Source organism: Grus americana, chromosome Z (assembly GCF_028858705.1).
Source record: "Grus americana isolate bGruAme1 chromosome Z, bGruAme1.mat, whole genome shotgun sequence".
Classification (NCBI taxonomy): Eukaryota; Metazoa; Chordata; class Aves; order Gruiformes; family Gruidae; genus Grus; species Grus americana.
Genome location: NC_072891.1, coordinates 80,604,385 through 80,870,494, shown reverse-complemented (window position 1 = coordinate 80,870,494; position 266,110 = coordinate 80,604,385). Strand labels below are relative to the sequence as shown.

At 38.6% G+C, this 266,110-nt stretch overlaps 2 protein-coding genes across 3 annotated transcripts; one reads left to right on the top strand and one right to left on the bottom strand.

The window, feature by feature from the left end:
- Positions 1–31,778: 31,778 nt before the first annotated feature.
- Positions 31,779–220,277, bottom strand: XRCC4 (X-ray repair cross complementing 4). Of its 2 annotated transcripts, none has more exons than XM_054809592.1 (8): positions 220,190–220,277; positions 201,980–202,129; positions 194,373–194,560; positions 138,688–138,854; positions 132,521–132,673; positions 131,790–131,893; positions 97,460–97,604; positions 31,779–32,592 (listed from the first exon to the last, which is right to left on the bottom strand). In XM_054809592.1, the coding sequence occupies exons 2-8, from the start codon at positions 202,116–202,118 to the stop codon at positions 32,484–32,486; spliced, it is 1,005 nt and encodes a 334-aa protein (XP_054665567.1). In that variant the 5' UTR covers positions 202,119–202,129; positions 220,190–220,277; the 3' UTR covers positions 31,779–32,483. The 2 variants fall into 2 exon arrangements, with proteins under 2 accessions (XP_054665567.1, XP_054665568.1); XM_054809593.1 differs by lacking the exon at positions 31,779–32,592 and adding an exon at positions 130,925–131,006 and having other exon boundaries at positions 97,558–97,604.
- Positions 220,278–220,341: 64 nt separating this feature from the next.
- TMEM167A (transmembrane protein 167A) lies at positions 220,342–243,158 on the top strand. The gene is made up of 4 exons (XM_054809594.1): positions 220,342–220,460; positions 232,843–232,952; positions 238,524–238,558; positions 241,948–243,158. The coding sequence occupies exons 1-4, from the start codon at positions 220,458–220,460 to the stop codon at positions 242,016–242,018; spliced, it is 219 nt and encodes a 72-aa protein (XP_054665569.1). The 5' UTR covers positions 220,342–220,457; the 3' UTR covers positions 242,019–243,158.
- The last annotated feature ends 22,952 nt before the right edge of the window (positions 243,159–266,110 follow it).

Below are 266,110 nucleotides of genomic sequence, written 5' to 3'. Positions count from 1 at the left end.
CGCGGAGCCTCGCGGCCCCGGGGCTGGAGGCGCGGAGCCCCGCGGCGGGGGGAGCGGAGCCGCCCCCCGCCTCCCCTCACCTTTCCGGCGGGGGAAACCGAGCGAGGCGACAAAGAGAGGACGCAGACGAGAAGCCGTGTGTTGTTCCCCCCGCCCTTCCCCTCCCCTTTAAGCGTTAGGGGGTCGTTTGCATCCGCGGTGGGATGGAGATTTCTGGACACGGGGGAGATTTTCGGGCTGGCGAGACAAAGGCGCAGGCGGAGATAGTGAAGGTGGTCGTAGAGCTCTCCACCCCCCCACCCCCCCGCCCTCTTCCCTGTGTAGGGTGTGCTCCTGCCGCCCGCCAGAAATCTGGGGCCGGGGTGGGAGAGAAGAGGTTTGCATCCCCGGCCCGGGACGGAAAGAAAACCCTGGAGAGGAGGGTGGTTTGCACTAGAGACCCTCAGGGCTTTTGAGAATGGAGAGAAGGATTGGGAAAAGTGAGGGGCTGATCATGCTAGAAAAACAGACCTCTGCAAGCCCTAGGTATTTCCATCCCACTTTATTTAACTCTCCCCTTCTTCCTTGAGAGCTAAGGTTTCTGCACTGAACCGAAAAACGTCCAGAAACGGGATGTCCTTTTCTCCTCTTGGAGAGACCACGCAGACTTGCTCCATGAGTTATGTCAGAGGCTGAAACATCGTCTGATTTACTGTGAATGTCAGATATTTTTCTTTGTAAATATTTTAGGCAAAGTAGAAACAGTAAACCTTTGCTCGGGCTGCCAAATGTCTCCCATGACAAATCATTGTTTTCAGATGTTCAGATTTGTGTGAGAAAACCCAACAAAGGGAAAATGTTTAGACTTTGTCTCAATCCTAAAGCAATATCATTGGAGAGAAAAAAAAATCCTGCTAGCTACATCATAGTCCTGAGATGATGAAAAATACTATTTTCTTTATACATTTTTAAGCACAGGTTTTATGTTACTGACTCAACAATGATTATCATCTTAAATGTGAGACACAGACCCTAAATAGTTCTTTATGAGAAACCATTGTTTTGAAATATCTGAAATTAATTAGATCATGGCTACAGCCAATGTGCAAACATCAGACTGAACATCTGTGGAAAAAAAAAGTGCTTCCCATCACTTGGAAGAATATCGTGAATCTGAAATACAGTCTATCAAGGAAAAACTAATTTGTCTGGCATAGGTTCTCTCAAGCCATCTTTTGTGACTTTATAGTCACCTTTTATTCATCTTTTCCTGTGCTTTTTTTCCTCCTTTTTTTCTCCTGAGCTGCTGTGTGTGAAAAGCCTTACGTAAAAGTCAAGGAAATAATTCATATAGCTTAGATGCCAGCAGTACTAAGGTCAGTTCAGGCAAATCAAAGATCCTTGCAAAGTTATTCCACTTGGCCACTAGCTCTGAAGGTCTAACTTCCCATTCCCATCTACTTGCAAAAGGCTGTACCATGCCAGCTCTGCTGAAAATGAGTCCATCGGTCCAATTTCCCTCTTAAAGGTACAGAAACGGAGGCTGCTTCCTGATTCTGCTGTGATTCAGTTATCTAAAACCCAATGTGTTTTCAGAAACCACAAAATCTTTCAAAACAATAGACTTCTGCAAGTTGTCAGATTCTGTGTTTAAGAAAAGCTCTTCCCAGTCCTTCTCTTTCCTACGCTTCAAGTCAATTATGTTTTTAGAGCCAAATTAAAACTCTTCAAAGGAGTCAACCTTAGCAGCAGTGGTAACCTTAGTGTATACAACCACTTTCTCAAATGAAACACTCGATGGCTTACGTCAATGTTTCTTTTGTGTCAAAATCCTTCTCCACCTATTTTTACTCCATATTTCTGCAGCAGAGGGGAGAGCATGGAAAACTATAAATAGAGTGTTTCATTTGGTAACAGAACAAACCACAATTGATGGTTAGGTATTATTTCTCTATTAAATGTAATGATGCAGACACAGCATTATCTACACTAAGATAGCCAGCTTCCAGGACAGAGTGTCAGGAGGAGGTCCAGGGCATGGAGGCTTTCAGTGGCACTTGAAGATGGCAAAGACAACAGTATGTTCTTTTCCTGCGTTTCGATACTGCCTTCTGTTCTGCCTCAATGTTTCTGCCCTGAGTCCAAGGACAAGGGGCCAGGCTGGGATGTTTTCACTTTTGCTTCCACAGCTAGTCCCACCAAAATCTGTGTTGGAAAGATGGTGGCATTTGGTTCTGCCTGGTGTAAGCCAAAGTATCAGGCTCTGTCTTAAGGTCAGGCTCAAAAAGCAGTCTGCCTTACACAGCCAGATCCGAATCTTTAAAGAATAGTTGCTTTGTAATTTTGGGGAGGAGTTGCTAGGGTAGGCAGGTCACTGTCGAGGTCGTTCTCAACACTGATCCCTCTGAGGACCAAACACAGGACAAGGCAAGCAAAGGGGAAAGAAACTAAGAAACTTATCAGCAAGGGGCGGCCCGAGCCATAGTCAAGTGTTGTGCTAATCCGTACTGTCCTGGGCTTCCTCTGATAAACTCCATCCTGGACACACATTATTTTTGTTTTGATAACTCTGGCTGCATCATAAGTTTTAGTGCAGAAGTAATCCTGAATAATCAAAGGTGGTTTTGTTCACTTACGGTTACTGAATGAAATAAGCCTTTCATAAATTCTCTTTTTTTTTTTTCTTTTTTCTTTTTATGATACAAAGGTACTACCATTGTGCAAAGAATAAACTAGCTGGGTCTGGTTCCACACTGATAGGGCAAGCTCTTGAAACGGATTAAGAGAGATTTTCTTAACTAATCTCTTTTTCCTGGGCCTTCTCATCCTTTGCTAAAGCAATAACAAACATTCGCAATGTGATTAATCCAAAATCCACTGAAGTCACTAGAAAGATCCCACTGACTCCACAAGTGTCAGTCAATAGTTTCTTCTGCTTTGCTGTGTGTGAAGTGGAGCAAAGAAATGAAATAGAGCAGGAAGACCTTAAAAAGAGAAGGAAAAGGAGACTGCAGGCTTTTTCCTTTTCTTCCATCATGCAGGAAAATCTCTACTTTTCTTCCCTGGGAACTCCTTTCTGGAGTTCAAAAGAAAAAGGTGGAAATTTTGGTAGCTGTTAGCAGGCAAGGAAAGATGAAATGACCCATGTCTACAAGAAAAGTCATAACCGATCTTGAGAAAAAGAGAGTGTAAGCAGGTCGAAAATGTTGAGCCAGGTCTATTCCTGGCATCCTGCACCTTCTGGCTGGTTCACAGACATGATCAGAATAATATCTGTGATACCTTCATTTAAAATAAACAAATTAATAAAAGGGCAGGGGGGTCTGGAAATACATCTTGCCCAATATATAAGATTCTAGGGGTAGTTGCAAGTATTTCCCCCACAAAAAGGCTATCACTTCCTATGTAGGAAGTGATCCTTTTTTGATCAGTGGGGAAAGGATGGGTATGAAAGCAGAGAGAAATATTCAGTCCTTCCACTGGAGAACCATCTCCCTTTAGTGCTGAAGAGCAGGCAGGGCTGCACATGGTCCCGGCTCCTGCCAGCATCTGTGTTGGCTCCTCTGCTCTGCCTGCTGCAGGTCCCACCACTGCTGACCCCTCAGCACAACCTCCGATCATTATGCTGCTGAAGGAGTCCCTCTCTGATGACAGCTACCCTGCTTTGTTGGATGTTTCGTGATATTTAATGCCTTTTTTTTTTAAAAGGCCTCGAGGTAGGAAATGTAGAACTCAAGAAGCTTGTTCGCATTTAACACACAACATGAATCATGGTGGTAGCAGAGAAAAGCTTGGAAAGAGGAAGCAACTTTGCCCTGAAGACCCAATGCGCAAATAAAAATAGTCAAAGACAGAAAAAAACCTGCGATTTGCAAAGCAATCTCATTGTTTGAAAGGAAGATGAGCTCAGTGTGGAAGCCTGGAACTGTCAATAAGTGAGAATCTATTTGTGGCGTACACCACGAGCACCAGCACCACGGTCTGCAGCTCACGCCTCCTCCAACAGCTGCAGCAGGCAGGTACAGCAAATGAAGACCCTTACCTGGGTGAACCCTGAAAGCCAGGTATCAGACAATGCTGCTAAAATGCCTCTGGAGACCAAATTGAGGCACTTTGCGCAAGGAGCCCCTCATGCTCCACGTCCCGTTCCCCCCCCCCCCCCATTCACCAGGTCTCTGTTATGAGCAAGCATCAGCAGGGCTCAGTTATAACCAAGGATTGCTCACCAATTTTTGCCACTCTGTTAGCAATGGCCACCTCCTGAAGACACATGCCATTATTATCCTCTAGCTGCTGAAGGAAGGATAAAAAGAAGTGTTCCTGGTATCCAGATATTCAGCAAAAGGTTCCTCTGTCGTTCATAACATTGGTTATAGGAGCTAAAAAAATACCCTTTTTAGCATAAAATCAGACAAAAGTACCATAAACTTTGTGAGACTCTTCCATACTAATACCAGTGGACCTACCACTGCTGTTAGCCTGGTGCAGGGGGTCTTCTTTTCTATTTCGAACAACACCTGGCTGAGCACATGCCTTCAGCACAATGGCCCCAGCAGTTGAAAGTTCCATGCCCAAAGTGCTTTAGATAGCAGCTTGTGCTATCTCTTCTGGGTGGTGACTTTGCAAACGGGGTCGGTGATGTGCTCCGGAGCAGATAAGGAGCTCTCACACCGGGGGCACGAGCTCCTCTGAAACTCTCCAAGATCTGTTGCCATATGGAGATTTTGTAATCACTGCTGGTGCTTCCCGCTGGTCCTGCCACCAGTAATGGTCCTGTGAGTCAAGAAACAAGAGGGACTGTGGTACAATAAATATAGATAAACCCACCTACCTGGTATTTTATTTCAAAGGATGAGAGGTGGTCCAGATTGGGAGGGGATGTATTTCTTTTTCTTGTCTTTGACCTCAGCTACATCATTGTACAGAATATTTCAATAAAAGCCACTTAAGGAGCTGTTTGATCACCCTTCTCATCCCCCCCCCCCCGGTTCAGATGCACGAGGGATAAGTTTTAAGCATTTCTACTGAAACCAATAGTAATGCTACCCAGTAGCACACCCAGTTTCACAGCTTCTGTGCCTTGCTTATTACCAGCACTGCAGTACATGCAGTGTGGGGTGGATCAAACAGCTAACCATTTGAAGATGGTGTCAGCCACCCCAGGGCCATGCTGGTCTTGAGATGGTAGGAGAGATCATAGTTTTGAGGGAGTTTGCTTCTTGCAGACTGCCTTCTGGCTAGTTCCCATCAACTGTTCCACAGTCCCAAAATGTGTAGGGCCTTTCAGGAAAGAAAAGTAATACAAAATCTGTAAGTTAGAGGAAATCTCAGAGCATGGATGCAGTAACTCATAGTGAAGCAAAAGCTGGCCAGTCCTTTGGATGTAGCTGCTGCATGCCAACTGTGACTGAGCTGTTACAACAAAGCACTTTGAGCTCCTCAGGTCAGCCTGAGAGGAGAGAGTATTCCTGTGATACGCTCCAGGGGAGCAGCTGTAAGCAGCTCAGGATGGGAGGGTCTGCCTGCTTCTATGCATAAAAGTGAACTTTTGCGCCAGGGGATTTAAGGAGCCATTGGGACAGAAGAGACAAAGAATGGACCTGGCAGCAGCAAGGTGAAAGTACTCTGAGGGACGATGTGGCCTGATCGTGGGAGCAGTCTATCTTGCATGTAACCAGACAGAGGTAAAGGGTGTTACAGAGCAGCAAGATGCCATGAAAACAGAAGAAACCAGGGGACAGTATAGCTGAAGGACAAGTGTCAAAACAAACTCAACAGAACAACAAAAAACAGGGGAAAAAAAAAAGTGTTTGTTTTGTACTCTGTTTGCTTTTTAATGGAAATAGGCAGGCCAGTGTTTGAGAGTTGTTAGCATTTCTTGCTGACCTGCAGCTGGTGCATTTTTCACCCACTTCTGTCAGAATTTATTTGAGTTTGGTACTGAACGCTGATCAGACTTTGCCCCTTGCTTTACTTAGGCTTGGAATTGCTTATACAGCAAACACTCTCTGCTAGGGTTCTCATTAATCCACTTCTTTGTTGAGGTTTCCTAGAGGAATTCCTATTTGGTAAACCAAACAGAATTAAAAGGAATGCATCTGCACTGGGGATATCCATCTTGGGTCTCTGGGCCCTATTGTCCCATCTAAATTAGACTAGGAGGCCCCCTGTGTTTGCCTGGTGCCATGATTCCCATTGGCACTTGATAAAGAATTAACAGCATGTATTAGTCTAGAGTATTTAGCAAATTTGTGGGGACCTCTGGCCATGCAGCACGTACTCGCTGCCTCTCGCAGGCTGAGCTGCTGCGGCAGCAGCAGGGACACGGTCCGTGCCACTAGGTGGCACTTCCCTTCTTACAAATTACAGTAATTAGGCCGGACGACTGATGCCGCTAATGAATATTGCCCACTCTTTTTAATCGGCTAAAGGAGATGGAAGCTGATGCACAATTCTTTTTTTTTTTTTTAAAGAAAAAACCAAGATTGGTGAATATTCTCCGTCTCGGCTTCTTATCTCTGCTTTTTTCAGATGCTCAGAGCTCACAATGATTTCTTTGCTTCTGCATTTGTTTTGTTGAAACTTGTCAGCCTCCTACACGTGCATAAAGTTGGATCCTTTCCTCTAGAGATAGTGCTTGTTATTGAAAACAGACAACTTTCAGTCCTAATTCAACATTCATTCTTTCTTTGTTGCCTTGGTATCAGACTCAACCAATGTGCCGTGAAAGAAGACAAACAGGAAAGCCAATTTGGGCCTTCCAGCTACTCCTTTCACAGCACCCACAGAGAAAGTTTAAAATCAGTGAAAACTTCAGAGTCTGGCCCAAGAAAATGTACACTTTTGAAAAAAAAAAAAAATAGAGCCAGGTTTTACTGTGCATTATGTGACATTTCACCTTGTGCTTTAAGTTTCTATAAAGCCTAGTTTAGGTCAAACTGATTTTGGCAGAAAACCAGGCATAACTAAGAGCTTCATATAGTTTCCATCTGAAAACATAAATCAAGCAGCAGGCTCATGGACAGCCCAGCCAAGCTTTGCTGAATCTTACAGCTCCAGACAGTGAGCCTTTCAGTGGATGTAGTCTGATACGTAGTTTTGGCTATGATATGTAGATATGTAGTTTGTTTGTTTTGCAAAGCATCTGGGCGCGAGGAGAGGAGGAAAGATAAGTGAAATGTGGCTTTTTCCAAGCTCAGAAGCTGCCCCCGGCTCCCTGGTTGCTGGTGAACAGTGGGCTCTTTTACAAAGCCCTGAGTGCCTCGGCGGAAGCATGTGGGATGCAAATGGGAAATGGGTACGAGGCGATTTATACTGTTTTTTAATGTGTGCACAGATGTCTTTATACTGTATTATCTGTGATGCAACCAGATACCCATTCATACCTGCACACTCCCATTGCCCCTCTCACTTTTTATCCATCCATCTTCATTAGCTCCATTTTTTAGTGAACTTGGAGGCTTAGATTTTGCTAAGTCTGGCATACTTTTTGTGCTCAGCCACTTTTCTCTGTGTTTAGTGGCACTGCTGCCACATGAGGATCGAGATCCTAGTTTGCAGGGCAGGGGTCCGCATGTTTTTTGTGGAGTGTCTTGAGACGTTCAGTTTAATAGAGATATTTCTATTTTATTGTTTTTAACTGAATGAGAACACATAAATTTGTATTTGTGGAACGGTTTAATAAGTTCTCATAGGCTTAAAGCAACACAAACAAAGACTTGAACAATACTTTTTCTCAGAATTTGCTCATTTCGTGGCAATTTAGTTTTTGCACTGTGACAGTCTGAGTGGTTTCTAACAAAACCCTTCTCATAGTGTAACCTCTGCTGATTGCCCTCCGCTCCTTGCACTACCGCAGTCATTTCACTCTGATTCACAGAGGGCTGGATTGTTTCTGCCTGCAAGCATCCCTCAGGATTAATGCCTTTTAAAACTTCCTAACATATTCCAGTCCATTCTGCTGCTTTCAGCATCACACTGAAGACTTTCAGTGCACCACTTTGTACTACAGATTTGGTGCCTTATTAACAAATCCTAATTATGTCACTGCAGCCACACACTGCAGTACTTGCCTTATATGCAAGCCAGGTATGCAAGACGTGGGGCGGGGGTGGGAGAACAAATGCTCAGTACAAAATGCTCGATGGATAAAGGGTGAAACTGTTTTTATACCTACAATATTTCAAAGCTGACAAGAAAAAGCATGCTCCAGTTTGTGAATACAGGGCCAAAGCCGAGGGCTCTAGCATTGGTGAAATCCCTTGAACATGAGCTGTGTCTGAAGATCAGAATTTATTCGTTGTTGCGGATGCTGTATTGACTCTGATTTTTCCCTGGACAGGCAGTGGGACTGCTGGACATGCAAGAGGGCTGTATAGGTGCTGGATTGCATCAGGAGACCCTATAGAGAGGTGCTTTGGGGCCAGTGGAGTTCCTAGAGCCCTGGTAGACCCTGGTAAATCTACTGCTGTGCTTGTCAGCAGCAGCTGGAGAAATCTTTCCATGAGCTTTGCTTCTCCTTGCAAAGTTTGCCCAGTCTTCTGTTCATACATGTCTTTCTTGAATGTATAACATGTCTGCTTCCTTCCAAGGCCTCTCCTTTTCTTGGGCAAACACTCCTATTTTGACTTAAAAGCAGAGAAAATCCTGACTCTTGGTTTGTGTTTGATTTCCCACACACCAATGCTTACAGTATCTCGGGGCGCTGATGGAGAACAGGATCTGAAGTCTTGTCAACATCTATTTTCACAGGATTGTTCTTCAAATTCCCAGTACTGCAGAGTAGCTGATTGTGTCCGAGGAGCATTCAGCAGCACTAATTCTGTTTCTGAAATCATAATCACTTCCATCAGCACGAGGGAGACTGAATCATGGGTGCTAATACCTCCATTGCACATATCTTCTTGACAATCCTTGCTCCTCTTAATTAAATTAAGCAACTGTGAAACTAAAGAGAGGAGAGCTGAACAGGGCGAACAGAGAAAGAAAAGGTTTTTACTTTCATTGCTCTGTGCTTTTCTTTTGACATAAGAGTAGAGTTAATTCCATCCCAACAAAAAAAGCTAAGCAAATAAAGCTGTTCTCTTAAGCAGGAAAGGTGAGGAAATCTCTAGATTGTTAGATTTTGCTTCATTCCTTTACAGGTAATAAATGCTAAAGATAAATTAAGGAGTTAGGTCAAAAATGCCCCCAAGATATAAAGTAGTAATAAGCTATTCACTATAGTTAGGGTCATAATTAAAATACTTGCGAGATATGTGTGTGCCATCCCTGACAACTCCCCAGCAATGTCCTCCTGTTGAAATGTATTAACTGTCCAACTATACATGATTCTTGGGTGCTGAAAAGCTACAAAGATACTAACTGACTTTCAAGACTGAAAGCAACATGCATAACATGGATAGAAATACCTTACATGAAAGTCTCTACATAATTTTTGCATAAGATGGAATGGTTTGTACAGTAAATCAACAGCAAAGATTTAAGTCAAGAAAAAAAAAAAAAAAGCTATTTCTTATGTACTATAGCTCTTTGGTATTCATTTACAGTCTAGTACCAGCTGGTACCCAACTAACAGTAGCACACTCTTCAGCCTGGGTGAGAAAACTTATGACTGCCTTGCCCCGAGAGAGAACAAGGGGTTTCATGGGAGGATGCAATGGAGGCAATCCCCCACGTGCACCTCATTTTTGCAGCAGATGAAGACCATGGGTAGTAGGCAACCACTGCTGATGGTACAGCACACGGCTGAGTCTGATGGGAGTTCCCTTCTCTTGGCAGAAGAAAGGGAAAAAAGAAAGGAAAACAATTTGGGTTTTGTGGAGTTTTTTTTAATTACTATTTTTTCACTAATATTCATTAGTTCATAGTCCACATTCAGGACCTGATGATGCAGGGAAAGGTCCTGAGCCATGGTTACAGATGTCACCTACAGAGGGAGCAAAATCATGAGTGTGAAACCTCTGTTGAAACAGGAGTCATTACATCTTGAAGACAACATTTTAACTTCTAACAGTTTAAAAAATGTTTGGGTATTTCAGTATTGAAGGGAACCATGTCTGGATAAAGGGAACAGATATTGTGTCTCTCTAGCAGATAATAATCTACAAGGAGGGAACACTGACCCAAAAGAAGTTGGACAATGGGAAGTTATTTCTACAACTGCTGTCAAGGAGCCATTGCAGTCTTACCTCTGAATTTTTCTGATTTCCCAGGGAAATCATTCAGGGAATGAAAGGGATTCTTAAGATGTAATTTGCATTTTTTTTTTTTTTTTGCTTGTGGGATGTGTATATGTAACCACATAGTTAGAACTTATCCATATACTTTTATTAAAATTTAATTATTTTTATTGCTATTGTATTCATTATTCTTAGATTTTAATATGAGGCTAACAGAATTTTTTAAAAAGATAATATTGGAGGTATCTTTATCTTTTGTGTCTTTTTACAATATATTTCTAGGTCCTAATCCCAAGTCTTTTGAATTTCCTCATAATTCTCCCATTGACTTTGAAGAGCTTTATGCTCTGATGTGTGCAGTAAAAAGGCCAAACAAAAGGAATATGTTGACTGTGCTTACATTTCTATAAAAGGAAACCTGAAAGCATTTAAACAGAAAAATGCTATCTTTCTGAAATGCATGTTTTCAGGGCCGGGCATTTAAGCCTCCCCAGAAGACTGCAATAAGCTCTTCACATAATAATGCAATTATTTTAATAGACTAAGATAGGATGCTCTGTTTGTGTGAGTTCATGCACCCATGCTCATGCATACATACACCACACACTTCACCTATCAAGAGGACTAATAACATTCCCTGGGTTTTGTTATTGTGTGCCTATTGCCCTCAAAAAAAATACATTAACATTTTGTTCAGGGGCTTAGTTCACAACTCTGGGTTTGGAAGCTGGAAGCCGAGCCCTGATTTGACTTAGGCAAGCTTTGAAGAAAGGCAAGATAAGGTAACATTAATCTAAGTGAGTGGTTCTTTTTGCCTGAAGGCAAAGATTGAGAGAGAGCTCCTTTGGGAGACTGGAGACCACCTGGGCATTCATCCGATCAGTCCACAAATCAGTGTGTTAACAGCGTGTGTACAATAGCCTGTCAGAAAGAGCAGGAGGTATCTGAGTGGTGCCCCCACAGAATGGTCAGAAACTGAATGTTGGCTTTTTTGTTTTCTGAGCCCATCCCAAGGATAGGAAATAGAAGTTATTTTAAACACAGAGGAATATAGCTCAATGCAATAATTTCTCGAGAATCCTGATAATTTTGGATCACTAGAGTTAGATGTAGGTACTTATACAAATACACTTTTATGTATACAGGTGAAGTGGTTTTTGAATGAAGGATTATGGAAGGAAACTAACCTAAGTGCAGTTGCAGCTGTTTTATGGGCACAGCCAATGTTGATGACTGATTCAGGAACATGATCACAATTTTAGACCAAGATTTTCATTCTGGAAGGTTGGACTATGTATCCGTCATCTGCCCAGAGGAAAGATATGAGCAGGTTCCACAGACTCCTATGAAAAGCCCAGATATAGTGTTCATATAAGGACTGGCCCAATAAAAGTAAGCTCTGGATTGAGAAGTCGTGACTTAAACCCACTAGTGCCACAACTCCTGCTGGCGTGTAGCATAAAGGAGCTTTAGTTCAACCGTGGATCACATGTCCTTCAGAAGGATTTGATATTAGAGACCTTCTGCTTACATATTACCCATATATTAACATTTCTACTGCCATGCAGCAAGTCACACAAGAATGTTTTTCATATTCCTAACATGAAAAAGTGCTCCCACATACAGAGCAATTCCATTATCGGGTCCCAGATATCAAATGAAAGCTCTTACAGAGAAGGACTTACACAATGACCTATTCAGATTAGAAGTTATACAGCCAGCCCTTTTTTTAGAGCAACAGATACTCTATTAGCAGCCAGACAAAATAAAAAGAGCGGATATTTTAATATTGTAACCATTTCTAATTTGGCGTGAGGCATCGTCCAATAAATCTTAGCATTCATTCCCAAAAGCCTTTCAAATTACCCATCCTTGACCTACACCCGTACTAGTATGAAATAGGTGACCTATCTCCATGGACAAAATGTTAAGCTATAAATATTCAGTATCTTATACATGGTAAGAACACAGAAGTGGATATGCTATAAAATACATCTCACCACTCTAACATAAATAAATCAAAACCACAACATCTGTTCTTTCATTTTTCTAAGTGCATGATAAAATACCACTATATTACTTTTCAAATAGAAGTATTTGGAGCTTGAGGGAGCTTCATGTCTAGTGAGAGATACATTAAATCATTTGGGAGATGATCACCCAATACACAACTGCAGTAGAGCAGCAATATTGTACTTCTTCCATCCTGGAGCAATAACTTAAAACGTTTATATCTTGTGTGTAATGTTTCTGAGGCAGCCAGACTGGAAGTAAGAGTCAGATAATGGTGGGAACTCACAGTGAGCTCTAAACAGTGATTAGTGTGTCTTTGGAAAGCAAGGTGGATGGACGAAATGAAGTCAAAAGGTACATGTAGCATATGGAGGATTATGTGAACTATAAGGATGTGTGGTAATTTGGAGGGGAACTTTGTGAGGAGGAGGATGAAATCAGCAGATGAAATTCAGATCACTTCATCTGTATCTGAGCATATGTACCAGCGTTCACCGCTCTTCGCACAACGTGTGATTTCACCTTTACTCTCTGTCACACCAAAACAATACAACAGACACTTGGCACGACCTTACTGACAGGCCGATGCCATTGCCGTTGCACGTTGTGGCAAAGAAGTCAAGATCTTTTTGTAATGAGGTTGAGCTAGTCTCTCACCTCCAGCAAATCAACTCAACACATAAACCCGTCGGCAGCAGAGGGGCGGCTGCCTTTGTCCTGTTTGAGCACTAGGCCAATCCATGACGCACAGAAAAGACCATAGTTTGTTAGCAGCCATGTGTATATAGAAAAAGGGACCAACCCCATTTTGATTTAAAAATCACAGGTCATCTTTTCCTGTTCTCTCTCCTCTTAGCAGCTTATTCTGTAAGTAGTTTTCTACCCAGAGGTGAGGCACCGGTGTGCAGAAATGTGACTATCACAAAAGAGGTGAGAGAAATAGTTCTGGTCCTGATGAGCTCAATCAGCCTTTAATGTTCCTGTTTCTGCAGGCTTTGGGGCCATCATCAAGCAGCGGCTGAAGCTTCTGTTCTTTTCCTTTTTATGCTGTGTTTTTATAATTAACCTCACACACCACTTATGCTCAAGTATCACATTCGTGATGCTTATGTAGAATGTCAATGCAATAAATAATACGAAGAGTTTAATACATAGGGCTCACAGAAATGTTATTGCTCTCTTTTTAACACATATAATTTTCCACCGACTTACAATGAAAAAGTAAAGCAAAAGCTTCTATTGTATAATGCGATAGCACTTTCAGTAGCTAAAGAGACATTTTAAAGCTGAAAATGTCAGAGGCATGGGGACATTAGAAATGAGCATTTCAGTGTTCTCTTTTCAAATCTATTTGAAGAGGAAAATAAGTTCAGCAATCATAAATTTTCACTTTCTTTTATCATCCTTAGAAATGTCTCTGCCTACAGCCCAGTCAACAGCAATTCAGTTGTGATTCATGGTTTTAAAGCCTGAATTATGACAAAAGAAGTCATAAATTGCAGGAATTATTTTACTTTAAAGATGATGGAGTATCTACTCTGACCAGAAGGCTTTTAATCTATTATATTTCTTAAATAAATATGCCTAAGCAACTAATCACTTGCTGTTAGCACTCTCCTATGATCACTTCAACTAACATAACACTGTATCACTTAAATAAACTGGCAATGTGCACAGGATAGATTTATGGGACTTAATTTCTCAGCTCACACTTGTCTCTTTTGCATTCAAAACAAATCCCAAAATGTAGCTGTTGGCCAATGTTTGTGGGATCCATTTGTTTCATATTTTGAAAGCAACTCTAATATTTGTCAGCCAGTTTTTGCTTGTATGTTCTGCATGATTAAAAAAAAAAATCTACCAAGATAACAACAATGCCTCTGGATAATATGATAGCATTGGAAAACATTTTTTTTATTTTATTTTCATGATGACATGTTATCTATATTGTTCCTCCAGTGGAAAGGGCACAGTTAGTGCCAGCAAAAGCTTTATAGCTCTGCTGAGTTACAGAAAGTCCAACTGATGTATGTCCCAAGGGGATCCCTGCTAAGCCAAATTGGCAGATGCCCACTAGATAGAAGTTAAGCACTGAATTCTGGTGGTTTGCCACCAAGAAGGTGCCCAAGTAGGTAAAATTTTAACTTGTGTAATAACCTTGGAGAATCCATAGCTTGGTGTTAGTCAATGCAAGTGATAGTTCAGAATATTTGAAAAAAACCCACCGAACTGTTTCAAGTATAAAAATAACAAAAGAAAAGCTTAGTAATGTTGAAGGCAAAATACATAACTTTTAAAGCAACTCTTCATCAAAGATGACCTCACCTCTGAGGCAGTTTCTGTCCTTCACCTTTCCTAAATATATTCAGAAGGCCTCAAGGGCAGAAGAGTCAGGCTGCCTGGGGAGGATGGGGAAAGGTCAAACTCTCTTCATTGCTTCATTTGGATAAATCCCAGCAGCTCTATTGGCACTTCTCGCCTACAACCAAGCTGAGGAGAGAATGGATTTTTTTTTTTTTTTAAAAAAACCCTGATAGTTGAAAACAAACAAAAAAAGGGCAAATAGAAAAGAAGAACTTTCTTTCCAGCTGATCCAAAGTTTAGTGCTTTTAGTCAACTCAAAAATTACTTCGAGATTAAACAAGATTTTCTAACCCTTAAAAAATAATTTTGCTTTGGATTTAGGCTTTTAACTTAAAGAAAATGAGGAACAAAAATCTAGCCTGAACGGAAATCCCCCAAACAATCTGAAGCAATGCTTGGACTTGTATTTCCTTTCTGTTTCCAGTTTTTCCTGGACTTTCTGGAATTTTTATAGGACAAACAACTTGGCAAAAATCTAATTTGAATTTCTAAGATGTTATGACCACACCACATCTGTATGTTTCATAAAAAAATTTTAGCCAGTTCTAACAAACTAATCCACTAGACAGAAGTGTTATATGGCAACCGTAGTAAAAACAGCCAGAAAGGTGATTATTTCCTAGTAATAACTCATCCATCAGTTAGAAGTGAAAACAAAACCAATTTCCCCATTTGACTGTAGGACAGTATCTTCTCCAAGTAGTGTATCACTCTTCTATAATTGCTATTTTCAAGTTAGTTGGGTTTATTTGGATGTGGTATGGCATCAGAAAAGTATACAGCGGGAACCTGGAAGCAAAACCAACATTTGTTTGCCTTAAAATACCACGCTGCAAACTGTGACATGCCAGCAGCTGATCCACAAACAAGTCAGACTTCCAAACCCTGGGGCAAACCAAGGTGCAGAGGTTCACCACTGCTAACCAAGCCACTGTGCCATGAGTTCACCCTGGATGTGGCTGCAGCATCGAGAGAAGAGGCTGATGCTGGCTGAGAGCACTGCTGGTGTGCCGCCCAACAGAAAGTGAGAGGGTGCCGATGCTCTGCAGCATCCTGGGATCAGATGGTTTGTGTTGGGTGCCTGCAAGGATCTGTGTTTGCAGAGACAAAGGCTGTCTGTGTGGCATCTTTCACTGACACGAGCCAGCTCTGCCCGTGCTTCGAGCTGCTCCCTGAGCCTGTGTTATCGCCGAAGCCGGGCTGTAAGTGCTGCCTCCTTGCAACCACTACGAGCTCACTTGCCTTTGCAGGTGGCTTAACAACATGTTTCACGGTGGTCACTCCTCTTACGTGTTCTTCAGGTGCATCTCTAACCAAACCCGGCCTAGTGTATCCATCTTCTACTGCTTCAGGTTCTCTGCCTCCATATGGTTTCTACAGGCTTCTGCAGGCACTTTCTACCAGCCCAAGGACTTCCATTCATTTCCTTCAATATTCATTGGGAAACCACTTATTCATGAGAGCTTGCTGGCAGTATTTCACTCCTTAGATTTTCTTTAGCGTTTTTTGCTCTTTGTGTCAGATCAGTCAGTCTGACCTTGGTAAGAAAGAGTACATTAGATGATCTGCAGTGGATGAGTAGTAGTCATGCACAACGGTATCCAGGTAAGACTAAAATTTCTGTGAGGAACAAGAGTGGTTTTGTTATTGTAGAAGATGAATTACTTGATATCAAAGTTTTTTAGTCTTTTTCTTCCCCCCCCAAAAAAAAAAAAAAACCAAAAAACCAACCCAAACCAAACAGGCCTGATTTGAACCTTCAGTCTGCATGTAAGCACAGGTGATACTTGAAAGAAATACTATGTAGAAGCTCAAAGATTTTTACTATGACTTAGGCCAGCTGTAGCTGTGTCAAAATAAAGCTTGGGTTTTGGACATGAGCTACATACCAGGGACAGCATCCTGAATGGATCTGGTGGATCTGTTACGTACGGATACGTACGCTTAGTGCTTAAATAATCTGACCTTTAACGGAGGTGACCTCAAGAGAACATGTACAGAGTTTGGTCATCTTTCCCAGGCACCTCAGGTACTGGAGTTCTTGGGAGATTTCAATGGTATTTAGACAAATTCAGGTCAACAAATCTCTTGTATTTTGGGACCTAGCCGCTGAGATATGTGTCATTTATCAGCCTGTTATCCCAACTAAGAAGTCCACCTGGATTTAAATTCAGGTACCTGTTGTGGAGAAGGCAATTGGGTAGGATAAAAACAAAACAAACAAAAAAAACCCAACCCAGTATTTTTATTTTATGGAAGATCACAGATCAGTTTTCAGATTGCTCTAGCTTCCTCTATCTTATCAGTGATTTAACTTTGCATATATTAATTGTAGCCATCACTAAATTTACTTCTGGTCTTGCAAGTGAAGAAGAGAATTAACTAAGATGACATCCATGTATGCTCCCTCCCCTCTCACACACACACACACACTTGTTTTGGGTATATACCAAACCTTATCAAAACCAAGCAAAAAAACCCTACCCCAAATCCAAAAGAACCAACAAAATTTGGGCTATTTCTGGTGCTAGTGTAGTTCCACTAACATTTTCCTTTAGATTATTGAAGGCATTGGAATAGGAGCTTCCTACTCTGTGTAGATCTGGGCTTGTTTTGTGAAGCCAGAGTTAGAATTCATCTTCAGGCCATGTACAGTCAGAAGCAGTCGGGGCATCTGCTCTGGTCTAATTTGAGAGAGTAAAGATGTCCACATAGTAATATTGAAATGTATGGTAATTCAGCCTAGAAAGCCACGCCTTTTTCTTTTCACATATTCTATTCATATCACCCTCTAAAATTAATTGGCTCGGTTCTGTAGGAAGTATTTTTGCAGACCTTAAATATTCACTTTTACTTAGTTTGTGCTTTTTTTTTTATGGAAAGCTACATGTTTTCAGGTCAGTGGTCAATGGAATTCTTTTTACAGCTGCCTCCTCCTGTTTATCTTTATCTGTCAGTAAAGTAAACTCTCTTCTACTTGTTTAGAAATGAAAGTATTCTGCACTGTCTAGGCACTGTGCTGCTCACGGCAGAGTATGAGCTATTATAATGTTATGGGCAGTGCTTAGAAAGACATGTTCTGCACGACAGGAGGCAAAGCTCCTGTTGTCTTCAGCAGGATCGCTGCAGTATAGAGCCAAGAGATCCTGCGTGGGTGGCAGTGGACAGAAATGATGTTGGCAGCTTTGGAGTCAAAGACAAATTGTGGCTGCCCCCTCCCTGGCAGTGTTCAAGGCCAGGTTGGATGGGGCTTTGGGCAACCTGGTCTAGTGGAGGGTGTCCCTGCCCATGGCAGGGGGCTGGAACTAGATGGGCTTTGAGGTCCCTTCCAACCCAAACCATTCTGTGATTCTATGATAAGTAAAATTAATTGTTTGTTATCTCAGATTTACCAAGATCCACACCTACAGATTGTATCTGGGTTAATTTAACTCACCCCTTTATTCAGTGTCTATGTGGCTGGCTTTCCTGCTACTCTCTCGTACCCTGATCCATTAGCACATAGAGGAGAATCCCCCAGAAACCATCTCCACCACCTCCTGTCTCCCAGGCAAGGCACACTCATTGGATTTAACCCTAGCCTAAGCCATTTCTTACACCTTTTGTGCTCAGTGATTTTGTGTTACAGTTTTTGCACTTCACTCGGGTCTCTCCCTAAAACCTCACTCCTATGGCTGAAATACAGTTCTTCACCAAAAAAATCACCATTGAAGCATACTGCATGTCTTGAAGTAACATCCTTATATTTTGGAAGGAAAACAAGCAGATTAGCTGCAGCTAAGAACATATCTATGCTCTTGTCGGCTTTTGCCTTTCCCTTTCCATGAGAACAGCATCTCCAAAAGGCTGGATTCCTTCTTTTATTTGGCCATATGCTCTTGCTGTAACTATGTTCTTTTCATAACAACCCTACACTAACCATGCATTATTAACCCCCAGAGACAGAAACTTCATTTTAACATTTTCCTGTGAGCACTGTGCAAACCTAGGGTATAATACTGATATCTCCCCCTCCACTCCCCTTCTTACATTTTAAATATAAGGAGAAGGGAAGTCATCTTTAAAAAAGAAACAAATACTGATCCAGTGCGGAGCATCCAAATCTGAATTATTTTCTGGTAGAAAAGAGTGTGCAGGTGGTAAAACATCTGTTCTCTCTCTGGGCTTTAGGTATCCAGCATTGGCTTGTACTTAGCAACTCCCTCCTCTTCCATATGTGTTTCTTACAGAAGGTTTAACACTTACTTGTTGGACTCTCTACAGCATTTTTAAATTCAAAACAGAAAAAAATCCACTTTAAGCAGTAAATGATAACATTATTTTCCAGAGTTTCTGTAATGAAGATTCCCCTCTAGTTATAATAGTTAGCACTTTGTTTTGTCTAAGGTTCAGTTACTTGTCTAATAGAGAAACCAATGTCCTCTTTAGGTGTATCTGCAATACATCGCTGCTAGTAGCACCATCATCATCAGTACACTGAATAGATATACCACATATGAGCCGGATGGCTCAAGAGACCTAAGAGAGAAACATGAGATATTAAAACGAAGGTGAAATACGGATATCCTGCAGCGTGGGACTCCGGCAAGAAACGAGGTTTGTCTTTTTGTCTTCCCTTGCTGCTGCGTGAAGATGTGATCTCAGCTGTAGACTTTTAGCAGATCTGCCACCAAAGGGAGATGTTTCAGAGGAGGAACTGGCGAGCGTTAGCCTCCAGCACATGCAGGGCACCAACGGATGCTTGCTGCTCCTGAATCTGAGACCACTCTGGGAGAGCAAGAGAAAGGATTTTCCTGACAAAAGCGATTTGGTGTCAAGTCAGCTCTTGAAGGAATTAGTCTTTGGAGAGCTTTGGCACCCAGTGTGACAGGCAGTGTACACTGTTGTGTGCAGCTATGAAGGCAGCGTGTGAGCACATGGCCAGCAGGTTTTCTGAAGACAAATCTTGTATGCCAGATAAATGGAGAATAAGTATAGCTCGCATCTCGATGGACAGACTGAATGTGGTGATGTCTTTAAGAAGAAAAAAAAAATTTTCTGGCCTTTGTTCCTGCACTTTAGGGAAAAAAGTTTGTATCAAGAGATCTCAGAAAATCCTGTGATGTCTTAAAAGTCTCAAGCTGAGGCCTGTCAGGATATAATTAACAGATGTAGACAGCCACTATCTCAGCATGACTAAGCTAGTTTTACAGTGGATAAGCCCGAATCATATTTATTTTCATTTCACAACATGTTCATAATTTTAATGAACTAGTGTGAGATATGAACAGGAAAACAAGGCACCGTGACCAATCTTCCTCCCTAAGCTGCTTGGTCTGGTATGTTAATGGAGATAGCTAACAAAGCAATTGCACTGCAACGATCTTCCCAACAGATTGAGCAACAGGGCTGTCATGGAGAGGAGGGGAGGGAGCAAGCAGCTACCAGGGCTGATGTCCTGGGACCAGGTCTGTTATTAGCCGTGTGTGATCAAATCAAACAATTGCAATAATAATAGCTCAAGAATACTGCACTTTAATCCAAAAGCACTTGGTCACGGAAACAAAATACTATAATTAGCCAGTGAAATAGGCCTCTCAGGCTGAAACACAAGAAATGCTTTTCACACAGGGCAACACTATGCAAATGTGTAGAAAAGTGAGTGGAGACCAAGATGTTTTACAAGAAGATACATGGGTAGGCAACGGGCTGTAATGGAAGGTAGACCTTGTCCAGCTGTAAGGTTACTGCTCCTGCTCTTGGAACAGAAACTGCATTTTTCTACCTCTGACTGCCAACAAGAAGCCTGAGGATGCTCCACAGTTGTACCTCTGCCTAACATCGCCCCTTTATGGGTTGATACCTCTCTATGTCAACAGTTGGCCAGATGTTGACTTGCATAGCAAAGGCTTTTCTGTTGCAGCGGTTGCAAACATATGCACCTTATTTAAATAGTGATTATATGGTGTCCTGAGAGTGTCACATTTAAATATCTGAATAGGAAATTTTCTGACACTGGCTAAAATACAACTCCCTTTGTCAACCAAATATGATGGTAAAGCATTACTTTAACTTCTGGAGGCTGAAGAGAAGATGATTTAGTGCAGGACCAGACTCAGTTCTGACCTTGGATGGAAGGACATAGCGATCACATTTGGTGCTGCCATATGTTGTGGAGCAGGGCTACACATGTAGGAGATGGGGATTGAGGAGCACTGAGGAGATAACAACCTGCCTTCCTCATAAATCCATTCATTGGTTATAAGACAACATTCCCCAGGTTCACTAAAACACCAGTGTGTGTAGGAATTTCCCTTTTGCTCTTGCAACTGCTTTACTCCCTAGGCAATGCCTACAGCAACCTATTAATAAACTATACCCATAAGAACAGTCACTGCTAGCTTAGACCAGAGGTGTGCTCAGTTCAGTGGTGAGGAGCAGTTGCTTAGAGACACATAGGAACAGGGTGATACATATGATATTTCTCCCCCAGTACTCTCTCAGCCCCTAGACGCTGTCATCCCAGGGGACCTCCTGGGCCAACATTTGGTCACCCTTTTTCAGAACACTTGACCCATTTCCTCTTGGAGCTGTGTTAGCTTTTAGCATCCACCCTGTCTTTTGGCAATGAGCTGCAAGGGTTGCACAAAGAGTGGCTTCCTTTTGTTTGTTTTAGTTTGCTCTGTTTGTTTGTCAGTTCTTCTTTAGCTATGTTTGAAGTGCCATTACTTGCTTCCTCGAGCAGTCCCCACTGCCTTGTGCTACCTTCCAAACCCTTTTCGTTTATGCTATAGTCCTCTTACATACCATTTGCAGATGACAAACATCAGAGGATACTGAAATATGAACCAGTATTTCTGCTCAGGATTTGGAAAGATCACAAAACGATCCATCAAAGAGCTTGCAGCAATGGTAGCTTTTGGTTGCACAGGTTTGTGGGTCTCCAGTCAGTCCTACATTCAGGGCAGCTATACTCGATTAAACTCATAGGTGTGTGAGTTTAATTCAGAAGTTATCCAAACCCCCTAGTCCTGGTTTTGGCACACCTGGATAACTCCAACCATCCCTCAGCAGATAGAGCAGGAAGACACGGAGGACCTCTTAAACTGCACCCATCTTTAGGACTGGGGCCACTGTTGGTACCACAGCCTGCAGCCCAGGCTCTCCTCTCCTGTAAATAAAAAAATCAACCTCCTGCTTTTCAAAAACTCAACCAAAGACTACCCCATTCCTCCAAACCACAGCTAAGGGAGATCCCTTTCCATACATTACCCTAACCATCAGAGCTCTCCTGCCTGCAAGGTGCCCCCATGCGCCGTCTGTTTTGCTTCTAGTCTGTCATCTTAGCCATGCAGTACTATTTTATGAACTTTAAAAAGCATGTGGGTCACATCCTTGCTTCCCTGAAGTCCACATAAGGTTTGGGGTTGACTGCAGTGAGGTGAGGGCTTGATTCACAGAACTCCTTAGCAAAACTCTGTCAAGTAATTACATGCTATAGTGGAAAGCAATTTATTACAAAAGGGCTAAGGTAACAATCTAGCCAGGCAAATAAAGAAAAAGCACTACTGTCACTAGAATTTATTGAGACATTTTCGAGGCCCTCAAAGGGATTTTATTTTGTGACAGTTTTCTACTCAAATTGTAATCACAGGGCTGGGTGTGGAGTAACTTCTATTTGGCAACGCAGTCTCAGTGAGAAGGAGGGCGAGTGTGTTCCAATCACAAGCTTGAGAGAAGAAAGAACCTCAGACCAGCCTGACCGAGATGTGAACATCAGTTTGAACATTTTCCCCTGAGATGGGAAACAGAAATCGCTATTAAACAGTAAAAGCTGGCCAGAATGTGCCTGCCTCCACTTTGGCCTGTTTTTTGGGGTTTTGGGTTTTTTTATTTCTCTCAAAATCATTTATGTGCTGAGGGGAAGGGAAAGCATACGAAGAAGTTATTGTGAAACCTACGTATATCTTTTGTGAAATCAGAGACTGTATCTTTCATTTCTTTGGCTTGTGTATCTTCTTGTGCTAAGTTTCATTTCTCATTTTATGGTCTTGAACTGGAGTGATGAAACCAGACAGGGTCACCCTCCCACATCCCATTGTTTTGAGAACTGCCAGTGGTTTTCATGCATAAAACTTTGCTCTCAGCTGCCTAATTTGGGGACTTTAACTTCAGAGATGTCCCCTCTGCAGGAGTCTTGCACTGAGCAAGACTGCAGGTTTTCATGGTGTGGACCCCTGGTCTTTAGGAGGAACTCCACACAACATTACTTCTTCTGTGACTCTTATTGACAGGTCACATATGCCCTGGTGTCATGAAAGCAAGTTTCTGCATGAACTTCGTGACAGGGAACAGCCCTAAGCAGTGAGGAATGGTACCCGAATCTCCATCTTGGATCGGAGTGAACCACTCCATTAAAAAAGAAACATCTCTAGTACTGCTTGAATCTTTCCTTTGACTGATCCTACCTCCTCTGGTGGCCTGAACCCAAATCGTGTGCCCGCACACGCCTCTGATTAAGTTTAATTAAGCAAATGCACTGGCTAAAAGATGCAAAAAAGCTGACCTGAGGGCAGATGAACCATCCATTGAAATTGGTGATAGCAAGAGGAAAGGTCCTCGCAGCAGTTCTGTTGGAGAACGAAGGCTGCAAAACTAGAAAATTGCTAGCTTGTTCCTCTGTACAAAACTGAAAGCAAAATAGAGATTAAAAAATTGCAAAACAACAGCTTTTTCTGGGCTTACTGCAGCTTATTATTGAGCAGTTGCAATAAATCAACATCCAGTTTGGCTGCTCAGCTCAGCTGAAGTCAAAGGGGAAGACACAACATTCCTGGGATTTGTCATGAGGAGGTTTGTCACATCTTCCCAAAGCTTGCACGAGGAGGAATGAGACAGGCTGCAAAAGGCCAAGTGTTAGGCAGAAATTATTTCACTTCCTCCATGCCTTTGCAGCATAAAATATGTCTCACCATAAATCAGCTCTGATTAGTTTATTATGGATGTTTAGGTTAAATGTCTCAATTGCTCTTTTGTTCTTGGGAATCCAATCTTATTTTTATAGATATTTATTAGTACAGCTTCTAGACAGCTGATTTCATTTCCCATCTCTTTGTTTTTGGCTCTGTTGTGGGAAGGATGGAGTCATAAAACTAAAATACCCGCAGACATAAGAAGCAGGACACAGGCTTTTCTATCAGCCACGCCGACACCATGCTGCATGGTCAACGAGGGGAGGACGAGAAGCTGCTCAGAAATGGGCTCTCAGCTATTCTTTTCCCACAGACCTGCCACAGCCTTTGGAAGAAATGTATTTAGCAAGGCAAGCCTGGAACATGGATGAAAGTTGACCTATGGCAGGCTGTCTTGCTGAAAAAATGATGTGCAGGAACACGTGCCTCTAACTTACAAGTAGGAAAGATTCATAGCATCGTTCATTTTAACTTTTACTTTTCCCTGGTTTAAAATCACTATACTGTAATCTCCTAGGTAAATGAGACGGAGATGGTCTGATCCGGACAGAAGACTGGTGCTCCACATTGCTGAGCTTTCTTCACACTCATGTGAACCACTTGGTGGACGACTGGGGGTGAACGGCTCGCTCACCCTCAGTCACCTGTATTACGTGACGGTTTCTGCCTGCCTCTTGCATCAGCTCTAGAGAATAATTAACCAGCGCTTGTAGAGAGGTCATCACAGGAGAAGTAGAGATGTGGCAGACATTATTTGTTTCAGTTTTGTATATCGGTTATTTAATATCAGGGTTCCACTATGCATGTCAGGCATCTGAGCCCTCCTCAGCTTTACATATCCATTCCTGAGGACCGGTTGTACTGCTGCGCTGCTACATCCACACCTAATATAACATTTGCACTTGGCTTCCACCACAGCTGCTGAAACGAGGGTGGAGTGAACTTTACTTCAACACGTCTGGTAAAAGTTCCCTGCAGACAATGTCTAACGAGGTTTTGATTTTCCAAAGTAAACTTACAGCAGCTCGTACGAATGCAGGATCCTTTCTGCTCTGACCACTCCCCTCGCAGAAGGAGTTTGCACTACCTGCGTGCCAGCCCCATCTGCCTCACGCGTGCCAGCAGCTCCATGGGATGCTCTGCACGATGCCTCCGAGTGCAGTGGAGAAAGCTGGACCGCGACACATTTAATGGGACTCTGCCTTGCTGAAGTCCAAATGCTAGAGCAGTTGTGCTTGGCACTGAGAAGTCTACCTCCTGGCAGCATTTTGGTTTGAACATACTCATAAATGCCCTTTGGGCTCAGTACAGGTTGTAGGGTTTTCTGGATGTGGCTGCGAGGCAGAGGCCAGGAGGGATGGAGCAAATGGTATTTAGATCAGGGTGCACTCCAGGGCTGCCAGCAGCCTCTCCAGCAGGTTACCGGAAAGAATAAAGATTAACCTCTTCCCTCCATATGAAGGAAAATTAACCGTGTGCTCACTATGTGGAAATGGTACCGGAAAGTATTGCCAGTACTTCCTTTCCTAATACAGTAAGAAGTCAAGAGTAAAAAAAAAAAATCACATGGATGATGTTGGAAACTCATAAAACAGGTCTCTGAATTTATCTAAAATATCAAGAATCCCAAACAAATTAATGTGTCATAGCAGATGGATTTGTGCTTGATCACAGTATTTTATATTTTTATATATATTTTTTTAATGACTATTTAATATACATATTTCTTTGCTTCTCTGTATCCATCATTCTTTGTGGCATAAAAGCTCTTCCAGTGTCGTTGTAAATAAAAATCTAAAAGCCAGCTTCCTCTTTGAGGTGACTTTGCTCGATACCTGCACGATACAGAAGGAACAAGCAGCAGTGAAGGCAGCAGGAGAACGTGCCTTTCCCCAAGTGCTGCACGGGCAGGCCTTGGGGTCCAGACGGCAGCTGTGCCCAGTGAAACACAAGGGACCACATTCAGACACATATCTGTGCACTGTGACTTCTTTTGCCTACCACCTCAAAAGGGTCTGATAAACCTGTATGCCAGGTACTCTGAACCACTTCATTGCTCTTGGGACTGCAGAAGCCACAACAATGGTGGCTACCTGGCCACCCATGGTCATCTACCCAGCTTCAAGTGGCCACAAGCTTCAATGTTTGCCATTGACGTTCCCTCAATACTCACGAAGAAAGAGAGGGGGGTCACCTCATCCCATCCCAAGGTAGGTAAGACAAAGATACCCAACTTTTCCTTGCTGCCAAAGGAGCCAGGGTGACTCTCTTGGCTGAATGTCTCAATCCATGTATTTTAATCCAGTCCACAGAGTTTTCCACTCACATCCTTCACGTGCAGCAGCTTCCCACCACTTGGGATACTACATTAAGCTGATTGGTTGCGCTCAACATTCCTCAGCTCACCGCAGGAGACAAAGCCAACTTGGCCAGGAGGACTCCAGCATGGGTGGCTGAGCAGCTCCAGCACCCTGGGAGGAACTGTGTTCTCTCCCTTCCCATGCTCCACCCATGTCTCACCTCTCCGACCAGCGCCTCTGGTCAGCACAATCTTGCAGTTTTTCCCCACAAGTTTGGCAAAAAGGGGAAACTTACTTAATAAAGGCAAAACTTAATAGGGTAGGGCTTTTCCACCACCAGTTTTTATCATTTATGACACAGGTTTTCCCTTCAGACTTCAAAGCATTAGTAGCAGCCAAGCACTGAGGAAGTGCTAGCAAAGCTGTGCCTTGGTTTTCTTTCCTTCTCATTTGACAATGAGAATAGTGTTAAATTTAAGTGGTTCTGGGCAGTGATTTAAATCTCCCTCTGGAATCAACTGTCCATACTGGGCTGGTGAATAGTCCTGTAAATGTATTTTACTACCTTTCTATTTTTTACATGGCTATAGCAGTCTGGAGGTGAGTCTGGAGGATGGTGTGCAACCATCTCCAGCCTTTTCTGCTTAGAAGTAGGGCTTTTGGTAAAAAATAAAATTGATTTTTCAAATCACCTTTCAACTACCTCGGAAGTCAAAGTTGATCTTGTAACAACCCAGAAAGAAAACCAGAAGCTAATGGGCTACATGATAAAATTGGGGTAGATGATTTGATTAAATCCAGGGGTCACGCTCAACTGATGTGAATCAGAACCATGCACTAGAAATGAGAGGCAGGACTTCCAAGTGATGTTTAATTAAGCAGGAAAAGAAGGACAATATGATATTATTTAATTTACTCAGAGCAGCATAGGTACTTCATGCTGTGGTGATGACTATTACATGACGAATACTACAGCAATAGTGAGTATATAAACACATAAGTACCTTCATGCCCTTCAGAAAGTACTAGAGTGGATGTATACCTCTGGCCCTAAATTTTCCCATCAGATCTTCCTCTCAGTCTCTCTGAAACAAACGACAGCTCTGTGTGGGAGAGGACCTTCACAAACAGAGGATAATAAGGACAGCAGTTTTCAGCTTAAATATTAAAATGGTTTAATGCATTTGTTTCCTAATTGTGAAGACTATTCCAGCAAAGACCTCCTGGTTTAGGTCTCAGCAGAGGCATAAAGCTAAGACTCAGAAGAAAACCTTTACAGCACCTGGGCTACATATAAGCATTGAAGACAGAGAGACATTTGCAGTAGGATGGGACTGCAGCACTCATTAGTGGTGCTGCCAGGTGAGTGCAGAAATCTTCATAAAATCCCAGCAGACAGAGTGATTGACATTCAGGGCTGCTATTTATATTAAAGCTTTTTGGAAGAAGCAGATAAAATTTATTCTCTACTTACTAAATAACAATGGACTGGGCACAGCGTGAGCAACTTGCTATGGTTGACCCTTCTCTGAGCATTGAACTAGATGATCTTCAGAGTGCTCTTCCACTCTCAGCTGTCCTGTGACTCTGGGATGTTGTGGGTATGATGGTAAAATCTTCTTTGGTTAAATACTTCTGCAATATAGACAAATAGAGCCATAAAAAACCAAAACAGAGCTATCCTTCCTTCCCAAGAAGTAACCTGAAAATAGTACGGTCATCCTTTTTCTCCAGGGCATTAACAAACAACTCACCTTAATGATACTAAGGCTGCTATAACCATTTGACAAGACCTGAGAATTCTGGCAAAACCCCCCCCACAAATTCTAGTTATTGTTGTGCCCTCTGACCAGTGGGACTAGCAGGCAATTCAAGATCAGACAATGCCAGGCATCTCCGGCAATCTTGTTTCCCAAACAGAATGAATTGAACAGGGTCAAGCGTCTCTGCTCAGTCCTCATCCCCTTTTCCAGTGAATATTTAGGCCCAAAGTGCTCTCACTTTCTCTCTTGCCCTCTGTCACATGCTCGCTCTCTTTCTCAGCTGCACTCCCACAGCTTTTCCCAGACATACCCTTGTTTTCTCAGTACTTTACTGTTTTTTCCCTCTCCATACGGGCATACAAATCTCCATGACACAACACCCATCAGAAACTTCTAATCCCACATGTCTTACTCATGCGTCATTTAAAGGTGGTGGCTGCTTTTACTTCAAAAAAGAAACCGCTATTTTTTCATAAGGCATCCCAGATACACATCATCAACAGGTTTCATTGGGGTTCCTACTTTTTGAGTCTACGCCACTGATGAAAACGCAGAATGAGATTGGTCCCAAGACTCATCCCTAAGGACCTCCAGAAGTAATCTTCCTTCAGCCTGATATCTTCCCTTTCAGTAGTGTCGGTTTTAAAAATATACAGTTTCACTTTCCTAACACTAGTAAATTAGTACTGATAGATTTTATGAATGAAATAGATTTTGGAGTGTAATTTTAATAGCAGGGAAATCATTTAATGGCCAGAGAAGGATGAAAATTCAGATGTTGACCAACATTATATGGAAAGAAATGAGACAGAGGATGACAGGTCACCAAAAGGAAGTTTAGGAAAAAGATTTTATGAGCCCTTGGACTTTGTGAAGGGAATAAGAATAAAATTAGACCAGAAAAATATTTAGCAGAAAAGTGGTATTAACCCTGATAAGAGGATTGATGCAGTATTGGAGACAAGAGGGAACAGAAGAGGGTTTCCAGAAGATGGAAACCTTCTCCTAGCTGCTCCTCTTTCAGTAGGACAAACAGCTCCTGCTGCATTTTTCTAAATTAGTATTGCTCAGAAGATGTTCAAATATATTACCTTCAGTCTCTAAGCAGTCTGGACATGCTTTTATTGCCTTGTTTTCCTACCATTCTTACTTCACTGTTTCCACATTTTATTTTTCCCACAAAGCAGATGGCAAGCCAGAAAAAAAGCAGTTTTACCTTAAACATTTAGCAACATCCGAATTCCTATGTGTAAAGGCTTTTTCTTTCCTCATGTACCTCCAGGCTGCTAGATCAAGCTGCAGAATTTGTCAAAGAGCTAGACTATACTAAACTTTTCCACAGAATCATGTTTATCATTTATATGTTACAGGTACAAAGCAAGGAAGAACAATATATCTAATACACATGTATATACCCATAAGTGTCTACTTTTGGGAATAATAGTGAGAAGGTAGTTAAAATAGTGATATATATTGCCAAAGCATTACCTCAAAATCAAAATAATATTTTCATCCCAAAGGCAATACTTTATGCAGCACTTCCTCAAGAGAAGCTGGTGGGGTTTTTTTGGTTCAGAACAATTTTTTTTGCTCTTGAAAAAAATACTGTAAATCTTTTTCAGCTAAAGGATTTTCTGGATAAACCCAGACCTCAAATGACAAATTGCCATGCATAAAAACATACATTCTGTTTAAGTAGTTACATTAAAAGTATAAAACTCTGGATGAATCTAAACTTTTAATGAAAGATAGCATGGTTTTCCTCCTGTAAAACAACTGCATGTTTTATCTTCCCCAAAAGTACAGTTTAAACTGAAGAAAAAATTTACCTGGGAAATCATTTGCAGAGTAATATCAAACAGAAGTATTAATTAAGGATGGCCTTTGAAATTCAATCCGCGTTTCCTAACTTTGGTTAATTTCCCGTCTTGAAAAACCATTTGTGGGCATGTTTCTCTATTTTGTCTTCTGTCACCACTAAAATATTTTGGACAGGGGAGAAGCAATTGACTGACAACTTATGTCAGGTTGTTTCATGTGACAGTTTTATAGGCATGCTTGGAAAACATGGTCTTCCAAAGGTGAGTTAGAAAACTATGCGTACAAAGAAAGTCTAAGTTTAGTAGCTCTACTAAATAGAAGGATGAATGGAGAGAGGCTTAAGTCCAGAACTGTTCAGTGTTTTCATTAATGGGCTGGATGTTAGCAATTGGAGAATGAACTTACTACATTCACCTATCATACCAAATTGAAGAAGAATGAGCATTCAGAATCATCTTGACAAACTGGAGAAATCAGCTAACAAAAATGGGATGCAAGTCAATACGGTTAAATGCCAGTTAGTCAGCTGCACAAACAGAGAAGGAAAAGCAAGTGACTACCCAGTAACTCTGCATGGAAGGTTCCAGGGATTATGGTGGATCACAGCATGAACATAAACTAGGAGATGTTATGCCATTGTGAAACAGGTGAACGTTATATTTCATATATGAATAGGAGCACTGTCTGTTGACTCACAAGGGAACCCTTCGGCTCTGCAAGCTTTGGAAAGCCCCTGCAGCAGGAACTCGCCTGGCACGGAGGGACAGCAAAGATCCCAGCTTTTCTCGGAGGCTTAACCAAGCAGCACTGAGTATCATTAATTTAGTGGGCTTAAAAAAAAAAGTTATGAGGCGTTATTACTGAGTTCCCTTCCCAAACATCACAGGTTAGTTTGAAACAGATTTTACTTGGCTTGGTCAGTGAAGGCCATCGAGTCTATTTCAATGCATTGAGATGACTGAGTTTGAGGATAAAGTGGATTTCACCACTTCTTGTGGACAAATATGCATCACAAAGAAGTTTCACTGATTTTCTGCAGCTTTGCAATACTACCTCTGCTCTCACAGGTAATTTGTGCTCATTTTGGTGGGTCTTTCCTCTTCAAACTCAACTGCAAAATGGAACCTTACTGGCAGAACAGCTATAGTTTCTCACATAAATCTCCAGAAAGGAGCATTTTGCTAACATTCTCACATGGTTGTGGAGGCTGACACATTGTAAGAAGGCTTCAAGGGGAGAGGAGGTGTCCCTGTGTATACAAACAGTGTCAGCTGACCGGAAACTGGCTCCATACCATGGCTACCCTAACTAGACAACACACCTGTGCTCACACAGTCTAAGGTATGTATCCACCATCACGTAATTTTCTGCTCAACTCCAGGCTTGATTCTATAAACCTCAAAAAAAAAAAGAAAAGAATAAACATTTTGACAGACTTTATTCCATCCGCCAAATGTGTGTAACATTTCCTATTTATATAGCAACATTTTACTATTAGAAACCAAGAGTTTCTTGAAAGCAGAGTTTTGCGGGATGTTCAGCTCCATTTACCTTCATTTTCTGCTGCAGGCACAATTAAACCAAGCTCTTGTATGTTGGCTTAAGTCATGGAACATTTTCACATTAAAACTGAAACTATATACAAGCTTTTGCTGAAAGCATTGTCAGATCAGCGCTGGAAGATTTTAAATCAGGCAATGTCTATTAATGGGTGTATGAATAGGTCTTTTGTGGTCCTGTCATTTCTCAGGCACAAAGCCTTTGTAGCAAGCAAAATATGTTGGCCATTCATGTTTTTACTGTGTGATTTATAACATTGTCCCAAAGCCCTTTGTGAATTTTAAAAGCTGTGACCATGTTTTTCAGAAAGGAATGCTTAAATATAATATTCCCAGATCCTCATGTAGGTTTTTAAATGAGGATCCTGCAAATACTGTCATGGACGCTTTTAGTTAAATATAGGATTGAATTTTGGCAAAATCAGGGCCTAAATAAGTCGCCATTTCAAAAATACCAAGTAGCTTCCAAGGGCCATTGCAAGCCATGGAGCACAGACACAGGACTATGTTGCATGGTCCCGTTGACTTCAATGAGATTACTCACATGTTTAAAACCCTTATTGGATCACATCCTTTCTGAGACAGAAGAACTGTCTCCCTCTGCCTCAAACAAGACTTGATTCAGGCTCTTAAAATCACAAAGCAGAAACTTGATGTGCGTGCTTAGTTCTGTACACTTGCTTTTGACCGCTGAAGGTACATATATGTAGCTAACTTTTTCTTTGCTAAAGCTTTAAATAAATGCATCGGCTCTGGACAGGAAAAGTTCATGCATTAACACACTTTTCTAACTAACTAGTCCCTTTACTCAAAGACTGTCTAAGCAAATAAAAACAAAATTGAGGTATTTTTAGAATGCATTTTATTTTTTTATAAATCACCTTAAGAAAAATGACACAGTATTAAAAATTACAATTTTAAAGGCTATAGTTTTCTACAGAAGGTTAAAAGAGAGTCAATATTTATTTTATAAGCTCCCAAAAGCAAGAATACCTTCTAATGCATAATGCTGCAGAGAGCCTTTAAGTAAAAAGTGAAAGGACATTTTTTCGGATGCCTCACATCAGAAGATATAATTCTAAACTCACAGTTTAGGAAGCTATATCTCAGTTAAAGCTAGACCACATCTTAGCTGAGCTTCTCAAGAAAGGTGCAGTATCTAAGGTAAGTATAGTGTTAGCCTTAATCTTCTTTACCCGTGACTTATTCTCTGCGGACATCTGGAAACCAGTCGATCCTGGATACAATCATCAGCCAGAGACTGTTAGGATGCAAAAATGCTGTGATGGTGCTCTCCTTCCCCGTACACAGATGATAAAAGATCTACACGGAGGCTAAACTGATTTCAAGGCTGTCACAAATCATGCTTAGCAAGCCGAGGGTCTACAACTGCGTAGTGAACAATGGGGACAAGTGCAGTGCAAGAGGATTAGAGCAATACATCATCAAATACCACCTCAGAGTAAAGATTTCAGCTATAACAAAGCCTTTTAGTTTTATAGCGTATCTCTATTAGAAATGCCAGTCTCTCAGTTTCTCAGCCAGCACATAGCTAGATGTCATCAAAGAGGTCCTCCGGCTCACAAGTGTTTTCCAATGTTTCGAGAGACATCACATCCAGGGACTGCTTGCCTGATGTCTTCTGTGAGGCCAGATCAAGTCTGGAAATATAAAACAAAGAGATTTGAAACAAATTTAGATACAAACAATTCCAACATATACACCACCAAGGTAACCATTTAATAGTGTATTTTGAGCTTTTTGTTAAGGTTACATGTAAGAGAAAAGTGCTTTTTGTAAGACCTAATTACTTGCTGAGATGGCAATGGAAAAACAAACTGATGAAATTCAGCTTATAAATGTCAAGGCTTCAGCTATTTTGTTACAGTTTTTAGGACACTGAGAATGACCATTTGTTGTGGTTTTGCCCCAGCCAGCAGCTAAGAACCACGCAGCTGCTTACTCGCTCCCCGCAGCGGGATGGGGCAGAGAATCTGAAGAGTGAAAGTGAGAAAACTCATGGGTTGAGATAAAGACAGTTTAATAGGTAAAGCAAAAGCCGCACACACAAGCAAAGCAAACCACGGAATTCATTCACCACTGCCCATGGGCAGGCAGGTGTTCAGCCATCTCCAGGAAAGCAGGGCTCCATCATGTGTAACGGTGACTTGGGGAGACAAACGCCATCACTCTGAACATCCTCCCCTTCCTTCATCTTTCCTACCAGCTTTATATGCTGAGCATGACGTCACATGGTGTGGAATATCCCTGTGGTCACTGGGGTCAGCTGTCCCGGCTGTGTCCCCTCCCAACTCCTTGTGCACCCCCAGCCCACTCGCTGGTGGGGTGGTGTGAGGAGCAGAAGAGGCCTTGGCTCTGTGTGAGCACTGCTCAGCAGGAACAGAAACATCCCGGTGTTACCGACACTGTGTCCAGCACAGATCCAACACATGGACCCATACTAGCTACTGTGAAGAAAATTAACTCTGTACCAACCAAACCCAGCCCACCATTTCATCCACAATTTCCACATGGAGAGCTGGGGAGGGCAGAACAAAAGCAGAAAACACACAAAGAATCTGCTCTTCCACTACTGCACAGGATGATGCTCTGTTAACTGCTCTTTATTTTTTCCTTGGTGCTAAGCATGTGTCTGTTGTCCATCAGTTTGACATGGAGGCATACGAAGAATCAGACTCAGTTGTCTCAAAGGTCCATGCCCCGAAGGCGTAAGCCTTTCTCCAAAGAGTAGAGCAGAATAAAACAAAAGCAAATTAAGAAAATCCTTCCATAATACATGAATCCAGGTACTCAGGGACTTTCAAATTCCTGGCCTTCCCCTGTACATATGTTATGTTTACATTTGCTACAAACGTATGCAAACAGAAGCACTCACCATTGACTGATACGTGTATGCCAAGGTGTGGGTTTGCCCTCAGAGAGCTGGACACCACAGAGTCCTACCTGAAAACTTCACGCCTGAATCAGACATCCATTACATTGAATAACATGCTACTCTGCATCGATTAGCCCTTTTAGAACTCCTTCGACTATCCTCATCAACGTAGATCATTTAAATGTCTCTTGGCTGTATGAGCTCCTGGCATTTGCTAAAAGCCATGTTCACTGTCCCTCCTCTCTCTCCGAGACACCATTCTGGAAGAGACTGCTCTGCATTTATGCCTGGGAAGGCAAAGAAGGTATCTTGTGTTTCCAAAACCAGTGGCATTTGCAACAGCTTCTGATCCCTGCAGGAATTAATCTTATGTGTATAGGCTGAATCCACATAAAATCTCTGAATCCTGCACAGACAACTTTATTCTACGAGCTTTAAGAGGAGAATTACCAATCGCAGATATGGGTGTTTTTGGTGACAAGCTATTCCAGGTCGATATCACTAGCTGCTTTGCAAATAAGATGTAATCTCTTACTCTTGGCTCAGTATGCTGTAGGGAATCGGTGTAGGAAGCAGGGAGCAGACCTGATGTGCTTGTATTGTAGGATTTTGGACTGGCTGGAGTTTCATAAAGGTTGATGGCTTCATGCCCAGGTATATTCCACTCGTGTAATCCTGACAGAAGGTGAAAAATTCATATATTACCAAGGCCAACACATCAGCCACCAGGATGGGAAGAACGAGACAGAAGTGATGGAAAGTGTTACTCTCAAATACTGCCATATGAAGGCTTAGTGCAACGAGGTATGCAAAAGCAATCTTAATTTTCAGACTAATTCAAGCATTTGCCTTCAACTGCTCCACACTGTAGAACCAATAGAGTCAGAGAAATTCAGCAATTTTTTTTTAATTTTCAGATGTGGTTTCAAAGAGATTCAGAACCAAGTTTTCCAGAACTTCGACCTAGAAATCTCTAGGGAACAAAAGCTTTTATAAAAACACTGCAGTCTTCAAAATTCAATGAGCTTCCTAAGACCCCAGCCACTGTGTGATTCATAGCCTCTCACACTTCAAGTTTGTCAAGCCCTTGGAGGTTCAGAGTTCTCACTACGATGTTTCCTGCCATGGACCTGGGGAATAATTTTCATTTCGAGGTGGAGCCCCCCATGATCCTGGGGAATCAGCAAAAGCCCAGTAAATGCTGAGTCTGGGATGCTGTCACTTCTTAAGAGCTCTTCAGTATTCAGAAGGGTTTCCTCATCACTCTATCCATCACTCCAGTTCTGTAAACCATTTTAAATTCAATGTACTGGCATATTCAGATTATGATAATTACTTTCTCTGGAAGTCTAACTAGCTTTCTCTGTGAACTCTTCCAAAACGCTTTCCTTCAGGTCTGAATAAATTGTGTCCAAGCATTTTTTTTTTCCTTTTGGTACACAGTGACATCCAGACAGATGTGTGTCTCGTCAAAAGTCACTTGGACTAACTGTGAAACAAACCTGCCAGAGTCAGACCCTTAGCCAAAGACCTCTGGTCAGCAGGATCCATGCTGTTCTGATTGCTAGCAATCAACTTATTTGTACCCCGTTTTGTTTTGTTTTTCCATATAGGTAGCATACCCCAACGCAGTGTCATGCTGAAGTTTATTTATTGAAGGTGTGTTGTTCTTTTACCTTTCTAGGTCTACCTAAGGCATTAAGTGTCCAGTGAGATCATATGCAAATCACACAGTGTGGGGCCACACACTGATCACTTTAATTAATTCTGAAAGGTCTCATCAGCAAATAAATTAGACTGTGAAGAACTCTGTACTCTCTGAAGAACCTGAACCCCACAGGCTATTTCAGGTACTGGAAGGTTTTTTTAGAGCATATGCTCATATGCCATATAGGAATATAAGACTAAGCATATAAGATTAAAAGACTTCTGAGACCCCACATTTGTTGACTTTGGGGTTTCACCTATTACAGCATTTTCTAATTTTGAAAAGTAAGCCTGACAGTGCTTAAGCTATGTCAACAACTACTTTATCCTCATTGGCTAAAATAATTGTTTTCAACACTACACATGAGATCACATCTAGACGCCACTGTTGAGTTTTAACATTACACAGCTAGATTAAGCTTCTGTGTTTTTGTAACAACATGGTCCTCATTTAATCTCCAAAAGCTGTAATACCACGCCTGTGAATAAACCCAACTACACTTGAAAAGTGGAAGCATTAGGCTCTTTACATGAAGTTCATAAGCAACGTAATTTTGGTTTTAAGACTTGATGATTCCTATTTGCATGGCAATTATTCACTGAATGCCAACAACTTGCTTTGTGCTGTGAAATTATTTTGAAACTTGGATTCTCGCTGAAGCTGTATTACCATATCCTGATGCATAACTGAGTTAATTTCTTTAAATTGCAGTGAGTTGTATAGTCATCTCTTGCCAAAAAGCCTGTAAGTAAGGCATTCTTCTCGAAAGTTTATTCTTCTGTTGGATCACTTTTTGAAGTCTTGCCTTTTGGTAAACTTAAACTCCATTAACACATCTGGAGAACTGCTGACTATAAGAGATCATTTCATATTTCCTGACATTTAGTTCAAGCCCTTCATAAATTGAGACAGAAGACCAGATCCACAGCTGGTGTGAATCACTGGAGCACTAATAATGTCAGTGGAGCTCTGCTGACTTACACCAGCTGAGATTCTGGCCCAAGATTTGGAAGAAAGTGGTTACATTACTTGATATTTCTTTCCACAGCTGAGGAAGAGCCATAAGAAAAAACAGAAGACATGCAACACTTTAGTACTTAACAACATGGCACAGAAACTCAAGGCCATGCAGGGTGATGGCTTTGCATAGCTCGGGAGAAAATGCAACACGTTCCTTTGCAGTAGGACAGATGGACCACTCCCATTAGTTTCTTGTGATGAATTATTCCTGATTTCATACAGACCCCAGAGAAGATCCGCACAACACCGTTCCTGCTGCAATAGATGGCCAGTTCCACGAGATAATGTTTGTGAAGCAGTATGAAGCAGAAAATAACCTCCTTTGTGACTGCTACAAATGACAATTAAAAAGTGTTTTGTAGTGGCAAAAAGATCAAAAAAGTTGTAGCTGTGCTGGAGGAAAAATCAGGTCAGAGGCTGCAACATCAGCACAACTGCTCATCTTGAGGTACTTCTACTGGAAGGGTGAAAGGTTGTCACACTTAGCTATGCTTGTATAGCCAGCCCAGCATGCTGTGGTTATGATTTTACTCAAGTTTTTGTTCTCAAGCAACTCTCATGGGATCTGAAAAGAGAAATACCCTTGTAAATTAACATAGCTATAAAAGTTTCCCAAGAAACTTTAGTAATCTAGGAGGCATACTTGTGTCCTTGGACGATTGCATTATTTTCCTCAATTTTTAGTAATTACAATAGCCAGTTCCATTCAAAAGCTGGCACTTTATTAAGAGAGGACATTTCAGCTCCCCTAGAAGATGTGTAGCAGTGTTTTAGGAAAAGGCTCAATTTCTCAGTGTGTATATCTTTCCTTATCTTCATTTAATGGTTCATTTTCGTCATTAATCTGAAAAAAATGAAGGCTTAATACCATGAGTAGACATTAACAGAGGATATAATCCGATATATACTTCCTTTGGTATCATAAAAATAGATGGCAGCAGCAGCTCATAAACAGAGAATCGGTAGCCATTACAGTATTAACATAGGAACAAAGGTGAGGCACCTCAAACACTAACAAATGCTCGCATTGCGACTGATGGGGCAAAAGCTCAGCAACATTTGTGCTCCAGAGATTGTACTTTTAGTCCACCCTGAAAGAAAAACTTGGATTCTTTGATTTATCAGCAATCTGCTGTCTTGGCTGTATAGACATCATCTTCACACAAAGTCCTCTGAAGAAAGGTACTCATCAGCCATCGTTATTAAGGAAGGATTATGAAAGGAGCTTTGAGTAAAGCTCATGGCTATACATAAAACCTTGGCCTTGAACAACCGATGCCCCGTGGTGTGAGCTCTTGGGAGACATCATATTGGCTGCCTATGGCTACTGGCCAAAAAGAGCAAAGTTCAGCCATGAAAAGAAAAAGAAACGATGTAATGGAGGAGGAGGAAAAGCCTCTTACATGAATAGATGCATCAAGAACACAATGTGCAGACAGACCTCTTTAAAGTCAAATATTATGAATGTAAGTAAACTAAATTGAAACTACATGTGATTAAAGATACAATGATATCCCCTTTTACAGAAATGCTACAGTGACTATAAGGTAAATTATAAAGGCATTTTTCTTTTTAATTCAATTTAAAATGGAAAATGAAATTCAATAATTTGTTTTAGGTTTTGGCAGTATTATGAGTACTCAAATTCCAGATATAGTCTACTCTGGTATTTATTCCTAGAAATAATAAGAAAACAAACCCATGTATTTCTAATTGATCTTGCAAAATGTAAACCCCAGCAAGTCATGAAGAACTTGCTGGATACAATCACCTTCATGATCTGAAATTACAGTTGATGGACTTTTCCCAAAGTTATGTTAGTGAAGAAACTGAAAATTTTTCTGCCAATTTCAATCATCTGAAGAGAGCGGTGGTGTCAGAGATCATCAGAGCACAAGCTGTACCTGGCCCCAACACAAATTCACAGAGTCTAGAGAAAAATACTCAAGAAATAGCTGAAAAGAATGATTTCTAGCTTAAGGGATATTGTCTCCATCCCTCTTGGAGAACCTTCCATGCGTGGCATTCTCCTGCACTCAGTGTATTAAGCAAAAAGTCTAGTCTCAGTTAAGGTCAGCAGGCAGATAATAATATTAATAATAAGCTTGTTCAATTACACAGTTAATGAAAAATATTTTCAATGCAGCAACCACAAATTTAATGTTCAGCCAGAGAATCAATGTTTCTTAATAAGCTTTCACCTCTGGCTGAAAGCCAAGCTGCAACAGCACTTGCATTCATCGCGACCACTGTGCAGTAAGATAAGTCTGGAATTCCCTCAATAAACAAAACTTAAAGCAAAACTTCAAAAAACAGGACAATTGCTAAACTCTTTGTTAAGTTCTTGCAAGCGCCACTCTTTGTTCTCTAGAACTAGAAACTATCAAATGAGGGATAATTTTGATTTATGCTTATACAAGTTTTTTTCTTTATATATCCCTGGAATCCTTCAGAAGGACAAAGTGAACTGGGAATCCCTTAAACATCACAGAAATTGATATAGTGATTGCAGCAAGAACAAACTTGCGAACAAATCTGCTACGCTGAGAAGACACTCATATATCTCTTACTGATATAACTTTTAATATTGATATAACTTTCAATGACTGGTCTAGATCAGTTCTCAACATTATTAATCATCCACTCTACTTATTTAGTACTACAAAACAGATGGTCTGAAGATCCTCAGACAACCATATGTAATGTCTAAAATGGCTGCACAGACAACACGTCATGTAAATGAACAATGCTGACAGTACTTTTTTAGGGACTTGTATCCATTTGGTTGCAAATTCCCAATTAACTTCAGTTGGCAGAGGTGCAGGTCCTCATTTAAAAAGAAATTCTGGTTTAGTAATATAAATATAGTCTCGGATCTTTTCATCTGATTAAATGTACTTGCAGATGCTTACTAACAAAAATCTACTTAAAAATGTAATAATAGATGTCACTTATAAGGAAAAGCCTAAAACATGTTTGTTTTAGACAAGTGGCACACATTTCTGTGGCTCATTTCCACTTAAACTCCTTCTTGCTTAAATAAACTAGACCACATTCACTTTGAGGAACATACTAGCACCACTGCCTTCACTGGGAAAAAAACACAAATCTCTTAATCATAACTACAAGAGTATAGAGTAAAGGAAAACTTAGTTTGTTTAGGAATTTTGTCAAGGTCTTTCATAAATCCAGTACATTGCAAATTTATTGGCAAATGCTAGAAGCCATTTCTCATAGTCGTTAAGCACTATTTATCACATATACATTTATATAACACCAGCGCCGGCTAAATTGTGTCATAACCCTTTTCCAGGCTGTCAAACCCTGGAGCTGCTTTCCCTTCCTAACCCTTTCTTATCCCCTCAGGATGATCATAAACAGTAGCCAGCCATCTAAGCGGGCAAATAAAAATCCCTGAACCAATTTCTTGCGTAGGAAATGTATGTCCTCGTGTTCCTCCATCTGCTGTCCCCGAGGACAGAAGGGGTCAAGGTAGCTGTTGCGGTGGAGTGTGGAGGGACAGGTTTTCCATCAGAAAATCTGAAGCCTGGAGGTGGCAGCTACAACTGCAAAACCACATTGAGTCAAATCACAAAAATAAGAGCATTTAACTGGAGGAAAATCCAGCAATCCTAAAACCTAGATTGTGCTTCAGATGTTCCACATCTTTTTCACTCCTTTCCAATACTGAGGCTCTGAGTGGCTGTTTAAATCCTAATGACTTCACCAGGAGCTAAGCACTTGCTTAAAGTTAAGCACATGCTTACAAAGCCTCCTTAACCATGGCCTCACCTTGCAGCTCTCTGGGGTAGCCTTGACTGCTACAGAATAAAACACAAACTTCACAAATTAATAAAATTTAAAATATACTTGAGGAAAAACAGATTAGTCCAGCATTCATACGATTAAAAGTTCCCTCTTAATAGTAGACTAGACTCTGATACCTTTACTACATTACTAGGTATAGCTAAAAACATCCTCTTCTCAGAAGGATGTAGGAGAATCCACAGACATAATCTTAAAAATTATCTTTTAAAAACTCCTATGACTGAATTAAGCAAATTCTTTCTCCCCGCTGAACAATTTGTACACATATACCTGGGCACCAGCAGAAACCTATTACTGCCCAGATTACCTATTACCCACAGATCTCCTCAGCAGGTTTTGGATCGTTCACTTTAATCGGCTTATTGCAGAAAACCACTTTGGATCAGTACAGTATATGGATATGATTTATGTATGTATTTTCTAACGACAAAATGCACTTAGAGCAGCAGTGAGTTCTTAATAAATCTCGGAGCAGTGAATTGAATAAACTGGGAGCAGGTTTCAATTTGCAAGTTAAGGTAGAGCAGATAAAGTATAATGAGCTTTTTTTTCCCTCCTCTAATAAGTATCTAATAGGTCTCTATTGAACATAAAATTGTTTCAGTACTGAAAACTGTGCTTTCCTTTCTGCTGTCTCTTAACTCCCGTTCAACTTTTCCTATGTTCCTCCTGCTGCCTCCCCAGCCACAGATCTGAATTCATTCATACTTTTCTAAAATAAGATCAAACCTTTGATATTTAAGATCAAATACCTGCCTACAGTGACATCTGTGAGAGCTCAAACATGTTCAAACAGCAGTACCAAAAAAAAAAAAAAAAAAGAAAATGGAAAAAAAAAGAAGAGAGGACAGAGCATCCAGCCCTTTGAAAACACAAGGGAAAAAGTATAAATAGGTACAGTTGGCTGAGACAGAACAGAGCTGCACACTGCAACAGCAGTGTTTTCTGGCTAAAATTGAAGTTTTTCTCCTCTGCATTTTCATCATACCTTACCCATCCTTGAGGCATCTCCTCACCCAGGGTAGAGAACAGACATTGACTTTGTCCACCTAATGCCAACCATATTACTTACTTTGGGGTGCATAAAGCAAATGTATATGTATATGTATATGTCTTCAGACCCTGACTCCTGAACTTCTTAACTCACTAATAATACTTCTTTTTTACTTTGAACATGTGGTTAACATGTTTTAACCATCCTCCCTTTAGAAAGCCCATCCATCAAAATGTCTATTCGGCAAAGAAGCCACTTTCAAAATATATCTTCTATTACTATATGAAGCAGGAACCATCTGCAGCTCATGATGCAATAGCTGTAAGGCACCCTGTACAGCAGGCTTCAAAAGTAATTTTTTCTCCTCCAAAACCCCAAGTGGTCTCCATCCATTCGAGCTCTCAGGGTCTGTCTAAGCAGCAATATCTGCAATAAGTACTTTACCAGGAACGTTTAACAATAGACCAAATAGCCAAGTCATTACTTGGGTAAATGCTGCAAAAGAGTCTAGACTGTAAGATTTTTAAGAAAGGTTGTACTACCTCCAAAAACAACAAAACTCCAACTAACCAAAAGGAGGGGACTGGCCCTGTGTGTTTCTTTCACAAAAATTCTTATATAAAGTGGGTTTTTCTTCCTAATAAGCCTCTCTACTTTTTATTTCCGTAAATGGTCAAATTCACAGAAAGATTCTTTAGCCCTTAAATTTCAGACATTTCCTTTCCTGGCAGAACAGTTTGCATACATGTTATATCAGGATCAAGGGACAGACTCAGCTTAGTCATGCACGCGTGGACCTCCCCCAACCTTACGGCAGTGAAGGTCGGAGACTTAACTGGTGCTAAACCAGCAGCAGTCATACCGCAACTGGCCGTGACTGAGCTGGGATTGCTGCAGATCTGTCCCCAAAGGTGGAAGGGAGGGCAGCCCAGAACACCCACCAGTCAAGACCTGTCTCTGCATTAGCGGGCCACCCATCTTGGTTTTGAGAAAGGAACCGAGACGACCAATGGACAGGAGTTACAAGGCATGAATTAACGAGCATGGCAAGCTGAAAGACAGACACAAACCCCGTTATCTAAATGGAAATTTCTGATTACTACCTTTCCATAAGAATAGGTGCAGTTTCAGGGAGCCCATGCACCACATGTCCCTCTACCAGATGTTTCTTCTCAGGCTCTGGGCTTTCAGAGACACTTAGTCAATCAGGAAATTAAAAGCAGGGTCCTGGATAGACTTTAGGCACCTGAGGCTGGATTATCAGGCCCATCAAGACTACTAACCAGACACATAAATGCAACCACGAGAATGTGCAATACTGGTGACATACAGCCAAGCTTCTTTGGACTGCCATGCCCCCGTGTTCACCACCCATACTTGGAGAGATCACCTGATGCTTTACACTCCAAGTCTGCTCAGCATCTGTCTGTCTTGGCACTAGGCATGGACACCTGCAAGTTTTATTTCACGCACAGCATAACTAAAAAACATTCAGTAATTTTGGTCACTGTGACTTGACCTGCATTGTGCTGAAATCAGTGCCTTCCTGCAATGAAGAAACAGGCCATGTCAACCAATCTAAAATAGGTAATGAGAAAGATAATTTACCAGACCTCTGCAGTGTGGGAACAGCTGTCCTTGGGTCAATGCAATGTTGCCCAGAACCCCTTCTCTAACAGCAGCCAAGAGCAGATGCTCTTCAAAGAGTATGAGGTGCTTTTCCAGCGCCCAACCATTTGCAGATCACAGGCTCCCTGAGCCAGGGTTAATTTCTGTGTTCAGTAACATTCAGGACATTTCTCTTTCACAAAATGGCCCTGCTCCCCTGAGCCCATGTAAACTTCTAATATTCCCGAAATCCCAAAGGATCTCCACAGGTAACACATAAGAATAGGAAAAACAGAGCAGAAAACAGAATACAATGAAAAGGGGGAAAACATGACAAAATTTATTAGATCCCAATGTACAGTAATTTTCTTTACAAAGCTGTTTCAGTTACACAGCCTAAGCCAGATTTTATCTTCAGTTGTGATATGTTAGTATAAACCTGAAGTACCTCCACCAAAGTTTTCTTGTGCTGTTCTAGTTCAAACCAGCATTCAAACCACAAACTTTTAATCTGCAGAGAGCCTTGGTAATTGTGCTGGTGCTGCACCACTGACAAATTTAGATAGTTTGACTTTTTGTGAGTTTCAGCACAGTGCTCTAAAGGATTTTTTTATCTTACAAATGCATTAACAGAAAAGGGACCACCATGCAGGTGGGCAATTGGGACTTTATTAGGAGAAGGCGGATGTCAATCAGAGTAGAATAATGGCGTACATGTGAAACAAAAGCTGCCTGTGTGAAACAACCCAGTATGATATACAGATAAGTCACTGAAAATGCAATTACACCTGTGCCTTGGCTTATTGGTAACAGGTCCACTTATTGGAAACCCATCTGGTTTTATCCACACTAAAGTACTGGGAAACAGGAAAAGAGTAAAGCACATTTTTAGGTACACCTTGTCTGATGTCTCCATTTTTTCCTTTCCAGAGAAAAAGGTAAGAATCTATAGTAGGTTTATAGTCCAACATCACAGGAAAGTCTCTGTCTTCGGTTAGGTACGACTGTGACAGTTTTAACAACTTGAATCTTGATTCTGTCTGAAATAGGTATCTTTGCAAAAGAGACAGAGGGAGAAAAAGGGAAAGAGCAAGACAGAGAGGAGTTTCCATCTGAAACACAGCACATAACTGCCTCAGCCCTGGAATGAATTCTCGTGATCAGAATGAGCAGGTCAGATAGTACAAATGGATGCAAACAATTTAAAAGACCTAGTCTTTTGAAAAAGCTGGTTTTTTTTCTTTTAAACACTATTAGAAATAAAAATGGTTGTTTGAAAAGCCTCCCAATAAATCTGGCACAGAAAAGCATTTCCGTTATCATTAGGGGAAAAAAAAAGAATTTTTCAGAATTCAGTGTGAAGCCTGGATTTTCAGTTCAAGCTTAGCTTAGCTTACCTTTCCTTTTAATAAAATCAGCTTCTTTCAGACCAGAGTTAGACTAAGTCATTGGCACTTTTTAAACTATTGCACATGGAATTAACAAAGCTCTTTAGCTCTGAGGACTTATCTCAGGAGCGATGAGTTCCTGCTTTAACTTGTTCCAGTACAGTGCAGGGTGAGCTGCAATTCCCTCCATGACATTGCTGGCATGCAGCCCTCCTAATCCCCCAGTGAATCTTCCGAAGAGTTTTATTACTAACAATATGTAGCATAACAATTGACTGTATTGTACATATACATATATACTCTTGCCTGTTAAAGATTATAGGTCCAGTCATAAAAGATGGGAGTTTCCCCACTGGCTTGATTTTGCTTTGTATAGGTTCTTTGTACAGAACACACGGCCATCAGCCTCCCAAGACATAGCAGGAGGTCAGTGGACTGTATTTTCAACCTATTTGCTTTTTTTTCCCCAGACATGTCTGGACTCACTAGCGAGACAACAGTCCAAAGTATATGGCCATCTTATTGCTTTTTATCTTTTTAAAACTAATGACAGATCAAAAAACCAAACAAGACTGTCCCGGTGTTGTTAGGTTTTGACACAAACCAGAAGCAAGGAAACAAACCCAAAGCGCATCCTACTCACTGGTTGGGTTTCGATGGCAATATTTGCGTGTTTGTTTTGTATGTAATGGCTTCCGCATTGTTCTGTCACATACATAGCATTCATTGTAAATGTCTGTCTCAATGTAAAGCACACAACAGAATCAATATAGAAATTAATAGGTGCTGACATATCGATTCCATTCACATTTTTTAAGTGTGAGAACATTTTAAAGAAACATTAATGAAATAATAAAATAATTGATATTGATCCCTGCAAAAATCATGATACAAGACAGACATTTGGAGAAAAGCAGCAAACTGAGAAGGCTGTTTAACTGTGTGGGCATTTAATAACCAATATAGCTTTTAAAATAATTTATTGACCAGCTTTCCACCAGCCACCACAAGAAAAGGAATTCATTCTACCTTTTCATACTTGGTATTGCTAATTGTAAGAAGATATTCAGGCAACAGTAATAAAAGCTCATTTTAAATCTGGTGGGAACTGATGAAAGCAATTACAGTGAGGGCTTGGTACTGTCAAACTGTCAAGTTTCAAGCTTAACGTAATTCTTCAGAGTTTATGCTTTCTCTATTCTAGAAGAAGAAGACTGCATGCCATTTTCTGTTGAGAATGCAATAAGACCAAGGAAACAGACTGCTTAACTGCAGAACGCTGAAACACTATATAAAGCACCGATAAAATTACATGTTATGTCTTCAGGGAGGGACGTGCCTTGCACTCTTGGATATGACCAGTGAAAAAATATAACAAGGGTCTTGAGGCCTTGAGGGGTTGGGTGCAAGAAATTTCAGAGGTCTGCGAAGCATGTTCATTTAAATTTTGTCAATTTTTTCTGTTTTTCTAGGCTGGAGACATGTTCCATTGTGGAGGAAACAATGAAATAATATAAAATAATAATAAGTCATTAGCCTGAATACTTCCATTTATCACTGATGCTAATGCCCTACACACACTTCCAAGTCGCACAAGTTTTGTGATTATAAAAAACATTGAACTGCCAAAACAAGGTGCATTCTACGTCCTATCTGTATGAAAGTCAAGTATGGCATGGACAGTGGCACTGACAATAAGCGACCTAATGTGTGTTTTCTCTAATGCCCAGTGGACTTAGCCCCACGGCACCGACAGGAAAGTGCCACCAGCTCTAGAGAATCTGAACCCTACAATATGTCAAGTGGGGAGGGACCCATAAGGATTATCGAGTCCAATTCCCTGCTCCTTATAGGAATACTTAAAACTAAGCCATAAGACTAAGAGCATCATCCAGATGCTCCTTAAACTCTATACATCAACTCAGTCTTCAGCTCCTCAGTGGACGCTCCCTGTGATGGTGAAAATCATCCTGAACAATGCCTGGATGAACCAGGAGGCAGATCTTTCACAGAAGACAGATTACTTTACTTGTTTGTTTCAAATATTCCATGAAACAACAACTGTCAGTCAATAGTGAACCTGAACTGGAGTTAAACTGCTTGCAGAGCAGCCAGTGAGTAGACAGCAATAAATAACAATGCATGAAGTCAACTTCAGCGGAAGAAATACTCCACTTTTATTTGTGTTTTAATTCTATGCTGAGGGCAATAAGATTTTCTCTTTCACTGTGGAGCCAGGTGCATTAAAACTCTGTGAAAGAGAGTACAGCACCGGGCCACATAGATAACGTGACAGAGATCTGGCAGAGATGCATAACCTAGGCAGGAATGACTGCAGAAGGAAACCCCAGTTCTGGATCTAGGAGCATTGAAGTGCCATCTATACTATCTATGTCACATCTGCTTGCCTCCAGCAAAGAGGAGGTGTGGCCAAACTATAATAAATCAGCACGGTATATGAAGAACAACTGAGACTTTGATAAAACTAGTATTAATGACTTTGGCTAGTGACAATTGCTGCATTTAAAAAACAAAACTAAACAAAGCAAAACAACAGACATCCAACTTTCCTCTCTTAGCCAAAAAAGAATCTCGAACAAAAAGAAAGTAATGCGTTAACCTACAGCCTAGGAGACTGTTTAGGGATTGAATTAAAATAAAGTTGTCCCCAGACACAAGGGATAACATGCAATAAATATAAAAGCAACTGATAAGCATAGTATCATTTGCTGCTCACAGATAAGATGCCTATACCTACATAAAGGGAGGCTCTTTGGACTTAAACTGCTTCTGCTCTTCCCTGCAGAACAGTCTAGTGAACAGATAGGCATATTTAACTGAATCTCTCTTCATAACTGGAAGTGCTCAACAGACAGAAGAAAGAGTTGGTAGACAAGATACAAAGAATAAAACTCCTATTTGATTACTAAAGCTGCTGCTAAACCAAGGCAGAAAGAAACACTCACGTTCCCAGACAGAATTGGTATAGTAAGATGTTATTTCACTTTCTGTAAGCATCCTAGAGCTGTTCCCAGCATTACAAAAATAAGCAGATTCAGAAGGCTTGGAATTGGACTGGAGGCTTATCAAAACTACCCAGTTCTTCTCAAGCCTTTAAACAGCAGAAAATCATGAAAGGATATACCTCCGGTAACATTTCTGTATTACTGTTTTCAGAAATGAGAGGGGAAAAAAACAGCGACCTCTCTTTTACAGACGGATGAAAAATGGGATAACATGAACACTCAGGACAATTCTTTTGAAGTTTGGATCAAAAAAGGAATGAAGCCTTGGGGGCAGGGGCAGGGAGGAAAGTTACCACTTTATCATATTGAGTCATTCATTCTCAGCACTTCTGTGTGTTTACTACATGCCAGCAATCACAAATTAAGCAACAAAGGTGTGATAAAACTAGCCATTCCTAGAAAGCACTTCTTACAGATGATGCTTAATTCAAAGGTTTTTTCTTTTAATTGTTGGCTGAAAAGACAAAAGCCCTAGTGAAACTCTCTCTGGTGAGCAGTCCAGATCAATATGAGGCGAACAGCTAGAATTAAATCAATAAAGGGAATAATGAATCCAAAGACACTTCTCTTTAAAGCAAAAAACCCAGGTGATTCAAATTCCCTCACAGATACTGTCCTGCCTCACCGGAGCTGACTTGACTCCACAAGGCTTGAAGATGATGAACCACTGTGCTGCTAAAATGCCTTAGGGGGGAAAAAAAAAAAAAGAGAGAAAAAAAAGGTTAAATTATCCTGTGCAGTATTGCATTGTTGCGTGAACGGCCTTTGGGGCTCCCCCCTCTCTCCACCCCATAATCTGGAGAAGGTAAAAGCAGCCACAGAGGCACACAAGCCCCTTAGGAGACCCATGGGATGCCTTCCACCCCAAGGCTCACTAGCAGACACCACCGGGACGCTGCTCTGCCTCACCCAAAATAGCTCCTGGCTGCTCCGTGGACTCCGTTTGTTTTTGCCGGCACCAGCAATATCCCACCCGTCCCTACTTCAATGCTAATATGTACAAAGATTAAAAATTGAAGTGTTACAAACCCGGTGAAGGAGAGAAATGTATGGGTCTCCTGAGGACCACTCAAAGCAATACAAGTTTGGATGAAAATCACATTTATAGAGAGGCTGTCACTGGCAAACTGAAGGTGGCTGCTGGAGAGAGGTGAGCAGATGTCATGCTATGCAGTAAAAGCAAGTTGTTATTGGCACAGGTTGAGAATAGTCACATTGCACATGTGTGTCTAAGCTGCAGTGGCATATGCAGCTTGTCCCAAACAAGTGCCAAAACCACCTATTTTCCCACTGTGCCTCTCCATGAATTTCATTTATTGCTTCCACCCTCATTGTCCAGCAGTCCAAATGGCAAAATCCAAGTGCTGCCTCTGACGGGAAAAGGAACACAGTAGCTGGCTGGCATAAACCCAGTCTGGGTCCAAATCAGGAGAAGCTGGGTCTGGGCCAGCTACAGCATAGGCAGCTTTTGGTGGCAGGAACAGTTTTCAAAGGTTATGTACACCACACTGTAGCAGAACCTCCAACGGATGATGTATTGCAAACCTTTCCAAACGTGAACTCCCTTAATGGAGAAGCAAGTCCCAGAAACACTAAAGGGTTTGCTGAGTTAATGTGTTAATAGTGCTTCTTTATGCTATAGGAAATTAAGAGAATCTTCTGGAAAAAAAAAAATTAATCAAAAACCCAGTCCTGGGAATAAACACACCCTCAAGGAGCATGGCAACCCTAGCACAAAGATTTGTCAAGATGTCTGTTGAAAAGACTACTGGGAAAAATCATATAGAGAAGAGTCCTGGTAAGACTGTTATTGCAAAACCCCACAATGATAAGTAATGCATGCTGCACTAATGACTATTTTGCAAGGCCAGATTCCAACCCTACCATTCAAGGGAAAAATAAAACAACCTTAAACAGGAGATTTGGAAACAGACTCTTCCAACACATCCTGAAGTCAGTTTGCCAAGTAACTCCTCAGCCACCCTCGCAGCCTCTGGGCTCCCGCAGTCATCGCATCTTGCAATGTCCTAGCTCCACAAGAAGTCCAAGGAGCTAACTGGGGTCCACAGACCCCTTGAACTTGTCCCCTACATGACAGCCATTCAGGGACCTATGTAGCACTAAGGGTGTATTTTAAAGCCTGACAGTCTCACGGTATCTGAAGTTGGAGGTTACTGAGCAAATTTCATGAGGATATATTCTTGCTAACCCTCCTTGGAATAATCTATGTCTATGAAGCTATTTATATGCATAGCCAGTTGGGAATTTTCTAGCTATGTTTTTCAGCCAAATCAAAGCTACATATTAAATATATATCCATGTTAATTTTAAGAAACGTTGGGAAACTAGGGCTTTGGGTTCATAAACCAATGACCTAATTATACTCGCCCACATACAGCATTTTTCCTATTTGTGACAGAAAAAATGGTTAGCAACCTTTACTGCCCTTCCTGAAATTTATTGTACAGTGTTCCTGTCACCAGTGGCACTCTGGTCTTTCTTAGACATGACTGCTTTAGAGATTAACCACATAGATTGTCAGAAAGTTGTTAGGTCTTCCACAAATTTAAATCTCTAATTTTTGGGAAGAGACATTAAAAAAGGCTTACAAACTAGAATGGTATGTGACACTGTTCAGCATAAGTCTTGCATCCAATACTAATGAATATTGCAACATACTGCACCTGGGCCAGACATGATCTGTTCTGCAGGGGATAGACAAAAAACCCCACACAGGATTTAATTTGATGAAGCACTTGCATCTTGCTCAGTGCAGCACTGAAGTTGTTACCAATACCCAATGTCAGCCCCTCTCATCTCTTGTGCCACTCAGGTGTGTCTCTCAGTGGGTCTGAAATCCATCTGAATGTAACAGCAAGTAATCATTTTTAGTAAAATGAACATTTAAAGCTTAGTTTGGTATTTTCAAAAGGTGAAATGCAGATTATATTCTCCTTTGCACCCGAGGAGCTAAAAGTGTCCTCCCCATCGTAGAACAAAGCCATTAATATTTGCCTTTAAAATACACCAGATATATCACTGTAGAGCAGAAACTGTCTTAACACATCAAGGAAAGACAGATATTTATTTTATATGTTTGCCAGAGAAAAATTACAGATATTAAGCACCATCTGAAGTTTGTTTTTGAAGAGTCTTGTCAGAGTAGGGAGCAGATGAGTCGTCCTGTTTGCTGCTGTGACAGGACAGTCTTTATTATCAGCTTTTTCAGTTTCTGTCATACAGTTGAACTCGTATTTCTGGGTGAATACACTAAGGAGAGTCTAGAGGTAAATATTAAACCAGTAACTGCAAGATGAATAAAAAGCCTTTTCTGAGACAATCTTTTACTTAAGGCTAATTGTTTCAGTACATTAATCACCTAGGCTTGAATTTCTGTGCTGCTGGAAACTTGCTAAAAGAATCTAATAAAACCAAATGATCAAACATGCCTTTCTCTCTATATTTGTATGTTAAAGGAGTGTTTAACGAATATTAATTGGAGCAAGTCCTCTGATCTGGCCAGCCATGGCTTTAAGTTTAATGGAAATTTCCAGGAGAACTACAGTTACCTCAACAAAGGACACGTAAAAATAACTTTGCATATGTTTATCATAGCATTTCATCCTTACATGCTATTTTTCAACTCAAACAGTTAATTTTAGAACAGAGAGGAGTGTATCTTGGTTTCTGTCAAGATAAACACTTGTGACACATAATGCACAGAAAATAATCCAAAATGACAAAACTGATTTTGGAAAATGACATTCACGAACACAGCTAATGGTGAGTAATTCCAGGTTGGGATTTACCAGATTTGATTTGAACCATAAACTATTTCTTGGTTTACAGCTCTATGGAATAATACTTTAATGTGACTGTGGCAGATTTCCTACACAAAAAACTGATTCTAAAGACAGAACTATTTCCTTAGACTAGTAAACAGTGTCTCATTGTACTGATGACATTGTAAGAAATGAAGGCTTTTGATTAAGGGGATTATCATTGAAATAAAGACAGATCACATTTTAAACTCAGTTGGATTAGTTGGCGTTAATTTTCCATAAGGGTATCGTGTTGGCTTGACTTTTTTATAGAGGCATTTCAGCGAATAATCAGGATCTCCTGTTCACACTTCTGTTTTCCCCTCCCAGTACACATCCTCCATACGGCGCGAGGATGACTGCAAACACAGCAGGCAGCAACAGGCAGGAAACGCCTTCAGAAACACGCCTGCCTTTACCGCAGGTCCAAGGACTAAGCAGTTTTGCCTCCTTTCCATCCATGCTCCCATATACAGTTGAAATCCAATGCTGTCAGCCTGCACTAGCATTAATTTTTCAGCACTTCACATGAAACAGCTGATTGACTGATTTTATAACGATTCCTGTCAATGAACAAACTTCCTTCCCTATTCCTTCTGGTTTTGGTCCACATACCTCATTTTCTACTGTCCTCCCCTTTGATACTGTCTCCTACAGTATAGTCCCTTACTGTTGGTGCACAAACAGCTGAGCAAGGATTACAAACTCCTCCGACTTTGGACTCTGCCAAGAGTGTGAGAGCCCAGCATGAAGAAGCAGTTCAGTGATCCAAAGTTCCTGTTGCCTAATCGGTCCTTTCACCCTAGCCAGGAGGCAGTCATGCCTCTGCTGTGGTTTTGCAAAAAACATGAATTATATGGCAGTACAATGAACTATCAATTACTGACCCAATTTGCAATGCTGGGAATCAAATCCCAAAGAATCTAAATGATCAAAGAAGAATCGTAGGTTGCAAATTTTATTGCCGTATTTTTACTGGAACACAGTTTACTCCTCCTAAAATCATCCACATTAACACAATACTTGCATGGTCTGGAGCTGTTTAAGCAAAACCTCATTCCACAATTCAACATTTCAAGGAAATTAGCCAAGTAATAAGACAAAGCATTTTCTTAACAGTATTAGAAAAAAGTAGGAAAAGTTTTGAAAATTTAACTTTTCTCCCTGAAGCCTTAAACTTTGGAAATCAACCACACAGCATAACTTTTCTAGATAACAAAAAATATTTGCAATGGGTTTCACAATTAAGTGAATGAAAACTGTTACAGAGTCTGTTAGGGATTATCAAACCAGTGCAAAAAAATTCATGTAAAAAAGTTACGTCAAACCTACTGTCCTGGTTTCAGCAGGGACAGAGTTAATTTTCTTCCTAGCAGCTGGTTAGTGCTGTGTTTTGGATTTAGGATGAGAATAATGTTGATAACATTGATGTTTTGGTTGTTGCTAGGCAATGTTTACACCAAGTCAAGGACTTTTCGGCTTCTAAAACCACCTGGCCAGCAAGTAGGCTGGGTGTGCACAAAGAGCCAGGACAGCTGACTCCAAGTGACCAAAGGGATATTCCATACCATATGACATCATGGTCAGCATATAACTTGGGCGAAGCTGGCCAGGGGCTTAGACCGTGGCTCGGGAAGTAGCTGGGCATCAGTGGTCTGCAGGTGGTGAGCAACTGTGCTGTGCATCATTTGTTTTGTATATTCTTTTATCATTATTATTGTTATTCTCTTCCTTTTCTGTCATATTAAACTGTCTTTATGTCAGTCCATCATGTGAGAAGGAATAACATTTTAAGCTGAAAGAAAACAACTAATTCAGGAGATAAGGACTTAATTTAACCTACAGAGCAAAATGTGAAGGTAATAAATCAGCTAAGGGGATGCATATAGCATAATGCATATGCAGCAATGCAGACAGTACTTGGTTTTCATTAGTTTTTCCACTCTACATCCTGTTGATGCATTGTTAAAATCACTGGAAGCAGACAAGGCACAAACTTGCGTTCATGTTGGCGTGAGTGAGGTTTAAATGGATGAATTTACAGAATTTTTTTCTGCCACCAGCCACAGCTTTCATAGAAGGAGCTTCAGAAAGGAAAGAATCTTTGGTGGCATTCCAGTGAAGTTAAATCTCCAGGAGAAATTTAGGCAACAGCAGACCATAATTGCAAAACAACATCCCCGTGAATTCTGACAAGTCTTCGCCTTCAGGCATCTCACTAAGCAATGTCCCTAGCATATAACTGGGGGGAAGGTGTGAAAAAAGACCTCTTCCGAAGAAGACCAGAACAGAGTATATCTTAGCACCAGCGTGGCTGGGTTTTGTGGGTGGTTTTGTGGGGTTTTTTTTCCTTTTTTTTCTGTAGTGGACAGATAAAACATTTTGCTCTTTTTCTTCTTTTCTAAGTTTATTCTTCCTTAGTGTTGTCAGTGGGGTCCCTTACACTAATAGGCCTCAAACTTATTAGCCTTCTCTGAAAGCACTTGCTTCAAGCTGCCCGAGAGCTCAGAGGTGTCAAGTTTTTTTCTGTAATTGTGCACACTAGGATCTTCTGCATTTAAGAAAAAAGAAAGGACTTTGGATGGAATCTCATTCCACTAGTTTTAACTTGGCTATCATAATCCTACTAAAAGCAATGCTCCTGGTAGCAGGAACCTGCAGTAAGATTCAAAGAGGTGAAACTTCCCCAAGTGCAGAGAACACACTTCTACTCAGTCTAGACAAATAAGGAACACAATGGATTTAACTGACGCACCCCTGAAAGAAAGACCCTGGGCTTCACCTGGCTGACCACTGTTAGTGTGTGGTGCAGGAGAGTGGCAGACAGAAACCCCAAAAGGGTGCTGAGTATTACAAAGAGGTGCAAATACAGTCCATAAGAGCTGGAAATCTGCACAGAATATGTGGCTAAAAACCTCAAGAATAAATTCAACAAAATGCTCAAACTAAAAGATATAATCAGACTTTTTACAAAATACACTCAGTTGTACTGATTGTACAACAGATGCATGTGTCCCATGAAGTGCTAGGGTTGAAACTGAATAAATCCCATAGCAGCAGCACACAGAATAGTATTGCTAAGAGACAGGATTATTCTCTTCATTATAATTCAAGTAGTTGAACAGCCCTACTCCTGCCTGCCCCTGATGGAAGGAAAAGCAGCACAGAAAGTCAGATATGTTCTTTCCTACTGCCTTTCTTAAATAGGTTTACAAACCTGTTCATGCATTATGCTTGCAGGATCACTCTACCTATGTGATCTATCTATGCTTTCAGACTCACTAAAAGCTATCAGAGCTTTGTTCCCAAGTGCCTAAACCATAAGATTTAGGTTCTCCAGTGTTTTCAGTGCTTCAGAAAACTGTATCCTTTCCTTAGGACACACCAAATACTTTAGCATCACTTGAGAACTGCAGGATCAGACAGTAGAGGAGGGACATATCATAGAATCATAGAGTACTAGAATGGTTTGGGCTGGAAGGGACCTTAAAGCCCATCTAGTTCCAACCCCCCTGCTGCGGGCAGGGACACCCTCCACTAGACCAGGTTGCCCAAAGCCCCATCCAACCTGGCCTTGAACACTGCCAGGGAGCCAGGGGCAGCCACAACCTCTCTGGGCAATCTGTTCCAGGGCCTCACCACTCTAACAGTAAAGAATTTCTTTCTAACATCTAATCTAAATCAACCCTCCTTCAGCTTAAACCCATTCCCCCTTGTCCTGTCACTACACTCCCTGATAAACAGTCCCTCACCAGCTTTCCTGTAGGCCCTTCAGGTACTGGAAGGCTGCTATAAGGTCTCCCCAGAACCTTCTCTTCTCCAGGCTGAACAACCCCAACTCTCTCAGCCCATCCTCATAAGAGAGGTGCTCCAGCCCTCTGATCATCTTTGTGGCCCTCCTCTGGACTCTCTCCAACAGCTCCATGTCCTTCTTGTCCTGGGAACCCCAGAGCTGGATGCAGTACTCCGGGTGGGGTCTCACCAGAGCGGAGTAGAGGGGCAGGATCACCTCCCTCGACCTGCTGGTCACACTGCTTTTGATGCAGCCCAGGACACGGTTGGCTTTCTGGGCTGCAAGCGCACACTGCCGGCTCATGTTGAGCTTCTCATCAATCAATACCCCCAAGTCCTTCTCCTCAGGGCTGCTCTCAATCCATTCCTCGCCCAGCCTATAGTCATGCTTGGGATTGCACCGACCCACGTGCAGGACCTTGCACTTGGCCTTGTTGAACTTCATGTGGTTCACATGGGCCCACCTCTCCAGCCTGTCAAGGTCCCTCTGCATGGCATCCCTTCCCTCCAGCGTGTCGACCACACCACACAGCTTGGTGTCGTCAGCAAACTTGCTGAGGGTGCACTCGATCCCACTGTCCATGTCACCGACAAAGATGTTGAACAGTGCCGGTCCCAGTACCGACCCCTGAGGAACGCCACTCGTCACCGTTCTCCACTTGGACATTGAGCCGTTGACCACAACTCTTTGAGTGCGACCATCCAGCCAATTCCTTATCCACCGAGTGGTCCATCCATCCAATCCATGTCTCTCCAATTTAGAGACAAGGATGTCGTGCGGGACAGTGTCAAATGCCTTGCACAAGTCCAGGTAGATGATGTCAGTTGCTCTTCCCTTATCCACCAATGCTGTAACCCCACCATAGAAGGTCACCAACTTTGTCAGGCACGATTTGCCCTTAGTGAAGCCGTGTTGGGTGTCACCAGTCACCTCCTTATCTTCCATGTGCATGAGCATAGTCTCCAGGAGGGTCTGCTCCATAATCTTGCCAGGCACGGAGGTGAGACTGACCGGCCTGTAGTTCCCTGGGTCTTCCTTTTTTCCCTTCTTAAAAATGGGGGTTATGTTTCCCCTTCTCCAGTTGGTGGGAACTTCGCCGGACTGCCAGGACTTCTCAAATATCCATACTCTCTGCATATGAACTATGTACTGAAAATACTGCAGGGTTTGGTTCTTTGTACACTGACCAAAGATGAATTTTTTCAATCACAGTAACTCATTTCAGCACAAAACTACCCCTTAATGTGGACAGGGACACCACTCAGCAAAATAAATATAATTTGAACTGGTCACCTTGATACTTTTAGTGAAATACCAACTTATACTATGTTCAGCTCATCTGATCTCAAAACATTAAAGTGTGATTGCAAGAAGCACAGAAAGGGAAAATGAGGTAACACCACAGGAGAACAAACACACCTTTTATCTATATAAATAATTTCTAAGAAAACAAGGTGTGTGGCAAGGAGGCAGGATGCCCTGACAACTAAAAGAGAAATTTGCCAGAGACTTCAAGGCTTTCATCTATCTCTGTATACAAATCTAGAGCTGTACTGACTTTCTTGCATGCACAAGCTAATTAGTTTCTCTATTTACATTGGTTTTCCAGAATATAGTATTAGATGAGGGGTCTTTATTTACCTGTAATTCCTTACAAAGGACTGTGAAGAGAAACAAGCTTTGTGGAGTTTGTCAAACTAATCTATTTCCTGTACAGAAGAACTCTTCCTCATTACTAGTAGTTTTGCAGCGCAGTTTTAAATGAAGCAAGAGATGCTGCTTCATTTTTCTATGGAAATGTTATTTTGCAAGCCAGTAGATATAACTGACAATTTCTTAATATATTGTCCAAAAGCTCTTTTTCATTTCAAGCCATCTTTCTTAATCCTATTTCTCATATTAGATTCTCTGCTTCGTGTTGATATCCTTCAAGCGCTATCAAACGTTTCCTTTGTTGTCCTTTAGCCAGCCTGTAGGTATTTAACCTAAAGCCGTTCCTTATAAATCCAGGCTCCAAATACCTTTCCTGTGTATGCTGTTCTTCTCTCCATCTCTCCAGCTGTCAATATCTTTTTGGTAACAAGACTTCAGCATCCCTAGTGACAGGAGACCTCTGCTTATTAGACTAAAATTGAATTGGTCTTTATTGCTGTCAAATCAGTATTCTAAATTCATGCATAATGTGCTGTCAGCTACTACTTTTAAGTCTCTTTTGGCATTACTGCTTTCCAAGGTTTGTCTCACTCATAGGAATGTGTGTCTGAGATTATTTTTCCCTTGATAGGCTTGCACTAATTAATGTTTCTAAAATGCTTTTAGAATGGAAAGCACTATATAAATATTAAGTATCCTTATCTGTAATGGGAAACATGCTCCATTACCATTGTCACATAAACTTCACATCAACACACTTTAAGCATAGTTCTTGGTCATGGGCACTTGATTTCCTAAAAAGCATTACTAACTGAATACATTAATGGGAAATATTTATGTGTAGGCTATGTACACATAAGAGCTGGGGCATGCATTGTATGTGTTATACACACAAAATATAGTTTAAACCACTCTGTTGTTTATGTATTTAATGTAAACAGAAACTTAGTCCAGTTTGCAATTTTGCATATGTATTTTACACTGATTTTCACTGTATAAACACTGTCTTACTGAATTATTGACTGCCTAGCAACGTCTGGTGCAGGGAATTGTTCAGTACTGAATGGAATGATGTTTGGTAAGTTTCGGCAGCTTAGGTATTAATTATTCAAAAAAAACCCAACAAACCACAAAACACCCCAACCACCTTGTACTTTTGCTACCTAGCATTTCATATATTTGAGTTTCATGTGTATTATTTCAAATGCTCTGCTCCACAAAGAAATGCAAAGTATTTCTGTACACCCTAGCACCTCTAAACCGCAGGTAATTGAGAAGACTGCAAACTGTCGTTATTGCAGATGATATTGTGCAGCATCCACTCCCACCATGGCAGCTGATGTCTCACGGTGCCCTCAGGGACTCACAGTTCATAGCCTGTGGGTTTTTAATGCAAAGCACATGCCCAAGGGGCCAATGAGCACTGGGGAGACAAAGGAAGGAAACTGACCCAGATAATTTGTTAAAGCGGGCATTAAATAGGCTGGCACGGTTTGCCCTTCCAAAATGCTGCATTCTTGGTCCTGGTCCAATAAATCACTTACTATAGAAGTCAATGGAATTATTCAGAGATTTGAGGGTTAAATTTGTGTTTATATATTTTGTTTGGCTGGGATTTGCACAGTCAGCACCCTCCAGGATCAGCCTACCATTTGGCTCAGGGGTTTTTTTTTTTGAGTCTACCAACTTTTGACTCAGAAAGCTCTGTGACAGATTTTCTTCAAGCAGTGTATGGCTTATCTTCACTTCCACCTGTATTTTTTTCCAACAAACCTACTTATTATGGGTCATGTTATGAGGCATTTTATCATATTCCCTCTTTTTCTGGACTAATGTCCTTCTCCAAAGTTCAGACTAAAGAAGGAAAACCAGCACTTAGTCTTCTTGAAGACTATAAGAAAGCCATTCTATCCAACCATCTAATGTTTTTGTATGACAGCTTATACTTGTTGAACTATACGTGGTGATGCTGAGTTCCTGACCGAAATGTGCGTTCCCACTAGCCAATGCACCCGTCATGCTACCACAAGACCAAAAAAAGTGTGTTTGCCTCCCTTATAAAACACAGAAGGGAGCCCTAAACTCATATAAAATGTCTAGACTCTGGATAAACAGTCACCAAAGCTGGTGCTGCTGCTAGTTACTGAATTACCATGAAGATGAAGCTGTACATTAATAGTACGTCAGTCACGTTCAATGATGAGAAGCAGGTTTAGGATAATCTTTGCCCTCTGGAGATCTGCGTGGTCACTTACAGTCCCGAAGATGCAGCCACAGGACCGGTTTCTCGGGCTCCGCTCACTGGAGCAGACCTTTGCAGTTAACCTGCAGGTGATCCTCAACCCACCTGAGTTCTCAACTCAAGCACATCTCACCTCCTAATACTCAGGCTGGAGTATATGAGGATTTGCAATATCTCTATCAATACTATTATTATTTGTAATTGTTAACACCAGTCTCCTCAGCTGCATGACAAAAGGCAGCTCATAGAGTTGCAAAGGCATCCCCTTGCAGTTACAGAGTGCTCACATAATTCATGTAACATCATTATGAATTCAGGACAGTCTGCAGAGACGCAAGGGAAGCTTAAGGTGAATCAACAAAATATAAAGGAAAAGGGCATACTTTACCAGATGATACAGATAGTTTACTTCAGGAGTACCATATACTTTGTTGTATTTTCACTCTGTGAACTTGATCATACAAGTTCAACTTGCTTTATTTTCTACACTTTGCTGCAACACTTTTAGTTGAATATTACCCTCCATGCATTTTAATGTGTTAAAAGTGCTTCAGATTTTGCTTCTTGGCACAAAGTATATAAACTATGACAATGCGGCTTGGGAGAAAAAATTCCTGTATTCTCAAGATTACACAAAAAAAAAAAAAGCACAATCAATTTTTATTTATACTGCTATTCATAATATGAGAGAACTACAAAGACGATAAGGACTACCACCATTGGTTTGCAAGGGATTTCTGTAAAAGAGATGTTTGCAGTGATTATAGCAACCTCAGCAAACACTAATTTTAAAAAAAAGTGATAATGCTACACAAAACAAATGTACCTATCAGTAATGATTACCTTTCCAGGTAATGTCTACCTCCTACTTGCTGTACTGCGGGAAATATTTATCAAAAAAGCCGACCCTAACATGAAAGAAAAGCACCTGTTGCTGTTCCAACAAGCAGCAGGTTTAAAAGACCTAGAAACTTGGACAAACTTAAAAGAATTTTCCAAGATTTTGTCCAGGAGTGCTTGTTCTCTGGCTGAAAACCAGCTGGGTTCCTTGCTTGAAAATGGCTGAGCAATCTTAAATCAAATTGTCTGGTGGGTGGCTGTCAGAGAGAGAAATACTCAGAAGAACTAGGAAAAGAAAATCAGATCCATTTACATCAGTGACCTAAGCAGAAGCTTGAATTGAGATTTAAAGACATAACAAGTGAAAAAATGCTCTATTTCATTCTGCTCATATTCCAAGTTACAGAGGCATAAACAGATGAATACGGCAGTAAAATCAGTTTGCTTTTACTGCACAGTAAGCTCTTATATGACCAACTCCTCCCCACCACATTTTTTAAAGAATAATTTGTTCCTAGTCAAAAAGCCTGTATGCCAAGTTTCAGCACAGAATAAAATTTTTACAGTGGAGTTATAAATTTTTGAAAAGTGGGTTCTATGTACTCACATACACTTAACCATTACAAGGGCAGCAGGTGTCACTATAACAAATGATGTAAAGTTCAATTTAAACATCAGAGAACATACTGAAATACTTTGGAAATTGCCACAGGTCACTAACATTTTATATGAAAAGAAAAAAAATAAAAAAAGAAAAGAAAAGAAAAACCAAACTCCCCTCCCTAACATTTAATTTTTCCCCCCACAAGGCAAAGTAAAGAAAACACAGACACAGATTCTTTGTAATTAACAAGACTGTGGTTTTACAGCTAAACATGGGCCAAGAAGTGAAAAGTTAACAAATCATTAGACAACATACATTGCCCTGTATGAGAACTGTAGCAATCTGCAAAATAGCTTAGGATACATGAGCATGAGGTCAACTGTTTTCAGTAGATAATTGTACATATAAGCATCTTTACCTCACGGACAAGGCATGCAACGTAACACAGGAATATTCTGGCAGTTTCAAAACAATTATATTTGCCTTCCATGTTACTTAAACAACTACAGGAAGTAAGGTCACTAATCACGGTTATGATTTAAATATTAAGAAAGAAGTTGTTTGTATTTTCTCTCCTCCCCTCAGTTCCATTTTTCTGCAAGTCACCCTAGTTTCCATAGCAGCTTTACTGTTTACAACACAAAGGCCTCTTCCCCCTCCTTGATGTTACAAACCACTTTAACACCTACTTAACTTTAAAGCTAGAAGATTCCTATGGGAGTGCTGGTACCCTGTGTAGATGCTTTGCTCAGTTTAAGGACAAAAAGGGAAGACACCATGCAAGCTGAAGGAAAAAGAGAAATGCAGCTAACTATTCCCTTAAGGACAGTCATCCTTTCCCAGACTGTCTTTCTATTAAAGCGCTCAATTTTCAACATTACCTCCAGGTTTCACATGGGCTTCCCAGCTCCTCCTAAGCCAGCGTTTGCTCAGGGTTGTACCTGGTAGCACTCAAGTCCTATCAATTTTGCTCACTGATCTATGTTTTACCCTACATATTGTCACCATCAAAAGCTTAGCTAAATAGTTCACAGCAAGAGCAAGTTTCACCTCCAGCCCAAGGCACCCTCTGAAGTTCGTAGGAGCTGTAGCAAGCACGGACATGAGCCCGATGGCTCAACGGGATGGCCCAGACCACACAGCTCTCCTCCTTAACCAGACACTTGATCTCTGCTCTGTAGCAACACATGTCACACAACGAATCTGTCCGATGGAGGTGCCTACACAACACGACAGGGCTCTCACTGCTAGCGGTGTCATTACCTGCGTGCAACACCAAACAAGACATAAGAGCAGCAATTCTAACCCACATAACAGCAAAACCAATAATGAAACAGCACCGAGTCCAGACATTGGGGATTATTAGCAGCGTCGGCAAAACTTAATATGCAAGCAAAAATATTCAGGAAGAAGGGTTAAATGGAAGTTTTAGGTTTTAGTCTTCTCTTAAGAAAAAGTCTTTGGGGAGATTGGGTGTGGGGCTGGAAGTGGGCAGCAGCTGTGAGTAAGTTCTGTTGCTTTTTTTTTGTTCCTTCCTCAGTTTACCCAGGGCTGCTAAGCACCCTCAGGACAGAGCCATCAGGAACCAAAGACCTCTTTGTCTCAGGCAGCTCCATCATCCACAGCAGTAGCTGCTGCTCCTGGTAGCTTGGCCTCTCCGTTCAGTAGGATCTGCAGGGAATCACCCAGTCAAGCCGCAAACGCTGCTGGAATAATCAATCTCATCTCCTCTGTCTTAGGAAAAGCAAGCAATCCGTAGCTTTTAATGCGATGTCCTAAGCAGCTGCCTCTTTCACCTGTGCCTGAAGCTAACTGATATTTAAGCTCTTCCTCTTCTTGAAATGAACATTTTAATCCAAGAAATATGAATATTATCTGTTAGACCTTTTTCTGTGGGTTTTTTGCTTCATCATAACAACTCTGGCGCTGATTCAACAATGCACTTAAGCATGTGCTTAATTTTAAGTAGATGAATAGACCTGTTGAAAAAATGCTCCATTTAAGCATAAAATTGATAATGTGCTTCAGTGTTTTGGATTAGGCTTTAATTGCAGGAAAAGTTTAAAGCCATATTGTATAACACTTAAACATCCACCCACAATCAAGTTTATGCTTTCCCTTAAAAAAAAAAGTTATAGTACTGGTCCCTGCAAGAACCAAAGTATAGCTTTTAAGTTCCCTAGGATGAAACCAATATTATCTTGCAATGCGACAGATGTACTGTAAAAAATTATCTGTGATTTTTCTGCTAATCTTTGCTGTCACAGACAAAAGAGATTTTTTTTCATCCGTCTTTGTGAGTCAGATTATATAGTTTAGCAATGCCAGTACAGTTAGGGTCTTCTTTGCTAACTTAATTCTGTTTTCAAATCCCAAATGCAGTAATTCATGTAATCACAATTCCAGACGACCCTGATGTCAGCACCTCTTACACACTTTTTTTTTTCTTAAAGTGGGAAATTATAATTCCTTATATCACTATCCTCCTCAGCCTACTTAGAACAAGAAAACAGTATTTTAGTTTTATTGTGAAGTATCCCAAATAAATATCTTACATGGGAAAGAAGCAGCACAAACATGAACACAGAATATACATGCCTGTCTTCCCTCCTTATGAAGGAAGTGTCTATCAATCAGGATAAATTTGGCAAGAAAGAAGGTTTGTCCTGATCTGAGAAGTAACATTTTGTTCAATGTTAATGCTTACCATGGTGAATTTCATCTATCCTTGTGAAATGACAAACAAAAGTCTCACAGAAATCTTAAGCTAAATCTGGAAATCTGAAGCGCTTTAGCATGTTAGTGATAAGTCACATCATGAGACAAGCCCAGAGATGTGCAGAACAGAGACGTCTTTGCAAGGGAGACTTTCTAGATACGAAGGCAATCTATAATGTGCATTAGGGATAAATACTAATACAGACTATTGATGACAAAGGACAAACTTTGGCACTAGCATGAATACATATGAATGAGTCATGAAACGTCAGGCATATGACTGAAACCAGAGAACAAGAAGGACTGTGAAGTTCTCAAATTAAGGAAGATGATTGGTATTCAGACCTAGCCTCCAGCTGCCTTAAAGTCACCGCTTTTTAGTGCAGATTAAAATTATGTGTCTCATTTCTGATGAAGTCCTGAGCAAGGCACATCAGGCACATCATCTGTGCCAGTTACAGGAAAATATTTATGGGGTAGTTGATAGGAAAAGCACACAGCAAGAGGAAGGGATAAAAAGGCCAGAAGACATTTCTCGCTGCAGCTGTCAGCAGGAGGCTGCGCACCAAAAAAAACGCTCCAAGAAGTTTTTGCAGTGCTTTTTTTCTCAAGAGACGTGGATACAATGATACCTATTCAGTAGCCTGAGCCTCAGAAAAACAGAATTACACTTCTCTACTTCTGTGTGCAGTTCTCTGTTCACATACATTGGCAAAGAGCAAACGAGACAGAGACGGAATAGAGTTTCTGTAACAAAAAAGAATCGCATCTATTGGGACTCCCAACATGTTAGAAATGCCGAACTTTTATTCATAGCATGTATGTAGTAAGACTTCTCAAAAGATGAAGAAAAATATTTTATCAGCCTGAATCAATACTGGACTTTCTCATCAAACACTGCAGCATTTTATTCCTACAGGGTTGCCTGAGAGCTATTGTTTGAAACCACTGCCATCACATAAATCAATTTTTTTTATTATTAATGACAAGAATTTTCCTTGCAGTTGTAGTGGGAACAGTGTTCACATATTGATCTCTCCTAAAGCAGTTCCAGTATAGTAATGTAACTATCCTGTGTTGCCATCTTTGCAAACAAAGTCTCCACAAGTTACATTAAAAAAAAAACCAAAAAAACAAAAAAACCCCCAAAACCAAACCCCATTTATACTCATGGCTGTGCCTCTAAACTATCTGATTTCTCTCTTTTGTATCACAAAAGACTTTTCGGTTGTACTTCAGTATGGGAGACATGCAACTATGCTAGTTGTGCCAGTCCACTAGATGCTTCCAAACCAAGCAAGGCAGTACAAACACTGCCCAGGGTAAGAGAGAAGCAACCTATCAAGATTTGATAGCCAGTGCCAAATGGTTTTCTAAGTATATGTCAAATAAAAGATATTGATGGTAAGACCGCAAAACAACCTTATCCATTGATTATTTTATAATTCAAGCAGGTATAATATTTTTCCCTCAGAAAAACATGTTCACAAAACCAATCAGGTTACGGGGAGCAAAGATATTACCATGTAGGTATCACTCTGAAAAAAAATCCCAACAGGACATTTTAATACATTTTTACTTGATTATTTTTGTCTCTTTTGAACTGTATATGCTTTATACCAGCTGTGATTGTATCAGTATCTTCCTTAGAAGATGTCAAAATGACAAGCTATTGCAGTCAGAAAGCAATGAAGGAGAAAATTTCTTCACGAAGAAAATAGCACAGGTTTTGATATATGCACATGGTTGTTTGAGTTAGATTTGAACCATGACCAAATAGAAGGGTATCATCTCTGACACTGTATTAGGTGCCACAGCAAAGCACAGTCATTGCAGAACAAGACCACTATGGCTGGCTCTTTTGCTTGACAGAGTATAAAATCAGAGAGTGGGGACAAAGAGAAGCACAATAAATTAGAGTGACACTATTAGTCACAGTCTTGTATTTCATTAATGTTATGGCTTGCATGGGTGAGTAATTTTCACGCAAATAGGAAGGACTAACATCTTAATTTCATCTTGAATCAAGTCATTGATATATCTTACATTGGTGTCCTTCCACCATTCTCTTCAATAAACTGTACATACAGCAGTGGGCGGTGGGGAAAAGCAAATTTAATAACAGTTGGCTTACATGATGTAGAACATTATTTTCTCTGATTTAGGCCAATCGAAGTAATGTACAATGCAATGATTAGACATAGCAATATTTATGCACGCTAACTCTGAAAGTAACAAAAGAGTTGCAGAAATATTCAACACAACTGCAAAAAGCCAAGACATTTATATGTAGTAACCTGCACTGCAACCAAAAAACTTACCCTTCAGTATGACTTATCCATCATTATTCAAAAGATGCTTCAAATTTCTCCTCATCACTCTACAGACAAACGGAAATAATAGATAGTAGAGTGTAATTATGTCTGGCCATCGATAAGAATTTTGAAAATGCTATTGTTTATGGTCTCATTTGATGAACAAATAGATTTTCATCTTTGCATATAAACCAGATTGTATCAATCAAGTAAATTCTGTGCAAAATTGTTTGTTTGTCTTTGGACTTGACAGTGATTTCAAAATTTCAAAGCAATATGGCTTTTGGTATATGAAGCAACTTGCAAACCTCCCTCCAACAATTTTTTTTTCAGTTAAGTGACATAACTACAAAGAAAAAAAACCCAACAATTTTTCCTACGTAACCATTCTAGGTAAACATTCAGGTAGGTCTAATTCACTTTTACCTTTGGCCATACTTGAAAGAAAATGAAGTAGTATAGATTTGAAAGATGAATGCCTTGAATTGACAGCTGTTTTATGAAGCAAGAGTTTATTGGGATGCAATAAAGAGTTGAGTTTTCCATACTCGACCATAGTGATATTAACATGCCCGATTGTGAAAATGGGAAATTGCATGGAATAGAGAAAGGCTGACGATAAATAGTTTGCCATGGACATGTAATTGCACCACCTCAACTGTGCATCCCACACTGACAAAAGCTCTTTGCAGCATTGCCATAATTTTCCTGTTGATTTACAAACTGACAGTGGATTTACATGAAGTCAGACTAAAAAATTCTAAGTCTTTTTTCCAAAGGGGCTCTTTTTTATAGTTCTGCAGTGGTACAATACTCTTCTCTTACTTGGCAATGACATTGGGCTTCTTTTCTCACCATTTTTGCCCTCAGGCATTAAGTTCACTGTGGTTTGAAGTTTTGCTTTGTTTACACCTAGAAGTTCTCCATCTCACAATGAAGTCCAGTGTCTAATTTCTCTGAACTGTAACACGTAAGAGCTTCTGAGATTAATTCATCCATTCTCTGAAGAGTTCACTGAGACTAATTCTTCTCCTGTCTTTGGCTCCGCATAGTTGTTTTCACTTGTTTGGTTTTCATAGTACATAGAGCAGCTTTAGTTGCAACACTTTTGTGGTCAGTATGGAAAGACTTTACTGAGGAGGAAGATGACTATGTGGTAGTTACAGAAGGTCATATTATCTCCACTATACTCTGTCTTCCCTCACAAATTTATTGCAGCACTATCTGTTACTGCATAACCACTACATAAAAGTGAGATTTTCTAGCATAAAGGAATTATACGTTTTCTTATATTTTGTTTTCTGATAAGTAGAAAACCAGTAAGAAGATATTTCCAGATTTGTTTACAATTATTGGGAAAGTAGTATTAATATTAAGGTAACATGGCAGATTTTTTATTTCAAGAATATGAACAATTGAGAATTCTACACTGAGTTAAGATGGTATATTTCTGTAAAGTGACTCAGTAGGATAGGTCATAAAACACAGGATTCAAATTCCAAAAGGCATAATTTTCTGCATTATATGAAGTAAAAAACCAGCAAACTCCAAACTAGCCTTTCCTGTACATAAGGAAATTCATCCCTTATATTACTATTTAATATTTATAAATGTAAACTGAGTTAAAATGACAAACTACAATTTCAAAAGGACATTATAATTTCTTTCATTCTTCTCTTTCCTGTGTTGCAGCCTATACCTCTCTGTACGCATCTTAATTCAAGACCGAATCTTGCAAATGCTTACTCCCAGGTGTGACGCTTACTACACCGAGGTATCCCATTGAAGTCTGAGGAGACTGTTGAAGAAAAGAGTATCCCAGGAGACCAGTTTAGACTGAAGAATGTAGACAGGGTGTTTAGAGGGTGCTGCACAGTGAATACAAAAACAGTCTGATATTTACGTTGGTTTTGTGGAGTCTTCCCTAGCAGTAGAGATGGATTTTATGAACTTAGAGAGGCAAATTCAATATTAGTTCAAAATACATCAGCCTGCTTCAGAAATCTCAGCTCTGCATGTTTAAGAGTAAAATACAAATGCCTATTGTTTTCCCACTAAGTCTACCATTCACACACTCTTTAATACAGGTCTGCTACTTATTTAACCTCTATTATACTCTTCTTTTAAATCAACACTACACTTTTGAAGCCACCATGTTTACCCATATAAATAACTATAGAATAACAGGGGATATTCTCACAGACTTATACTAGACTTCACGAACAACCAGCTTTGAGGTCTCTTGCAGCACAGATTTCAGATGGCTAGGTGAGAAAATATGCGGGTTTTGTTTTCAAATGCTTAGCACCTACCATGAACCCAGTTTAACCACCAACACCACAAAACCAATAAAAATCCTCTCAACTCCCACTGAGATCCTCAGTAAGATCAGGTTTTCAGAAGGTTTCAGAAGGCTCAGAAGATCTCTGTCATGATACTCTGTTATGAGAATTGCTTCTGTTGACATTTCAGTGGACAACAAACTTTATAAAATATGGGTTTGTTTACATATACTGAAGTTTTAAAGTAGCTGGCCATGATTCTTCACCGCAGAGATATATATTAGCACCACATCTTCCATTACATTCAGCGTTCCCTGCGCTATTTGAGAAACTAATGGCAGAGTGGAAACACATTTTAAATGGAGACAAGACTAGAACAAAGAACCACGTCACTGGTTTGCTGGAAGTGATGGAGGAGGAATGTGTTGTCCATGGGTATGGTGGGTGCTAAGAAGCAGCTGAGAGCTTCCCATACAAACATCGTCTTTCTTCCATCTGATAAACCAACATTGTGCCACTCAGAGTGCAAAAGCTACCTACGCACCATCCAAGCACGTGTTACACCCACGCCAAACAAGTGAGTTAAGTACTCACATTGTATAAAATACATGTTTAACTAAATGAGTCACTGTATCCTACAGAGGATAGTAGGTGAACAAAGTTTCTCTATGCTTAATAGCATGTAGGAAAAACAAGCAAGTAAATTACAAAAGGAAAAAGAAGTTGTACCACTCAGATAATGAAATAACTATCCACTTCAAAATAATGAGAAAAGCACCTTCCACAAGGGAGTTTCTTTTCTTTCTTTTTTTTTTTCCCTTTCTTTCTCCCCCCCACCCCCGGAAATATGCTACAGTCTATATCCCTTTTATTCTGCTGCAAAACAAAAACAAAACACATGAGTCTTTTACACAGAGTACAGAAAAGACAGCTTAAAAAATGCATAGCCTTATGCCTCTACAAACACTGTTAAAATCAAGCAATTCAATGCTTTTCATGCCAATCATATACAGAGGTCTCCAATGCCTCTGAATTTTATGAGCTGTCACTCATTCCAATCCCAAAGGTACCCCTACTAAATACAAGCTTAATGACCCTAGAAAGCATGGTTGAAAATTTCTACTCTGCAAAAATGCAGATTTAAAGCACAACAGTAATAGAAACTAAAGAAGAAAAACCCCCTGTCAATTTCTTATTAAATAAGATTTTTTATGCCCTAGGATATGGGCAGTCTTTGTACCTATTGAAATACACATTTTAGTCCTGGATGGATGAAAATGATGCTCAAATACATCTGCAGAGAGTACGTGACATCACCTTAAGACAATGAAGATGACAGAGTATCTGGATTGCTTTATTCCCAATTTAATCCCTTTTAATACGTAATGTCTCCTTTTTCATTGTATTTGAACTCTTAGGATAAACCAGAAAAATTTCTGTTATCGGTCAAAATTTACTAGCTTCACTAGCTTTGCTTTACTGTACTAGCTTATACAAAGCTTCCAAAAACTCATCCTACTCTAGTCTTGGAATTTAAGTTGCATTTTCCCTTTTCATTAAAGATGGGGATAATCCACAAAATCTGTGCACTGTCCTGAAATTCTCTGTGTGTATGTGAGCTGTTTCACTGAGAGAAAGGTACCACTAAGAAGCCAAGCTAAACCACAGATATCGACTCTTATTTTTTTTTTCAAGGGACTTACAGAGTGAAGAAATGAAATATTAATAATGCTTTGTAGGGCAATGATCAAAGAAATAAAATAGTCCAGCAGAAAAAGAGAGGAAACAAATGGCTATATTACTGTGTTAATGAGCCTGGCAGCACAAAATTAATTGGGTACCAGGTGTATTATATTGTGAAGAACTTATGTCTCCATTTGCCATGAGCAGCACTGGAACTGTTAGAAATAAAGTTAAAATGGCCTGGAAAATGTATTATCTCCTTGCTTCATTGTTCTAGCTGGGATTTTTTAAGTTTATTTGGAAGATTCAGGTCACAGGATTCAGCTGATACAAATTAACATACTCCTCAACTTCACTGATTTACGTAAGCTAAAGTATCAGATCAAATAAGAAAGTACAAACAAAACAAAAGAGATTTGGCTATTTTTTTTTTCCTTTTTTCTCCCTAAATCAAAATGTCCTGTGTTACCAACATGGTAACTCTAAAAATCAAATGACCTGTGCAAACTGACCTGAATATTTCTAGCACTTGCATTTCTCATTTTAAGGCACTCCATACTACTTTTCATCTGATGTACAAATACAAAATACGATCACAAATCATCATTGCTGTACTACTCCTACTGAGAAGTAATCTACATTTGCCGAATTTTCAACTAATAAAACTCAGCATCGCTGATGACAAAACCAGAAGTACAGCAGCTGATACGGTTCCTAATATTGATGAAAATACATTCCCTAATGTTGATGCACATACTATTACACCTGACAAGTGGAAGAGCTAGAGCTATGCAGAGTCACTTCCTAGCATGAACAGAATAGGAAACCTTTGATATGAAGATTTCTTGCCTACTGAAACATGTAATAAACAGTAATAACCAAGAACTTAATTTCCACCAAAAAAAAAATCATGTTTGCAATTGCAATACCTAATTCTTCTCAGCTGGATACAAGTAAAAGATTCTTTCTAGTGTTCCCCAAAAGACCTGGTCACCCCAACTCCAGACAAATGTGGTGGGTATCTGTATGACATGGTCACCATTGCAGCTGCTGTTTCACACACTTGGCAACCTCAGCAGCAGACAATGTAGGATTGAATGTGTCACACCAGTTTGCAGAAGAAATTTAATCCTGAATATAATTTAATTTTAATCTACACTTTCCATCGTTTCTTCTTTAAGTTAATTTTATTTTGTCAAAACAGCCCAAAGAAACAAAATATTTAGAGGTCAGCTATGTTGATTATATATGCAAGTGTATTTTGCAGTTTGGGTGCATGCTGTACCTTAAATGTTATAGACAGTCTTATTAATTATTAATTATACAATGAACGTGCAGAGAGGCTATCCTCTAACAAATCCACCAGATTAGCAGAAGTTTTATTGCTTTTTTTTTTGTATTCTTAGATTCGTCTCACCAAGTCCCTCTGATTTCTTGATATGTAAATTTTATCCTTTCTCATTTGGATTTTCTTATCCCATTCCCCCTCCCTAACCCAAAATAGAGCTCTGCATATCTTGGGAAGTATGTGAAATATGGCATAAAAAAATATAGGTCAGAAAAAAAATCACTCTTTTTCAGGTTTCGTGTGTTGCTCTCTTAACCTCATTGCAGACTTTCCAACAACGTGAATTGAGTGGTACTGGCTTTAGCCACAAAGATATCACTTGCTCTCACTTCCCAGTCTTATTATTTTCATACAAAAAGAAAACAAACAAACAAAAGTAATTTTGGGTGTATTTTACCCTTTTTATGGACTAGGAAAGCACATTCTTCTTAAATTTTGAATATGGAATGTGGCTCTGAGGAATGACCCAGCTAGAAATTAAGGGAAGAGCACTAATAACCCGTACAGAGATTTCATGGAGACTTTCCTGATACCACCATAAAGAAGAAGAATACCTCAGGGTAAGCATATGGCTTGTCAGTGCATGTCTGCTAAGATATGTTGTTTCTCAGGGTACTATATTTGTATCACGAAATTCTGAAACAGATGAACACAAAAATAGTCTTTAAAATACATGTGTTTCCTGAACAGTATCAAAACAGTATCACAACGGCACAATCAAAGTTTGTCTAAATTCAGAAATATGAATTAAATAGCACCTCCAGGTCCTTATTAACATATACAACTAAATCCTTATCAAAACTCTTCAGTTTGCTTGCTAATGTTTTGAGTTTTAAAAATTTGCAATTAATTAGTTGTCAGCAATGATCTCTGCAAGCTAAAGCTGCAATGTGGAAAAGAAACGGACACAAGTGGGAGAGATGCATGGGTACAGGGTGCAGTGTCTTAGCTGTTCAGATTCTGAAAATTGGGTTAACATTGGTGTTGAGAGCAGAAAGGAAAGCATGCTAGCTCTCAGCCTCATCAGGAGCTTCAGGACTGAGATGTGACTTGTGATACACAATTCTGTCTTCCCTTCCACACAGCTCCTTTGCAGGCAAGCTATTTCATAAATACTGACTTAAAAAAAAAAAACCAAAAAACAACAAAAAACCTCCACCAAAACCCCAAAACCCAGTCATTTTTCTCACCAAAACTGAAATTCAATCACTGCTGGCATAACGCCTTGGGACAGTGAAACAAATGCTATTTATAACGTCTAGCAGTAACCTAATATCATCAGGTACTCAAATATAAGCCTTCAGCCACAGCGTTTCCCTAAAGAATTCAATCCTTTTAAAGATCCAGGTTTTGTGGTAGCAGTTAAAAAATGTTCCTTCTACTTGATTAAGAGAACCATTTCTTTCCCTAAAGGGATCAGATGTTATCTGTCAGGAATAGGGACAAGAATTGAGCCTTGTTTCACAGAAGAAATAATAAAAACACTAGATAAAATCAGTGTCACTGCAGTAAGTTGATGAAATACAGCATTTGGAAAACAGAGCTTTGGTTAAAAGCTGCTGGCTAAAACTTAATCCAGGAAACAGCAAACCCAATGCACACACACCAAAAAAAAAAAAAAAAAAAAAAGCACCAAAACCCAAATGAAAAAAATCCAGCAAGCTGCTTGCAAAGGCTTTTAGAAGTTGATAAAGGCTATCAGCAAAGGCTTGTGTTCTCTCATAGTTACAGAAGTAGACAGACTGGGAGTCACTGTGTCTAACCTCTCCAAACAGAAAGACTCAGTGTTGTTTTTAAGTGCTGACATAAGGTGAGGGTGGTAGCGAAAGGGACCTTCTGTACAGACTAAGGGAAGAAACAAATCTGTTTATAATTATTATTTTTATTGGATCAGTAACTTTATGTCTAATAAGTAATTAGGAAAAAAAAAAAAGAAATGAATGAGGAATTCTGTATCTCCTGTGCTGTAGCCCAGGGGTTTCTGAGGGAGTGAAAGATGAGTCAGACCATGACTCAAAGATCTGTCATGCTGGCACAGGGGGAATTGAGAGCCACCTTCTGTCTTACCCTCAAAGTGGGTGATCTGGTCTCAGCAGTGCTGTAACATTAGTCATCTGATGGCAATAAATTCATGGAACATTAAAAACTCTTTGCCATAAACACACAAAGCCATAGAAATAGAAAGAGGATAATAGAGCAAAGACAGAGCAACCATGTGGATGCTCTCGCATGACACGGACCTCTTCAAAAGACTCCTTGGCCATCCACACACAAGAACAGTGGGCAGGAAGCACCTCCAAACCTGGCCATAGCCTTTGAACCAGACATGGATTACGTTTCAGTAATCTGGATACAACAGACCTATAACCTCGCACCTAACAAACATTCGACGACGACGCAAGAATGATCAGCTGGATCCTTATATGGATTTCAACAGATCATGTTAAGTGTTGGGTGTAAAGCCTTGTAATTCCAACATGAATCTTCATTGATTTACAATATGAAATAAGATTGCTTAAGATTGCTTCTGTGACTTAATGTTTCCAAGTAAGGTAAGAACTGCAGAAGGGTGGGGAAACGATATTCTACCCATGGAGCACAGCTCAAAGGCATTAAAAAAAGATCAGAAATTCAGATGTTCACAAGAGCAAGACTAGAGAAATGGAGCACTATTACAAAATGCCCTGCTGCAGCCCAAGGGCTTGTCTGCTGTGAATAATTTCTGGATTTTGGCAGGAACACATGCTAGTTTAATTTGCTTCTGCAAAACTTTGTTTACTTGCAATTCCTTCTTACCAATCAACAAGCTGTTTTGAGCCACCACTTCCAACATTGTTAAAGCATATACACAAACCTGGAAAGGATTTAGTGTATGGCTGCACCATGGTTTTCGTCTTGAGGGCATGTACAAAATGAAGACTCTACAGATTAAAAATATATGCAAAATGAAATTACAGATTGAGAGCTATCTGTCTAAAAAAATGGTCAAGAAAACAATGAAATAAATTAAAAGCTTTAAATTCTACACTGTTACCATGAGAAGAAGATAGGTCTTATGCTAAGACTAAATCAAACAAGTCAATTTAAACTATATGCAAATAAATCTTTGCTAGGGACAAAGACTTCAACTTGTTAGTTCCAGAATTATTTGAAACACTGAAAAAAACTCCCACAAAGAGTTTCAGGGAAAAAAGAAGCCCTGGAAAGGGTATCTAAATGCGGCAGTAAGGGAAGACTGTAAACAAATGCACAGCTGCACAGTGAAACTTACAAATTTAATTATGCATGATTGCTAAGCATTGATTTTGTTGCTAAAGTAGTATCATCATCAGTAATAAGTGGAACAACAGTATATCTAATTTTATGGCACCTGTTACAAAATTCTTTGATGTATGGCATAGAGCATGGTTTTAAGAAAAAAAAAAATCATTCATTAGGAAAGAAAAAAAATATTTTCCAGAATATTTTATGGTTTCAGAAACATGCAGTTTTAACTTTCTCTTCCCTCTCCCCCACCTGCTTTTTTCTTAATCCAGTAAGAGACACAGGAACTTTCTGACAGTCAGATCTGAAGTAGATAAAAATAAATGTGCAATAGGACAAAATGAAATTACCAAATTTTCCATCCAGAATACACAAGATGTTTTAGCCTAACTGTGTTAGTTACAGAGGAAAGTAAAAAGTAACGTGAGAAAACCTTTTACTGTTTTCTTTTTGGAAAGGTAGCCTTTGTTTCCCAAAGAGGCAACCCCCTCTTCCCCCCAACTAATCACCTGCAAAAGACAAAAAACATAAGGATTTCTACAGCCCCCAACTGTAGATGAAGCTCTATTGAGAGTGCTTAACCAGCAAAAGGAAAGGAAGGGCAATGCAAAAGCCAGAAAAAAGGAAATAGTGTGCTATCAAAGGACTATTAATTGCTCCCAAAGTAAGAGCAAGTGATGATCTTCTTCCTTTATTTACTTGGACTTTCAGCTGTCTAATCAAAGAAATGTTGTGTTGGTTGTGCTGAAAGAAAACTGTACCTTTTGTTCCAGTTATTGCCCACTAGACCTTAAGGGCTTTCACTGGATTGGTTTTATAGCTCACTACTGCACTTTAGAGAAGAAAGCGAGCAGCAGGCAGCTCCCAAGGTCAGTTTATATGGTTAGTAAACAGGAACAGGATTACAGAGCACCACTCGGCTCACTGGCGTTCTGAGGCTGTTATTACTTGGTTGCTCCTTCCTCCAAAGCTGAAATTCCTAGTTATAGTAAATTTACTGCATTTGGAAATCTGACTTTCTTATTAGAATTAGCTTTAATATTCAAGCCAATAGAACAAAAAAGCTAAACCAAAACATCTTTCCACATGGAAAACTTAGATTACAGGTTTTGGGAACTTGCATTCCCTGCTCTCAAAGCAAAGCAGTTTGGCATGAACTACATTTCCAGTGGTCCTCTTGCAGCTAGTACCTGACTAAGTAAACAAAAAATGGTTTCTTACTGCCCTGCAGACCTCAGTATATTAGATTTTTGTCTTCAGCTCTAAAACCTGGAAGAAGAAAAGATGGAAATGCGCCGCCTCCTTTTGTGCTTTGCTCCCTCCATCCCTCTCATGCAATCCACCTACCCAAGTGTGCCCTACCAAAGCCATGAAAGCATGAAAGCATTGAGTCCTTTTTCTATTCAGAGCAGAAAGTTTTATAATTTGCCTACAAATTATATGAACAACCAGCTTTTCAAGGTTTTTATGGCATAAAAGAATTCTTAAAACAGCAAAATTATCTTGGAAGAAAATTTCTCCTGCTGGAGAGAACAAAGATGTTCCAGATGATCTGTAAATAATATATAATGTATGGTGATTTTTTTTCCTCTAAATTTGCTCTATTCTGCCTTTTTAAGGCTTTCTGAACATTGAAAACAGAGCCTATTTCTAATAACGGATACCATTAAAGAATGCATGTGTACTGGCTGAAAACAACCGCAAGCACATTTCTCAGAGCACGTAAGACTTTATGGTTATTTCTGTCCAAGATGAGGCCTACAGGAGTGAAGAAAAACCACAATGATACTTTGTACCAAAATTTTTTATTCAAGATGTTTACTGTACTGCAGATGTTATAGGTTTATTTCTTTTCTTAGATGCTGACTGAACACAGCAAATGGTTCCCCTGGGAGTTTGCAAGCCAAGGCACATACAAGTATCCCAGCAAACGTCTGCCTGCATCCATAGGAATCCAGATACCACTAAAAAAAGCCAGTCTTAAGGGGCTAACGAAGCTCATGCTTCACTGGACCTGACCAGAATTCTGGCATCTTACTGAAACAAACACATAGAAAATGGGCAATTTATGAAAAAGCTTGCAGCACAATAGCATCAGCTCCGGGTCAAACTCTTGTTACTTTATGCCCCCCGCATTCCCCACCTTTTACCCCAACTGAGGAGAGGTGCAGCGAGATGAAAGAGGAGTAATCAGGCACTAAAGCGCTTAACTAGCAGCGATGGGGCAGGAACACTCGCCGCAGCTACAGCGGGAAGCAACAACACAAGGTTTTGTATCCCAAACCTGTCCTGACAAAGGCAGCTGTTGGTCTATTTACTTTTCCCAGTTTGTCTTGCTTTGTGCCTTTGATAAACTGTCAGGACTAGTTCCTCCAAGGACTATATTCCCCCCAAAAAACACTCTCTGCCAGGCTCACATATGGTACAGTTTCTTGTGCTTCAGAAGCCTGCAGTTCTCATAAGAACTCTTCATGTTTTCCATAATAATTTTAAATATTTTTCACATTATTTCTCCAGCTGTGCTGTGTACAGATTGAGCAGCACTACAAATCCTGCCCTATAACATTACTTACTCTTTGCTGGTGCTGCAATCTTGTGGGTTAAGCTGCAGAAATATTAAAAAAATACAGATCAGATAGCTGAATGCCAAACGTAATACCAGTGTACGCACAAAACAGATAACTTTACCAATGTTACCCAGGCGCTGAACTAAAACAAATTTTAAATCAGATTACTTTAGTTCATTTGGCTCCAAACAAGTGAAATGCTCAGGTTTCTCAGCTCCAGAGACTTTTTTTAAAAGCTGATCATACTGAAGTACCTCCCAGAAATTAACACTATCAGCAAGCTTATAGAGCAGGACATCTGTTTGATAAAACAACATTTTTCAAAGGTGCTGAAATAGTCTGGACTTTTCCATTTTTGACACACGTATGAAGAGCAATGGGAGGACAGTTCCTCGGGAGGAAACTCCCGTGCTGTAAGAAAGACCACCACTGCTCTGGGGTCTGGCTTTGTCTCCTGGAGCTGGGGAAAGCTGGAACACAAAAAGGGGTTGCTGTGGAGTAAGAGTGTCATTCAGGGACTTGTGCAACACCATTGCTCTTTAAATTCACTTATTAAATGAACAGTTATTTTGCAATAATTTGTCTGCGTAATCAAGCTTATAGCAAGGCCGAGAATACATGAACTGTTAATACCAGGGTGACTAAGCCCTCCACTTGCAAAAGCCAGAGAGAGAAAGGGGATAAAATGTGTGTCTGAGGATGGGAAATGTTCCACACTGAGAGCTCAGAGTGGCCTTTTTCTGAAGAATGATGATTGCTCCACAGCTGCCCCGACCTCATTATACTCTGCTGAAATTCAAACTTCCTAGTCTGACACTTTCTTAGGAAGGTGAAGGAAGAGGTTTTTAAACTCACCAGTCATGGATTATTAGATAGCTTCCTTCCACTGATAATTAAGGGGAGCTAGATGCCTAAACAGTACTTGTGCTCTCCCAAACCTCACTCTTAGGAATGCAGCTTCTGGCAAGCAGTTTTTACGTCGAATAATTTCAGCTGCCCGTTTTCATTCACCACCCCTCTGAGCTGCAGCAGCTACAGCTCAAAATGAGAGATCACCTCTGGCAAGCCTGAAACAGATTAGTGATAAATTGCTTCTCCTCCTATTATGCAATTTTTAGCATATTATTCTGGTCAATTCAGTAGGTGACCATTCTCCCTAGGAAGGCACAGGGACCTGAGGGAACGAAGATGAAAGCTTTTTTCTCCATAGATGAACATAGTACATTTTTAGGTAATTAAGATCCTCATCTAACTCCTCTAAAAACAATGGATTAATAGATTGCTCACAATGCTCTTTTAATGGTAATTACCAGCAAGTACAAATGCAAAGATAAACTATATTTGAGAATTTAGTACTTCCCCACAGCTGCATTGCAAGTATTCTCTGCCTGTCATCAGCATTTTTGAGCATTTCTTGTATTATTATGCTTTCACTAACCAAAAGTGGCAATGCAAACATCTATGCCCAGTGCAGCTCAAACTGGTGGTTTCAGTGCGACATCACATGGGTGCTGATTTCTCCATCATGCACCAGCCTGAAGTATCACATTCCAGCATCCTGTTCTTGGTGTTGCTGAAGCTGCTCCCATTTACACCAAGCGTGCAGCCTAAGCTTTAACATTCTGTTATAAAAACTTTTCCCTTAGAAAGGAGACGTATTCTCTTCCAAATCAACAGTGGCTTCCTGAGAAGGTGGGGTTTTCTCAGAAGAGCAATCTCCAGAGACATAATGGACCTCTGCTACACGATTGTACACAAGACCTACTACTGTTCTCGTCTCTCACCGTCCCTGGATTCTCACAGTCTTTCAGGGAGCCACAGGATGCTCTGGCTTCCTATCTTCTCTTGTTTCATCTGCTTGAACGGTTGTCATAGGCTAAATTCCAAATCAGGATGAAATTAGGTCGTTGCTGCTGACTTTTGGGCTGACTTTAAGCTTTTGCAGACTGCCTCTTTATGAAGTTATCTTTTGATGAAAGTCCTAACGGTTTGTGTGACCTCAGGAAGAGAGATCAGTAATTATATTTCCCATCGTTATTCTTTCACGTTGGAGAACAAAATGCATTTTTGTTTCCCAAACAAAACACTTCATGGTACGTAAAAGAAATACAGATGAAATTTCGCTTAGACCTAAAAGAGATCTTTCTTGACCAAAGTCCTGCAGGTTATCTAAGAACCGCGATCTTACAATTTGGTTGCATCTTTTCTCTCAGAGCAAAATCACCTATGAAAAGAATTCCTGTGAAATGTATAATAAGAAATTGAAATTTCAATCCACAAAAGTCAAAACCTGGTAGTTTACTCCAATTCCATGTAGTTATGGCAGTGCCCAACACAAAAGCTGCATTCTTAAATAACAGAGGACTCAGTCCTCCAGAATGAATATTTTTATGCTCATCTTCTTTCTGACTGAAAACCTTAGAAAGGCATACACACAGTGACTCAGTGTGATTAAAAAAAGACGAAACCAGAGGCCCTATGAAAGTATTCCAGGAGGTAAGCCCACTGCCGTAGCTCAGTATGCACCTGACTGATGTGTGTATAAACAAACCACTCACAGGCTAAAAGCGGGTCCAAATGATTTTTACAATCGATGAGACAAAGTGAGAAGACATCAAAGGAAAAATATTTATTTCAGAATTTATAAGTATCTATACTCATCCACTTAATCACACTATATTGATCATGTGTTTGCTAGAAATATTTTTTTCCTAAACTAAGACATCCCCTTTCTATAGGTTCATTCTCTCATGTTTAGTACTGTTAAGTATCTATTTTTTTCAGACAATGAGCTGCATGTAATTTTTTCATTACTAGAACAGCGAATGTATGCATAAGAAATCCTCAGTCACTTTCTAGTTAGGGCTACAAAGGCACCATATCATCTGTATAACAGCTTTGCATCATTTAGTATCATGAATAGTTGTATAGCGTACTGGAATTCATGGTGCAATAAAATTAGTCCAAGATATCTCCAATGCATTCAAAGAGAAAATATTTGTGTTTTGTGAATGTAAAGAGAGAATTGTAAACTGTAAACAGTTAGCCTTCTGTGTTGCTTAATAAGTCTAGGGACCACATGCCATGCATGCAATATTTATTACTCTGTTCTTTTTATTTCAGAGGTAAGTATATAAAACACCTGAAACACTACAGCAATTGTCAGATTGGGCTTCGGAGATTATGTAAAAGACAACTCCATTGATAGGAAAGAGACTATAAGTAAAAATAATACATGATAGATTTCATTGATCTAATGCCCTCTGAATGCGTAACTCAGCAAGATGTTTGAGAACATTTAGATGCCTTGTTTGAACAGCAATCCACGTCTGTCAGTAATTTGAATTTTAAATTCTTGCATTAGCTTCAGGGAAAAGCAGTGGGTGTACTCAGCCAGCTAGAGGTATGAGGAAGAAGATAAGGAACATTAAAATAGAAAAGCAAGAAAAAGTGTCTATTTCAAAGTGTGTACTGCTAATTAATAGGTTATAAGCGAAAAAGAAAATGCATAAATATTCCAGTGATGGGGTTCACAGTTTAAAAATAAATTTAACTCAGAATTCAAAACAATTCTAGCAGAATTTTTTTTCTAGCAAATACCTGTTTTTTCAGTTCATGAAGTATTTTTTCCTGATTTTTGAATCCAGGCAACGTGCACTTTATTTAAGACTGAATCTTTTTTTACTAAAATCCGTACTAATTTGGCTAATAATCAGTTGCTGGCCAATGACAACAACCAACAGACTATGCCTGAAATGCACAGAATACACTTATTTGCTCTGAACTAGGCTTGTAACAGTAATCGCAGGAAGCTACTCAAATAGATGTATGCACCAATGTACCACCGAGAGATAAATGCCTGCCTGACCTGATTAGACGAGGGATCCTACCGGGCACTGACTTGTGACACAATTAACACAGTGCTGCGTGGCCCTCGGGAGAACCATGAGGTATCTTGTTCCATGTATTCATAAAGGCTCCAGGAGGTCTTATGCCTGCAAGGGATCACCTATTCACAGGTGAAGAAGAGGTACTCTCTTCTTACTGAGATCTGTACAATGAGAAGAAAGGAAAATGTCTGCCCCACTATAACCAGTTTTGGGAAGTGTGTAATGCATGCAAAGTGTACAGGGAGTGAAATATATCTAGCTTTGGATTCTAGGTATGAGAGGCAAGGGATGCAATGAAAATTGTACACTCTAAGCCAAATACTCTAGCACAGGACAAACATATTGTACATTCTAGTTATTTGTCATGCACAGAAAATGCTTCCTTGGTTGGATGAATGGAGAATTTGACTGGCCTACATCACAGATGGACTGGATTATTTCTCTACAGATGCCACTACCTCCTTAAATCATCCCATCATGAGTTGATCTGGTAACCAGGAAGATAAATAAGCCATAGCTCAGCTGAGACCTCATCTATTTGTCATCTTCAACCAGAGAAAGCTCAGCAACCTGCCTGCAGTGAAAGAATACCAAAGGACTCTGTAGGATAGTCTATAGCTTATACAGGCTAGTCACCTGCCTGAAATAGGCAGGAGCAAGAAGGAATTTTCCTGGGAGGAGGAGGCTGGACTAAGTTTTCTACTGTCTTTACAGCGTCAGAAAAAATAAAGTTGCACAAGATGGATACTATTCAAATTTAGTTGTAACTTTTGACGTTTGAAACCTCCCAATAGGCAAAGCCTATTGTGGTAGAGCATTGACAGCCATCTCTCTAAAGTGGAAGGTATGACAGAAGCTGGTGGGTGTGGAGAAAAGGTCAGGTCCAGCCAGCAACAAGACACAACTTGAGCTTTGGGAAAGGAGTAGGAAACCATCAGGCTCTATACCTTTAGCCTCCTAGCAGTTTGCTTAATGCAGTCTCTAAACAGATCAAGAATTTTTCTGTCCTCCTTCCACAGCCATGCACTGCTTATGTCTAATTATGTTTTCTTCAGAAGTGCTTTTTAATTAAAATTGAAGCCTGCTGCTTATGCCCTTGTCACACATCTGTGCCATTCCTGTGATGTCAGTTCATTTATAATTAAACACTGGAGAGCTTTATGATCTGTCAGTCATCATTTATCTAGGAGATTGTCCTATTTATCCAATTAAACAGGTATACATTGTCAACGTGTAATATTTTTTCTTGAATACTTGCTTCATGCTGAAGCCCCGTACCATTTCATTTAATTTGTGTACACTAACATCTAGACCAAAATTATTCTGAAGTCAAGAAATGTTACAATAAAAACAGTAGCTTCAGAGTTGGTATTATCGATGAGTTCTCACATAAGCTTCATATACAGATTGAATATGGAATCACTACTGTATACCTTAATGTGGATTACTCCTTTAGTTCCCTTTCGAGTTAATATAAATTTTATTATAATTTGTCTGACAGCTTAGTTACTGGAAGGAAAATTCATTTTGTTGAAAGATGAAAAAGAATGACAAAATAAAAGTAGTACCAAGTATTCGAAAATAATATGAAATAAGGAAGGAGAATGAAACAGTATAAATTTAAGTTTTCCTGCTTCTGAGAAGAAAAAACAGAAGTCTGGGGAGATGTCTTGCTCATGCATTTATAATAAAACTTTAATTTGTCAATTATATCCCAGTAATATCCTGTCCTGCAGCGCAGATTCCTTCCCTGGCTAACTAAAAATTAATTTTGCATAGCGTAAAATGATCTTTTGAAAAAAAAAAAACCCACAAAAAACAACCACCCACCTTCTTCTCTAAAGGCTTGCAAATTCTTCTCTGCCAATAGATCCATGATAACACTATTGAAGAATTGATATGTTAATAATGTCTGTTAGAATTTATTAAACACTGAGTACCCTGATTATGCCCTGTCACTCTGCTGACCTTATTTAATTTCTTCTATTCTACAGAGTCTAAGTATGAAGACTATCAGGCTTCCAAGGCTTATCATCAAAGCTTATAAGTCATCTTGAATATTCTTTCAGAAGGTTTTAGTTCAAATGTGATTCCACACTACCAACATGATTCGATACATTTGAATAAATAACATATAAATTAATTTATAAAATGTTTGAAATCTCTGGATGAGCTTGGTCTACCAAAAGAGCCCACTTAAACAACTAAACCAGATATTTGGTCCACACGGATTCTAGGAATGCTCAACTTCGCAAGCATCTAAAATGATTAAACTGCTCCCTAGAGAGCCTAAAAGTTCCTTGGGAACTTACCATTAGCTACACATGTGTGTCCTGCAGTACCCTTGCACTGAGCTCTGATACAATCTAGAACTAGCAGGCAAGCTCCGGGACTATCAACAGAATCTGCTAGAGAACGTCAGAAACTTAGATGAAGTCAAATGAAATTAATTTTAAGCTTCACATCACACCACATTGTGCCCCCTTTTTCTCCAAAGTCTAGATGAGAGTACTTGCCTAGTGAGACTTGGGATGTTAGACTCTACACAGCTTGAGAGACTGAACTACATCTATTTTCCGGGAGATGGTCCAAATCCAGCAGCTTTCAAATACTGAGGTGGAAGAACCTAACCTTTCCTATTAGTTCCCTAGCGTTCCCTGAGGGACTAAGCAGCAGTTCATAGAGACTGTGCTGAACCTAAACTAGATGAATGAGATTAATCTTCACAGTTCTTCCAAGGTACCCACTTTCGTCAATTAATGCTATAAGAAATTTAGGCTGATACTGTCTATCAGACAGGATCTACCTTATCTTGGTCCAGACCTAAAACCAAGGTAAGGTAATTGCCTGAATTAGACACCATAAATGGAGTAGACTGGATTCCAAAAGCTATTCCGAGATGCTACTGACAAAGTTATGAGCTGCCTCAAGAAAAAACTTGCAGCTGTGGATCTTATATTTGTGTTTCTGTCTTGTACATCTAAATGTTTAGGTGAAAGTGCTCAGAAAAACAATCTGACTTCTCTTCTCTTCCTTGTTTCTTCACATATATTAAGGCAGTCACATTTTGCTCTGGCAGACAATAGAGACTGTGTTACAGGAGACAACATACTTTTGTAAGAACATACAATGGAAGAATAATATTTGGATATGTTAGGTGATGGCAAGTTAACCTACACACAGGTGCACCTTTATGCAGACAGCGTTAGGCTCCACTTTGGTTCATTTTCTGAATTCCATGTCAAATTGACTAAGTCTAAACAACTGGAAAGTTTTCAAAATGAAAAGCACTTGTCAACATGACTCAGCCAAGGAATATATTTAAAAGCAGAGAACTCAATTACATTTGGAATGTCTGTGCCCTGCTAAGGACAGCAATTTTAGGTGTGACAGAAATTTTAATGCTAATGATTTGGAAGTCCTAACTGAGACTCAACTTGTTAATGCTAGGGTAACAGCATTTAAATAAATACCAGATGAATGCTTTAAAACTAAATACTATGCTTAAATATTACTCAAGACAGGAATGTCCAGTAAAAAAGTGAAGATGTGAAACAAAAACATGAAGAGCCGGCTTAGATTCAGGAAATTCTTCTCAAGCACTCAGTGTGGCTCAACTTTGTTCTGAAAGGAGATTTGCCACTGATTTGAAAGCTGGGCTGACTTCCAAGGCATTTGAAAAGCACTGTCAGTGCTCTAAAAAGGCAGATCATTTTACAGTCTTCTTTAGCTTGTTAGCTGTAAAAATTCTGCTCAGTCAAATGCTAACATCAGAAGATATACAGGCCAATAACGCATATCGTATTCAATATGACTACCTACATACGAGCCAGTTTTGCAAAGGGACCTCAGCAACAGAAAGGTTAGAACTAATGAAGAAATAAGTTGTATCTTTTTAGCTTGGCAAAAGGAGAACACATCAGGAGTCAGTGCAGAACTGGGAGCGGTATGCAAGAAACCGTGAAAGAGAGGCGTATCTGGCTAACACTGTCTAAGAGTAACATGAAACATTGACTTTTTTGTAAATCTAGCCTAAGAAAATGTTATAACAGCATCAGAAACATCTCAACCTTGCAAATCATTTCATTAGAGACACTGTGAACTTAGGATTGTGGTCTCTGGGAACATCCTCCACCAAGTCATACTGAATAAACAGTCTAACAGGCATTCATACTTCTGTCATAAGATGTGATGGTTGATTTGGTATTATTTAGAGCAGAAAAGGTGTAGATGCATATCAGGCATTCAGAAGGCCATCATTGTACACCTCTCAAGTGTTACGCTGGGTAGGAGAAAATAGGAAGACAAATAAAAGACTGAGAGGTCTTACACAAAAGAATGAATAAAGACTCAGTTGGGCAACACTCTGTCCCTCTAACACTAAATCCCATGTCACTACAAGCCCTCCAGCTCTTACAATCCCATCCCCATTTATTTCAGTGCCTTGATATAATTTTTCTAAGTAAGTCTCCTGCTATATACATAAATGTTGCTAATTTCCTCACCCTCCTATTGCAAAACAACCATGTCCGTTACCTCCTCACTAGCGTGCTCTCAGCTACCACCCACCCAAAGCTGCTAACCAGACAAAACCGACGTATTATAACTGTAGGCATATCATGAGAGCTGTGGTCATGCTGTTTGGCTAGTGGCGGTACACCTGGACCCATGGGCAGCCAGATCAGTAAGTACTATCTGTGTTTAGACTCATCATCCATCACCTGCTTGCAATGGGGCAAACAGGACATTGCTCCTTGTCGGCTCGTTGGCCCAACCAACCACTGGTGCTCCCAGCTTTAGGAAGTGCAACACATACCTTGACGGTAAGTTGCACAAACTTGATATACACTGTAGTAGTAAGATTGTTTTGCTCCCCTCTGCTCCTGTTCTTTCCCTTGCTTCTCTCCCACACTATTATCACTGGTTGGGGGATACTAGTTTGGAAGTTTTGCTTATACTAGCTCTCAGATCGCTCTGAGTAACATTGAAAAAAATCGATGCTTTTGGCTCTTTTTAACACTTTGAATCTGGAGCTCACAAAGTATTTCGAATCCTTTAAAGAGTCAACAGAGAACTCAACATACGCTGATGATATTTCATTTTTATTTGGAGATCATCTGTTTGTGTTTTCAATTCTGTTTTTACTTTAACTGAAACAGCTGTTCAGATTATCACTTTGGATCTTGTCAACACAACTGGCTACAATCTGATTTTTTTCTCTCATTGAACATCTTCCGGCAATACTGTAGTTACAGAGATATATAACTAAGGGGGAGTATTTACATACCAAGGGATTCTTTCTTAACCTGATGTTTCAGTGGAGCTTGACACTGATACAGCACCTGAGCAGAAAAATAATTCTGTAATTGTGATCAACAGCAAATCCAGTAGGTATACTATTTGTAGAAATGTTTTATTATTTAGTGGTGTATTTTAGCCTAAAGGCTTAAAGAGTTTCTTTACAAAAACATATAATTTTTCAGGATACTTTAATAAAAGTAGAATTTTGTTCAGGTAGTTTTATAGTTATCCAGGGAGCAACTCCAGAGAGACAAAAGCAATAATAGTCTGGATGGTTCACATCACCACTAGAAACTAAATGACATGATTTATCATCACTGTACTTCAGTTTAACACTTGTGCAACTTCAAGGTTTGGTGAGCTGCACTGGAACATTGAAGTGGTGAATAATGTGCCATATTCCTCTCTGAGCAAAAAATAACCCCAGTGAAAATATTCTAAAGGAGCGGAGTGGAGTGGGGCAGATCGCAGTGTGAATTAAGTGTTGATAATAGTTTTCCTCCTGTGGCCAAATAACTCAGAACCTGATAATTTTAAATAGTATGCAGTTAACTTCTCGGTATAGGAAGAAGGATCCAAACTTTTGCTAAATTCAATGAAGCACTCACTATGAAACAGATGTTCTAAAACTTAACCGAAATTTCTTTCAACCTTTTTCTACAATTACCATCTTTTTCAACAACCTTCTCACAAATTCTCACAAATTATTTTCTCAAGTTAAATACCTTATCTTTTCTAGAGAAACACAAGGCTACAGGTACCATTTTTTAATTTAACAGATGGATCTCTGTCTTTTATGTCAAATTCTCTTTCTTATATCTACATAACTGGTAGAAGTGGTATACAAAATATTTATTTCTATACTTGAATAATTAATCAGCTTTTAAAGAAGCACATTAGAAATCTCATCTATTTCTAGAATGAAACTTACCTTCATCAAATAGTAGTGTCTATATGCACATTTGGACCTTTTCCTCAGTTTTAGTCATTATTACTGTGTTCATTCCAAATATACAGGATGAAATATAGATGTTAATGGCTGGACTGTTGTCAGATTTGAATTCACCTTAGTACTTGATGTCTTTTGAATCGAGATCATTTTGAAAAGAGTCTTTTATATTATATCACTTCTGTTATTTAACGTGCATTATAACATTCACTCTTTTGCTGATTGTTTTTAATACTGATGATTTTCCTTCAGTTTTATACCAAGTCCACTTATAATAGTTGCTATACAGTTAACAATCTGAAGGAAATACAAGCATATAATTAATTTTCAAATTACTATTCGTATGTACAAACTTGAATTGCGGTAGCTACATGAAAAATGTTATGAATGGTTTGACAGCTGAAGAAAGTAAGGGATTTTTTAAAATGTTATTAAGTAATCAAGGAAGTCTTCCGGCAGTATTCTATATAAACAAGGATTGTATTAAACTAATCTGTACCTCTTGCAGGTTCAAATATGCCTTTGCTTTTATTTATGTTCAAGGAGATTGAAAGGGTAGTTAAATTATTTTAAGAGAGACATGATGTGAAATTTGTCCAACTCTTTCTCTTATTCTACAAGTTTTTAGACCGGTGCATCACAATGTCCTATATACCCTCCCACAGATGGCAGAACTCATCAGAAAGGATGCTGATTAATGTCATGCATGATATAAGTTGACAGAAACAGATGAGTCCTCTCAACCGACCATGAAAGTGCATTTGCTCATACAGTATGTATTAGTCACAGTGTATAAATTTATGAATATTTATCCATACAGACCAGATTTGGGGATGTTCTAAATACTATTGAAAATCCAATGTCATGGACTTCAAGTGCTTAATGTACTGCTTTAAGGAAACATATATATGTGATAAATAGGAAAACAAATGCACAAATCAGTGCCTCTCACCACCTTCCTTCTCATCTGTCTGCTCAATAATGTGCCCAGTGTCATCCCTCACCCTTTTCTGTACGTCCTCTAGACCTTTTCTTGCTCCTTCTCCAACTCCTTTTGAAAGATCAACCTGCTTTGTGAGGCAGAAGGTACAGGACTAAAAAAAAAACCTCAGCACGTCTAGTTACTTAGAGTCTTTTTCCCCTCGGTTTTCCTAACTTTTTGCACTAGATTTCAAGCATTCTGGAACAGAAAATGTCCTGGTATCTTATTCAGTTTCAACAGCATCCTTGGCAACTATGAAACAGTACATCTAATAAAAGATGTAAAAGACATAAAAGGAGATAGAGAGAAAGCCACAGAAAACATTACTGAATGTACTCTGTATTATACTTTATATACAGGAGGTATATAATAAATACTAGCAGGTCACTTAAGTCCGATATATTTCTTACTGGCTGGATGCAGGACTTCACAGTCAACAGTAATCAATGAAATTAAGCAGGTGAAAACAAATAAGCAATCTAGAAACAGCCTTCACTAAAAAGCAAAGTGACTATTGGAAAAATAAGTTCCATGGATTTAGTTCTGTGGGTTTTATGTAGAGGATTAACCCCTTATTTTACCATAAAGAAATTGAAAAGTGTGGATAATTCTAAATGGTAGCTTTTTAGCCCTGCTTTACTGAGCTGGGCGTTTGAGGGGGGTGGGGGGTGCAGGGCAGAGGGAGGAAGAAATGATGATACATTGGTAAAAAGTTAAGTACAGAAAAAGGACAAATAAAAATATTAATAGCTTCATGCTGTGAATCTGACTTATGAAAAGTGCACTGAACTGAGCAGAAGCAGCTGAGCAATCTCCTCAATGGAGTAGAAGCATTTGCAAGTGTTTGTGAAATCATTACCCAAATCCTGAGTTGTAGTGTATTTTTGTGTATGGGATTTTCTCCAGAATGTTTCCTGGGGTCCATAATGAGTTAAGGGATTACTGGTCTTCACAGACAGTTGTGCTATATGGAATACTCTAATTTAATCCAGTAAAGCAGACATACTTCATGATCAGTCTAGTGAACAATAAAAACAGATATTTGAGGCAGCTTTATCTTATAAATATAGCCAAACTTTCATCTCATTCTCTTCCATGTTGTCTGTCTTTGACATCAGGACTGAGCTGGCAAACATGGTTACTTAGGCTTTCCATCAGTCTAGTCTTAATCTCCTGCCACCGCATATAATCAAAATCTTAGGCATCTACATTACCTGCTTCTTCCTATTAAAAATAATGTGAAAATAATTCTGCCTGAACAGCTGTTTTAGGAAATGGAGGTTTAATTGACGCCATCATCAAGAGCCCTTTCCAGAAGTGTTCATAAAGAGAATGCACATTTGCTGCCGTACACTAATCACAAAGATATATGAGGAATTTTAAGTATTGCCTTCTTTGTTGTTTTTAATGCAATCTCCTTTTCTTACTTCCCAACCTTTCCTCTAAAAGACTCAAAATATTGTAGCTTGGTCTACATCAAAAGCCAACAAATATTTCAGCACTGCTGGTTAGCTAAACCACACACAATTTTTCCTCCCTCTTACTGTAATTTTCTCCTGAGGAGCAATTCTTTTGCCTCCCACATTAAAATACCCCAGCCAGGATTACAGTATTTAACAAAACTAATCCATAGTGTGATAAATTAAACTGTACCAACCCACAACCTACCTAAGAGAGGCTTAAAATACAAAATTTAGTTCAAACATCATTCCACTAAAAAAACTTTGTTAGAAAGGCCAGGGAAAAAAAACCACCAAAAATTTACCAGAAAGGTAATGGAAGAAGATATTGTTTCCATTTTTTTAAGCTATGCTCATATAGTCTCACAGCTACCAGTTTCACTGAAATACATTATAGATTAATCATTTGAGACATATATCTCACCAGATTTGTCACAGCAATAAAATCTTTCTCTAAAGAACATGCCCTGAGAAAACACAGGGTAGAGTCCTGTCAGTCTTACTGAGTAATAACTTCTCCATCAGCAGTCAATTATTAGGCTATTACTAGTGACAAAAATTGGTGAGATGTGCTACAAACTAGAGAGCTGAGTGACTTTGCTCATGAGAAATTGCAACCTCGGAGGTCAGCAGATAATGTTCATTTTTCCCTGCTCCGGGCTTTCAGCCTTCATATTTTCCCATCTTTCCCTGGGGAGTCAAGAGAAGTGGTGATTGCAGATACCAATTCCTTGCACTTCCCATGGAAATAAATCATCCTGTCCCACATGGATGGTGGAAGACTAATTATCTACCACGCAGTTAAAACACTGCACAGAAAGCCAGGGTGCCACCAAGAGAAAAGCAACTGTACCGTGTTGTATTTATTTCTGCCTTATTCGTTCCAGTTGAATATGGAATTAGTCTAGATTTTTGGCAAATTTTTTCTTGCAAAAATTGCTATGCATTGTAATCAAAGGCTTCTATCCCTTTTTTTCTTTGACAACATCCCATTTTTGTACAGCCACAAGTCACATAACAGAGATATTAAACACAGCTCTTCTTTCTACTCCAGCCATAGGTAAGCTTAAATATTCCCAGGTGACCGTTCAGAAGATGAGTATCACTTACCAAAGCTCCCACCAGGCTACAGGAAGTCACAGTACGATTTTTAATATTTGCACAGGTAAGTCAAAACAGTCTGTCTAGTATGACTGGTGACCGACTGCTGCTGCCAATGCCATGGCAAAAAGGGAAAGAAAGAAACCACCCAAAGTGTAAGAAAGTGCTGAGCATAAATGAAACACAAAAAGGACTTAATTCAGCTATTTAAAAAATTTCTGGTTTGATTCTCAAATTAGAGTCTCAGATGAATCTGTCTACTTCCAAGAGATTTCTTAACCTGTTTACATTTCAGCCCGAGTTATCAAAAACTTTCTAAACATTGCATTCCATAAATTTATTATGGCAGGAATGAGCTTATCACCCCTGAACACGGACATTACATTGGCTCACAAATATACCAGTGATTGTAGCGCTTTGTCACACCATGTGAGGCTCTGCACGTCCTCTCCAATTGTTTTAAATACACTTAATGAATAAAAAAGGGACACATCAAAATGAACTCTCAAATACATCTTTTTTTCTTTACAAGAAAGAATTACTGTGTGAGACAGTAATACGATGTCTATGTGCAACCCTCTCAGAATGCCAAATTCCAGAACAAATCTATGTTTTTGCTACCTGAATCACTGGTGGTGGCAAACCACATTTTAAATAAACCTTGCATTAGGACTTTAAAAATGTGAACCGCAAGCAATAAATTAAACAAATGCAGAGAGATGATCCCCAGGGGATTCCTGCCACACCACAGGCTCTGAGTGCTTTTAAAGGGGTGGAAGGTTATCCAAAGAAAGACAAGTCCAGCTTATTACAGTATTGGAATATAACATTACAAGCTTTCTTTTCAAATAAATGATATATACCTATGAAAACTGTAAAAACCTTTTGAAGGTACAGAAAGAGATGAGAGTATGATATTAAAGAAACCCACAGTGATCATTAACAAGCAAAAACTATGCAGCTGATTCTACCCACAATTGCACGCATGACTAACTTTAATCAGACCCTTAAGACAAGAACAAACGCTGAGCATGAGGACCGTAACAATTGTATTGGAGTACAAATGGCATTCTCTCTTTGGTCTCTTCTGATGGAGCAGGTGATGGCAATGCAGGTGGCACAAAACACCCCCTGGCAACTCCTGGCACTTCCAAACACCCAGTCAGCAATCTGAATATGTTTTTTTACTTCCTATTGATGTTTCTGAAGACACCTAGATATATGTTGAACACTTTGAGCTCTCTCAAAAGGCAGCATTCATATGTAAAAAAGAAAAAATTGAATTACTGGTGGCAAAGATCCTATCAAATTCAGTGGGGCTACGACCGCATCTCAGTATTTCAGCAAAACCAAACATACTGAAATTAAGGGAAAGCATTCCTTTCCTTCAGTTTAAATGCAGGCCTGATTCTGACAGTCACTCAGTTTTATCAATCAAGCAAGAAATATCAAGTCATCCAAAGTCAAATTTCAATTTAAAAAAAAAGAAGACCGTAACAGCTACATCAAAGGTACAAAACTAGATTCATGCATACGAAACTGAAATTTTTGACATGCAGAATAACTAGTAAGACAGAGTCACAGTGCTTGGTGTAAATACGTATTTCTTTATAGAAAAGACAAGCAAATAATACCTGTTATTTTGCAGTCAATTGAATTAAAAGTATTTCTTAACACTTGCTTCTCAGAATTATGAAGCATTTTCTCTGTAATAACATTTTTTGGTTGTCTTTACTCTTATTCTCAGGAGAATCCAGCATATTTGCATCCATAATAGGGTTTTTCCTGTATTTAAGATGCTTTCCCCCAAACCACTTCTGTAATTGTACATATCCTGAACTGTATGTACACATTCAATAGCAAATAAATTATAAACACTATAAAGCAGCTGGAATGGATTACATTTTGAAACATACAGAATAACTTAAAGAAATGTTGAGTCTTATCTAGTAAAGCCTTCCTCCTAGAAAATCCATGTGTGAATGAGGACCATAAAACTAGATCCTTTTATTAGTAAGAAATAACAGACAGACAGAAAAAAAGGTTTTGCTTTTCTTACCTCTTTAAATAAAAACAATTTTGAGAAACCAAAGCAGAAGAATAGATTTTTACTTGTGGAAACAAAGTAATAGTTGTAAGCTGTACTAGAAAAAGAAGCTTTTGCCTGATTTACTTTTGTTTTAGTTACAGAGACTCCAGCACTGGTTGGGTTCCACTGTACTCTGTGACTACAGATTGTATTCAATGACCATACTTAATTTATAAAATTGTATAAAAGAAATTATCATCTTCAGTAGGTATATCTTCTCTCAAAGAGGTTCCGATACTTTTAAGGTGAAATTATTACAGAAACTTCCAATTATTTATAGGATTCAGGCTGACAGGGCATACACTTAAGCTTCTATATTGAATGCATATTCTACATAGCTGATAGTGTTATTCATATGCAGTCCCCTGAGAGATTTGGGGAATGCATCAATAAGCATAATTTCTAACAGTGGATTGGGATTTCTCTTATTAATTTTTCTCCTCCAAGTATGAAATGCAAATTGTGAAAAGCAGAATTTGCATCTTAACTTGACTTACATATTATCTCTGCTTTGCACCTTAGGAAATTGCCAGATATTAAGTTACACTTAAAGCCTCACCAACACCATCACAGTTTACTGGAATCAGAATAATTTTACTTCCTGACTCAATCATGTTTTGAACTGTCCTTTGTCACATTTTAAAAATATGTAAATTGCAAGCCATACTTTGACTGTTATCAATTATAAGTAACATCTTTCTGCCTAAAGAAGCATTTTCTTTCATTGCATATCTCAGATTTGAAAAGCAACTTGCTAGAGAGCTGGATAAACATAAATCTTGGCAGTTCACTGACCAACTAATTATTCTGAATTTCTACTTTGTCCTAAAGAAAAATCTTTATCTCAGAAAATAATTAAACAGTTCATTCAGCAAACCTTGTTCCACAAATCCTAGCTCAGTTCTTTGATGATCTCATGTCTATACTACTTTCACTAAGCTTAGTATTACCCAAGCACATTTCCAAGTTTCATTAAATATATTGATTTAATCCTTGAATAAATTGTCATAGTAATATTAGAGATCTATATAGATAAAAACAATTCAACTCACTTTCCCTACCACTGCACCAACACAAAGCATAAGAAAGGCAGTACTCCTTTTGCTCTAATTTCTACATTAATTATTTGCATTCTTCTCAGTATTCTTGGTCATATCTAAGAATATATTTTCATTCCAACGGACTAGAGAATTGCTACATAATTAGCCTCAGCATCCATAAATCTAAAATATTTGTGGACATACAATCCTTTCATTTTTCATGACTCAGTATTTACTTTAGATAACTTTAAGCACAAATGGTACTTTCTTAACATACTTTAAAATCTTAGGAGAAATATATAAAATTTAAGATATAATTCCTATTATGTGATAGCAATGACTGTGCTAAAAAACACTGTATTTTCAAAAAAATAATCTGAAAACTAAAAAGAGAAGAAAAACTTGGATGGTCTCCTTCATCAAAGAGGTATTTTTTCTTCTGATGTAGGATCTTGTATCAATTGACTTACCATGCAACAATACAAAGACAGCATTATGGTCTTGATGTTTGGTTTGTAACTGCCCTTTCATTGCTTGGCAAACATGAAACAAGCACTGGTGATGTCAGCAAAACTTGCAAATGGGAAATAATTCTAAATAAGCTTTAGTTTGTTAAAGCAAGAACTGTGAGATATGATTTTATGTGATAGTACCTTAAAGTATTTATATTATGAGTAAAGAATCAAATCTTTCTGCAGGTCTGTGCAGGAGAGCTCAGAAATAAGGATTCATTCGTGCATTTGTGAATGTGATCACAATCTGTCATTTGATCCTCCTGCCAAACAGAAAAGCATGACATGCTTTCAAAGACTGTACATCTTCCATATTTGTGATGGAGCATTTCCAAAGGTGAAGGAATTTAGAGGTTAACTTCCTCTCAGCCTCCCCGCCGCCCCAGCAGGCTGGGGTGGTTTGCTTGGATTAGTAATTTTTTGCTAAGAGACACAATACTGGAAAATATTTTGGGCAGGACCTCAATGTACCATCAGCTTAAGATAAAGCCTTTTGCACCATGTACAACCTAGCCTTCCATCAGTACAAATTCCCAAAGAGTCGTCTTAAAAAGAAACATCTATATTTGTGAACTGTATTATGACACTAATTCTACATCTCCCTACTTTTGACAGGCTCAAGAGAAGTGAAAATTATTAGCCAAGCAAACTGACTGAAAGCTTGATTAGCAGCTGGCAAAAAAGATGAAGTTCAAAACCCAAGAACTAAGCAAGGACACTGAGAAAAATAATCAGCAAAATGAAAATTATTACAGTTCAGCTTTTGTAATGTTCCAGGGGAGATCAAATGTCTTCTGATCTAATAAAAAAGTTAGCAGTGCCACTGTATTTTTAGCTAAAGAAAAGATTAAAAAACATATTCCAGTATCAACCAATGCCACATTTCATTTCTGTAGTCGCCATGGGACCATAGAGAAAGGTGGATCTTTCATTGTCAGATTCACCTTCACAGTACTGCAAGGCATGTCACACGCCAAGCAATGTTGTGACCTGTAATGCAAAGCTGTTGTTTACAATTCATACATACTTAATGCAAAAAGAAAAACGGGGATAAGACTGATAGAATGGATGTTCCATATGGTAAGCCTTAAAATATGACTAATTTTTTATAGCCAAGAAGAAAAGCCACTCTCGACATTCAGGTCTGACTTGACTCTGTAAGCATATTAGAAATGAATTGCACAGTATGAAAAACATAATGTTGCTCTGTTTTTTCTAAAATTTGCCTTACTTAAAAGAATGATATCAATATATCAATATCTTCTTAGCCTTTCACCTACACACAAGACTCAGATACTCATACACTGATGATTACTCAGCCCAAGGCCTCTATATTCTCCTTTGCAATCATTTGCCTCTGTAGGTTTTCCTTCCACACTCAATACTAAAAATAGTGAAATTGTATTTCAGGCAAACACAGCCAGATTCTCAAAATCAAACTGACTACATACAATAGGGAAAGGGTATTGTTCATTGTAAGAAACCAGACTCTAAAAGAACAGAAGAGCAGAAGCTGACATTTTTCTAGACTGTACTAAAGAAATATGTATTTTTTTTACTAATAAAAGAGGACTGCAAGTTTAAACATTCCTAGCTGGCATCAAGCCACAACCTTCTATGTCAAAATAACATAATTCTATTGCTGATTTAAACAGAAATCTTTGCTAATCTTGGGAAATATCTTGGTAGTCTACTTGTGTCCATGTCTGTTTAAACAGTTTATTATGCATTGGATATTATAGATAAAAATGGAAAATAAATATTTTCAAAACTAACTTACCATAGATCTTAAAAAAAAAGATTAGTTTTTGAAGAAAATATCACCAATCATTTTGTAGCTCTGAGGTAATTGTAATAACTAAGCAAAAAGACAGAATCACAGGATGCTGAGGTTGGACAGGATCTCTGGAGATTGACCAGCCCAGTCTCCCTCCTCAACCAGAGCAGGCTGTCCAGGACAATGCCTAGTTGGGTTTTTAATATGTCCACAGATGGAGATTCCAGAAACTCTCTGGGCAATCTGTTCCTGTGTTTGACCACCCTCACAGTGAAAAAAGACACTCATAATGCTACTGATTTCTGTTGCACACCTCAGCTGAAGCTGTCTGTTTGACACTTGCTGTAAATGCATCCTTCTTTGCCAGCAGGGCTATCTGGTAACCTACAGAACATTGTTTTAGTAGGCTTCAATCTATTTACTTAAAGTTATCTAAGTGCACTGGGTTTGCATGGCAAGGTTTGGTAGCGGGGGGGCTACAGGGGTGGCTTCTGTGAGAAGCTGCTCGAAGCTTCCCCCATGTCCAAAAGAGCCAATGCCAGCCGGCTTCAAGAGGGACCCACCGCTGGCCAAGGCTGAGCCCATCAGTGATGGTGGTAGTGCCTCTGGGGTAACAGAGTTCAGAAGATTAAAAAAAAAAATAGGAGGAGCTTTTTGCAGCTGCACAGAGGATGTGAGAGAACAACTCTGCAGACACCCAGGTCAGTGCAGAAGGAGGGGAGGAGGTGCTCCAGGCACCGGAGCAGAGATTCCCCTGCAGCCCCTGGAGAAGACCATGGTGAGGCAGGCTGTCCTCCTGCAGCCCAAGGAGGTCCATGGTGGAGCAGAGATTCCCCTGCAGCCCATGGAGGACCCCAGGCCGGAGCACGTGGAGACACCTGAAGGAGGCTGTGACCCCATGGGAAGCCCACGCTGGAGCAGGCTCCTGGCAGGCCCTGTGGCCCCGTGGAGAGAGGAGCCCACGGCGGAGCAGGTTTGCTGGCAGGACTTGTGACCCCGTGGGGGACCCACGCTGGAGCAGTCTGTTCCTGAAGGACTGCACCCCATGGGAGGGACCCACGCTGGGGCAGTTGGTGAAGAACTGCAGCCTGTGGGAAGGACTCCCGCTGGAGAAGGTGGTGGAGGACTGTCTCCCGTGGGAGGGCCCCCAGGCTGGAGCAGGGGCCGAGTGTGAGGAGTCCTTCCCCTGAGGAGGAAGGAGCGGCAGAGACAGCGTGTGAGGAACTGACCCCAACCCCCATTCCCCGCCCCCCTGTGCCGCTGTGGGGGAGGAGGGAGAGAAATGGGGAGTGAAGTTGGGCCGGGCAGGAGGGAGGGCTGGGGGGACGGGGTTTAAGCTTTGGCTGTATTTCTCATTGCTCTGCTCTGATTTGCTCGGTCATAAATGAGGTGATTTTTTCTTTAAGTTCAGTCTGTTTTTCCCGTGACGGTAACTGGTGAGTGATCTCTCCCTGCCCTTATCTCGACCCACCAGCCTCTCATGATATTTTCTTTCCCCTGCCCAGCTGAGGGGGGCAGTGACAGAGCAGCTTTGGGGGCACCCGGCCTCCAGCCTGAGTCACCCCACCACAATAAGTCAATTAAAGAAAAAAATTTTACAACTGTCACTTAAAAGTGTATTAAAATCAATATGACATTGGGCCTGACAATTTAATCATTCACATCTATTCAAAGTTGGGTAAAATTCCGTAAATGACTATACAGAATGCAACACAACAGTACTTGCTCTGAAATATGAAACTGCACAAGAAGACACAAAACCCACAAACCACAAACACTCCAACATCTGTAGATATAAAAACATTTCAATACATTTGAACACTGCTTACTTTTCTTTGGCTGGCAGTTCTGTCTCATAAGTAGCCATCTTAGCTCCTGTCCCATCAGGCTTTGCTGTCCTTTGTCTTCGCTTTCTTCTTGGAGCGGTATCAATGACATCTGGGCTACCCAGAAGGGAATCCCTTTGTTCTGGTGCTGCCAAAAGGAAAAAGACTACAGTTGAAAAGAACTTGAAGTATTACAAGACAATTCTTAAAATATCTTTGTTTATTTTTATTAAAATCTCTATACTGCTAAGATGGGCTCAGATTTGACAGCAGTTGGTGTCAAAACAAACAGATGACATAAAGGGAAATTCAAGAAGACCAAATTTAAACTAGAAAGATAAGCTTCCCTCGACATCTCTTTCTAGTCAGTGGAGAGAAAGATGGGGAGTTATAAACCAGAAATATAGTGATAGTCTCCTCATTCCTCCTTGTAGACTCTAGAGCCCAGTTTCACGTACCTGAAGTTAGTCTTTGTCCCCTAAAGAATAATTGAGGAAGATGTGCATGTGGCACACGGAAAGGAGCTTGAGTGTTCAACTTACTGCATGGCTTTGTTCAGACTCTTGGTCTGCAGTATGGACAGAGATACACACCCAGAACAAAAAGAATTAAATAATTTTCAATATTCACTAGGAAAACCCTTCAGAGAAGCTTATTGCTGTGATCAAGCAGTGTAGTTTGTAATGTACTAGTCATTCTGCTACCACAGATCTCCAGGTGATAAATCCTTACAGGTTCTGCTGGAGACCCCCTGAAGACAACAGGCAGAAAGTCTGATGGACAGCCTGATGTCTGTTCAGTGAGCCAAAAAATCATCCATCTGGAGCAAACCCATGTATAAAAAGCAGTGGCACCAGCTTACTGCTCTACCTGTGGAACAGGTGGCCCTGGTTCAGACTAAACCTCTCAAAGTGACATAGAGTAGCTGCAGTCTGAAAGGAAAACAGGGAGAATTCCTAACACCTCACAACGGGAACCTGGGTAACCCGTCTAGGTTTCCGCTGACTCCTGAAGATTAAGTAAGGAAGGCTCTGTCCAGCATTTACCTACAATTGTAATTTCCATCATTACTGCATAAACTACAATTTCATACCTGGCTTACATTTACATTATCATGTAAATTCATAAAAGATAAAGTATCAACATTTAAAAACCAATCCCCTCTCTGCTTTTAAAGTTACCTACTTGAAGCTCAAATGTCAAGACAATCGGATCCTTCCTTAACCTAAACCCCTCCTTTCCCTTGCTATTAATGCACTCAGAAGGTATGTAGATGTTTTTATTCCAGCTATCAACATTCTGTAGCATGCTTGTATTTGATACGCCTGCTTTAAAAATAAAATCTTTAATTACTTTGAATTTTCAAGATAATGACATCCAGAACAGCACACATTTCAACTGAAATATATTAAATAATAATGTGGTGACTGAGGCTGATGCTATTATGGTAACTTCTCTGATTATTACTTTCTGTGTGTTTTAGGAAGGTTTAATCTTCACATGGATGAAAGACACCATAATTCCAGATTCAATACCAAAGGTTTTCACAGAAAGTAAAGAATGGGTCCTATTTCTTCATTCCTTTCACAGTTGTTATCCACCTCTACTGAAAATTAAATAGGGAGAAAATATACAACCTACAAGTAACATTTTCACTGTTGCTCAAAAAAAAGTTTCTCTTACCAAGAACACTGCTAAATTAAACATGTAAATAGATGCTTAAACATCAGAAACTCTTAGTTTTTACCAGCCTGCACTATACTCCATTACAGACTTACAGATCTTTGTAGGATGACAACAGCTATTAGCTGACATAATTCCAAGGCATAAGCTAATTAACAAGTTTCAAAGTCCTGTACAGACAAGATACGCTGCCTGTAATAAATGCTGAAAAGGGTTAAATTACAGCCCAATTCTCCTTACTAAACTTTAACTAGCTATGCATACTTTTCCAGTGCTAAATGTTGAAAATACATTCAAGATTGTTAGTTACTATTTGTTGGCAGCAGTTCAGGGTAGTATATCTAACATTTACACTAATACTATTTTATATATTCCAACATCACTTCCTAAAGTTGGCGCCTTTTTAATTAATACACATAAAATAGTTTACTGTCAAGAACCAACTTGAATAATTTTATGATCATAGCTCTTATCCATCCTTGTTGCTATTCTCCTCCCACACTCTGCTTTTGCTAAAAGTAGATCCAGAGGTTAGCTGCATATACAAAACCTATATAATGCTGATGTTAAATAATGTCTCTGTGCTTTTACTTGTGTAATATGCAACGGTGCTCACGGCTCTCATGCTCAACATTGTTTACTCTTTAGACAAAAATTCTGTTTGTCTTCTATCACAGTCCCAGCAGTGCTCAAGTGAGAAAAAAAGGAAGAGAAGTGTTCGTCTTTGCAGCATAGTCCATTTGTGCTAACTTCAGGCTGGTGAAGGGTCTCAGTTTTCTACTAAACATCTCAATCTAATCTTTCCCATTAAACCAAATTTTGCTCTTATGACCCATTAAAACCAAGCAGAATAAAAACCATTGACATAAATGATTCAAATAAACTTCTGCAATAAAGTTGACACTTTCTAATGTGAGAATATTTCTTTTAATAATACCAAGAAGGCAGCTTCTCATTCACAGACTGCCTAGAATGCATTCTTACGAATACTAGTAGACTGCCTTATAGGTAATGGTTGATTACCATAGGCTTCAGGGTTTTTTTGGTTTGTTTGTTTCTTCCTTCTAAGCCAAACTACCTCTTAGGTTAGAATTACTAATGAAAAGATGGCATACACTTCAAGCCTGAAGTATCATGCATCACCATAAGACTTTAAACACACACCAACTACTGCTGCCCCAAAATAATTCCCATTAATGAATTCATTTACAGTACTTGACTAAAAGCCAAAGAAAGCTTCAACAAAATATCATTCATTGCTCGACACAAAATCATTTGGAAAAATGAGAGACAATCTTGAACATAAACCTCATTTTTCAATCTGAAAAACTTTCCTGTCTAAATTTCTTCACCATTTTAAGGAGTAAAGTTCTTTGACTTCTCATGAAATTAAATTTATTACTTTGATATTATGTAATACAACATGGGCTAGTGTTATACCTTTGAGAAGAATAGTACCAGTTTAAATATAGGTAAGAGTATTGTTTGATGAAAGCCAGTGAATTAAACCACCTAAAACAATAAATGTTGATCAAGAAAAGGAAGTGTTCCAAATATATAACTTACCTTCTGCAGAAGAACAGCTGTAAGAAACAAGATTGCCAGGAGAGCAAGACAAGGAATCATAGTTCAAGTACTAAAATAATATTTGTGTTAAGAAGATTAAAGACTTTAAATAAAAACTCTTGATGTATATTTTTGTTATTTGTTTTGAAGAGTGATATTGTTTGGTGGGTAGAGGGAGTTTTCAAATAAGAAAGAACATTCTAGAAAACAATTTAAACTGAAAACTAAAAGTAACTTTCACTGGTTTGAAAGAGTCAGGATGAAATTAAATCAATACAGTCCTGTAATGTTGGGGGCCTGGAAACAGAAGATGCCTTTACTCTAATGCAGAAAAATGCCAGAACCCATTCTCACGACCTTTGATACACAACACCTTCCATCCACACAGAACAGCACTGCCTCTTCCAAGCTCTCTGCTGGGAGCAGTCTCTGGCTAGCCAGACTCTGCCCGGGGAACTGCCTGGTTGAGCTGGTAGAGAGCAAAATCATCGCGAGGAATGTGGTGGGTTGACCCTGGCTGGAGGCCAGGTGCCCACCAGAGCCGCTCTCTCACTCCCCTCATTCACTAAACAGGGGAGAAAAGGCATAACGAAATGCTTGTAGGTCGAGATAAGGACAGGGAGAGATCACTCACTAAGTATCATCACGAGCAAAACAGACCGAACTTAGAGAGGGAATTCATCTGATTTATTACTAGGCAAAACAGAGTAGAGCAATGAGAAAATAAAATCAACTCTTAAAACACTTCCCCCCACCCCTCCCATCTTCCCGGGCTCAACTTCACTCCCGGCTTCAACCTTCCCCCCTCCCAGCGGCACAGGGGGACGGGGAGTGGGGGTTACGGTCAGTTCATCGCACGGTGTTTCTGCCGCTTCTTCATCCTCAGGGGGAGGACTCCTCTCATCGTTCCCCTGCTCCAGCATGGAGTCCCTCTCACGGGGTGCAGACCTTCAGGAGCAAACTGCTCCAGCGTGGGGTCCCCCACGGGGTCACAAGTCCTGCCAGCAAACCTGCCCTGGCGTGGGCTCCCCTCTTCACGGGTCCACCGGTCCGGCCAGGAACTTGCTCCAGCGTGGGCTTCCCACGGGCCGCAGCCTCCTTCAGGTGCCTCCACCTGCTCCGGCGTGGGGTCCTCCACGGGCTGCAGGTGGAATCGCTACACCCCCTCATCCTTCCTCCATGGGCTGCAGGGGGACAGCCTGCTTCACCATGGCCTTCACCACGGGCTGCAGGGGGATCTCTGCTCCGGCGCCTGGAGCTCCTCCTCCCCCTCCATCTGCACTGACCTTGGTGTCTGCAGAGTTTCTTACATCTTCTCACTCCTCTCTCCGGCTGCAAAAGCTCTCTCTCTCTAAGTGTTTTTCTTCTTCTTAAATATGTTATCACAGAGGCGCTGATTGGCTTGGCCTTGGCCAGGGATGGATCCATCTTGGAGCCGGCTGGTATTGGCTCTGTCAGACACAGGGGGAGCTTCTAGCAGCTTCTCACAGAAGCCACCCCTGTAGCCCCCCCGCTACCAAAACCCTGCCACACAAACCCAACACAGGGAACATGCTAGCAATGAAAGGGGGCAGACAACTTGGATCAACTGCCAGCATCAAGGTTGGATCCTGGAATTGTTTAGTGTACTAACGTGGCACCATGATCCCTGAAAACTACAGGTGTTTTAAAATTAATTTGTGTAGCTTGGTTGAAGGTAGGCATTCCCGTTGCATTTTAAAAATATTATCTCACATACTTTTGCATTACTCTATTTTCATATACAGAAGTCAATTGTTTAAAAAAACACACTTTCCTATCTATCGCATTCATTTTCAATCTGAAGAAACCCCTAGTCGCCTTCACTCTTTGTATATCATCACCTGTAATGAAAATTCTACAGCTTGAACTTGTCTAATTATTAACCACAGTGCTGTACTCATATGAGAAAACAGAATCCAGGTCCTCTGAGTACAAGCTTTATTCTCAATAAAGGGCTAAAACCAGTACTAAAAGCTTAGCTTTGCTATAAAAAAAATATACAGGGAGCAAAGCAAGCAAAAATTGAGTAGAAGCATTTCAAATTTGAGCTGTTTGCCTACAATAACCTAACTTCACACAGGTAGAAAACATACTCTTAACACCTCAATTCCTGAAAAGTGTACTGTAAGCAAGGAAAAAAGTAGTAGTTCATGAGATTTTATGTACAGAAAACACAGTCACAGACATAACTACACTTCTCTTCATCTCATTAGCATGTATTTAAGATGGAACAAAGGATCCCCAAATGAATATTTCCATTTAATTCATTCCTATCATCCAAAACATCTGGCAGAGCTGCTACACTTGTTTAGCTAAATTGTCCTGTGTAGGTCCAGATTAACATCACTTACTCTAATAGCATTTTGCAAATGTTCTGTTGCTGACTTTTAATGCAATAGGGGTGAAAGCAGAACCTGGATGCTGCTGTTTATAGTTGAAAGATTCCATCAGTGTTCTCATTTGCTTATATTTCTATCCTATTGATGACTAGCCTCAAGTCTATCACATTTTGTATCTTAACTGTTGATCATTTGTTTCCCTTGATAAAATACTTTTTTCTCTCTCAATGTTTGCATTCCTCAGCATGGTAAATTACATTAGAATGGGATGTGTCCTTTGCAAATATCACCCTACAGACACAGACCCCATGGGATTAGTCCCACTGCTTATAATACATAGGATTGATTCTAGGTTAATCAGTCACTCCAGAAAAGGAAGCACTGCAAAGGGAAACATATTTGAACACTCTACTGCTATCAGATTTATGTTATTGAATTATCAGGAAATAAGATGATAATTTACAACCAATCATCAATGTTAAATTTGTTCCAGGAACATTCAAATTTCTGGTATGTACCACCAAATAAAATGTATTTAGCATTGTAAACTGGATTTGATCACAGTAAAGAGTTTGCAGTTGGGAAAGATAAAAAAAAGAAAAAAAAAGCTTTATTTATTTTTGGATTGGAATGTAACAGGAAAGATTTGCAAAGGACACAGGCACTTCATCTTCAAGAAGAGGACTGCCCTTTATTTAATCTCCTGTCCTGGAAATTTTATCAACAGCTGCGTAAAAGTCTGCCAATTCTAATTTCTGTTCTGAAGAAAAATTTCCTTTTTCTTCAGAGACATAAAGATTTAGGAAAATTTGTTCAGATTTTCAGATATTAATGCTGTCATAGGCCCCCTAAATTCTTTTCAGAGCCCCTCTGTTAACTGAACAGAATTTCCTGGTTGAAGTCTGCTTAATTCCAGATAGCATGTGTTACTCCATAGAGTTACTCAACTGAACTTGCAAGTTCTCCTGTCTCTCTTTAACGAAGCAGGTGATTTAAAACAAAATCAGTTCCTTGCTCAAAGATCTTGACATTTTCTTTAGGCTAGTTTCTTTGGGAAACAACCAGGCTGTGCATACTATTACTGCCTCTCCTGCTTCTGCCCTTGCACAGTGTTGGTAGCAGAAGAACCAGACTGAAAGAGGACAAAGCGGTCACAAAATGGTCACTCAAAGAGCACCAGGACTGCCTGTGACAGCCGCTCCCCAAGCCATGAAAGAAAGAAAAAAAATAAAAAAAAGGAGCAGAACTCATCACGTTAATCCTTGAATATGGTGTAACTTTAGTAATTACGTGGTTTCTCAATCTCAGCCTAATTCCTAAGGGATCACATAGCTGATAATAATTAGCATCTCTTTGACATTCTCAGCAGAGACTCTCCTAAATGAATGGGTATGGAAATGAATGTGTCTCACTGATGTAGGCAATTCCTGCAAAACAGGATTAAGTCATTCTTGACAGGCAATTTAGGAAACACCACATCTACCTACACTAAAGTTCTCCGCTATACACACATTCTGGCCACAATCAGGCATTTTTCATAAGAACTAGATCCATTTAGATCACTCGGAGATCCAAAATTAAACATCGGTACTTACAGTTCATCCATATGCTTCAGTGAGAGGAACAGGAGTATGTCACTACTTTAATTTTAGGAAAACAGTGACAACCATTCTCCATTCCCTTTGTTCTCTTCTACTTTATATTTCATTCTTTGTATAAATTTGGGTTTACTGTACTGTAATCCCCTGGTGTGTAAAGGCGGTTGAGACTGCAGTTCTATAAATTCTCTGTCAGTTGGTTATTAATGTTTATTTTTATAAAGAATATCTCCATGGGAATTGTTTATGAAGACACATTTTAAAACAACTCCAGCAAAAAGTTTAGATCCAGCTATACAAAATCTATAAATTGTATCCAGTTTAGTAAGGAAGTTTACATTTCACCCTGCTAGACTGTATTACCACTGGCAAAGTGTCCTAAGTCTTAACACGTGGACTCTTCTATTTGCAAAGCCTATTCTTCTCCTGATATCTCCCTTTCTAAAAAGCTTTTTCAATTCAATTCTTCTCTGTAAGTAAAAAAAGCTTATTTCAAACCTGCAGGGAAATTATCAAGGTATAATAAAAATCCGGTTGACTTACAGTTTCCTTCTCAATGCTTATTTATTGGAGACAACTCAGGTGCTCATCTGTTACCAGTTCATATTGTCTTAAAACCAGATGGCAAAAAAAATCAGGGTAAATTGGACAAGCAAATAATAAGTTCAGTCAGGTAGCATGAAAATGTTTCTTTGCATATATCAAGATATCAGAGGGCAAAAAAAGAATGCGTTTTTACAAATATCTGCAGAGACCTTGAAGGAGTTCATTAATTTTAATCATCAAACCCATGATCTCTAATAGAAATCTCTCTTTTACAAATACTTTGTTATGGGCTATTTCAATGAACCATATGTACTTCATCAGATGAGATGTTAATTTTCAATAATCCATAATAATGTCTGTTCCTAAAAATACTTAGTAATTCTATAATTCTAAGAAAGTCACTGGTTATAAACATTGTCAAAGGTTATGATTTATCAGTAACCCAGTAATCTTGAAAATCCTTACAGTATACAGCTGTATATATTTGTAGCGTCTCTAGCTCCTACAAATTAGTACCTGCCCTACAGGACAACAAAGAAAGCTTTATAATGTGCTCACATCTTTCTTGATGAAGGATCAGGTAGAGGCCCCGTTATGAAGCAGTGAAAGCTACAAGATAGTAAATTTGATGTCTGAAACCTACTGACAATTAAGTTGCTTTCCCTGCTTTATTTTTTTTATGGGTGCTTGACAGAAGCAACGGCAATGTTGGCGATTCAGATGCCGTGGTGGTTGTTGACTAGCCAAAGGCTATTTGGTGATGAGTTAGGCTGCTCAGCAACGGCGTGCTCCAGCTTTTCAATGATCCACTGAAAGTCCAGATTTATTACGTGCAGTTTTAGAAATCCTTTTCCATCTCTGGCACTTGAATCTTTTTGAATCTCTGTATTCGTGCTGCCCGATGAAGCCAATTTTTGTGTACCACGGTTGGATGCGCCGTTGGCTAGCACACCCGAGTTCAGACAAGAGCATTTAAAAAGTCGTCGTCTGAAAAGGTTTAGATGAGCTCACTGTCCCGGGTGTGACTGTTTGCTGGAGTCATTCTCTGGACTCTTGATGTCCTATTTGGATCATCTGTACCACCCAGGGTGGAGGTAGCAGGCTTCTGAACAGTGTCCCCAGGAGACATTAAACAGCATGCAGGTCAAATAAACAAAACAACAAAATAGATGGAAGAATTAAAAACTCAAAGCTAAGAAAAGCTTTGGTAAAAATTTCTGGGCTGTCATCTTTTGATTCAATGTGAGATAGTGGAGCCCAAAGTAATTTCTCACCAGGCACATAAAACATACACCCCATGCCTGGAATTCCAACTGGCATAATTTTTGGTCTAGTAAATTTTTCTCGTGTCTACAGCTTATGTTGCTAAGCCCGCATAGCTGATGCAGGCCCTGGCACTGACAGTGGTGGGTTTCCAAGTATCACCTCTAGGGTTACCCCACATGTTGGACAATACTTATGCCTAACCCATGGCTGTATGGATGTGGAGCCTGACGTTTGAAAGCCAGTCCTAAAGAAGAGTTTGAAAAATGGTAATTAAATTACTTACCAATTTCAAATCAGTAAGAGATTATTTTGTTAACCTGTATATAAAATGGTCACCTGTAGTGCTATTTAGAATGTGAGGATAAAGTAGTGTAGTGATTTACGAGCACTTTAAAATGTGGCTTTTGAACTAATGCTAAGTCTCAACCCCCTCAGGCATGCATTTCTAAGAACTATAGCTACTCCTGTACTAACTTCTTCCCTCAAAATTAGTATTTCTTGGATGGTGAAATATATAAGAGTGACTGAAAAGGTCCATAAACAATAAAGCCTTTTGACTTTTTTTATTTATTTTCCATTGCTTTGGATGAAGCACTGTGTTGCCCTTCTGCTTGAATAGTCTTTAGATTATCTAGTCTGTCTCCTGGAAACGTACATAAAAGCTGGCTGGTTTAGAAGATCATCATCTTGACACACATATTTTATTCATTAAGAACCCTGAAGGGATCATGAGGCCACAGAGATCTGCCTCTGTGTGCTGAAGGTAGTCTTAAAAAACAAGAGTGAGTGGCACTCGGGCTATAACCTACCCAGTGCCCTGAAGTTGCACCATAGTGCTTCGAATTAGCTGGAGCTTACACTGTTATGCCACGAGAATGATTTCTTTCCCCATTAAACAATATTTGAGGAAATCAATACAACTCAAGGGAAGCCACAGGCTGCAATAACTCTGGAAAATGTATGTTTTCATAATGATGGCATTTTATGGTGGAAAAATTACTAACCTCTACCAGTTTCTTTAATGTGTAGTATCTTCTAAGCTGCCTTAAGATTTTTTTCAGTTATATTATAAATTCCATTTTTTTGGGTATAGATATTTCTACTTTAGGTTGAAGAAATGTTTCGGGTGGAAAAATCTAAAATAAAAATCTATTTAAACAGTAACTTTACCTGCCTGCATTTCACTATATATTAATAAGGAAGTACAATAATGTTAAACAAATACTACATTCAGATCAAACTATTTTGCTACTTATTTATATAGCAACATCAATAGGTGGTCCTATGTTTTCTCTGAGAGACAAAAAGACAGATTTAAAGCTTTAGAATAATTTACTTTGAAAGTTAGTGATACAAGCATTATGCCCCTTAATAAAAATAGAGAATTTTAACCTTGGAACACAAGACAGCTACATTAAAACTGTCCTTACATGTGAACATACATAATTAATGACTGGATAGAGCCTAATCATTCAAAATTTCATCATCCAAGGAAAAATGTTGAGAAAGCATTAAATGAGTAAAAAGGAAATGGAGCATCTCCTGCAGCTTATACAGTGGTTCTGCATCACTAACAATAGCACTGGAAGCAGTCAAGGGTGGCTGCTTACTCAGAAAGTTACTAACATGCTTTTTACCTCTAGTTCCCCAATTTTAATTCTATATATGGCTGTAGTAACTAAGAGTCACCATTACTAGTGGCTGTTTTGTAGTTAGTGTGAAATGATTTAATTTCTTCATGCTCCCAGGGAATATTTGTTACTTGCCAATGTTTGAGTAAGACTTGGGTACATAAGCATGGATAAAATCTTCTGGAACCTATAATTAGAATTTAAGCTTAAACATTTTTTTCCCAACCACACAGTCTTCTGGCATCCCAACCTAGAAATAATTTTCTAAGGATCAAAGTTATTCAACACGCAGGGTCCTGCACTGCATTCAGGGGTACACGGGATCTGTTCCTGATCCTACCACTGACCCTGATGAATATCCACACTTTGGTTCCTCGAGTGTAAACCATGAGTGATGCTTACTTGACTTTATAAAAGATCTTGACACTGAAGAACAAAAAGGATCACATGAGCCAGGTCTAAAGGACAGAGGCACCTCAGTAAAGGTAAAAGCAGCTAAGAGGTATTATTATTCCTGTAGATACCAGTTTTGTGCCCGGTATCCTGTAGACACCAATACTCTTGAGGATGGAGAGGGCAGGGAGGCTATTCCTCTGTGGAGGAAACGGCAGGTCTTGGGGTGGGTAGACATGAGGAAAGGGCCAGTTTTGTCAAGCAAGGCTCTGTCACGAACAAGATTGGGATCTAACAGCCCAGTGAGCCCCTCTGATGGCTAACATGATTCTTCAGCATCTGAAAGATTATAAAGTGTTATAATAGTCTTCCAATCAATGTTGATAGAAAACAGTTGAAAGAATAAAGCCCAATAAATACAATCAAACAGTACTACCAATAGGATCAAAGGTCATGTCGATATTTTAAACCATGTAATTAAGAAAATAAATTTAGACACTCATGGATCAAAACTCTGGGGGTTTTGTTGGGTTTTTTATCATTTCTGTTTAAAATAAACCTCATAAAGAGTAAAACACTGCCCAAAGTATTCAATGTCTTGAATACTGAAGTGAAAAACTGGGAAGTTAGATGTATCTCTGTGAGACATCCTCAACAGCCCACGCTTTGCTCCAGCATCCTCTGGGCTTCAGTGATGGTTACTAAAAATTTTTGGTGAAGCCCATAATATTTAGCACTGTCTTCTTTCCCATCTATTCCCCTTTCTTCTTTCTGCCTTTAGCAAAACTTGAGACAAACTGAGCATGTTGTGGTGACTGGTAAAAGGAGGTCATTGCCCAGAAAGTGACTATGGCAGTCCCTGGCAGAACTATAACAGAGTCCGAACTCCTTCCGAAAGATTGTTTCATGAGAAGCTCGTGGCCTTCCAGAATAACCTTGCTAGAGAAGGGATTTTTTGAATATTTTTATTGGGCTTTTTGTATGTAAATATCCTTTTTCCAAAATTAATATGCTTTAGATCTTATATTTCTATTGTATATTTTTTAATTTTGTGTAATTTGTATAATTAAAGCTGATACACTTCCAAACTCTGGCATACATTTTCTTATGTTTGCTGTGAAAGCAAGCTGACCTAAGGTCTCAAATGCCATTCACCATGATAACAGTTCTATTTACACCATTAGCTTTCTTGACCCATTTATTGCTATTGAAATTAATATAAAACCTCCACTAAATAGAAGACATAGCATGCATATTATCCACAAATTGCTGCTAGCGACCTGCTTTTTTTATACAGTGTTTCTAAAAGGCTTTTCATGCTGTGAATTTAAAGACAGCATTTAAGATGTCATTATGGCATGTCTTTATATACAGCTGCTATTAAGGTCTTTATAATGGATTCAGAAATGATGAACATAGAAGGTGCATGTGTCTCAGTCAGACGTGACATTAACATTTTTATGGCAGATCCACTGGCACGATTTCAATCAACATCACAGGATAATTTTGCTGTGGAAAATGCTACAGGTAATTTTGGTTTCTCTAAGAGGTTCTGAAAATATATTTAAAGAAATTTAAAGATCTCAATAAGTACTTTGAGAGCAGCAACACATTAATATTTATTATAACATTTACTGAGCAATGAACATGAAATCTGATCACGTACAAGACATTAATATATGATGAACAAAAAATTACCAATTAGCAGGTCTCAATCAGAATCAAGAGGTTGGTTTAATCTATAAAAACTTCTATTTAGATGCTTTTAAACACTTGCAGTTCATAAGACACATACATAGCACAATTTTAACTTTTATTCATCATTTATTATTCATTGTGAATCGATCTTAAAACTTATGATTGAACTCAAGACCTGTGTTTACATTCTGACCTGGGCTGTTTTTCTTCATCCAGGTCCCTGGACATCTGGAGGGTTCTCCTGATCTGGCTGGGCTGTACACGTGTGCAAAGGTCACCACTAACAGACCACAGCTGAAGATGTAGTTAGAAAGGAGCTCAACTTCAGAAGCTTTAACCTACATCATGAAACCATCTATGAAGCACATTGTTATTGACAAGCTGGAAGATATTTGGGGAAATTTGAATGGCTAACGGTGAAAATGAATGGCAAAAGACTACAGCAAATAGCCTGGCCCCAAGTTAATCAGACAATAGAGATGCTTCGCCAGGATGCAAGATGAAGTAATTGTGTGGTGTGATGGTAAGAGTCACAGCCAGACTCGTTATACAGAACTGGCTTTGTTCCCCTGGGATCCACTAACTCCGGGATAGTCTTTCCATATGGCAAAAACTCCACTCCTCAGTGAGAAAAAACAGGATCACGCCCTGAGCTGTGCTAATGTTCCATGTATCCTTCCCCAGCCAATGTCCCTACGAGTCACCAGGGCCAAGAGGCACCACGTAAATTCCTTATTAAAACGGGAAAGACAGGTTTTTGATTACCTAAATCTCCAAAACCACTTGATAACACAAACCAACGCGTGTTCAAGCCTAGGAAACATACCATTTTCTTCTGATAAACGATCTTACTACTAAGCCTTTCTGATATTCAGACTAGTCTTTGCAGTGTGCAGCAGCCTGAGAAATTACTTTACGATAAAACACAGCTTGGACTGGCAAGGCTTCATGCAATTCCTCTACCCCTCCATCAACATGCAGCAATTGTGAAAAAAAGCGATATCTGTATACAGGGATAATGTATGGTTGCTTAATATTTTATGCAAGCTCAAAAATATCCATGTGGAAGAAGAAAATACTTTTCTTTATCTAATGTATTTTGTAATTTCATCACACTGGAAAATTCTCATGCACCTTTACCACCAAAAATTCATTTAAATTATTAAGGCCCTGTGGAGATTTAAAGAATTCCTGACATTCCTCCAAAACAACAATCACTGAAATGGTAAGGTGGTTTCTTTATAAAAAGTAATGCAGTCTCCCTGTAACTAAAGAAAGCTTGGAGAAAGTGGGATTGAAATACACAGGGTGTAAATACACACTCCTTTCCCCACCACAACACAGCTCAAGCCTAAGCTACAGGCACTGAGTTTTTCTCAGAATAGCACTCCAGAAGGTCAGTGAAGGATAGGGGCCAAAAAAACTTCCTTTGCACAGGGAAAAAACACAAGTATGTGTGTGGATCATTCAATGTAAGTGCAAAGAAATGCATGGATATTAATTATTTCATCTATTCTATTCTGTCTGCAAGAAAAAGTAATTTTGATAATATGTGAAATAAAAGAGGTGGGGCAAAGGCAGCATGGCAACATTGATCTTACAAGAGAACTGCGAAGGCATCCAAAAGTGAATTCAGCAAATAGCAATGGCAGATTAAAAACTTTTGCTTAACCAATGGTGCCAAAAACTGCTCCCACACTTTTAAAGAAACAGGAATAAATGACATATACACTGCTTGAAATTAAGGGAAAAAAAATTACTATCCTAGAACTAGCAGACAATTTAACAGACCAATTTAGACTGAAAAGAGTTTTTCCTTTGGCACCTTACGGCAGGGAGAATATGAAGGGATGATCACTGTGATATAAACCACAGACTGAATTCAAGTGATGAAATACTATAAAAGCGTGATGTCTTCAAAGAAAGAATGTGAGTGGGTTATTTCCAGCAAAATTTGCTGAAGATGTTAGAAAGCATGCATGATTTTATAATGACATTTTCTGAAGAACCAAGAGAAAAAAAGTGTTGCAGGCTACAAAGACTTACAGAATTAAGTCCACTAACAGTAAAATCAGAATAAGGTCACTAGGTTAAATGCCTGATGTGTGGGATGACAGAAAGTGGTAACAAGGTTCTATAAGCAAAAAATATTGTGTCATTTGATTTTTGACTCTTTCCAAGAAAAAAAAAGAGATGCACAACAGAGAATCTTGGTATCGTATTTTCTCATATTACAGGCTACATTTTACAAGTATTTCAGCTATCCTAAATAGCACTATATTTGACAGCTAGATCCTTAGAAATAATAATGTTGATATTATTTAATGCTAGAATTTTTGCCTTTAACTAATATTGTTTCTAACCATCATAATACTTGTCTAAAAAGATGTTTGAGAACCTGTAATTTTCTTTTATTGGAATGGATTATTCATTAGTATACTGGTATAGCTGACTTAAAAAAAAAAAGTAATTATAATCACACCGAGTTCCAAATCAGACATTTAAAAAAATGTTTTGTTGCCTTGTCTGCTGAAGTTTAAGCAGGGAATTCTTCACAGTACTGCCCTCAGTCCCATGGTCACTGGTACTGACTGTTATTTTGGCAGCATGCCTCCCAGGAAGACCAGCTCTGATTAGACTACTCGAATACTATGCAGAAGAGTAAAAATGTCAGAATAAAGTTCAAAAGCAGAGAAAGATACATCTAATCTTTGCCCGTGTATACCCTGTTGTGCACAATGCCCTCTTTGTTGATCAACAAAAAACACATTAAAACATCCAGGACTGGGCACAAAATACTAATGTGAATAACGGCTGTTAAGATGACTAACACTTTTATTACATATTCAGAATTGAACACTTTGGCCCGAAAGAGAGCCAGAATAAACCAGAGTAGCCTCTCTGGAAGTTAATGGAACTATAATGAATTACACCAATTGAGAATTCAGAGTATTATTCTGGGATAGCTTGCTGGTGAAATACACAAAACAAAGCAAAAGACTAATTGCATGCTGTGCATGAACACAGCCATTTTAAATTGCATTTCCTGAAAAGGCAGCTGAATAGTATCATTACCTGAAAAACACCTGGAATCCTTCTTGACCACATTTTCTCTAGTAAAAGCTGTACATAGTAATTTTGTTGGGTTTTTTTTTAAATTATACAAAAGAGCTTACAGTCAGTTCCTCTTTTCTTTCTGCACAAGCTCTCAATTAGCAAGGAAAAAAAGCATCACCACGGCTATTCTGTAAAACATCCAGTTTTAACTCATTAACACACCATACCTGTCCCAGAATATGAAATTCCATTTGATACAATAAATCCTTCCCAACCTTGGAAAAGTCAAACGGAGTTGCATGGCCAGACCAGTTTGAGGAGGATGTTCCCAGATGCTGCAATGGGCTCCCAGCCCATGCAGCTAGCTGGTCCCCGGGTTGCTGTTAGCCTGCATGGTCACATATCAAGGCAGCTATTTTGGAGCCTCTTGTTTTGGTGGTATAAAAAGAGAAATGCTATGCACCTTTCTGACTTATTTTCAGTAGCCTTTGCTACAAAAATACCTGTTATTTTCTCTAAAACTATTTTTACTAATAACAAGAACTGTGTTGATCTTGTTATCTAAGGAAAATAAAGCCACCCCCTCTTTACCAGAAACTGCATTTGGAATCCTTCCTACCGTAAATCTCTGCACAAACTCATGGTTCAAAGCATGCTTTCTCCCAGACAGGGATTTTAAAGTTCCTCAGATCAACAAGGGGACGATTTATTCCGAGATGCGGCTGCGAATTAAAGTGTCAGTGTATTTCTGAATAGCAACAGCAGCAACACAGATCCAGCCTGAGTAATCAGGAGACACGGGCGGTTCAACTCTGAGACACCAGGCTGCTGGAAGGAAAGGTTTAGGTTTTGTTTGGCCTCCTAGTTTCCTACCCCAGGATACCGATATTTAGCACAGGACAGGGTTAATACACTGCCACCGAGATGAGGGTCAAGACTCACTGAATCTAGTGGCTGCTGTTAACAAATGTGATTTCACTTCTCTCAAGTACTACAGTATTTTAGAAAGCCACAATAAAGAGAAGAGGATGAGGTGGGAAATAGCTTACACTGACCAAAAAGCAGTGCCACTTCTTCCTGCAACCCATTTTGTAAATGAAATGAAATGAAAACACAACTTGATCTGTCCTTTAGTCCTACTGCTCCTTGCTGCAGAAAGATGGAGCAGCACAGAGTGAGAGAGGCACGGTTCGTATCTTCAAGCTCATAAAATAGCTGCAAAATCCCTAATCTGTACTACAAATTTATTACCTTGTCTCCCATTAGAAGATGGGAAGCAGGGGTTCTGTGCTAAGGCGCATCTCCCCAGGACGGTGCCATCTCCCTGCACCCGCTCCTTTCCTCCCAGCAGAACAGAGACTTGCTGACAGTCTCCTGCCCAGGGGGAATTTACCAGCGAGTCATCGTAAGGCAACTTTGCATTGTTCAGGCAGAGAAAATTCTCCTCGGTAGGCCAGAGATATGACCCTATGAGGGCTGTAGCTTTAGAAAACTATTTACAGTAATGTATTTTAGCCATAAAATATAAACATGTCCTGAAAGTGCCTGCTTATCTGGATGCTCAGTACAGCTGTTCAATGACTATGCCACTTCAAAGAACAGAGGAACATTCGCAGAGTTGGCCTTTCTCTGCACATGAAAGTAACTTCAAACATCAGCCCCCACAAACATCAGCCAAAGGCAAGGCATACATGGAGGGATGATATACTACCTACAATGGGATGACTGTATTTCTTCTCTCCTTAGTTATCCTGTCTTGTGGGATAAGCAGGGAAGCAATAAATCAGCTCCTTTCCTTAGCTCTGCACAGCTTAATGACTACCTCACCAAAGGTCCAGCATGAGGTGGACAAGACTCTCTTTCTCTCAGGATGCAGTGGGAATGATGCTTATTCCCAAAGTCACATATGATTTTTCTGCCTATTATTTGTCTAGATTGTCAGAATTTAATTATGCTATAAAGCTAATTAGGAAGTTCTCAGACATTTAAACAGTTTTTTGATGTTCAGAGGCCTAGAAAGAAGTTGTTTTGGTTTTTTTCGATAGGCAGTTCCTGAACCAAGTGCTGAACCAGTAAAGAATACACCATCAGCAAGCAGTTCAATAGCCTTGAAAGTAATATAATTCATAAGCACATAAATGGAAGGCCAATCACAGTTTTGACCTTGCTGATGCTTTGTGAAATGACTGACATCAATCTCATGGTCCAAATATCTTAAGGATAGCTTGAAAGCACTCATAGCCCTTAAAAATTCTCCAGTGAGAATCTTCTAATTGCTGCCCGGTTTCACAGGCAAGAGACTCCTGACATGATAGGACTCCTGATAGAGATCTGATTTTACCCTTGGTCTGATGTAGTCAGTGTCATCAGCCTGCGATAATTGAGGTCAGCTGCTCAGTGTAACAGTTAGCTGTGCAACACCTTTCATTTCTTTGTCAAAAAAAATCAGTTTAGATGCAGGCAGGTGGGAAATCGAAGATCACATTTCCATCATTTATCACCCACCCCCATCACAGGGAAAAGACAGATGTATTCATGTCACAAGTGCCAAAAATCTTTATCAAGTCTTTGGTGGCCAGAAGCATTTTTTACATCTTCCTAAAAGGTGTAAGTGTCAACTGTTTCTTGGAAATATAAACTAGAAATGCAAGAAATAAAACAGCTCTGTTCCCCACTTTGACTAAAAGATAAAATGCTCATACGAGAAGCTTCATCTGCAAAAGCTAAGTGCATAAGAGCTTATCCCTCCTGGGCACCTGGAGAGGGTGTGTATTGAATTTTCTACTGTATCTTGATGGCAACTTGTGCTTGTTTAGTGATTTGTTAATATTCTCAGAGCTTACAGACACTTGGCAGAATACACTCCTAAATGTCACTGCTTAATGGTATGGTTTTAAGCATTGGGGGACATAAAAACCAACAAAGTAAAATAAAAATAGAGCATATCATATGAAAATGAATGACAGCACAGTGTAGTGATTGAAAATTCACTTAATCTAATGGTCCACCTGCATTTTACATCTATCCAAAAATTCGCAAGTTTCTCATCTCTATAATTCAACATTAGAAGTGGAGCTGCTCGGTGACACTAAGTGTCGGCTCAGCGTTCCACACAGGCTCGAAGCCTTAGCTACCAAACAGGCCAATATAAAAGCAACTGTAGCTATATTTGTCTAAAGTGATTGTATTTCAACAGCCAGAATTACCAAAAAGCTAAGCAGACGTTTGCCCAACTTACCATCACCCTTCTCCTGCCATTAAATCAAGAGCCAAGCATTCAATTAGATCAGCAGTAAAGTCACATCTGTTCCTGTGCCATTTTCTCAAAAATTGACCATTAATACTTTCTTTCTCCTTTCTCCTCTATTTACCCCAAATCTTTTGACTTGCTTGCATGGAAGATACTCTTCAGTGCTGTTCCTCCTCTGCTTGTGAGGCATGGGTTACATCTTCCACTGCCACGGCTGCGTACTTGCTTTGCTTTGCAGTAAGCAAAACTGGCCACTTCAGCAATATTCCCGAAAATCCACCTCTTAGCTCTTATGTGCTACTCTAATGCATGCAAGACAAGAGTCTTAACTGATATAAGTCAGTAATAAATCACCACCCAGTTACCTGAGCATCTGACTCTAATATTTCAACCAGAGTCCTCAAGTCGATGGTTAATTTGGGTGCTGTATCACCACAATAACTCACCTAACAGCATAAATTTCCTTTAAGGTCTAGGACTAAGCTATGCCAGTGAGAATTTTCTTTTTAGAATCAAGTTAGGTGGCAATATTTGAGCTGACCTTTTTGCTGAACAGAACTGAAATCAAATCAGATATAATTTACAAGCAGCTTCAACTGGAGGACAAGCATAAACATGTTTTTAATCCCTGCACAAAGGCTCATTTCTCGTGGAGCAGCCACACAAACAAGCAGCAGTGTTTTGTAGGGAGGTTTATTAAGCACACCTTGCTACATGGTTTAAAACAAGAGAGCATTGGGAATTGTGACTCAGATTTGCTGTTGTCGAGTGAGGAAATCAGGGAGCTGAGTCTTCAGGCAGTCTACAATCAGTCTCAGTTAAAGCAAACTGAGTAAGTGACAGACCTTCGCCAAGGAACAAGTAATGAACCGAATGCTCTTAATGCTAATTTGAACCAAGGAGCAGTGTTTCAATAACCTGTGGATGAGAATTCATCTTTGGGACCAGATGAAAGCTGATGCCATGCAATTAATATAAGTGATATTTCACAGCAAAAGAAGAGGCAGGTGATTTTCGTCAAACAAAAGCCCTTCTCACTAAGCTTTGTTTAGCGCTAGAACTAAACATAAAATGAACTGTTATATGCTGTGTTGCAATTACATGCCAAGAAAAGCAGCCAGGTAAAAAATCATAGGCATTGGAGATCTACACACAATTCTGTTCTGTGGATTTTGAGGGATTTTTTAAAAATAAATTGGCCAAGAAAATTATTTACTACCAAGTATCCTGTTGATATTGTACATCCAATTTTTTCTTTCCCATATCAATATAGTATTTCTGGAAACTCCAACAAAAAATGCTGCAAACCTTTCACATTTAGCAAACAGGAGTCATGGGAAGCCAAGAACAAAGTATCTTAATTATCAAAGGACATCCAGTGGTTCACAAAATGCAACTGCTTTGGAAAAACAGCAATTCCATGAGATTTTTCCAAGGTTGCCTGTGGAGTTCTCCACTTTCAACACTCCTTCTTACTGCACGCAATCTAGCAGTTAGATTCTGTCATATAATGCTACCTATGCTGTTTCAAATACGAAGGCATACATTTTGCTACCTGCTTCATTTACATTCCCCTTAGCATACACTGATCAACTGCAAGAAGGCAGTGTCTCACTTCTCAGAGACGTGTCCCAAGTCTTCTCCTTTTCGCTGTGAGACATATTCATTCCTTGCATGTCTCCTGGGCCATGGGGCAACTTGTGCTTCCCCAGGCACTTGGGGAAGTGACTAAGTGTTTTTATAATGTGCTTTCTCTCTCCACCTCTTCAAGAAAAAAGACAGAGGAGTGAAGTTTTCACTGTCATCAGAGTTCTGAAAATCTTGTTTGAATTTAAAGATTGCATATAAAATGTTTTGACCCTTTCAGCAGGAGTGATGAGATACTAATCATATGCATGAACCATATAGTTAATGATACTGTTCCTGAAACAGACCAAGCTTTATGTGTAACTAAATAAGTTAATATTTGGTCAGGTAAACTACTTTTGAGTAGGGAATAGACTACAGCTTTATTTTGCATTTAAGTTTTTGCATGTTATCTTTTAAATTCCTTTAATGTCTCCAGCAAATGAGCTGCATTGACCAATCATGGAAATGGTAGAACAAAACTGAAATAACCTTGAGCAGCTGAGAGTGCCTGGAATGCCAACATCAGCCTTATGCAAGAACTCCTGGAGGTTACAAACCCCTTTGTTTCACATAGTGTTTCTCAACTCCTACTCCAAAGCCTTCCGATTGCCCGCCTCATAGGTTTCCCAGGAAAGGTTAAGGAAATTGCTGGCAATCAGATACTCATGACCTGACCCTTCTCTCCCAGGAACCTAAGTAATGAGTATCCTTGTGAGAATTCAACTCATGACTATAAAGAGCTATTTTTTTCCTGACTGAGACAACAGCTCGCAGTATGGCTGATTCCAAACAAAGCACTGCTTTTGTATTATTGAATTGGAGACAGTTGCAGTTTGCAGGATCAGCAGATGGAAATCTAGGAACAGCACCGTATAAGCAAAAACAATAGTTCAGTCAGGTAAACAGACCTGGGAGATCCAAAGTCTCAGCTGCTGGAGCAGAGCTGATCTTCGCAGTAAAGCGCAGCTGGGAGGTGTTCTCCTAGAAGCTGAACTTATTTCTCCATTTGGAACAAATAGGTTCCTTACAGAGAAAAAAAATAAAATTATTTACTGCCATAAATGGGTTAGCAAATGACAAGGCTGTTGGCAAAAGAAGGTGCATGGTGAAAGGAGGATGAGAGAAACAAATTAATGTGGTAGTAGGTATAAAAATTACACAAAATGCTCCTCTGATTTGCAAAACGGTGGTAGTGGTGAATACAAACCAGTATTCTACTGTCAAAATCTATGTAACATGGATTTGTGCAGCATCAGCAGTTTCTTCAAGTAGTCTACAGACCTCAGATCTGAGGAAGAAAAGTTACACCAACAAAAAACACTGGTGTCAAATGCAGCTTTATGTTAAGTTTAGTGTCTCCTTATTTTCCTATGTTCTACATTTTTCCACCCAGTTCCTCCTCCTCAACTCACATTTAGTTTTCTCCCCACTCAGTCCATACTGTTTTCTGAAGATGGCTAAAACTGAACACAACAGCCTGCTCTGCAGAAGTTTGAGCATAAGAGATTTCAGATTTTTGGTCTTGCTTGAATTATCATAGAATCACAGAATGGTTTGGGTTGGAAGGGACCTCACAGCCCATCTAGTTCCAGCCCCCCTGCCATGGGCAGGGACACCCTCCACTAGATGGTTAATTGCACACAATAACTTTCCAAGCTATTGACTGATTAATTAATGAAATTGTGGAAGTTACTTTGGTCATTCTTGGAACTTGAGATTATTGGCTACCAGCACAGTTGCCAATGAGGTGTTTATACACTTTTGTGCTAAGAAAGTTTAATATTTTTACTAAATAAAAAAAAATAAACTATCCTCTCAAACTAAACAAAGGAATGTCCTGGCAGTAAAGTGGGAGGCATTTGAAATCAGCACAGTAAACTGATTTTCTGCCATGGACATCAATACTGCCAACTAATTTGTTTTAGTTGTGTTTTTCAAATGATTGAGGCAGTTATTTTGTTAAGAGAGGCTAAGAAATACTATTATGGAATAACTGGTAATTTTTAATTTAATATATTCTTAATATATTCCAAAATATTGGTACATATAAATATATGCTAATGTACCTTTTTCATTTTAATGTTGCTAATTTTGGACACAATTGATATCTGCACAAAGAGCGAAGTCCTATATTTTAATCCACATTCCTTAAAAAAAGACAGTTAAAAATGGGCACCCATTTTAATTTATATTTAGATATCCAAATATATGCACAAATTTCTAGAACAGTGGTTACTGAGCATTGCTCACTGAGCACCCAAATGTTGTTTGTATGAAAAGAGTGACAGTGTGTCTTTTTACATGCTAACAGAATTGGTAATGAGTTAGAAATGAGCTATAAATGACATTTTTATAAGCTACAAGGGAAGAAAAGGTCAGCAGCTTGACAACAGGGATACCTCCTTGAAAAGGTGAGTTACCAGGTTTAAATTAACAGATAATACAAAAGAAGGCCCGGTGATTTCAGTATGATGACTAGTCCCAGGTGATAAAGATCACACCTACTGTACTGTCTCAGAGGAATATCAGAAAAGCTGTCACTAGGTAAAGACTTGTGAACTGGGGATGAAAAGTGCAGAAAGACTAATCCATCTCTGATCATGCTTTTATTTAAATCTACTCTTTTAAAAGAAAAGTTGGATCTTTAGCTTCCAAGACAGGGAAGTCATATTTAGGATGCACAGACCCTTAACATCATTTTATCTGAACACAGAGCTCTTAGAGATTTAATCTGACTACACTAAAAATGATCCTGGTTTAGAACTGCAAAATACTAGAGAGTGGGTTTTACACCTGTCTTCCTACATATGTAAAGCTCTGAACCTCGTGAATTGCCATTTTGCTCTTTACAGAGGGTTAGCAGTTCTCACAGGGTATGTGTCATACCAGAGTGAAAGATATCAGACATATAAACGACTATGTAAATAAAATCAGGCATTTGTAAACATGAGGAAATACATTATCTCTCTGTTTCAGATATGGTGGGTTCTAATCTCCACCCAATTAAAACCAGCAGAAGACAGAGTTTACAATACTTTTGATTCGGCATTATATCCTTTGTTCCCTTTAATTTATACTGTAAGTCAAAAACTAATAAGATGGTGCTGACAGCTCCAGTTTGGAAAATCTCTCTTCTCCATCAGGTCACATGTGAATAAGCTGTCTTGCAGAGTGTGCAACTGAACATTTGATCTCCTTGAACACAGGCTTTGTAACTGATAGCTTCTTTATGAGATCATTTGGCCTATTGTATGTAAAGAAGCATAAATCAACAAGCTCAGGTTAATCTTTAAAAACAATCAGAATATAGCAAAACGCACTATAAAAACTGGGAGTAATAATTACAGACGTCATTTGCCTATTGTCTCTGAATTACTTTAAAGCCATTTTTTCCCCTTCTAAGTTTTACAAATGCCTAGTATTCTACATGAAACTTGTGTGTGCAATGTACGTAGTGTTATGCAGATTGAGGAAAAGGGTCCTGGAAGACAGCCTTTCATCCCAAAGATGAAAAGGAACTTCTCAGCTTCCCAGTACAATGCTCAACAAAAAACCTGCTTCCCAAGAAATCTGGCATCATGACAAATGATTTCTGTGGAATTTGCGTATCAATTAGAGCTATCATTTAGGGTTTCTATTAATTAAAGCAACATTTTTCTAATACAGTTTTATCGCCTCACCCTATATATCTTTTAGATTGATCTATGTGTTATTTTAAGAATAAAAGCTAAAGGACAACTAGTAAAGTGATTTTATGACAGCATCTATTACTTGAGATGGACACAAATAATGAAAATACCCAGTAAAACACACAAGACAGAAGAGGAGAGAAGGAGGCAATAAGTAAAAAAACCCCCAAAAACCCAAGCACAAAAAATTTAGGGGAGTATTACATTCATGGCTTTTAGGTCACGGAGCAAAGGGATTTCCTTCTTCTTAATCAAAGCCTTTTTATGGGATTAAAAGAAAATAAAATACTTTTCTATTCTTATTTTATATAGTATGAAGATTGGACAGTTCTTTAGATGTAAATTATATTTCCAATCAAATATTCACTGGGTTTGAAGAAACAAAAAAGTGCTATAGGAAGCAAACCCAAACAGGAAAACCAACTCTTAAATCTAGCAGAGACCTACAAAACTCAGTGTGAAGTTTAGTTGAGAAAATTTCAAGTTAAAAACAAAGATGCATGCTTCAACCTGGAAAAGCAATAAATCAAGGAAACAACCATCGGTTACAGTGCAATGTTCAGCAACCCAGTCTTTAGTCAAGATACGCTGTTTGCTTGAACGGGACATTGTAATACAGATGGGAAGTAATTAAGAGAATTATTACAGTGAATGTTACACAGCTGGCCACAGTAAACGTCTTTCCAGCATTTTGTCAGAGAGAAAGCAACATTCAAAATTCAGAAGTGGAAGCCTGTTGCTGTGCAAAAAAACCCAGTGTGGGTAAATAGCAATGGCAACTTTCAATTGCTTGAGTCACTACCAGCCATGACAAAACACACATGAAACATGAAGTTTAAGAAGACAAACCTACAAAATATTCATCTTAAAGTGAGAAAAGCTGTTATAAAATGTGCAGCAGCCACAAGTTTCAGGTAATGCCAGCAAACTTAGCTTGAACATGCTGCTCACTGAACACAAGGCGCTCTGGTCTGCAAGAATCTGCAGCATCCGGGCTTTGTTGGTTGCCACTGATATACAGCCCATTCAATAGCTGAAGATAAGGGCTTTTATCCTAATGCTCAGGATTATAGAAACTTGCTATCAGTACCCCTGCAGGAACCATTTTTCTGAAGAACCAATACTTCTCTTTGATGAAAGGACACTTCTCCAAGAGCTGATACTGCTAAACCCAAGATCAACTCTTCTTCTTCCTTTCCAAGAGGGAAGGGAATACAAATGCACTGTTATTTGCATGTGAATTGTTTTATTTGTTTTCAGTATAACATGAAGTATACTTAAATATTTTTGATGCCTTTTCTTCCTCGATGAATTACACATCTATGTAAAACCATTCAGACACCAAAAGTAAATACCTAACTTTGTAAGCATGCACAAGAAAACTATCATAATAAATGGTGTGAACTGAACACAAAACAAAAAAATCCCATTAAATTAGACCTGATTATTATTTACACTAAAAGCAGTGTAAACCATAACACTCATGATGAAGTAAAACATACTTCAAAAAAAAAAAAAAAAGAGTCTGGCTCAGTTTTACCTTTCCAAAATAACACCCAAACCGCTCACTGTACCTCCTGGTGAACCAATTTTGACCTGCACCTCAAAGAATCATTTAGAGTAGGCATGTGGCATGAAGTTCATAATGAAACTGTGTGACAGAGTCGTTTCTCTGGCAGGTTTGTGTAGATGTTGTCACTGTACATTACACTGGGTAATTTCTATGGTCTGTAATACATGTATTAAAGCATATTTTGGTATAAGAATAATACTGATTGCTAGTTTAATTACAACAGATCCTGAAAGGACCATTTCACTGGATACTAAACAAATACACAGAGAGTCTGTGACTTAAAAGCATAAGAACAAATAAAAGTGTTAGAATGGGAATTACCCCAGGCAGGTTATTGACAACCGGCAGAAGTTTCCTATTTATCTGATAAGCAGTTGTTCTTTAACTATTTATTGAAGGAGGATGAAACAGAGCAGGGCTGTTTGTGACACCACTCCAGCACCACTAATGCTTTAGTTTCACAACTGATGAATTACATTCTCAACCAACAGGTGTTGAAATAGGTCTTCTGTAGTTCATGAAGAGGAGAAAAAGAAAGGGTCCCACCAAATTAGTGCTGTTTTGTAGATGGTCAAGTTACAGGATTTTGCAAAGGAAACAAATATCAGAATGTGCATGCTCAGTGCAAAAGTGCTTTGACTCACAGAATTTATGTCCAGCTCTGCTCTAATTACAGCCTGTTGGGTACATGTCAAATTGGTGTGAAATATGAGCAAGAACGGAAGGAGACTCTACAGTTCCTTGATGTGTCCCATAGGAACATATTGGTACTCCACATAAATAAAACGAGGATTTGTTATCTCTGTCTAATGCTGCTTAATATTTCAGGCTCTCAAGCCGTAGCAAAGTACAACACATTTTGAGGAGAAGTAGAGGGAACAATAGAACTCCAGCAAGTCAGTTACAAACATATAGACAGTTTGCTTCCTTAGGGGGGAAACCTGTTTATTTATGGAAGAAGATAAAATCTATAAAGGTACTGCTTCATTAATGGGTTTGATTTTGATTTTTTTTCTTTTTTTAATGACTGGAGCTTTACGGTATTTGTTTCTCTTAGCGTGAATATATGGAACCCAAAGAAAAAATATTAAATAATTCCACCTCTGTTCGAACTGTACATTGCTGACTGTTTAAATTAGTTTTGTATTTAAATGGAGGGAAAAAAACAACCCAGTATTCATGGAAGTCCATTAAGCTTGGAATTTCCAGCTTGGACTGGAAATGAATCTAAAAATCAGAGTCTTTCAATATAACTTAAATCTGATAAAAACAGTTAATTTGATGTTTTAAGCAGAGCTTTAATTACACTTCAATAAAATTTTACAGCTCACCAAGCAAATAAAGTTCCTTTTATGTAACATTTAGTAATATGTGGATAATACACCAACAAAGTTTTTTTAAATTTTATATTAGTCAATGCTGTTGCACTTAACCTGCAGTATGGTCATTAGGTACTCTACTTTTTTGATCAATCACCAAATTTAGTAATCTTCAACACTTACCAAAGCATAAATTCACTATAATTTATCACCATTATTATATCACTTCACTGAATAAATAATGACTCATTTAGAGGCAACCACCTTCAGCTACATCACTTCATATACTTAAGCATATACAATAATTAGGTGTATGCAGAGGTATAAGCAGTTTTGATAATTTTTATGGTCAGATTTTAAAGTAATACCTTATTAATCCCTCTATAGTGCAATATTCATAACAGGATTTTTAAAGGGACATGCAACATACTGATATTTGTGCTGTAAATGTATTTTGACCATAGCACCTGGTGTAACACAGAGGTAAAGCAGTTTAGCAACCGCAAGTGTTTTTCAGGCATAACACCATCAGGTTATGGGGGGGCGGGGGGGGGGGGGCAGGCAGGGGGCAAAAAAGGATCACTATCAAGTTTCAGAAAAAAGGTATCTACAGCTTTAAGGGAAAGGGAAATGAGATTAGTCCTTGGGATGAACCATTTCCAATTACAGCTTGACAAAAAAAATTAAAAAAAAAATAAGCCTGAAGTCAATTAAAATGGCCAAGTTCTAAAACTCCTTAAAATAGCTTTAAACGAGAAGCCTTCACAGATGGAATGTTGACTGCACAACACAGTCAGGTGCTGTTATAATAGGCATTTTTTTTAATAACTTTGATCAAAGCTTAATAACCGGCAGCATCAAGCCATCAGTGGTTTGGACTACACAAGAGAACTAATTAAATTTAAAGGGCCATAGCCTCCTGAAGTTACAACATGTAATCCCCAAGGCAGGAACTGGAATGAAGGGGATAAGAACATTTGCGTAGTAAAACAGTGGAAAATAGCAAGGTGCTTTCTCTTATTTATTCTGGGCATTATAGGAAGTTTATTAGAACCAACTGTGAATCTGTCCTCATCTTCAAACATGTTGAAAAGTATGAACATTTAAAGCTTGAGGATTCATTTCATATGGAATATTTCCATACATATGGCAAGAAACAGAGACCATAAAATTTCATTTAATCCACTCGCCAGATCATGAGATCCCCGCTTAGCCCAAGGAGCAGTAACTTCCACTGATTTCAGTGTGAAACACAACTAAAGAATTCCTGGGCAAGAGAAAATAAAATAGAGAGAAAGCAAGCTGACACTGAATTGGTGCCCAGTAGCCTTGTTTTGTCTACAGGCAGCCACATATCATAGCATTCTAACTGAAAATAACAATAATAAATTGTAAAACAATTTCTTCCATTTCTTATCTCCTGCCTGCTATATTATCCTTCCCATCTATTAGAGATTTCAGTATAGAACATCCTTCCCTGCAGTTTCATCATGTACCTGGGAAGAGGAATAACCTTTTCTTCTCTGGTCACCTTGCAAACACTGTGAAAAAGGAAACTATTTCCCTTCATCTAACTTTCAAGCTCCTGGGAAGGAAGCAGAAAGTGTGAATGTTTATCCAATCCTTACTCCTGTTTTAAAAGCTTCCTGACATATGGACCACTACAATATTTTTCAGTTAATAAAAGGGTTTCATTTGTATGACAAAGACACGATTGCTAATCATGACATCAAATGATGTTTTCTTACTCTGATAATCTTACTGTCATTTTAGGTCCCCTAGGAGAAAGGACTCAATAGCTAGAGTAAATAATAACAGTAAAATTTAGCACTGAGCAGAAGAAAGAGGAATCAGTAACAGCTGGGTTGCATTCTGGCTTGTCCTTTATCAAAATAAGCGTTTCTGCATTCTAAAATGGCAGAATCTTCTTGCAACAGTGTGTTGGCATCATGCTAAGTCACCAAGACACTCTTCTGGGCTAAGAGAAATACCGATTGGCAATTTCCAGTCTTTTTTTTTTTTTTTAACAGGTCCTGTTGGCAACAGAATATGAAAAGAACTACAGTCCTATTCCAACCGACATCTCTCTGTAATCTTCAAGCCTGCTGCAGGTGCTTCTCACCTGTGTGTGTGTATCAGTCTTTCTACTGTCACTGGACCTAGCGGTCCTAACCAAAAATGATGACCCTAAAAATGCCAGACACCAGTCAAGCTAAACAAAATATTAGATATTTGATTAAAGAGCTGAAGTGCAAGACTAGATGCAACGTGTGAGGGAGGAGTGAAACGACGAGACAGCACATCAGCAGTCTCAAGTGTGAGGTGCCTGCAAAGTTGCTGGAACTTTCTTGAAGTACCAGTAGTGAAAGCAACAACTATATATGGTTTTGGTTGCTCAGCTAGAATCTTACCAACCCCAGAGCAAAGAAATAACAAAACAAACAGAAAGCAACCTCCCCGTGCTCCCAAGAAACATTCATGAAGAGCTGGTTAACAGTAGGAGGATTTCCTTCCTGTCCTCCTTCCAGAGCAGGCACGCTCTCAAACACACACTCACAGGCATTTACAAGGACCTGGCACATCATATATAGGTGCTGCCTAAGAATTTATTAAACTGCAGTGGAAGCAGGTGTTGTGTGCCTTTTTCAATCCCACATTCACAATCCTAACCAATACATCAAATAAATTTCTCCCATGCCCACGATGGGCAAAGCTGTTTTATAAATAATACTGTACATCTTTCTATACAAGTCGTACTATTTCTAAAAGTTGTACTTCTCACATCAGTTGTTTTCCTGAGTGCTTTACACTAAAATAGCTACTAATTCAATTTTAATTTGTTCTTCTACAATACAAAAGATTAGCTACATCAGTTTGTAGATTAGAGACAAAAACTACAATGTTTCAGTTGATTTTGGCTTTAAAGTATGAAATAGAAATGGCTGTCAAATAGCAAACCACAAATCATATCTACAAATGGTACTGTAAGTGCCAAAACCCCTAAAGTTTTAGGTAAACTTTTAGGTTACACTTTAACTTCTATTGTAAGGAAAAGTCCTCTATATAAAATTTATCCTAAGCTGAACAAATAAACGTAACCTGCCTCCTGTGCAGAGGTTGAAAACTTAACTGATAGCCTTGCTAATTATTCATGCATGAATAAACTCGTTCTTGTAGAAGACACAAGGAATGGTTTTATTCTGCAATTCATCTGCTGTTATAGAAGGAAAAGCTGTCACAGTAACAGCCATTTGCAATGCCCAACATAACATATAGGTTGTCTACTTCTTCTAAATTCATGCTTATATGAACAATATCTTTTTGTTTAAAAAAGCATTGTGGTTTCAACACTGGCAGTGACGGACAGAACCCATCATAACCCACTCCAAACTGTTCCAACAGTTAATTATCTTGTCAGGAATAATGTCCCACTTTTGCCTTTGTCTAATGTTAAGTTCCAGTTATTCAAGGTCATTAAACACCTATATCTGCTGGATGGAAAGACCATCTACAATGCCATCATTTTGCAATGTAGTTTCTTTTAGAACATGGAAACAATGATCGTTTAAGATCCTTCTCAGCATTTAAGTAATTTGCTAATCCTTCCATTATTATCATAATGTTATTCTCCCCAGTTTTCTAACATTTACATTTTTCTTCAAATATGGATGTCCAAACTAGACATAGCACTGCATCAAGGAGCCAAATCATATCTCAAACTCAAAATCACACAGTCCCTTTTACCATAATTTTGCAGATCTGCTTATTTTGACACTCAATATCTTCTTTAATTTTTTTATTTTTTATTTTAATTTAAAATCATTGCTTCGTCAGAGAACAGTCTATATCTTCTTTAATTTCCAAAGTAGCCTTACACTAGACTGGTGGTAGATCAGGTGGGGAAGGTAGCACTGGGAAGTTACAAACTGATCAGAGGTCAAGCAGAGACCTACGGAACTGCCATGGCCTAGCCCAAGATGGTTCCTACAAGGCCAGGCAGGACATTGCCACCCTCCCAGAACAGGTGCCATATGCAGCAGAGCGTACATGTTCTCCAAGTAGCTCTTGGCTTTGCTAGCTGATGCAACCCCTGGAGGTACCCAGCTTTATGGCAGAAGGAGCTAGATAAAGCAAAGCTTGAGACGTTGTTGGTTTTCTCATGCAGCATAGCTGTCAAAGGACTGGAAATCATGGCATTACACAGTGTTAGAATGCATACATTTTATTTATACCTGGTGTATCACAAAATGCAAATTTGTTTATATAAATTATCTTCAATTTCACACTCCACAGATACCAGGACTGATAACTTTCCATTTATATTTTGAGATAGACATATTACCTCATTTAAGAATATATTTATCATGTGTTATGTTAATTTCCATGTTCTAATTTCTTGAATAAAGTGTGCTGCAGCATGATATCTTATCAAAGTCAGTCTATTACTTTACTAATTTTACCTTCATCAGCCAGGTGGTAATCTCACCACAGAAGATGTGAGTACCTAGTTTTCAACCTCCAGTTTCTGTACCTTTACAAAGATTGTAATTAACCATCCTTACTCTATTTTTTAGTATTTTTCTTCATTGAGTCTTGTTCCAATATCTGCATCAGATCAACACTAGAGTGATACACCCATAACTGAATATGCCATTTCGTTCACTTTTTATTTTGGTAAATATTAGCAGCTTTTTTTTCAGCAAAAAAATAATATTGGTGGCTAAGAAAAATCCTTACCTAGCTTTTTAAACTCTGCAGTTCAACATATTCTGACTGGCTAATTTTAACGTCTAGATTTCACAGCTACTGTTTCATGTCCCCTTAGCTGCTAGAACAGAAGTATGTTATGATGTAACTACAACTAGTTTTCCCCTCTAAATACAAACCACAAGCACTTACTGAACACAGCTGCTTTTTCAATTACCAGTGAATTTTTTATCATTGCACTAATAGGCCAATAATAGCTGCATATGTGTTCTCAACTGACTTGAAGACTGGTCGTTGGCCTTCTACCTCCTGGTCTGAGATTCTCTGCTTTTATATCGTGTGGCTTTCTTCAGCCATTTCCTGCATTTCCTATTTTTCATTTACGGCATCAGCTTCCCACTTTTTAAATTTTGGACATGCACATATACAAACACACGCTTGCTGTGTGTATATATGTGCATATACACACCTGCCTTCACTTTCCTTCGAAGTAGTTTTTAAACTATGATCTTCTCTCTTAATTGTGGCTTTCGCCAATATCTACTAAAACATTCTCAAAGATCTTCTAATTTCTCTTGACTCCTGCAATGCACACAATGATATTCCAAATCCAAAAGGAAAAGAAACGAAATGGTGGACTAAGAGACAGGAAAACTCAGATAAACAGAAAAAATCTAATGATTATCTGTATTATTTTTCATGCCTTACAGTCCTTGACACTTGATGTAGCTATGAGCTTCATTATCTGCTCTTGTCACTCACCCCGGAATCACTATCTTCTTCACAGAGACACAGTCTGCCTCTTATTGCATATGAAAATGTGAGATCACACTAAGATACTCAGCTCCTACCTGTGCTTTTCTATTGTTCATGGAAAGAGAAAGCTGTGTGCACAGGAAGAGTATCAACTGACCTAAGTGATACTCATTGTGCAGGTTCAAGAATGCGATTACCTTGAAAAACTTGATGTGTTACACCTAAAGGATTAAGTTTATAAGCTTCCTATTATTTGCAAATTTTGCAGCTGAAAGAACTCTCTAGTAGCGATCAAAATCCTGAGTATTGTATCCCTCAATGGCAACAGAAAGCACATTTTTGTCTACAACTTAAAAATACAGTTGCTATTTTTTTCCTATAACACTGATAAGTCCAGTCCCTCATGATTGCCTGAGTAGGGTGGTAGGGGGTTGTTTAATTTTTAAATACATGTGTCTATCTCAAAACTCTCACTGACCTAGTTAAGTCCTACTGAATCTATCAAAAGAATCCACACTTTCCACTTTTCCTTGCCTTTTAACTAAATGTAAAGTATTTCTCCCTACATTATCTAAACTGACCAAATGCCACTTGAAAGCAAAGATTTCTGAACTGAAGAGCATAGTACAATATAAAATGATTTCTTTTCCATGATTGCAATTTTCTCCATTTGTCTGAAGCTCTGCCTACTTTATATTACATCAGAAAGTCCTCAGACAGGCTCATATGAGTTACAAAGCTGAATACCACTGGTATCAGGGTCTTGAACACTTCTGGTTCCCAATATGCACAGTAAACTGTTGTAACAAGTTGTCTTGATTACCTTTACCTATGGTGGAAACAGAAAGCTCCAGTGAGAGAACCCATAGCAAACTTTGCGGACGTGACAGGAAGTTCATACATATACATATAACTACATGGCAAGTATCAATGCAGTTTTAAAACTTTGAAAGCAGTTGTCCTGCATATTCCTAGTAGTTTGCCAAAATATGCCAAAATTTCTTATGATTCACAGTTAAATATCATGTATTGTAGAATGGGCAATTGTTGTATCCCATACACTTTACAAGTCTCTAGTCCTGGAAAAATTAGTCAAATTAAGTTTCATGAGCATATTCATGAGGCCAAAAATTCACTAACAAATTAAAATTAATTCTGCTATAAATACATTTTTATTCCATTTATGCACACAGCTCTTTTTATAGCTGTTAAACTTACTCTCTTTCCCCTTTTTAAACCCTATTGAAACTGTCAGGATGTACATTTTACATTTTAGCAATCATTGCATACACATCATGATTCCTAGAATTTAAAATGGAATTGTTGATGGTTCAGATACTGTTAGACTGTCATTAGTTCTGCAAAGTATGTAATTTGTCATTTTGCAAGAAATGACAGTACCTTCGTTCGTACAACATGCTTTTAAACTTCCTCTCTCTAATTTGAAAATGCCAGTATTACACTCTGCTTCAAGAGAGATATTTTTAAGGCTTGCAGGTTGGCTTGACGCAGAGCAATTTGACAGGTAGTATTTTGTCTTCATTAAGGTTTATTCACATAAAGTGATTGGCCTGTCCGTGATATTCCCCAAAGACAATACATTCAGTCTTACCTGATGGTAATGAAGCCTGTGTTAAATTTTCACTTTCCTCATCAGTACTGCCATCATAGTCATTTTCTCTCCCTGTAGCCATTTGAGTGGTAGCTATGCTATCCCTAGGGAAAAAAAAAAGGAAAAAAAAAAAAGACCCCATCTCTGCTATCTATTGTTCCTGCAAAGAATTTATACTTATTAGGCAATACAAGCTGATACATGTCAACATAAAGTCCCCATGTTGAACAGCTTAGCATATGCATATACAGATACAAAAAAGCAGGATAAAAATAGCAAAGAAATTAAGGTGTGTTGTAGCATTAGAGTGATTCATCTTCTTTGGATATTTTTGAAATTAAAAAGTACATTAAAACATTTAGATATTTTTGTTTCCCAAAGGACAAAAGGAATCAAACAATTCAGGGAGAATGCAAATGAAAGTACCACTTATGGAAATGGCAGAGGCATACTCTGATTGGAAAATCAACTGCAATCTAACACAAAAAAAAGAAGTGGACAGATTCATTGAATATTTAGTTCTTGGCTACAGAACAAAGCAATATGCTGCTATTTGCAGTGACACCACAAAGAATCCTCTGCTTTCATGACTAACAGTATTGTTTTGGCTAACCAAGCACTTAGTCAGGATGAACTCTAACTAAACTCACTGTTAGAGCCAAAGAAATGGAAATTAAACTAAACTATGCATCAGGTATGATACCAAGTAACTCAGGAAAATTAAGAAATACCTTGTACATTTGGCATCTGCTGCAGATTCTTTAGCTTCATTCAACAACTTCTGTAAGTTTCTTATCTTTGCCTTCTTTTCATTCAGCACCAAAATAAATCGGTTATAAAGATCTGCCTCTACTTCTTCTTTAGCTTCCACACATTTTTCCAGCCTACAAAGTAAAATTAAGTGTTACACTATTTCTTTTTAAAATTCTCTGTTTCCTGGAATAAAGCTCTGTCATGAGGCCAGCCTTCCTATTACAGGAATCCCCATACCAAACCACACATGACTAGTCCAGCATCTTGTGTTTGAAACAGGCCATAAGAAGTTTTTTTTTCACAGAAAAGTGCAATGAACTTTCCTACCAAAAGGGAAAAGTTTCCAAGGGAAAATTTTCTCGTTATGCTTTTTTTGACAGGTTCTTGCTCACATGCATCTGACACAGCTAAAATTTAAATAGGCAAGTGTTCTTTAGCTTCAATGCTGAATTCACCGTAGTGGGCATACCTTAGCAGGATACACATAATGAGATTACAAATAGATATGATTAAGCTTGACAGGTCCCAAAACTGGACCACACACTCTGATGGGAAATACATTTGAACAGAAAAAAACAAAACAAAACAAAACAAACAAAAAAACAAAAAAAACCCAAAACCAAAAACAAAACCAAAAACAACAACAAAAAAAACCAAACAAGAAATATGCAACTCCACTCCAACATGGGCTGAGATGATCACCAAATACTTTGGGCAATGAGGACAGCTCCAGATCTTTCCTTGTCAGGACTCCTCGAGCAGACATGGGTGATACAGACCTTTGCCTGAACATTTTCCATCAAAAGCTTTGCATGTCTTGTTCTGGTGAGCTGGCAAGGTATCGAAACTAGTTCCTGGCAAAGCTCAACAAGACACTGCAGCAACGCCTGATGGCAACTGTAATCCCTTACCAGCATTCAGACAAAGACAATGCTAATAACTCCAGTGCTGCAGACTCCATTTCAAATTACACGGATACAGAGCTGAGACCTTGCTACACTTGCAGCCACCACTAGGCAGATTTTCTTTTTTTTTTCCCCTGAACCAATCGTAATTACTTGGTAGAAAACTAAACACTAACAATACATATAAGAGTGTTTTAAAAGCTCTTAATTAATACCTCTGGAGTAAAATATTCTTCAGGTTTTTAAAGTTTTACTGTGTACCTGTAGGTAGGTCAATGTCAATAAAATGAAGCACAATGGAAATATAAATTCAAGAATATGGACAGACTGTCTCATAAGCAAAGCAAAACTGAAACATAAACAAACATGAGCACAATAAATGAAGTGACTTACAGTAAATGTGATCCTATATTTATTTCTTGTATTTCCTAATTTTTTAGTCCTTGGGCTGAACCACAAACATCTTAATAGTTGTGTTCATAACAAGCAAATAAACATCTTGATGACCTTATTGATCATGGTAACTACAGTATTATAGCAAATAGTCATAACTTACAAACAACATTCTTTTCACCAACCTGTGCAATGTTGGCGAAAAAGTCTAGAAGGCTTCCTTTGTTATTAAACCCAAATACATAACAGATTTTAAAAATATTAATTTATAAGGTAAGAAATTTCAACAGACTTCCTATGTAAATACTGATTATTCTGTTCATAGATCAAAACCATATATGGTGTAAGAAGAAAGACAATAGAATATAATCTCATGAAGTATTAAGTCTACTGTGCAATGCTTTAGGGATATGCTTGATAGTTGATAAATAATTCATCTAATTTAAATGCAAATAGCAGAACATCATTACCATATAGATCAGTTCAATAATTCCTAAATGAAAGATCATATGTACTAATCAACTACCAGGAGACTTTCCACCTACAAAAGGAAAGTTAACTATTTAGTGGTGAACAAATAGACAATTCACAAAGAATCATAAACCCTAATGCAGGGTCCAGAAGTGCCTTGACCAGCTCATGGGAGGAGAAAGGTAAGGATACAAATTGCCTTCCACTTATTAGGTAAAATTCAGCCATTAAAAAAAAAAGATTAAAAAAAAATACAGCTTTTGGGTAAATTGCCAGTTACTTGCTTGAAACTCATTACACCTGTATAGATAAACACGGAAAGCAAGGATTTTGTGTAAAATATAGTAATTCTGTCTGTATCATATTCTATAGAAAAGTTCCCTCTCCCACAAACAAAACAATACTAACTAAAGAAAGTGCTTACTACTGTGTCTTTACTTTGCCAATGGACTGGCTTGTGTCAGAGCAGCTGAGGTTGGTTTAAATAGTTACATTGAGACATTTTGCTGACTTGGCCAAAGAAGGTGTCATATAAGATAACTTCAGTGAGGCCCTTGAATCTTGCAGAGACATCTACTGATGAAAATCCACGTAACTGTAACCCCTCAATGAAGTATAGTTGATGCTGCCTGGACATAAAGAAGCACAGTAGAGGAACCTATTGCAAGACTAGCCAATTTCTTCAGCCTCTGGAGCAAAATATTAGCATCTCGAAATATACATACTGACTATATGCATAGATTAGAATATTAACTCCTCCCTGTAGGCAAAATCAATTAGTAGTATGCCATCAGTTAATCTTATATCATTGTTTTAATTTATGTGAACACCTTTTTGATTTTTTCTGTTGTTTTAAGTAATCCATCTCTCAATACATTATGTTAATTTGGCATAATATTCAATCAGTCTAAAATAGCATTGTATTAATGTTATATTTGCAAGTTATGAGCCTTTAAAAATACACCATTTAAGTATCATCATATGCCATTTAAGATGGAATAGTAAAAAGCAACAGTCCTCTGCTGCTTGGGAAGAGGGATGCATTAATTATGCAGAACGTATGTGTGTGTGGGGTGGCTCTGGCTGTAACTCTGCATAGCCTTTAGGATTCACTCAGGCATGCATTACCTGAATTACGTGACCACTAAGCAAAGCTGGCTGGGTTTCATTCCAATACCTCATCAGTTACAAATACAAACTTTAATTGCAATTCATCACATGCTTGTGCCTGCATGTGATTTGTCTCACTAAAACACCATCTCCCTAGGCCAAATAAAGAAGCTGCTCATCTCAAAGACAACTTTCAAGTACAATGAAAATACGGGAAGTTAATGGCTAGAGTGGTGCAAGTCTTATTTGCACGTGCTTTCCAATTTCTATATTCTTAGATCTCTCTGCTATGCAAGTGCAATGCTTTTAATGTGCCAGACACACCCAAGTTGATTGCCATCAAAACCTTGCACAGACTACTGAAAGCAGCTGCTATTAGGAATGGTTATGATTAGTAATTGAGAAAATAAAGTAACTGTCCATTTCTTAAGTGTTGCCTAAACGTAAAATAATCACACATCCTTCACAGAGGTTAATGTGAACTATGTAACTTAATGGCATTTATACATTTTTTCCACACTCCAGTACTAGAAAGAAAAAAAATGCAATATCTCTGCTATTTATCCTTGTCCTCAGTGCTTTAAAATAATTACTGGTCTTACAGCACCACTCTATTATATTTCAGATTCACCCTTCCCCCAACGTTGGCAGTGGTATTGAATCTTGATGAGCTAATTCTGAAGAGTTCAGTTTCAAGTACCAAACTACCTAGCCTGCATTTTTATAAGCTGTTTGCGGTTTAAATATACTGTCACTATAGTTGACCACAACATAAATTTGCAGCTATTTTGATTTTGGCTTGTCTATACTAATTTTAGATGTTTGATACAAAATACATACCATACCCAAATCAGAAATTTACCTTGTGTTTTATTGGCTAAGGAATTAGTTTGCTACAGATTATTATTACTCTACATTTGCCATCTTAATTATCTATATGAAATAAAAACAATAGCTATTCTGCTCTGATATTTTAACTCATGCATCCCTGAGGTGTGTGTGCACACACACACACTCGCCCCCAGGCACCTATTTGCAGCATTTTCAGAATAATCCTTTTGAAAATTTCCACAGCCTCTCTATTTAGATCTTGCCAGATAGTGTCTTAGTAATTTTTATTTTATGTTTTTAGATCAAGTGCTGAAGGGTCTCACTAGCCAATAACTCTCATAGTGATGTCACCCACGTATGGGTCATTTCCTATAAGCAGGGAAACGTTGAGCCAGGTGAAATCACTTAGGTCATCACAATAAGCAAGACGATGAAATCTAAAGGAGTTGCAGCTTCAACCAGAAACACTCTCAACACCTCAGACACCGCACAGCTTAGACTGGAGTGCATAAGCAATTTAACCATTTGATCATGCAGGGGATTTCTCTTCAAAGGGATTTTTGGCCTGGTCCTGCCTTTCGGCTTTATGAGAACCTGAATTGCAAAGGGAAGCGGCAGGAGCCACTTCTGTACCTGGCAGAGGGCTGCCAGCAGCAAGCTGTTTACGGCTCAGTAGATTATCTCATGCACATCGAGGCAATTGCCAGCAGCAGATCGGGGCTGCTATTCAGCCTACAGATTGCTCACGAGGCAAATTTAGAGTCCTGAATGAAACTTGCTTGCCATTTTACAGACCAAATGGAAGCAGAACACGTTTGTACCTTGAGAGACCCAGAGAGCTACAAGGCAAACCTGCTAAGCTGAGCACAAAAAACCTTCACGATGGTCAAGAAAATTAGAGTATGGAAATGGAAATGGGATGATTGAATTATTCCATCCAGTGCCCCACGCTTAAATTGAACAAACAGCTCTTGGAAGTCTTCATGCTATGTTTTAATTCTAATGAGGTTCTGAAGAGAGAGATTTTAAGCAAAGGGAACTGCAGGGGCTGAAACTCTGGAGCTGATGTGCCTTCGCTCCAGGCGAAGAGGGAGTACAATTCTCCACATCACGTGCTTTATATTTGATGTTTTACCACTCAACACCACGAGTGGTACAGAATGTGAAGCCTGAAATCCTGTCTACTGAACAAAGACAGGCAAAGCTTTTGTTCAGCTCTGAGAAACTCACAACACTAGGTCCAGCATTTGGAGCCAAAAGAACAAAGAGAGACAGAGGGACAGACTAGGCTTTGGCAAAAAGAATTAAAAAAAAAACCAAACCAAAACCAAAAAATCCCACCCAATACTATTTGGATGAAAATTATTTTTATTCCCCATTTAGTGGACATGGCCAAAGTTTGGTGACCATATGACTTTCAGTATTTATTTTGAAAAATCACGTTTGAGCTATTAAAAATATAAACATACTAAAGAAAACCACTAGCTTTTGAAGCCTGAATACACTGCTTCCGAGAGCAAAAGCTGTCAAGCCACTGTTAATTTTTTTTTTCTTTGCGGCTACCCTTTAAAAGTGCCGCACCACCATGGAAATTGATACAAGCACTAATGCCTATTACACATTAGCGTGTAATGCAGTACAGCATACTAGTTATACAATACGCTATTGTTCAATAAACTGTTAAGCAGTAAAACACTACTTAGGAAGGCCATATGCTTGTCAGGGAGATTGTCAGGAGAAACTGTTACTCATTTTAATGAGAGGGAAACAAAACTAACTCCTCCCAAAAGTTAGCTTTCTTTTTCAAGGTAAATTAACGCCAATTAGCTATATTCTTTCATCAATCTTCCTGAATGTGTTTTTTTCAGATAAAGCTATAGAACAAGATAAATCGCTGACTTGTATGTGTTAAGTGTTTTCTGCTAACTGAAATAAGCATAGATTACTTCACCACAGAGTGTAGAGGCAGACAATTCAGATCATAAATGCAATGGCAATTACAAAAATCTCTCACAAAATAACAGTACTTTTTCCTACAGCATCACAGTCATTTTTCAATTCTGTCTGCTTTGACAAGGCAAACAGTTTAAAGCAATGGCAACTTATTTCCTACTCAAAAACGTAAATAATTTAAACACCTGAAGAAAGTGGAGAGGATTCTACAGAAAAGAGGTAATGTTTCTTCCCTCCTTCATAAAGCTAAAACCAGCTTTAATCTCAAAGTTCATAATACCAGCTGTATCTTCAACATAGGAAGGAGATCCACAACTACATGGGCTGCGTAACTGGGCTCAAAACACTTGTCAAGAAAAGAAAAATTTGTGTGCTGCTTTCTGTATGAGACTTCAAAAGTGCTCATCAGTAAGGCCTGCACTAACAGTGTACATATCTGTGAATTTCTGAAGTATCACCTGTGGATGCACTTTTAAACTTACCGCTTCTCCGCATCCCTCCAGTCACTGAAGAGCCTTTCATTTTCATTTTGCAGATACTCATTTTTCGCCTGCAGTCTTCCCAGGCAGTCCAGAGAGTAACCAATCAGCTCTTTAACCACCTCTGCCGGACTTGAAACTTCCTGCAGCTTCAGAGACCCAAGTCTAAACTGGGACACAAGGAAAGAGTTACTTCACCTTTACTAGAAAGATCACAAAACCTCGCTCCAATAAACTTGAATACACACTTAATAAGTATAAGAAATACTGTACAGTCTTCCAGTGCAAAGTGATATAATAAATTTGTCACAAGAGTAATTGTGGAGTATGTGGAATAATCTACACACCGATTATTTATGCAGCTAATATATCTTAATGGTCACCTCAATAGGCACAGGACGTAAGCACCAACATACTTTCTAATGGGCAGGAAAAGAGAGGCCACATAGCAAGTGTAACGTCATATAGCAACAACCTGCTCCTGTACAGATCAGAGGAGATCAATAGTATAAAGGTGCAACTACAGGTTTTATATAAGAGGCATTTTTGATGTTACAGAACCACAGGAACTGAAAACCTAATGATATTGCTAACATGTTTTTGCCATCTGCCCAATTCTGGTACTCACAGCAGCAATACAACCACATAAGCACTAATGTTCATTTGCTTTATCAGTAATTAGTTTTGATTTGAAGTAGCACTACAAATGCCTCTCTCTAATGCTTGCATACACCTGATGGATGAAAACCACTCAGCAAGATTTCCCCTTCAGGGCTTAAAAAGCAAGTTCTTAACAATAAAAGGAGTCCTCCAATTAAATAGGTAGCCTCAATAATTCAATGAGATTAAAGGATAGGATCTATAATGAATAGTTGTATTTCATCAGCAATGAGGATGTTATACAGGATATACAAGAGGTCTGAACAGATTTGTTCTGCCTGGTCTGGCAGAAACAACAGAAATCTGTTGTTTCTATTATGTTAAAGGAGGAACAGCTCAGCCACACACACAAAGCAGTATCAGCTGAACTATAATCATGCAAAGCTGGATGGAGATACAAAATATTCAACATGACAGTCTGAGGCAACTGAAGACAGATATTAAGGCTGCTTGAAAAGGGTCGCATGTATTATCTTAAGAGATGCAAACCAGAAATGAAGGACCTAATTTTGGTACTCTGGAGTGGGTAGATCATGGGGAATCTGAACTACCTTAAGGTATACTTCCACAGCTTATAGAGCTTACAGAAGCCATAGGGGGCTTTTTTCCATGCCTCTCCACGTTTAAAAGTACCACCATTTGCCTGACTTGAGAAAAAAAAAATAGTTGGGGCAGCAGATCCAGACAAAAGCAGAGTGGGTTGGATGACACAATGCAGACTTTGGCCAGCTTAAACCATAGCAGAAACAGATCTCGCAGGAAAGAAGCATTAAAATGACTTGGCTTTGATTGGAAATGCCTGCAGAAATGTTGAGTTGGTGAGGGGTACATGGAAGGAGAAGGGGTCCTCTCTCACATCTTGTAATTATTAAAAGGATTGACATAACTGTTGTGGCATTTTCCCTATGAATAGAACTATCATTCATCTTTTCAACTTGAATACACGGCAATAACATCTTAAAAAAAAATAAAATAAGTTTAAGTGGTACATGCTACGGAAGAATTCAGTCTGTGTTGTGGCACCTCACCTATTAAAATCAGAAATGCTATTTCATTCCTTTTTCTCCTCACTCTAGTCAATTTTACTTGAGAGGGCATGGAAAATAACTAAATAAAAGGCACTTGTGAAAAAAAATGTGTAGCATTTGTTAACACTTTTTAAAAAGCAAAGTTTGCTACTACTATACATAAGGTTTAACTGAAAAAGGCCTTGTAATAATTGCTCATAAAGATTTTAGAGGCATTGTTTGAAACAAGTAACAGTCCTTCAACTTAGATACATTATCTGTGGTAGTCTCTGCAACAATACATGATACCATCACAAGTTTCATTGGTAAGGTTAATTTATCAGATAATGCTGCAAACCCAAAGGTTTCATTTAAAACTGGCCACTCATCTTTCTTCCAAATTCACATGTACTGTCTCTAACACGTTGTTTTCCTTTAGCTTTAGATCTGATGGCTATAGATGAAAAGATGCATTTAATTTATTTTTGGAAAATAGATTACATTATCAGTAACCCACAGAGTGACGTGTATTCCCTGGATATCACACTTGCCGTTTGACAGCATTAACAAAGATGGACATTTGCGTAAAGGAAACTGTTTTTCATCACTTGCAAGCCACTACCATACTATACGGATAAAGAATTCATGTCACACTTGAATGCTAGCAGCAAAGATAGAGAAGCACGGTAGCACAGATAAATAGCTACACAATCTTCTACTTATACTGTGGAAGAAATAGCAAGAAGAATACATCTTTTTGTGTTATGCTTTTAATATGACCAACTGAGTTAAGGTATAGGAAAATATGTTTAATCAAGACAAATAAGCATTGTCCAAATTACAGTTTACTCAGTAAAAAAGCATAAAATACGAATAATTCTGAAACAGGTTAAAGCGAATAACAATAGATTTCAGCTGAAAGCTTGGTTCCATTCACAATCAAAATCATGCCAAACACACAGCAGATATTTCAAAAGCAACTGTAATTATAAACAAACACCAGTTCACCCTCTTATTTAAACATATTACATAAACTGATACTGCTAGTGCAATGTGGAGTTTTGAAACTGCAAAATACATCCTCATCTTCATGGACCTCTGCCATGAAAGGATTTGTGAGAATCTGTAAGAAAAAACAATGTCCTTCATTTTATAAAAGCTGATACATCAAAAGAAAACAAACCAGGCTTTTGGGCATGCTACCTTTTTCGATGAATTCTCAAAACGGAGAGGGGAGAGGTCACGCTGCAAAGAGCAGAGCAAGAAACGCATGCCAGTCTGCCGAGACACTGCTGAGGTGTGAGCCAACAGAGAGAGAGGAGGTGCTGGACAGATTTGCCACACTGCTACAGGGACACAATGAATTTGGCCATCTCTTTAGGTGTTCATTTCAAAGTCCAACACGGGTACAGGTACAGGTCTTAAATTTAGTCTTTAATTCAGTATTCATACAAAGCAATAGACTATGATGTACTTTCTTACATGAAACTTCACTGTACTGCTGTCTGTGTCTTGTACACTGTGATATATGGACTATTTCTAGGAGGCCCACACGCAAAGCAAGCCCATCATCAGGAGGCTGAAATTCATTAGGTAGGTGCTCGCATATCAACACAAAACAAAATAAATCGCAAAGCTTCTGCAAAACAAGTATTCTTCTGCATCTTCCCCCCCCCCTCCCCCCCCCCCACCCCCGCCATCATCTAATCTTAAGATAGTTCTAGGAGTGAATTATCCGGGTTACACTGCCACTATCTCCAGCACCTCAATGCAGAAAACCATGCGACCTTTAGATACAGCCCTAATTGAGCCAAAAGTAACATGATATTGGATATGAGGTTTTGTTTTGCCTCCTTCACACAGAATGTTATACAAAGTGTACCAAAAAAGCCTTCTCAGGCTGTTTCTTCAACATGAAATTATTTGTTACCACAAGCTATTACACTGCCTATTTAACAAACAGAAATGTTAGCACTAACAATAGTAACATTGTTATCTGAGCAAATTACAACTGATTGGCATTCGCCCCTGCAAAGAGCCCAGTGCTGAGAGACTGATAAGCCATAAAGGCAGCCAGATCCGTTTCATTTCCAAAACATCGAGGCAAAGCATGAGCCATTTGTAAAACAACGTAAAGAAAATTAAATCTCAGGGCAGTTTTGCTCTGGAGTCCTGCTGGCATCCCAAATTGGAAAGCAAAATGGTAAAGGAGCAGATGCACAAAATAGCACAATTTTAGATCCAAGGATTCTGAATTTGGGACAGACATGTAATTTGCAGCACTGATGAAGAAAGAATTCTATTAAAATTGAATTGGGGGGGGGGGGGGAACATAAAAAAGGAGGCATGCTTTTTTGCTTGCAACTAAACCAAGAAATAGTCCAGTTATTTGTCCTTCATCATCAAAACCGCAGCAGTGAAACTGGAAACAATTCTAGGAAGATTCATTAGAAGTGGTTAAAGATCAGGACACTCTAAGAAACAGTTAACTGAGTGGGATATCAAGATAAATGGATCTTGCTTACTGCATGACTGAAAGCTCAACATTAACACTTCACTAAGCTAATTTTATATATAACATGTAATATCCATTATCTGGATCACGTCTCCAAGGTGAGTCTCATTTTGTAAATTCCTGCACATTGCTGCTCTCTAGATCAATTTATATTTCTTGTCATTCTTCCAGCTGCTGTATGTCTCTAGCTTCATATCATCTGCAGATGTAATTAATGTGCTTCCTACTTCCTCTTTCAGATCATTCAAGAAAACATTATGCACAACAGCAAAGCACTAAACAATTCATATATACAGAGAATGAGCAGATCTGCTAGAGGTCCCAGTGGACAACAGACTAACTGTGACTGGTATAGTGCTCCCCTTCAAAATCTGTTTTATTGTTGGGATTTTTTTTTTGTTGCTGTTGTTTTTTAAAGACGGACACATGGAGATGAATACAGAACCATTTAGAAAGTTGTGTTTCCTTATGCAGAAATAACACTCAGCACTTAGATGTTAGACTGGTATTTTAAGCTTAGAAATAAAAACCAAGAATTAGAAGCTTATGATAAAACTGTCATTTTCCCATCACCTCTCACCCTGCCCACTGTTTGTCTTCTACAGATGAAGAAAGAAGTGATCTCAACCATAAGATAGAAAATATTCCAGAAGTAAACTGAAAAACTTCTCAAGCAATTTTTCTTCTTGTTACTGATGTTTACAGGAAGATGGTTCACACAGGGGAAAAAAGTCTTTAAAATATGAGCCAACACTTTTTTTTCATGGAAAATTCTAAAACTACAAGAAAATTATAGGGACAGTGGATTTTAATTTTGCTTTTAAACATATATGTACGCTATATAATCTCTGCATTACTACATTCCACTAGAAATGACAGTTATCATATCTAAGGCAATAAGTATCAAAGATTATGCACTTAAAGGAGAAGCCATTTACACAGCAATACCTGCCCACTCTTTCTTCTGAGGCAGAACCTGAAGCTTGAGACTAACAGTGATCTAATTGCCAATAATAATTTTTCATTATGACATACCATAAGCAAACAAAACCCCACATTTTTATAAGGGGGGGAAAAAAAAATCATGCTGGAAACTCTCATTGCATCTGCATTGCTGGCCATGACTTCTCTCTGTATTACTTAAGTATCCTGACAATCCTTTCTAATGATATTTGTTATCCAAAATATATTGAAGGATTTCCATACTTCCACAAGCTAGAAAAAACATTAATAAATTAAGACAGACTTTGTCCTTTCTTGTCCTGAGAAGCAGTTATGTAGTGGCTCTCTCTCTCTTCTATATTATGTACTTAAATCCTAACCTATAATATTTTGCTTGTTCCTTCTCTATTTTGAAAATCATTTAACAAATAATTTTTATAAAAAGTATGTTTACAGATACTTAGGTCTGATTTTGAACTGAAAATATTCATAGTGTGTGAACGAATTTATGGAGTTCTAATTGTAATGAGTCAACAACCTGTAACAGAATCATCTCTAATTCACCTCACTCATCTTCCACCTTTCCTGCCACCTTCAGGGCAGGACTCAGAGTTCCCTGCACCCTGCTTCTAATCGCAGTATTTCAAACTGTGTTAACAATCAGCTGGGTTAGCATAGTTAGTAACATCTACATCCTTGCAGACAGATGCTGCCTCCTGCAAGGTATTGTCTAAGCAAATATCCTTTCACCAGGGAAATATTAATGAAGAATTTGAAGGGGGAAGAAAATTCCACAGCAGCCCACCAGCATGGAGCAGCTGTGTAGTCCCCCTCTGTCTTTAGCAAGACCTGCAGTTTGTAATAGCATATGTGACCCCTGCGTCGAAGCAGAAAAGCCCTGCAGACCCATGTAACAACAGATCCTTTTGTCATTGCCCTGTCCTGAGCATCTCTCAGCGCCTTTTCTACGCTGGGAGGGATATTTCTATGATAGAGCTCAGTCTTACTAGAGCTTGGTCTTTCCATACTACCTATTAATGCCAGTTCAACTGGGTCTTTGGGAACTAGGAGGATGGAGGAGCAATCAGGGGGGTTTTTGTTAATAAAAATCCCACAGGCTGAAACCATATGTTTTCAATACTGAAAAAGTCATCTTAATAATCTCAAGAGTCAAACCAAAACAAATGCTTTACTCACTTGTTTTTCAACACTTGCACAAATCTATACCTAGAAAATCTTGCTAGGACAAGATATTAAAAACTATGAGCTAAACTATCCTGAAAGTCACCTGATGATGATCTCGCCTATGGCTGATACTGAAAGTAAATTCTTTACCACAGAGTTAGAGATTAGCCATAACATACAGGACAACACTGAATGTTACATTAATTCAGAAGTAAGATGTCCCTTACATGCTTGCATTAGAATAGGCAGTGTAAGAGACAGCAACTTCCTTTTCTCAGCTGAGAGCTGGAATCCTTTCCAGACAGACAGGCTGTGATTTCCAGACTCAGCCTTGCTACTGCTGGTTAAATATCAGCCACCTCTTCTACTCCACATACACACAGATTCTGAAAAAAGATAGAATCAATACTTTGATAAAAATAAGTTTTCACTTTGAAAATACCTATGAATTTTAAAGAGGAAATGTTAATGAAAATTCATGTACAGGGTTAAAGAATATGACCTACAAATGAATGATGCTGACACTTGGTTGCCTATACAAAGAAAGTATTGTTACAAGCTTGAATCTGGAAAGCATTATACCATTTTTATTTCTTAAGTCAATCAGTGAGTGGTCTTGATTTTTTAAAGCTGTGCCACTATTATCTCCAGGGAAATCATTCAACAGTAACCATGACATCCCTGGGTGTGGTAATAAAATGAGTACACTAGACTTGCACAATACAGTGATGACAATGTGAAAGCAGAAGTTGCTTTTGTAACAGCAAACTCTAGGAAGCTAGAAAAATTACAAAGCACCATGGAAGCCAAGAAATCTTGCCGGTTACATCAGTCAGTATAAAAATATGATCACCAATTACAAAAATCAAGTTTAAGATAAAAATTCTGCCTTTCTCCACTCTTGCCTTTCCCTCCAGAAATGTTATGAGAAAAGTATTACTTCATCCTCAAAAAAAGTATCTTCCTTCTTGACAAAGGCATTACATCCATTCTAGAGCAAAACAGCTGACATAAGTGATTGCTATTTTTCTCAGGTTTTTACTCCATGCTGCAGAAACCTTCCACATAAATTGCCATCATATTAGCTCCACATCAACTGATGAAATTCCATCTGGTTTCACTATTTTGTATGGCAGGGGTTCCCAAATATTTTGGAGAGTGCTTCACTGTTTCTCACACCCTCAAACCCACATATTCATGGCACTATGGCCCCCTTAATGACTGCAGTGCAAGAAGGCTACATCTGTACAGTAAACTAAGCAGAAATTGGGAACATCGCCAGGTGCTAGAATGCACTAGTATTATATACATCTAAGCACTAGAATAGCCAGTGTGTCTTTCGCCTATGCCAGTGACCACCTCATCAAACATTCTGCAGGCACATCACAGGAGCTGGAGCATCCCAGGGACCACTCCCAAGGGGCAGTTTGCACGTAGCCACCCGCTTCTGGAGGCTGAGAGAGTTTAATAGCATGGACATTGACTGTTCCCCACCAGTTGGCCTCTGTGCCTGGGAGCATTCCCAGGAAATTTTAATTCATTGGTGCAGAGGCAACCACAGTAGTCCCTGGAATACTGCTCTGCCAGGTTTGCAGCAGAAGCCACTGATTAAGAAGGACCAAGGCACACTGCAGAAGGAGTCTCAGGTTTCCCTTTTGATGGAGTATCTGGATCCTGGGGAAAGAGGTGGCAATAACGCTGAAGAAGGCTCTGCCACTTACAAGTTATTCCATCCATCCTTCATTAAACTGTACACCGCAGTGTGGGCCAGATTGGAAGCAGATTCCTATCCTGGAAACTCTTCATAGAGTCACTTATTGGGGCGGACCTCTGGAGGTGTCTAATTCAACATCCTGCCCAAAGTAGGACCAGCTCATTAGTCAGACCAGGTTGCTCAGGGCTCTATCCAGTTGGGTCCTGGAAACCTCCAAGCATTGAGACCGCACAACCTCTCTGGACAACCTGTCCCAACACTTGACTGGCCTAATAGTGAAAATTTTTTCCACTGTATCCCATTAGAAACTTTGGTTTCGATTTATGTCTGCTGTCCCTCATCCTCTTAACATGCACCACAACAAATTCACAGAATGGTAGAGGCTGGAAGGGACCTCTGGAGACCACCTAGGCCAGCCCCCCTGCTAAAGCAGGATCACCTAGAGTATGTTGCACAGGATTGTGTCCAGGTGGGTTTTGAATTTCTCCAGAGAAGGAGACTCCACAAGTCTGCCTGGCTCTGTCTTCTCAATAACTTCCTTGGAGGTACTGGGCGGCCACACCTAAAGCTAACTCTTTCCCAGGCTAAAGCAGCCCTGGTCCCACAGCCTCTCCTCACAGGGCAAGTGCTCCAGTCCCTGACCACCTTGACAGCCCTTCATTGGATTCATTCAAGCTGATCAGTGTCCTCCTTGTGCTGGGAACCCAAAACTAGACACTGTATCAAACTGACTAATGCCAAATAAAGAGCGCTAGCCCCATTCGCATCCTCTGCTAATTGTACTCCTGTCAAGATGCCCTGTGACACTGTTGGCCTCCATTGCTGCCAGGGCTTGGACTCAGCTCACTGCCCACCAGGACCCAGGGCCTTACCTTCAGAGCTCCTCCCCAGACCCACCGTCCCTGGCCTATCCACTTGCAGGGGCTCTCCTGGCCCTGGTCAGGACTTTCCACTTGTCTCATGACTTTCATACGGCTCCTGTCAGCCCACTCCCCCAGTATGGTTTCTCCGGGTGGCAGCCATGCGCTTGAGGGCATCCACTGGTGACTCCAGTTCGGTGTCAACTGGAAACTCAATGGATGTCCACCCCATCACCTCCTCCCAAGTAACTGTTAAAGATACAAAACAAGACAAGTCTCAGGAGAGACCAGTGTTGCTTTCCACTTGTTACCTGCCTTCAGGCCCATACGATCCACTAAACACTGTCCTCTAAGCAGGTTTCTATCCATCTCATTCACCACCCATCCAAACCATAACAGCTCAACCTGGACATAATATTGTGGGACTCAATGCTGAAAGACTAGCACAGTCCAGACAAACAGCACCCTCCGCTCTCCCTTTAGGCACAAATCCAGTCATTTTATCACAGAAGGCATGGTGGAGGCAGACACATATGTAAGTCTACATTGGTAGACTGGTAAATCCACACCAACAGCTACCAATCACCACCTTCTCTTTCATGTGCACAGAAATATGCTCTGAAAGGACTTGCTCCATGACTTTCCCAGAAATCAAAGTGAGCCTGACCAACCTGTAGATTCTCTGAGCATCAATCCAGCATTTTTTGAAGACTGGTCAAAGGTTTGCCATTCTCCATTTGTTCAAGACCTCTCTCAATCTCTGTGAGCTTTCAAATTTGATAGGGAGCAGTCTCATAAAAGCCAGCTCTCTAAGCACCCTTCGATGCAGTGCATCTGGTGCAACGGACTTGGATGGGTTGTTGAGGTGGAGAAAACAGTAATGTGAAAAGCTAGCTTTGCTCAGCAGTCTAAATTTCTTATTCTTACTTGGATTTCCCCGAAATTAATTAAGGTCCTTGGAAGCACTGCAGTTTGACTCTCCATATTTGAAATCATTCCAGCAAGAAGCTTTCAATATAAAATCCCACTGCTCTGTTCAGGGGAAAGAGGAGGAGGGCATCTTTGAAGACTTAGATATGTACCAAAATCTGAACATTATTTTCCTGAGACATCACTAAGGCCAACTCTTTGCAATCACAGGAAACAGTGTCACATAAACCCTCTCATAAAAGAATCGAAGTTTTTAAAAGAGTTTCTTAATCTCGCTAGTCTAGCTGGAAAGCTGTTTGGGACTTTTTTTCCTGATTTGCGTCCTAAACACACACATGCCTAACTTGTATCCATTTGCTCTTGGACATACACTGTTCCTTAGCTTACGGCATTCTTCTCTAGTGTTCAGACTTGATTTATTTATAGATATTATTTTTCTCTGTCACTATTAGTTCTGTTGAACTAAAGGTCAATGTTGCAGCTTTGGCTACGTATATGTTAGGTTCTCTATTCCTCATGTCATACAAGCTTCCTCCCAATTTCAATTTGCATTTCTTGACTGTGGATGACCAAAACTATACACATAATTCTGAATGTATACCATGACTAAGTAGACCATGCAAATACACAGAAAATAGGTATAGAACTTATGAGACATTTGTTGATCATCAAGACTGTTTATCTGCACATTTCATTTCTTTCTTTCACTCTGCCACATTTACCCTGTAAGAGTCAACAGGATATTGGGATTATCTATATTTCAGGAGGCCTGATTCTTCTTATATTTTTGGAATAAAAAATGGTAGATGAAAACAGTCAGCACATCAAATACGGCTTAAATACCCCCTTTAAAAAAAAAAAAAAAAAAAGTGAGCCACGTAGATAGGTAAGAGTAGTTGTGCGGGTGCCAGGAAGACACACACTGAGCAAGACACTAATTGATTTCTTTCATGAATGGCATTTTATATATATATATATGTGTGTGTTTCTTCAAAGCCAATAGAAAACTTCCTTGTTTAATCATGCTCCTCAGAAACATTGCATTTCACATATCTATACAATCAGCTACTTCTGTGAAGTTTAATCCCACCCATGCTGAAATGGTCTTTAGCTACTGAATTTTGACAGCTGTGACATGGTCTGGTCAAGATCTATCCCAGCTATGATTCACTACCTTAAAGTGTTCTATAATCATTTCCCAAACTTGCTCATGCTGCTCATGGGAATACTTCCTCCTCCAACCTTAAACCCAAGAACCAAATCTCATCTTTATAAAAAATGAGATACATTTCAAAAAGGCATGAACTGAGTAAAGTTACAGAGCATTTGCACTAAAGCGATGTTCATATCTCAAGGTGCTAAGCTACAGAAAGCTGCTACTAATTTTCCCCTCAATTTCCTTGCAACTGAATCCCTTAAAATTAGAAGTACACTGAACACTAAAATGCATTGCAGTGGTAATACTCAGAACCTGTAATATTAGGTATTTCTTCCAATTCTTTCACAATGGTAATCAGATGCAATGTTCCACTTCACTAAAAAAAAAAATCTGAGCAATTAGAGTAAAAAAGCCAAAGGCAAAGTTTCAGAAATATCAGGCGCACTAGTTACTTATTAGAATAATAAATATGGAATGGGCAACTCTACATTACAGTTCCACAAATAGTGACAACACAGTCATGATTACGTGAAGAACAAACAATTCAAGCAGTTTATTGAATTTGGGATGAAATTAGGGCTTCACCATGCAAAAACTGGCAGGTTTGCATTTTATGCATACATCCCAGTGCTTTATCTTCTTTTATGCTTCTCCTCTTTTATCATTCTCTTCTATACCTCAGGCAACACTGTCCATTCAGTTCTCTGCTACCAGCCTGCCTCTGAAGTGAGTTTACAAAGACAACTGAAGCAGGACATCCTTAAAAGATTTCTTTTTTTTTCATCTTTTTCCTCATTAATTCAATGGCTTCAGGAATAATCAGATACTTTCCTACCTCACTGAGTAGCAAGCAGGTCTGTGAGCAATGGAACTACTGAAGCCTGGTTTCCTACAGTTATGACTCTTGTGCTGGATCCTCTAATGTCTAAGAAGGTGAGAAATCCAGTCAAAGCTTTTCCTTTATTTAGGGCATTCATAACTTCTATTTCCCATGAGGATTTCCAGTGTCTAATAATACAGTTGATCTCATTCCACAGTTTTTTTCCAAAGCAGACATATGAATAGGGTCTCTCTTCTCCATCCAGCCACCTATTTCCATGAAACTAGCAGGAACCTGATATCTTTCAGACCTCTACTCCTGTCAAATCTGTTTGAAATTGGCCAGTAGTTTCAAGAGTTATTGGGGGAAAGGGGGAGGAGGTAAGAGACTGGCAGTCAGCAGAGGCATGCAGCATGATCACATAGGCTTTGTTTTCTTAGAAAGCAGGGTAAAGCACTTGCATATTTTATTATTTTAAAAACTACCCTAAATGAATTAGGAAATGAGCTTTACTGGGAGAGGTAAGCTTGTTTTCTTCTTTTTCACGTAACTTACAGCACGGCAATAATACAATAGACTCTAGATATAACATCTGGATTCAGGTCTCAGGGCTTAAATACATGAACATTTCACAACTACGTTAAATTAGGTTTCAGAGGGAAAGCCTAATAACATAGCTTAAATCAGAATGTATTTCCTACAGGCTAAGAACAGAACATGGGCCATTACCATAAATCAACTGACACACAATACTATCACATAGCAACTTACTTGTGTTTGAGGCTTGAGTCTCCCAAAAATCTGAAAGGATGCCTGCCAAGGATTTTTAAATTTAATCTGTTGGCATTTTTTGTCAAATATTCTGCATTTATGTTCAGGTTGCCAACTCAACAATTATTCCAGAACAAAGCTCATTTAAGGAAAATCTTTAAAGTAGGAATGTTAGGTAATTTTTCTGAACAGTTAATCACAAAGTATATGCAGCATGAACATGTAACACTGAAAAAAACCCCACAGCTCATGCAACCCCTTAAGTAACCATCAGAAAAGTTTCTACAAATGTTATGAAAGGTAGATCCAGATAAATGTACTTTTAACAAAAATCTCCAAAACAAGGCTTGCAGGAGTGCTTGTGATATTACTGTTAGCAAAAGTTCCAAGGTAACAAAATATGAATGATTAATACTTACAAGATTAAAAAAAAATATCACCACATTATGTGTTAGCTGCTGCATAATGGGAGTATTTTAAAACTACCTGTCAGCTGATCATATTCCTGCATGTGAAACCCAGACTGCAACTTTCTTTAAAAACTTTAATAAAACATAACTGAAATGTCTGGAGTAATAACCGTCAGATATGAAGACAACTTGTCTTGGGAGCTACTTCTCTTCAAACATTGACCTTTAGGTTTGGGAAGTAATGGAAACTACAAAGTGCTTCTTGAATACACCCTTGGAACTAACATGCCAACATTTTGCAGTAATTTAAGACTGACTCCCCCTGAATATGCTGTACTCTGACAGTTAACAGCTCAATGATTGCATATGAGTTTTTTGCTTGGAAAGTAAATGTATAACCACGTGAATAAGCATGAGATAATGCCTAGACCAAGGCAAAATATAAAAGTGTTCCCAACTAAGTACTACAAACTATTTTCCAGTGTGAGTAATAACACGGGATTCATTTAGAACAACTATTGACTGTTTTCAGGGTGGTTCTTTACCCTTTGTTTACAACGTCCTTTCAGGACATTGACAGTTACTTGCTAAAACCTTTAAGATCCAAACATCTGACTACTTACTAAAAACTTCATTGAATGGAGTTCTTTTATACCATTCAAGAAAGGAAGAGGTTGAAGATTTTGCTCTACAGTACTCAAGTCACCTCTTTGAGCTAGGAGCCTACACTGTGTCCCACCCACAAACACGGAAATAATGCGTGACAAGATATAGGTACTGAATATGACAAATACCCAGTAAAGCCAAAATTCCAAGCAGTGTTAAACACATAGGACAAAAACACTTCCGTAAACTATCAAGATATGAATAGCATATTTCTTTCCATCCAAGAATCTAAAAAGAAACAAACAAAAAAGCCAAACTCCTATTTTCACATAGAAAGTAAGCACCACCACCTCAGATTCAGGAATGCAATGCTTGTGAAATAAACTGAACCAATCTACATCTGTCTATGCTTATGTCCCTTTTCTTACTGTTTAATTTCATCACCAGGAAGAGACTTCCCCCACCCCTTTTAAGGATTAAATTACTCCACAGATAGGCACAGAGCCAGATCCTACACACAGAAGCTCTTCTAGGCCTCCTCAAATAAACACTTCTTTATTTTATTTTATGTAGGCATAAAAAAATTTTAAAAAATAATCAAAGGACTATTTAAAAAAAACAATAAGTATTTGCCTGTATTTCCTTGCAAAACACTGTCAGAGGTGCAGAAATTTGACAACCAAAAATTGTTCTAGGCTATACAGACCTAAAATGCTCTTGTAATAGTAGGACATAAATTTTTACAGTTAACAGAGATTCTCACTTTGTTGGAAGGTGGGGGTGCTTTTTTTCCCTTCTTCTGTCACAAGAATGCTCCCTCCAATAGTAAAGTGTTATCACAGTGCCAGATGGTACTATCCTAACAAGGACCCACAAAGCAAACCCAACTGTAGCATGAAATTATAAAGCAAGGGAGACAGTTCAAGCTTGAACCATTCACAGGTTCATTAGGAGCAGCAGCACATCTTTAACCCTAAACAGACAGGACATATATCATCCTTTGAATCATTTTTCTCAAAACATCTGCAGGAACTATTCTATGACTCTATTCAGAACTACAACTCCCAGCACAAAATTCCCAGCCTTCTACTCAATTTCCTTTGGATATACACATCTAAACAGAGGGATATAACGAAACAGCAGCTGCAGATGACTTGGGAAGTTAAGGAATTAAGACACCATTATTAAAAGTCATTCTCTAGCTGCTCTAAGCCAGTAGCAGTTCAGCACCTAATACGTATAGGAACAACTTGGGAAAATATTGTATATTTCACATTGTCCAAGCTAAGTAGCAGCTCACAGTATGTTTTTGGCCTTCAAGGAGGACCTACAGATATTGAGGTGCTGGAGCGTGTCCCAAGAAGGGCAAGGAAGCTGGTGAAGGGTCTGGAGCACCAGTCTGATGAGGAGCGGCTGAGGGAACTGGGGTTGTTTAGCCTGGAGAAAAGGAGGCTGAGGGAAGACCTTCTCGCTCTCTACAACTACCTGAAAGAAGGTTGTAGCCAGGTGGGGGTTGGTCTCTTCTCCCAAGTAACAAGCGATAGGATGAGAGGAAATGGCCTCAAGTTGTGCCAGGGGAGGTTTAGATTGGGTATTAGGAAAAAAGGGGTTGTCAAGCACTGGACCAGGCTGCCCAGGGAAGTGGCTGAGTCACCATCCCTAGAGGTACTGAAAAGACACATAGATGTGGTGCTTAGGGACATGGGTTAGTGGTGGACTTGGCAGTGCTAGGTTAACAGTTCAACTTGATGATCTTAAAGGTCTCTTCCAACTTAAATGATTCCATAATTCTACAGCATCACTACACCTCATTTCAGGATGCTAGTGTTCAACTCTTCTTACTACATATATTGGTTTGCTACTGGGTGCCATAAAGGAACAAATTAATACACAGAAAAAAAGGATAGTTTATTTATCAGAGGTTTATCTCCAGTCAGAATGAAAAGGAATTTACTACAATCTTGTTTATGTCTTGTTTATGCTCTGGGTATAAAATTAAGGTTTTCCTTCTCAAGTCTGGCACTACCCAGACTCATTATGATAGACAAGAATTTAAGACTAAGGACTACTGCTAAATGTATCATGTTATGTATTCTACCATGTAAGAATAATTAAAATATGACACTTTTACTCCATAGGTAAAGGTCATTTCAGAGCACTAACTGATCACAGTCATTTCTGACTGATCAAATGTCATTTCATACACTGACCAATAGAAGGTAATTACTAAGTTGATATGTCAGATTCATTCATTGGCACTACAAACTCAACTGTAGCAGGGAATTTTTCCATATGGATTATTATCATAATAAAAGGCATCAGAAGTTTTGCATTCAAGTAACTCATGTTAAATTCTAATAAAGATCAAATAAAAATGAATGTTTTCCTGAAAATTCAATTCCATGGAATGCATTTATATATATATATATATATATATATGTAAAAGACAAAAAAATCCCTTATGTACAAACAACCTAATGCTTAAAATAGATGCAATTGTAATACATGTCTTTTCATAAAGGAAGCTTTTACCGAGATCAAAAATTGGATTAGATTCAATTAGAAAATATTTTCCCTGAAATCCTATAAATTCCCATCCACAAAAGAAATATGGTTAACAGATAAAAATGTTAGACTAAAGTGGTTGCTAGCAACACAAACAAAACATTTACTTTTTTCCACATAATACTATTTTCAAAAGTTGTCAGTAGGAAGTATTTAGTGAATGAATGTTTTCTGAAGCCAAGACAATCCTGGAAGAAGGAAGGCATTTCTTTCTCACAATTAGAATTCTATAGAGCACGACTGGCTACTTCAAGGGACAGTGTTTTATAACATGTTAATGTACAGCCTGTTGAAATTACAGCATTTTAATTCACTAGGATTTGAATTCCTGAATCAGTCATGCACAAGTTCTGTGCACTTGGAAACTTGGGAAAGTTGTTTCTATTTTTCAGATGAGTCAGTGAAATAGGTTCCTTCATTATACTTGTAGTAAAAGATATGGGGAATGAATTTTGTACCTGGACTGATACAGCTCAGTTAAAGCACCAGGAAGCCTCATCACCGGGATCCACAGGTCATAGTCACATCACATTCTTTGTACAACAGAACAGAAGTAAAAATTTTCAGGGACCCAGGGAAAAGAATGAAGGCTCCTTTATATTACAGTGTAATTAGAAAGCACAAGCTCTATGCCTTGAAACCCAGAGGCATGGACAGACTCCCTCTGGACAGCCCCAGCTGCTTGTCAGACATTGCAGAGGCCAACAGCAGTACACTCTACTTTTCGCAGAAATGGCTCAATGTGGTAAAGAAACAAAGAATTTCATTTCACCTTCAGCACAACTTTAGTAGAGGGAAATAGCGTTTCTCAAATATATTTCTATATTTTATTTTCTTTATTTTTACATGCCAGCAAAACAGCACAAAAGGGAGATTCCATTGATTTTCTGAAATCCCCGAGTCTATAACAGTAATAGTAGAAAAACTAAAACCTTCTTATGAATCAGAAATTGGTGGGTATTATTTGTGTATGGTTTTGGGGGGGATTGTTTGGGGCTTTTTTGTTTTAAACACTCACATTATCTTATTCCAGAATAGTAAATACTAGCAGTGGAATATTTTAAAGAAACTGCATTTGGGCCAGTGCTCTGTAGCATGATCAACAAAGAAAACAAAAAACAGCACATACAGTGAGGTGGCAAACAAGGCAAAACTCAATAAACACATATATTTCAGTTAGCAACAAACTGAAAAAGAATACACACAGCAGCAAATGCAAGCAATAACCAAAGATGGAGAGGCAATTTTTCCCTTAAAGCTCAAAATGTCTCCTAATATCACATGTTAACCATCAGTTATCAGCACTAAAATTCAGTATGCTGTTATGGGTAAAACAAAATCTAGGGAGACAACGTGTTTGTGAAAAGACACAGTACTACTGAGAAATCAACCATTTTTTTAAGGTAGGGTTCTGGTTTTGGTGATTTGGTGATCTGTGTCCCGCCCGGGAAGCTGTGATGGAATAATTGACTCGAAGACCACCCTACATAGACAAGTGCCCAACCTAGAGGCCTACACACAGAGAGAGTAGTAAAAAACCTAATTTTATAATTTTTATTTTATATAAGTATTCCACTGTCAAAGGGACATTGCTCAGTGAGACAATGGAATGTCCTGAATTAAACGTTCATGTAGGTTGTTTTCTGACTAGGATAAAGCAAGTACTTACATGGTCTGGACTCTCCTTGGGCAAGCAGTTAATCTCCACATTGCCAAATATAACTTCACTGAGGTTTCCAGCAGTCTGATTCACTGCGTGGTCAGCTAAAGATCTGCAAAAACTTGTTGGTCCCAAATCAAACCTAAATCTAGTCCACCACTATTTCTGAAACTACCAAACTGATCACTAAAATTGCTTCCCATTAGAGTAATACAACAGTTTTCTTAGGTATATACATGTAAGTCCCATGAAACTTGTCCTTTAAGCAAACCCAGTCTTGTGCACACAAAGCACATGGATATACCTAAAGAAACTTTTGAAAAGAAGCCATATCACATTCTGAGACAGCTAGTTTAAACACATAAAATGTGATTATTTATTCTGAGCTGTAAGCTTAAGGAAGTAGTGCTTTCAAGCTCTACGTAACTGAACTGGAATGACTAGTAGCATGAAATAGCCCAGACTGCGAACCAAATAGCGTAAAGTGACTATACCAGCCCACACAAACACAAGTGAGAGATGAACCAAAGCAGCAACACAGCAGTTGGAATGGCTCTTCACTGCCAAATCCCTAAGTAGAACAACTCATTAAAAAAAAAAAAAAAGTGGTGGTGGGGATGGATATCCATATCCTGCTCCTGACTTGCAAAGCGAGGAATATTATTTCATGTTTTGCAAGACTAGCATCCTGTAGTCAGTAGCCAATACCACTCAGACCAACCTCAGCTTGCTAGATTTTTTTGGCAGACCAAAATTTAAACAATCATTAAAATAAATAAAACTTAAGTGAGGATGCTCAACATTGCTAAATAAATTTGTTTCCCTTACTTTAAGTCAGCTGAAAGTGATAGTGGTAATTAGAGCAAATGTTACCTGATAAAAATATCAAGGAGTAAAAGAACATAGGTAACTGCTATCCACATTTCTGTTATAATGTTAAATTTATGTCAGAGTATACTGAAACTTGCAAATGCCGCATGTTTATTCTTTCCATATTTTTTTATCTACTGAAGTATCATGATTCAAATATGTTAGAAATCAAAGTGAAAATGGCACCATGCTAACTGAACATGGAGACAAAATTTCCAAGAAGGCAAAAATCCTGATAATCATGAAGAGCCTTTGTGTGCTGAAATCAACCTGTTAAGTACTCTTCCATAGCAAATGAAGTAAGTTTCGTTGTTTAATCTTCAAAAATAAATTGGAAATACTTAGTCTTCACAATCCACAAGTATAACTTCAAAAACAAATGCAATTCTCCATGTACCATCTGCCAATTCTAACTTCCAGCAAGTTCACGTTCTAGAGAGACAGTAAGTGGACTAGTCCAAAATACCAAATGTCTGCATCAAGAACTACAAATTAATTATTTGCAAAACAAGTGCAAACAGAGAAAAGGTGCTAAAAGAGCTACCAGAAATTGCACCAAAGTGCAAAATGAACATTGCTTCTCCAAGTTTTCATACTTATCAGCAAGACTGCACCTAAAGATCTCAGCGCTTATATTTGGAAGACTTCATAAGAGGCAAAGAGAAAGGACAGTAAGTTGCAAATTGCTCCAGACAACAAATGAGGCTATTGCCAGCATTTCTGAAGGGGGTGGAGAAACAACTGTAAACTTGCAAAAAGATCCTAAATTGCACTATATGATTTAGGAAACTTTTCCAAACCTTTTAAAAAAAAGTAAATGCAATATTTAAGGTATAACTTCATAACAGAAAATGATCTCATACTTATGGTAGAAAAACTGCCAATCTCTGGCATTTTTAAGGTTCTATCACCTCAGTGTGCACTTGCTTCTATCTGTGTCTAATATCTAGACCCATATTCAACTTTAAATCATACCATCCACAAAGGAGAATGACTTCTATAAAGATAAATCTGAGTACATGCTCTCTCCAGAATGAACATCCATGTGTACAGAATCATCTACTGTGTACAGAATTAAGTAGTTACAACTCACAGCATCCATAATTTCTCTTTCTTAAACCTGAAGTTCGAGGTAGTTACCCCAAAAGATCACAGCCATGAGTCTCTGTGCCATGTCTGAACAAGAATCACACAGCCACTTCCAGGAAAGAAGCCACACTACCAACTGAATAAAGCTTCTGTAGTTATAAAGATTACAGAGGATAACGAGTATCTCCAAGACAGGAAATAAAGCTGCTGTTTTCATCTAAATACAGCTTGAGGAATTAACTGATAACTTATATGAAGGTAAGTTTCACAGGCTAATACTTTAGGGTAGTATTCTATGAAAATCATAGAATTGCACCTAAAATTGTGTAATTGCAAAGCTGCTTTTAGAGACATTTTTCTCTTTCCCCTACATTATGAAGCGGCTCTCATCAATAGAGAACAAAACATTTTTGTCATATGCCTCCCAAGAGAAAAAGACAGCTCTCTGCAGAAGAACTGCAAGATAATTCACATCAAAAATTAGAAGAAATCATAGCTACTATGAAAACAAATATTGTATTTCAAAACCCACTGGGAGGATCCTGTTGTGCAAGAGGTCACTGTAGTTAGTGCTCTTCTACTTAAGTTCATTAATTGTAGCTAAGGATTGATTTATTTATTTAAATGAGGTAAGTTCTCTATCATACCATGATTATTTCCTTTCGCTTCTTTTACAAACTAGTAATATAAGTCTTATATACATGTTTCCTTTTCACTGGCTTGCAAGTTAAAAAATAGTAATTGAAAAGTAAAATCCAAACAGGATGACTGCTCTCACTTTTCTCCTTGATAAATTAGGGGCAATATTTAAATATTACATTTAAATAAGCCACAAATAAATCAAACAATAACAGAAATCAAATGCTTAACCGTAATGGCAGACTTGTCCAGAAAGCAGTCACTTTCTGACACATAACTTAGGAAGCTGCAGAGTTATAGAAGTAGATGAAACAATTCCTCCCAGCCTGGAAAAGCCTGTATCATAAGGACTAAGGTCCAGCTCCACAGAGCTGTGAAAACTAAGCCACAGGCATACAGAAAAGGCAAACACTTGATAGATTCGGGAGAAAATCTGGGCCCAGTTCAGGCAGCTTAAGCCCTTCTATCTACTATTTCTTTCAGCCAGATACTGTGGATCCAGAACCAGGCAGCAGGCATGGGATTTTGGCTAAAACTAGGCTGCTGAAATTAGATCTTCAGAGCATGCCGCACATCACCCTGCACTTCTAGCATAAGTATTTGACCTCTACAGTTGTAATTTTACTGAAAAAGAAAACACTTCTCAGTTCAAAGGAAGATTTGATACCTTTAATTTTTTTGTTTTCTTAAATTGGATTCATATTATTTAAGATGTGATCTTGGAAAGGACTCTTGGATTCAACGATGTCTGGATGGTTGAAATGTGGAATCTCACCAGTCTTTAATGCTGTTCTAAACAGATAAGGTGCCTGCCTGTGTACAATATACGTTGCGAAGTCAGATTCTAGACAGATTCTAACAAGTAAGTGTTCACAGGTAAGCACTCCTCAGACATAGGAAGCTAGTTTTTCACAGAAGGAACAAGCCTCCCATTCCTTCAAAGCTCATACTCTAAGAGCAAGCTCCTCCTCGTCGCTTGCATTTCTTCACACTGCCCAGGAGCCAGCAGTCTATGCAGTCCACAGCCATTACGCCTGCGGCAGATGCAAAGGAGTGGATGCCAAAACGCAATGCATTGCTCAAGAGAAGCCCCGTATTCCTGTTACTTAACAAAAGATAGCAGCTGCTGTGGCAAATAAGCATGGTGAACCTCACAGTTACAAACTCATGACTTCATTATTAGGCATATCCACTTCCCTACTTACAGCCAGAGATGAAGAACAGAATTTTTTGCAAGCTTAAACACTGGCTTCTCAGTGGTTTGGTTTTTGGGTTTGTTTTTGTTTTTCTTCTTGGGTTTAGTAACAGAAACTATTTACTTCAGGACATTTTGAGTAGGGAAGTGTTCGGGTTGACACCTCCCAGGATCCAGCAAAATCTCCCATTAATGTGAACCAGAACTTTGACTCTAGCATCATCTCACACCCACACTGTTGTGAGGGATTTCCTAGAGAAGATATATGAGCAGTCTGTGATGCAGGCAGACAACAATAATTCAGGTCCCCTGAAATGTGATTTGATAGTACTGAACAAGCTCAGCCTATGTCCCCTGCTTTGATAACTGAGAATATCCTGAGACTGTTGTCATCCTCTGGATCAGTAAGTATTACTATGGTTAGTACTGTGTACTACTGTGTTATACTAGGAGATGGAGAAGGATCTGTCTTTGGTCAGGTCAATTGCAAAAGAGTGCAAAAGAAAAAGGTTTTGCATCACACATGACTGCATTAACGCAGAATTCCTTACTGCCATTGTAATTTCTGTATACAATAAAGAAAGCTTATTAAGTCCATTCTTACTTTATATAATTTCACCCATCTAAGACAGTTGAGGAAAATGTGACTGCATCATACAAGGCACACTCATAAAGAGAAAATGAAATTTAAATTTTCTTCCAATGAAATGCTTAAATCTGAATATTTGAAAAGAAACTAATTAACCATCCTATCAAATCAGGAATATATCTATCCAGAAATGTATGTCTTCAGAAGAAAATAATGAAGTATGACTTTAAAGTAAGTCAGTCAAGTAGTAAAAAGTCATGATATACAAAACTAGGGGCAATTTCATCCCTTATACTCATGCAGTATAACCTATGTTTTTGTACAACTTAATTCAACCTCGTGCTGAACTTCCTCCTTCTCCTCCCTGAAGCTTCCTTGCACTTCATAATAGCTTACTGCAACTTTATTGATCTTATCATAAGAAGGCTTTAAATTAAGTTCAAAATCAGAAACCATATGAATAAACAACACATAACTTTCGGGAAGCTTTGATCCAGACTTTGATGTTGTGCCTTGAACTAGATTTGTGACTGCTAATGTTTCTGCCAGCTGAATTACTGCTTTAAGGCAGACACAAAGAAACATCAGGCATTTAACAATTTGTGTCAGAAGCTACTTATTTCATGGCGTCGGTAGATAAAATGGAGAAATAATTTTGACTATTGTTGAACAATATTGGCGGCAGGGACCTGTGGAGTCCTTCTGGTCTGAAGCCTGGCGCCTATTTATATCTTACCACCAATATCATTTTGTGGAGTACACAGGAGTTTCCTAGATATTGCCTGTCCAAATACTAAGCCTACTAATGCTATTTTGGCCCCATATAGCTTGTAAGAATGTAAGAGGATTACAATTTTGTAGCATTCATATTTTAAGTCATGGCATCACCATCATTTCAGGGAAGGTATCACATAACTTCTGTGAAATGCTTACATTATTACAACAAGCTTCTCTGCCACTCTGTCATCTTGTAGAATACTCAATCCACAGGCAAAAAAACCCCAACCCAAAATCAACAAAAAAACCCACCAAAAGACTAATGCAAGTTTGTTTAATATTAATCATATTCCAGAGCATATGGGTTTAGAGTTCCATTTTCCATAACATCAACCAGTTTGTAGTTGTAATAGAATCAGCCCTATTTCAGAACAAATGCATGTTTACAATGACTTACAATAATATGCCAGTCATGGAAGAGTTTTTGATGTCAAGGACTCCATTATATGTTTGGGTGCAAGTTCAACAACAACAGCTGCTGTGGATTTAATGAAGGTAGTACTCAAGGGACAGACATTTCCTGGATTTATTTATGGGGGCTTACAGAAAATGTTCAATATGTACCAAAATATACATTGTGTTCAGTGACTTTCATGCTTGAGAGTGAAACTCTCAATGTTTGATTCATAATGACTATTTCATAAGGGCTTACAGAAAATAAAACTGTTTGTTTTAATTGCATACAGCAAAATGTTAGAAAAGAAAGTTTTATGTTCTCCAGTGACAGTGAATATTTTGGGCTAATATATCATAGCTACCATGGACAGAAAATAAAGGAATATTATTCAGCCACTACTCCAATTCATAGACATCTTAAAGTCTAGTATCAGCAAATATGCACAGTACTGTGGACTGTCTTTTTAATCTTTCATGTAGTCTTACAGCATCTTTTAAATATAGGATATACTACCTGTGTAATTTTATCATTTTACTTTTATTATTGCTTTCCATTAATAGGAAACATGAACAGCCAAGATGTCTGCTTCTACACTGGACTCAAAGTAAATCAATAAAATGCAAGGTGATACTAGATCAGGGTATTTGTAATATGTTTATACACACATTATTTTTAATAGGATTAAAATCAAATGCATCCACTGTACTTAAGTATTTTCTCTTTTTGCCTTTCTCTTGTCCCGTGACTGTGTGTATCATAGACAGAAAAATTACTTTCAAAGTTTTGTATTTTGATTTGAGACCCTTGAGTTAAACAGAATTTTAATGAAGGTTATAGAATACTTAAGAGGCCACATGATCTCTAATTGTGTCAATGTAGTTTACCACTCCAGCTTAGGCTTTTTATTCTTGCTAGACTGTAATATGACACAATCTTTTGAAACAAAAAAATTTAAAAAAAATTAGTGTCTTTCCTTTTCACTTGCATATTATCCAACAAAAGAATAAGACAGTGACTGAAGTAACAAATGGAAAACAATGCAGCTGCCTATATTTTATTAAAAGGTCAGAGAAATTAGTAGTATAAGGAACTTTTTTAGAAAGATGAACACTGAAAATTTTATTACAGCACATCCTATGCAAACAGAAGTCAAAATGCAAATTTAAAAAATATCACACATTTTAACTTTTATTTTCTTTTACTATTCCAATACCTTTCAGTATCTGTATCAGTCAATGCTTTGAAAAGCATTACTACTATCTATGGGTTCATACTTAGTCTGTGGAAATTTTAGCTTTTCACTGTTTTGGCTTATCTTTTCTGAATTTCTGATCATAACAGTATCTGATCACACAATATTGGTTATTACAGTGTTTTGTTACATGCCGTTTCAGCTATTACAGTGTTAACTGGAAAGATGACTGAGCAGAAATAAATGTCAGAGTATTACAAATGCATTTTGTCTGGCTGTTGAAATACTTCAGTTTCAGCATCATAGCGCCTATTCCAAAACCTTTTCCTTCCTTATTCTAAGCTGCCAACTCTGTCTTCAGCAAAAAGAAAACATGAAATACCCCACACACACACTGTCATCGCAGGAAAGGATGAATTCCAATACAATTCCAATGAGCATAATTATCTTGTGACAGTTAAAACTCCAGGAAAGCTATGATCTTTCAACTGTTTCTTAGATCTCACAAAGCATTAGAAAACACAGGATACCTTTCTGCAAGCATGGCCTTCATTGTGTCTTATTTGCCACAAATGACTTGAACTGTGAACTGTGAGACACAAATCTAGAAGTTTGTCTTTCACTTTTTCTTTCCACTGTTCCATTACTTTTTTCCCTTCCTCCATAACTTAATTGAAATACTGCTTTTACTGTAAACTATTTCCATCCCACAATTTTTTCAAGTTTTTTTATCAGTACAGATGAGTATTTTCTAAATTGAAAGTAGGCGGGTTTTAGCTCAAATTACTTAAAAATTCCTGCCATTTCACTGTTTAAAAAAATAAACTTAGAACTGAATTCAAACCCAAATGTTGTTCTCAACTTTTCTTTGTTCTTTTCTAACATTTGAATTAAAAAAGTGACAACACACAAGAATTATTTCATGCCAACCTGAAACCAAACAGACTTTTTGCAGTTTACAGTTGACTGAGACATCAGTGACCTACACCACTTATATTTCCAGAGTTACAGAAATCATGATTATTTACTTTAAAGTTATCTGAACAAATATCTTCTGTGAAAAGATGGCCCAGGATCCACATACATTCGAATTTCCCTCCAACACCACAAATTTGGATTAGAGGTTCTTAGATGTCTCTGAGAAGGAATATTAACAATCACTCAAGAGCTCTCACTCTTCAGCAGCGCTAAGGAGCACTTCTGCCTTTACTCACATTCTCCTCAGTTTGGACTCAAACATGTCTTCAATTTTGCACCTTTCTCCTTTATTTGGGATTTGTGTTTTCTCACTTAAACATTCCAATCATCGTAATTCAGAAAGAGACATGAAGGAAGGGGTTAGCAGTGGCACTGAAAGGATAAAATACTGTTTGCTTTTTTCTCATTAAACTTCAAAATGAATATCCCATCAAAAAAATCCCAAGACAGAATCTTCATGATCCCCAAGTCATAATACCAGTTTAAAATGAAAAGTTTCTGAAACAAGTGTTAACTTCATTTTTTTTCCTATATTTTTTAGCTTTTAAAATTTGTGGTTTTAAGCTTTTTCCATAACTTTCATGATTGGGACTCTCAAAACTTAAATAAAAGATAAAATTCTTACTGAGCTAGCCAATTGTGAGAGCTGGACTCTAATCAAATGAAAAAAAAATCAGTAAAAATGTACATGCCTCCCCTTCAAATCCTGTGCATTATTCTTTAAGGTTGGATGTTTGGCATACCAATAATTCTTTTTCTTTAAGACATGATCTAAAAAAAGGGGTCTAGATGTCACAGAAATACACACAAACTCCACAGGAGGAAAAAAAGAAAAGCACAATTAAATACTTTATATTTGGATATAAGGACACACAGGAAGTAGACCATAACGTCTATCTAAGCCCTATGATTATTACTGGTTTTTACAGGTTTCCTTCTTCTCTGTAGCATTTAATTCTATAACAATTTTCCAAGAATACTATGCAACCCCAATAAACTTGTCCCCATACTCCTTATAATACCTTGAATTTATTTTCCATGTACAATAATTCAGTTACCAACATCAGAAAGCTAGTACTAAGTCTATTAATTGACTTTGCACTTCAGTTTCCTGGGAAGCATCACAAAAGGGTAGCAGACAGCAGCTTTAATTCAATTTGTAAATAACATCAGTAAAAAAAGGTAAATTATTTTTCTTTAATATTACTGCTTATCTTGCATTATTCTTTGTATTTAGTAGGACTGAGTGAAAAGCAGAAGTTATTAATAACTTTCTCTTTGGTAACCATTAACTAATTTATGCTCTTTTATGGAGCTAGCTCATGTCACTGGAAGCTACGCCGCCCAGTGTGGTGACTCAAGGCATCAGGCAGCACCAGTGAATCACTGGATTTTCAGTGGAACTTTTATGATGCAGTTGAGACTTTGTCCTCAGGTTTTTCTGCCACTCCCAGTAGGTCACTCCTCCCTGACAAGGCAGAAACACTCTTCTCAGAAATTATCTTCTGCCAGTAACATTGTGGCAGAAGTTTGGCCTATTTAGATCCAGAGTCCTAATTAATCAGCACGCATTTGTTACTTTATTCTGCAATGCTCATCTTCCCATTTGCTTACAGCTACTGAGATTATAACTCCATCTTGCAGAGACAACAAAACAACTGCTGACCTGAATTTCTGGGTACATGTAAAAAAAAAATCCTCAACTCAAATGTAAGAGACTTTCAAGTTGGAATGCCCCTCCTGCCAAGGGTATATGTCAAAGGATGACTGAGAATAGCTCATATGCTAGTAAGATCATTTTCCACAAAGAGGTTATCAGATCACTCCACTCAAGGGCCACTAATCCATCAAAGCCTTCTCACCATCCCATCACACGCCTGCAGGAGACAGATTTCTCCAAGATGCACTGAAAGGTAATTCATATTGTGCTCCATCAGCTGCAATACTGGGAACAAAGAACCATGGGTTTGCCCCTAAATGTTATAGTGCTTCACAGAAAGCACTGCCCAGTCACCTTCACTGAGCTAAGTTATCAGACTAGTTCAAGTGTGCACAAATCTTCAATGAGCATTACCCTGAAACTGCTCTGAATGAGACAATCTTAACCTGCATAACTGAAGTCAGCTCAGAGGATGTGTATTTCTCATATCAAGCTACATACAACCATCACTTTGATGTTTACCCTTACAAAAACTGTGCTCTTAATATGTTTTGTTTTAAAATTGATGCAAATACATGACACTTCTATTATTCATTCAGAACTAGCAATTGCCTTATATCGCATCTTTTATTTACAGCAGTCAGTTTTGAGAAGGAGATACACTACATTTCAGTCCCACTGAGGCTCAGAGCACAGAAGTCTCTCTATGGTTCTTCAATCAAGCTGAGAAATAAAATGTAAGTTTATATGTGCCTTAGTAACAATGAAAGACTGAAACTTTTATTCAGTAAAATTGCTAGCCTGCAACAGAGATAGAGGCAAAGGCCTTAAAACAAGTACAATCTGGATTAACATTTACAAACTTCATTAAGAATACAGATCCCTAGATATCATTAAAACTCAAAACAGCTGCTTTCCTGCAGATCAAAAGATTGTGCATCTTCTCCTGTGCCACAAATCAGGAAGCAGAAAATAGCCTAGGTATAAAGTAATCTTGACTCCCATGATTACTCAGTGTCCAGATACTCCTAAAATAACTGCATGTTTACAGTGAAAGGCTCAAGAGGCAACAAGGCACACTCCACAGCTGGCTATCACTTTATTGAGAAACACCAGCATCTGACCACCTACAGTATACGGCTGTCATAGGCGTTGCTGTGTTTTTCTTTATAAATAATATAGCTGCTGCAGATATGACCCAAACACCATACAAGGTTTTCTTCTTCATTACCCAGATCAGTAGGAACTAGATTAATTCAGGTTAATAGGTATAGCCTGGATATAGCCATGAAAAGACGGATGAATGCAGCATCTGGACACTGTAAAGATTTGCTAGGAAAGTTATAAATACCAAAGAAATCCTTCTGAAAGATTAGCATAGAGTATTTCCAAAGCAGTCCACATTAGAACATTACAATTACTTCAACCTACCAATGCAAGTTTTAAAAGGCGTTTCAAAAAACAACTTTAAAAATATACAATAAAAGCATGGAAAGAGCAGTCATTCAGTATTCAATGGCCCGTAACCAGAGCTAAACAGAAGTCCTTCATAACTCAGAACTTGGTGAAGAGAGCAGTGCTGCAAGCTTTTCCACTGCTATTGTCCAGTGGGTGAGTAACCAAGAGGAACCACCCTGACTTGGACCAGGCGCTCACCTCCCCGCCTGCCAGCTCAGCCTTTGCATCAGCTGCCACAAGCATTTGTAAGGTACATATGCAGAAACTAAAGACCTAGCTTAACTTCTTTTGTTTGTTACAAACTTGAAGCAAATTCTGGAGGGGAAAAATAAAATTTAAAAAAAAAACCCCACAAGACAACCTTTTCTGTTAAGTTTCTAAGATCATCAGAGCCATCCTCATGCTCTTTTTTTCTTTAATTATGCAATCATCTCACTTCTTCACACAATCTCTCTTATGTTTACAGAAATATAAACTTGTATGAATAAAAGACAGATTGGGAAATATCAGACATCTTATACAAATATTTGGTGCGGCTACAAACCACTGATCATACTCTTTAGAAGATAATCTTGTTAAATGAACTAACTGCTCACATATTGTGAATTTAAGAGAGATTGTATTTTTTCACTTGTTTATTGTCTGGTTGCCACAGTAATACACAGCCTGTTTGTTTTAAACATTACATGGAGACTACATTTGTTAAAGGCACTTTTTTCTCAGCTTTATACTGTACATGCACTGATGATTTCAGGCCAAAGAGGACGCAGGACTCCGAATGCACAAAACCCAAAAGAATCAAAAATGAACTTTAGCCAATCCCAGTTTTAGAGCACAAAAATGTCAAACTACAGCTGTTCTGCCTTAATGAAGAGATGTACTGCCCAGCTTAACCCAGTCCCTGTCTCTGTCTTCCCCAGAGGGAAGCTGATGACCTAATGTCAGTTTATCTCACTAATGTATGTAGCTCAACAATAAGTATCCTGCTTTATGTCCTCCTTTTCTCACTTGCATCTCTTACTTGCACACAAATACAATCCACTTCAAAAAAAAAAAAAAAGGCATTTTACACAATTTTTAAAAACTTATTTCAGTATATAAATCAGATAGCCTAGAAAAGTAATTTATTTTTTAAATAAACCACAAACACACACACTATATGAAGCAAAACATGATTTCTTGCGTGGATGTAGTATAACCTAAGTGTTTAGGTTTTTTTTAAAAAAAACCCTCTTACTGGGCAATAAAAATACTCCATAAATTTAAAATATAATTGTAAAATAAAATTTATCAAACATCATCGATTCTTGTTCTGCATATGAAATAAATGCAGCATGCAATTTCCCATGCGAAATACTTTAAGGCCAAGCAAACTGCAACTGACATTAGCTACTGTAGTTTTCCATAAATCTTAGGTTCATTCCAATGGAGCTACCTGCACACTAGAGAACATCACAGTTGGTCTTTTGAAATTTTTGTCTTATACAACTTACGCTGATGTCAATATTATTTAACACCTGCTTTCCTATATTTAATGTCAGTACATCATTGTGTTCCCATCCAATTTTTGAAGCATGGCAGTCTTTTCACCATACTCAATCTAACTCAAAGGTTTCACAACTGCATTCCCACCACAATCCCATTTCATCATGGGATTACCCAGAATGCATAACTAAATTATTGAATTTCTTTTTCTTAATAAAATATACCATTTTAATCTCGGAATTTTCATGAAAAATATACTAAAATATTATCCTTTAAGTTCTTTAAGAGATTAAATTTTAAATATATTTTTAAATGTGTGTCTTCTTCCTCTAGCACACAGAACAAGGTACTTGCACACATTCACTTAGAAATAATCTAAGCAATGGCGTGAAATTCACTGCTATTCTAGCAAAGCAATGAATAGCATGATCTGTGTTATGGACGATAATTTACAGATGCAAATCATAATGATACATAAGTTTTAGATAGCAATTCCTGCTAATACACTGGAAATGAAACAATTAAAAAAACCCACATAACCTTTTGACAGTGCAGTCCCCTCTGCCATTAAATTTCATGACAGAAACCCTAGCCTTTTCCTTATATTTTTAAAGGTGATTGTAAAAGCCAAAAATGTATACAAACACTATTGTGTATTGTTTGAGCCAATGCATTTAGGGAAAAAAATACATGAACTATCTTCAGAGATAAAGAACTCTGTACCTGAAATGCTATGCTGCAGGGTTCCCAACTACACAAAACTTATCAAGCAAAAGATTGGTTTTTTCCTAAGGCTTAAATCATCTGTACTCTAAACCATTGTAGCTACAACCACACAACTACTTTAAATGCACATACTCATTAATAGTATTGCCACCACCAGAAGTTTATTGGGAGAAAATAGCGATTTGCTTTTCCAAGTGTCAAAACACATCCACAAAATACAAGTACTGAGACAGAAAACATCAATTCCACTTCCAATTTCTAAGTTTTGTCCTTTGCTCAAATCACTCTAAGATGTTCTCAAACACAGGAAAATTCCTTGGCAAAAGCTACCAGCCCCAACTCCCCCCAGTCACTTCCAACAGGACTCCTCTAAAGAAACTTTAAAATATTGCTCATATATTGAGCATCATCTTCTGCTAAATTCTGGAGCTGCTCAGGTGTTTTGCTTTTTTTCTTAAAGAGATCACATCATTCAACTTGCTTTCATTCTAACATCAAGAAACTGCCTAGTTTCCTCATGATAACCTGCTGCCATTTCCACCATTCACAGAATGCACTTACGCACTCCTATTTGTTCTCCATGTCAGTCTAAGTGATACCACATTTCTTCACTATGCAGACAATAAGCCTTAAAACAGATACATGAATGAAGAGCCATATCACCTCCCAGCACATTTAAAATGTTTGGTTTCTGATACAGTTTTTGTTTCTTCATTTTATTCTGCCTTATCTAATTCACCAAAAGGCCGCAGGTTTTAGGTGGTTAAGAAAATAAAAAAGAAAGAACAATCCACAAAGCTATGACTTTTAAAGAATGTTGGGGGGGACCCCTAAATTACTATAAATGCTTTAAGCTGAAAGAAACAGACAATGAAAAGGGGGAATGAAATGCAGAATTTGAATGCCAGTTAGATCCTCCTAAGTCTCAAAGACAAAGAATACAAGATGTGAAAAACTATCGTGGAAATTCACTGACATTTTATTCTCTGAACACATTAAAACACAGTGGTGATACATCATGAATACAACCTGTAGGTATGTCTTCAGGTTTCAAGGGAAAACAAAATTTCAAGGGAGGAATAAATGGCCCTGCAGCTGACAGGCCAATAAAATATTACCCATTCACAACCTAGAAATTTGTTTTGCGTGAAAGTATTTTTCAGAAGCATGTCTTCAAGAAGGGATCATGTCAAGAGATAAACTAACTGTTCCCCTATTACTTGCTCTAGGTAAACTTACCTAGATTCAGCTTCCAGCCATAGTTCTTTGCTGTCACGTACCACACTTTATAGAAAAGGCCGTTGTGGCTTTTTGCCATACATATAATGTTTTTAGAATTATGCTGAAAAACACTGAAGCAACAAAACAAAACACAATATGCCAGCATAAGTCTTAAGTGTTCCATATAATAAAACATCCAACTCCCATCTTTTCCATAGTTGTATAAATACAAGTAGGGACTTTGTACCACAGGATCAGTCTGGTAGGTCTTTTTAAGCTCTTTGCCCCCTGAGATCCCAAAATCTTTTTCAGAGCTGCTACTTCTAGCATAGTCTCCCAATCCTCATTGCTGCATCCTTTGTTTTACAAATGCTTTTACAATGCTCATACATGGAGACTTCCTATCTATACTAGTGATTTTAGAAATTAACTACGTACAATACTTATTTTAGACTTGATGTATGGTACAAAAGTAAGAACCATAGCTATTACTTGTTTCATTAAGTCTCAAATCCTCAGATATTTTGTGGGAAATAATTAAAATCAGCTTTCATGTAAAATATGGGAAACTCAGATATGTTACCTCAGAAAAGTCTACTGCAAAATCCTTCATCCATAGATTTCCTTAACAATTCTTTCTTCACTTTTAGGTCAGTCTAAGTGATTTTGACTTTCTTTTCTTTATAAAAAACTAACTATAGGAATGTAAAACTTGATCCTCTCCTAAGGCATTCCGAGATGTAGGTTTTGGGGGTTTTTTTTATAAAGGAAATTTACCAGCAACAATTACATTATCATTCTGCAATCCCTTAGCATTTTAGCAGACTTGTCTATTACTTTAATTCCAGACTGACTACAGCATAGGCAGCTTCAGATTTTAACATGGACAAGTGGGACAGGATACCCACTGTATGCTGACAGAACAGTAGCACATTTTCAAGTCTTCCATAACTTCCCAAGGATTTAGCATTAAAACCTTACTTAAGCAAGCCAGAAATCAGTTCAGCCAATTCTTTTTGCTCTCTTGGACACAAATTATTTGAGGAGGATGATAATTTAAATGTGCTTGTCTATGTAATATCTTCCTTAGTAACTAATGGATTGTCTTTGAGACACACAAATATTTTTACTTTTCAGATTCAGAAGAGAAATACTAATGGAATATCTTGGCCTGTTCTGAAGCGATGGTAACATTTTTTTCATCTTTATTCAGTAACAGAAATACAATAAATCTAACAAGAAGCCTAGTACAATTAACAGAAAATTGTAAAAAGCATTTCTGCTTTTAATTCTACCAATTGCAGATCCTTCCCTTGTATTAGTCTTATTCTGATTTTTTTTGTAAATTCACTTTTTTCCCATCTATTCTTTTGTATTTTTAAATTCCTGCTTAACCAGGAAATGTGCGTTGAAATGTGCTTTCTTAAGTAAGAAACAATGAGACTTTTGACCACCTAAATGTTTTAAAACTTGTTGACATAGATCTATGTACTTTATTCAACCACCTGTATGGTCATTACTACCTTTCCTGAAAACAAAGCAGCATGATTCAAGTGAATCCATCAACCCATATATCTGTATATAGGAAATGCACCATAATCTGTACATACAAAGCACTCAGCTAAAGAAAAGAACTCAAAGGTATATGTTTTGTTATAAAAACCCCACACCTTGCTTCATGCAGAATTATTAATTCAACCTCCTTGCTTTAATTTTAATAGCTAACGTAATGGCAGCCATGTAAAGAAGAAGAGTTGTGTAACTTCGACAGTGATGGGAAGACAGATAGGAGGTTAGCTCTAAACTCAAACTCCCATGCAGCAGCCAAGCATGCTGCCACACATGGATAACATATCAGCAGCTTAAACACTGATACTGAGGGGAAGCCATGGAAATTCTTTGTTTAAAATGTATTCATGTAATTCTAAGGTGTAACTTGGTATTTTAGTTGTTTTGGTTTTGAGCTTGACAATTTTATGGCTATTCTAAGAAATAAACTTCAAGAAAGGAACTCAAAAAGCAAGGAAACAGAAAACTAGAAAGTGAAAACAATGCAGAAGAGATGAAAATTATGAACAGACCATGAAAGATACAACCAGTTTTGAGCTATTTTTTCTTTTTCCTGAGCTGATTTTTGTGCTAACAGCAGTTACTGCAAAAATGTAATTACAATTTTCTTTACTAAATCCAGACACTAATTTTATCACAGTGATAGTTTTTTTAGAGGAAATAGACTGGCTTTCTCTTCTGTTCAGAATGAAGTCCCCAAGTTAAAAGCTATATGTGACTGAAGACCTTTTGTCTTTTGATATTTGAAACTATCTGCAGGTAGAGCCAAGAAATTGCTTCTCCAATGCTGCTAAATCGCATATGACTAATCCAGGGGAGTGGGGTGGAAAAGGGTATGGAAATCTGCCTGGGCTGAGTCATTGTGAAGACATAGTAAAGAATGATTGCTGTGTAAGTCCAAAGCTATTGAGACATAAATTGGCTGACCTAGTGGCCAGTTTTAAGGCTTAGTACAAATACGAGAACCAATCCTCCCTTGATATCTTGCACTTCCCTTTTCAACATATGAAACTTTTGAGTTGCATTAGTTCTGAACTGAGACAATTTTCAACTGATGAGGACACGACATAGCTGAAGTGATCAAAATTTAAAAGCTGCAACTGAAAAGCTGCTACTTCAGCTGAATTTGATTGTTTGTTTCAACAGGATCCAACTAATGGACTGAACAATAAATAGTATTTCTGAAACCCAAACTCAGATGTAATTGTGTTTGACAAATAAGTTAAAAGTTCCAGGTTTTTTTTCTTGGCTATCTGTTCTATTGCTGACTTAACTACTGCACATCACTCACTCTCACTTACGTGCACTTTCCCATGTAAAGTCTGCAATAAGCAAACAAATAAAAAAAATACAGACTGAGATTTTTCAGAGAGTCTATGTTCACAAAGTCTCCCTGAAGAGGAGGAAGACAGCATGCAGCTAGATCAGTTTTAAGAGTCACCATGTTGGGGACTAAGAGAAATTGATTCAGAAAAAAAATCAGCATGTTTTTAGCATTATTCCTAGGGGAACTTTGAGCTAAAAGATATTTTATTTGTAGACAAAAGTGTCCAAACTGAAGTGCCTACAAGTAATAGCACTACTGTAAAACTATCTTGTGTCTTGGTATGCCATTGCCTGCAACTGTTGCCACCTTTATCAATTACAATATCACATGAACTACAAGAATACTGGCATGTCACTTAAAATGCTCTGAAATAATCAGTTCAATTGTTTATCTACCAAGTGTTCTAAAATTAGTTTCCATGCCCATGGGAAAGAACTGATGGAAACTCAAGATCTTGCCTATCTTCCATAGGTGTCAAGTTGATAATGAATGGAAAATTTAGGACCTGTGAAACAGCTGCGCATCTACTCTGACCAAAAGATAATCCTTGAAAACAAACACTGAAGGAAACCAGATCCTATCTCTTAAACAACCCTCCTCAGGCCATGGCTATGAATACTTACTTTTCTTCACTGAAGAGAGCAGCTGGGATCTGTAACAGAATGATCTCCCAACTTAAATGCCCAACTTCAGTGGAAACCAAGAGCTCATTCGTTACAGACAGCACTTGGTAAATTCTCAGTTGTTGCAAAAAAACTACATAGGCTCGACTGTGTCTTAGTTACAACTTCAGGTTTTACTGACACCTTTATCTTCTGTATGTTAAAATAAGGTTATAAGGAAGTGGGGAAGAGGAGAAAGGCCACCACATGCATAAAAAAACCCCATTTTAGTGACGTGGAGAGGACTAGCTGGATGACAGTCCTCTCCTGTCCTTACTTTAAGGATTGTGCTGAATGGAAGATCATGTGGAGAATCCCTCTTACCCTACACCTGGCCCCTGCTAGAGCATACCGAGCTGATCAACAAAGAACTTGCCTGGTATATCTGCTGAAGAGACCATTTTGCTTAAACTATGCTTTAGTCTGCTACACAAAATGCATCTTAAATTTTAACATATGCAGGTACTACAGTATACCACTGAGGCAGGGGGTAAGCTTTCTTGCAGAAAAAGAAAGAGGGGAAACTTAGAATAGAAGGTGTGCATTGTGATATTATCATCAAGTGTTCACTCCTTCTTCATTTATATACCCTTCCACTGATAATTTAAGCTGTCCAGTTACACAGAGGGACAATAAATTAGATGAAAAAAATGATTATCCAAGGTAACTTTTTAAAACATACATTCTCTCAGAAACATTTGCATTTGGGATAGTTACATAAGGTTTTGTGCATGGTTAAGTCAAATAAAAAGTAAAGTAATAGAATTTGCTTTCGAAATCTAATCAAAGCAAGAAGGTTGCAACAGCATTTATTAAAGATACTCATCACTCAAGAGGTAGATAATATCACACCAAAAAAACCCCCAAACCTATAACTTTTTTTTTTAATCTACCTGCTTCCCCCTGGAAAGCAATAGAGACTTAGCCAATGCCTCTCACAATTTTTTCTAAAAACATCATATACTTGTGATTTTCATATAGAGACAAGTGCCTCAAGTGTTCCCTTACAATCTCTTATAACAAACATTTATGAAAATACTTGGTATATGAAGAGCTTGCAATACTTCAAAGTAAGAAATCTTACCAGTATTGTTTTTTAAGACTTACTTTTCTGTCCTGGTGAGATTATACCTTGACTGTCCTGTAAGAAATATTCTGGAATCCAGACAATATATCATCCACCAGATGACGAGCAGATAAATTAAAAAAAAATTGGAATCTGCTCAATATTTTTAAAGATGACATTTATACCACAGCTGAGTATCTCTTTATCAAATCAGGTTTACTTCGGCCTTACCAAAGTAACACCTCCAACTGTCTTGTTTTATAAAGTAAAAATACACGTTCACTTCTTAAAAGGTAAGCTCCTTCAAAAAAGGCCACATAAGTTGCTTAAGAGGTCAAATATAGCTTTTCAAAACTAATTACAAATTGTGCAAGCTTCCAGTGGAGCTTCTGTAGAAATGCCAGACCATTTCAACTAATAAAACCATTGCATAATCCAAGCTGTGTTAATGTAAGAGACAGGATTAATTTCTAAACTAGCAAATATCTATAGCTTAGGTGTTAACAACAGTCAATTTGTGTTACTACTCAAAAGCTTTAATAATAAATATGAGAATGTGGGTCTCCATCTTGTGTTGCACAGTATTTTGAAAGCAACAATTAAACAACATCCATTAAGGATTCAAGCATCCGTTAGAGACCTCCACCATATAAATGTTAGTTTTCCCCTATAAATTTATTTGAAAAATAATTTGAAAAAACAGAAAAAACACTTCTATAGTCTTTACCTTATTTCCACAATTTGTTGAAACTTTTTAAAATTTATGCAAGCAATCCTACTAAATTCAAAGGACTACTAACATGCAACTAAGCCAAAATGACTCCAATGAATCATAAATTGTTTGTCTTAAGAAGGAAGAAATTTTATTCCATTTCAGAGTGATACTACTGAAATTTTATAATTTACATCAGTAATAAAGGATAAGGATTCATGCATATTAATGAAATAGAAAACTTACACTCAGAGCCTTAGTACTACATCAGTACTACTTGTCCGTACAACTGTTTCCCACAACGTATCTCAACACTTAAAAAATATTTTCAGAATCTTACTTTTTTTTTTTCCTCAATTGTTCCTTACAGCAAAATATGTATTTCCTTCTCAAAATCAATGCATACTGCTACCATCCTGTACTAAGTCTACAGAATGCTCAATATAGCCTTGTATATCTGGGCTTTCTCTCACATACCAGTAAGTTGTACCATACTAGCTCTCAAAAAGAAAGAGTGCATATGATAAAGAGAACTTTCTCTTACTCACCATTCAATATCTTCAAAGGTATTGAAAATAATAAAGCACAGAGGTTGTCTGTCACCCACCAGACTACTGAAGCATTAACAGTTTTATGCCTTAGTTATGGAGAAACCCACATGATTTTTTCAACAAATATTAATAAATTCTTTACCACATGGAAATATATTTCTTTCCAAAGTCATGGTCCAGATTAAGTCTAAAGTTGCAGCTGAAAGGAAAATGCTTATATGTTGTAGAATCTATGTGTTATTTTCCTAAAGCACGTGACCTGACATCTAGAGACTTTTTTTTTTTAATTAAAGTAGCTGCCATTTGTCAAATCACGTTATTTTCCATGCTCAAGTACACAAACTACTCATTTTGTAATTTGTTACAATTTCTTTTGTATTCTTTCTTGTTTGGTTGGAGAGTTACATTTTAGGGAGTACCACTCCAACAGAATGGTCTATAGCAGTTACACTTCAAGTCCCACACATGAACTTGTAGGGTAAGCTCCTTCTTGTCATAGTTCAGAAACCACTCCTGGGGAAAAAAAGCTATCACCCAGGAAAAACTTAATGTATCCAGAAAAATATTAAGGACGGAATTGTGGATTCAAGCCTCATCTTATGCTGAAGAAATGCAATCAAATTTGAAGCATATGTTCCAAGGACTGACATATCCAGTGTCAGGAAACTCTGCCAGATGATGAAATTTGCCCTTGCCTCCCTGCACAGGGAGAAGGGAAAGTCCACTGCTTTTGAAAAAGACAGCACAGAGGCCAGGACCAAGACTGGCGATGTACAATGTCAAATTGTCACTGAGCATTACATGCAGAAGTTACCAAGTTGAGTCACTCATATGCCATGAAATACAAGTGTTTCTTTCTGGCAAAGTAGGAGAGAACTAAAAACTAATTAACTAAAATCCTAGACTGACAGAAAACTGATAAACACTTGACAGAACCCACATTTTCATAAAGTTCAGAGATGAACTGAAAACACGTATGTCAGCTGTGGTAAATTTAACAGGAAGCATACAGCACAAGTATCTTCCATCAACCTCTGAATTAGTTCCGCTCACTTAAATGTGTTACCATGACATCATAAGCCTATCTATGAAGGTCCAGAAGCTCCCTGACAGGCAGACAGACCTGTCACTGAGTCAGTTGCAAGCTTCTGTTTCAACAAAGAAACTTTAAGACTCCTGAAAGAGCAGTAAGATAAAACCTGAATATGTGTCTGAATCAATCCACAATTAGACAGTTAGATTTCAACCAGTCTGAAGCCTTAAAACTGCAAATAGAGATAAAAAAATTAAAAAAAAAAATTAAAAAATCAGGTTCTGAAAAGATTGTTTTTAAGAAGGAAGAAAGAGTCAGGGCAGTTCTCTCAACCAGCTCTAGGAATACTAGCATTAACTAGCACAGCTTTATCAAGCACTACAGCACTACCAGAAAACCTGAAAAAAGTAGTTTCACACACACTACTGATTTCCATGGTGGGGGAAACAAAACAGCAAAAGATCAACTTGTCAATGTTAGAGGTATTGTTAAAACAAAATGTCTTTATTTGGTATTAAAAAAATTCTGGAAATTAACAGAAACACACTAAGCATTGTAAGTGAAAAAGATAAATGAGTAATTTTGTCATTCAACAAACTTTGGATCAGCTCCTGCTTCTTGAGTATCACCTGTGAACGCACACATTTTCAGAGGGCTACCCAGCACACTTCAGTTTCTGGCTCTTACCAAGTGAATTAACACCATCTCAAATGTATTTGCATTGTCTACATATTCTTTTAGTACCAACTGCAAAAAAGTAGTGGAGATTTAATACAATCAAGAAATTGTTCCAAAAATGTGTGGAACAAAAAGCTCATGGTTTTGTAATACGAAGAAAGGAGTACAACAGATGTGAAATGGTTGTGTGAATGTTTCTGTTTAAACAAACCTGGAAAAATGGAGTTTCCTAACAAATAAAAGATAGCAAGCAATTCCTACAGGCTTGCAGTTCTCCATGATGACTCTTGATTTGTTATTATTACTCTGAAGCTCTTTAAACGATTTAGACTCTGAATAATATATACAGAAGAGAGACCATGGATAAAGGTACAAGTTCCAGGGATGTAGTACCCTCTGGAAGCTTGTTACCCCGAGTGCAACATGATAGGATTAGGAAAAATGTATGTGTAAGTCTAATTTTGGCATCTTACTGATTATGTATACTGCACTTTCTAGCCTTTCCATAATAGTGGTCTTGATTAAAGACCATTGTTCAGGAAGGGAAGCACATGCATTTCCAGATGGCATAAATATGCTGCAATGACTAAACAACATTTGATGAACACATGCAGCTCTGGCAGCGCACCAAAAAGAAACCACTGCATTCAAGTTATATAAGTACTGTTTGACAAACTTGACATAAACCACACAACTACATTAGGATGGGTAAAACCTGGGAACACACTACCTCCCAACTCCATGTCTTTCAAACGTTAGTAATAAAGATAAAAAATGTTATAGTCTCTATTTTAGATATCAGCTTGTCCACCAGAAGTTAAAACTATAATAATTTAGGCTTTTTTCCTCCCCCCACCTCTATTTCTGATCAAGCATTTATTTTAAACTGCTAGCTCACAAGGACAGCTTTAAAATACTTGCTTCCTGTTTAGCTTGGTCTCTTTATTTTCCTGTACATTAAATCTTGATGATGTTATTTACACTCCAATTCACCTCTCCTTTCTAAGCTGATGATGCTCAGTCCCATTTCTCTTCCAAGATCTCATATCCCCTTCAGCCCTCCTCCTGAACACCTCATTGTCTGCTCAAGCTCAGCATAGCTAAAGTACCAAGATGCTGCCTCCTCCAGATGTTGCCATTTATTCTCTAGGCTAATACATGCCTCCTACTAAGGTCTGTGAACCAAGCAACACCATCAGCTCAAACCTCTCCCTAGACCTTCACTAGTTTCACTATTAAAGGTAGCAACCTCTTGCAATTTCTTTCCTCCACCAGAGAAGCAGGTTTATTTTCCTCATGAGAAATTCAGACATCAAGGATGTGTATCTGTCATCTTTCCTCTTCTGTTTGGGTTTTTGGGTGGGGTAATGTCCACTTTTTGTTTGTGCCATAGAATCTACAGAGATCTATTATGCAGATCAAAGAATATAATAGCAAGAAAATAACAGTAGTATTTACCCCATTTTTTTTCCACAAATCAAGATACTTAGTCACAGTGAATGGTCTCAGTCTTACCCTGAGGTAAAAACTATGTAACTTAACACCTTCCTGGCATTCTAGCCACAAAATTAATAGATGCTTTAGAAAAATAGATTCAAAAGTTTTCAAAGATCACAGGCAAAAAGGAAAATTAAATTAGCATAGTAAATAAAACATATTTGCAATATATACAGTCAGGCCTTCATCAGGATTTTCATAGTGACATGTATGAAGGTCTTGTGAAAGCTGTTGAGGCCGTGTTCACCTCACTGTTCTCGCTCTCAAAACCAGTGTACTCATCCATTTCTAATGCCCCCTGAATCTGTTTTGACATTCAAAAATCAAGGTGTAGCCTGCCTCAGAGTTAACAGACAAGTCCTGTCCACCCTCCTGTCCCATACACAATCTGGTGGAATTATTTTTATCACAAATTAAGAATGTCTTTACCTTGAATCATTTGCACTCTTTGGTGCTCTCAATCATTAAGCTGTTAGACCACTGTGTGGTTTTTGTATTGTTAGATGTTATTAAAGGTGGATATGAGCATTCATTTCCTAACAACAAAATATAAAGTGATAGATTTTAGGATAAACTATTAAAATCCATGGAAATTACTAAAGCAGTTACAAGATTTATTGTATGCTTGCAGAGAAATAGCAGAGAAACAAACCTTTCATTACTACTCAAGCAATTTTGGAGGCGACTGTGGAACACCTTTGGTTGGTTTGTTTCTTTTACTCATCTTCTCTTAAGATAAAGGACTGGTACATGAACTTGCTTTTCCAGAGAAATGTTCTTTTTGCAATCATGCTGGTTTATCCCTGGATTATATCACTGAAATAAGGAATTTCAAACTGTAAGTATGTCACGCAGCTAACATGCATGACATACCCCCTTCCAATGGTTAGCACAATACTTCTATTACCACTTGTCCAAATAATGGTCTCATTAAAATATCCTTTTCCCAAACACTTTGAATAATTCAATCATAGCCTGCAAGGACTCCTGAAAGCAGAACATTTTAGTTACATAGTTTACCGATTCTTCAGGCTAACACACAAGTGTACCAGAAGACTGAGTATTCCTCTGATCCCTTGAACAAGACAGAATTCACATTTATTTACAGGCAATGAAAATATGTTTTGCACCCCATAACAGCTAACAAAACCTTCAGCTGAGTCTCTCAGAAACATAATTGGTTTGCTGTATATCAATTAGTGTGTATAAAAATAAATACTAAATATTTTAACACGGTTCTTTAAAAATAAAATACTGACAGATCACAAACACAGATCTCAAAAGTACACAAATTTTCTTCATAAGTAATCCTGAAAAATCCACAAATGTGTCTAAGTAATTTTTTTTTTTTTTTTTTTTGCTGACATACCATGAAAGCCACTTTTGCAAATACAACAGTTGTTTTTTGGACATCTCCACACTAGGAGAAGCAGGGATGGGAGTGACCGGAGAGACGGTTCTTACCTCTCTACCTTCATTCACAGATGTCATTCTGGCATGCTCAGTGTAACAGCACAGGTAAAGTCTCAGTGGAAGTGAATCACAGAGATAGTCATGCTATCTTACTGGGAGCAAGATCCAGAAGATTAATACAAGATCCAGAGATGGACCGTTGCTTTACAATAAGCACTAAACTTCAGGACTGCCTCCTAGTAAACTGTTGTCAGCTTGTAGATAACTGTCATTACAACAGCAGTGTGCCCAGGTGGCCAAGAAGGCCAACAGCATCCTGGCTCGTATCAGGAATAGTGTGGCCAGCAGGACCAGGGCAGTGATTGTCCCCCTGTACTGGGCACTGGGGAGGTGGCACCTCAAGCACTGTGTTCAGTTTTGGGCCCCTCACTACAAGAAAGACATTGAGGTGCTGGAGTGTGTCCAGAGAAGGGCAATGAAGCTGGTGAAAGGTCTGGAGCACAAGTCTTACAAGGAGCAGCTGAAGGAACTGGGGTTGTTAAGCCTCGAGAAAAGGAGGCTGAGGGGAGACCTTCTCGCTCTCTACAACTACCTGAAAGAAGGTTGTAGCCCAGTGGGGGTTGGTCTCTTCTCCCAAGTAACAAGCGATAGGATGAGAGGAAATGGCCTCAAGTTGTGCCAGGGGAGGTTTAGATTGGGTATTAGGAAAGGGGTTATCAAGCACTGGACCAGGCTGCCCAGGGAAGTGGCTGAGTCACCATCCCTAGAGGTATTGAAAAGACACATAGATGTGGTGCTTAGGGACATGGGTTAGTGGTGGACTTGGCAGTGCCAGGTCTTTCCCAACCTAAATGATTCTATTATTATTTATTAATACACAATACTACTAATTCAGTGCCCCCACAGTTTGGGGGCAGGGGGATGTTTGGAGAGTAACAGATAACCAAGATGACCAACTTTACAGACATCATTGTTTAACAGACAACACGAAACAAGCTACCATTTCAGTGGGTCCAATAATTTCCATTGACAGTGGACAAAATTTTCATCTTTGATTATAATTACACATGTCTATATTAAAAATATCCATTTAACTATCCTTCCATTTGCTATTCACTAGTATTTACATTCTTGTGTAACATTCTCAGTTTTGACCTACATCCCTAACAACATCTCGTTATTTCTTAATGAGATTAAAAATATATTGCTTAATGTATTTCAGCACACAATCTCAGTAACACTGACAAAACCAAAACCTAGAAGTGGTGAAAGGCTGATTTAGAAAATCAGGTTCTCAAAACAGGTAGCAAGACTACATTGTTTTAACTCCTTTGTGAGCCCAGGAAAGTAAAAGATCATAGTAAATTTTTCTATTTTCAATTGTTAGCCAAAAAACCCCCCTAAAAATATAATTATCAGCTGTCTCTGGGTTATTTTAAAGAAAACATGTATTCATAATATGCATGGTTGTTCAACAGGACTTTTGTTTAGCTTAAATAGTATTTTAAATTGTGACTAAAACCGTACTTGTAAAGGCTAGATAAGCTCACAATTTTTCTATATATCTATATATCTTCAGACTTCCAAGTTCACCACGTTACCTCAAGCACAGGCCTCTCATCTAGACTCGAGCTTTTATTTGCACTGTAGCTCAACTTAGTAAGTCTCTAAAAGCTACACTAGATAATGCATAAACATTTTTTTTCCCTTGAGAGTGATTTCAGTTCAGAGGAGAAGAGTATAGATTCATGCTAGAGCGAAAGAGTATGGTCAGGCTTATTCCAAATAAATAGCAAAATTCATCTATACAATGTTTCTGGGATGGACTAGCTATACATAGAATAACAAATTCTTATTCTAGTTAAAATTGAACAGCTACAAAACAACTGCAAGGTAACAAGTTCCATGTGAAGTCATAAAAATCTATCTCCTACTGCTTTGTAAGTTATATAGCAATCAGCTAAGTGCACAGAGAACTAGTATAAAAATGTAAAAAGCAGCTGAAGGAGGACAGTAATTCCGTTCTGCATTGTCATTTTAGCTAAGTTGGAATTTTATCCCAAGCTAAACTGCAAATATATTAATCGTCATCCAATAATAAAGAGTGTTTCAAGCACTACTTTCTAGTAAGAAAAAAACCCCATTTAAAATAGGTTTAGACCAAGGGCAAAATAAACCACACTTATTAGTTTATATGTATACACACACACAAATTATATTATAGCTTGTACCCAATCACACAAATCATTGATAAACAGCTTCTATTAAGAAAAATATAGGAATGTAGAGATGCAAGACAAAACTAAAATGAAATATTCCTGTTTATTGATAGAATCTACTACTGAAAAGCATCACTTTGCAAACCAGAGGACCTTCTCTCACCTAAAAGGTTCCCTTTTAAGTCCCACATAGTATGTAGGAGACTAAATCTGATAAGATTTAAACATCCAATTTCAATGTGATAGATGCTATTTGCTAATAAAGGCCACAACAGCAATTCCTGGATTGGAGAATTCAGTTTACTATTGGAGAGGATTAGGTCAGACGTGTGTAATTTTTCTTATCCTACTTATACATCAGAGTTGGAGGGGCTTTTTTCCACTCCCTGCCCCCTACCCCCCTTTCCCCTGCCCAATGCTTAAATCAGGTTAAAAGATTTAGAACAATGTAATGTTGCAATAATTCGGATTGAAGGAGCAGTAAAAAAAAAAAAAAAAGAAAAAAAAGCCTAACTGTTTCCAAATTCCACTTTTTGGTACCTCTGCTGCTTTTAAGAGTTTTGGCAAGGTTCTGTTACCACCATTTAGCATATGCTTACATATTTGTGTTATACTAAAAACCTACAGGTATTAATCATGCATTGACAAGACAATATGAAGACAATATGCACTGAGAAGACACTGTGCTTTTATTAACAGAACAGACATATGCATGTCAAAGCCTTAAAAAAAAACTAAACACAAATGTAGATTTGCCAGAGAAGAATACATGCAGAAAGACAAAGATTTGTGTTCTGAAAACCCAAAAAACCCCCAAACTACTACCAGTTACATTTTATATCCAACAAACCAATAAAAACTAAATGTCAAACACTATTTGCAGGACTATCTCAAAGGAATTAATTAAAAAAAAAAAAAAAAGAAAAAAAAGAAGATAAGATAAATCATCTTCTATGGAAGAACAGAGCTTTTTCACAGAATGATACTATCCAGAAACTTACTCTTGAACTCGTATGATTTGCCTCTCTGGGAAACACATTTCTGTAAGAGAACCACATTCAAGATTTGAAAAACAGAGAACCTACCTTCCAAAGGTACTGATATATTTTAGAACAAATCTAAATGAATATTTGACTCGCGAAAAGTTTCAAATATATATGTAATTTGGCTTCAAAATTTAAATCTCAACTCAAAGAGCCTTAGACTTTGTCCTCTGTGATAAAAAACAAACTCATTCCATATGCTCTCTGACATCTAACAGGCAGTAATTAGCATTCTGTAAAATCCTAAGGTGAGACACAACAGTTTACAGGTAGTAAAACTGTAATACTACTGTACCACCAGAAAACAGTTGACTTTGCTCTGCTTATTAGACAATGACATTAGGAACTTGTTTTCAGTGTTCAGAGCAAACTTTTTTTTAATGTCAGAATTACTAATATACAGTGACTTCATAGGATAAGTGAACAAGCAAGATTATGTATTTCATATCACTGAAACTTAAGGGAACAAAACAAGAGGAAGCATAACACCTTCCTCACTGCAAGCAGTACAGCTACCTTATTTCTGTGTCACATTACACAAAAATATTTCTGTATTTGCAGTCTTTTAAAAATACTAGACACCTCAAATTTTTTCTTTTCTTACATCTTAAGACAATTTCAGTACGTAACGGTAGCAGAACTAGTATATGTATTGAAATTAACTGGAAGCATTTATTCAAAGCTTTAGGGGTTAAAAAAATATCGATTCAGTATTTTATACTGGTAAAGGTTCTGTTTTAATGAATGCAAAATTTAACAAAATGTTATTATCCTGAGCTTGAGGGTCTTTCTGTGCCTTTCCAAGTAGAAAGGCAAATGCATCCTTTGGAGGTGCAAAAGCATTTATAAACAGAAACATAGGGGAGATTCTTGCTGTTCTTCAGGCTCTGACTGTTGTTCATTCTTACAAAGAATATGGGACTAGAGTCTTGTTGTGAAGTTTTAAAACCCACACATACTAATCTCTTTTCCAGAGCATCTACCATCCTCTATATTTTTCTTGGGAAACTAAGACTTGTCAATATGCCATGATTTAAAGACTTTCCTCCTAAAATGAAAGCATTTTTACTCAGCTGTACAAGTAAAAGTAAGCCTTGATGTCTACACAGAGATTTGAAATGCACAGCAGGTATGCCAAAAAGGGAAAATCTGAAGGAATTGAGAGGAAGACAAGGGAGACAATACAATAACATCAGGAGGGAGAAAGGACAACTGACAAATTTTCTCTTATAAATCAAATCAGTATCTGTTATTTTGCTATTTTAAGAACATTTTACAGCTATTTTAATATATTTAGACTGTCATTGCACTCATGAAATAACAAAATTGTGTCATTCACAATAGGTCTTAATGCAGTTAAACTACTATTTTGGTTCAATTGGATAGTTCCGGTGAAATCCACAAATCCTAACAAGTAGGGAGAAAATGGAGTAGTATTTATTCATTGCAGCCTTTGAGTCTTCCTTTTTCAACAATCTCTCATTTTTAAAGGTATATACAAATGGTATTTTAAATGTACAACCTCCAACACTTCTCCAAACCAAGAAAAATATTACGATCAAATAGCTAAACAAGGAAAATTGCATAACTTAATTCTCCAGGACTTTTGTCAAATATTGTACACATACTCGGGGGGGGGGGGGGGGGGGGGGGGGGGAGAGAAATTGTTTTTTTAAAGCACTTTTCTCACCTCCAGGCTACAGAGGTGACCCACTGCATTTAAAGTGTACCTACAAAACCTGAAGAGTTCATAGAAGTACATATCAGGTGAGATGGGGAAAATCATGTAGCACATAGAAGTCTGAGATTACACAAAAGATAACACTTTATGTGTTTATAATACAAAGCACATTAGTAAGCTATTTCTAAACCCAGCTTCTGAGAAGCGCATTCAAGTGTACGCTCTTAAATCCTGAAGTACATAGATATAAATGATACAGAAGAGTCATCGCCTTTAACTGACCTAAAAATTAATCATTTCATCCTTCTGTCTTTTCAGTTGAGCAGTTAGTCGAATTGCCTGGGAAACAATCTGAACTCTCAGTGACCTTTGTTATCCAAACAACATATCCTCGGTGGTTTGGAGCAAAGTAACTACTCAAACCTTGAACCAAGACAGTTTGGACAGCATAGAGAGCTCTAACAGTTCTACTTCACTAGTTCAGTATGCTGTGAAAAGTTTTGGTTAGCATGAATTTCTCCAACTATTTAACTTGTAGTAAACTCATAATGAACTCACAGAACTGACCATGAAAAAGCAGCCACAGGAAACGGAAAAGACAAATAATAGCATCTTTTCCATCAGATTAATTAGCAACAGTACTGTATCTAAGGTGGAATTTCTTAAGTTCCTATCCTCCCTATCTACAAATTTATGCAAAAGGCAAGAAAAAGAACAGAGCCTGTCACATTACTGTAAAAAAGAAGACTGCTAGCACTCAAATAATTGTTTATCAAAGGCTATTTAATCAATTTCATTGCTAGTACAAAAAAAAAAAATCTTGCCGGACTTCCATTATTTATTATATGTGGAGTGACTCGCTAAAGTACTTGGAAAGATTTACTTCCAAGTGGTCACCTACTTAGATCAAGCGTTAAATCACTGACTCTGTGATGGTGTTTGTTTAGGTGGCAGCCGTTTAGCTGGCCCAGCCTCAATGGCCCCTTACTGAGATCTCTGTGTGTGTGGCCCATTTTGCACTGCAGCTGGCTTGACATACAAGTCCCACTGTATACCAAAACCATTGTTATTTTAATGTGACTCTTAACGGTCTGCTTTGCCCTCACCACCGTAAAAAGCAGTTCACTGAACATCCTACGGCTAAGCCACCTGTCATAAGGAAGATAAATCACAAAACACAACAGAATTTTTAAAGCTGTAATTTTTTAGGCTTAGCTACATCAGGCTGAGATGCAGCTAGAACAAGTATTTACAAAACTCAGACAGCATTTTATCTTTTTTGATCACCGTTTCAAAAAGATAAGTAAAAAAGTACTAAAATCCTTATGGATTTCCCTTAAGTTAGATTATGATTCTTATTCTGATTCTTTTAAAATTCTATGCAACTATGACACTGAAAAATAAACACATTACGTAGATATCTCCTCTAAATCAGATATGAAATATTTGTGACTTGGGGAAGTTTTCTATCCATTCAAAAAAACCCAAAACCCAAACATAAGCACCTAAGTAGACTCATTTATTACATAATCTTACATATACATCATTATTATATATTAGACATTATAAACACTTTTAAAAGGATTTGGAGATAGGTGTTTGGTTTCATCCTAACAGAATAGTGCTGGAGTAGTTGCAAGCAATTACTTTTAAGAATCTAGCTCTGGTGGTAGACATCAGTTCACGGAAGGAACCTACCTGTTCATCAACTACGCAACAGGTGAATTAGATTGTAAATTGTAGGCTTCTGAATGACTGTTACACAGACACTGTAAATGACTCCCCTGATCCTTACTTATGCTGATGGTAAAAGCTATACAAAAAATTGTCAAAGGGATTTCACATTTGGATGCAGCCTGCCGCCTTACACTTCCCTAAGTTGTTGCAGGTCTCCTTGGCCTTCAAAACAGAGCTCTGGCTAACAAGTATAATTCCAGCCTTAATGAGCCAGTATAAAAGAGGGGGAAGTAATTTTGAGGAACCACAGATAAGTTTTTAATCTCTAAACGTATTTACTTCCATAAGTAAATAAGGGATAATTATTCTTCCCTATCAGCTAGGACAGGAAAACCAAACTAATCTTCAAGGGCTTGTTTGTAACCTTACCTCAATGAGGACATGTTTACAGTGCTGACTTCTATTGCTATAGTGGAGAATCATCTCGCAGTCTTACCACTGTCAAATGTTCCATCTAGACTACAAAAGACATAATGAACTTTGAACACCAACCTGTGGCACCTAAGGAGGGATGATAAACCTGATTTCATGAAGTAACATGCAAAAACTACATCCTCCACTCTACTGCTCTTCAACTTGCATGTGTCTGTCTGTAAATACAAATTCCTTAGCAAAGAAATATCATTCATTGCATCACAGACACAGATACAGTATTCTGGGCAGGCAAGCAGAGATTTACACGTTTTTGGGATGGAGAACACCTATTAAGTCATCTAATGTACTATACTGCCAATGCAGGATAGTCACTTACAGTGCATTTTCCTTTCCTTTGTCCAGTCAGTTTTTAAGTGACTGACGCAATGGGGCTGCTACCACTTCCTCTGGCAAACACTTCAGCAGTAAAACAAATTTCAATGTCAGAAAATATTTCTCAATAATATTCCTACATTTTCCTTTGCTTAACATCACTCTATTATTTTTATTTGCACTCCTACAGACCACCCAATACTGTTTTGGCACATAATTATATATTAGGGAAGCAGATCTTTAGCAAGCTGCTCCAAAGAAGCTAAAAATTATTTCAAGTACCACAGTTCAGCACAGTACAGTTACGGAAACAAAAGTTCAGTGTCTAACACATTTTATCATCATTAAGTGACTATTACCAGTTGCTAGTCGAAAATCACCTACAGATATTCTCTACCAGAAGACTGGAAAACAAATATACAAGCACATAATTAAAAAAAAACTCAGAAGGACAGACTATTGAAAACAGAGTATTTCAGACTATAGACATTACATGTCTATAAATTATATTATATATATACACAGATACAGTATTCCAACATCGGAATTACCAAGCTGAAAGTTATGCTCATCAAGAGAAAAATCAAGTGACACTGGTGACATAGCTAACTTTACTTCACATCAGTCAATAATGATTAAATTACTGATCTGTAACACTGTAAACACTGCTTTTCAAGGCTTAAAATTTTAAACACTAACTTCTGATCCACTACCATATGAAAGCTTTTGTTATTTATGACAAATTAAATCTGTTTACTAAGCTCCTTGTCTACATACAAAACATGCTAATCATGTACAGAATATGTTTCACATGTGCAGATATTTGCAAGAAACAAGGATCAACAGATACACTGAGATGGTGTATCTGTACACATGTAGCAGTATACTTCTCCCACATGGATGCGATATATAAAAAAATGAATTATAGTTTTTTTCTGCTTTCTCAGACACAATTTTTTTGTGAATTAAAGTAACAAAAATTAGTAAACACCATACTATTAATAACTACTGTGAATTATAAATGCATCAAGAATGTTATTTGAGATTATTCATTTAAACTATGGTATCTATGAAAAAAATTATTTTTCTTAACAAGGAGACAAAATAAGAAGCAACTTGTCTTACAAGCCACCAGAATTTACCACTGTGAATTCTTTAAGATGCTTTTAACATGCTCATTCCAGTTGGAGTTTACCCATCATGTACCTAAACCTCAGTCTTTTCAGCTAGCAACTATTTACAGACTGTATAACAAATATGTATACAGACTGTGACATACAGATATGTCCTGGGACCTTGTTTACAAATGATAACTCAATCTATGATGTATTCAGAAGAAAAAAGGCAAAGTATTTTGTAAAAAATTATGCTCTTCATTTCTGATAGGAATTAGTGGTTTATCCAGAGTGGATGGAGAACTATGGCAGAGCACTGTACTGGAAATTACTGGCTGAGATGGGTGTAGGTGACTGTTGATGATCAACATCATGTTGTAGGTTGGTTTCGTTAAAATGAATTAAAATAATCAAGTTTGTGTGTACAAGCATGCATATACCTCTAACAAAACGCATATTGATTTTCCAAGAGTACAAAATTTATTCTTAGGTAGTTGTGTAGTCATTGGCCGAAAAAGATTTGCAACAATAGATAGCTGTGTGAATTGATATGCATTTTATAGCTCACAAAGTATAACTGCATTTCAGAAGTCTGGGGTTTTTTTAACTAAAAATTGTTAACTGCGTTATTTAAGACTAAGCAAAACATTCATTATTCAAACACAACCAACCACATCTTCATGCATACTTTTCTGTAATATCTCCTTTTGTTATATATCAAATGATAAAAACATTGGTTTAAGAATAGTAAACTTCTAATTTTTCCTGATAATTTACTGGACTTTTCTCACAGTGGTGATTAATAATATAATCAGGTAGGAGAGAAGAAGTAGGGAACTTTTAAGCAGTATTCAGTGCATTACTGCCAAAATTGGAAATGATTGTTCCTTTTACTTTATGACCACATTTTTAAACAAAAACACGGACACTAACTATATCTCTCAGTTTGACTGCAGGTAGCACATCTAACAAAAGAAATGCAGTACAGTTTAACCAAAAGCTCCCCTTTTGCTACACGCATATCACCATCATTGTCCCGCTCCCCTTAGCCCTGCAATGTTCTTCCCAATACTAGGAAGGTTGTAATTTGTGTATATATACAGTTGCTGAAATATGAAAAGAGAAGGAGAAAATATTCATAACAACTAAACAAGAGAGTAAAGACAAATACCCAGTAAGAAAAATAAGTACTGATAAGAGATAAACACGGAATTTAAGTCACATTTAAGTTGCAGAGTTGTTTCTCTAGGCTTCCTCTGCGGTAAAAGTACATTTAGCTGAATCTCAGCCCTCTGAATGTACAGAGCCCAGGAAGATTAATTTCCTAATCTGACGGTGAAAGATATACATGATGAATACTTTCACAGAGAATGTGCAAGATGTTTGAAACATATTCTATTATACACCTGAAAGCTATTTGTAATTCTGACAGAGCCTTCGGCAATTTAATTTCTAGGCATTAGTTTAGTACAGGAGGAAAAAAGGTATATTTTCACCAAGAAATGACATCTTTTCTAAAATCACTCTTTTGACACCCAAAGCTAAAAGAATGCATAGCAATCAGGACACTTTCTATTCTCAGTTTCTTTGGCCAGATTTTTATTTTCCCAAATTGACATAAAGATGTTTTCACATGAATTAAATTTCTCGTAAGTCTTAATTGATGGAAACCTATGTTAGGTGGGTAGGTGGGCCCATATATATGAAGATATTTTCTCTTAATAAAAAAAAAAATAGTATTTCATCTGTCTGGTATTTAGAATATATTATGTGTGACAGACAAGAAAAACAGGATTCTTAAAATTACTGCTCTTATTTTCTAAGTAAAATTTGGTCCTAACCACATAATCCTGCTGCAATATAGTACGTTTGACCTGGACCCTTAGTGAACAGCATTCAGTCCTGTGTTGTCACAGGAAGCGTCAAGAAGGGAGCATAGAGCCCATAAGGCCTTAGGTAAATACACAGAAATACTGATAATGCAGATTGGAAGACTTACATCACCTACCTTTTGGCCCCTCAGCCAAACTGTGCTGAAATTTCCTACATTACACAAGGAAAAAGGCCTATAATGAAGTACTCTTAAGAAGCTGAACTTCATTCCACTGAATCTCTCTTTCTCCGCTTACTAAAATGAAGCCAAGATTCTAATTATAAGCACGTAAGTGAGCTGCTACTGATTAGGCAATATAAATGCCCTTCCCCCTTTAAAGTGAATTTTTCCTCATCTCGCCTAAGAGATACATATACATGAAATATACACATAATGTGACCAATACCTACACTGTGTTCTGTGCCTATTTCCAATTTAGAGGAAGAAAGTATTTCCACTCTCCACTTCCAACTGACACATCCCAGAGAAGTTAGTTTCTTTGTTTTGGTTTGTTTTTTTGTTACAAGTCAGATACCTTCGTCAGTTTCCTAGAAGGTAATGCCTGCCAAAATGAACCAAATGAGAAGCAAAGCATGTCCCAATGGTCTGAAATAGAAATCTTTTAAAACAAAGCAAGTAGGACAATACCTAGACACTTTGCTTCTGGACACAACTCTTTCCCCAGGACAAAAAAAAAAAAAAAAAAAAAAAAGATCTGGCCAAAGACATTCCTACTCTTCTCTATCTGCAATCTTGCCTCCATTCTATCCCCACAATTTTCTTCCCCTCAATAATGCCAGTGAAACTGATTGCAGGACTATGCCCTGAAGTGGATCAGTGCAATTGTGGATCAGTGCAATTTTAAATCAGTGCTTTTTAAATCCAAATTATTTCACTAATGTCGCTGAGTGGTCAGTCAGCCCAACTGCTATCCTAGCACAACTGAAGTTGTGACAGACCTTGGGAAAGGTGGATCATTAATTTTTAGAGGGGGGGGGGAAGAAAAAAAGAAAGAAAAAAAAAGAGTAGAAGCAAGGATGATTACCTTAAACTAGCCTCTTCCCCAGGAAAGCTTTAACACCAAATCACAAACTCAAATAGCCAAAAGCGTCTATAGGTACAGATTATACTGGTTTCTTTCTTGCTTTAAGAGGATCCTTTCCTTTGCAGCCAAGAAACCAACATGGAACCACATAGCAAGTTGTGACTTAATGCATTTCCAAGTACGAAACAATTTCAGCATTAGCTTCCAAAATATTTAAAGTAATAGAAGAGCTCATTTTAAAAGTATGTTTTAGCATGTGAAAATAATATTGCTTATATTTTAATATTTTTCCTCATTTAGGTGAGTACAGAGAGAGAAGAAAGAAGAAACAAGCAATGCAGAAATGCAGGGGCAGGGTGGGGGGGCTGGAATTTAAAAAGGAACCATACTTGCCAGGTTAGGAATAAAAAACAAATTACAGTTTATGAAATGTATCAGCTTAATACCAAACTGCAGCTGCAACATGTAGGCATACCCTGCTTAAAAAGAATATAACATAAATCATAGCATCATGGTTGGGCTGGAAGGGACCTCAAAGCCCATCTAGTTCCAACCCCCTGCCATGAGCAGGGACACCCTCCACTAGCCCAGGTTGCCCAAAGCCCCATCCAACCTGGCCTTGAACACTGCCAGGGAGCCAGGGGCAGCCACAGCTTCTCTGGGCAACCTGTGCCAGGGCCTCACCACCCTTACAGAGAATTTATTTCTAACATCTAATCTAAATCTACCCTCCTCTAGCTTAAGGTCGTTAGCCCTGGTCCTACCACTACACTAATCAAAAACTTAAGTATCGAAGTAATAGTCTTATTCAGTAGCGTTTAAGAAAATAACACATAAATAGTTCTATTGATACCAGATTTTGACAGGTAGCAACATGCTTGCTTCTAGTTTGGCTTGTGGTAGCGTTCACAACATTCATTCAATCTGAAATATGTATCTGTGCTGGTTTCAGCTGAGATAGTTAGCTTTCTTCACAGTAGCTAGTACAGGGCTCTGGTTTGGATTTGTGCTGGACACAGTGTTGATAACACCGGGATGTTTCTGTTCCTGCTGAGCAGTGCTCACACAGAGCCAAGGCCTTTTCTGCTCCTCACACCACCCCACCAGCGAGTGGGCTGGGGGTGCACAAGGAGTTGGGAGGGGACACAGCCGGGACAGCTGACCCCAGTGACCACAGGGATATTCCACACCATGTGACGTCATGCTCAGCATATAAAGAACTAGGGGAAGAAGAAGGAAGGGGGGAATATTCGGAGTAATAGCGTTTGTCTTCCCAAGTCACCCTTACGCATGATGGAGCCCTGCTTTCCTGGAGATGGCTGAACACCTGCCTGCCCATGGGCAGTGGTGAATGAATTCCGTGGTTTGTTTTGCTTGTGTGTGCGGCTTTTGCTTTACCTGTTAAACTGTCTTCATCTCAACCCACGAGTTTTCTCACTTTCACTCTTCCAATTCTCTCCCCCATCCCACCAGGGAGGAGTGAATGAGCAGCTGTGGGGGGCTGAGCTGCCAGGTGGGGTTAAACCACAACAGTATCACAGGTCTATTTGATTTTAAAGAACCTAATAAAATACAGAAATGTACCAAGAAGATCCTTCACATAGTTTAACAGTTAAATTTAAACATTTAACTATACTTACAGAGCCATCATTCAGATTTCTTTCATAGGAGAAGTGACACTCCATATTTTCTTCATCTCTTGAAATAGCAAAGTTATATTTGCCAGCTGATTCTTCTCCAGCTATCAATGCTTTCTTCAGTTCTTCGACATACTTTTCTCTATTCATTTCCATGTCAGCTGCCTCCCTAGAAATTTCAGCTTCAGACACTATCAGAAAGAAACACGTGAGAAATAAATACTCATACGTGTGTGAACATGTATATATATATATTTATATGTATATACAGACACACTCACACACCTTAAGGGACAGGCAAATATTAGACTATTCTTTCCTTGACACGTATCAGTGTGCCACACGCTAAAGGAAATGTAGAAGAATACTGTGTTTTTCATAAGATTTAAGTTCTGTCTCTTTTTTTTCTGTCTGGAAATGGCTTATTGCTAGCAGTCCACAATTCTATTTGCCTAAAGTTATTCTGAATAACACTAACCTTACAACAAAGAGTGGAATGTTTTAACTATGACTTATTGTGCCCTCCCAGTTGTCTTTGAAAGTGTGTAATCTAAACCCTGTAAGACAACAGATGCAACTGTCTCCTCACACATTCTTGATCCAGTTTTCCAAGACTGTAACTTAGAGCCTTAAAATAAAATAAATTGTCAATTTACAAATGAAGCTACACCTAGAGACTTGAGAATCCATGTTTTACCATTCACATTCAAGGACCACTACATGGGGGTGTGTCTCCAGTTTGCATTACGTCAGGTCTATGGAGAAAATTTTATTCCATTAATTTGAAGGTGAAGAATGGTTGAATACGGTACAGAACAGGCCAATAAGGATGTACCGTCATTAAGAACCTTTGCTGTCTGCAGCTGATCATTTATTTCTTTCTAAGTCTTCTTTTGGCTAACCCTCAAACTGAAATGGCAGCTTATCAAGACTCATCACCTTTCACTAGGAATAGCAAGAAACAGCTCTTTATTTCATTACCTGGGCCCTGGTTATTTTCCTTCCTTTTTATGTTATTCTACACACCTTTTTCCCCAGTACTTTTAGAAGTCAAATGTTAATCAGAATAATGATCTCAATGAGGAGTGTAGAGTTTCTTGCACAGACAAATATAAGCAAAGACTCTAAATTAAAGATAGGATGTGTCCAATATAATACAGGCTTTACTATGTAGCCTGTCAACACAGTATTTTAGATTGTTTACTTGATTAACAAAAGTGTTTCTTTTTCTTCTAGCCAATCTTCTGAGGAAGACTGCTCTAGATTGACATTTACCTCTGCTTGCTTTTAGACCTTGCTAGCATTTGCCCAGCATTTGCGAGCAAGATACACAAAAGGACATTAGTTTGTGACAGCCTGAAAAAAAAAAACATACAAAAAACCAAACCAAAAAACCCATAAAAGTACTCACATCAAAACGCAACTCAAAAAACCCAACAAAAATCCCCAAAACACATCCTTCACAGAACTGCAAGTGACTTAAAGTATCCTATTTAAAACCCCTATTAATAACTATATTTGTCTATACAAATGCCTTTGAAATTAGTTTCGTATTGAGACGTAAGACTGCACATGTATTGAAGTCATACTGATAGAAATAGAACAGTTTCAATCAAACATGAGCCTGCTCAAATTTCCTCATTTTTCTCCAGTCTTCTTCTTGACACAGTAGCTAACCTCATATTGCAAAGAAGGCATACTTATTAAATCAATCCATCATATAAGAATACAGCAAAGAGGTAAATGTATAATTATTTACTATGAATAGTTACATCCTCACACACTTAATTCTGCACTTTCAGTAATTTCAGCTTGTTTTCAAAGACTTAGAGTGGTTGAGGTTGGAAGGGACCTCTGGAGATTATCTAGTCCAACTCTACTGATCAAAGAAGGGTCAACTACAAAGGTTGCTCAGGAACATGTTTTGAATATCTCCAAGGACTGAGGCTCCCCATCCTCTCTGGGCAATTTGTTCTGGTGCTTGGTCACCTCTATGGTAAAAAGTTTTTTTCCTGTGTTTAAATGGAATTCCTTGTATTTCAGTCTGTGCCCATTGCGTGTGTCCTTTCACTGGACATCACTGAAAAAAGCCTGGGTGGATCTTCTTTACTCTGTCTCATCAGGTATGTATTAATACACATTGATAAAATCTCTCTGAGCCTTCTCTCCTCCAGACTGCACAGTCCCAGCTCTCTCAGCTTCTCCTAGCATGACAGATGCTCAAGTCCTTCAGCCACCTGCATGGACTGTCACTGGACTCAATTCCATAAGTTCATGCCCTTCTCATACTGGAGAGCCCACAACTGGACACCGCATTACAGGTCTCACCAGGGCTGAGCAGAGGGGCAGAATCACCTACACTGACCTGCTTGCAATACTCTTCCTAATGCAGCCCAGGAAGCTGTTGGCCTTCTTTGCCAGCAGGCCACATTGCTGGCCCATATTCAACTTCTTGTCCACCAGGACTTGTACATCAGTACCAACCTCCATGGTACAGGGCCACTAGTAAATGGCCTCCAGCTTAGACTTCATGCCACTGATCACAACCCTTTGAAATTTGCTTGAACTGGCTGAGCTCAATACATGTTACTGTTCATCTGTTCATTCATCTAGTCCATAATCTCCCAGTTTATCTATGAGGATGGTAGAGGACACAGTGTTGAAAGTCTTACTAGCTAAAGCTAAAATAAACATTCACTGCCCTCCTCTCATTCAGTAAGCTAGTAATTTCATCAGTAGGGTTGCTATCCTGCTTTTAACTCTGTTCCCTCCTCTCATGACCCTGAACTCCACCAACTGAACAGTCACTGCAGGCAAAGGCTGCCCCCAGCTTTGACTTACCCAACCAGCTCTTCCTTGTTCATAAGTACCAGCTTTTGAAGTTTTCCTCTCTACATATCTCAAAATATGGAAAACACATAGAATTTACTGATCTTAGACTCAGCTGACAGGGGGTTTGGGGTTTTTGTGCCTTTATTTTTTTTAATGACAGATCGCAATAATCAGGTCATCTGTTCACAAATACTGTTTGTGCACAGAAAACAGAAATACTACCTTGCTAATTACCTTAACTAATTACCATATGTCTGCAAAATCTGATAAGGCAGGTAAGTCACTAACACCCCACTCTACTACTCTGTTTATAAGAGACAGACGAACAGCTAGGTGAAAAAGGAGATGCAGGTAACAAGAGAGAGCATGCTAAGGTCACCACTGCAAGGAAACAAACAGTTGACACAAGGATAAACTGTCCCCTTCTGTGGAAAATCTGAGCCTGCAGAAATACTCAGGTAAAAGGATAAACTAGTGGGTCAGAGTCACATTAGTTATCCCCTACCACAAGGCATTTTTTTCTAGGCAGATTCAAATGTGTTAGGTCCTCCAAAAGCCAGAAAGCAAAGGGATGCAAGGGAACTGAACTGCTTTGGAGTTATGATAAGAGGAAAAAAAATATAATTAAGCTCAATATACATAAGCAAGTCAGTCTTTGTCACACTAAGATGTGAAATGTCAGGCCTATGGCAGTCTGAAGTCTGTCACAAAGTTCCTCATATTATTGTTAAGAGACAATGCTTAAAACTGAGTATTCTCTGCTAAAGAGAAGAGGTTTCTTTTAAAGGTACAAGAGGAAACCTGTCACGCTCATACTAGCTTAACATAAAGTAAAAGAGCAAGGCATAATACATAGCATTTTACCAGATCTGCAACAACACAAACATTCAGCAGATGTCAGAAACTGCAAAAATGTCATTATACATTAAAAATAATATTAGGAGTGCTGCGGAGTATGCATTAGAATAAACCAGAAATAAAAGTAACTTCATAATCAGTATTTCTAGATTGGAGAAGATGCTTCTGTCCTTACATTTTAAGCTGCATCATCTATATTGCAGAGAATGAAAATAAAGATGGAAGGGATTGGAATTAAAAAAAAAAAAGGTCAGGGAGAAGTGTGGCATATTACAACTGTATGTTCCTACAGATTTGTAAACTCAAGATGTGTGCTGTTCATAAAAACACATGTCCCGAAATGGAAATGGTATTCTGCTGTCTGTTACAGCAGATGTAATAGACAATTGTACATAAATGCTTTTGTATGCAGCCTAATACTGATGAGCTTTAGGGCACTGAAATACTATGGGACACCTAATAAACTAAAAATTCAAAACATTTGTATTTTAGTATCATAATCTGAAGAACATGTTACACTTTTCAAATTTGTTCCTACAACCCAACAGGAAAAATTTAAATAGAGCAAAAGTAAGCAGCAGCCCTCTTCACTAAATTGGGGTTTAAAAAAATCTTTATGAAAGGGAACACAGGACAGAGAGAGAGAAAGAAAAAAAATGGATAAAGGCATAACAGAATCCTTTTTTCACTGCATGGACATCACAACCATCTTTTTTCTCATGTGTAAAACCCTTTTGTAATACACAAAGAGAGAGGGGCCAAGACAGAGGGCCACGCACAGAGCCAGCTAGTACTTGTCCTACAAAGAGGACTTGGAGTGCAAAGCCACACTGTTTAGCTGCAATGCTGCATCACTGCCTCCTTCCCCGTGCGCCAGACGTTGGCAGCTGGCATACAGGGACATGAACAAGAGCAAAGCCAGCATGCAGCACTGCAAGCAACTGCTAAGTCAAAGTCAGTTGTGCATTAATCCTCATGCATTAAGACTGACAGGTATACATTTCAGAACAGGACTTGGTACTGTTACAAACAGTGCTGCAAAGCTGGAGGCTGTAAACTTACACTACCCACTGCACATGCTATCAGTTCTTCCCTACCTCACTGTAAGCCAAGTGCTCAACCCTCAGCCCCAACCTAACTGAACACATCTAAGCATCTTAGATGAAGTAGTAAAAGTATTTTCCAAGATTTTTAAAACTTTAAGCATGAAACAGATGTTATCAAAAAGGGTTAAGACTTTAACAATTGCCAGATGTATCTTGTTTTTTTTTTTTTAAACTGCAAGCAGCACTTTTAATGTTCGTATAAAGAATGACACAAGTGGAACTACTGTCAGGAAAAAATCTGAGCCTACCAGACAGTGAAGAATTGAGGCTACAGTGCTTGTCAACACTCATCTTGCAGAGCTAACAATACACTACAAACAGCAAGAACTGAGTGGGAAAGAAAGGCAAGAAATTTACCATCAAAGCATTTCTATTTTATTATAAGCTAGAGCCACCAATCATTTTTTCATTAGTTAGTTTATTTCTTGTACAGGACACTAGACACAGTTGAGAGAGAAAAGGCCACCAGTATGTCAGCAATCCCCTCAATGTCCCCCAACAGTACAGACAGAAGTGTGGAAGCCCTTGCAGTATGGGACAAAGAGAGGCAGAAAAAGTCAGTCAGAAATACTTGCAAAAATAAGTATTTGTCTAGAACAGTGATTTCACAACCAGGAAAATTAGATAAACTTTCAATGAAAATAAGAAAGCTAAAAAACCAAAGATACCAATATACTGTAATAGTGCACTGTGGTTTTTTTCTGCTGTGGTGTCTGTACATGCTGCACGTTCCTTTATCTTTCAAAACTCGCAGAACTGATCAATCTTTAGAGAAACATGATATGTACAAATCCATATATCTACAGTTCTTTAACCCAGTACCAAGTGAATACATTAGATCACATTGCATACTTGTGTGCTTCTCCTCCCCCCCAACATTTGACTTTTTTTCCTCCTTAAATAAGACTCCCAACACTTTTCATCATCGCATTGAATATACAGAAACCATAAAAGACAACTCCATCAGCAACCCTCATTCACTTCCTGGTAAGTCTTGCCAAGCAAAATAATCCACAGCATGAGAAACCCAAAAGGGATTTCCCTAAGCAAGAATTTTCTGACCACTGCTTTCTCTCCTCCCAGGTTTTGAATTTAGAATCTAAGCAGTCTCAGACATGACGTAGTAACTTAGAAAAAGTGATCAAAACCAATGTTGAGTGTACGAAAACAGATCTGTGCAGTAGAAAATCCTCATGCACAAGAGCTACAACTCCTAATGAAATTGTTCAAAGGACTACAAATTCAATAAGGGACTCCTTAGAAACGGGTGGGACTCTTGCACAAGAAATAGAAGCTCTCTCCTTTGGATGAGTATCCAGTGCTCATGCTAAACTGTTGTGGGTTCCTTTCTTTCCTTTCAATAGGGTGAGGTCATCTTGCTTTCACTGGTCCTCTGTTTTGGGAAATGATCATCCAGCCATTCTGCCAGATGCAGGAAGTTAACAAAATGAGAACTGTGTTTACGTATTTTTTTCTATACTCTTCCAGTTATAGTAACATAGGTTTTACTTAGAAAAACAACAGATTTAAAGAATCAGCCTTTTGTGAATTTTAAGCTTAGTATTTTAAAAGTTACATAAGAAAAGCTTTTAAACAGAAAAAACTACTATGCTCAATTAGTTAAGAATTTATCAATGTTAACATCTTTTTTTTATTATTTTGAAAATGTATCATTTGACTAGCCTACTGTCAAATCAAGAAAGAAAAACCTTTCATACAAGACTACAGGGAAGCAGCACTGGAATATGTATGTGTCTTGTGCAGGAACTCCTAATCAATAGTGTGTTTGAAATGTTAAAAGAAATATGGAAGAGCAGACCTAATACATTTGTAGACATATTTTATGTTAGTCTTTTTTCCTAGGTTTGATAGAAAAAAAGGTAAAAATTGTATTCAAAAGAAGGTTAATGAACAACTAAACTTCTTTTTATAGACAAGAACTATGTACACACACATATATATAGTTTATGTGTGTGTACATATATATATAAAGCTGTTTGAAAGCTTAGCTTACATAGGAACTGGGGAGAAACAACATCCACTGGGCAGGAAGAAGGAAGGAACTACATGGACATCTATTCTTATAATTCAGAAAAAGTGTCAGGAAAACATTTCTGCCTACAATACACTATAAAAGATATCATTCTTTCCTCCCTTTGAAATATTTTTGCCACCGAGAGAAGGGCTTTTGATCAAGTATTTGACACATTTCTAAAGGACCACACAAATCTTTCCTTCCTTTGCTAAAATATGAATACTCCTCTAATTCATGCTTAAGAGACCTCTCCTCTTATTCAGGTTTCTGAGTGAGGGGAAAAAAATCCCACAGGCTTTTTTGGTTTTCCTTCAGATAACTCAAGCCCAGGAAAAAAATATTTTCTTGTCCCTTCTTCTCAAAAATTCACAAGTACCAAATACAGCTACCTTTATTAAGATTTTATCAAATCATTCAAAAAACATCTGCAATTAAATGCTTCCTGAACTATAATTTGCAAATGGAACTTGCGTGACACATTTGTTCATTGATCTGAAGAAGATACACAAGTGGTATCCCAATATCACTGCAAGAAATTTTATTCTAGAGAAAGAACAAAACATTGCATATCCACATGCTAATTGAATTAGCATTAGGTTTGACATGATCTTTCCAAATTTGAAAGATTTCTGAGTCCCAGATCACGAACCCTGCCTCCTCCATCACTGAGACGTAATGCTCATAAAAACTTTTTGATGCAAGTTGTGGCTCACAGTTTAGAAAGTGTTTAAAAAGAAAGAACAGTAATAATTTAAAACATTTTTTCTCTCCATTATTACCTGTCCCAGTCCATGCACATTGACCATCACTAAGCATTATACCAAAGCCAGTGCCTAAATCTTTCTCCCATGACACTTGTAGAAAATATGTTGCTTCTGGATCAGAAACTGGATGAATCCTGTTCAAAGTCTTCTCCATTTTCCAGACACCTGTTTAGGAAGTAAGATAATCTTGTTATAACCAATGGCTTATTTTCCAGAGGTGCTTAGCAGTTTTACATCTTACAGCTTAAAAAATACAAATATAAGCACACTTAGAATTTTATTTTACTTTCTTCCACAAATTCAGTTTTTCAGAGAACTGATGATATTTCCAAACAGAAAACTGGATTATGATAAGTAAGGTTTAAAGAACAGTGCCAAGAATCAAATATATTTGAACAGTCCCAAATTAAGAAACTAAGTGTCAGGAAGCTGGAGAACAGGAAAATTACAATACACAAGCACTTCCCCATGGCTATATTTTTAACTTACTGTCCACTAATCACCCAACATACAGTACATGCAATACAATTCAAAATAATCAGTATTTATCTGCAAGACTGCCATATGATGTGAAAACATGCTACTAAGTAAGCTTCACTGCAAAGCAGAGGTTGAGGTGGATGCCAGCAACCAAAGAAATTATTTAAAAAAAAAACGGACACTGTAGAGAACAAAATTTATGATGCTATTGTTAATTTTTTGCTCAGTATAAAAGCAACTTGGCAATCTGTACTTGACATAAGACCTTCTAAAAAATCCCATATATTTATGCATAGTCTAATCTGATAATAATGAATCATCATGGTACTCAAGAACTTTAAAACTGCATTCAGCAAGTTGCTCCACAGAATAATGAAGAAACAGCCAATTCTGAAGTTAACATTGGCATATGGTATTTTAATTGAGAAAGCTTCATGTTGTCTAGTACCTGAAGAGTTTGTGTTCGGGTGCTCAGCTGTTTCGGGCTTTTTTTTTTTTTTTTTTTTTTTTTAAGAAGGACATGAATGAAAGAGGACTACAGGTTTACTCACACAAATAGCACATATTGATAAAAGCAGGAAAAACGTAACTGAGGCATTTCAACTACATGCACTGAGTACAATTATGCTTACACAGGTCAGGTATTAAAAGCCCTATCATGTTTTCCATCTAAGGTGTAGCAAAAAGAAATCATGATCAGCCTCAGTTCAGGACCGTGAGGACTCACGCAATAGTAGAGGGAAGCTCTTTCTTTGCTCATGGACATTGTCAGCCAAATCTACACACAGATTTAACTACGATTGCCCTCCCAAAAAATTGGCATTTTCAGGTTAGGAGGAACAATTTTAACTGCAGGTGACTGCACTGTGTCCGACCTTTGCTCAACTCTGCACCCAACGACATTCGAAAATGCCTTTCCCTTGTCCAGACAAGTGCACATATATTCATATATTTTGCTGCTTATGAATAAAGACTTGTTTTTCAACCATAAAGCTGCATTAACAGCTAGACAAAAGCTGCATTGTCAATAATTCATTATATATATCAATAAGGTTAATGAAACAACACATTAACTACTTCAGATAGCTAATTAAACCACAATACAGATCACCTTGAACTAATAAATAGCATTTCTAAACAATAAAAGGTACATCACAAAGTGACTGCTACTAATTCCAGGCTGAACTTTAGCTAAAACACGTCATTAGGTACTTCCAGCATTCCTGACTACCCATTACATTTTCATCACTAAATACTCAAAGTGCTATATTTACTTTTCCAGCTTAAGCTTTAAGTACATATAAGCACCATAACATTTCCCTGTTTACAATATTTTTCCAATGAGTTTAGGATTCAAAAGTTATCATAGGACTAGAAAGAGATAAATTATGCAGATACAGCTAAGCATCACAAATTTTCACCAAGAGGGATGACTTTACTATTCACATCCATGAACCACCACTGCTTACACAATTACAGATGTCATACCCCAGATTTCTATTCACAGAAAATGCACCAGCAACTAAAAAGTTACTGAAAAGCAATATTGAAAAACTAGAGTCCAAAAAAAGTCTTCTATTTCCATCATCAATCAACTGTCCATTTCTGAAAATCTACAGTACATCTGTGCACCTGTGAGCAAGAGCAGAAAATTAAATATTTGGGGCATGGAGGTCTGGAACAATGCCTTTGTAATTAGTGGTTATAGAACTAAAGCCACTTAAAAGATTTGTAGTGTACCAACTGCCTGGACACGGGTCAATAAAGAGCACAGGACAGGAAGCACCAGTAATGTGTGTAGTATGATTAAGCACACAGGCATGTATTCTTTGCCTGCCAGATTCCCTTTTGCTTCTTGCTTGTTCTGGAAAAATAGAGTCTTTTATGAAATATTTTCACAGAACTCCCTCTCTGAAAAACAATGTTTTTAAAAATACTTTTATTATTCTTTTTTACTTAAAGATTGTAAAACAGCTGCACACAACCCAGAGAGACAGCATATAAGGTACTGATGCATATATATATAGTTCAAAAGGGAGTTTTTGCTTGTTGCATTTGATTCTTATCATAAAGTGGAGCAGCATTCAGTGAAAACCACCTGCACCAGAGGCTTTCTTTTTGATGTAGACTGTTTATAACAGAAAGCAAAGCAAGAGAATTGGATTTTCTATTTATATGAAGATAAAGAGAATGAAGTGTCAGCCCTCAGTCAGAAAAAGTGATGTCAAGAGTCACACAGCAAAGGAAATTTATTTATTTAAAGATGCACTAACAAAGCCTCTAAGACCTGAGATGAAAATCATATGATATCATAATCCTGTGCTTTCTATGCATCCATCTTCACACATTAGTATTTCATTTGAGTGATGTGGAAATGTGGAACAGCTAAAAATGGAGATTCTGTTTTGACATTGTTCTTAAGAGGTCAATTGCCAGCATAAGGGATGAGCCTGTTAGCAGAACTGAGAAAGCATCCATACGATTTGTATACCTGTGGTAAAACACTACGTCAATAAAAACAAACATGCTGATGAGATACAATGCAGAAAAAAAATAAAATGCAAAATACAGTTGGTCAAGCTTTTCCACATTTTATTGTGCATCTTTGAACAAACAATTTTACTAGGAGCATAAACTGAAAATATTTTTTCTCCCAGTTTTTTTCTCATCCATTGTGCTCACTGACCTTTTGAGAGGAGTTCTAGCTATTACCACATGTTTAGAAACTGCCTCAACAAAGCAGAGCTCAGCCTTGCTTGGATCTCCAAGCACTCAAGGGTTGCAACCCATCAGCAAAAGCTTAAAGATTCTATGCTGTATATAATGACTATTATTTAGTTCTCTTCAAGAGGAACAAACCTTCTTCAGGAAAATTAGTCTGACCTACAGAGCATATACAATAATCACTGCAAACCAAAATATCGTCCCTCACTGCTTTTTTAAAAGCTGTTTGTAAAAAAAAAAAAAAAATTATATATATAAAAATAAAATCCACAAATCCCCCTTTCCAAAATTCTCCCAACAACACTACTCTTCCAGAGTTTAGTGTAGTGTTGACTTAACGGATAAATCACACACAGCTAATGCATGAATACAGCAAATAATAGCAAAGGAGTTACCTAACTATTTAGCAACTAGCAATTACCACTAATGACAGAAAAAATACAGAAACTAAATCAGAGCATGTTGCTTATTCATTTACCACAAAGTGAGTGCATGCATCTCATCCACTCTAAAGGCAAAACTTAATAACATACGTACACCAGTATATTTCCAAAATAAGAACTTCAGAGGGAGTAAGTTGGACATCCTACTTAAATACTAGACATTAGCTGTATATTCACAGGATTAACAAGTAACTTTGTTCAAGATCTTAAAAAAAATACATTGCTCTATACTTCAAGAACTGAAGTAAACTAAACCACCCTCCTTATAACTAACATATCTCAATTCACCTGCCTGCTTACTTTATTTTCTCATCACCCTGCCAGCTTTCAACATGCCAAGCATATGTGACTCTTCACAGATCAAGTACTTGTGTTGTAAAAGGTGACCGTGTTCCTACCGGATTTTCTGCCCCAGCACTTATGTTGGTGGGGGAAATGCAATGCACTGCCAAAGTCTGAGGGGCACAAGAGCAGATTTGACAAAGCAGATTCGCCAGCTCCCCTTCCCCAAATTAACACTCAAAAACACCCCACCCCTCCTTATAAATATTTCAGTTTCACTACCAATGAGTGTTCTCTCCAAGAATGCAGATGACTGACAACACAGCTCCAAGAAATTTGACTGAATCTTCTCTTCTTTAGTCATTTCCACAGACGATGTCATATATACACAAATTAGAGAGGTACTGTAGTATCAAGGCTGCAACAAGTTAAGTTTCCCATTGTTACTGTTGCCATCATTATCTCCCAAACCCTAAATGCAGATTCTAAAAGTGAAAAAATTATATATATTTCAATCTACTATCTAAATAATGCTTTAAAAGTCCAATTATTCAACAGATTAATTCATTGTTATAACTACCACACATGCGAATTTCAGCCAACCATCCTGCATATTCTTGTTTAAGAATCTACCTTTATACATTCAAAAAGTAGTCCCACTAGAAATTTTATTAGTAAATTTCTAACAATGTCAAACCATTTCTCTGTTGTGGCTATTGCCTCAAACAAACTATTAATGGCACACCTACAACTGAAGCATAAAGAGTCACAGCTCTTTTGAGTACTCTGGGCCAGACACTCAGCTAGAACAAAAGAACTACAGATGTACTGACAAAGGGGTCTGAAAAATACGCATCAACCTGGGACCTGAACTTCCACAGAACTGGTCACACAAGCTTGCTCATACTGCTTTTTAAGATTTTACTTAAGATTTTTACATCCCCATCTCCACTAAGTCACAATTTCATTATGAAAAACAGTCAAAAATAGAAAGGATGAGGGAGAGTTGAAGCTTTAAGAGTTAGTTTCATATTCACATCTTTGGGTGGAAAAGTAGGGACACAGGTAAGAACTGTAGTAATGCTCAAAATGGTTAAAACAGCCATCTAAATTTTGGCACTCTCATTATTTAACAGTCCAGCTGCTGCTGAATCTTATAAAAAAAAAATCATTGCACAAAACCGGACTATTTTTATTGCTATCCAACAAACTAAATTACTGAAATCAAACCCTCACTATTGCAGTCTGAAAAGCATCTCTGAGTTTATTAGACCAGAGAAGTACCTTCAAGTGCCATTCAATATTCAGCAACACTGTCTCTGTAGGCTCTTTCCATTCACTGTCTCAATAAAATGAGAGCAGTCAGTACTTTCTTCCCCCCTTAATTATGATAAAGAAAAGCTGCAGAGAAACTGATTGATTAGGGCCATAAGAAAGCCAGTGTTTTTCTCCTTAAGGGCACAGGAGGTCACAGCACAAATCAGCACCTCACCGTGTTAGAGCCAAGGATCTAAGACAAGCTTGCAGGTGGGAACAGTTGAGTCCCACCCCAAATTTGTAAATCAGAGGCTTTATTGAGGTCTTCGAACAGTTGAGGATTGAGCTGTTTATCTTTAGCACTTTGTCCCTTTGGTCTTTGGCTTCTATGATCTATATTAGGCAATGTTTCTTTCTAAGGAGAAATCAGCTGTTGGCTGGTGTGCAATTGACTGGAGTCTAGTCTCTAAACAAACAGTGTACACAGTTGCTTCTGAATAAACAAGACACTTTTAAAATTGGTTTACAAAGAATTTTATATGTTGTTTTGGATAGCACTAGGCATAGACCAAAAGCCAAATCTTTTAGGCTGCTCCAACACAGCATCATTGATAATAGTTTGAACTTCAGCACTTTGTTTTTTTCCATGCAGACTAATGGCTTTTTTTTTTTTAAATTGTTCCGGCTGCAGGTGTTCCAAACTTGAGCAGCTATGCATGGAAGGCTACTTACGAATCAGAAAGAGCTACTATGTCTTTTTAATGGAGCAATTAACTTAAGTGCTTTCTTGTTGAGAAAAATAGGGAGCTATCTACAATGAGCTCAGAATAGAAGACCAGCACACTGCTATTAAAGTCTATAATGTGACCCCTTCTGTCTTTGGCTTTACCACAACATACACTGCAAATCAGAATCTAATAATCAGAAGAAAGTAAATGGTTAACCTACAATCAGAGAACAGGTATTATTCAGGAGATGCTATATGTACTTAGAAGTAAATTATTGGAGATATAAAGCATTGAAAAAAACCCTCAGATTGCTTTTAAAGATTAAAACTAGCTATTACCACATTTTCTAACAGACGGAAATAAGATAACATCTATATTTATGAATATTTCTAGAGATATATTTCATACAAATTGATATTCTCTCATGTTAATTTAAAATTCCATTAACTCCAATACTTCATGAGGAAGAACATTAAAATATTTGACAAAAAATTCAACTATGACTTAGTTAATCTAAGAACTACCATCACCCTAATAAGGACTTCCTCTTTTTTCCTGTCTTTTTGGAAGAACACGACTGAGCTAACAAACACGAAGAGAACAATACAGTATCCTTCCTACTGCATCTCACAATAAGCCTCTTATTCCCTCGGCCACAATATTTGTTTGACACTGAAGAAAGATTCAATAATAACCTTCAGCTGTAACTTCAAGATACATCTGAAGCCCAAACATGACAAAAATTTTGAAAGAGCTTTGTTTCCTAAAGAAATTTAGGAGGCTAACTCATTTTTACATTACATATAACCACAATTGTACCTAGTTGTTCTTTTTTTTTTTAACTTTGTTCAATATTAAAAGCACAAGGATCACAATTTTGTTAATAACGCAATTTTGTCTTGCAGATAAAGAAAATAAATCAAAAATTGGCACTGGATATGAGGAAGTGACTGACTGACTTGGTAACTTTGTGCAGATGGGTGAATGGCCCATTTTAAAAATTCAGTCCTGCATGACAATATTTGATCAAGAGATCGACTTCGACAGCTGCAACCAGTATTTGGTCCTCATAGACCCAACTGCAGAAGCAAGACTCACATGGCTAACATTTGCACTGCTTGCTTCCCACTGTTTTGTGGCAGCCACAAAAGGATTGGAAACACGCACATACTTTTTGTACAATTGTAAAAAAAAAAAAAAAAAAAAAAGCGCAATCTTGAGCTTGTCAGACTCCATAGGCCAACAGGATATGCAAGATTTGCCACAAAAGATCTGGAATCTACGATAAGGAACAACTCTTGTCAGACTTATTTACTACAGTCACCAGCTGAAAAATGAGGAGAAACAGAAGGAAGCAGACAGTCAACAACCTTTATAGTAGGAATCTTACTAACAAGCTTTGATCTTAATTGTAGCCTGGAGGCAAAGCCCACCCTGGTGTCTTTCATCCTCTTGGAGTCTCAGACCTAAACCACTACCAACTCCAGGCATCCAGGCTTGCCAAGCTTACTTATAAGTATCTATATTAGGAGTCAGTTTAAGCTATAACAAGGTTAAAAAAAAAAAAAGCCTTCATATATTAAAATAAACACCCAAGTGGGCAATTATACTAGTATATACTAGCAAGTAAGGGAGTATCTGGATAGGTTTCCAAAAGGGACTAACCTTTCTTTTTCACCCTTTTCTACAAATTCTTCCCAACACTGACAGTTCAGTGTGTGCACACCGTCAAATCCCTACTTTCCAAAATCCGTATCAGAAAAATACTATGGTTTCCCTAAATAAATCAGGATACACTAACTGAATGTTATAAATATGTAAAAAATAAAATTCAGTCATACAACTGAAATATTTCCTGATGAAAAAGTTAATTTTAGTACTGAAGTTAGTAAAAAGTGTGTATAGAACTGAGCAAGGATCAAAGACGACCACCAGACCAGCTTCAAGTGGGTAGATCTGGGATACAAAGTCAGCAGGCATACCTAACAGACCCAGACTCACTACTTTTGTTGCCTCTGGGAAGTGCAAGCCCCAACAAATATTTTATAACTCTACTTTGGCAGTAGGTCAGCCTGGCTTTACCAAAGCCACTGCTGGCATGGAGCCACACCTGTTTTGCCTTCCCTTGAAAACTGCAGTCTTAGACTACTTAATGGAAAGATAATTCACTTTCTAAAAAAACACCCCACCAAAAAAACAAACAAACAAACAAACCCCACAAAAACCAAAAAACCCCACAAAAACCCCCCCAAAACCCCCCACAAACCCCCCCCCAAAAAACACTATCTAAAGATAAGTATCAATTTCCACATAATCTCTCCGAAAAGACAGTGCTAAAACAATTACATGTTTTGCAAATAAAAAACAGAAAAAAGAAAATAAATATATATCAATTCTGCCAGATGCAACTTTTGAGCCTGCCATATACAATGAGTAAGGACCAAGATTGAGGAATTTCTAGTATCTTAGCCACATTTCCGAAAGCATCTCTGCAGTCTTCAGTAGCTTTGTGTTATCCATGCGAGTATGAGAAAGTTGAGGAATTAAAAAAAAAAAAAAAAGGCAGCATGTTTTAACCACCCTTCACCCATCCAAAAATACTCAGATACATATGTCTTTTTGATGTATATTTGGATAACATAGTAGTCTGGTTGAGGTATCATCTGTTTTCCAAAATACTGCCTTCTTTAGAATTAAGTATTATCAGGATATTCAACACAAAACAAATCTGTCCTACAGATTTCCTTTGTCTTCTGTTCTTTAGTCCCCATATAGATCTATCATAATCCCACTCAGTTTGACATGTTTCTGTAAACGTTTGACTTAACATCACTAAGCAATGGATTCCACTAAACAGTCTGCCTTTTTTTTTTTATTTGAAGTCAAATAAATTCAGTATTATTGAATCCACAATGGCTCCATAGGCAAGAGTAACGAATCTGAAACAAGGATAAATGAAACAAAGAAATCAGTGTCAGCTAGATATGGATGGATGAATGTAATTCTATATGTAAGATTTCTGGAGAGCTTTGAAAAATGGAGCCCAGTAACCTGGAAAAACATGTTTCACCAAATGTAGCCACTTCAGTGGGACAAGAGCAGGTATAACTATGAAGGCTTACATATCCTCCTCTCCTCCCACCTCTACATCCAAGACTTTTCAAAGAGATGGATTATTTTAATTTCACATCCCTGTCACATTAATAATAAAAAATAGGCTTTGACTCCAAATTGCTTTATCTTGCTAAACAGTTTCCTAAGGCATTTTCTTTGAAGAAAATTCCTGCATTGCCCTGTCTTCACTTAACAAAAGTTTTATTATGTTTTTCTTTCCATTTGCTATTTTTCTACTGGAAAAGGCAACAATTGATCTCTCTGAAAACAAAGAGGTTACACTATTTTAATGTATTAATTTAAACTTGTAATTCATTTAGTTTCATCTAGCCCTGACAGAAAAATAATTCACAAGACATTTCCAATGAACTGCGATATTCATTTTCAGTGCATTTAAATTTCAATTGTGCAGCTCTTTATTCAGCCGTGTTTATCACTTTGCATTGAAAATGAATTTTTTTTAAGGATTAGGCTGAGCAATCAGAGTTTGAAGGTAAAGCAAAGAGACATCCATCCATATTGAACATGGATTTCAACTGTTTCCACAGGTGGGCACAGCTTAAGCTCTGATTCTTTAATCCACCTTGAATGCCAAGCCATGAGGTTCAACATTTCAGGTATACCACCTTCAAGTGAGGTAAGAAACCCACAGAAAAGCAAGGCACCAGTTTAGCTTAGGCTTTGCAATAATGCACATTGTACAAATCAAAAGAGGAGAGAAGCACCAGTCCATTTCCAAGAATGACTGACATGCCAGTATTTTAGCAAGGAGGAGGCCCAGTGTACAAGTCCCACAACCTCACCAAGCTCTAAGCAAACAAGCAGCTTTGTTTAAAAAAAAAAAAATTTTAAAAATGATTACATAAGGACACAGCTCCACTAAACAGAGAGCAAATTCAGTGGCTACTGACTATACCCTAAGCAATCACTTACAGATCTATTTAGCTTGTGCGCAGTCAGCACGATGTCTACAAACCACATTTAGAAAGGAAAGAGGGCAAATAGAGCTTCAGGAGAATCACTTGTGCTTTTTATATCTTAAGTTCTATACATAAAAATATAAAGCTTTTCAAGGCATATCAGCTCACTGCTTTTCTAAGTAGTTTTCCCAACTCTTTCATGTGATGATTTTTTTTTTCTTACTACTGGCTAGACAAAAAAAAACACAACACCCCCACCCCCCCTCAAAAATTAAACCCTTAACCAAGACACTTGATGCTGAGCAGGGGGTCTACTTAAGGAAGCCAGCTTTTCAATATTAGGTTTCCCTCACAACTACTAAAGAATGCTAGCTTGCACTGGAGTGAAAAGAAATTTGCAGACTAATATGAGGACACAGCAGGGGCATACCAGTGCAATAATGCCATTGGGACTTGAACTGAGAGGGCAATTAGGTACTCATTAGGAAAATATAGCACAAAAGTGCTTTGATACTGCACCAGTTAGACACAGTTTTGAGATCTTAAAGTGTAAATTATTACAAGGCAAATATGTGGAGCATCAGTGTCGAGGTCTCAGAAGTGCTGTTTTAAAACTGTAAGTCACTGCTTTCCCAGATAAGTTAAATCAGTTCTTATGGAATGCTGACCTAAAAAAATTAGGAGGGGGGCGGGGGGGGAGGAACTGAGACAACAAAAGAGGAACATATTTTTACTATAAGTCTCAGTTAAGCTTAGGCTTCACTGCATGTTGGGTTGTGGTTCCCCTTCATGTTTCTGGGCTTTCTGGTTCCCAACTGCAGAAGCTAAACAGAACCACTACTGTACATCACTATCTAAAAATGAAACGATGAACAAATATAATTAAGCTGAATTAACGTAGGTACATCAGCATAAAAAACCCACAACCACAAAACACAGCCCTTTGTGTCAGAGTCAATTCTTCACAGCTCCAAGAAACTGTTTCAGTTTTAGATACTGTACCCCTAATGCATTTTCATCCCTTTCAATGTTACAAGTATAGTCATTTTTTTGCATCATCAAGTACCTACCAAAATCACAACATCAACCTTGTATTAAAGAGTATACACTAAAAAAATTCCTCTTCTTATTATTTAAAGAAGAGGAAAAAGATCTATTTTTAGGATGGTCAAGGTTAATAAATCCCTGGAATAGATGACATTAAAGAAAGATCATAAAATACAAAGCAGAGTTTTCATCTATATACTTCCCTGACCAAGGCAGAGAAAAGAAAAACCACTTCTCTCTAAAATTGCCTTCAGGACATTATGAAAGGTAAGTCAAGTAGGTTTATTACCAAGACACGCACAAGAATGCTTCAGCTAGTTCCTTGCCTCTTACCTTGAAAAATAATTATTCTCTATGATAGCAATGCCTACCTTTCACTGAAATTAATACTTCTGCCCAATCTCTGTTATGCCTATGGCCACTCTGCGCTGTAAATTAATGTTAAGTTTCACAGCTGGAGAACTTTAATACAAGCCCACACAATACAGTTTGCTGCCTCCAACTACTGTCTAAGCTTCCCTCATTGGCTCAGTCAACATGAATCTCTCCTCCGGTTTTTGTGAAATTTCCACCATAAGCTTGACACAGCTGATGGCATTTGGAAAGCCCCATGCACCCTCTTTCCTGTCCAGCTACTGTGCTGAAAAGGGTGTCCTCTAAGATCCTTTTGTAGACCTGAAAACAAACAATCCCTTTCATAATCATTTGAATCATTTTTAAAGACAAATGCAGCCTGTGATAAGATATATAGCCTCACTCTTCCTCTAATTGCATTAATTTTTCCATCCCAAGATAGCAAGCAATTTGGCTGATGTCTACATCAAGAACACAGAAGTTCTCAGTCCCTACACTCTTAAAATCACATAAGATCGGTCTCCCTCTTTTACCATTTATTTTACAATCCCTGCTCTATCTGTCTGCTCAGTTGGAGGTCACTCCTTCCCACAAAACTCACCTAGAAGCCCACAAAGCAGATGCAGAAATATTCCAATCATTTTCAAAACTTTGGAAATTTGGACTATTAATCAAATAATTTTTTGTGAAATTACTAGTGTGCCTCAGAAGACAGTAACACAAGAAGCCCTTGCTTAGGCACATGCATAATGATTTTTTTTTTCAACTTGGAATATTTCCTGTAAGATATATTCTTTATGTTGATCAGATTTGACTGTTTTAGATTAGCAAACAACAATAATTTCTTTAGCAATTGCCTTCTAAATTTCATCTTAGCTTGTGTCAACATGGTACCATACATAATACAGTCAGTCTTTTATATCTTGACATATCTTGGACAGCATTATAACTACATTATCTGATACTAGGTTCCACTAGTAATCTTCCAATTCACAGGAACATTTTGCCATCTTTCCTTTTTTTCATCTCACATGTAGAGACAAAGGAGGTGGGGAAGACTAAAATCCACAAACACATTGCGATTACAGTTGGTAGGAGGTGAAAGACACTGTTCTTAACCCAGGAAAAGGACACAGCTCAAGTGAGAAGAGGAACCAGGGATGGAAGTAGAGCAAACCCTACTCTTGTTGCAAAAATTTTCATTTCATGAACTGCTTAACGGTATTTCACAATAGCTTTCTAAATGGGATTCTTTGTTATGTAGTGAAGTTAGTCCAGACCATAACTTAAATGTGTATGCACATTTTTTTACATTTTCCCCACAATAACAGCAAGCACTACACACTTTTTTCCCCAATATAATAGTGAAGAAATCACCACTGCACCCTATTAATCTTGAGGACATAAATAATGGTTTGAGATCTTGAAAATCTCACCCCAAACTCCTGGCAATTGCACCTACTCTTCAAGGATGCTTTTTCAGCCAGGGCTCCAGAGCTCTAACGTAACCACTTAAAAACATTCTCCACCTACTGCTAAGCCCTAGATGACAAGAGGTAAGGATTAAAATTTCTCATCTTCAAGTGGCACTGAAAGATAACAAGGACGTCAGAAATAGGCATTGAGACAAAACAGAAAGTGACCTTTTAAGGTTCACTGCAGAAACATAAGCACGTAACATACAATATGGTAAAGCCAACATGTAGTATAGTAAACCATTTTAAATTATCTCATCCATACTGAAATGGGAGTTTATTGGTCAAAACAGACCACTGTAAGCTATCAAGCTTTCTTGCAAGCCTGCTGGCAAGACAAGACACTGGGATCGAGTGTGTCAGGAGGTAATATCACCTGCATTGTGCACAGCCCAACTATTTCCACACCAATGCCATGGCACCATTGTTTGGTTTTTGGGTTTGTATTTTTTTCTGAGGTGGGGGTTGTTTGTTGTTTTGGGTTTTTTTACAACAAGCTGGAGTGCCTTGATAAGTTGTGCAGTAGCCCTGGCATCAGCCCATCAGTTGTATATGACTTTTTTTTTTTTAATAATACTTAACGGAAAAGCTTTGTTTTGTGAGTTGTAAGTAATGATTTAGATGTACTAGGTTTAGTCCAGATAAACACTTGAAATCAATGGATTTAAATGTTGAGGCAATTTTGAAAATCCTTTATGTACCTTTGTATACCATAACAGTGTTTAAAATCTAACTCGTTAGGTTTAGTTCTTCAGTACTTCACTAACAGATACATTAGAATTATCATGGAGATCCAAGATACTGCTATTCTAGTCATTTCACTATCGATGTCAAAATAAAACCTGAAGTGTCTGTAATGCCACAGCTTCATATAGCAAAACATTCTAAACACTCTGCAAAACAGCAGTCAGAAATGTTGAGCATCTAAAGTAAAAGGCAAGTGCTTTCTCTCTACAATGTGGACGACATAGCCTCCATCATCTGATCCAACGAATAAAGTCATCCCAGGCTACAAACTCAGTATCAGTTTATCTCACGTTAGTATACCATAATAGCTGGCATATTCCTCAAAGTCTTTCAAGAATCTAGTGAACGCCTATAAAACAGCCTACAGAATTCACAGAGTTTTACTATACTGATAGAGGACTGTAATTCACATGAAACCTGCCATAAGAAGCAAAAATTTTAAGGTATAGGAAATCTCTTCGTTATATGAACATTCCTTATCATACATCAGCCGACACAGTAAGTTTCTATAAAATGTATGGTTACAATACTAGTTTAATCCACTCCTCCCAAGCACCTCTGATATTAAGACTGAATATTCATTCTTGCTCAGAATAACTGCAACCTCCAAGCATTTTACAGCTACTGTGGTTCCTCCTACTATAGTGAACATAGCGTGCATTTTTGCTATGTAACAGAGAGAGGCAAGAAACTGAAAGAGGAGCCATACCTAAGTGTGGATAGCTTTTTTACAAAACAGTATTAGCAAACAAAATGCCACGTTCTAATGTTATTGCCAGCATACAGAACACTACCTACTCACTACATGTTTGCCTGAATAATGCATATCCCTCATGTTCCTCCACCTCCTTATTCCAGTGGGAGAGCTAAATGAATCTGTAGCTGTAGCAACTATGCAAATAAGTTTTTATGCATTCATGCTTGTAGTTGAAGATACTAGGAACAACAGAAGTGGATATGACGTAAAAGCAAAAAAACCAGCATTATCAGCTTTTGCCAATCATTCAAACTAGCACATCTCAGAAAAAACCCCGCATTTATATCTTATTTGCAAATGTTTTTTTCACCTCATATATATACATGTACATTTGTTATGCATAAAAACTTGTTTATACAGATGTACCTGTCATGTCAGTCACCCGCCTGTGATAGTTTAAACTATCTCCTACAATCCTTCTACTTCTTATGAAAGCTAAGAGATATGAAAGAAGCAAAATACCTAGCCTCCCACATGCAGGTTGACATTGTTTTGTTGTACTTCTTCCTGCATTTGAAAACAACCTAGAAGCTTAATCTCTGAAGGCACTTTTTTGCCTTTCATTACGCACACAAATTCCTTGGCATGCTCTACTGCTTAAACACTCAAGTGAACAGTAGGCAATCTCTTCACGGGCAAATCACACTACTTTAACATTTCTTAATATGTACGTACTATGAAGCGCAGCCAATACCATTAACCCTCCTTTAAAAAAACAAAACAAAACAAAAAAAAAAACCCAAAAAAATAAAAACCAAAAAACGCCAACACAGAAAACCAGTATTCATCATATGGTTTTATTTACCTATTTCAATAATGCTATATAGATCAATATATTTGTTTAAAATTCTGATTTATTTTGAGATTTCAATAGACAAGAATGCATATCCAGCCAGGTCCTGTAAACACTATCAACTGAGCTATCTCAGCCACTCGCAGTTGGGTTTTCCATGACAATATATTCATTAGGAGAAAAAAATACAAGGGAAACAAAGTACCAGCATCTGAAATCTTACATTTTAATCAATATACTATGTACCACGGCTGCATCCCAAAAGACATTGTCATGCTAGGTACACTATCTTTTAAATAATGCCACTAAGGCTCCCACAAGATCATTAATGATCAAATGGCATTTTTCCCACAAAAAGGAAAATATGCAGCTGAAAGCATTTTAATACAGCATGTAATCAATGAAAATTCTTTTTCAAGTAGTTGAGACTGTTGGAAACTTCACTTGAAAATTAAATTGCTAGGGTAAATAAAAAGCATTTTTGCAAAAATTTACAATTTTATATGTAAACTTAACAGAAACTATCAAAGTAGATAGCAGTATATAAAAATTATAACATAGGGCATGTTTGCAAACAAAACTACTGAACTAGAGAAAGTTAGCTGACCACCTGGAAGCAGGCTTGACTACAGTGTGACCGAGAACTGACAGCTGCGATCTCCTCTGCAGTTAAAGAAATTATTTTTCAATTTCAGTAACTAATCCACAATGAGAAACCAAAAGTGAAACCAAAAAGGAAAACCAAACCAGTTTTCTTTTTCCATCTCAGACACACATAAACAAGTTCAAAAGTATTATTGCCTCTAACATCTAGGGTCACAGTAACCATTAGGGGTTGAACTGTTCCTTGGTATAGTTATAATTTCTTTCACTTTAAAAATCTACCTTAACGTGACATCAATCACACACTTTAACATCAGGTTATACAGATAATAAGGCTGGTTATACAGATAATAAGGCTGTTTTAAAAACTGTCTTTCTGTGTTTTAATTGAATTTCACTTTTCATCCAAAACCTCAACACGTGAATAAAATAGATGCGATGATCAATTTTCACTAACAAAATAGGAGTAAGAAGAATGAACATGTTACGACAAAATTACCATGCATCTTGCTGATTGCCTATCTATCAATGGATAGATACGCAAATTAATGAACCTTCATAGTTACTAGACTTACACAAATCCAAGAAAAATAAGAACAAATCTAAAATCAATATAATGTCTGAAATTCACAGGACAGAAAAACCAGTTATACAAGAAAACCCATCTTAAATTCTACATCTACTTATGTTGAAAAACGTTCAAGTAATTTTGGTGATTATAGATCTGAAACTACAATTTCACAGAGAACTCCAAATTGTAGTTAATAAAGTTACTACTGCAAATGAGGGTGGTGTTTAGACAATAGTAACATCATTATAATTGGATCATGTATGTCTGTTTCAGTTGACTTAAAGTACTTTGTTTTAATATAATACTGCCTTGATTCTACTATACAAACATGTTTTATATATATGTTCACTCTCATTGCATTGCAACCTCCTACAGCAACTTCTGGAGGTATGTCAAACATTATCCCAACTTCTTCTGGCAGAATGAAAAAAATGTTTCCTCTTACCAAGGGAAAAAGCAAAACCTGTCCTGCACTCAACAGAGAAGCAAAACCAATTTGGCTTCAGTACGTAAAGATACAGAATGACAGAGAGCTCAGAACAAAGCCATTACCTTTGAAAGGGTTAATGCTTTTCAAGTTCTGTAAGATGAAGTGTAGTTATAAAAGGTGAAACAAATAGTTCATAGAACTTCAGAACAGAAGTTGTCATGACAGCAACACCTAGGCATCTTACTGTAAATACAAAATAATCACTCTGACATTCTTCCACAGAACTGGTCAGAACTCATGTAGTCTTCGCTCTACTGAAGTGCCTCACAGGATCAAAGGTAATTCCTTAAAAAAAAAAAAAATCTCCTGGTTTAAAAAATAAATGCCACATCTCTTTCACAGAAAGCCAAAATGAAGGCCTGTCCCTTTCGTACGGCTTGATGGTAAAGCAGGCACTGTCAAAACCAGCTGCCAAATGCAAGAGTCACCATGGATTTTAGTTCCAGAGGCTTCTCTTACACGTGAGTGTAAGCTGCCAGCCATGTAGAACATTCAGCTCCTTTAGTAATTTTGTGTCTTTAGTTACAGGAAAACGTACTGTGGTCATGACAAGGAAATATACTACCTTTCCCCAAGCATTTTCAACTTGACTTGATGTGTTAAGTGCAATTACAGAAAAGGAAATATGATGAAAACTTCTACAAGGAGAGAATAAGGGAAGAAAGCAAAAATATAGGACACCAGACTGGAGTGGAAAGAACAAGCTCTGCTCGCTCCACTCCCTCTCCTCAACTCCCTTCCGAAGGGAAGCCAGTTTGGAAGCCTTCCCCTAAGGAAGAACAGGACCTTGTCTTTAGAGTAAGAAGTAACTTATTCAAAACCAGCCTCGTTAAGGCGCTATTTATGTCCTTTACGTTTCACTAGCAAGTGGCTCAGCGCCGGCCGGGACCAGGGGGCAGAGCGCCGGCCGGACAGGGCCCAGCACTCAGCCTCCCCCTCAGCCAACCGGCCCGCTCCCTGCCCCGCAGGCAGACCGCGGCCAGGGCCGGGCGGGAGGCGCGGGACACAGCAGCCCACACATCACCTGCTGGAAACCCACAGCATAAATGAGAAAAAAAACAAACCAAAACAAAACACAAAAACCAAAACCAAAACCAACAACAAAAAAAACCACCTTTCGCGAACACGCGAGGGCAGAACGGCCACGCTGCCCTGAGCCTGGCACCTGCGACACCGTGGCCGTTACGTGCCCAGGGGAGCGGGGCCGGGCCCCACCGCCCGGTCCGAGAGGCCTGCGGCTGATACCGGGTCACCTAACAGGACGGGCCCGCTCGCCCTAGCCCCACAGCACCGGGGGTAGCTGACAGCCTCTCGCTCGCTCGCTACGGCCCCACAGCACCGGGGCACCGGTGACAGCTGACGGCCTCTCTCGCTCGCTCGCCCCAGCCCCACCGGCGGCTGCTCCCCTCACGGCGGAGGGGGCGGGGCGCCCCGACCTACCTCCTCCTCCTCCTCCCGCGCCGCCGCCCGCCGCTTCCACCTGCCCGAAAAGGCCGCGCTCCCGGAGGTCGCGCGACAGCCAATGATCATCGCGCTCGCCCTTCCGTCCCTCCTTCCTCCGTCGGCTCCTGCCAATCGCGGCCCCTCGCATCGCCAGCTGCCAATCCCGGCAGCGACTCCACCCATGCCCCTGAAGCCGGCGCCCCGTAGGCGTGCTTCCGCCCCGCCCCCGCCGCCGGAAGTGTGATGTGGCCGCGAGCGGGTCGCCATGGTAAGCGAAGGGCGGCGGGCGGGGGGCACCTCCTCCGCTCCGGGGTCGCCGCGGGATCGGCCCCGGCCCCGGCCCCGGCCCCGGCCCCCTCCCGCCGGCACTGCCGGCTTCCGCGTCACCCGGCCAGTCGCGTCTCGGCCGAGCGACGCCTCTCCGGCCTGGTAGCCCCCCAGAGCCCCCTCAGATTCCATCTGAGCCTTTAAACTCCCGTCGGAGGCCGAGGCCCTCGCCCCGCCGCGAGGCAGCGAGCCCACGGGAACGGAGCCGTCCCAGTTCCACCGTAAAGCCTTGCTTAGCACTTGGCCTAGCAGTAACGCAAACCGGGCACGTCTGCGCCCCCTTGGTCCCTTTCCCGCCCCGAGCGTGACACGTTGTCCGTCTGTACGGGCCTAGCCCGGGTTTTCCGTGGGGCAGCAGTCGTTACTCAGACCTGCGGTGCGTTGTCTGTCGGATAGTATTTCTGTCTCTTCTGATTTAATGGGTCCGTTGTTTGACGTCTGCTTCCTGAGCAGTAAGCTGGATCGTGACGTTGACTGCTCTTCTCGTTTTTCAGGAATAGCATCAGAGGCCTTGATCCGTTTGCTAATGAAAAGTATGAATGGGGTATATAGAGTTGACCTAGAGGCTTATTAGCATTGCCATTTATGTTTTCTATCATTTCTGCCTTATTTTCTTTCTATGTACAGAGAATATAAATGAAAAATTTGTATGTGGGTTAGAGTTAAAGCTGTGCCATGAAATAATCTTTCTCAGCTAAAGCGAAGATCTTTGTATGAGCGGTGCAGATGCATGATTTTAAAATTAAAAGGAAAAACAAATAGCTAAGAGAAGAAAAGATTTCCCTGTACAAATAAGGATTTGTACATAACTTTTAATTCAACGCATTTATTTTAAAATAAGCATTTTCAAAGTTTTTCCTAGACTCACAGAACAGTTTGGAAGGGACCTCAAAGATTATCTGGTTCCAACCCCCTGCCATGGCAAGGGACATCTTTCACTAGATCAGATTGCACAAAGCCTCATCTAATCCAACCTTGACAGGTTATCCATCACCAGTTCTGTATGCTGTACAACTTCCGCTGAATCTCTCTGTACTTCCAACATATTTATTAAAAGATTAGTATCTCTTGAACTTTCTTATGGTTTGGTTCAAAAAAAGTTCCTAGGCTCCAGATCTTGTCACCAGCAGGAAATTGCTGGAAGTTGCTCACCCGAGCATTCCTTGGCAGATCTTTCAGATGAACCTGTTCTAGTCTATGACTTCAAGCAGTGAACAAAGGGTTTTCATTATAAGAGGCATAAATTATCTCAGAAGATCTAAAATGCGCATACGGAACACAAGAAAGAGGAGTGAATTTTTCACCTCCAATCAATGTCTTGAAAAGGCAGATGTTATAGAAGTACATCACTCTGCTCTTCTTCATAGTACTTAAAAGGGTTGGAGATTGTAGAAAAAAAGACAAGAACCTTGATGATCAATCAGACATTGCTCAGTTTAGCACTTAAACACTAATTTTTATATCTAGCAGAAAGATTATGGCACTCGTATGGGATCTTGTGAGAATTTCTTCTCTGCTTGTCCATGTTGCTTGTAAGAGGTTGCTCTGTGTGCTTCAAGGAACCTGAACTAAGGTAGAATCTTTAAATGAGATTTTTCTTGTGATTTTATGTCAAAGGAGGTGAAAATAAGATTCCTCAGTCCTCTAGTGTTTGAATCTCCTCAGGGAAAACAACAACCCTCATGGCATATCCAGGACTTTTGATTGTCTGTGATGCTACCTCTGGTGTCATGGCGCCTTAGCAAAAAAAGTTGTTGCCTTGTGGGATTAGCAATCATGAGTCGTAGTTAATGACACTTTGTTTTGAGCTCGCACTTGACTGTGAGATAGGAAGCAGCTGCTGTCTGTGTATTTTCGAATGGAATAGAATGGAGCTACACCTCCAGTTTGTTCTCTTTTTCCAAAGACAATGAGCTGCAACTGTGGCAAATGAGTAATTCTGTGAATAGCATAATTTTTGAAGCATAATTTCCAAAGGACTTTATCGCTTGGAACTTTACATCCCATTGTCCCCCAGGCTTCCTTGCCACATCCTTACTAAACAAGTCAAAACTTGTGCTGGCTGAACAGCCAGCTGCTGCCAGACAGAACATATATAAGCTGGCTTCCACCTGTCTCCTGTCTTTTCTTTTATGTGAAAGCAAAACTTATGTTTATTTTTTTTCCTGTTCACTGCCAGTGGGTAGAAAAAAATACTATTTTAACTTAAACCAGCTTTGAAAGCAGGTAGAAGCTGCTCAATGGATTAAAAAGTTACTGGAAACAGAAGAGATGCAATATAATGACACAGCTGCTTAATCTATTTGGAAGGATAATATGTATTGTTTACTGACTTTCACAAATCATTGTGTCAGTTTATCCTGTCAAACTTTTGAAATAGTGTATCTGAAAACTCAAGAAAACTTTTCCTAGTAGGGTTGAAAAATTTGCCACACACATGTGATGTGTTGGGTGGAAAGAGGGAAGAAGGCTAAAGTATCATTAAATTAATGATAAGCCTCTCACCTGCTGAAGGGTAGTCTTCACTTTGTAGCAAAAATGTGCAGTTGCAGCAAAAACATTTTGGTAAATATGTTTCGTGTCTGTAATGGCAATTTGGTGGTGAAGAAAATAAAGAATTGCAGAAAACTTAACGAAGATGGTTTCTTTCCCTTCACCCTTTGGTTTTGGACTGACCTCGAGCCCCACATTACTGCCAAAAAACTGATTTGGGAACTTTCCATGAGGATAAATGTTTCTGTCACAATCTTTGTTGCTGTCTTAGAATGGTGTTTATAGAAGGAAGGGGAATTGCTCATATAACCAATTGTAAAAATATTCATTAGTAAATATTGATCCAAACCAAGCTGTCTGATATAAACATACCAGAATTGGAGACACTGTTCTGCAAAAGAACTTTCAGGAGTCCTCAAAGTTTTATGTTTGGCTTATTCAAAGTTACAGGGAAGAATCAATCCTGATTCAGATTTGTTAATAACTTTGTTTTTATCATGGCCTAAAGGTAGATAGGATTAAAATATGTCTTAGTTCATCTTACAGTCCTCAGGTATCATTAATATATAGAAATATCCATGGTTTTGTGTTGTGAATTTATTTTGGAATAATGATACACAACTTCTTGCATGTCAGTATTATAACACCATTAGGCATTGCATTTTTTGAATAAGAAGCAATTAGAATTTTAGGGAGTTATAGCTGCAGTAACAAATTTTTCATGTCATAAAGCCTTTGTTACCCAGCTAATCTGATTTTGCTGGGAATCCGAGGATTTTAGTCCTACACCAAAGTTGTAACGCAGTAGGATGCTAGGATCTCCTTAGCCACCAATCATGTAACAACTGACTTGCATCCCTGCACTGGATACGTGTTGACCCCTGTGGCAGCTCTGGCATGCCCCTACCAGTAGGAGCAAACACTGCTAATTGAGGAGAAAGCAAGAAGGATCGGCTCTCCATGTACCTGTCCTCCTGTCAGAATAACAAGCTTGTCAGAAAATTGAAAAGGATAGGAAAGGAGAAACACGAGACGCAGCGTGGGGAGGTAAGGACAGTGAAGTATGTTTACTACACTAGTATCGGTGCTTAGTATATCTCGTACCATCTGTAACTGCACTTGTTTAATAGTAACGCTACTGTGGAGTAGGCATGTTGTGAGTTAAGTCTTGAACTGTTCAGTATAGGTACTTCTCTGTCAGTGTCCAAGAAGATGTGAAAATACATTATCAATAATTTCCTTCTGTGATTATAGAACAGAGGAAGCTATTTCTTGTGCCATTGCATCTCTTGATTTGGATTTGGGAAGTGTAGGATGCAATCAGTCTACTTACAAATTTTACCACATACCTGAACAATCCAGGAATGACACCAGTTGTGAGAAACCATTTCCATGCTGAGCATTTCTTACTAAACATCTTTGTCATTCTGTCTACTATTAAACATCTTAATTTTATTCAGTAATAGCATGAGAAGTGGGGATCACATTTTTACACAGGCCATTTGAAATTAATAATGAGCTGTGATTATACATTGTAGTTTTTCCATTCATGGTCCAAAGTCTAAGTTGAACAAAAAGGGAAGTTATCATAAAATAGTCAATGTCACAATTAAATTTTTCATTAGCTGCAGCGTTAGACACCATGCACACCCACTGTAATAGCTACAGTGTTGAATAAATTTTTCTGCTAATGCACAGAGCTTGATGTTCAAAATCACCAAAAGTTTTCATTTTCAACTTTGTGACCAAGGAAAGAAGGTGGAAACAGCTAGCATCTTGCTAAAAATGTTACCTGTATTACAGATGCTAAGGTTCCAAACCACGCATCTGAACTCTGCCAAGTAGGAGATCCCAGCACTATGGGACATCAGAGACTTAGCAGAGCTTTTCATTATTTCTTGAGTAACTAAGTATGTCTTTTCCTGATAGAGAAGTATTTATTTTTCATGTTTTAAAGAGAAAGTTATACTGTTAATGGAAAAAAAAAAGTTTATAAATGATATACATGAAATGTTTTGGATTTGGGTTTTGGGTTTTTTTAATTCTTAGGTAAATTAAAAGATAAGCTTATTGTTCAGCCTTTAGAACAGAAAGAGCATACTATCCCTTACTGTGTGTAGGAACTTCTTAACAGTTTTTGCAAGGATGTTCAGGAATGCAGTTCAGCTTTGAATAGCTCAGGCTTTCTATAGGGGTAGGAGACATTCAGAGACATAGAAGACGTGTGTTTTTTTCCTTTTGTGCTGTGGACCCAATCTCTAGTTATTTTTTGATTCTTGCTTGTGAGTTTGGTATGATAGTAGAACTTTCACTGTAACATTATTTTCTTAAATTTATCAGACACCAGTGGATATAACATTAGCTGTATCACAAATGTCAAAATATTCATTAACAACAAAGCAAAAATATTTCAGTATCTTCCTTTTTTGAGAATTTGACTTTCTTCCATGTCTGTCTTGAAATTCCTGTAGCACCTTCTGTTACAAACTCGTGCTTTTTGCACACTACTTTTATTAGAGTAAGGATGTCATCTGATTCAAAAGGTACTGGCACGTTAGAATGACTCTTACCTCTTCCATTCACACAAACAGTTTTTAGTGTTTCTTAAGATTGTGTAGTAATTTTGAAGTAAACAAACTAAGCAGTGTGGTGTGCAACTTCAGAAGGGAGAGTTAGCTAATTTGAAAGAAACTGTGCTGTTCAGTTATCAAAAACACAAGAATGGTACAAGTTTATAAGTAGCCATGCTTCTTCAATGAATAGCAAGAAAAGCCAGAACTTACTTACTTATGGGATATGTCTTTTTCTTACGTGGGTAGTTTTTCTCCTTCTGTTTGACTACACCCAAGAAATCTCTAATGTACAGATTTTTAGGGCAGGAGAGGCAAAAGAGCTACAAATCAAGATGTATATCCTTTTAGAGAGCTCTGTGGCAATGACTGAATATCACCTACTTTGTTTGTAGTTCCAGAAAGTACCATTAAGTTCCCTGTTACTCTGCAGAACATACAGCATCCTAGAGAGATTATAGAACTTAATATCTAATGGGAGAAGAAAGCGGGGAAAAAAAATATCTGTAAAATTGCAAACTATAAAATCTGCAAATAAGATATGGAGGAAAAGATATCTTGAGTTTTTACTGCCATATTTAACATAAGTCTATATTTGAGTAAATATGTGGATATATACACCTATGTGTTACAGTAACCCTGATAAAAAAACTTAATATTGTAACTTTCACTTTTTTTTTTATTGTAAGATTTTTATGGTGAAATGCTGCATTTGCTAGCTGCTTGCACCAAAAGTTCGATTTTGAAACTATTGTTTAGGTTTTGGGGCAAAGAAGAAGGAATTCAAGTGAGCATCGAATTTCAACATTGTCACCTTGAGGTATCATTTCAGTGTTGGTCTGTGGATAACTCAGCATGTCAAAGTCAAGAGAGCTTTTGTAGGAGAGGACAACTGTTTCCATCTGTGAATTCATTGTCTAATTGTTTAAAGAGATTCGTTATGTTTTAAACAGCTGTATTAGTCTTCAGTTGACTGAAAAGTATATGTGTTAGTTCCTATCTGCTGTACTTGCCATTTTAATTAGACAACATACTTCTTCAACAAATATCTAGGGGAAAGATTCCCTATTATTCTAATCAAGCCTTAACATAAATTTTATGAATGCGAAAATACGTATTTGAGACAAAACTTTGAATATTTTAGACAGAAATATGAATGAGCATTAAATATTGTACTTAAATTCCTTGGAAACTAAATACTGGGGTGAATGTGCAGTAAACTTAAAGACCCCTATTCACATTGGAGCAAACAGTATCTGATAACTGGACAGTATTTGGATAGTTATTAAGCACAAACCAGTTTTGACTAAACACCTCTTGCTTAGTTTTTCAGTGTAGTTTTGCTAATAATCACTTCAAACTTATTTGCAAACTTTATATTTTCTTATAGTTCTAATTAGTATGCCCGTTTTACAAATACTTATTTTCCATTCATTTTTATGAGATTACATTTGGCAGCAGTGGGAAAACAAATTATTTGCAAAGAGATTTAGACTGGGGAAATGGGAATTGCAATACCTAATGGAAACCTTAGACAGTAAGCATTTTCTCTTTCAGCTTTTTAAGGACCTCTTCATTAAAATTTCATATAGATTGATTTCACTTTTCTATTATGGGCTTTGAAGCCTACATTACTATTTTAATACAGGCTTTTACATTTTTATCAGCTCTTGCTTAACCACAGTTTAACTACAGTGTAAGCTGTGGCTCACATTTTAATATAAGAAAGGCAGCTAAATGATCGGATGTCAGCATTTGTTTCTTTGGTTCCAGAGAACATAATTATCCATCAATTTTATATTGACGAGGAAAAAAAGAAAATAAAACTGTTCTAGAAAGACTATATTCTGCAGCATATTACACAAATGCAGTTATAATTTCTTTAGAATATTCCAATAATTTATCTGTGCTTGCCCACATAAATTGATTATTATAATAGTAATTGTGGGGCAAAGTTTAATAACTTGCTGGCACTATGATGGCCTCTCTTTTTATAGCACGCACGCATCATGGTCGCACTACAAACAGAGATGTAGTAATCATTTTGTAAAGACTGAAAGTCTAGGGAAGATTAAGTTTTGGGTTCAGTGTTAGGTCTGTTGAGATAAACTGGGAGAGCTTTTGGTTTAGGCTTTCTACCAACCCAGGGGGACAACAGTGTGGGGTTTATGTTCTCCTCCTGCATGTTTTTTTTCCCCGTACAACTGTGACATCAGGTGGTTTATTTTAAATGAAAGTATATAAGGCAAGGGGAAATTCAGTGGGTCCTTCCATGGCATATATAGTTGCATCAAAACTTGCCATGTAATTTACTATTTTTTATTATAGTGCTACCCAAGGGTTGCATCATTAAGTGGTTCATAATTCTGTGGTGTGGTCTTCAAACACACGGAACAAAACAGTATCTGAATCGGAGAATGTAGTAGAGGTGGAGCAAATAGGAAGTACAAAGATAGATACCATATGATGACTTGGCTATGACTGTTATTTTCACTGTAGAAAAAAATTAGGATCAGTGCATCTATTATGGCTACGTCTGCCAAGGCTGAATGCACATTCCCAGTGATCACTAAAAATTTAGGCATTCATCTGTCTGTGCCCTTCCTTTCAGCACATTCAATTAAGTACTCTTATAAAGTACAATATTTGTTGATAACCAGAAGTCTGAGTTGCCTTTTTTATTTTTTTTTCCTTCTCCCCAGGTGTAGTGAATTTAATGCTGACTAAATTGCAGGAGTGACAACGTTGTCTGTAATCAAGGGGGCTGTGCAAATGTTATGGCCTGTCAGGGCTCCCTTTCTCAGCCACAGAGGAAATTTTTCACTCTAAATCAACACTTACTAAAATATATTAAACACTTAAATTAGCACGTACTATTCCATAGATTTCTTTTTACTCCAAAAGGAGTAAAGGAGCTGTCACACTACTACTTCTCCTGTATTGTAGCAGAGTCACTGATGGCATCTGCCAGGGGCAACTGGAGACCGTTTCTCTCCTTAAAACTTCCTGTCTTGCCCCAGTATCCTGTGTGCTGACAGCTATGCTGTTCAGATGAGGACTCGGGCAGGAGTACATTCAAATGTCTCTAGCTATAAAGTTTGTCTTCTAACTACCATATACTCACATGAGTATTTCATGCCACCACTGCTAATCTGGACATAAGAAAAATTTAAAGAGTATTCATTCTTTATTTCTATGGTGTATGATATGGAATTATTTTTACTAAGATGTGATATGATCGGGGAAATAATATTGAGGCATTTTTTTAAGGTCTAATTTTGGGAAGGATTTAAAAGAGCCTTTGGGCATGTAGCTCTCAAAGCAAAAATCCATGGTCCTAAATTTCTAAAGACTTATGGAAAAAACTTGCTCTTGCAAGTTCTGCTGAATACAATACCACCTTAGTGCTGCCGGCGATGTGATAGTTCTCCACAACTACCTGGAGACAGCACACAGGAGAAGGAGGGGGGGAGGTGTAATTATCTAAGTAACACAGAATGTAACTACTAAGATGTTTCCACCATGTCAGAAATGTGCCAAATGGAGATGTAGGAAATTTCAGTATGTATAATTAAAGCCACAGCTTGTACCATCTAAAACAAGAATAAAATACCAGTGTTGATTCTTTTCTGCGTTTGCAGTCTGAGTCTCAGGAAGTTAGTTGTCTTTTCACCAGCATGTGGACATCGTGTCTGAAAGATAGGATCAGTTGCTCCAGGTGCTGAAATTTCTTTATAATGGGAACAAGGCTCACAGGATCTACATTAAGCCAGTCAAAATGTTTGAAAAATTGCAATTAATTACTTTTGGATCAGAGGAACTCGGCTTAACCAAATGAACTGCAACCTACCTAGATTACGGCATTTTCCAAATAGCGTCGTATGTGAATGCAGTATTTTTTAAAAGTATTCCAAGTAATGCATGACTCTTATAGCAGCTTTTAATGACATCAGTTCAAGCAGCTGGATGTAAATCACCCTTTTTTGTAAATTCAGCTGGACCATAAGAATTACTTCAGATGTGAAATGTAAAGCCATCCAATTCAGAAATAAATTTTCATTTCCAGTTTAAAATTGTAAACAAATTTTAAAATAGGCATGTCTGTGCTTTTAAAATGACTATACAGAAAAATGTGTAATTCAGAGGATTTTCAGTGGAATGGTGTCTGTAATTTCAGTGATGCCCAGTGCTGCATATCTGGAGAACCACGTAAAGAGCCCAACAAAGAACAATTATATACTGCTCCTATTGATTGACTAATAACACATTTCATGACTATACATTTACAGTCCCTGGAAATGTAAAGAGGAAGCAAATGTGCCCTTCTGCCATTTTCATATGTTGAAGCACCCGATACCACCAGCCTCCTTGGGAAGCAGCTGCAGGAGAAAGCTTGCAGGAATTCATGGGAACCAAGCTGGGCAGGCGCTGCACTGTGAGATGTCGAGAGCAGCTGTCTCTCCCGGAGGACTGATCGAATTAATCAGTTGATAGCGAGTATCTGGCTTTGCTGAGAGGCAGCCACTCCTGGATCCGGCCCCATCGCGTTCCTAGACCCACAGGAGCCAGGAGACATGGCCTCTCGTAGGCCATAAGGGTTGTCTCTCAGGGGGAATTGAGTTTCCTGGTTTCTGAACTTGGCAAAACTTGTGCCTAGTACAAAGGCAAGAGTCTACTGATAAGTGTTTTGTCCTTTGTGAATAATCTGTCCGTTATTTATGACACAGTAGAACAGAAATGATGACTCAGCTAGCTAAACTAAGATACTAAGCTAAACATGATGTAGCAAATGCTGTTGCTCAGAACAACAGGTGGCCTCACCATGAGTACCTGAGGGCTGGCTTTGGGTGTTGGATCACCACTCCACTCGTGTAATGTCCCCTCTCCATGTTCTCACTTACTACAGAAACCTTCCTGCATGTCAGCTGCTGTGTGTAGTTGCCATTTACTCTTTACCTTTCTCCACTGCCTACCCTCTCTCTGCATCCTAATAATCACATTTTCACCCTGTCCCATTTTTGTCACTCAGGGTACTGTCATGGAAAGGGCAGGAGGAATGAGGGAACTAGCTTGGGAATTATGCTTCTGCAGAAAGATGGCTGATGTGAGAGGGCTCCTGCTTCAGGCAGGAGCAGAGTAGCACACCCACTCCAATGGCTAAGGCTGCCTTTGAGGGCATGCCCCTGGCAATCTCTCACTTGTTCTTTGAGCCTTTCTATGCTCTTCCTTCTTAAGGGGTGGCTCCCCCCCACAGGTGCCTGTTGGACCCCATTAACTTGGACGTTTAAATTGGTTTGTGTGTCTAGCCTTGTCTAATCGTGCCTTCAGGCTGGCAGTTGTGTGCATGTTCCAGTATTGCTTCATGTGATTCATGGAGACTTCTACATAAGCAAAGTTTGTTTGTTTTGCTTTGTTTTTTGATACAACATTTTAGATTTCAGCATCAGCAGAGCTGTGGATGTTCCCATGGCTTTGCTCCTACTAGCACTTCTTATTTTTCTCTCTTAATTTGCTGTTAGTGCAATACTGAATTTAAATACTGTGATTTTGATTTATAATACTCCTTAACTATTTAAAGAAATTTGATTATCAGAGCTTCAAAACATTAGAATTTTGCGACATAGGAAGAAAGTGCACATAGATCAACAGAGATGTGCTTCAGGCTGTGGAAATTGGAGCTCTGATGTGCTTTTAAATCCTACCAAGTTCTGCTTGAAGGAGGAAACTGCAATGTACTATCCCTTCATAAATGCTAAGTATTTAAATTTAATTAAATACTACTACTCAGCCTTCTGGGTTGAAAAAATATGAGATATTTAGACACAACTTCATCAGAACTCCAGAAGTAAGACTGAATTTATTGTATTTGCTTTGCCATTTTTTTGAAGTTCAAACTAAACGGGATTTGCAAATGAGGGTAGCTCATTTGCTGTTTGAAATAAGCAGTTGCCTTGTCTACTATCTGGTGCTGTTACATTGACCAAAAGGTCAGCTGAAAGATGCTGAGTTAAAAAAAATATTGAAACAATAAAACTAGCTCCATGCTTTGTGCAGCTGGATTATTTTCACATTGTAAGAAGAATCTAAGTCTCAGATTTGGGACAAATTATTGGAAGCTACAAATCACAAGGACTAGTAGGCAAATATTGCTACTAAAAATTCCAGTCAACCTATTGGGAAAAAAAAAAATGTTGCTAGTGTATCGTTTATTGGAATGGTGATGTAACTTTTGCTGGGAATCAGCATCAGCCATTTTTCTTCCAGATTTTGTACCTCGTTATGGAGTTACAGCAGTCCTTACATGAGTACCTTCTCATGTATAATGTTTATACTTCAGGAAAAGACTGCTTCATGTAAGCAGTGATAATTGCTTATAAGTTGATGATTAAAGGACATGTTGGTCATATGAGACTCAGGCTTTAGTTAAAAAAAATATTTGAGATGCACTTACTGCTTATTACTAATATTTTAAACTTTAGCAAATAGCCAGAGAAAAGTAACGTTTTCTCAGGAATTGTTTCTTCTTACTGCCAGTAGGTGATTAGTTTTGCTGTCAAACAATAGAACTTTAGTTCTCCATCCTAAGGCAATTCCTCCATTTTTCCAGCGTTTTCCATATAATTAGCACTTCTAAAAATGTATTTACAGTAAAGGTGTTTTAAATATAAAATCAAAAGATGATTTGAAAATAAAATTAATCAGTTATCTTTTCATAGTTCAGATCAGCTTAATTGTATGTATTTCTACACATCTATTGAATTTTGGATGTAGTCTTCATAAAGCTGTATATTGACAGTCCTCCTACCTATTTCTTGTTATTCTCTGTCTTGGCTGCCACTGGTTTACTTGTTTAATACTCTTCACCTCCACCTTCACCACCACCATATTCTATTGATGCAAACTACAGTTACACGTATTCTTGGCTGAGAGGGAACATTGTTTTCTGTAACTCTTAGCCTGCTGCTAATGGGTTTCCACAAACTGGCTTTGGAACAGGTGCCTGGGAGCAAAACTGTAAGGTTACCGTTTTGCCTGCTGCTTCTTTACACTTCTTGGGGTGGATTGAGAAGGAAAAACTCCGTTCTTCCACCATTGTGTACAACAGGCTGTTAAAAGAGTTTCTGATTCACTGGCGTTCTAGGTTTCATTTTTGTTTTTAATGGGTATTGTCTAGGGGATCACCTGTTTTCCCCAGCTTATGCAGTGAGGGAACTTTGTACTGCAGAGATGTAATTTTTCTTTTCTGATTTCCTTCCATAGTCAGCCATCTTCAACTTTCAGAGTCTTCTGACTGTAATCTTGCTGCTCATATGTACCTGTGCCTATATCAGATCCTTGGCTCCCAGCTTACTGGACAAAAATAAAACTGGGTATGTATTCTAATCATTTTAAAAACACACATGCTTTTTGGTTTTAGCTGCAATATTTTACTCTTAGTATCTTCTAATGATGTGTGATAATATAAATCCTATTTTAAAAAATTTCTTCTTTAAAGATAAAAATCTTCATTTTATACCTTACAATAGAAGGCAATAAGATATTCACAAGCACGTACTTGCAATTTTATACTAAGAATTTATTAACTAACAATGCCAGCTAATATTGCTTTATTTTTCTAGACTTGCAATTTTCTCATTAGATCCTTATTAAAGATACAGACATGAGTGACAGAAAGAAAACATTTTCCTACATGCAGCTATTTCTGTAATAATTTTTTATTATTATTCTTAAGGCTGGATAAAAACATTAACAGCAGAATCTGTGTGTTTGTTTTCAAAATAGGCGTTTTTAAAGTACGGGTTTGAAACACAGCTTCAGCAATAGTCTGTAACTAAAAAAATTTCAAACTGTTTTTTTACCACACTACCCTTATCTGCAGTCTCTTTAAATATTTTTTTTTGCTTGGAATTTGTAGAAAAGTTTTTGAAAGCTTCTACAAAACCTAACCCTTTTTTTTTTTCTTTTTGGTCCTTTGGTCACTATGACTTCATCTCACTTTTATTCCTAAAGCACATGTTCCTAGGTGACCAATGTTTTTCTCCTTTGTGTTTCCCGTTCTCCTGGAATGTGCTGTTGCAAAACAGTTCTCTGACCCTGCTCAGCAGCACAATTTTTGGGGTGGTGGGCAATGGGGGCAGCCACAGATCCACTTTCGCTTACAATACCCAACAACTTTTGGCTTACCAGTTTTCTTTGTGACTGGACGTTGGGTGCAATCAGCAGTATGCAGAACTGTGATTTAAATGTTGTGGCGTTAAAGTAACGATTTGGCAATTTTGATTTAGAAACCACTGAGGTTGTCTGTAGTATTTCAATAATACAGTCACCTAAGGTTAATACAAAGGAGATAATATTTATAGAAGTTGGAGGTAATTCTAGCTGGTAATGTTATAGCTGGAAAAAACAGGCAGGGTTTTGGGCACTGCGTGTTTCACTTGTCCACTTTTTCCATTAGATCATTTGCTGTTTAAGAAAATGTTTTTTCCCTAAGTATTTTCTATCAATTCTGCATTTAATTTTGAGAAAAAGTGTCAAGTTTTAAGTAGACTCCTGCCACCAAGAACCTTAAGTGCCTGTCTTCTGAAAACCTTTGTTGTAATTAACCTCTGGAATTGCCATTTTATCACACAAGTTTTCCTTTAGCAATGTAAGATACCCAGAGTACGCTACCTTTTTTTCAATTTGGAGTTCTAACATGAAAACTAGAATCACAGAACGGTTTGGGTTGGAAGGGACCTCAAAGCCCATCTAGTTCCAACCCCCCCGCCATGGGCAGGGACACCCTCCACTAGACCAGGTTGCCCAAAGCAGCTTGTGTCCTTTCATATGGGGCTGTGAGGTTGCCACTGACGTGAGAGATTTCTTTTGATAAAAGCAAAGATGGAAAGAAAGGATGGAAGAAAGGATGGCTTCATGAAGGGGGGCGCGGGGGGAATTGGGTGTCTGCTAGTGGAAGATAACACAATAGTCAATGAGGTATACACAGTTAGAAGTAGGAATATTTATTTTACTGATTAAAAATTTTAGTGCTGTTCTTGGCAAGGAGTATTTCCTTTAATCTGGAACTACTCTGTTTATTCTTGAGGCAAATCTGTCTGGAGTACAATAGAACTCTCTTCATAAAATGTTTTCAAAGGGTGCTGACACAGTGGAGGAGTTGGACGTTTGATCTGTAGGTTTGTATTTATATAGATGTTGGACATACTATTTTATTTTTATTTTACATATACGTATGTGGACTACTTTGTACTGGAGAATAAAATGTTAGCCTGGAAGCAATGAAATTTGTTTCCTGAATGGTGGATGTTTACATGGAGCTCATATGCTGTTAAACCCCTGTCCCTCTTCACTAACATATTCCATGCTCAAATGGAAATGTCTAGACATACTGGATAAAATAAATTCTAGTGATATTTCATTTTACCACAGAGATGATCTTACCTCATTATTCCTACTCCAATTTAATAGCATAAAAAAGTAGCAATAAAATATTAAAGTGACAGAAGAAATGTTGATAGTTATTCACTATATTTCTAAGTGAGTGGTAACTTCGGTGAAAATTTAAATCTGTTGATAGTAAGTAAAGAAACATGTTTCTGTTGGTTGAGAGACTGTGTTGCAAAGCGATGTCACCCATCCTCATAACACTGTATTTCATACTGTTGACTTCTGCCAAAATGTGTCTTTTCCTACCAAGCCAAACAGAATTTTAAACCTTCATTTTCCCTGACGTGTCTTGAGTGTTTCCATGTGCTTTATCCTGAGCAATAGCGTTTAAGGTTGGGAAAGCACGTGGAGATTTACTGTTTCATGCTAACTAGAGGACAATGCGTACCACGACATAATTCTCTCCTCCCTGCTAACCAGAAAGATGTGTTAGCTTATACGCAGCGGAGATTTCCTTTGACTTGCCATAAGGATTGCAGTGGAGTATCTCTCACACTCCCTCCTGCAGTGGCAGTGGGGTTGTCCTGGTAAACACATGGCAGCTGCATTTTGCAGCTTTCCCAGTCTAGCAGCCAAAGTCTAAAGCCCCACTAACCCTTTGTCGTCTTACTGGGTTCCATTTCTTTGCAATTTTTTTCTCCAGATAACCAACACCGCTTTCGTGATCGGTGCTTTTAACATTAACACTGAAAGCCAGGAATATGCAGCAGCTCGTGCACATTTGACTTGTGGTTGCCAGAAAAGAGCAGGTATGCAAGCCAGACTGACACGTTTCACCTGCATCAAAACAAGGATGAAGATGAACATGAAGGGGAGAATAAGGAACAGTGCAATTACTTTGAGTAGTTGCTTGAGGAGGAATTATTTTGGAGCAGTTTCATTTAAGGCAGCATCATTTCTGTAATAATCAAACAGGTTTTAACTTGAAGCGGTGCACATTGCGGACCTGAGATGAACAGTGATGGAAAAATTCAGGAGAGCAGAAGGCCTGCACAGGCTTTTCTTCCAATGTGAGCTCCCCAGTTCATCCAGAGGCTGTGATTATTATACCTGTTTAGAAGGTCCAGATTTCAATTTGCTTTTGCTCAGCAGCAAACTGTGTGGACAAACAGATGTACTTGAGCTGTTCCAACACCAGCAGAAGCCTCTTAAAAAGGTACTGTTGTCATCTGTTGGAAGGATTGTCAGTCCTCATGTCAATGGTGACTTTTAAGTTCATAAATCGTTAACTGCAGTAAGGGTAGCTGATGAAAGCCATATTCCAACTGTTTTGTACCTCCCACATCAGAAAGGAAAATTAATGTTTTCACCAAGAAGGGGGTTTTCTAGGGCTAGGAACGCTGTGCAAAACTTCAATTATAACTTTGCATTGTTTCACATGGTCAAAAAACCCTGAGAAAGTAAAGAAATACCCTTGCTGAGATTGTGAGGCAAATCCAACAGATTTATAGACTGCCTAAAGGAGTTAATGTTCTTTTTCCCCGGTAAGATTCTTCAAATATGCATATGAAAAAGACAGTAAGGTTTTATTTCTTTGAGTTCCTGGACAAGTTTTTCAGCGATGGCAACATGAAATGCTGGGCTGTGGAAGTTTTTGTGTTGGTTTTGCAGCATGCAATCTGTAAATCTTAATTTTACAGAGTAACAACAGTTTTCAGAGTCTTAAGCACCATCCACACAGTACTATGGAGCTGTCTGTTTTACTCTGTAAGATTTACACGTCACGCCTTTTTACCTGCATGCATCTTCAAAAAGTGCATAGATGTCTTCAGGTTATTTTCCTGTGTGACCTCTTAGCCTGGAAAAGTGTGATTGTCTACATGCAGGGATTATTACTTCTGCCTGTGGAGCTATATAAAAGCAGAAAAATGAGCTTTGACTATACAGAAATACTTCTGGCTTGAGGTAAAATTATCTAAAGCACAATTAAAAACCCTGTTTTCTAAAAATGAAAATGCTAGAATACTGTTCACAATAAATTGGTCAGCAAAGAGGTACATCAGTCAAAATCATTTCACTTTAACTTTGAAAACCTCAGTCATTTGCTGCCTTTTTGAACACTTGGTTCTTACCAGCCCAACACCAGACCTTTGTTTCAGAAATAAAGGGGAGGCTGCTAAATGGAAAGAGGGAGAGATGCTGAAGTAAACTAGGACCATAATATATGAAGTAGCATGGAAATTCTTTTTTTAAAACTGCAGGATATGTTGACTGCTGAAGTATGCCGGAGCAAGTGGCCCAAAACTACCTGTCTGCATTCAAGCAGGAAAAAAATAGACAATTGCCAGAGCCCAAGAAAGGGGGAAGGCAGATAATCAAACCATTGTGGGTTCAGAGCACTGTGGGAAAGCACTTGGAGAAATGCCATCACAGCAGGTAGTAGATAGAGCCCCACAAATAATGTAGGCTGAAGTTACTGCTGATAAACGTATCAGGAGAAGGAGGAAAAATAATTGGGTTTTTTTAAGTCCATAAATCTATAAATAGACAATATAGTTGAATCCAGATGTTTTTACTGCATTGCAGCCAGTCATACTATGAAGGAAACCTTCCTGTAGACAAGCTTTCAACACAGTTTTGACCAACGTTTGAAAGGCTGAAAGCTAGCTTCTAGTTCAGGTTGCTTTAGTATTCTTCCCCTCTTCCTCCTCAGATTCTAAAGCAGTGCCTGCTCTTGTTCCTCTTAGTAGTCAGCATGGGTCTTTTTCGTTACACAGAGAAATTATAAATATGTGGCGTGCATGCTTGTGCATCCATTTGGATGTGCTCTCAATAGTTGAATCCTGCTTTTCTGCTTTGTTACTTCACTTGTGAGAATTAACATCCTGGGCAACCAGCATTAGAGTCACGTGAGCAAGGTAAATCTTGGTAAAAGAGTAAAAACAAACCTGAAGAATTGTTTTGTTATTTATATCAATGCAAGTATTCTATATCAGATTAAATCTATGAGTGTGCTCTGCTAGAAAAAACATTTTTATCTACTATCGCTAAGGGAAATACAAAAGAGAGACTACAAAGCATTAAATTTAAAGTTCTTTGGTTTATCATTTCTCATACCTGCAGGAAAACTTGCTTCGAAATCTTAGCATAAAAATTTTCCTATATGCAGTAATATGGAAGCTTGTTGGTATTTCCTACTCCAGCATTTTCCTAGTTCTGTTTTTTTTTCTTTACATAATTTTCTGTCTAGGGTACTTTAATGTAGAATGTAGAATTCTCTTGAAGACATTTGATTTGGAACACGAGTGAGTAAATGCATCTTTTTCTTTCGTTCATGCAAAAAACGTTGTTAGACTTAGAAAGAACTTTGCCACTTGTTTCGTTCATAGCCTGTACTTTGTGCAGGCATCTGATACTTTCTGATGTTGAGAATAGTGTGAAGTTGACAAACTACTTTGTTTATTTAGATTGTTTTAGCATAAGAGAAAGAAAATCAGTTGACTTAAATTATTTTATTAAACCAAGAGCCTAATTAATTTATTTTGTCTTTACAGACTGTTGGGAATATTCTGGAAATGCGCCAGGATTGGTAATTTTTTTTTCTTTGAAATCTTTAAGACCAGTGCTTTTTCTAGAGTATGCATTATTTATTAGGATAATGTTTCTATGCAGCAATGAAACCCATATTAATACGTCATCTTAAAAAATCAGGTTTTACCTCCATGAAATGTAGTGAAGAGGGGAGGGGATGGGGTACGACTATCTTACTTAGTGTCACGGAAGCCTGCATTTTCTAATGTTAATTCATATATGTGGTGTTATATTTGCAGAAATCTTTTGCACTTCTTACTACATGAAATAACCAAGGACATACTTATTAATATACAAAGAAATCAATGATTCTGTATAAACTGCTGTCTATTTGAAATTGTAGTGGACTACAGACAAAAGCCAGATATTTACGTTATAGTAATAAAACAACCTGGAATTCATAATGCAGTAAGGTTCTCTTGAATCACAAATGTCTTTTTTCTCTTCTTTCTTTATTTAGCTTCTGTGCACTTTTGAATTACACAAAGCTGTTGGTGTTAAGTGGCATTTTTATGCAGGCTGGTCAGCTTTATCTGATTTTAGACATTTTCCCATAACATTGATATTTATATTTATTTCAATCCTTATTCTGAATTTATTTTGAGAAGGAAATGGGAATATGCAACAGAAGTTCAGTTTTAGCGTTAAGGTATATCCAAAAATTTTTTAAAATTACATATCCATCCTCAAAACAGTATTCTTCAAATTGTATTGTTAATGCAGAGTAGAAACATTGAACTTGTAATTCCAGATCTTCCTACTTGTCATTGAACCTAAAGGAAAAATGTATGGTTCCCTTTTCTGCACTCTCAGGCTTTGAAAGGGACATGACATACATTTTTCAGTATGTCAAAAAGCATTGATGCAAAAACCAGTTTTCTGTGAAGACTTGTTGTTAAAATGATTGCCAATAGTGTCCTCTTTAGATATTAGACGTAGCAGAACCAATTTTGGTATCGCAATTGAACAATACTGGCAAGGTGGCAGCTGTCAGAAATTAATTCTGAGCTATACCAGCAAAAACAAACATAAAAATTCAGCTGCATTAAGGTTTGTTCAGTGTTGAGGAGAACACCTTACCTTAACATCTTCTTTTTAGTCAATTAAGTGCAAGCATATTTTTTTTTCTGTTAGCTATGCACAGCAAACAGTTTAATAAATTATTTAAGAGTACACAGGAGGTTTCATGAGGTCCCTGTCAACTTGATAAAGTTAAGAACTGCAGTTCATCTGGAATATAGCCTTGTTTCCCCATCACATAGTGACATTAACATGTTTGCATTTGCTGCATCCAAGGCAATGCATGCATTCTTGTGCGCCATACTCAATTGCTTCTTTTTATGTTTTTAATGTAAAACACTAATTTCCTTTCAACTTACATCTGGAGTGGTCCAATTTTACTTTCTTTCAGACTGACAAATGATGAGGTAGCATGTTAACATTCCTCCTGCATGTTTCCTTACGTAACAGTACCATATCCTCAGTATGGGAAATTGGGTTTGAAGATGCTTCCTATCATTTTGTTTGTGTTAATCACAAAAGGCATGTAGAAGGTGTAGGCTTTTAGAAATGAAAATGCCTGCTGGCTTCCTTTACATTTAACTTGCCTGGTATGTTTAAACAACCTTTTCACATGTGCATAAGATTTTAATAACCAGCAAGTGGTTACATATTTACAAAGCTGTGCAAAATAATGTTTAATCCTGCCACATGGTGATTTCTCTTTTAAGAAAATTAAGAGCAGGAAAGTGTAACCCATATGAAAATTGTAATACTCTAAATTGTAGGAGGTGGACTTCCTCAAAAATTTATTTTAAACAGATGTGAAACTGCAGACATTAATTCATTCAGTTATTTGAAGTTTAATTAAATATATGCCAGATCATGGCAACATCTTGTAATGTCACTGTAGCAGGCACTCCTGCTTATGGGAGGTGTCACTACAAGTATTTTTTTTTCTTTTGCTATGAAAAGTTTGTTCCTCCTGTATTTGAAGGTCCTGCTGGTAAAAGAGACTTTTTTTCTGAGGATTACACATTAATGCTAGACTTGAGAGACTTGGCAGGTTTTTTTCTTTAATGTTTCTCTGAAAAATGTATCTCAGAAAAGATGATTTATGGTAAGACAAAAGACCCTGCACAGCAAAAGGAAATTGAACTTTGTTTAAAGCAAAGAGCTCCAGCTCTGTCTTTATGCTGCTGAATGCTTAAAAACAGGAACCTTCTCACTTTAAAGAGTCATTGCTGTGTTAACACAATGTTTTGTAGGCTGGAAGTATCATCCAGTGCAGGGGACTCTCTGCTCTCCAGAGAGAAGTCAGTGGATTCATGAAGAGTAATGCTTAAAGTAGACGGGTAAAAACACTGGCTAATTAAATGGAGGAAGTGTCCATGTTAATAGGTAGCAGGCTGATTAACATTACAAATATTTCTCTGATTGTGTTACAGTTCTCTACCTAAGATTAATTTTTTTTCATAGTTTATTTGGTGAACAAGAGACCTCTGTAACACTTTGTTCTGGACCAAATGGGTAGGAATAGATCTTTCTCGATTGTCTTTTCTACCAACTATAAGTCTGTTAACAGAGTAAACTTAACTTTCATCCATGATCTGCCCTGGAAAACTGTAACACTAATTTGAAAGATAAACAGACATGTCTGTGCAACTTCTGTAATCTGTTGACCATTTTTATCACTAACCTGAAAACCTGTGGACCAGACCCTCTCCACATGCTAACAATGTTGTGCGTCTCTAGCAAAGAAAAAAGAGGCATCTGGCCACATCTGGGCCACTGTGAGCTCCCCAGCCATTTAGCTGGCTCCTACATGATACCATGCATAGCAGATGCACATAGCAGCTGTCATGGCCAGACAGCATCGAGGTACACCTCTTCTCAGCTGACACGGAACAGCTTTTGAGCAGCAATAGCCCTTAGGCAGAACTGGGAACAAAGCCGGTAAAAGATTTGGTGTCTTGATCAGCTTTGTGATGCCAGCCTCCTCACTCTTTTTGGTACTAAGAGATAGCAGTGAGATAGATAGATATATATATTTTTTTTTTTTTTTAAATGGTTTCCTGGAAACTGCATCTCAGAAAAGTTGGTTTTTAGTAAGGTAGAAGTCCTTGCATTGACCTTTGCTTAAAGCAAACAGCTTCAACACTGTTTTTCTGTAGCAATATATCCTATCCTATATCTTGATTTTCCCACTCCCATGCACATTCTTCCTCAGTGCACAACTGTAGTTGTAATAGCACTTCTCCAGCTAGAAATGTTGAATGTTAATTTGTATGTGAAATGGGATAATTACCGTGTTAGGCTAGGAGAAGCCTAGATCTGTTTAGTCATGCCTGAATTTTTGTTTGGTTTGGGTTTTTTCCCTCCCCTCAGGTGAACGGAAGAGCCCCTATGTGGCTGTGTGCTGTGTCGTGATGGCCTTCAGCATTCTGTTTGTACAGTAGCAACCGGAGAGTGTCCCCTACACCCTACCACCAAGCAGCACAGCATGGAAGAACTTCTGGCAGGAAAAGATGGAAAAATGTCATCAAGTCTCCCCTCACACATTGGATAGCCTGTCTCTTAGTGGACACCCCCTTTCCTGCAAACAGACCGTCATGTACAGTATTAGTGTTCATCATGTACTTAGTAATGTCAAGTCAGTACTGACACTCCTGATGTAACTCTTGAAAGGGTGTCTGTCGTGTATATCAGTTTAAGGGGAGCTTTTTTTACACCATGCAGTTGAAAAGGCTTTTAATTTTTGTTTGATAGACCTATTTAATGAAACTTAAAAATTATAAGTCTAACAATAGCAATAAAACCACTCTTAAAAGAATAAAGAATGTTGCGACTCTAAGATATGTTTACAAAAGTATTTTCGGTTCTTACTGTCTAAACAATTCCTGTCATTTTATGATAGCTATACTGACATACCAAAAATAAGACTTTTGGCCTAAGTTACATTCATCTTTCATTTTGTAAACTTGTAATTGCTCAATCAATCAACATTTTTATTGTTAAGAAGATATGAATTAAGGCAGGGACCATAATTGTAGTGATGTCTGACTAGCTGCTGAGAAGGCACAGATGTGCGATTTGAGAACCTGGACTGCTCTGTGTAAAATATCATATATATTCGTTTTTAGAGATCTAGGTCTCAGGTAAATAATTTCCCAACTTTTTTCAATATTGTGACAAAAAGATTCTAAAGGCTCGCTGCTGTTGTTGCATGTAATATGAGGTTGCTAAATCATCTCAGTGAACAGTTAGTTACCTTCTTAGGAGTCTGCAGATAAGGATTTGCATGTCCCAATATTCTTAAAGAAAACAACTAAATTATATTACAGTCACTATTAATAAACATTAGATTCATTAGATTACCTTTATCAGTACTTGCCATTAGCATTTATTCTGTAATTTTGCAAACTTTCATTAATCTAGCAACTTATTTTAATAGTGCCTGACAGGTGTGTTTACATCAGACAACTCTATGACTTCGTATTGACAGCATTTCAGAGAGTTGTCTGTTAGCAGGATTTGTTGTACTGAAAAGGTGTGTGATGAGAATTAGCTAAGCTGGCAATAAAACACACTGAAAAGTGCATAACTGTTGTCATTCTTGTTTGAAAACTTGTTTCGTAGATCCAAATTACTCTGCATTTAGAAAGAAAGTGATTATTAGTTATTACCTTTGTATTATCTCACATATAGCTGCATATCTAAATCACCATCAGAAGTACTTATCCAAAATCTTTTCTGATCTGGAGCCAGGAGAAGTAGATTTCTCCAATTTAGGCCAGATAAATACTCCTGGCTGTAAACCAGGCAGGTTCAGAGGAGTATGGAGCTGTATGATGGTGACCACACTGTGCACACTTACAAGCCTTAAACCACGTAGGAGATTTGGGGAGAGGCAAAATCTGTTTCTGTAACTTTTAAGTGTGGATAGTGCTCCAAACATAGCATCAAAGCAACTCATTTCTGGATTTCAAAGGTGCCATTCCTAGACTGGGGGGAGGGAAATTCCTAAGGAGTCTTGGTTTTTGACTGTCGGGTGTATACATGTTCAAAATATGCAAAGACTCATCTGATAACTTTTAACATTAAGCAATTATATTGTAGTTTTTAATATTTATAGGACTTTATTATAAATAATGGTGTTTGCATGATATTCACACATTTCCAATTCATCCAGAGCTGTTCTAGTTATCAGATTAATTCTTAATAACCTCTTATGTTTAGCTGTGACTAGGAGTACCAGTGAAACAACCAAAGGAATTTTTTGGTTCTCAGAATGCAAAAATATGGATTTGAAAGTATTGTACAGCAAAAGCTTTTCCTATTCACAGGATTTTGTCATTGAAGAAGTTCAGACAAACAGGCCTCTGCCTGTTGGTCATTCATTGTTCAAACTTTAAAATTATTTCTTACGCAGCAGTTCTTCGTTTTGTCGTAAATGCAGGTTGTTGATGGATACATCCTAGTTTCGGATTTCTTTTTATTTTCCACTTTGTTTACAGAATATTCATGGCTTAGTAGCTGCATGATTGCTCAGCAGTGTTACTTTAGCTGCAAAGTAAGTAACACATTTCTCAGCAGCTGCTGGAAATACATAATTTCAGCAACACAAGGTTGTATGCAAGCATTAGAAATAATCATGGGCAGAGATAAGTGTCATCTATGGTGGGGCTGCTCAACACTTGCCTCTAGTAAAAATATCTGGAAACAGGATCTTTAAATTGTGACAAACCAGTTGTTTTGAAATGACTGCTTTAGGCAGGTGTTTGCCTCAGGATGAGTTGTTTTTCAAAATTTTGGCTTTGAAGAGATTGATACCTCATCTCTTTTACTAAGATAGGAAGAAAATACTGTTTTTCCATGTTCTTTTTGTCATGCGGAAGAGACATGAGAAATCAAGAATATCTTGACATTTGACTAAGGTATCAATGCTGTCAGAAGGAAGGGGAGAGTATAACTTTGGGCACGCTTGGTAAAGCTTTACCAGAAGTCATCTGTAAATTCTCAGCCTGAACTGTGTCATTTTAAATAAGTTCTAGTAGAGCTCTATCAGAAGAGGTGTCAGGGAAAAGAGTCTTTTCTTGCTCTCAGTCTGCTCTGAGTCCTAGACTGAGTAGGGAAGTGAAATGCTTACTACCAAAGGATTTATGTGCTAAAGTAGCCTAAAATGGCAGATACACAGTTGTACAATTGGCTTAAGTTGACAGAGTAGATAATGGCTATCAGAGGTGGCTGAGGAGACAGCAGCAGGAATTTCTGGCTAAAATACAGGAGCTTATGACCACAGCAAGTCTGTACACCTTCTCCTATGTAGAGGTGCTGGAAGGTGCACAGGGAGCTCATGGAATAGAGATTTAATATGACTAATGCTAGAGTTGTGCCTTCTGCTGGAGAAAAGTATTTCCACGTTGGGACATCATCCTTTTAACTAAACAGTGTCGTGGATGGTGGCTCTAACATCTGGTAAGTTTTCCCCAAGTGTACTAGTTGCACACATTGCATGAAAGGTGAGGGTGGTGTAGGCTGTGGTTTTAACTGCAGATCAGAGGAGGGATCCCATCTGTTTTTCCCTACTGATGAGAGAACAACGAGAATGCAGGATGATAGAAGAGCATTTTCCAGTAACGGTTTACTTTGGGCCAAGATTATGCAACTTGAAAAATACCAGGTGTTCTCCCTTCTAAGAGCTGCACGTGCAGAAGGAACAGGTATGGACTCTACACCTTGTGTTTGGCTCGTGACGAAGGCGCACACTCTGCAGCATTTTGTGTTTGTGATTGCAATTCAGAGAGACGTACCTGAGCCGTCTTGCGGATTGACAGAGTTGCAGGCAAGAGTAGGAGCCAACTGCAAGCCCTTCCCTTCTCAGGCACTGACTAAACTGAGCTGTGTGCTGCCACAGCTGTATTGCTGTTGCTTCAAAAATTTGCTCAAATGGCACAAATTTGCAATCTTGGAACAAAAACATGGCAAACTATTTGCTGTATGCAAATCCAAATAATTTACTGCTTAACCATGCAACTAAAAATAAATGAACGCAATAAAAGCTGAAACATGATGTTGTTTTTTGATTACACAGAATATTTTATACCCTTGCATGTACTTGCTATGGATTAATGGTATTTTAACTTTCATCCACTTCTGCATTCTAAATGACCTCAAATTGAAAGCAGGGATTTAGAAAGACTGAATTGAACAGCAGTAATAACCATGTTGGGAAATGAGTAAAGCATGAGTAAGAGATGGGATCACCGTAAAGGTCTGATGTTCTGGAGAGACTGATAAGCAAATGGGCAGACATAGCTAGTGGAGGAGGAAACAAAAAGTAGAGTCCAAGGATGACTTGAAGATTTCATGTTCTTGAAGCAATGTTATTGTTTGACGAATGCCTTTTCTAGCTCATGAACCGCAGTCAATGAGCAGTGCAAATACACTGTCAGCAAGAGGTGAAGTTGCAATGTGGTAAACAATTATTCTCTTAGTGCTCTGAGGCTTTTTTTCTTTCAGTTTGTTCACCAGCTGAAACAATTCATGTTGCCTATGAAGACAACACATTATTCACAGATAAAGCAACCTGCAGCCATTCTCTACAATCCCTAGAAGCAAAGCAAAGCATTAAATGTACCATTTTGCAATGGACAATTAGAAATACAGTGAGGATTACTGTCACTTTCAGTGTTAGGGCTGGTCTTTTTCCACTGCTAAAAACACTCCTGGATCTCTGATTACTGCTTGCAGTTAAAGCCACCCTTTTCACCCCAGTGTCTCCCCAATAAATTGGTAAGGGTGACAGAGGCACGATGCCTCCAGTTCTACCCCATTGACATCAGTGGGAGAGCCCACAATCTAATGCTTAGAAAGGCTCACCCTGATCTACTCATTCCTTCCCCCCTTCTCCCTTTCATGCCATAACTACTCTCTGGAGAAAAGAGAGCAAAAAGAAAAGAAAACCACCATCTTCCTAATAGTTTAAAATGCTAACTTTGGTAAAAACCACCAGAAGCCAGGGAAGTGTGATCTAAGGCTGCGTCTCATACTCATGCAGCAACTTTACATTATCTAGTCAAAACATTCATGGTTAAGCAAGGTTTTCCAACCCGTTTTTTTTCCTGCCTTTTCTCTTGTTTAACTTGAGCATTGTTAGTCATTCCGGGCACAGTTGATGAATGCTTTCAACATACATTACACGGCTCGTATAGGTTCCACATGTATTTGATGACACTTGGCTAGCTAGAAAAGTAGTTTTCCTTTAGCTCATGTAATCTGCATGGTGGGTGTGGAAGGTGCATCTACAGATTGAAAAAAAAGGGTTTGAACATGTGACCTGAATTGTTTGCTTGACTACAGTTCTTGTATTTCATGAATAATACCTTTTTTCATGATGCCTTGAGGTCATAAGCAAGGCAAAATGCATGGAGAAATATAGTCATTCTGCAAGACCTGCTGACATTTGGGAAAAAAACACATGCTTTTGGACAGGGAGGATCTTCTTCAGGTCCAATATGACAAATCTTGCACAAAGGACTAACCTATACTCACCTTTCAGTTTGTCAACTGTTTCAAACCTGAAGGGCTTGTGTGCCCAAAGGCACATTACTTTTTTCAGTCAATCAACATCTGACAAGATATAATGTGTCTCCAGACAACTTTTGCCCACTTTCACAACCTGTTCACTGGCTAATAGACCACAGGTAGTTCTCAGTAAGTAACCTCTCACTTCACCTCACCCTTCTGTTTGGCTGTTTGACAGCTGCAGCCCAAGCTTCTCTGATGAAACGTCAGTTGGGCTGAGTCTTCGCTCAGGCTTCAGAGACTTCAGAAATAAAATAGCCTTTGGCACTGCACCTCACCCATCACTTCCTACTGCACAAGAACCAGTAGCTGTAGGAAGATTGTCAAATGCTTCGTTAATCTAAATCAGAAAGACCTTCCAAAAGGAATATGTTACTAACTCACGCAATTGCCGCTGGCGTGGGAGTGAAACGCCAACATTTTCTCAAAAGATCTGGGTATAAACATTTCCAGTGACACAAGCACTCCTGCCAGCTCCTGGTATGTCAGTAGAGAAGATAATTACTTAATGGGCTCCTCGGTCAAATCCAAAACTTTCTACAAGAGCGTCTCATCACATCATTTCCGTTACTTGAAGGGGCTCTTTGGAAGCTGTACCGCCAGAAAAGAGGTTTTCCCTCCAGCTCAGCTAAGTGAGTGGGAAGCAGTCAGCATTTATCTCCAGCACAACCATAAGCATATCCAGCTGCGACATCATTTCAGTAAATTGTTATATTTGTGTAGATCAGTTAGTTGTAGACCAATTCACCAATTCTCGTAGGCCTGATTCAAACTCTATGGCATGCCACTGATCTTTTTTTCAACATGATGTAAGTGCACGTCATCCAAACATGCTGCACCACACTCCTCGACATCCTCTGCATCATCTATCGACATCATACATAAACTAGTCAGAGGAGCCTATCACAGCACTTATACCACATGACAGCATTTACTGTTGGCAAACTCAGTGAATAAAATGCTGTATCTTCCCCTAAAGGAAGACAAGAAGCTTTAAAAGGGTAAAATTATATATGGTTTCATTTATTCTGCAAAAAGATTTGTTTTGAAACACAAAAGACTTCTTGTTTTAAAGCAAAGTCAAGTCAGGTCAAAATAGAAAAGTACCCTTTTCAATTCTAAAGTCTTCACAGCTGGTCATTCCCACATGCAAAAACTTAAATAACCTTTCAGGGCTGTAGTAGGGCTAATGAAAAGTCCAAAAAAATGATAGATGTATTTGGACATAAATGTCACACCCAGTGGAATTAAAAGGAAATAAATAGTAATTTAACAGTGTTGGCAAGCTGCTTTTTTGACTATGTAGCACCACCAGCATATTTTACATCTGTATCACAGTCATGAATAAGCCAGACCAGACACACATTCACAAACGAATTTTGATTTCCTATTAAGCTACATTATTATTTTCCTTCCCCCACCCTTTTCAGCTAATAAAGGAAGCCAAGGGAACGCACTGGTCTTCGTCTATTTGGAACAAATGTTAACTCCAGATTCTCATGACTGATTCTCACAGACCGGTAAAACTTCAGGAGAGAGAAAAAAAATCCCTTCCTAATAATAAACCATTCTTGACATTTGAATTGTTTGTTATTTACTACAGACATAAAAACCTGATACCGAAGATGGCACTTAAAATTATCATCATCATCACTAGCAATGTGCCTGGGGCTAGAGGGCTTGAACTGAGTTCCTCATTCAAGAGGAGTTTATGAGCATGCAATAGTCAGCGTGTTCTTCCCCATACCGCTTCCCTGCACAGAATGTGCATCTGCCTGCCAAGAAACAAGTTTTGACATCAGTCTGATAGTTTAATGATACCCCTCCTTAAGAGACCAGAGGCATTGAAAAGATTTTCATCTCTGGATTCACGGTGACTTCTGGAAGTAATAAGAATTGTCTCCTCCCCTTCTCCTCACGAGGAAGAACAAATCCTTTGAAATCCAGCTGCTTCAGGTCATAACCTGATCTGTTGGTTTGCCGACACCACCGACTTCTTCATATCCCTCCTGTCCAGATTTTCACTTTTGCTTTTACAGCCATTTAAACTCTTTCCTTACCCACTGACACACAGAAGGCTTTTTCTCCTTACTTTGTCCAGTACCAAACCCAGTAACACCAGGTTTGAAAGCAAAGTTCTCCTAAACAACTCTTTTCTCTTGTGTTTACATGGCCTTTATCCATGTAAAGTGGATAACTTTGGTCTGTAAGACAGCATCCTATTCTTCATTTCAAATCCATTCATAAATAACTACTTTTGAAATTGCACCTACAGAAAGCCACTTCACCAGCTCATCACGACTTGACAGCACCTGTCACAGTTTGTTTGCAGAAGACATGAAACCAGAACACATTTTTTTGGTACAAGGTACTATGTAGCTGCGCCAAAGTATGCATACCTGAGCCATAAAAGCTTTGTTAACCAGGCTGTGCAGAATGAGGTTCATTACAGTGCAACAATCTCTGTAAGAAAACTTAAGGCACATGCTGAAGTCTTCTTCTGTGTCTTTTGGCACTGGAAGCTCCGGTCTTGTGTCTAAATTTTTCCTGCCCAAAAAAAGAACAACTCAGCTGGTAAGCCCCAAAATGTTGGGGGAACCTTAACACAGACAGTTACCCAGCCACACCTGGGCTGCTCAGTCCAGCTCTGCCAAAGAAGATTGCTGCCTCTCTGAGAGCAGAAGTACAGAATCTGATCAAAAAGGGAGGAAGGCTCAACTGGTTAAGCTGCCATTATTGTTTCTTCCCATTTATCATCTCTTTTCCACTCCTGTTTTTATCTATTAGATTTTAAGACTGACACATTAGTGCAGCCTCTTCCTAGCACAACACACTACAACCATGGAGAGCAAGGCACTTCATGCTTTTCCGTTTTCCTCTTTTGCGCGTTTGAGGTGATGATCTTGCTGGCTTGCAAACTTGATGCAATGATTCAATATGTGCCCACAAGAATCACTGTAGGCTATTCCCTAAACTCATTCAGACCACTCATCTCACAGTTGGAAAATACGTTTTAAAGGAAAAACAGGTCACAAACCACAAAAGTACTCCCTATGACAAAGTTATTATATTTATTTAGTATGCCTTGGTGAGGAGCTCTGAACTGTGCATACACAAACAGCCCTCATCACTCCTTGTCATAATAAAGTACAATATCATACACAGAGAAGTGCTCCAGTGCCATGACCTGAGCACAGGAATGGAAGCTTGGTCATCTTCACTTCCATTACCAAATAATTCACTGTTCTTGGGGAGTCTTTTATCAACTCCTTGCTGAGCCAGCAGATTGTGTCCTAACAAGCCCAAAACCACCACCTTTATCAGTCTCGGGGTTCAGACTCCATATGGACAAGTAGGAAAACAAAGGGCCTTTTAAGACCCACTTTAGCACCATCATAAGCAATATATGACCATACAGTGCATATGTTTACCATGGCCCGTGTCTTGCAAACGTTGACCTAGCTAGTTCTTTGGTTATTCTCCAGACCTCCCTAACTTTAGCATTTTTCCCTGAAGAAAGTCTGTGCTCAGTTAGGAACTGACTGTCCTGGTTCTGGCAAGGACAGAGTTAATTTCACAAAGAGCCAGGACAGGTGAGCCAAGCTGGCCGGGGGCTATTGCATACCCTGTGACGTCATGCTCACCATAGAAGGGGGCTAGTCGGGCAGGGGCAGGTTTGGCGCGGTTCCAGGACAGGCTGAGCATCCGGTTGGTTGGTCGTCGGATTGGTAAATTGTTCTCTGTTATCAGGCATTGTGAATATCTGTTATCAGTGCTGTTGTTGATTGTTTCCCTCTCCCTTGCTGTCCCAGTAATCTGCCCTTACCCCAACCCTCGAGGCTTTGCCGTTGTTTTTCCGTTCTCCTCCCCAGCCCGCCGGGGGAGGGGTGAGTGAGTGGTGCATGGTGCTCAGCTGCCGGCTGGGGCTGAACCACATCGCTGACAAACTCATTTTAAAACCACCCCATCAATTTAAGATGAACAGTGCGAAGCATGCGTAGCATTCACAGAGCAGAGAGAAAGAGCCAGATGATAGAGAAAACCAAAATACCCAGTGAAAATCTATGTGAGGAGAAGATGTGAGAGCAAGCAGGAAAAAACAAGTGACATGGACTAGATGACCCTTTTGTGCTGCTTCAGTCATCCAAAGCATTTCGTGGTTTACCTTGGACTTACCCAGCTTCAGGGAAGCACTGCAAGGTGCCCCCACACTGGCTCTGCCTGGCCAAAGGGTGGGAGCAGTCCCTGGAGAGGAGGTGAGCACCCAAGGCTGAGGAAAATGAAGAACCCATGCCTCTCTTCTGGGTAAACACTCAAAGCAGTCAGTCAGCATGCCAACAACATTTCTGAGTGAAAGTGATCAGCACAGATAGACTTCAACCAGAGCTCACTACCCCATTCTCCAAACCACAGAAGAGCCACGTTGGGCTGACTTCAGCAGTCAGGGCACGTTATGTCCCAAACCCCACGTCCCAGGCTTTCCCAATTGCTTGTTTACATTTAGACGTATGCCTTTCACCTAAGCCCTGCCATACCCAGGACAGTAAACTCTGGATTACTCGCAGAGAGATTTTATATCCGTAGCAGGCGCTTTTTTTTAATAGCCAGTTTGCGTGACCTGGGAGACAGCTTTTCAGAATACTTTCAGCACTGCATAATGTTTCATATGTTTAAAGCACAACTCCCATTGTTTATAGCTATACCTGAAGTTAAGTAACACTTTAAAAAAAAAACAAAATCAATGTTGGAAAGCAACATTAGTGACCACATAAGGAAAAATGAGATGGGGTAATGTAATGCCACCCAGCACAGAAGGAGAAAATTCATTTCCATGTTTTTCCTATAGCTGCAGTGAGCATCAAGCTATTTATCTTCTCTTAGCCCATAACATATTCACTATACATCTTTCAGCCTCCTCAGTGAAAGCGGCAAGGTCCCACTCCTATTTAAGCCAAATTCCCTCCTGGAACAGTTTCACCCCTAACACTGAAAGAGACTCAGCACCTCTGAGAAAATTCCTGTGTCAACACTGTGTGCCTGAGCCAGGTAGCAGAACATCATTTGGTCTGCCAGTACTGGTGAGGCCACTTGAGGCTCAGGAATTGGACAAGGTTAAGTGGAATCTGCTTAGACAGTATTAAACTGGCAAAGATTTACCATAGCAAGCTCCAAAGCTTAGCGGCAATCATGCTTGGACTTTCTTTTTATCCCTCTAAATCCAATTCTAGAAGCTGCATTGCAGCATTTGGTCCTTGGAAGTAACTGAATGATTTCTATTGTCTTTCCTCCTAATATGATATTTAAACAGATTCTGGATTATATTTTTTTAACATGCAATCCCAAGCATTTTGAAGATAGAATAATTCAGTCTAGAAGTACTCCTGGTTATAGCATACCATTCTGTTGATGGGGAAAATGGCACAGAGACAATTAGAGAGCATCAAAGCAAATCAATTGAGTTTTCAACAGATGGATATCCTGTTAAGCAATTCCACAGTCCCATTAGAAATATTGAGGCACCTTCACATGAAGCTTTTAGGAGTCAGCAAAAAAACAGTTCACCACATTATGCATGATCTTGCTTTAATTTAGGAGGTCATCTGCAATGATCTCCTGAGATCTCTTCCAGCACTGAATTCATACAGTTAAACACAAGACCCAGCCTACTCTTTTGTTGCAAACTCCTCATCAGTTTCTCTACAGTTGATGCATTGTCTGTTCATCACTCTGATGGCGCAAAGGAGACGGAGTGGTGCCAAAAAGAAAAAGAAGTCCCCCCAAATCCCTGGGTCATCCCTTTCCCCCATTATCTGCCCAATAGGGTCAGGGAGTACCTCCAGCAGAGAGGGTGACAAGGATGTGATCCAAACAGAGAGCACTCCTCATGCAAACCAGCACTAGGGCACTTCTTTAGCCAGCAGACAGAAGCCCTTGTGCTGCTCTAATTGTCAGCACCTGCTAGTCTCACCCTGGAGCAGGAACCAGGGAACCTGGAAGGCTGTGGTACTAGAAGCCCCCAGCATCCTCTTCATCTGTGTAGTCTCATGCCTGCAGATATGTGGAGCAATTCAGCTACCCATTAATCAAGCTTTAGACCTTTTTTAGAGGAGGGCATAGACCTTTTCTCATTCCACCATGTCAGAACACCCATTAGTTTTACAGGGAGTAACATTCAGCATTAAGCACACACACCAAAAAAAAAAAAGAGCTAGCAGCTCAGGACAGGAAAGGAACACCTTATCCAGCTCCAATTCTAGGAGAGCCAAGGTTATTGATAGACCATTAGTTAGCACTACGTGGTGTGATGAATGTTCACTAAATTGTATTTATGTAGAAAGAGAGGTATATTTGCTGACGGAGAGGGATTTACTCAGAGGTCTTCTAGCCAAGTACTAGGTGACTTTTAGACTGTACTCCATACCTTAGTCATTTAAACAATAATAACTCAAAGTTGGATACCTTTAGGAAGACATTTTATCACTTTATCATATAATTGTCAGGTACTATGCTATTCTGCTATGCTGCTGCTGCAGAGGTTGGCCATTTCCACCTTCCAAGACATTATTTCTCTATTGCATGCCCACCTGGAACAAGGAGATGCCGAAATCAGCTTTACTTCCAAAACCTTCTGTTCCAACAGACTGTTCTTTTATTCTCTTGGAAAGCTTTCTTCTTAGAAACAAGACCCTTATTGACACTTTTTATCTTGGGAAAGGCATTAATACTCCCTGTTTCAAAATAAAATATGCTTGTTTTGGAGGGAAAGTAAAACTTTTCCCTTCAATATAAACATAAAGAATGATGTTTCTCATACAACATTAATGTCTACAAAATTTACAGTTCACAAATGTGTATGGTGTTACCAGATGATACTCACAGAAAATGACAATAAAAGTATGTCAAACTGGATACTATCCCTCTTCCAAAAGTGCTAACTAATCTTAGCTGTCCTTGGGATTTACAACAGTTCTAGTGGAAGTAGTTCGGCAACATGCTCTGGCAAGCAAGAGCATGTGTACTACGGGAAGGGATAAACAACCTACGGTAGAGGAAAAGTATACATTTGCTGGGGGGAAGAAGCAAGTAATCCTAAAACACACACATGTAGAATTAAAACAGCCTGGTCCCTTGGTTTTCCTCTGTGTTTCTGGTTTTCCATTAGCGAGTATATAAATTAGATTCACTTCTGCTGAGAATTAATCTAACAATTGTTGATATTTGAAATACCAAGATCCAAACCGGACCCAAATGGGTTTAAGTCATATCTTGGGTCTCCAACTGATATGAAATTGTTCCAACATCATTCATGTGAAAGGTGCAAATATAACCTCCTGAATCGACTTAGTCCCATTTCTGCTATTGCGTGATAAAAATTCTCTGTTTTGTGATAGTAATGCTCCATCATGTTTATACTCAAAAGCCTCTCTTCTCTCCCAGTTTCATTGTCATGTGCAACTCTTGATGCTCCTCACATGTTAGATTATCACCAATTTATTCCTGCTGGATAACTCATACAACACTATTTCTGCTAATAGAAATAGCATCTCACCTGAAATTGTCACACCTGCCCGGTTATTTGCCCAGTATTTTCCTCTCTTTTTGAGGGAAAACCAACAGCTATTGAAGTGTACAAGGTAGATATTCAATGTCGTTGCCTTTCTAGCTGTAACACTGAAGAAAGAATACTGGTTTTCTTTTCTCAGGACTTCATTTTCATTGAGCATTGTTTCTTCCTCTTTTGTTTCCTCCTTGGTGGGCTCCTTTCCACAAGCAGCCTGCAAGAGACAGTCAAGGAAAACTGTGAGGCCACAAGGGAAATAAAATGCCATAATTACAAATGACACAAACAGTAAATTAAAATCTTTCCTTCCTCAGATTCTTTACATTTCTAAAGGCTCAGGTGACTGAAATGCTGGGATTAATTAAATGTAACACCAGTGAATTCTGCAGAAGTTAAGTAGATCTTTGTTTTTTCACCTTCTTAACTGTAAGAAAATTAAAGAGACTAGAAATGGGAGAATATTTCTCTTGCCTATTACATCTGGTTGAAAAAGAGTACATTTTTCTAGGCAAGCATGAAAATGGAGATGAAAGAGGAATTATCTACTAAAAAAGAGACTTCATTGTGATTAGGGAGAGGATAGGGAATAAATCAAACCAGAAAAATTTCCTGCCAACCTGCACAAATGTTATGGCTAATTGTCAAAATTCAATCAAGTAGGAGAACAAATACACGGCTGCTTGTCTCTAATCAGGGTCTGCGGTAGTTAGCGGATGACAGAATAACACTCGTCTGGCTAAAATGACCAGCTTCTCTGTGAGTGAATTTGTGAACCATGACCCCTTCTTCACCTGTACATGGGACAGAAGAAATCCCCGTTGCTGTACAGCAGCAGCGATCAGGTAAGACAGCAAAACCTAAAGGGAAAGGCCACTGTCCTGGCTAAAAAAAAAAATCTCATTTCTGCTGCTCTGTGCTTTTAAACATCATCTTGAGAAAGTGCATGACTCTGGTTGTCCAGCCCTAGGCTCTTTGCAAATAGCAAGTTGGCTACCACATTGTGCATAACTAGGACAAAAAGGCAGATCTGCTCTTCATACAAAAGTCAGACGGCCTTTGTTTACCAAACATCCTTTTGTTACTAAAAGCTTTCATCACTTGCACTGCAATAATGAAGGACATGCAAACTACAGTGTAACCTTACTGATCTATTCTCAAGAAGAGCTCAAAAGTCAAGTCCCCAGCTGTCTCCCAGAGAAATGCATGCAGAGAAGGATATGAATTATCGTTTTAGAGATTCTGTAGAGATGCCTAAATTCTCACATATTTAAATTAAAACATCTGTTAACAATGTGGCAAAAGAACAATGTGACTGTGATAAGGCTATTTGAACGATGCCCAGCCTCATGGTTAGATTTTAATTTTGTCAGGACCGGATGGTAGCTATGCCAAATCGCTGTTGCAAGATGAAATAAGAAAATTATGTCAAGGAATGTCTTTTGTCATATAACATTTACTTATAATGGACTTCTATCTGGTGATATGGGCATTAAAACAAACAATTTCAGTAATAAGAGTGCATACAGATTTCCAGACTACAGAGTTGTTAAACCATTAGGTCTTCATTGATTAAAACTATACAGAAACTGCTCTTTGAATTAAATGTCATTGTAGATTACGAACCATATAAACCAGCAGTCTTCACCAAACTACCGTGGACCCCATGAGGAGCAGGACTCAACCCTTCATTAGGATTTCTCAGCAGTGTAAAACTGGCATAGCTCTTCCTTAAGTGATATATGTAGGAAATATTTTGACACATTGCCACCAGAAATGTCAATGCTGCCAATAAACTTGAATAATGTTTCTTATCTGGGTTAGTCACCTACATGGTTGTCTAGGATACTAGAATAAGGCCAACTGCACTTGTCATTGAGGAAGATAGAGTTAAGACTTTGAAGCCTCGTCATTAGTGCTTGTTCTCTAAAAAAACATAGACTATCTGGTCAAACACATAATTCTTGCTACAGAAGGAATGTAATTAGATTTCTGCTCCAGGCTTCTCTTCTGGATCCAGGGAACAAGCTCCAAAGAGAGGACTCTAAAGTCTTGTTGCCCTCTTTCTCAGTGATCAGTCCATGGTATAAGGAAATACCTCTCCCAAGTGTACTAATGCTGCATGTCTCCTGCTGACTGGTCGTGAAAGGAATTTTTTCCAGCTGTGGAAGATACAGAGGAACATATTGCTTTTGTAGTTTAAGTTGCATCAGCATTGTGTTTAGCACCACAAATTCAGGGTGTATTTCTCAGCATTATGATAATTTTGTGAAGAGAGTCGTTAGCATCACAGTCACATTTCCATGTGCCACAGCACTTGTGAAAATTCCAATCTGTATGCACATTGTGGATCATTTGAAAAAAGAATCTAGTAGATACTACAGTGGCTGGTTAGCCAAAATTTTGGACCAACACAACCACTTTCAAACTTTTCTCTGACCACTACCATAGCCCAGTGGTACTGATAAATGTTCACTTTTTTCTGTTGAGTATGGACCAGCTGCAAAACACTTACTATAGCTGTACAGACCCAGTGATGTAGTCCTACAGGAGCTATCAATAGCATGTGTTGCCCCATATGCAGCAGACTTTTACTTGTTTGCTCCTTATGAAGCAAACCCTGAGTTAATTTTAAAATCTGAGCTTCTTTGGTGTTTTTAATCCCTTCTGCTTGGTTTCTTTCTTCTTCTTAAGAAAAAAAAAAAAAGTGTTTAAAGATTACTGCCATTTTTGCAAATTCATTTGATTCAATATTTTGGAAACTGCTAACTACCTAAGACCAGCTAGAACAGATAGATCAATATAACCTGCAGTAGACATTATGAAGGTCGTTAGCAGTAGAGGTCATCACGGATTAAATGTAAGGAGAGCAATTAATTGCCAACCAGAGACAACTACTGCCACTTTACAATCCTGGGCTGAGTTATCTGCACTGGACTGATGAGTATGACACAGGACCTGTGCCTTCACAGAGCAACAGCCAGAAGAGATAGAGTCGCTGTGGCCAGGACAAGACATGGACATTTAGTCAATGGAAACCATAAAAGGTGTCTGAAGCCAGGACAGGTTCTGATGAAACACCATTTATGACTAGAGGTGACAGGAGCTAGACTTCTTCCTCTTCCCCATGGAAAAAGTTGAATTTCTGAAGTGGATTTTGTTCTGAAGTAGAACAACACACCGGGGGGGGGGGGGGGGGGCGGGGGGAAGGGGAAGAATAAAGATTAAAAAATACTTCTTTATAGCAGAATAATCTAAAACATTTTGAACAGCTGAAGAGAAAGAGAAGGCAAGATACCTGGCAGTCTAGGATGGAGAGTGGATAAGCATGGAGAAGCCTCACAGAGTCAGCGTTACAAATGGGAAAGAAAATTTCAGTGGAAAGGTCACTTATGTGTCGGTGAGCTGACAGTCAGGAAAAGTAAGCCCACTGCTATTAAACCTTATTTTAACTTTGATTAATCAAGGCAGAGTGCCTTGATAACCAATGAGCACATGATGAGAAACAAGGTCCAAGTCCTGAGCAGAAGGACAGCAGCAGCAGGAAGGCACAGCATCATGTGCTGTATCTTGGTACATAATACAGCCTAAAAAGACTTTTGAAAATATAACTATATGAAGAACTCCCAGAAACCTGTTACACATTTGAAAGTAATTTTTCATAATTTCTAGCACCTGAAGTCTGGGGACTGCTGGAAAATCAAGGTTAGACTTTTCACCCCAGCTACAATCTACAGGCCTGCGTTTTCAGAAGGAAAACAAGAAGAATGAAAATGACAGCTAAAATGCCAGGTTTTCTTGAACAGCAAATCTGTATCTGAGCACAAATAAAGCTGCGCTGATTTATGCTGCTGACTCCCTCCCATAAGTACTGCTGACATAAAAGACTCCCCACCTAAGAGTGCCTAACAGCCCCCTTCCTCCCTGCAGCACAAAACTGGCAGGAAATTCCAGCTACCCTAGAAGTTGAACTCCTGAAATGAAAGCTACCGTTCAGTAAAAGTTGTGCAAGGAAACAGCACTGAAGTTTCACATCTAAGCAATATGTGCATCATTAAATCTTTCAGGTTTACCTTGATGGGATTTTGGCATAGGACAACCAAAGCTCATACCCGGGTTTCTGACATATTATGTTAAATCTAAACATATCAATATTTTTGGTGTGAAACCATAGGTTTGATTCTGATTTCATATCTATTGTACCATAAATCTAGCAGAGGCATTCCTGATGTAAGGATATGCAGTAAGACTGGGATCACACTGTATTTGAAGAAAATTCCAGCATACCTCCTTTTTTTTTTTCTTTTTCTTTTTTTAAAGCTGGACTTGCACAAGATAAGATGGATGTTGTAATGGTTTATGAATATCCACACAGCAAAGACTGGAAAGAAAACCCTCGCATAACAAACCTGCAGATAATCCTGAACCCTAGAATTTAAGACTGTTCTATTACCAGTATTTCCCTGGCCATTTTTTATAATAGTAGGTTATTTTGTCAATTCCTTTCTTACTGTAAATCCTATCTCAAATGATATGCAGGGGAAAACATTCTGTAGAGTAAATCACTATAACAGCCTTCAGGATATGAATCTTCAGGGTGGGTCCATCAATGAACTGCTGGCTGGGGAGAATCTGAGGAGTTGTTTTTAGAACCATCCAAGTTAAAGTGGAAAATTGTGTAATGCCACCGTTACAACGTATGCCCAGAGGTATATTCAGAGATATCTTTCAGATTTATTTTGGGGAGGAGTTTTCCCAAAAGAATGTAAGTTCATGCCAATGGTAACGCCAGATGACAAAGGTATCAGTCTCACGTACCAACACTGCAAATCCATTTACGGTGTGGATGAACCCTTATTCATATGCTCAACTTCACTGTTGTTCTTAACCGGTAGGATAGTTACATGAACTCACTCGTATTTATTCATCATGTCTCGTTTGTCAGCCCCTTCAGCTTTAAAATCACAGAAGATGGATTGTGCTTTTTGCCATGCACTTACTAAAATTGCAACCTACCTTTACTTTCTTGCTGCCTCTACCTATCCATCTTGTTCGGGTATTCCCCAAGCTGCTTCAAAAATAAAGCAGTAAAACTGTACAGGGTAATGAATCAAATGTAAACAAAGGTATCTATAGTCTGAAGCTGCCTTATGAATTTCTTAGGCTATTTATTATGAAGCATATTATTTTCCTGCTGAAGAAAACAGATGACCCCTCTATCTAAAAGACAATTTGGAAGCAGAACCAGGTACTAAACTTTAATCACCATTTCCACAGTTTTCTTTCAATACAGGCATTTAGTATGTGCACAATAAACCTGTGAGTCAGTGAAGAAATTAATTTTTAATACATTTGTAGATTATGTGAGATGGAAAAAAATATTTTGAAAAATTTATGCATATACTTTTTAAATTGGTTGGCCTAAATTACTACAGTCTAATGTCAAATGTTAATGGCATGAGCTAAGACAGAAGTTCTTGGCTTTCTCCGCAATGACACAGCTTTCTCAGTCATGTATTAAGCACTTATTAATTAATGATAAGGTGTTAGTGGAAACAGTTAGCACCGAACTCCTTGTTGAATGTTTTCCAAGCTATAGATAACATTTTTTTACCATCTCATCAGAGAAGGGCATCTCAGCAATATGCATTATTATTGTGCCCATTTTGTCAACTGGGCTGCTATTATGAGATGGGGTTGAGAAGAGCTCATATTAGATCTGAGTCAAGATCTAACCTTTCCCTAGGCAAGACCTAATATACACTTTTAAGTAAAACTGTCAAGGGTAAAAATTGGTATCATGTGATGATTTGCTCCATTAATTCAGACACCCATGAACTCATACTAGCATAGGTAATTGCATGACTTTTTCACTTAAAAATGTGAATCAAATTTAGATTTCTTAAAATAGCTAAAATTAAATCATACTGCCATGATTTACCTTATTACTATGAACAAATTTAAAAAGAATTTAAAACATAACATTCCAATATTCCAAACATAACATAATAGCAAACCATAATGCCTTCTTTAAAGGGGAAATTGCTTTTCTAGCTTCCAGAAAAAGTCCTAAAGGAGATTTAGCTGAGATTTTATTTGGACTGTCAAAAACTCTCTCACGGGACCTGTCATAAGAGGCTACTGATAAAACCCCCGTGGGCACAAGGTGAAAGGCATAGTACAGCCGCAGGTCAGGACCTGCCTGCGAGATGGAGTAACACGAGCATCCACAGCCGCAAGTGATGAGATTAACAGCACAGTTCCTAGGAGCCTTGTGCTGGAAGAGCCAGGTAGAAGATAAAATACAATGATTTACCTCAGTTAAGGCTAGTGAAGCCTGCAAAAGATTTCAGAAGGCCCAAATGCATGTGCAATAAAAGGCGTGCTGGGAGGCATTACATGAACTACTCATAAACCTCACCTGCAAGTTTCAAGATACAGGTCAGAGATCAATTCTCTGCAGATCTTCCTTGCTCCACATAGGAAGTGCATCCACAACACCAGTCCTTGCCTTACTCCTGAGCTCTTAAAAGACACCAAACCTTCACTTATAGTGAACATTACCATGCACGGGACACACAAGAGTAAAAGAAGGATACATTTTGGCAGTCATTTTCACGGCATATTTGGGCTATCCCAAGCAGCTCTAAGTGGATTCTCACCCAGCAATAGAAGGTATTTACGTTTTCCTTTTGTCAGTCTAGATAACTTGCTCTTTTGGGCCAGCTATTTTTCCTGTTCTTGGCTCCAGCTCTCCCCTTAGTGAGTATTATAATGTTCAGCAAAAGAAATCCAGCTGGTTGAATGAAGACTCTACATAAATTAAATGGGAAACTTGCAGCATGACAGTTTTTCATCTAAACAACATGTGCATTGAAGTCTGGATAACGAAAGCTCATGTGGCTTCAGGATTTCATTTCTAGGCACTTCTGACAAAAGACACTGCAAAATGTTAACAGATCTACATCTATTTTATCTCAAAGTAGCCTAAGGCAATTTAAGCCTAAAACAAGAGACATCCAATAGTTAGCATCTAAGAGACCTAGAAATCTGCTGGTCTTTTAAATACTTCCCACAGAAAGAAACAGGGTTAAAAACTAGAAAAGTTCATCAACTGCTCTTCAAGCTGGGCTATACTTTATACCACACATCAGAGGTCAAAGCCTCCTGTGTTTATGAAAATTATTTCCCCAAAACAAGTCCCTCGTGTCCTCTTGGGTCTTCAAACTCTTTCTTGGCATAAAGAACCAGAGCAAAGATGACCATTTTGCCCATTTTAACCATTGGAAGCTTTGCCAAAAAAGTTCTGTCATGTGAGCCAAAATATGCGTGAAATATTTCAACTGGGAGGTTCTTAATATTTTGTAATATACGTAATATCTAAATGGTAATTTCTAAAAATCAGTCCCTGAACAGAAACTTTATTTCATCTTTTCTTGCTGTTTTAGATAATATGTAACAACAGCTTCTTGAGTTGTTTGGGTTTTTTGTTTGTCGTTCTTGCTTTGTCTTCTTTTTCTTCCTTAGTATGTTAATGCTGGACAAGAAATATTGAGATAAGGCTGAAATTGCATTATTGCTTCTTTATCTTGATTGTGTATTGTATTGGAATACAGCATAGTACTAGAAAATGTCTTCAAGTTAGGTTTTAGAAAGTTAAAAATAAACTTTTTTGTCTTCGATGGGATTGTTCAAAGGATTGTAATGGAATTAGAAGACTCCAACAGAAATTTTATAGAAAGTAGCCCCAGTCACATATATGTTGTGGGTTTGGAAAATCCCTGACTTTATATCAAAATATACTGTACAATTTCCTGTTACTATAATACAGTAGACTCACAAATGTGTGAGCTAGCAGGACTATTCTTGCTGATTTGCCAGAGGACCTCTGATCCTAGTTGTGTCAGAAGACAAATTGCTTTTTTTGGTTCCTCAGTAAAACTCCCATGATTTTGAAGTTACATTCATGGATTGTGAAGAATCATTCCAGCACCACAATGCAAACCCCAGATTCTGCTCTGTGGCAGCTCCACAGGGAGGTGCCCTTATTTGTAGATGGTAAACATTAGTCAAGACAAACAAATCAGACTTCTTTCTCATCCACAGTTCATCCTCAACAGCACCCCTTTTCTTCTACCATCTTACCTGAGCCTGATCAGAAACTATTTTGACCCTTCAAACATTAACAGTCCCTTTTAAGCTGGTAGGAAGTTCACACCGCCACTTTACTTCTAAAATGTAAAATACTGGATGAGAGAAGGATAGGCATTTTCATGGAAAAGAGTCAGAGTTTCACCGAATATGTGTCATATTTGCCAATGTTTCGGTTTTTCAAAGGTATGTATTATTTGGAATTTTCTATGACATTTCTTCCTCCCTTTCAACTGCCCACATGGATTTCCAACAGCTGACTGTCTTTGGTACGGATATGCCTGCTGTGAGTTAATTATGATCAATGAGATAATACAAAAGTTATTTTGTTCTGATTCAGTCAGCATGCAAACGTTTTCTGGCACAAACATTACTGTGAGTGAGAAATGGGAATTTTATTTTCTGTGAATTTCGTTGGTGAATTTTGGACTAGGTAATCCGAGAATACATGGGACAGTAGCATAATTGGAACAAAGTCATTAAAATTGAGCAAAAATGTGCAGCATTGGACTGGCTCTTCTACTATAAGGGCTAAGCTTTTCATATTTATGCATATAACTAGGCTCAATGTGGCTATGTAGCACTCCACTGTCTCCATTAACCTTCATGGCATGAACAGGCATTACCTCTACAGATCATTAGCCACACACTGCTATCTTCTACAGGCTTCTGGACAAATCTAGTAGTGTTTGCTAATTTAATTCACAGAGAATCTGATCTTTAATTTCTTACAAGTCCAAATGGCTACTAAAATGGGAGACAATTCTTTCCAGATCTTCATGTCACTCTTGGACTCCTCAGTACCAAGTACTTTCCAGTTCTGGGAACACCCAACACACGTGTTTGCGTGACAAGAGGCTACCTTGGCAACTTGCCTCTGTTTCCCAATACCATACCTCCCTTAGTACTGTGATTCTGGGAAGAGCTGTTAGTGGGAAAGGTTTGCTGGGCAAGTGAGGCTGTCAAGGAAGGAGACGGAAGAAATGCGAAAGTTTGAGGTAAATGAGCTAATCACAAGGCAAAGATAGAATATCTTCCAGGATAAGAGCCAGATCCTCTATTCCAAGGCAAACTTCTTGTTCAGAGTCAGAAGAAAGTGAATCTTTACCAAGATCAGATGAGATCTTGGCATGAAGAAGTTCCAGGCACCCAAAGGACATCAATTCTGAACAGTAAAGACAATACTTGGAGATTCAGTTTTCCTACAGAGCAAGACTGATACTGTCTGCAAAATAAAAATGATCCCCCTCACAAATTCGCCAACACTCAACAGTGTGTCACTGTGTCACTGACTTTATTTAAAAAAAAAAAAAGTAATGTCTACCTTTCTTTAGGGAAAAGACCCCAGTATTACATGGATTTCTTATTTATCTACTTTGAAAAGTTGTAATACAGTGAAGATGGATCAGTACTTTTTCTTCTTACAGGAAGCATTGATACTGATATTCATTAGAGTATTTATTCTCATTAGAGACTCTCTTACTAAGCAGAATACAGAAAACCAGTATGTGTCATCTTTCCCATTCTCAGCTGTTGATATGCAAAGAGGCACGGCACTGGGAGGAGAGTGAACCGGAAATGTTAGCTGTTACACTGACATTCATAACCATGTAATTTCTGCAGGACATAAGAAATAATTATTTATTTTTACTTCAGACTTATCACAGAAAATTGATTCTTTCCTCAATTTATCCAGGATAAGATACAGTCTTCAGACAAAGGCATACATTTGCTAAGGGAAAAAAAAAAGTTCTTTTTGTTTTGTTTTTAGAGAAATTAAAACAAGGACTTCCCTGTTGCTGGCAGTGGTGTAATATGCAATAATCTGGTCATTGTAAAGCCATATCTGGTCCTAATTCCCAACCCAGCACCAGATGTTTTCAAGGCATGTTCCCTTGCAAGTCTGCTTTGCTGGAGAACAATAATGCAGGGATTTCAGCTTCCATGTTTCGGCACCTCATCATGGTTGTTAGAGAATGGTGAGAGGGATTTGAGAGCTGTAATGCTGCCAAAGGCGGCTACAGTGGCCAAGGGAGGATTTACAGGAGGGTTGAAGTCGCGGCTGCAAACTCAGCCCTCAGTGGGGCTGGGGCAGCTGTGCCTGACCCAGGGTCAGCGGGTCCCTCTCCCAGAGCATCCCGTGAAGGCATAGCGGGATCTGGCACCCCTCCAGACAGCGGTCTGCAACACCCGGCCACTCTCACACGGATCAGGTTGTGGGAGACACATGTCTCCAGCCAAGCCCCAGTAATTTGGAGGAGCTGGACTTACCGATGGGGCAAAAGATGTGAGCATTACAAGCAAGCCACTGTGCTGTGGATCAGCCCCACATCCCCAAAAGCTCTTGACAGTTGGCTTCATGGCTCCTTTCCCCACAGTGTCTCAACAGGTGCCCCTGGGCAGCTGGCAGCTGTGGGGGGGGAAGACACAGCCCCCAGAAGACCTCCAGTCCCTGCTTCTGGCTGAATGAATTACGTTTTCCTTTCTTCTGCCTCCCCATGTCTAGCATGGCTTACAAGGGCAGCAAACCAGGGATGACTGATCTCACTGTTATGCATGAGCCCTGTGTGAGCAGCAAGGAGCATGCATTCAGAGCTCCTTTATTAAAAAAAAAAAAAGGCTGTTGCAAGCTCCCCTCATGTCATACCAGAGGTGCCATCTCTCCTCTCCAGCCATGACTCTCCTCCTTTCTTTCTTACTCTTGCAGAGATCAGCCTTACTGCTAGCCCCAGCACCCCCTTGTGCATTTTGGGCTGTGTCCCCCCAAATAACGTGTCACCTCACCTCCCATAGAAATGGATGAGAGTGCAGGATTTTTCCTGCCAGAAAACCGGTGTCTTTTGCATGTTGTGATGGTGATCATGTCAAGACCCTAAAGAAGCGTACAGATAAGGTTTTATAAGTAGCCTTCTCACACCAGAAGGCTGTGCTGCCATTCAGCGACATCTTGACAGACCAGAGAGTTGGGCAAAGAGGAACCTAATGAGATTCAATAAAGGCAAGTGTAGGGTCCTGCACTTAGGGAAGAACAACCCCAGGCACCAGTACAGGTTAGGGGTTGACCTGCTGGGAAGCAGCCCTAAGGAGAAGGACCTGGGAGTCCTGGTGGACAACAAGCTCTCCATGAGCCAGCAATGGGCCCTCGTGCCAAGAAGGCCAATGGTATCTTGGGGTGCATTCAGAAGAGCGTGGCCAGCAGGTCGAAGGAAGTTATCCTCCCCCTCTACTCTGCCCTGGTGAGGCCACATTTGGAGT

Coding starts and splice junctions, on each gene's coding strand:
- TMEM167A (XM_054809594.1), top strand. Junction 232,953..238,523: donor CTGGACAAAAATAAAACTGG/GTATGTATTCTA, acceptor TTGTCTTTACAG/ACTGTTGGGAATATTCTGGA. Junction 238,559..241,947: donor CTGGAAATGCGCCAGGATTG/GTAATTTTTTTT, acceptor CCCTCCCCTCAG/GTGAACGGAAGAGCCCCTAT.
- XRCC4 (XM_054809592.1), bottom strand. CDS start 202,118: ATGGAGAAGACTTTGAACAGGATTCATCCAGTTTCTGATCCAGAAGCA. Junction 131,894..132,520: donor GCAGATGCCAAATGTACAAG/GTATTTCTTAAT, acceptor TTTTTTCCCTAG/GGATAGCATAGCTACCACTC. Junction 32,593..97,459: donor GAACTGCCAGCCAAAGAAAA/GTAAGCAGTGTT, acceptor TTATATTTCCAG/ACTTGATCTGGCCTCACAGA.